The 242023-nt window shown below is 38.7% G+C and overlaps 1 protein-coding gene across 2 annotated transcripts; it reads right to left on the bottom strand.

The window, feature by feature from the left end:
- Positions 1-19633: 19633 nt before the first annotated feature.
- On the bottom strand, positions 19634-221824 carry LOC126356223 (ecto-NOX disulfide-thiol exchanger 2). 2 transcript variants are annotated; one of them, XM_050007042.1, is made up of 12 exons: positions 221504-221824; positions 217218-217475; positions 176982-177523; positions 171548-171779; positions 171344-171469; positions 150613-150846; positions 132352-132564; positions 110433-110539; positions 91138-91281; positions 59568-59708; positions 59241-59478; positions 19634-20097 (listed from the first exon to the last, which is right to left on the bottom strand). In XM_050007042.1, exons 1-12 carry the CDS (start codon positions 221556-221558, stop codon positions 19880-19882), a joined length of 2508 nt encoding a protein of 835 aa, XP_049862999.1. In that variant the 5' UTR covers positions 221559-221824; the 3' UTR covers positions 19634-19879. The 2 variants fall into 2 exon arrangements, with proteins under 2 accessions (XP_049862999.1, XP_049862998.1); XM_050007041.1 differs by lacking the exon at positions 221504-221824 and adding an exon at positions 220840-221466.
- Between the last annotated feature and the right edge of the window lie 20199 nt (positions 221825-242023).

The raw sequence follows: 242023 nt of genomic DNA, 5'->3' as shown, positions 1-242023 counted from the left end.
AAATCAATTGAACTACGTTGTAAATGGGGGACCTGTGCTGTTTTGACTAAAAGTAATGAAGTAATGTGAGCCACCCTTCTAAAGTCTGTATGCAAAAACATCCACAATACTTAGTTTATTGTTCGGAAAGGCAACAGGCTATTTTTCAAGAGTGAACCCTGTCTGGAAACTTATAGTTTGGGTGCTATGGAACATTGAAGTTTGATAACCCCAGTGCCAAATATGTTTTTGGATTGTATTTGGTAGTATAATTAGTTATGCAACCTACTAATCATCAGTGTATGGTAGATTCACAGACCATGAAGAATAGCATTACTGTGCATGTGCTGTCTCTTCCCATAATCCATTGTTCTAATAGTAATTGGGTAGTTTTGTATCAGTGCAGTAATCAGTGTTGTTGATAGCATTATGACATTCACCAGACCCAGATATGGTACCTGTATACAGCAAAATTGATGGAAATGAGAGAGGTGTTTTACAGTTGTATGCAGAAAGGTTGCCTAACTGAAAGACTTAACATCATTCAACATTTTCAGCAATTGAGAGATGACTATGAGAGACCAAAAATTTGTTTATCAATAATTACCAAATTTTTTGTGTGGTATTTTCCCAAAATTGTAGTATGGCAAACAGCAAAGTGCATTTTATGAGATTGTTAAATTTTCCTGCAGAGGCAGTAGTGGTATTGGGACATTTCCCGTAATTGTGATAAGCCTTCTCAATACTGTATCAGTTATTCTGCATTTCTGACTGGTGTTAGGTGTCCACATTCAGTTCAAACAGTGGTCACTGGTGAGAGTGTTATGCAATTATTTAGTGAGGAACCATACACAAGCACTCACCAAATAGCAGAAAGGGTGTATCTCGTGCTACTGCATGTAGAGTTGTGTGTTAACAAGAGCTACAGCCTTATCATCTGCAGAAAGTCCTGGCAGTAGTAGTGGAGGGTTATTCATGAGTACTGTTTGCTCAACAGTACATTTACATGACTACTCTGCAATTCACATTTAAGTGCTTGGCAGAGGGTTCATCGAACCACAATCATACTATCTCTCTACCATTCCACTCCTGAACAGCGCGCGGGAAAAACGATAACCTAAACCTTCCTGTTCGAGCTCTGATTTCTGTTATTTTATTTTGATGATCATTCCTACCTATGTAGGTTGGGCTCAACAAAATATTTTCGCATTCGGAATAGAAAGTTGCTGACTGAAATTTCGTAAAAAGATCTCGTCGCAACGAAAAACTTCTTTGCTTTAATGACTTCCATCCCAACTTGCATATCATATCTGCCACACTCTCTCCCCTATTACGTGATAATACAAAACGACCTGCCCTTTTTTTGCACCCTTTCGATGTCCTTCGTCAATCCCACCTGGTAAGGATCCCACACCGTGCGGCAATATTCTAACAGAGGACGAATGAGTGTAGTGCAAGCTGTCTCTTTAGTGGACTTGTTGCATCTTCTAAGTGCCCTGCCAATGAAACGCAACCTTTGGCTTGCCTTCCCCACAATTTTATCTATGTGGTCTTTCCAACTGAAGTTGTTCATAATTTTAACGCCCAGGTACTTAGTTGAATTGACAGCCTTGAGAATTTTACTATTTATCGAGTAATCGATAAGGTGTTTTCTTGTTGCAGTTCTTACTGAACTGTTTTAGCTCTTTGAATGTGATGTTTTCTACTAGGTGTTTTAAGGCATTATGAGTAACTTCTTCACTGGAACTCTCTGAACCACCAAGATCCAAAATCTCATAAAATGACCACCTAGTTACTGTAATGCAGAGTTCACTTGTATTTTTTGGACAATGTGAAAAATGAAAGGAAAATTTGTCTTAGTTGATGATACAATAAGTTGTTTCCACACTTTCTAATTTTTTGCCAACATGTAACAACTAAATCATGAATCCTAATATCATCAAGTTCTGTTATGATTGTCTGCAACAAATTGCTAATCATTGTGACATTGAACTTACATTATTGTTCTGCTTCTACTTTAAAAATAAATGTTGTATCATGGTTACTTGAACATTCTTGTCCTCAACTATTACATTGTTAAATGAATCTTACATCACGTGACCATCAATATTCATTTCATCAAAGCTTAGGACAGCCATTGCCTCAAATTATGTAACCATTAACAGTTTGCTTTTAATAAAACCTAGTACATATTTTAAACTGCTTGGTTGATACTTAAGATGTGTTTTTCTTTTTTGAGCATTTAATGCCAAGCTGCCCCTCAGATAATTATACAGGTTTGAAGACAGAGCTGGCAAAATAATAGTGTTTTCAGTTATCTCTAATTCCATTGTAAATATTTTTTTCAACAAACACCAAATTTATCCTTGGATGAAGTGCTGAGATGGCGTAGTCTAACGGATTCATTTAAAAAAATTAATTTGTTTGTCATTTTATTTATCATATGTACAACACATTTCAGGAATTGATTCTTATTTTTGAGTGCATTTTTTATATATTATGACATTTATTCATGATGTTTTGGGTGTGTGAGGTGCAGCACTGTTCTGTTGCATTTTCTTGTAGTTCGCTTATGCAGAAACATTACACACAATTTTCTGCACACCGCACAAAAATCATTTGAAAACCGGAATTGTTTCCCAACATGTATTGTGTGAAAGATAAATAAAAAAAAAATTCTTAACTGGCAACAGAAAAAGTTATTTTATTTTTCTTTCATGGCTGCAATTTTTTCTCCAGTACAGAGTTTATACTCTTCGAAGTAGGCAATTCTTTTTTCATTTCCTTAATTTCTTGCTCTTTGCTTATAACAACCAGGTCAGGAAGAATGTCTGTATTAACTGACTTGTTTATTTTGGTTTTACTTGAGACACAAAATCAATATGTTGAGTCATTTTCCTCGCTGCTCTGTTGTTGTTACATTCTCTTTTATCACTTCTGCATTGTCAGAACCTTTAGTGCAAGAACTGCTTCCATGCTACCTGTATATTTTCTGGTATGTAATTGCATCTGACATCACGACTTTCTTTTAATCTCATTTGTAATCCAGTGGACGAAAATATTTGGAACATATCATTTTATTTTTGATGTTGCTGTTATCTTCTCATATATTATTAGATAACAATTCCATGTTTAGTCCTATGTATTTTGGAATTTAGTGGTAATGAATACCTTCAGTTCTACTTCCAGGGTTACTGAACTTAGAAACAGCACAACACTATGTGTTCATGTTCATTTTATTCAGAAAATGGCGTGAATAATTCACAAGATCATAAAAAGCATTATTTTGTACCAGGATACACCACAGATAATGAACTGCACACAATCCAGCAAGAGCACCACACCCCAAACCATGTCACACATGCTATACAAATTAGGCCATAGCTGCCAAGTATTGTCCTACATCGCCAGCCCAGGAAACCATCAAAATTATGGGACCCGAAATCATTCTCAAATTTGTTATGCCCTATAGCACTGAAATGGTTCACTTCCAGACAGTGGTTGCCTCTTAAAATGCTCAACTTTCCTCACACACAACACATAGGGCATTTATACATTTTATATATGAAACTAACCATTAATTGTGAAAAAGGTAAACAACTTACACATTTTATTAACATATGTTCAATGTGGCTACCTTTTTTTAACACGACAAATGTTGTTGCTACAGGCTGCAGTGCAAAAAACATTTATCTTTAGTGAGTCCCATACACATTCAGTTACATGATGTGGTTTCTACACATCCCGTATCCGAACATTATGCTGCAGCCAGGCGACTAGCGCGAGTTTTGGTGTTCTCGTAAAGTCATTTTAGATTAAAAAACACATAGATTAGTACTGATTACGTGGTAAATAGGTGTATTAGTGTGCCTTTTAAGTGTACCATTAAAAGTTTCATTTTTCTTTACGTAATATAGCAGAAAGCGCGAAAAGATTGTACAGTTGTATTTTCTGTTTACGTTTTGGTGCAGCAAAACTATAGAATTTCGTTTAGTTGTACCTTGCTCTCTCCAGCAATTTAACTTAGTGTACCTCTTCATTATTTAACTAGCATTTCCGGAAAGTAGCATAAAGTTTAAGTTGTCGTTTCAGAAACTTTGCACAGTTGTTTTTGTTTACACACAGTTTAACTGACTTATTCTTAATAAACTATTAAGTTTATCATGAGTGAAAAGTGTTTGTCTTGCTGTAGAATAGCTAGGTCGGGGCTTTGGTGTGATGGGTGCTGTAGTTTTTTTATGTGGGCGACTGTAGTGGCATGGGAATAGGGGAAGTAAATGAGAATCATCAGTGGTTTTGTAGGATTTTTAGTAGAAATAGGAAGATACTAGAACAGGAGGGGAAAATCGCCGCCCTTCAGGCTGAGTTAGACAAGGCCAGGTGAGACCTTGACAGGTTAAGGAGGGAGAAGGGTAAAGAGAGGTGGGAAGTGGCAACAGGCAACAGAAGGAACAGGCCTAGAACTTTGTCCGACAGCTTCATGGTGAATGTGGATAACAGATTTGACCTGTTGCTTCAGTTAGAAGCTGGTGAGCCTCAAGCAGTTGCAGGTGTAGACAGGGCACAACAAACTTTCAGCAGCATATTGAAAATTAAGAATGTAGGGAAATCAGCAAAGAGAAAGAAAGTGTTGTTGTTGGGTAGTTCCCATGGAAGAGGTGTTGGTCAACTTTTGCAGAATGAACTAGGATCAGAATACCAGGTCACCAATTTTTTTAAACCTAGTGCTGGTCTGGAGCAGGTGACAGAGGATGTAGGATCATTTTTGCAAAGATTTCACTAAGGAAGACACCGTGGTTATAGTAAGTGGGGCAGGTAACAGTAGTGACAGAGATCCTGGGTACAGTATAGTCTATAAAGTGTAACCTGGCAAAGATTGCATCAGCGTTGAAGCATACTGGTGTCGAGTTTGTATCTGTTCTTGGACACCATGACTGACCTCATTTGAACTCTTCTGTCAAGAGAGTCAATTTGGAGCTGGAACGGCTGCTTATGTTGGGTGCAGGGTCACACATTGGTGTCGTTTCTGTTGATTCTCTCATTAGGTGAGATTATACTAGGCATGGCCTTCACCTCAACAGGAAGGGGAAGGGTAAATTGGCTGGGGAAATAGCGGGAAAGTTAAAGGGGGAGGCACTGTCATGGGTGGTAAAATACCAGTGGTTATAGTGTTCAGAAAAGACCCTTTTTTAGGGTAGGGAGAACAGAAAGAAAGCAAATTTTAAGAGAGGTTAGAACTGAGACAAATCTTCAGTTTGAGAAACAAATCAAAAAACACATTTCCAGCTTATTACACCAGCATAAACAGCTATTGGTTAAGAATTTTCAACAGACAGCAGATATTTTAACTCTACCCAATTTTAACTCAGTCAATGTGAAATGTCAGCTATCTTTATTGCATCAAAATATACGAGGACTGAGAAATAAAATTAATGAATTAACTATCTGCATAGATGAATTAGAGTCTGGGACTGGATCAGACTTTGAATGTGGCTCTCCAGCAGAAATACGACTTCCTAAAATCCTGCCCCGAAATGAGATCCATCCTTCATGAAATCCTCTCCCGTCCACCTAACCTTCGTAACCTCTTGGTTCATCCCTATGAAATCCCCAAACCACCTTCCCTACCCTCTGGCTCCTACCCTTGCAACCGCCCCTGGTGTAAAATCTGTCCTATGCACCCTCCCACCACCACCTACTCCAGTCCTGTAACCCGGAAGGTGTACACGATCAAAGGCAGAGCCACATGTGAAAGCACCCATGTGATTTACCAACTGAGCTGCCTATGCTGTGACGCTTTCTATGAGGGAATGACCAGCAACAAACTGTCCATTCGCATGAATGGACACAGACAGACAGTGTTTGTTGGTAATGAGGATCACCCTGTGGCAAACATGCCTCGGTGCACGGCCAGCACATCTTGGCACAGTGTTACACCGTCCGAGTTACCTGGATACTTCCCACCAACACCAGCCTATCCGAACTCCGGAGATGGGAACTTGCCCTTCAATATATCCTCTCTTCTCGTTATCCACCAGGCCTCAATCTCCGCTAATTTCAAGTTGCCGCCAGTCATACCTCACCTGTCATTCAACATCATCTTCGCCTCTGCACTTCCGCCTCGACTGACATCTCTGCCCAAACTCGTTGCCTTTAAATATGTCTGCTTGTGTCTGTATATGTATGGATGGATATATGTGTGTGTGTGTGTGTGTGTGTGTGTGTGTGTGTGTGTGTGTGTGTGTGTGTGTGTGTGTGTGCGCGCATGTGAGGCTATACCTATCCTTTTTTCCCCCTAAGGTAAGTCTTCCCGCTCCCGGGATTGGAATGACTCCTTACCCTCTCCCTTAAAACCCACATCCTTTCATCTTTCCTTCTCCTTTCTTCTTTCCTGACGAAGCAGCCGCCAGTTGCGAAAGCACGAAATTTTGTGTGTGTTTTTTTTATTGTGTCCATCTACCGGCGCTTTCCCGCTTGGTATGTCTTGGAATCTTTGTTTTTAATAATTTTTCCCATGTGGAAGTTTCTTTATATATATGAAAAATGTCTGCTTATGTCTGTGTATGTGCGGATGGGTGAATGTGTGTGGGTGTGGGTGTGGGTGTGTGGATGCCCGCTAGTGTATACCTGTCCTTTTTCCCCCTTAAGGTAAGTCTTTCCACTCCCGGGATTGGAATGACTCCTTACCCTCTCCCTTAAAACCCAAATCCTTTCGTCTTTCCCTCTCCTTCCCTCTTTCCTGAAGAAGCAACCGTTGGTTGCGAAAGCTTGAATTTTGTGTGTATGTTTGTGTTTGTTTGTGTATCTATCGACCTGCCAGCGCTTTTGTTTGGTAAGTCACATCAACTTTGTTTTTAGATATATTTTTCCCACGTGGAATGTTTCCCGTATTATAGTAGTTGTATTACATGTTTATTACTTTATAAATAAATAAATAAACTTTTTTATTTTAAATTCAGTGCATTAGTATTTGTAAAATGACTCATTCATATAGTGTTCATTAAAAAATGACAGTCATTCCACCTGGGACCTGTGGAATGGTACATTAGCTTATTTGTTTTAGTAGTAAATATTTGTCATGTATTGTTGTTTTTCTGACATGTTCCACATCCTGGAGAACCACCTCACTACGGATCAATTGGAATGGAAGTAAATCTAATCTAAATTCACTTTAATGCAGGTATGGAACCCATGCTTCATCACTGAAAACAGATTTATTAAGAAAACCACCTTCAGCCTGTTTTTGTTAAACATTCCTACACAATACTTGGCTCATTTCTTTGTCACTTTCCAATAAAGCTTGCAAATCTCCAGTTTGCAGGGTTTGAATTACAGTAGTTTCTGTAATACCTTCCATGCTGTAACACTAGGCATGTTCAATTTTAAACTGGCATGTCTCATTGATTTACCCATACTATGTATGTAAGACTACTGAACTTGTTCAATTGCTGCGTCAGAGACTGCTGGCTGACACTGGCCCGGCATCCTATGTGATGCACAGCCAGTTTGGATGAAACGATTGTACCAGTTAATAACAGTTTATCTTTGAGGTGGTGCCTCACAATATTTAGTCGTGAATTGTCCCTGAACTGTAGCAGCAGATTATGATTTGTGAAACAATAAACAACACTGTGTATGGTACGCACCATTATATGACTGTTAGGCAACTCATTCACACATGCCACCTAGTGGGAACGTCGGGAACTTCCGCTGTTAGGTGAGAACAAAACTTGAAGACATACTGCATTCAGTGCTGTATCAAACATATCCATAAATTGTTTACCCTCTTCCCAATTAAGTTACTTTTGTATAACTGAGTTTTAAACATTCTGTATCAAGAGTGTGGTGGTTATGGAAGACAATGGGACAAGCACAGAAAACAAGGTTGCACAGGAATCTCATAGCCATTATCTAGCAATGACTACATGTACACACTCTTAATGTACATGATATATGTGTGAATCCACCAATATCTCCCCATGTCATGACTGGTCACTTGTATTGAGTTGTCTATAAATAGCAAGCTCCCAAATCCAACATCATCTTGTGCTATAAACAAGCCTTTAAGGAAGGCAGAGCCTTTCACTCCACAAAGCAGAGAAGGGAGCATGCAATCCAATTAAGGATCTGCCACATGTTAAGATTCAAAACATGTTTAACTCTGTATGGAATTTACATTTAGTAGCCTAGAGCTCTATGGACTTGAAATACTACACTCGTAGAATAATTCTTGATGAAATAAACCATGAGATTAGACTGAACTAAATGCGATAGTGTGTTTTCAGGAATTTCGCTTTTCTAATACCCCTTGTAATGTTACAAAATTACTTATGTATTGATCCCACTCAAGACACAGAGGACTTAATGACATTTACCTGCTAGTGGGGACTGATTCACATCAGTGGGGAAAGTTGTAAATTAGTGCCAGTCGGGAATCCTAACATCGGTCTCCTGCTCTATAGGTAGAGGCTCTGACCACTAAATCATCCAGACACAGGGGTCATTGCAGCTGCATGGACTACCACAGCTTGCCTCTCGTCAGACCCAAATTCTCAACTTATTCACACACTACTGACGTAGTACCCCTGCCCATTATCCACATACTCTGACATGTCCGAAAGGACAGGCACCACATATATAATCACCCTTCCATTGACAATAGCTAAAGTTACATTGATAAGTGAAAACGTTATGACCACTGACTACTGCTCACCGTGACACTGGATAGTGCATGGTGGCATTGCAGGCGTGTGGCATAGTAACAAGAGTATGTAAATGGAGCAGACACAGATGGAGACTCATCCTGGCAAATCATGGGCTGAAAATGGGGAAATCCATGGCGACTTTGGCAAAGAATAGACGCTGTGAACAAGTACTCAGAAAATGGCGAAGCTGCTACAATATTTACATGCTACTGCCATGAGCATGTATGGAAAGATGTAGGACAGTGGAACTACCACTAGGCGTTAAATCATTGTATGTCAAAGAGTCTTTGCAGAATGTGTAATTCATAGGCTTGTCTGCTCTGTAAAGTTGGATAGATGGTGATCTGTGGCATCTCTGCTGGAAGAGCACAGTGCTGGCGTACACACAAGTGTTCTGTAACACACTGTTCATCGTACATTGTTGAACAAGGAGTTCCACAACAGATCACCACTACATGTCTATTATGATTGCAGTGGGCATGGGACCATCAGGATGTACACGTCATCAATGGAAATGTGTTGGCTCTTTGGGTGAATCACATTTTTGCTACACTAGGTCAAAGGTTGTCTCCAGAAATGCCTTCATCAAGGTGAACAGAAGCTCGAGATGTGCAGTCAAACTAACATTTGTAGGTTCCGTGTGACAGTGTGATAAAATAATACCACAGATAATGAACACAATATAGCGCTAAACCACTGTAGTGTTATCTACCATGAGAAGTAGATAAACAATATTACTGAAAAGAAATGGGAAGAGGTGCAGTGTCTCCAAATGACAGAGCAGTCACTTGAACACTGAAAATTTTTGTAGCTGCAAAAGGAAGTGGTAGTGCTGTCAGCTATTGACAATAATGGGCAGAAAACTAAAATGTGTACGAAGCTGAACAACTGGAAGAGCCTCTGTCAGACACTTCAGAAACATGGTGGTAGACTGTCAGAAGTATATAAATTTGGGCAGATTGTGTCGGTTTTGCTTTTATGAAACTAGCGGCCAATAAAGCAGCTTTTTCATGTGATGGTGATTCAGCACAGAGAACTTCTATGTCGTGTTAAAAGTAATCCTCATTCCACAAATGCACAGAACTATTACAACACTAGCTAGAATATAAATAACCCATTTTCTTCAGAATGCAACCATGAAAGATTATGGTTTAGCTTATCTCCACAAACCTACAAATACTGGTATATTTTCACAGCTTTGGGAACTTCAAATGCAGTGCTCATTCTACGGTTAGAATTTGAGCAACAAGTTGTTAGTTTTTGGAACTTAATCAGTGCATATGAGATAAAAACGTAACGGTCTTTGATTGTCCATATGTCATTGAACTAGTGACCACAACCATGCTTACAGTTCTGTTCTTTTACACTATATTACAGGCGCAGTTTTTCTCAAGCCAAATAATAAAATTTAGTTTTTCACAGTGAGTGGTAATACTAAAATAAAATCATCAACAAACGTTTGTATTTGATGTAATTCGAAATCAAGCAGAAATCTGGAAAGGGAGAGGAAATAAAAGTTTTTCATGTTTGCCAAAGACATCATAATTCTATCTGGGATGGCAAGGACTTGGAAGATCAGTTGAATAGAATGGATTGTCTGGAAAAGAGGTAATAAGATGGATACCAACAAAAATGAAACAAAGGTTATAGAGTGTATAATCTGATTAAAATTACTTGATAGCTGATATCTGTCACTTGCCACTCAAGTGTTGCCACATCCACTGCCGGCAAGTACTTGGTTATAGGTGAAACACGAACACAGTGGGTCACTTCACAGATCTGTTAGTGTAACTTGGAGCAGTGTTGGAATTAGTCGCCACAAGATATGATGGAAATGAGACAGTTGATTTTAAGTGAACCCAGAATGAACTGCAGCAGACAGTGTTTCATAGCTCTGAATTTAAACTTATGTCATAACCAACCACAACTTCATGATGTGTAATATATCCAAGAAAAATCCGATCAACAATCTGTGGTAGAACTAAAATCATGATTGCTTTCTTCGTGCCATTTAAGACTAACCTCTATAAGTAAACTGAAGACAGAAAAATATCTCTTTCAGCAGTAAAAGCAAACTGTAATTTCTCGCTGTCACTGGTTGACAAAGTATCTTCACACTGGCTACACAGGCTACTGCATTACCAACCATATAGCAGTCCTGGTTGGCACTTGGTTGCAGATTAGAGGCAACACAAGCAGATTCCAAATGAAAAAAGAATGATAGGAAGGAAAAAAGGAGCAAATAAAAAAAAAATGATGAAAATGACATGGCAAGGTATTAGAAATAAAGAAAACTAATTTAAACAAATTAATTGAATAAAATTAATAATCAAAAGTTTCTTATTGGATTTACAAAAATAAAATAAAAATCACTGGATGTGACAGGATTTGAACCTACAGCCTCCCACACGTCAGATTTATATGCTATCCATTGTGCTATGCCATTACACTGTGAGTCGTGCTTGGGTAGCTCAGTTGGTAGAGCACTTGCCTGTGAAAGGCAAAGGTCCGAAGTTCGAGTTTCGGTCCGGCAAATAGTTTTAATCTGTCAGGAAGTTTCATATCAGCGCACACTCTGCTGCAGAGTGAAAATCTCATTCTGGAAACATCCCCTAGGCTGTGGCTAAGCCATGTCTCCACAATATCCTTTCTTCCAGGAATGTTAGTTCTGCAAGGTTCGCAGAAGAGCTTCTGTGAAGTTTGGGAGGTAGGAGATACTGGCAGAATTGAAGCTGTGAGGACGGGTCGTGAGTCGTCCTTGGGTAGTTCAGTTGGCAAAGCACTTTCCCGAGAAAGGCAAAGGTCCCAAGTTCGAGTCTCGGTCTGGCACACAGTTTTAATCTGTTAGGAAGTTTAATATCAGTGCACACTGTGCTGCATAGCAAAATTCTCATTCTGGTAACTAATAGAGAAACTGGTTAAAAGTATGTTTTGGACTAATTTAATTTGTAGCATTGAATAAGTTGAAAATAGCCCTTTCACCAAGGAAATATTTCCGAGGACCTAAAGATTGAAAAAGTACTGAATTGGAATCTAAGGTTCTTTACTTTGTGTAAATATAAAAAAAAAGATGGGATACCTTTTTCATAACAAGCAGTTAAAGATCTTGAAAATTATCAAGATCTTAAATGTACCACTGACAGAATTCTGTGGCAGCCAGCAACTGTTGGTTCTCCAGGTTTATGTGTAGAAGTGGTTTCTTCAAGTGCTTCCTAGCACAGAGATTGCCAGAAGATTTTACCTAGAGTAGTGAAAATCAGTATAAAGGCATGAAAAATTGCAGAAAAATTAACAATGCCAATTGAAATAATTGCACATAGAGTATATGCGAGATCCAGTATACTGACAAATGCAACTCAAATGGTATCACATTTGATGACAGTAGTACAGTATGTAACAAGACATAACGATTCAGTTGGTAGAGGGTGGAACTCAGTTTAAAGGCAGTCGGCTCTGTGTGGTGCTAGTGTGTGCAAATGTGTCATTCCTGCAGATAGGAAAGAGACACCATTAGTGATAGTGTGCATTACGTACATAAACCACAATTGTGGCACTGCAACATGGAAAACAGTTATTATATGATGTAAAAGCAAAAATCTATGTGTAGAAGAAAATGTAACACTTTAATCATCAAACAGCAAGAATTTGAATGTACAGTGATCTATAATTTCATTAGACAGGATGCACTATTTGGACAGAACAGGCACTATGGGCAAAGTAGAAAATTATCTATGGCATCAAAATTGTTACTTTAGCACAAGGCAAGGCCCACAAACCATTGCTCTTCTCAACTTATTGCTGATTTACAGATGGTAGTAACTGGCATTCTTGTATGACAAACTTCGTCAAATGACAAACATCTCACATTCAAGAAACGACTGCAGAAACCTGCTTCAACACCCAAATATAAAGAGGCTAGATTGGAATTTACTGAAATACATATGTCATGGACTTGAGAATGGGATAAAGTGATGTTCAGTGATGAGAAAAAGTTTAATTTAGATGGTCTGGATGGATTTCAATAAGATTGGCATAATCTGAGAACAGAGTAGCATGTAAGAATGAGCAGCAAGTTTGGTGGTGGAAGTGTTATGGTATGCACAGCCTACTGCAGTAAAGGGAAATCACGCATGGCTTGGGTGAACCCTAGAATGAATTCTAATATGTACACTGAGATGCTAGAGAAAGAATGGATTAGTGTTTATGATAAGATAATGCATCTATGTTACAACAAAAAAGTGGTTTGAAGATAGATGTTGATTTGATTGGTGTCTTGCCCTGGTCTGCCTGTAGCCTTGATTTGAAACCCATGTAAAACCTTTGGGGAATACTTGCAGTGTGTGTTTATCACAATCAAAGACAATTTGTGACCTCATATAATTGAAAAGAGTGATATGAGACAAGTAGGTGACAATTTCATTGCAAGAACTACAAATTCTAACAAAATTAATGCAGAAGAGAAAGTTTGAGCTAATTAGGAAGAATGAAGTTTGGACAAAGTACTAACATTGCAGTAACACAGCTGTACAGTGAGTGCCATTATACCAATTTCCACTGAGGAAATGCGAACACCTTATTTTGTTGCTATGTGGATACTATACCATGGTGGTTTTAGATGTTAAGTCTTTTGAACTAGGGTTGCGTAAACATCGGCAGAGGTGGGTCCTAAATTACCACTGCCAACTGCAGCAAACAATTGCACTGTAGCCACTACCAAATTCATTGTGTACTCCATTTTGCTTTGCGTTGTTGATTGCTTGTTTTTTTTCTGTTATTTTGGAATAAGTGAAGACACTAGTCCTGGTGCATAAAGGGACTTGAATGCAACTCTCATCAAAGAAAAGGAATCAGCGATCCCTATAACAGTTTTGCTTTCGTGAAAACACAGAACGCAGATGTAAGATGGCAGTCCTTTGAGAGTGAAGCAGGTCATTTCCCTGCACTGCTCCTCTCCTCTCAGACAGTCGGAGTTCTCATTTGTTTAAGGCTGCAGCCGACTGCCTCGATATACTGTGTGCCTAGTACTTGTTTTGTGAAAGAAACTTTGTAATTCTGTTGTGATTTTTTATGTCTCATATGTATCTACTACTAAAGTAATATATACATGTATGCTTCAGACATTGTATATTACTTTTGTGTAAAACCTACCATTATATTGATTTCCACTACTATGGGAACTTTTAAACTATCAGGCACCTGTAATCCAAGTGCAACAGCATCAGTGTTACCTGTTACACCAAATTAGTATTGCCGACAAGATGTGCACCTCTAGGAACATGCCAAGCAAAGTAATACTGGAATATGAAAAGCTGTCATCACTCCTAAGGTTGGTTTGAATAGCAAAGTTTTCTGCCTTTGCCTTTTGCATTAGTTAGAGGGCGACATACAGTTGAACAAGGGCTCCAAACCATAATGTAACTCATCATTTTTCACATTAACAGACATTGCAGAGGGTGAAAGATGTAAAAGATAAAAATCGTAGAAGGGGAGTAAACAGGTATCCAATTAAGAACACCTGGAAATGTACAAAAGCATTATTGAAGTGGAAGGAATACTGTCTCTCTAAGTAATTCTGAATTGAAAATATCTTTGCCAATGAAAATATATCCCTAGGAGCTTAGTGATTCATTCCCAAGAAAAAACTTGGATGAAAACAGAATTAATGATGGACTGTATAGCTACTATTTGGACGTGCAGATCTGGTGTGCCACTCAATAAGAGATGTGTGGTAGTGTCATATGCTTTTAAAAATCTTATCATATCTGAAGTAAAAAAAAAAAGTTGCTGGGAGGCAGACTTAGTTGATACATCTGGAAGGAATGACATCAAAAATGCAAGTGATTGATGTTTGTAAATAAGTTAATTAAAGATTGTCTTCAAAAACACTATTTTGAATGGCTTTTAGAAATGAATCAAGCTCTCACTTCATCTGGGAAGATTAAATTGACATCTGTCAGTCTTATATATACAGAATTCCCTCTTGATGGTGCACAACATCACCAGGTTCTGTCAGCCAAAGGCTCAAGATGTGCTACATGTTCAATGCCTTGGATGGTTATGAGGAGAACTTACTTTTGGAGGAGAGTGATGAAAAAATGACAGTTATGAAACAAATACTGGACATGAAATTAACAGTAACCTCAGTGAAGACCGTAATTTGAACACATGTCTATCCATGCAATTTATCTTTTATTACAACATTAAACAATGTGATTAAGAGTGACACTATTCTGAACTTTATATACAACCCTCCCCAGCTCAAAATTAAATGTGCAGATTATATTTGTGCCATTGTTGTATGTGTATGTTTCAATGAATATTTAGCATAAAGTTATGGGTAAAAAGTTGGACCTCATATCTTACCAGATGTGGCAGACACCTTCATCTATTCAACAAAGGCTATGCTGTGTATAGGCACTTGTTCACACAGATACAGAAATGTATCTCTGAATGCATCCACCTTGAGAGACTGGAAACCAGTAAAACTGCTGATAAGAAACAGATCAAACAGTTCTTAAATACATTTACTTAGTTCAGATCTAATGGCAGTCAAGCAAATACAAAAACAGTTGGTTCAGCAGGGCAATACTCAATGCCATGTTGGATCCCAGTGGTCCCGTGCAACTAGTGCCCGAGAGAGGAGACTATTGTTTGCTAGTCATGCAGGATTGTATAGGCATGTCACTTTTCACATGTCAGGAAATGGGACTTCTTAGAAGCAAGAAAAGTATCCACACTGACAGTCTGATGATCTTTGGAGCACTACAGACTGTCAGCACAAGTGTCATTGGTGCTTCTCTTGGCATGACAAGAGGGAAAAATGCTGCATCTTTCAACAAGATAACACAAGACTGCATACCTCTGCTGTTCTGACTTACCTCAGTACAGAGGGTGTTTGACTGTTGCTCTGGCCAGAATGTTCATGCAGTCTCTCAAGCATTCAAAACATCTGATCTATGCGTTCTTTCATACTCCACATATGAAGATAACATTTTGATTATTCACAGAAGGCCTAATAATGGCACTGATCACCTCTTCAAAAACAGTAATGAACTTGACAAAAAAAAACATTTTCACAAGTGAGTTCAAAAACAAATTCCATCAGTTAAATTATTTAGATCTAACATTATCAACAGTTGATGATAAAATTTCTTTCAATACTTTTCGCGTAGAAAGCTGCTTTGATCACATAGCGCCGTCCTGTTCAACACAACTTACTTCCCTCTCACAAAAAAGCCTTTTTTTCATTCTTCCACCTATACAGCTATTTCCTCTCCTTTATCTTACAATATCCTATACTGAGATTAATTTGATTAAAAGTATAATCAGCAGTGGATAAGAACCAAACATAGTGGACAATATTTATCTTACAGGAGTCAGCGTCTCCTCCAAAACAAATAAGATTGTAAAGTAGCAATTTTTACTAATAAAAGTCTGAAAAATAATGTTATTCACAATTTGAAACCAGTGCATTCTCTCTTGCAAAACACAGATGTCTACAAATCAGCTGTGATCCATGTCTAGCCTATTACATAGGACAGACAGGATGAGGGTGCGTTTCTGGATAAGGTATCGAATATATTCCGTCCCCCTACTTATATCTCCCGAGGAGATCATGAATGTATAATTAGAGAGATTAGAGTGCACACGGAGGCTTTCAGACAGTCGTTCTTCCCGCGAACCGTACGCGACTGGAACAGGAAAGGGAGGTAATGACAGTGGCACGTAAAGTGCCCTTCGCCACACACCGTTGCGTGGCTTGCGGAGTATAAATGTAGATGTAGATAAAGATGAACAATTGCTGTTACATTTAAAGAACATTGTATTGTATCTTCTGGGATGGTAAGGAACTTGAAATTTATAAGTGGCATGTGGTGATAGTTATTGTATGAATAGCTGGCGCTATGCACACAGGAGTAATCGATTGCATTTTGTTGCAATATATTCCACGGACATTCGAGATTATGGGACTGAACTTTGAGTTGTTCTGTTCTTGAACTTGAAGAAAGAAAGAACAATTGTCTGAGGTTCATCTTGCTGTCACAGTCTACGTAAATTGTAAACAAAACTAAAATATAGTTGCTCATAAAAATTTGTGTACGGTATGTAATGATTTGCAAAGCTAAGCCTTTAGTATTCGGAGTAGACGTGGCCTTGACGGAACATTGACCATTGTTGGGCAGCGCACTAAAAAATAATTAGTAATTTTCTTTTAGCTCATCTTCAGGACATGCCACCTGTTAGGACACTAAACTTTCTTTGAGGTTCCACGCACTATGCGGCCCCTATGAATAATTTAATATATTTCATTTCAGATTTTCTAATGGGTTTAAGATAACATCCCAGGCAGAAAGGAGTGGTCACAGGATTCTAATTCTAGTATAAGATTTCACTTGTTATCTTATATTGGTATTCGAGAAGAGACCACGATCTGGAGTTACAGGTTTTATTACTTCACATTGAACTGAGCTACGAAATATTATCTAGTGCTATAAGCACATGAGTTTTAACTATGCTTTTTATATATGCTGAGGGATATCTGTGATGATTCCAGAGAGGACAAGTAATTATTTATAATTCTGCAACCACCCTTAGTACTGACCTAGTTTGCTGATGTTTGATCCATGTTGGGCTAAATTAAATTACTCTGTTCACAGCATTATTAGAGTTATTTCTCATTTTTTATGTTACTTTATTAAAAGCTATCAAAGCATGTAGAAATTAAAATAAATTACATTACAACATCTCTTAGGAAAAAAGGTACAAATACGTATAGCTTGTCCTTTGCCCAATAATTTATTAATTACAGGCCACGAGCCTAAAAAAAAGTTAATGATGTCACTATCCTGCACACAGAAAGGCTGGAGGGTTAACATCCTTGAAGAATTTTTAAAAAAATTTTATGCCTTTCTCTAAATGGCAGTTCCATTCTTAATGAAAAGTTGCAGCTGCTAATAAAAATTTCATTAATGGTATTAAGCCCTATCCTCTTTTTTCCTCAGAGAGGACTCTAAAACATTGTCATCGTCTCTCCTCTTTATTTATTACACTGTAATTTGTTTTCACACAAAGGTATTGAATATCAACTATTACAGTCTCCTGTATAAATTTTTATTTGGTATAACACTGGCTGTTGACTTGCAAGATGAGCACTTATATGCTATTTAAAATATTTTTGTTAATGGAAGCAGCTGATTTCTTCAACTGTTAATAGATGGTGCAATTTGCTTCACATCCGCGTTGTGGATATGAAATCTTAGTCTGATGCCACCTCCAGTGCCTGTCTCATCTTACAGCCATAAGTGGTGTACAGTGTGCTACATTATGTACCTATAATTTTTACTGGCAAGTCCCATTGTTGTGTTACTTTGAATACCTGTAATTTTTATATGGTTTTGAAATATGATTTTAAGAAGTTATTTTGTATGGCGAGACATTTTGCTTACAAATCTGTTCATCTATCACTACATGTGAGTGCAGTCACCTCATAAATATGTTTAATATAATAACCATCTATTCTTGGTTTTCCTCTGTTAATGGTTTTGTAATCTTCTTAGGTAATTGTTTTGGATTTTCTGATGAAGATACCCATAGTTAGTGTTGAAACCAGGTCAAGTTAAATATTGTTGCATCCGGCTGGTTGAATGACACAAATTATAATTAAGGTGAGGCTGGCCAATGATTCATTCAGTGCAGATGCACAACCCGCTTGAGCTCTTATGGGAATTGGTGACATACTACTAATAATAAGGATAATGAGTCTGCAGTTGCAACGACAACTGTAGCCGGATGACTTAGTACTCGGAGCATCAGCCTAATGAGAAGGAAACCCAAGATCAAATCCTGGTCTTGCACAAATTTTCAACTTCTCCATTCATGTAAATAAATGCCCACCAGCAACTAAATGTCATTAATTCCTTTGTGTCTTGATCAAAGTGGTGTCCCTTCTTTTGGACATGTCTGAAAGGACAGACACCACATATATACTACATTCCTTTGCGTCATGATTCACAGTGGCTGCAAGATCAAAACTGTGTCCCTTCTTTTGGACATGCTGAAAGGACAGACATCACATATATACTACAATATGCTGTTGTCCTTCTGGTCACATACTCTGTTTAGCAAGGTGATTGAAGGGAGAGAAAAGAAACTGGTACTAGTAGCAGAGCATTAATTATAATCTTGGTTTTTACGTGGATATTATAGCTATCCCTTCCATCTGTATTTTTGACTAATTAATATTGTTTGTTTCTCAACAGATCTACCAGTGGAGTGTCAAACGCACTTGCCTCACTTACTCTGAAGAACTGATTAAGTGTGAAGTAATTTGTATTCTACATACAATGACTCATTTCTGGAATTATCATCAAAAATTCTACAAGCATGTGTGAATAACTGCAGATGTGTTGTCAGTAATTTTATACTGCACTGAAGAGGTTCATGAAAAATTGTTATGCAATCTTCACATAGTACTATATCTATGACGCAACCTAGGTGCCTTACCAAATAAAGGAAAAGACAGCTAATGGCTGATGTGGTATTTCAATGATTTGAACTTTGTATCTTCAAATAAGAAGGAAAAGCTGCTGCTCAGATAGATAGAAATTAATTGCATGGAAAGGAAATCAGACAAAGTCATTAATTTTCACACTTAACTTGAAACTACAGAAATACATAAGATGAGTCACAGTTGCTCATTGTGCCATTGCAATGCACAGTGAGAGGCAGTATTTGTAGGAGTGAAAGATAAAAAAAAAGTACTTTTTTATGAAAACATTTTGTATATGTTATTTTTAACGCACAGTTTCGCATCATTCCAGCAGTGTAATCTGTTTTTGTCAGCTATTTTTTACTGAATAAATTATGTTTCAAATAAAGTATTTTGGAGAAAACATCAAAAATTTAAGATGTTATGCCTGGAAATATTTTTCATTCATAATGTCCCAGAATATACAGTATGAAGCAAAATATATACATTTATTTATTGACTTTATCTCATTAAAACCTTTAACAATGATGAATACACTGTAAAGTATGAAACTGAAGATAACTACTGAACACATCTGATACTTTATTTTATAAAGTATTGAATGGAAAGCACAGAAAAGGTGGCGACTAACAGATAATAATCGCATAATTAAACAATTTACTGTGAATTCATAAATTAAATTATCTAAAAATATATCATATTTCAGTCACAGAGAAGGTTTAGATTCAAATCCAGCAAATAGCCATCGTCTTTCCATATTTGCACCAATTCCAGACAATTCTTGACGAAAAACAGTTGGGAATCGACTCATAAGTGTCTCAACTTCCCCTGGTCGGAGAGTGGGTTCCAGTTTTTGCAAGTAGGACCACACATAGTCAACTCCAGCTCCAAATGGATGCACATGCAGAAAGGTTGATATAAGACCTGCAAACAGTATAAAAATTTCAGTGATATTGTGCCAAATATAAATCAAGACGAAAACTAGAATCTAATGCATAAAACTTTGGGATGAAGGGAAGTCCACATGCCAGTGAGATGTTCATCTCAAAAGCGGACACATACACAGAATCATAGCTTGCAAGAACTGAAATAGATTACAATTTACTCTGAAAACAGTTTTGAGACTTTAAAGGTTTTGCTACGATATTGCACTTTGGAAAAACACAAGTTACAGAAGCAGCCAACTATCTATCATAGTAATTAATTCCATTGTTCAGTAACATGAATTGACATGATTTCCTCTGTCTCAAGGTACGCATGGTGCTGTGTTCTAGCCTGGCATGGTGGTGACACACTCATAACTATTGCTGCAGTAATCATGAGTTAAATTTATTTCAAAGTAGGTTTCAAATTTTACTTTTATTTATTTATCAAGTTTTATGGGGGACCATGGAAGCTAAATCCACTTGGTCATAGAACAAGTCACTACATAATTTAGAGTACTAATAGAAAATTCATAAACAAAAGAACTAATGAATTAATAAACATGAAACAAAATTGTGAAAGAAATACAAATAAATGGCACTTTACAGAGAAACTGCCACCCATGAACCAAGGACCCTGCCACTGGTGGGGAGGCTTGCATGCTTCAGCAATACAGATAGCAGTACCACTGGTACAACCACAATGGAGGGGTATCTGTTGAGAGGCCAGAAAGACTTTTCAGTAGCTGCAGGGGAAACAGTCTGGATGAATCTGCCCATGTAACATTAACCAAAACGGCCTTGCTGTGCTGGTACTGCACACGGCTGAAAGCGAGAGGAAACTGCAGCCATAGTTTTTCCCAAGGTCATGCAGCTCTACCGCTGGTTAAATGATGATGGCATCCTCTTAGATAAAACATTCTGGGGTTAAAATAGTCCCCCATTTGGATCTCTGGGCAGGGACTACTCAGGGGGATGTCATTATCAGGAGACACAAAACTAGCATTCTACGGATAGGAGTGTGGATTGTCAGATCCCTTAATCTAAAAGGAGGGTTAGAAAATTTAAAAAGGGAAATGGCTAGGTTAAAGTTAGATATGGTGGCACTTAGTGAAGTTTGGTGGAAAGAGGAACAGGACTTCTTGCCAGGTGAATAACGGTTTTAAATACAAAATCAAAAGGGATAATGCAGGAGTAGGTTTAATGAGGTCAAGATAGACATGAAGCCCACACCCACCACAGTAGTAAAAGTTTACATGCCAAATAGCGCCGCAGGTGAGGAGGAGATTGAGGACATGTATGATGAGATAAAAGAAATTCTTGAGATAGTTCAGGGAGCTTTAATAGTCATGGGGTACTGGAATTCAGTAGGAGGAAAGGAGAGAGAAAGAAAAGTAGTAGGTGAATATGGGGGAAAAGAATGAAAGAGGAAGCCACCTGGTAGAATTTTGCACAAAGTGTAGTTTAATAGTAGTTAACACTTGGTTTAAGAACCATGAGGAAAGGTTGCATACATGGAAGAGACCTGGAGACACCGAGAGGTTTCAGATTGATTATATAATGGTTAGACAGAGATTTAGGAGCCAGATTTTAAATTATAAGACATTTCCAGGGGCACATGCGGATTCTGACCACAATTTACTGGTTGTGAACATCTAGATCTACATCTACATCTACATGATTACTCCGCAATTCACATTTAAGTGCTTGGCAGAGGGTTCATCGAACCACAATCATACTACCTCTCTACCATTCCACTCCTGAACAGCGCGCGGGAAAAACGAACACCTAAACCTTTCTGTTCGAGCTATGATTTCTATTATTTTATTTTTTGATGATCATTCCTACTTATGTAGGTTGGGCTCAACAAAATATTTTCACATTTGGAAGAGAAAGTTGGTGATTGAAATTTCGTAAACAGATCTCGCCGCGACGAAAAACGTCTTTGCTTTAATGACTTCCATCCTAACTCGCGTACCATATCTGCCACACTCTCTCCCCTATTATGTGATAATACAAAATGAGCTGCCCTTTTTTGCACCCCTTCGATGTCCTCCGTCAATCCCACCTGGTAAGGATCCCACACCGCGCAGCAATATTCTAACAGAGGACGAATGAGTGTAGTGTAAGCTGTCTCTTTAGTGGACTCGTTGCATCTTCTAAGTGTCCTGCCAATGAAACGCAACCTCTGGCTCGCCTTCCCCACAATATTATCTATGTGGTCTTTCCAACTGACGTTGTTCGTTATTTTAACACCCAGGTACTTAGTTGAATTGACAGCCTTGAGAATTGTACTATTTATTGAGTAATTGAATTCCAACGGATTTCTTTTGGAACTCAAGTGGATCACCTCACACTTTTCGTTATTTACCGTCAACTGCCACCTGCCACACCATACAACAATCTTTTCTAAATCGCTATGCTACTGATACTGGTCTTCGGATGACCTTACTAGACGGTAAATTACAGCATCATCTGCGAAGAACTTAAGAGAACTGCTCAGATTGTCACTCAGGTCATTTACATAAATCAGTAACAGCAGAGGTCCAAGGATGCTTCCCTGGGGAACACCTTATATCACTTCAGTTTTACTCGATGATTTGCCGTCTATTACTATGAACTGCGACCTTCCTGACAGGAAATAACGAATCCAGTCGCACAACTGAAACATACCCCATAGGCCCGGAGCTTGATTAGAAGTCGCTTGTGAGGAACGGTGTCAAATCTTTCCAGAAATCTAGAAATACAGAATCAACTTGCGATCCCCTGTTGATAGCGGCCATTACTTCGTGCGAATAAAGAGGCACAAGAGCGATGTTTTCTGAAGCCATGCTGATTACGTATCAATAGATCGTTCCCTTTGAGGTGATTCATAATGTTTGAATACAGTATATGCTCCAAAACCCTAATGCAAACCGACATCAATGATATAGGTCTGTAGTTCATTGGATTACTCCTACTACCCTTCTTATACACCAGTGTGACCTGCACAATTTTCCAATCTGTAGGTACAGAACTATCGGTGAGCGAGCGGTTGTATATGATTGCTAAGTAGGGAGCTATTGTATCAGCGTAATCTGAAAAGAACCTAATTGGTATACAATCTGGACCTGAAGACTTGCCCGTATCAAGCGATTTCAGTTGCTTCACAACCTCTAAGGTATCTACTTCTAAGAAACTCATGCTAGCAGCTGTTCGTGTTTCAAATTCTGGAATATTCCATTTGTCTTCCCTGGTGAAGGAATTTCGGAAAACTGCGTTCAATAATTCCGCTTTAGCGGCACAGTCGTTGGTAACAGTACCATCGGCACTGAGCAGCGAAGGTATTGACTGTGTCTTGCCGCTTGTGTACTTTACATACGACCAGAATTTCTTCAGATTTTCTACCAAATTTCACGACAATGTTTCGTTGTGGAACCTATTAGAGGCATCTCACATTGAAGTCCGTGCCAAATTTCACGCATCTGTAAATTTTAGCCAATCTTCAGGATTTCGCGTTCTTCTGAACTTTGCATGCTGTTTCTGCTGCCTCTGCAACAGCGTTCGGACCGTTTTTTGTGTACCATAGGGGATCAGTTCCATCTCTTACCAATTTATGAGGTATGAATCTCTCAATTTCTGTAGCTACTATATCTTTGAATTTGAGCCACATCTCGTCTACATTTGCATAGTCAGTTTGGTAGGAATGGAGATTGTCTCTTAGGAAGGCTTGTAGTGACACTTTGTTAAAACTGAAGAAAGTGCAACATGGAAGGAATTTAAGGAGATAGGATCTGGATAAACTGAAAGAACCAGAGGTTGTAGTGGGTTTTAGAGGGAGCATTAGGGAATGATTGACAACAGGGGAAGATATACAATAGAAGAAGATTGGGTAGCTCTGGGAGATGAAATGTGAAGGCAGCAGAGGGTCAAGTAGGTAAAAAGACGAGAGCTCATAGAAATCCTTGTGTAACACAGAGAGATACTGAAGTTAGTCGATGAAAGGGCAAAATGTAAAAATGCAGTAAATGAAGCAGGCGAAAGGGGATACAAAAGGTCTAAAAAATGGGATCGACAGGAAGTGCAAAATGGCTAAGCAGGAATGGGCAGAGGACAAATGTAAGGGTGTAGAAGCATATATCACTACAGGAAAATTAAAGAGACCTATGGCGAAAAGGGAACCACCTGTATGAATATGAAGAGCTCAGATGGAAAACCAGTCCTAACCAAAGAAGGGAAATCAGAACGATGGAAGGAGTATACAGAGGGTCTATACAAGGGAGATGTACTTGAGGGCAATATTATGGAAATGCAAGAGGATGTAGAAGAAGATGAGGAGGGAGATATGACACTCAATGAAGAATTTGACAAAGCACTGAAAGATTTAAGTCAATACAAGGCCCCAGGAGTAGACAACATTCTTTAGAGCTACTGGTAGCCTTGGCAGAGCCATCCATGACAAAACTCTTCTATCTGTTGAGCAAGATGTACAAGACAGGCAAAATACCCTAAGACTTCGAAAGAATATAATAATCCCAATTCCAAAGAAAGTAGGTGCCAACAGGTGTGAAAATTACTGGAATATCAGTTTAATAAGTTGCGGCTACAAAATACTTACACGAATCCTTTACAGAAGAATGGAAAAACTGGTAGAAGTCAGCCACGGAGAAGATCAGTTTGGATTCCAGAGAAATGTAGGAACACGCGAGGCAATATTGACTATATGAATTCTCACAGAAGATAGGTTAAGGAAAGGCAAATCTACATTTATAGCATTTGTAGATTTAGAGAAAGCTTTTGACAAGGTTGACTGGAATACTGTCTTTCAAATTATATAGGTGGGAGGGGTAAAATAGAGGGAATGAAAGGCTATTTACAATTTGTACAGATACCATATGGCTGTTATAAAAGTTGATGACCATGAAAGGGGAGCAGTGGTTGAGAAGGGAATGAGACAGGATTGAAGCCTATCCCCCGGTGTTGTTCAATCTGTATACTGCACAAACAGCAAAGGGAAAAAAAAAAGAAAAATTGAGAATAGGAATTATAAGTCCAAGGAGAAGAAATGAAAACTTTGAGCTTTGCTGACGACACTGTAATTCTGTCAAACAGAGCAAAGGACATGGAAGAACAGTTGAACGGAATGGACAGTGTCTTGACAGGAGGATATAAGATGAACATCAACAAAAGCAAGACAAGGTTAATGGAATGTAGTCAAATAAAATCAACTGATGCTGAGGGAATAAAATTAGGAAATGAAACACTGAAAGTAGTAAACGAGTTCTGCTTTTTGGAAAGCTAAATAACTGATGAAGGTTGAAGTAGGGAACATATAAAATGTAGACTGGCAATGGCAAGAAACACTTTTCTGAAGATGAGAAATTTGTTAATTCGAGTATAGATTCAACAGTCAGGAAGTCCTTTCTGAAATTATTTGTATGGAGTGGAGCCATGTATGGAAGTGAAACATGGATAATAAACAGTTTAGACAAGAAGAGAATAGACGCTTCTGAAATGTGGTGCTACAGAAGAATGCTGAAGATTAGATGAGTAGATCATGTAACAAATGAGAAAGTACCGAATGGAATTGGGGAGAAGAGAAATTTGTGGTACAAATTGACTAAAAGAAGGGATCGGTTGGTGGGACACTTTCTGAGGCATCAAAAGATCACCAATTTAGTACTGGAGAGAAGTGTGTGTGTGTGTGTTTTTTTTTTTTTTTTTTGGGGGGGGGGGGGGGGGGATTGTAGAGGGAGATCAAGAGGTGAATACAGCAAGCAGATTCAGAGGGATGTAGGCTGCAGCAATTACTTGGAGACAAAGAGGCTTCATGAAGGGGCTTGCACAGGACAGAGTATAATTGAGAGCAGCATCAAACCATTCTTTGGCTGAAGACCACAACAACAGCAACATACGGAGAAAATTTCTTAATTGTTGTGAGGAACTTGTGTCCAAAATAAGAATGTGTAACTAGGGAACCTTTCAACCTGAGGTTTATCACTTTTTTTCACTCAGTTGCGCTGGAAGCACACTGTAAATGAAATGCTTGTTATCTGAATGCTGTTCATTTTTATCATCTAGTGTTCTCTAAATGAATGAGTCACTGGCAATAACAAATCCCATGATAGAGTATATATCAAAGTATGAAGTGTGAAGCACTAATCTACATTAAGTTCGTGAAATGACACCTGCAGACCTGCCTGATCACCATTTCCTGTGCTAAGAATAATAAGAGTATAAAAAAAAGTGTCAAAGGTAGTCCAGATTATTCTGAAAGTGTTCATGGTTCCTTACCCCAACTGCTTTTTAGCTTTTGCACCTCAACATATATGCTCTGCAAACCACTCTGCGGCTTAAAGTTTATTATAACACAAATTAACATTTCCTCTTGTTCCATTCACAGTGATGGAGCTCGGGAATAATGACTGCTCATACTGCTCATGCGCCCCACTGCCATGCCATTCACAAATTTTACGTGACTGGGACGTAACATACGCCTGTGCCAGGTCACGCTGCATTATGGTTGCGGCACAGTTTCTCACTGCACGCAAGCACCGCGGGAGAGGTGAAGCGGGGAGCGGGATGTAGTCCTGCCATATGCTCACTTCGGCATGGCACATATGGGCAGTGGAAGTATTGCCCATCTGAAAAATCAGCCTTACAGTATACTGAGTTTTATTGTCACTGGGTAGTGTTTCATTTTTCAACATTTAAGCACTCCATATCTTTTCATTAGTTCATAATGGTTTTCAGTTACACATATCTGTATTTTGTTTATTCTTTTGTCTAGAAAAATGCATTGTTCACTAACTGGTGAGCCATTAGCCACGGGAAGTGGCTACAAAATGTTTTCAGATCGTGACAAGGGACAGATGATTCATAGTGAGGGTAGTGAATAAGGAAGTAAGGAATATTATAAAATCATGTTATCTAGAAGCAAGGCAGGAAAGTAAAACAAGGTTATCTACTTGCTGCCTATTAAGTTCACGTATCTATACAATCTGTTAAAAAAGCCAAAAAGGCGTGATTTCCACAGGTATGACCCCTTTGTGCCCGTGGTAAAAAGCACCTGAAATATGAAGTACATAGATTTTACTAACATTATGTGGATATGGGTCTAATAAGAGGCATTATACTTCGTACATGTGAACATGACATTTCCACAATAAGCTAGAAACAGTCGAGAAGCCCTCACAAATAACAATGTTTTAATCGGCTTGTCGTGATGAGAAAAAGCATTTCAGAGGTTGCATAAACGCTATGAGCATTACTAAACTAATTACGTAACAGGCTACACTAATGAAGCAGTGGTCAGAATTATTCCAAAAGTGTGAGTGTCCTGAAAGAGTGTGGTGGTGTGATATATTTATTTTGTTGAAATGTATTGCTGACAAAGGCAGATCTACTTTCACGACAATGTTTTTCTAATGATGTGAACTCTTCCTTTCACAAAGCACACTTGGCTAGCTTCCGCATTCTTGTCACGTGCTTTATTCTCAGCTGGCATTGTGCCACAAATAAATTGTTTACTTTTATCAATAATAACTATTTTAATACTGCAAATAATGCATTGTCAGTTTGGCAAGGCATAGGCGAGTAACCAGCATCAGGCACTTGTGTGTCATTCCACCTGAAGGGTACGCTCGTCATTACTTTGATACTGCTCAGACGAAGAATAGGAAAAATCCTTTGGTAAGTTTCTATTCCAGTTGCTCATAGTTAAAAATATAACGGGTTTGAGATTCAACCAAAGTTCCAATTGGTGATTTATTTTTGTGAGAACTGTTAACCTTTTCTTATTCAAAGAAGCATCATCATTCATGAGTGATGACCACATTTCGCTTGTTGACAGGTTTGAGAGTACTTCTTTTGCCAAAACACAATATAATTTGCACAAACTCATTTTTGCAGCAGGTACTGTGACAGAATTCTGAAACAGAGTGCCTCATTAAGCAGTAATTGGTGACCAGAGAGCTCAATAACTTACGAAAAACCTCGTTGTGTTGGTTTGTGGTAACGTAAGAGAAGAAATTTCATGTCTTACTCGCTGTTGATAACTCTTAAAGAATTACAGTCACTGGAATGAAAAAATAAAACAGAAAGTACAACTTCTGATATATCATCATAGATAAAAGTTCAATCTGTTGACGACATGGCAAAGTACTCTCCTCCTCGTGTGCCATCATTCGTCAAAATTTCGTTTCGATGTCTCGAGTGGTTTAGGAGATACAAGGAATGTAATACTATTTCATTCCCGTGGGGGTAAGATCGCGAGTGAATGCGCTACATAGGATTCATTTTCTTGAGATCGGAATAGAGAGAGACCTCTTCCCAACAAAATTTCAATATGTTGGCTAAATTTCATACACAGCAACATATAGTGTAATACACACCAAATGCAACATTATAGTGACCCCTGTTTTTCATTGCACACTTTTTTGAGTTTTGTGTAGTGTCTTACTAAAATGAGTATATCACAATAAACATGACCATTAGCGAGATGATGGGTACTTCGCCCCAAAGCTTACATATAACACGACAAATAAGGCAAAAATCAAATATTTTCAGTGAATAGTTTCTGTAAAATTGTTTGAGAAAGGTAACAGAGTGTGCGCACTTTGGTTCTGTCAGCACAGAGCATCGCCAAGCGGCACATACAAAGTATGTGTATGCATAGCAATATGAGTTGGACCAGTGCTACATGTGCGGAAGGTGGCGGCGTGCTGTAGGGTCGCGTCACCTCACACGTGCTATACACATCTCAATTTGCACTTAGCCTTACAGCGACGCCAAACCTTTGAGGAGCTTTCCGGAATTTGTGACGCAAAATTTTGTACCATGTTTCTCCTCCAACACACTGCCTGCTGCGAGTCTGCCGGCAGACATAGCAGAGGATCACACTTGCATGCCAGCCCTCATGGCCACACACTACACTATGTTTAGTGCAATGTATAGTGAAGTACTGTGTTAATTTGTATTACTTGATTGAATTTACACCAGTATACAGGAAATCTGGTACAATATTTTGTTCTATGTTTTGAACTTTGCTTTCTGCAACTTTACACACTGTCAGAATGTATGTATACTGCACTAAATACAATGGAGCCTGTGGCCGACGGCGGGCACACAGCATTAGGCATGGGTCTCTATCATGTCCATTGTGTTAATGATGTATTTAGAACCTACTACATTTTGATGAATTATACAGGTTTGTCGTTGAATCTAGTTGGCAATGTTTGTACCACACAGATATTTTGTCACCATTTGGCAGCAAAATAATGCAATAATGCTTACTCATAGACAACCTTACAATTTTTAATATAACAAATATTACAATTAAAACTATCTGCTACATCTTTTATATACTGCACAAACATTATTATATTACTGAATTATTGAATCTGTAGGTATATCATAATGCAGAACACCTTGTTTGATATCTCCCTGCTAGTGAATGTGGCTGTAGGTAAAGCATTTTGTAATACCAACATTTAAAGGAGTTGGAATCCTATTGACAGAGGTGAATACCGGACCAAAGGTGAAGCAATCACAGCAGACTGATTTGCTTTGTTTTATGCATAGATGAAGATTCAAAGTAATTACCAAAGGAATTGATACAAATTATGGCTCTCAGTCTGAGGGAAGAGGTTGTTGTCATGTGGGGGAAAGAAACTAGAAGAGAGGGGAAAAAAACAGTAACAATGTTAAATATGGGTGTAATAAATGAGTATTTTTCATCAGATAAAGTAACAAAGCCCATGCAAAAGCTGTGTGCAGACATGAACCAATCTGGAAAAGAGCAAAAGTGTACAATAATTAACAGTATACTTTCCCAGGTCTCATCTGAAATCTCATAATGTTGGACACCTCTGCAACCAAAACACTTAACTCCATCCTGCCAGACAAGGCATTCTTCATTCAGTTACAAAACTGGTTTCTTTTCCCATTATATCTACTGTTGTGGATGCTGAAATAACTCGAAAACTTATCAAAAGTCTACAAATACAAAATCGATAACGTTACCTGAATACTTGGCTGTTAGACTCAGTGAATGACATTTTTTTTCTCATTTGTGGCTGAAGCCTTTCGTTGGCCAAATGAATGCTTGCATTATATAAATTCATGGCAGTTGGCCTGATTGGTCACAACAGGTGAAAACTCATCAGCACATTCAACAACTTCATGGCTATGGACTGGCGACCACTTAAAAGATCTTCACGTGCATCATGAATTTAATCACTAACACTGATCATGACACATGGCATACAAGATCCGTAAAGTACAGTTACAATTTGGAGCTTCTCCTTGTATGTTTATATGACTTTGCTACCTACCCAATATTATGAAAAGGAAAGTTGCAACTCACCATGTAGCGGAGAAGCTGAGTCACAGATAGGCACAATAAAACTGTCACAAATAAAGCTTTCGGCCAATAAGGACTTCATCAATAACAGACAACAAACGCAGGCATGCGCGCGCGCCCACACACACACACACACACACACACACACACACACACACACACACACACACACACACACACACGAATGCAGTCTCAGAGACAACTGAAACTGTGAGCAGCAGCACCAGATGGGAGTGGTGAGAGGGTGGGGGTAAGGAGGAGGCTGGATTGGGGAGGGATAGGGGTAATATAGTAGGGGTGGAGAACAGTGAAGTGCTGCAGATTAGATGGAGGGCAAGGGAGAGGTGGGGAGAAGAGGGGAGTAGCGGGAAAGGAGAGAAGTAAAAAGACTCGAGATTGGTTGTGGAATGACAGTTGTGCAGTGATAGAATGGGAACAGGGAAGGGAATGGATGGGTGAGGGCAGTGACTAACAAAGGTTGAGGTTGAGGCCAGGAAGGTTATGGAAATGTAGAATGTATTGCAGGGAAAGTTCCCACCTATGCAATTCAGAAAAGTTGGTGTTGATAGCAAGGATTCATATGGCACATGCTGTTAAGCAGTCACTGAAATGAGGGATGTCATGTTTGGCAACGTGTCAGCAACAGTGTGGTCCAACTGTTTCTTGGCCACAGACTGTCGGTGGCCATTCATGCGAAAAGACAGTTTCTTGGTTGTAATGCCCAGATAGAATGCAGCACAGTGGTTGCAGCTTAGCTTGTAGATCACATGACTGGCTTCACAGGTAGTCCTGTGTTTGGACTGAAGTAGATGCTGCTGGGAGAATGTATGGGACAGATCTTGCATCTAGGTCTACTATAAAGTGTGAGCCATGAGGTAAGGAGTTGGCTAAGGATGGAAGAGTATATTGTGTAGGTTCGGTAGACAGCGGAATACCACTGTGGGAGAGGTGGTAAGTACAGTGTGCAGGGCATTCCTCATTTCATGGCATGACAAGAGGTAGTCGAAACCCTGGCAGAGAAAGTAATTCGGTTGCTCCAGTGCTGGGTGGTTCTGAGCTACAAGGGGAATGCTCCTCTGTGGGCAGGTGGTGAGACTTTCAGATGTGGTGGGAGACTGGAAAGAAGGCACAGGAGATTTGTTTTTGTACAAGGCTGGGAGGATAATTATGGTCTGGGAAGGCTTCACCCTCAGCATATTTCAAGAGGGACCACTCGTCACTGCAAGTGCGACAACCACAGGCGGATAGGCTGTCTGGAAGGGACTTCTTGGTATGGAACAGGTGGCAGCTGTCAAAGTGGAGGTATCGTTGGAGGTTAGTGAGTTTGATATGAATGGAGGTACTGATGCAGCCATCTTTGAGGTGAAGGTAAACATCTAGGAAAGTGGCTTGTTGGGTTTACTAGGACCAGGTGAAGCAAATGGGGGAGACGTTGTGGAGATTCTGAAGGATCCAGATCGCAAAGATGTCATCAATGAATGTGAACCAGGTGAAGGGTTTGGGGTTATGGGTTTTTAGGGAGGATTCCTCTAGATGGCTTATGAATAGGTTGGCATAGGGTGGTGCCATGCAGGTGCCCATAGCCATACTCCGGATTTGTTTTAAGGGAATGTTTTCAAAGGAGAAGCAATTGTGGGTGTGGATATAGTTGGTCATGGCGACTAGGAAGGAGGTTGTTGGTTTGGAATCCATCGGGTGTTGGGAAAGGTAGTGTTCAATTGCGTAAGACCATGGAATGTTAGTGTAAAGTGAGGTGCTTCAATAGTGATGAGTACATCATGAGGAGAGTTGGTGGAGAAAACTGTTGGTATCTTTTGTATAGGAGGGTAAGTTTCTGGTAATAGGTTAAAAGTGTTGGTATACAGGATGATAGGTTCTGGGTAATAGGTTGAAAGTGTTGGTCTACAAGAGCAGAGATTCTCTCAGTGGGTGCACAGTAACTGGCCACAATGTGGCACCTTGGATGATTAGGTTTATGGACTTCAGGAAACATGCAGAGGGAAGGAGTGTGGGGATTGGTAAGGGTGAGTAGAGAGATGGATTTCGGGAAGAGTTTCTGGGATGGGCCTAAGGATTTAAGTAGTGGCTGGAGATCCTGCTATCCGTCCGCATGAATGGTCACCAACAAACTGTGGCCAAGAGACAAGTGGACCACCCTGTTTCTGAGCATTCTGTGAACATGACACCCTTCATTTCAATGACTGCTTCACAGCCTGTGCAACTTCCCCTACAATAGATCCTATGTTCCCATAACCCTTCTGGCCTCAACCTTCGTTAGTCACTGTCCTCACCCATCCAGCCTCTTCGTCTGTCTAATCTGCAGCACTTCGTTGTCCACCACCCCTACCTTACTATCCCTCCCCCTTCCCTCCCCACCCCAGCCTCCTCCTCACCCCCACCTAGCCGCTACACCCATCAAGTACTGGTGCTGCTGCTCACTGTGTGGTTTCAGTTTCCTGAGACTGCAGTTGTGTGTGTGTGTGTGTGTGTGTGTGTGTGTGTGTGTGTGTGTGTGTGCTAGTTATTGACGAAGGCCTTACTGGCCGAAAGCTTTATTTGTGGCAGTCTTTTTACTGTACCTATCTGTGACGGATTCTCCATTGTTTGATTTTAGCTACCTGTCTTGCAGTTATAACATAAATGTCAAAAGATGCTAATGAGATATCCTGAATCTGAAATTAAATCTGAATGTCACAGTAAAGGAAAAGCAGCCAAGTTGAACAATACACAAAAATACATGCAAAATAATAACAAACCAGTCTACAGACTACGGAAATGGAATAGGACAAAATGAACCAAAGCTAATGAATAAGAGCACATGACTAAATGAGGGGAAAATGAATAAGCACTTTAACTCACTAAACATGAGACAGTAAAAAGCCTGGTGACTTTAGGGAATATGAGATCTGCTTGTTTAAAATCTTGGAAGTAAGGGAAAGAAAATTCTGAGATAAAACCAACAGAAACTCTTGAGGTGAATCAGTTTCACTTCCTCCTTCTTTTCCATAGATTTTATCCCATTTAGTACAAGGTCCATTTTTTCACGATATGACATATTTTATTTCAATTATTTAAATTTGTAGCTGTATGCTCTTCTTGATGCCACAGTCTAGGTAACGTAAAGGAGGGAAGTTGTGTGCACCACCTGACTTCGTGTTCTATCTATTTGTTTATTATCAAACAATGGAATGTCCAGGATCTATTAAGCAAAATTTGGAGATGAGCCTAGCATTTGCCTAAATGAGCATAGAAAACCACTTAGAAAGCACACTCCGACTGGCTGGTGGCCCAGCCTATAGTCATTAATATGATTTGAGGATTCAATTCATGTGTGGCTCATCTAGTTAATGTGCTTCACTATATAGGTAGATCAGGTGAAACAGTCTAACAATTCTATTAAAGTATCACTTGTCTTTAGACTTGGCCTGTACCTCAAAACTTCCCCCAGATCAATGGATCCTATTTCTATAACTGCCATGTTATTTTATTATGCAGCAAGTCCTGCACATGGACACCTATGCACTCATTTCACATCTGTCAAGAAATGTGTATTTTCACTGTATAAGCAGGTCATCTGTCAAGAAAAATATGTCTTGTCTCTTGTTTACCTAATACTCCTCCCCCCCCCCCCCCCCCAATATCAATGGCATTCTATTTCTGTAATTGCAATGTTATTGTATTATGCAATTGGTCCCATACACATGGACCCAATGCACTTAGTTTACATCTGTCACAGAAATATATCTTCTCTTTTTCTAAAATTTACTTTACATTGTCATTCCCAGACTGCAAAAACCTACATATTTGAATACAATTGCTCCTTTCAGTAAGGTAACCAAGTTGCACTACCAGCTGTCCTTGATTCCGAATGCAAGTTTCACAAATGCACTACTTTCTTACACTCATCCACAAATAATTTGCTGTCCCAAAAATACACACGTATTTTTAGAACAAACATTTTTGGCACTGATGGACAAATAACATTTGTCCATTAAATACATACAGTCTTAGAACAATAGTTTTTTGCAATTCACTTTTAAAGGTAAGATACAATCTTTTGCATTGCTAGGACAGTCTACTCAGTACTCCATCTGCTGCCATCATAGATTAACATTCTGAATCAATTCTAGCTCTAAGAAACAGACTGCTGCCATCACTTTGAACGTCAAACCCTCCAGCTTCCAAAATACAATTTATTCTAAATGCTTACTTCACCTAAGCAGTAAAGCTTTTCTCGCAATAACAACGTGTGCAAATACAATACTTTCTCATTTCTATTCTCATCAACTGATAGGTTTTCAAGCTTTCAATCCTGGTAAAAATCATGAAAATAGTGACTTTCTGGACTTTGAGGTATGAAGAAAGGGAAAGCAATGAAAGATGATGCTTCTACAGCAGGAGGGAAAAAGTTCCAAAGGGAGAACGTACAAGATGGTTTACATAGTGTTTGCACATGCAAAAGAACATAATCCTCCAAAATTGGAACAATGGTGCAATTATTCTTCTTCAGTAGATTGGAGACATAAAAGTATAAACTACACACCCATCAAGCCTTCTTTCTGTAATGTACAAGATTTTCACTTACTGCATAGGAATAACATTAAATTTTTATTAGATAAAGGAACAGGCTAGATACAGAATTGTATTTAACACCACAAGAAGTGTATATAACACAAAGGACCACTTGAATGTCAAATGGAATTACAGAACAGAGCAATAAGTATGTTTTCCCCATTTGTCCAGGATTCATACATTTTGTCTCAAGTTCTTAAAAATTTTTTACTAACAGACCATGTGAAACAGTCATTTTTACTCAGTCTATGTAGATATAATGAAGAGTAGATATGTCACTGGTACAGTTACCCTTAGCCTTCATTGGGATGGTGAAAAATTCAAAACTGAAAGACTTGGGCAAAGAAATGCTGTAACAATGAAACAGTTCACAGCATCCCTAAAGGAAGTCTTCATAGTTCTAAACTGGAAACAACTGAACAGCCTACCTGTATTTTTTGCTGATGACATTTTACTGTTTTTCTCCATTAAAGGTAAACATAGTTTGAAACTATGCCTAAACATAAACTACAATAAGACAAAAATAACATATAACCAACATATCAAAAGGAAAAAACACAAATGAACAAGTAAGGCACTGAACCGGGCATGCTTTAAGCCAGACCAAGACAATGACCAGAGAGACAGCCAACGAAATAAACAAAAGAGTAAAGATGGTCTGGAGGATTTTTCAAAACAAAGTTTCCTATGTGTGTGATAATAAAAGTTCACAATTAATGCATATTTCCAATGTTTACTTATGATAATGAGACATGGACACTTAATGCAAACAGAGATATGCATTTGGAATTTCATGGAGAGATGAGAAAACAAATCAATCATGAAATCGACTGGAATGCAAGGCATGGTTATGAGCATAACAAAAATGAAATAGAAGGTGGTGCATCATGTACCCTGGTGAATGAATGTTAGACTGACCCAGGAAGACCATTACTGAACTCCAAGAGACAAGAAATATCAGGACAATGACCCAATAGAAAAGTCTGATGATAGATGCCAAATGGCTGATTGATAATGACTGTGGTGGTAGTGATGGTGGTGACAACAAAAGATCTCAATGACTGGCAAGAAATCTGAATGACATACATGTCTCGTGTGAAATCTACAGTTCCATACAGGTACGGACTGAATATGTCAAATGATGTTCTTTTGATAAGAAATTATGGACTAGAGACCACAAGAGGCAAATTCTATAATGAAATAAAATTATAATGCTTTTTTCAAGATCGGATATTACATATATTTAAAAAAAATTCATGCAGCAGTTACAATGCTGTTGTTGCCTAACACATAGCACACAGTCAAAAGAATGCACACAAATATAAATAATATTTCTCGTTGGCAGAAAACAAGAGTGTCAAAACCAGCAAAGACTCATGCCCCTACACACAAAAGGCATTATCAAAGATGTATAAAATTACAAGTCTCACTGGAGCCTCTGAAACAGTGTGAGGTAAAGATGACTGAAGGTTAAGGAGTTCTACAGAGTAGCACCGTCTTTGCAAGTTTTAAGAGTACACAACCTGTTACAATAAAATTCACAAAAGAAGTACCTGGAACAATGCATTAAGGACCTTTGACAATAAAATAATACAAGTATTAAGTAAGACAGCTGTGAGAGAAGTAACTAATTTTCAGATTTGGAAAGTAGTATCTGAAGGATGTCAATACAAGACTTCCAATTAAATTACATTAGTGGGGCAAGAAATGAAAAATGTATAATATAGGATTTTCTCAGGACACCTGTTTGAATACTACAATGCTTTACTAGGGATGACTTCACTGGACATTGTATGTCATTGTTTTGAACTTAGAACTGACTTACACAGACACTTATGAAACAATCTACAATTCAATGTGGATTCCAACTTACAGTGCAGCTTGGCATACTTTTCACATCTGAAACTTATTGCCTGAGATGAAAGAAGTTATGAATTGACAGAACAACTCCCAAGTCAAACTTGAATCCCAGAGGCCTTAAGATTTGTAGTATGACATTTACCAACTTAGCCACCAACACACATTAATGACAAATACTGTTTTTAATATACATGAGTGGTATGCCACACAGCATTAAAACATACAAAAAATTGCACCTGAAAGCAATGTATTAGTCACTGAAGGCATGTAAGATTATGGCCTATCATTCTACTAATGATGAGGTCATTATGACGGAACACAAGCTCGAACAGGACAAGGATGGAGAAAGGATATTAATTGTGTCTCTTTCAAAGGAACCATCACTGTATTCTCTTCAGTTGACTCAGGAAATCAACAGAAAACTCACGTCTGATTAGCATACCCCCCCCCCCCCTCCAATCTTGCTGAATCTGAGTCCAGTATGTTATTACTCGCTGATAAAACCTCCTAAGTCTTGAGGGAAGGTGAACAAAACAATAAGGGAAGTCCAATATTGATTAAATACAATATGATAATGTAAAATCAAACTGAATTTTGTGATGTTAGTTTTAGGAGGAAAAAACCTGCTTATCAAGCACATTTTTGGAATGAATACCAAAACTAGCTAAATTGGAATGAATAGAAATAAACTTTCAGTTCTTGTGTCACCAGTATAAGCTTAAGAACCAAAGCCTGTCCTCAGTAAGCAACAAGTCATGCCTTTATGTAATAACACTATTTTCCTAAATACACTCAATTTTTTAATATGGAATCATCATTTGGGGATTAAATGTACAAAACATGGAAACCATTTGTGAACTACACACCAAGAGCCACAAGAACTGAAAGTTTGTTTCTATTCATTCCAATTTAGCGAGTTGTGGGTATTCACTCCAAAAAGTTGTGCTTGATAAGCAGGTCTTTTCGTCCTAAAACTATCATCACAAATTTCAGTTTAACTGGGCATGTTGTGTGGACTTTAAGAGAGGAACTGTATCATCCTTCAATTGTATACAAGTGTCATCAGGCAAGATCCAGTTCAAAGCCATAGTATTATAATTTCATACCCTCTCAGAGGCTGGAAGAAGGTACATGTGGACCAGTAGATGAATTACACGGACCTCAGCTTACAATACCGCATCCCCAGAATTCTTTCTCACACTGTCACAACACTGACGTCACTAACTGCAGTGTGATGACATATCATGTGACAATATCCACATCACAATTGTCTATAACAGTGTTATCTGCTAATCCCCCCCTCCACCCCCCCCCCCCCAAACTCCTGTGTGTCTTGATACACTATAATAGGAAGACATGCCATTCCCCTGTCTTTGTAGGTGAAGAAAGAAGTGCCATACATTATGGAGTTGTTTACCTGTAAGTTAAATTTGTCAAATAGACTGACAAGCACAATGAAGGTTGGGCCAGATGAATATCTTCATCTGCTTCAGTGCCATCAAGATTGTGTGCAAATCCACAAAAAGACTTGAAAATTGTTTTGGCAGATGCTGTTTAGGACACATTTAAAAAATATAAATATACCACCAAGGGACTTCACTGAACTGGATAATCATTGTAGATTATGGCAGAATTACAATCAAACCTTCAGAAAACATAGACTGATAAATGATTGCAGGAGTATGGACACTTGTTAGTCTATAATTTTGTTTTATCCATTATAAAATGATTTTTTTTTCAGTCATGATTTTTTGAATTTATTTTATACACATTTGAATTTCGAGAAACAATTCCATTTGTCAGGTGTACTGTTTATTTACTTTTTAATAACATTTAAGCCATAGAACATAATAAATGTATCTAAAAACAAAGATGCTGTAACTTACCAAACAAAAGCGTTGGTAAGTTGATATTTTTCCCACATGAACATAACAAATGTTTTTAATACACTGACTTTGGTATTTCTTTCCCTAACGAGATGTGTGCAATATAAATGAAATTAAATAAAAATTGTGACCTGCAGCAAAATGTTTTGCTACCGTTGTGCATGAATCCGAAATATTTTTTTTGTTCGTGGACATTTCCAAAGCTTTACTCCATTGGTAACAACTCTGGCACACTGTCCTCCACGATTGAGGTAATTTTCGCTTTTTATGTGTATTAATGTCCACCCATTTCCTGAGCTCCAACTATCATATTGATCCTCAACTTTGCTTCAAGAGAAAAAAATTAAGTTCTATTGTTCATTAATTAAACACATGCTTCAACATGTACTTTTTCCAAATGTACTGTTACGCTAGATATTAAAGCAGTCCTGGATAATGTGCCTTTGAATTGTCGTTTGCTACTTGCAAGTTTCTCTACAAGGTAAGTTTGATATTTCATTCCCATCTTGAGCTTTTTCTTGTTAATGTCACAATTTTTGCATGGTTATTCTTTTTAATAAGTGACTATAGTAGAAACAGAAAAAAACAATATGATGGCAAGGTCTCAATTCTCTTTGAAGTCATTCCCCCCCTCCCCTTCAGTTTCAGAGCAGGAACCACTATAACAATGAAAAGATGAGTACAATGAAACCACAGTGTAATTATTTAGTGGGCCATGTCAGCCTGGCACATGAGCCCTGAGGCACCTCGGCCGCCAGCTGGGATTGTCTAGGGCTCATGATCACCATGCCCTGTGTGCTACTACAGTGTTCCGCTGGCATGGGTTCTGTGAGTTGAGGTCCACCTTCCAGCTGCCACCAGATGAGGGCTTGAGCCTTTAGTAAATTAATAAAGACATTCTGCTTCCTCTGAACAGCTTCTGATACATCCTGAACCGCCATCCTTCACCAGAGCACATGCTAACTCCCTACAAGTGGAGTCAGACGTATTGGTGGAGACAGTAATGGTGGTTCAACATTCACAGCAACAAAGGCAGCAAAAACAGGACAAAAGTACATAAATGCCAACTTCAAAATGGCATCTGATGTAAAGGTTTCAGCTCAGGAAATAATTCAACATGTGCTGGGCCAGGGTGCTCAAATGGAAGCTGATAATTTAGAACTACATAAGGATCTAGATGGTCTGCAGGAGACAAGAGAGGAACAGTTCTCTCATAATGCGTGCTTATGTGTCCTAGATACCAGTACCAGTTCACTGGTGGCTTGTTTCTAGCAGATCATGGGAAGATACTTTTACCATTATATATAATTTACTGCAGCAAGCTGGGGAAACAGAATGATGATCAGTTACTAAGTATGTTTCAGTTGAAATTCACAGGGGATGCAAGGGTGAGTGTAATGTATCTACATCTACATAACCACACCACAGTTCACACTTAAGTGCCTGGCAGGGGGTTCTCAATCATTTCACTCTCCAACAGCATGGGAAAAATGAATACCTAAATATTTCTGTGCAAGCTCTTGTTGCTCTTATTTTATTATAACAATCAATTCCCCTATGTAAGTTAGTGACAATAAAATATTTTCACACACAGAGGGGAAAGTTCGTGATTGAAATTTTATGAAAAGATCTCACTGCAATGAAAAATGTCTTTGTTTTAATGACTGCCATCCCAACTTGCTTATCATGTCCGTGACAGTCTCTCACCTATTTTGCAAATAAACAAGCTGGCATTCTTTTAACATTTTCAATGTCCTCCATCAGTGCTATCTGGTAAGGATCCCATATAGCACAGCAATACTCTAGCAGAGAGCAAACAAGACTAGTGTAGGCAGTCTCTTTAATAGACCTGCTGCATCTTCTAAGTGTTCCGCCAACTAAATATAAGTATTGGTTTGCCTCCCGCACAAAATTATGTACCTGATTGATCCAACTTAAGTTATTTGCTTTTTAATTCTTACAGAAGTTACATAAAGCTCTTCTCAGGACCTCGAGGAGGGACTGGTGGATCAGTATAGAAGGAGAAAACACCCTCTGTCTTATCACGAGCTCTAAATGGTATGGCACAAGACAGGGAGATTCTGTAGAATTTTTTTTTTTTCTGATCAAATTATGAACTAATGGATGATGACAATGCCAAAAGCACCATTCTGCAGTAAGCAAAACAAAGGGTGCTATATCCATTTTTGAGGTTTGTGAGTGGAATACCCAAAAACCTTCAACATAGCTGTAATAACAGAGATGACATTAGAAGATATAGATGCAGTGACCAGGATGGGGGAACCTGTGCTATAATTGTGGACAACCTGGTCACATTTGGCAGAGTTGTTGGGAACCTCAATATGAGAGGTGTAAAAAAGTTGGAGTGTCTGGATGGGAGTGTCCACACAGGTTTTGCAGGCACAAGAAAGATGGTTGGCAGGTAGAGCTGACCCTCCAACATTAAAACAAAAGGGGAACAATGTCATCATCGTGCTGCATTCCCAGTTGATGTGAGCAAAGGATGTCCATGTGCTGAATCAATGGGAAACTACTGTTTAACCATCTTTTTATATGAAATAGCAGGCTCAAAGGGTATCCATAGTAAGTTACAGCATACCTAGTATAAACGAGTTGCACCTCCTTCACTGCACGTTAAGTGGCTCTGATGGATGTATTATCCATTCACTGAGATCTGCTTGGATGAACTTTCAAATGGGAGAGAAAGACTTCCTGCTTTGCATCAGAAGTACTTTATTGGATTGAAATAAGCTGCGATTCTGTACTTGGACTGGACTTCGTGAGGAACTATCACACCAACATTGATTTGGAAGCAAATAGTACAGCTACACAGGAAATCCATTCTGTTTAGGTTTTACTAACAGAAAAATCATAAATCCAGAAGGTACATCTCAGACATCAGGAAAGCCAACTAAACTGCACATGGTGAAATACCAAATGGTTCAAGGAAACTAGTCTGGATGGATGTAGAAGCAGACTTGCCATTTAATAAAAATGGTTCAAGTGGCTCTGAGCACTATGGGACTCAACTTCTGAGGTCATCAGTCCCCTAGAACTTAGAACTACTCAAACCTAACTAACCTAAGGACATCACACACATCCATGCCCGAAGCAGGATTCGAACCTGCGACCGTAGCGGTCGCGCAGTTCCAGACTAAAGCGCCTAGAACCCCTTGGCCACTCCGGCTGGGCCATTTAATATATTGTGTATTGTTGAACCCTGGTAGAAAACAAGGAGCTATGAGGGTGGTTTGAAAAGTTCTCGGAACGGAATAGAAAAAAAAAAAAAAAAAAAATGTACTTGCATCACTGAAACTTCCTATATTTTTCAATATAGTCTCCTTGTAGATTAATGCACTTGGTCCAACAATGTTCCAGTGCCTTGATCCCATCTCGAAAAGGAGTTTCCTCCAGGCCTACAAAACAGTAGTCAACCCCGGCTATCAGTTCTTCATTTGAAGTGAATCTCCAGTTTTGGGAAGAGACGGAAGTCTGACGGAGCCGTATCAGGTGAATAGGGCAGGTGGGGCAACAAATCATACCTTAGTTTGTGTAATTTTGCCATGGTGGCAGCACTTGTGTGCGGGTGAGCAATAACTCGATGGAAGACAACTTTCTTCCTTGCTAAACCTGGCCTTTTTTCACATATGTTTGTTGCAATTTGTCCATGAGGTTAGCATAGTCCTTCCAGAAAATGTTTGCCCAGTGGGGACTTAATCTACAAACAGAATCCCTTTCGTATTCGAGAATACTGATGTCATGCTCTTTCCCGCCAAAGGAATTACCTTTGCCTTCTTTGTTGGTGGAGAATCATCATGTTTCCACTGCTTTGACTATTGTTTTGTCTCTGAGGTCTAGTAGTGCGCCCAAGTTTCATCTGTGGTCACAAATTGGTGCAGAAACTCTTGTTCATTTCGCCTAAAATGGCCAAGCATTGTTCCAATATGTCCAGTCTAATGTGTTTTTGATCCAACCTCAAGAGTTGCGGCACCCATCTTGCAGATAATTTTTAATTTCTAATACTTCAGTTAAAAGTGTTATACCCTTTCAGATGACAACTGGTAAGCGTGAGTAATTTCACACACTTTCAGTCGGCGAACCTCCATGACCATTTTGTGCAGTTTTGCAATGATTTCTGGAGTAGTGACATCTTGGCCAACCACTGCGTGGATCATCATCTAAGCTCTCCCAACCCAATTTAAATTCATTTGTCCACTTGGCAACAGCTGAACATGAAGGAGCAGAGTCCCCCTGTGTATTCTGGAAATTGGCATGAATGTCCTATGCTTTCATACCTTCCTTTACAAAGTACTTAATCACTGCTCCACCTTTGCAAATCACTATGCGGGAACAACAACAGAGCCATGTCACTGCCACAACTCTCTTACAAGAGCACTGAGATAGCACATGTTTACAGGCAACAGTCCAATGAATATCACATGAACAATTCGTTGCACTAGCGCTGACCTCTCGTGGTGATTCCGAGAACTTTTCAAATCACCCTCGTAGACAAAGCACAGTTCTTGGTACGCCATAGTTTAGCTTTTGTGCAAGTGGCAGTTGGGTAGTGTCCATCAGCCTACATAATTTTGGATCAAAGGAAGTGGAACTATCACAGTATCAACCTCTAAGTGGCAGAGGACTCGAGTTAGCACAGATTTCAGTGTAAAGTGTTCTAAGCCATGACAGTCTGCCAATTTAGCTGCACTGTGGGACAAAGTGTATATTTGCAAGAGAAGGATAAGGGGGTAATGGAAAACCTGAGTCTCAGACAACTGCTAACTATGCCAATAATACAGTGTAGGATTTCCACTGGGAATGAACCACCAATGTATAGGAAGAGAGTCGTAGTGATTGGGGCAATCCAGGAGTCATTGTAATAAAATTTCAGATGCTTATGGGTTCCATTGTGACTATCAGTATTTGAATCAGCATAAGATGTATAACCATGCATGTGTAAGGTGAAAACTTCTTGCCTAATTACATCAGAAAAGGATATTCTATTTTGCAGAACACTGTTCTAACATGAGTGATTTTCTACATTCAGGATATATCAAGAACTGACATGTGATGAAGTGTGACTATTCAACTGTCACATGACATTTGCATTCAACAGGGAGGGTTCAAATTCTGGGTGTAGGAGTACTGCAGGCTCTAATCCACACCAACAATAGCTAAAGGGGTAAATATTACAGCATATTTGTTTGAAAGTCATCAGTTTGCTCACTGAGCATTCCTATGCAATAATGTTACTAGTTAAGAGTTATGATTGTTTATGTTAACTTCTGTAGAAGAAATTAGTGTTTGAACCCTAACTAAAGACATAGACTTGAGCAATGGGCAGTGTGAAAATAATATTTTGCATATGGCTCGAAAAGACTATTATGTACTATGAACTCTTCCCAAGGGATGTGTACATCTTAAATGGTCTTTCTTGGCAACAACTGAGATGCCTTTCAGCCACAGTGTAAGAAAAATGACCGAGAAAACTGCATCACATATTGCTACTACATTGTTATTCACACTGCTAATTTCAAGAACAAAATTATACAGTAGGTTGTTTGGGAAGTCATGCCACACACACTTATTATTCTGTTCTTAAGATATAAAATGTTTACCTTTCCTACTCCTTATCAAACAACTGCCATGAATATTCATTTCTGGATGAAACTGCAGTCCAGATCTGGTTTGACAACACCTTAAACTCAGAACCAGTAAGCTTCTATAGGCATGGAATTGGTAAACTATCTGAGCATTGTCAGACAGTGCAAGAATATTTTGTTGGCGATTGATTCCTCTCTGATGTTTACTGTAGAGTCCAATAAACTGATGGAAAATGCCATTAAAATATGAAGTGTACTAATACAAATGAAATACAGTTTAAGACTATAACCTTCCAATGAAAGTCTATTTTAATAAAATATAAAGTACCTCTGACACGAGTATCCTTATATCGGCATGAATTCACAAGACAGTGCTCACTTTGGACTTCATAATGGTGTATGTTTACTTGATGTCGTTTGTCGTACTTAAGTTGTATGGGAATGTGGCATTTCGTAGATAACACTGGGTATTCACAAAAACCAAACATTTTGTCAGCAGAAGCAGAAAAGGTACTGTCAGTCATGTGTTGCATGTTTTTACAGGCCACCTGGTTCTGCTGTGACAGTTCTAGAGTCATTCAAAGAACGGTCAGTAGCACGTGAATACACAAATCATGCATTACTAGTTGGAGGTGCCTTTAACCTACTGAGCGTAGGCAGTGGTGTCTACAGATTCACTGCAGGGGTACAGACAGACAGTCATACGTGTCTACGGATTCATTGCAGGGGTACAGACAGACAGTCATACGAAGTACTTTTGAACCTCGTAGCTACAAATAGGCCAGACCTTATTGACGATGGTAGTATAGAAATGGGGATAAGTGACCATGATGTTATGTAGCAACTATGGTTATGAAAGTTAATAAATCAGTTCAGAAGGCTAGGAGAGTGTTTCTGCTAGAGAGAGCAGACAAGCAGTTGGTAGCATCTCACTTAGACAGTGGACTGACATCACTTAGTTCCAGTAAGATGGATGTAGAGGAATTATGGGCAAAGTTTAAGCAGACTGGAAATCGTAACCTGTAGAATTATGTGCCTAACAACAAGGGGATTAAGGACAGTCAAGACTACCATGGCTTATGAGATTTGGAAAATGTTGAGGAAGCAGAGGCCATTGCATTCTTGATTCAAAAGAGAATGTGCAAATGATGACAAGGAAAGGTTCGGAGAGATTCGTGCATCTGCGAAAAGATACAACTACTACCACCATCATACCTTAGCCAAAGATCTGGAAGAGACCTGAGAAAATTCTGGTCCTATGTAAAATTGCTAAGTGGGTCTAAGGTTTCCATCCAGTTACTTGTTGACCAGTCTGGTGTGACAGTTGAAGATAGTAAAACAAAAGCTGATGTTTTAAATTTCACATTCAAGAAATTGTACAGGAGAATCATAGAGCCGACCGGGGTGGCCAAAAGCGGTTCTAGGTGTTACAGTCTGGAACCGCGCGACCGCTACGGTCGTAGGTTCGAATCCTGCCTCAGGTTTGGATGTGTGTGATGTCCTTAGGTGGAATCCCAATTCAGTTCTTCAAAGAGGACTCTACATCACTGGCCCCTTACTTAGCTCGCATTTATTGTGAATCTTTCACCCAGCGCAAAGTCGAAGGTGACCAGGGAAAAAGCACAGGTGACTCCTGTGTATGAGGAGGACAAAAGAATGGATCCTTAAAATTACAGACCAATATCCCTAACATAAGTTTGCTGCAGAATCCTTGAACATAGTCGCAGTTTGATTATAATACATTTTATTGAGACAGAGAACATTATTTCTCCCTCATTTTATCTGCAAGTGGAACAGGGCACGTAAATGACTAGTAGTGGTATGGGGTATCCTCCGCCACTTGCCTTGCAGTGGACTGCAGAGTATCAATGTAGATTATTATTTTTTATTCTTTATTCTGTCTACCTAACCTTCCAAAAATAAGAACAGTTATAAAGTTAGGACAAGACAAGTTAGTGCTTTCAAATATCTGAGAAACATAATTCCGGACGACATGAGATGTAGTAAGGAGGTGAAAACATGTATAGCAATTGCCAAGGAGGCATTTCATAATAATAAGAGGAGGGATCTCTGTGGGTGCATGGGCAGGGACCAGAGGAAGAGACTGGCGAACTACTTTATATGGAGCATGGTATTATTTGGAGCTGATACACGGACAATGAAGAAAGAGGAAGAAGGATGAATAGAGAGGAAAAAGGAAGAAAGATGAATAGCAGCATTTGATATGTGGATTTGGAGGAAAATGGAATGGATAAAATGGATAAACAAAGTGAGAAATGAGAAGGTGTTGAGAAGAGTGGGGAAAGAGAGAGATACTTTAACGGTAATCAGGTTGAGGAACCACAACTGGCTTGTACGCTGGATCAGAAGTGATTGTTTACTGATGGGTGCTATGGAAGGGATGATGAATGGCAGAAGAAGAGAATGCAGAAAATATCAGATGGTGGGTAGTATAAGGATAGGAAACCTTTATGAGAAAATGAAGAGGGTGGCAAATGACAGGACTGCATGGAGAGCTAAATGTGAAGACCTGCCCTAGGGCAGAACACTGATGATGATGATGATGATCATGATGATGATGATGATGATATTCCATTTGAAATTCTACCTAGAGAAAACCCAACCAACCTGAGCACTTCCCTGGACTCAACCTTTCTCCCCTCCGTGGACCATTTAGCACCCACGCAGAATGGTTGAATTTTGATGAAGCAACTGTTTGGGCACATACAACAGCACCATATAAAGCACCATCAGTCATACTCGTGATTTTACTAGTGATAAGCACTGTCCAATACTATATCAGGTGTAGAGTCGTGAACATCCAACCCCTACCAACTTTCTACCTGCAGTTTTATATTAAAAACAAACAATGTAGAATTAGCTAGTTCCACATAGAGCAGCAGAGAGAATTTGGGGTGACCAAATTCTTTGAAGAAGGGTGGAATGTAATGAAAGAGGCCTAGGTAAGGGAGTTCAATGCCACATGGACCACTTGCGGCAATATGCTGGCACAGCATTGCAGCAAGTCACTCACTGGGTGTCTGCATCCACTGGCCAGCTAACGCCCTACTGATGACTGAAACAACAAACATTTTATCATGCAGATTACTTGACATCTGTCATGGCCACATCACAACAAACCTGCTTTTGTCTGTAAAAATACTAGCCATCCTGCCAGACTGGACATCAAACAAAGCGGTGAACCATCGAGTCTTCAACTGACATACAGTCTAGCTGTGCTGAGAGGTAGCCAGTGCTCTGTCATCATCCTGCTTGAACTGCTTGGTGTGTGTGTGTGTGTGTGTGTGTGTGTGTGTGTGTGTGTGTGGAGGGGGGGGTGGGGGGTGGGGGCAGCCTCACTTCCGGCCGCAGCTGGGAGTGGGTCTGGCCGCTATCGTCGAACTGGGGGTCAAACTGAGGCCCACTTAACCACAGAGCAACTGGGGTAGTCTCAGGTGCCAGTAACCAAGAGAAGCCATTTGTTCAGGGTTTGCTGCTTGGATATCTACGCCATCCACATGCCATGGCTGAGTGGTTCTTAGCTGTCTCACACTCAGCAGGCTGTGTCACCATGCTGCATCAGCCATGAAGCAGCTTGGTCACTGGCTGTGGCTGTCTATAGTGCAAGAATGGGCTATGGCTCATGTCCTACTACAGAGTCCATCAGAATGAATAGAAGAATTCAGAAAAAACAGAACTTTGAAACAAACTGACGAATTTATTGAAACACACACTGAAAACAAACAAGGTATATGCCATTACATACTATATACTCCCTTTACTTATTTTTAAACACAACACCAACACTTTACATGGAATCCTCCAGGTGGTGAACAAAAGCTTCCATCACCTGCAGTTGTTTCTCATGCAGTTGACAAGGGTTATCTTGGTTAAGTGTTGCCCATTACCAGTAATTCTGTTTGTTTACACCACCATCTTTGTGTCGCCATCAGTATATTTTTTCACATCTGATGATAAGCTGCTGAAAGTTTCAGGAAGTGCACCTAATAGTTTGTTGGCAACATTATCTTGTTTGTTTAGTTTCTATACGATCTGCAATTTGTATGGGTTGAAACTGAGATTATCACAGACTATGGACCCCACAGAATGATCTGACATTGTTAGTGCCAAGGCATATCCGACAGCAGACTAGTGAAGACATGGGATGAGTCTTTGCTGTATCTTCTCCACTCGTTCTGCGATCCACTGTCCTTTGTCACCTAGGTCTTTTCTGCTTTGTACAAGGTGCAGTGTTCCACTCATTGTACAATTGTCCAATGATACAGGAATTTATCATATCATTTTAATTTGAAATGATGATAAAGACTCTCTGAAGAGTGATGGGTGTATTTTTTTAAATACATCTCAAAGGCGAATGCTTGATGCTCTGAGTTCCACAAGGCCATAATTACAATTGACAGTCCTTCCTCAATGGAGCGTGAGCATACTTATTTCGCGCAGGTACAACAGCATGCTGTATTATGCGAGTCACATCATATTATTTGTTCTGCTACACTTGCACAACACTGTGCTGCCATGTGTCCCATGGCTTCAGATCCATCTTTTAGCCAGTACCAGATGTGGGTTTGAGCTTGTAATAAATTAATAAAGGGTTTCTGCTACCTCTGAGCAGCTTCTGACACAACCTGAGCCACCATCCTCCACCAGAGCACTTACACAACCTCTACAATTAGCTACAAATTTATCCCATGAGTCTTTATATGCTGGCTGTACTGCACCATTTCCCCCCTTCTGAAATTATTTTGTTTGTGTAAAGAGTTATTTACTAGCACTTTCCTGCAAATATTCTATTTAGCAAATATGTTCTGGTTCTTCACTGATGACTTTTCAATGGTAATGATAGCACAATAAACAATTTCTTTCAGATAAGCAGAAAGTTTTTCTCTGTTCTTCTGATATCACTGAATTGAAGAATTTAACTGATAAACTGTTTTGTTACAAATGTTTTCTTTCCTTTCCTTCACACAAAGTAAAATTTGAAAATGACTTCTGTAGGTCTTCCTGGAATGACATTTATTTTCCACATTTTAAAACGACAATTTTAATACACAAATCATAGAGCCAATCAGATCAGTATTTCACAACAACAAGCAATCCTGCATAGGGGGCACACGTCATTGCCAACCAGCAACTGTAGCAGTTTACTAACAATTATATTTGTAAATCTTCAGGATTAACATCACAGGAAAAGAAAGATTTGTTATCTCTGCTACGGCCCATATTTGCTTTTCAAGGTTGATATGTCAAATATTTATGTAAATGAAATTTGATAGTGTATCGAATCTCACCTTTTCGTCAAAGAAATATGATCAAATCCAGGGCCTCACCATAGATCTGATCATAAAAGTCGTTCGTCTTCTGTTCAGTGCAATGTGAAATGTAAATGCTTGGAACACTGGCATCATACAGCTATTTGTCTGTAGTGTGTTTGTATCAAGGCTGGCAAGTTTGGTTGTTGTGTTCCTTTGACTCTTTTTAGTAACATTGCTTCGACTGGGGTGAGGGTGAGCAAGGGCACAGTGCATGCTATTACTCATGTGCTGAGAGGGTGGTGGGATATGCTGCAGGTGACTTCAAATCCATAATCACAGCTACAGCTATTCACCTCTAAATCTAGAAACATTCAGCTTTTCAGCAAACCAGAATAAAACAAAAATCTAAGCTATCAATTCTGCGTTATCTGATTTTGAATTCTGGATGCCACAAGTAAGAAAGTGCTTCATCTGTTTAGTACATTTTAGAAATTTTTTAACTGTTGGAATACTAATTTTATTAATTAAATTATTCAAAAATAAAAATACTTCTTAATGCCCATATAGTATGCTAAACATTCCAATATTTCTCCTTCAGTGCTTTATAAATTGCTTCAAGGAATTATTTTGGTTAATACACACTTGTATTCAAGTGCTGTATTGTTAGCTAGAGTAGCTCTCTCTCTCTCTCTCTCTCTCTCTCTCTCTCTCTCTCTCTCTCTCCCTCTCCCCTGTAGTAAGAAATGGCAGTATTATGGTGAGCCTGTCTTCTGCAAATATAGCGTTTCTCAAGTGAGTATTCTCCTTTGTAATATGAGAAGCTACTTTATTGAGCAAGCAATGAAACGTGCTCTCATCCATTAGTAAGTAATTTATATATAATTGATATCCACCATTTGCAGCTCTCTTAACAAATTTTGCTGAATGCTTTTACTATCTCAACGTAAAACCCATGGCTTCAGCCAAGTACGTTCATCATTTTCTTCACCACTTCTCTTTCAAATGCAATTGTGGTACAAGCAGCTGCAGCACATAACATGTTGTTGTTGTCCACCATTTTGAACTCTGATGAAAAAATATGACGACAGTGTAATAGCCCCTTTTAGTGCCACATAAAAGATCTTTGTCAAAGAAATTTGATAGTATAATACCAGCCTAAGCAAGCACATAAGCATTTTTTTGCTGAGCCAGGAGTTCTTATAGATACTGTTTGAAATTTTGTTCATGGCTGGAGCAACAACTGTAGAATGACATCTTCTAGTAGAAATAGTACACAGCCAATCATTTGCAAATTGGAGGTCTATTAAAGCCAGTCTACCATGGTTTCAACATTTATAAAAGTGTTCTTTAAAAGAAAGTAATGACAATTGGATTACATGTTCTGGCAAGGATACGTTAAAATATAGTTGAAAGTCGACAATCATATATAACATTTCCCCTCCATAGTAACCATGTTGTGTATGTTTTAATTTGCTATAGAGGTGAAATTTTATGTTTGACTGAAGCCTATTGGATATATTATAATGTACCTATGTCACAACATGTAATCCAGCTGTCAGTATTTCCTTCTGATGAAGATATTTTTATAAATGTAGAAATCATGATAAAGTGGTTTAATAAACCTTCCAATCTGCAACTGACCGCCTGTTTACTATTTTTTAAGAAGGATTTTTTTTGTTTGTTACAGATATTACCTCATACACCATCTTTTATAAAACCATACTCAATTCCAGTGCCAGCAAAAAGCTCAGTATGTCATGAGATTAACAGAAAGATTAACAAAATATTACTATAGAATGCTACTGAACCCTCTGATAGTTTACAATAACCCTTTAGTTGTAGTTAAGAAATCTGATGTATCAGTATGACTTGTACTTGACATAAGAACAGTGAACAGAGTAACTGAACCTGAATGAGACAGACACTCTGTCAATGAGGAATTATTAACTAGATTTATGGGAATGAAATACATAATTACTATAAACGTAAGGATAGTTACTGGCAAATACTACGATATGTGGAGTCGTGAAAATACATTGCTTTTCTTTTTGATGGTAGATCTTACCAATTCAACGTTTTACCTTCTGTTTTTATTGGAGCATTGGATAATGCTATAGAAGGCGTCTTGAGGGACAAGCTCATGTTGGTCAGAACATACTCAGATCCTAGAAGAGCTATTTTCAATATTACATTCCCTAATAAGCAAGCTCTAAAGGTCACAGTTTGGTACAGGTGAGGTAAAATTTCTTGGGCACATTATAAATACGGCAGTGATTAAACAAACCCAAGCAGATTAGATGCAATTAGCAAGTATCCAGAACCATCAAATAAGAGAAAACTTACATAATATTTAGCTTTGTTTGGGTTTTATAGAAAATTTATATGCAACTATGTACTAAATGCACCATACTTGATGGCATTACTCAAACATTACACACCTTGGAAATGTACACAGGACTGTAAATCAAAATTCAATTTAATAAGGGAGAGTTTAGCATGAACACCACTTCCAGCCCCTCCAGATTTTAATTTACCATCCTAGTTAGCCTTATTTATCAAGAGAAATACACAGATTTGGGTGTTTAGCATTACCTAATAGTTTTTGCAAGTAGAATTTTAACCAAACACAAGAGGAATTATGGTATCACCAAAAAGGAAGCATTATCTGTGGTGTGTTCTACCTCTAAATTTCATTACCCTCCAGCTAGACATAAAACAATAGTATGTAAAATTAGACTCTTACATAACAGGCTTACAAGGTAGGGCTTGTTCCGTCAAGAATTTGATTTTACATTGCAGAATGTCCAAGGCATAGACAATTTGGTAACAGGTGCTTTAACCCAACTACCATGAGGATTGCTATCCAATCAAAATATACAACAAGGATATTTTTAGAATTTATTCTGAAAGGTAAACATGTATGAAAACGACATTAAATCCCTTTGTCTTCATTTAGGCTTAGCACATCAGAATTGTATGTTAAACAGATGCACATGAAATATTACGCCAAACCCAAATGAAGATAATGTAAACTGGGAAGTATACAAGAGCCTACCATTTCACAAGAATAACAAAACAAATAGATGGTTACTGTGCGTTTCAAATGAATATATTACATTATCAACTTGGTATTTACATCTGGGTTGCAAGCCTTTTGGACCAAAGAAATTAATCCTACATTTGAGTAAGTACTACTATTTTAGAAATTTGTCATGGCATGCTAAGAAAATACCACAATCTTGTTAAGTTTGCCAAAAGGTAAAAATACAGACAACAAAGATGAACATCTTACTGTAGTCCATTATTCATGATGCTTTATGGGATTTGGTGGTCATGGACGTTTTTGGTCCCCTGCCTAGAGGAAGGGAAAGTTTGGTGTACATCTTTCTCGCCTTAAAATGTTTGTCTATGATACTGACAATGTATCATTTGAAACAAGCAACAACACTTAGTATAATTTCCAAACTAAGAAATGATAACATAGGTAAGCCCAAGAATTTATTACCAGACAATGGCACTCAGTTTAATGTTAAGCATTTTCAGGAATTTATGCCTCGCGAAAGTGTGCACTACATACTGATAGATTATGTAGACCACCTGTGCCAACAAACATTCTAAGTAGTCAGATTTGGTAAAAGACTTTGAGGAGCTGATGAATGAATTGTCACACTCTGTAATGGAGATTTCACCAAAAGAACTAATAGGGAAGTAAATTGAAGGAGAATCCATATTTGAACAGAATGAATGGCCAAAACGGGGTAAGGATGATGTGACCAAGCTGGGAGTAAATATTAGAAAAGCACAGATTAAGGAAGGAGAGAGGAGGAGAAGAAAGAGATGGGAAAAGGGAGTTCCAGTATCATATAAGGTTAGTGATTTTGTATGGGTTAAGAATCACAAGAGAAATGTGAAAAATGATAAACTAATAAGTAATATATGAAGGACCTTTTGGGATTACTAGATAGACTCATTCAAAAATGGAAGTATTAGCTGACCTGGCAACAGAAAGGAAGAAAGCCAAGTATAGAAAACAATACTTACAGCCTTCTGCCAGAAATCAGCCCTAATAAATTTACATTATCAAAATTTAAAGTAAAGGAAAGTCTGAAAGGACATCAAAAATGGTCCAGGGACCAAGAGGAGGATGTAAGTGTAACTCGTGATTGTGCTGTTTATTAGTATCAATAAAGATGACCTTGAATACTATGATTAAATAATTTAAAATTAAAAACACTGATCTGCTAAAAGCCAAGAAGTGATTCTTCTTGGTGTTTTAACTCTTTGGGCTGCTCTGGGACAGTCACAATGACCTCAAGCAATTTCAACAGCCACATGCAGCTTGACTGTGCTTGTGTAACACAGTGCAGCACAACATAGCACAGCTCCCGAGAAGCCTCAAATGCATGATTTATGAAGCCTAATTTATAATGAAAATATATAAACATGTATGCAAGTAGAAGACTTTGGATGTTTGGCTGACAGAAGTGGGATTTCAGAAGCTTTCGTATTGGATGATGATGGATAAGGTGTTAGGGTGCTAGATTTTGAATCTAGAGATCTGTGAGCCTGAGCTGAGGGGTATCAGGTGCCAGAGTGAGTTAAAAGTTTCATATTACTGAAGTTGTGGTAGAGCTGTATGATACAATACTTCAAGCACTGGGGAAACTTAGTGAGGACACTTTGGGTATAAGCCCACAAAATATAGAGGTAGAAGGTGAATCTGAAAATAATTATGGGAGTACCAACTCGGTATGGCCCATACTGTGTGTTCAGTGATAAGTATGATTGTTAATCAAGTGAGGATGGATGTCTCCCCTTCTCATTTAGCACTGGATAGTAAGAAGGGTATTCCTACAGACAATCCTGGGTCTTGTAGTCTGGAGAGAGCATAAGATTAGTGGTATCATACCAACCATTCACTACAAATGCCATATTTGTTATTATGTTACCAAGTTCCTGAGGGTGATCCTAACTTCTTGTGTGAAATGATATGGCAAATTATGAAAATCTAAAGCAGTACTACTACTACTACTACTATTACTACTACTAGTACTATTTCTTTCTTATCTCAGACGTTATGTCTGGTCAAAAGTGGAAAGTGATGCGGACCTTAATCAAGCGTGACTTCCTTTTAACTGTACGGTATACATTATATTGCATTTAGGAACTTTCGGGTAATTGAACATGTATCAATAATTACGGATTTCTGTAGTTGTATATATAAGTTAGGATGTAGCTGTATTGCATTGATGTACTGGTGGATATTGTGTGGTATGACTCCTGTAGTTGATAGTATAATTGGTATAATGTCAACTTTATCCTGATGCCACATATCCTTGACTTCCTCAGCCAGTTGGATGTATTTTTCAATTTTTTCTCCTGTTTTCTTTTGTATATTTGTTGTATTGGGTATGGATATTTCGATTAGTTGTGTTAATTTCTTCTTTTTATTGGTGAGTATGATGTCAGATTTGTTATGTGGTGTTGTTTTATCTGTTATAATGGTTCTGTTCCAGTATAATTTGTACTCATCATTCTCCAGTACATTTTGTGGTGCATACTTGCATGGGGGAACATGTTGTTTTATAAGTTAATGTTGTAAGGCAAGCTGCTGATGTATTATTTTTGCCACATTGTCATGTCTTCTGGCGTATTCTGTATTTGCTAGTATTGTACATCCGCTTATGATGTGATCTACTGTTTCTATTTGTTGTTTGCAAAGTCTGCATTTATCTGTTGTGGTATTGGGATCTTTAATAATATGCTTGCTGTAATATCTGGTGTTTCTTGTTTGATCCTGTATTGCAATCATGAATCCTTCCGTCTCACTGTATATATTGCCTTTTTTTAACCATGTGTTGGATGCGTCTTTATCGATGTGTGGCTGTATTAGATGATACAGGTGCTTGCCATGTAGTGTTTTCTTTTTCCAATTTACTTTCTTTGTAGCTGTTGATGTTATGTGATCTAAAGGGTTGTAGAAGTGGTTATGAAATTGCAGTTGTGTAGCCGATGCATTTATATGAGTGATTGCTTTGTGTATTTTGCTAGTTTCTGCTTGTTCTAGAAAGAATTTTCTTAAATTGTCTACCTGTCCATAATGTAGGTTTTTTATGTCGATAAATCCCCTTCCTCCTTCCTTTCTGCTTAATGTGAATCTTTCTGTTGCTGAATGTATGTGATGTATTCTATATTTGTGGCATTGTGATCGTGTAAGTGTATTGAGTGCTTCTAGGTCTGTGTTACTCCATTTCACTACTCCAAATGAGTAGGTCAATGTTGGTATAGCATAAGTTTTTATAGCTTTTGTTTTGTTTCTTGCTGTCAATTCTGTTTTCAGTATTTTTGTTAAGTCTTCGTCTATGTTTTTCTTTTAGTTGTTCTTTAATATTTGTATTCTCTATTCCTATTTTTTGTCTGTATCCTAGATATTTATAGGCATCTGTTTTTTTCATCGTTTCTATGCAGTCACTGTGGTTATCCAATATGTAATCTTCTTGTTTAATGTATTTCCCTTGACTTTGTTATTTTTCTTACATTTGTCTGTTCCAAAAGCCATATTTATATCATTGCTGAATACTTCTGTTATCTTTAGCAATTGGTTGAGTTGTTGATTTGTTGCTGCCAGTAGTTTTAGATCATCCATGTATAGCAAATGTGTGATTTTGTGTGGGTATGTTCCAGTAATATTGTATCCACAATTTATTGCAAGACTTACCAAGCGGGAAATCGCCGGTAGATAGGCACAATAAAATAACACACAAACAAACACACAAAATTAAGAGCTTTCGCAACCAGCGGTTGCTTCGTCAGGAAAGAGGGAAGGAGAAGGAAAGATGAAAGGATGTGGGTTTTAAGGGAAAGGGTAAGGAGCCATTCCAATCCCGGTAGCAGAACGACTTACCTTGGGGGAGAGGGGGGGGGGGGGGGGGGGGGGGTAATATAGGTATATACTCACACACACATATCCCTCCATATTTTTCCCATGTGGAAGTTTCTTTCTATTTTATTTGTATCCATAATTTGTATTATTTAGCATGTTGGATAGTGGGTTCAGAGCAAGGCAGAACCAGAAAGGACTTAATGAGTCTCCTTAGTATATTCCACACATGGTGTCTGTGTATGTGTATGTGTATGTGTGTGTGTGTGTGTGTGTGTGTAAACCTGTCCTTTTTTCCCCCTAAGGTAAGTCTTTCCGTTCCCGGGATTGGAATGACTCCTTACCCTCTCCCTTAAAATCCACATCCTTTCGTCTTTCCTTCTCCTTCCCTCTTTCCTGAAGAAGCAACCGTTGGTTGCGAAAGTTAGAAATTCTGTGTGTGTGTGTTTGTGTGTTTTATTTATTGTGCCCATCTACCAGCGATTTCCCGCTTGGTAAGTCTTGAAATCTTTGGTTTTAATATTTTAAATAATTTAGTTAGATGTGAGTGTGTTGAGGTGAACTTCTTTAGCCAGAAATTTGCTATTTTATCTTTTCCAGGAGCTTTCCAATTGTGAGTAGAATTAATTGCTTTGGTGACTTCATGTTGCAAAATTATCACTTCAGGCATTTGTGGTATCATCTTATATGTGTCTGTTTCTGCTTCTATCCACCGTGCAAGCCTGTTATGTTTACCGGCTTTGACCATATGTTGCTCCAGAAGTGTTCCATGTCTGTTATGTTTGGTGGATTGTCTATTTTAATGTGTGTGTTATCTATTGTCTGGTAAAATTTCTTTTGGTTTGTGTTGAATGTTTGGTTTTGTTTCCTTCTATTTTCACTTTTTTTGTATCTTCTAAGTCGTTTGGCCAATGCTTGTAATTTCTGCTTCTTTTCATCTAATTGCTCTATTGCTTCTTGTTGTGAGATTTTATCTAACCTTTTTTGTTTTCTTTCTGACATTTGATGTCTTATAAATTGTGTTAGTTGTCCAATGTCTTTTCTCAGTTTTTCTATTTTGATCTGTAGCCTGTGTTGCCATGCTGGTTTTGTGGGTTTCTCTTGTGTGTTGGTTGGTTCTGATCTCTGCCTAGTGTGTACATTTAGTGTAGTGAGTGCTCCTATATAAACCAGTAGTTATAACTCTTCCATAGTTGTGTTTTCATTTATTTTGTTGTGTATGATTGTGTTGATAGTTTTTATTGTTGTTTCGACTTGTGGGTTATTTGGCGGTCTATGCAAGAATGGTCTGATGTCTGTATTTGTGTCTTTGTATTGTATATATGTCAGCTGGAATTTTTCTTCTATACCTAACATGTGTATCACTTCGTGTTCTATTTGTACTTGTTCTGGTGGATGTCTTAAGATTTCGTTTTCTTCTGATTGTTTAATTGATGCGTGTTTTCTTTGTTTATTTGCTCTGGGATGTGTGAGTCCATTACTGTATTTTCTTCTTCTTCTGATTGCACATTATTTTGTTCCAGTATTTGTTGTACTTGTTGTTTGATGTTTTCTAATTCTGACTGGGGTATCCTGTTATTTTTTATTATTACACGGATCTGATCAGCTAGTCGTTGTTCTGTTAAAAATTTTAATTCTGGGTATCTGGTAATAAATGTTGTGTATACTTGCAATCTGTATCCAGTTGTGTTGGTTCCTAGGTTTGTTGCTTGGTAATAACAGAACATGAGGTGTCGATTAACTTCATCTGATCATCTCATCCTCTGTCTTTGTTTTCCTTCTAGGGTGGTTGCAAGAAGCATATCCTGCAAAACACCTCTATTTGGATTTAAATCATTTTCCAGTTGGCTAGCAGTGTCGTTACCATTGTGGGCAGGCATAGGGTTCAAGCGTCGTCCCCGACCATGACGGCGCTTGTCCGAGGCTTCTTTAGTTGTGTCCTGAACCAGCTAATCACACTAAAAGGGGGGTTAGCCCTATTAGTGGTTTGTTCTTTTCGTCACCTTTTACAACTGGCAGAACATACCGGAGGCCTATTCTTTTCCCGGGCCTCCACGGGAACTATTATTATTATTATTATTATTATTATTATTATTATTATTGTTATTATTATTATTACCATTAGTATATTATTACGATTACAAAGTAAAATACTCATTTCAAGGAGTTAAAAATGTTTGGGGGCAGTTTCTATAGCTTTTTAGTAGAAGGTAGCTGAAAGTAGAATAAGTATGTTGACACATGGACATCAACAGTTGCCTGGAAAAAGGGAACTAACGTTATTACAAATGCACTAAATGGGTTAATTGGGGTTACTTGGCTTTGTTACTATTCAAATGAGACTTGCTGACTATGCAAAATAGAGAAAGTAATTTACGAACAGTCTGCATATGGTGCTTGTAGCGCTTTCAGAAAGTATATTGTTTTCTTAAGACTCATTGTAGAATAAGAAACGACAGATGGTTTTCTTGCACTAAGCGCATTAAAGAAAGTGTCAGTCTGTAAACACATCAACTAGTTAAGGCTTGTAACTTCACTACACTAAGAATGGAATTGGTTATCACTTGGTTGTCGTTGTGGCATTCGATTGAAGGATTTAATAAAACAGAAAATTTAATCAAAATGGCTCAAGTACCACTTGATCATGACCTTTAAAAATAAGAGTGAAGTATCATATAATTAAGTCACTGAAGTAAATTGACTAAAACAAGGAAGAAGATCAACCAACCTATTAACTTGGCTTCTCGGTCTGTGATGCGTGGAGCTAGCTGTGTTGTATCTACTTTCACGTCTTCAACCACAGAAGTGTCACCACCTTCTGAGACAGCTGTATCTGCATTGCTTTGCTGCTCAGCTGCTGCTGCCTCGAGTTTTGCTTGTACTTCATTTGAGGACTTTAAACGAGCCTGGAGTTCTCTGACTTTAACCTCATCTTCATTCTGTCGGCGCCTTGATTCTATTAATTGCTGGAAACCAGTGAAATTTGAAATGTAAATGAAACTGAAAGTAAAAACGTATGCACACAAGAATAATTTTTAAATAACTTAAATTTTACCTGTTGCATTCCCTGCAAGGTTTGTTGCAACACTTTCAGCTGTTTGTCCTTCTGCTCCAACTCTGTCCTGAGATCAGACCTAACCAGATCCACTTCATTTTTGTAAGCTTCCAGCTGACATCTGAGACTGTCATTTTCTTCCTGTGAACACATGTCCAAATTGGAGAGCAAATATGCAGCAGACAAAATTAGAAATATCAATAAATTAAATATGGTGTCACCCATATGTGAAGAAGTTACCTAATGCCCACATAAACTTCACACACAGAGATAGACAAAAATGTTTCTGCAGTCAGTTTCATGGGTTATCTAATTCCACACAATGTTGTGTGGTTTAAAGCAACTACAGCATAATTATATACACAATTTATTTAACACAGTGTTGTTCTTGGCAAAATTACCACTTTCCTTTGCCTTTGTAACAAAATTTTTTGGGTGTCACTTGCATTATAAAAAGGCTGTTATGAAGGCACATTAAAAAAAATATTGTTATTGATGAGTATGTAAATGAAAGAAAGGTATGTTGATGTGTTTCCTAATCCCACCAGAAGCCACTGATGGGACTCCTAAGTCCAGAGTCTCCAACCAATTGACAAACTACCAGCAACAGTGTTCACTCTCTTCACTCTACAGTATATGCAGTGCAGAGAGGTCTATGATTTAGCCGCAGACATATAGTTTAATATGGAGCCTTAACTACAATGCAACCTCGCATTTTTCACATACACACATCACTGACTGAGTTGAAAAATCGACAAGTGACAGAAAAAAAGGTCATGACTGGCTGAGGCCTAAACCTTGGACTTTTGGATCTGAAGTTTGATATCCACTGACCCTCTTCTATTTTCATCTCATCATATAGTAACAAACCTTTTTTTCCACACTAATATTCAAACTGGTGAAACTGATGCTGACCATTATTGTATCACCACAGCTTAATAATTTGACACAGATGTCAGTAAACACAGAAAAGATGCAATACATTTCAGGAGGAGGGGGGGGGGGGGGGGGGGATGATGATGAAAATTGTGGTGTATGGTGGTACACTGATATCACATGAGAGGAGAATTTTCGTGGAGGGGTGGTGCATTAATGACAAAGGCTCCACAATATTTAACCATACGCATGAAAATCGAGCAGATTGTAGGAATGTGTCAGAGAGTGAAGCAGACTAGAAGAATGTGTCATGGAGGGGCTAACCGATGCCACGTAGAAAGAAGGCCTGTGTGCTGAGCAGCTTGCCTACCAAGAGTAGTCACACAGGTCTTTCAATCCAAGAATAGTTTCTACTGGCAGGCACTTCTAGAAATGTTTTTTCTGGCTAAATAATACTAGTAGCACACTTTAATTGTAATAAATGCCAAATATAGGCATTACAAAATTTTTGTCACAGGGGATATTAACCCAAAACTAAGAAAAAAAATGTGTTTCCTAAATATGTTAAGATCAATGAATTTCTACTGCTGAAATGAAAAACTGACTAGGAAGGGAACATGCCTTGACAACTGGCAATGGGGGTAGACATTAAGTAGAATGTGACACCATCAAATTAGGAATAGCTGACCATTATCACATATGGCTCAAAATTGGAAACCTGCCTACTGAAAATTCCAAGATGTTAACTTCTTATACATAGTTCTCAACAACGGGAACACTGAAAGAATGAGAAATGACTTTAAACTGAGTTGTCCAATATACTAACCAGTGAGAAAGATATTAATGACTTCTTCACATCCATTTCTATCGTGAAACATAGACCAGACACCAACTGCCATCTTGTCTCTAAAACATGCAAAACTGGCAATAGTCATTAACCACAACATACAAAAAATGGTACATACTGTGACACAGTAAAATCAGAATATTTTACTAATGCTGAAGGACATAACTGCTGACAGTTGTGAGAACAAGAAAAACTCTAAGCTTAAGAAAAACCTTCGTATCTGAAATTAAGGCAGCAAGAATGAAAGTTAATGAGGACTACATTTTAAATTCGAAAAACAACTGTTAAGCAGTCTAGAACATGGCAAAAAGTGAAATAAATAGGGGGAAAGGAGGAAATCACTATCTCAATTTACTGTAAGACTCTCAATGAGTATTTTGTGAATCCTGGAACTTTCCTTGCATCACAAAGTGGTGATACATGTGATGTGGTGGCCTTCTTTTTGCAGTCACAGAGTACAACAAATAAGAGATTCACTTGGAGAAGAATTACTGCTACAGACCTTATCTATTTGAAAAACATGCTGAACAGCTCAAGGAGAGAGGGCTGTCATGAGCTCAACAACAATGTTCTAAAATGTATAATTCTGGAAATTAAAATGCCAGTGCTCTATCGTGTTAATAAAATTATTGATGTTAGTACTTTCCATTAATGCTTTAAAATTACAGTTGATGAAGCCAACTGCATGGTAATCATAATGAAAAGCTAACATGCCTAAATATCTAAAACTGCTGAACACAATGCCTTGTTGGATTTCCATGAGCAGCTCGGTTCACATGCACTACTGGCCATTAAAATTGCTACACCACGAAGATGGCGTGCTACAGACAAAAAATTTAACCGACAGGAAGAAGATGCTGTGATATGCAAATGATTAGGTTTTCAGAGCATTTACACAAGGTTGGCACTGGTGGGGACACCTACAACGTGCTGACACGAGGTAAGTTTCCAACTGATTTCTCATACACAAACAGCAGTAGACCTGCATTGCCTGGTGAAAAGTTGTTGTGATGCATGGATCGTGCAGGCACGTCTCGATCCCTGTCAACAGATGGGGACGTTTGCAAGACAACAACCATCTTCATGAACAGTTCGACGACATTTGTAGCAGCATGGACTATCAGCTCGGAGACCAGGACTGCGGTTACCCTTGACGGTGCATCACAGACAGGAGCACCTGTGATGGTGTACTCAACGACGAACCTGGGTGCACGAATGGCAAAACGTCATTTTTCAGATGATTCCAGGTTATGTTTACAGCATCTTGATGGTCGCATCCGTGTTTGGCGACATCGCGGTGAACACACATTGGAAGTGTGTACTCATCATCGCCATACTGGCGTACCACCCGGCGTGATGGTATGGGGTGCCACTGCTTGCATGTCTAGGTCACCTCTTGTTCGCATTGACGGCACTTTGAACAGTCGACATTACATTTCAGATGTGTTATGATCCGTGGCTCTACTCTTCATTCGAGCCTTGCGGAACCCTACATTTCAGCAGGATAATGCACGACTGCACAGGCTTTTCTGGACACAGAAAATGTTTGACTGCTGCCCTGGCCAGCACATTCTCCAGATCTCTCACCAATTGATAACGTCTGGTCAATGGTGGCTGAGCCTCATCACAATATGCCAGTCACTACTCTTGATGAACTGTGGTATCATGTTGAAGGTGCATGGGCAGCTGTACCTGTACACGCCATCCAAGCTCTGTTTAACTCAATGCCCAAGCGTATCAATGCCGTTATTACGACCAGAGGTGGTTGTTCTGGGTACTGGTTTCTCAGGACCTATGCACCCACCAGGGCACCCCAGGAGGAGATGGACAATGCGCCCTTGCCCCCAATGTCCCACTTGCCCCCGCCCCCATGGACCTAAACCCACCATTGCAGTCACCATTACCGTCACGGTCACCACCCCACGAATTGCCCTCAGGCCTGGATGTGTGCCCTGGCAGCAGTTTGCTGTTGGATGTTCCTGTTGCCTCGCAAGCCAGATGAGGGGTATGGTCGGGAGTATGCCATCCTCCACAGCTATGGCTCCTGCCTCATCTTAATGTCCAGCATCCTGCCTCCCTCCCTGTTGTCATTTGTCATTCGCAGCCTCACTACAAAGCATTGGTGTGGCATTTAGGAGGGGAGGAAAGTGTTGGCATAAGCTGTCGCCAGCACACTGGACGACAAAGAGGTTACAAGCAGATTGATAATAGGCACTGGACCAAGCACACCTATCAGGAGAGAGGCCAAAGACAGACTCGCAAGCAACAAGCCACCAATGCCCTCTTGACCGCCAGTATCCGGAGGGCCCAGTCATTCACAGTTGCAGGCAGTCACTCAGCCGAGTCAGTAGCAGACAGAGTCGAGTCATCAGTCATAGATGTTCGCAGTCGCAATCACAGTCAGTCTCAAGCAGCACATAGCGACCAAAGTTGTGTGTCTAGCGGGATGCGTACTTCACCAGCAGTGAGGCTAACATGGACTAGCTTCAGATACATAGCACTCTGTTTATGGTAATAAAGAACCCTGTTAACACAGGCATGCAGTTGTTTTATAGAAAGAGAATACTTGCCCACAATATCCTCTCCTTGCTTCTCATGGTACAAGACTCTACAAAGGCATGGAGACGATACAAAAAACCATTGTGCCAGTACATCGATTGAAATGCCACATTGCCACAACCCACATCCCTCAAGGAATTACAGGATTTTTATGCAAAACTGCGTACTACCATAAGTTCATATCAGACTCTGCTATTGCAGCACAACCACTCCACGCATTATTACATGAAGATGTTCCTTTCCCATGGTCCCTGGCTTGTGACCAGGAATTGAAGTTGTTGAAATCTAAGCTGCATTTTGTCCCTTGTTTGGTCACGTTTCAGCCAGATCAGTACCTTGTTTGAGCCACGGATGCATCTCAGTTCACCCTTGGTGCCATCCTTACTCTACTGCATACACCTCTAAATCCGTAAATTCAACACAACAGCATTATTCTCAGACAAAGAAAGAGGCTTTGGTCATTGTTTACACTCTAAACAAGTTTCATGGTTTTCTATAGGGGTCTAATTTTCACCTGATCACAGACCACAAACCACTAGTCTCTTTTTTAACCCTTTTTAACCCTTCATTGTGAGGTTATGAGTTTATTACATGTAGACCACTAGGATGAGTCACGTATAAACGCCTTAGCATCCTATGATACGTTTTTTGGCCAGGCACTAATGGGGACATAGTGGGAGTGGTTGCAGCCTACCCATAATGTTCTATGCATCAGAAAGAAAAGAATGAAAAACAGTCAAATGTTTCGTGAAATGATTTTTCTAAAAGTAAGAAATAAAATAAATTAGAGAAACATTTGATGAGCATTTGAATTATTCCTGAAATTATATATAGCAAATTTCTTACTTTTAGACAAATCATTTCACAAAATATATAACCTTTCCTTTTTCAATTTTTTTATTAAATTCCCTAACCCACTCTCTGATTAAGGGACCAACATGGGGATTGTATTGATGCCTAATTTACTAAAACTGAATGCAATGTAGGAGATGGTAACATGCTAGGTGTTGTATAAAGAACAGTTGTACGCTTGGTTAGAAAATGACACTTTTATTTAAAACTGAACTGTAACTACAAGGGATATGAATTAATCTCACAGATTACCTGTCCTTTGTGGAGTTCGCTTGGTAAATTCTATGGCACTAAGTAAAGGAGCATATGGTAATCATACCTCATGGGAAATATTGGCAGCAAGAACAACTACATGCTTGTTAACAGTGGAAACGTGCAAACTCATATGGTATGCACAAGAGCACAAAACACAAGCTGGTCAGAATGTTTGTAGCACACACTATCAATCACTGATGGCATGGTTCATGAGCAAAGCTAGGCTGCCGGGAGTCTTGCCATACCCCAAGGTACATTCTTTGAACCAGAAGCTAGTAGCTGTAGTGTCCAGGTATCTATCTGGTCACAAGACAGAACTGACAGATTGTGGTAGACATAGGTTTATGAAGAAAAACTCACCGCCTTAGCAGACAGCTGTAGTAATTGAGGAACATGTGGAAATGCTAGTTTCTTGAATGTATCTGGATACAGGAATTCGAGAATAGCTTATACCTTGTCGAGCAGAGGATATGAACCAGCGGTGGAGATAATGATGCAAGGGATACTCTCTCGCCAGTACCAACAACCCAGTTTGCTGTGTTGATGATGATGCCAGCGTTCTGGAGGTGTTCAAAAACATAGCGTAGGGGCTCATGGTGTTCCTTGGTTGATGAAGAAAACATGAGTACGTCGTCCAAGTAGGTGAAACAGAAGGGCAAACCTTGTAAGATGCCATTCCAGAAACACTACCACATTTGGGCAGCATTACGGAGGCCAAAGCTCATGAAGGCGCTCTTGTAGAGAGCAAATGGTGTGATGATGGGGGTCTTCTGGTTGTTCTCATGTGGGACCTGAATCTGAGTGAAAGCCTCGGCGCAGTTAATTGTGCTGAAAATTGTAGCCTTAGCCAATGCATTGTTGTAGCTGTGCCAGAGTGGTACTGCGTACCAGAAAGGGATGGTGCAGAAGTTCAGCTTCTGGCAATTGCCACATGGGCACCAGGAGCCATCCTTCTTCTTGGAAAGGTTAATGATAGATGCCTATGGGCTCTTCAAAAGATACAGCACAGCAGTGGAAAGCAGATCATTAATCTCGGATGTGGTGACCTTGAGTTTGTGTGGTGCTAGAGTTCATGGACAGCAAAAGACAGGTGACCTGGGGTTGGTGTTGATGTATTGTACAATTGAATGGTGGACTACCCAAGGTGCGTTCAATGGATGTGTGAGTGCAGGCAATTGCACCAGATCAGTCATGGGCCAGAATACACCACCTGCTTTACACTGGAGAAAACAGCTAAACAAGTGGGGCACTTATTTGATCTCTCCATATTACTATCAATCAGGTGCCAGCCTGCAAGGCTAGGAAGCAGACGCTTATGCCTGATGAAGTCAACTCAGATAAATGGGGTTAGGGACACCGGTGCCAGTTAATGTCCAGAGGTGTTATTGTTCCAGGTCAAGATTGAGGAAGCAATGATGTATGCCATAGGTCGTGATGGCAGAGTTATTCACTGCTGTCAGGAGGTGGGCTGAGGCCATGTCAGGGTCCCATAAGAGACGCTGCAGAAAGATAGACACAGAAAGATAAACAACTTGCGCCAGTGTCAAATAGGAATGCGCTGGCGGAGTGAACGTCAAAGACAAACAGGCTCTGGGAGACTGAGGAGCAGTCAGGGGTGCCAGTCCCAGCAGGTGTTTGTGTTTGTGTGCCAAGACAGGGTTCCCTGCAGTTCACAACATCTGGGCCAAATACTTGTAGTTTCAGCAGAGGCCAGCCATGTCGCGACAGATGTTAGCAGACCAGCTAGAGCTGCAGTGGCAGTAGCTGTCGTCATGCCCGCAGTTGGTGATGTGCGGAGGGTGGCGCTCAGAATTGAGGTGGACTATGGTTACCTGCAGCATTGCTGTGTCAGCAGTGAAGTGGGTGAACATGTTGTATACTCCTTTGTGCTGGGTACTGTGCTGGTGGCCAGAGAGGGGAGTGACCAGTGACATCATTAGCAGCATGCTGCATGGTGGAGTTGAGCTTATGGTGGGGGGAGGGGTGGGGGGGGGGGCATTACAGTAAGCTGACTGTACCATGTAGGGGTGGGGTTAGTGCAGCTGCAACAGTAGCAAGCAAGATGGCCAGCATCATGCACCATGTCGGTGGGGCTGGCAGCATCAGTGAAGGAGAGTGCAACACCACAGCTGTCTGGACCAAGGCCAGGAGGCGAGTCAGCCATGTGTTGTGTAGGAAACCATCAGAGACCACGTGTGATTCCATCAGGCGGCACAGGATTTGCAAAGATTGCTAGTCCTGCTCAAGGAAAAGTAGAACATAGATGCCCTGCATTCCTGATGACATAAGATGTGTCACAATGTGACATTGGAGTGTGTCATAGTGGTCGGTGGCTGGAGGTGATATGATGAAGTTGAGGACCTCCAGCCTATTATATTGGCTGGGGGTGGCGGCAGCAGGTGGGAGATTGGACATTTCACGTCGGGGATGGTAGGGAAGCGGTAGGGGAGGTGGTGATGTTAGCAGTCGATGCAGAAGGTGGTGCAGGTGTCAGCAATGAGTGTGGCACTGGAATTTGGGCTGCCAGCAGTCATGTTACCACTAGCAGGGTGTCTACGTGGAAAAAATCCCGGATTTTACGGTTAAAAACACAATTTCTTCCGGATGAAATTAAGTATAAAGTGGGTGAAAATACATCCATGTCAAGTAACAGTATACTTTTCCTTGGAGCTGTAAAACCTATCAGTCCTTTGAATCGTAAAGGTCTTATACCGGCGGAGAACGTCCCAGCACTTTAGGAAACGAAATCCAGGAAAAACAATGCGTTTGGAAAGTTGTTTGATGCGAGACAATATGCACAGTTTATTTTCGTATTGCGAAAGTATATACACAAATTCCAGCATGGTAGCTTCCGAAACTCTAAAATAGAAATTGCGTTGAGCGATGCACTTTTGTCAGTCAGTCATAACTCATGTCACGTGATCCCACTAGCAAATGACGACAGTTATTCAGAGCACGAGGCCTACGAGAAAGACAGGCCGCGGCGGGTACGTTACAAAGATAGGCCGAACTCGCTCCACTCAGCAAAGTGCGTTTCTACCCCGGTTAACTCTTAAGTAGAAGTGTATGTACGAACGAGAATTGCATCATCTATTGGCATCCACTGTTGTTAGTACTACAATGATAGAAAGTCCGTAGGCCTACTAACAGGCTCTAATTTGACAATTAAAATCGTGCCAAAATGATTATCAGTTGCGTAGAAAAGTCAAAGTGTTCTGTCATGAAGAGATTTATAACATTGCTCAGTAACACATGATGCACATTTTTTTGAAGGTCAATTACACTTTTTGCCATCGATTGCATAATTTTTCATCTATGAAAGAACAACATTAAATATGAAAACTAACTTGAAGCTCGGTTTTTTTTTTTAGCGTGTGTTACATGTTAAGTAATACCAAATACAAATGTGCCGGTAAAATTTTTAATAGTGGCATAAATGACTTATCTTCTGGGCCTGACATTTTTCAAATGGCTGATCCTCAAAGTGTTATAACGCCCTGCGATTTAAGAAATTCACTGAACATTCTCACACGTAACATAAATCATCTTGTGTGGAAATTTACTTTGAAAGTAACGCATCTCAAGCCACTATTCGTAATATTTTCTGGTGATCTGTTAGAAATGTAAGTGATGACTGGGTGTTGTGTGATGTCCTTAGGTTAGTTAGATTTAAGTAGTTCTAAGTTCTAGGGGACTGATGACCATAGATGTTAAGTCCCATAGTGCTCAGAGCCATTTGAACCATTTTGTTAGAAATGTAAACAATTGTGACGTCACGCACATCGAACGCACTTAGTTGTTACGGACGTACTGCATAATCTTCAACCTAAAACCTTTGACACTTTTCGGTGTTGGCACTCTGGTCTGTGCATTGCGTCAATTACCCATTTTCTATGCAACTAAACATTTATTTTGGTGTTATTCTCTGATTTATGTTTCATTGCTGCAGTATTATTCAGCAGTAGTGGACTAAAGTTCTTTGTCAGCGTATCAGATATTACACGTCAAACCTACAAAACTTTAACTGAAACCTAAAACAATGAAAAATCCCGGAATTCTTAAAAATTCCCGGGTTTTTCCTGGATTTGTCCCGGATGAAAAACTTCCCAGGTTTTTCCCAGATCTCCCGGGCCGTATAAACCCTGACTAGTTGTGCATGTAGCTCAGTGTTGCAGTGTTCCAGCTCTGCAAGGTGCACAGTCTGATCAGTGATGATGTCGTAGGGCGATGCGACAGAGACCATGTGTTGTGTGGCTCAGTTGGGTCATTGCTGGACGCCATAGTTGCTAGTCTGCACAGGGGATGAACACACAGAACACATGCAAGGGGAAGTGGTGCGAAGGGTAGTCATAACCCTACCATGTTAAAGCTGATGGTGGAGTGCGTGCATAAGCGGGAGTGGGAATGCACACCTAATGGAATGATGCGCTCAATGACATGCCAAATTTGAAAGTTGAGTTGCCAGATTTTATTGTTGGGTCAACAGCATGGTAACCGTTTCCCTACCTACTTTACTAAAACTAAATACAATGTAGCGGAGGGTGCAGTCTAGGTGCTGTATAAAGAACAGTTTTACATGTCATTGGAAAATGACACTTTTATTTAAAAAAGAATTGTTACACCAAAGTAACATGAATTAGTCTCACAGATTAACTGTCCTTGGATGATTTCACTTGGTAAATTCTATGGCACTAATTAAACAATAGCTCGGTCATCATACCTCATGGGAAATATCAACAACAAGATCCAGAACGAAATTCGCAAAGTTAGCACATGCGTGTTAACAGTGGAGACAGGCAATCTTGTACAATACCCGTGTGGGCTCAAAATATACACAAGTCAGAATGTTTGTGGCACAAACTTTCAGTCACTCACTGGGTTCCAAAGAAGGTGTGGAAATGGCATGGTGCAAGAGAACATTCAAACTCTATGACACGTATCTCAGTTTCAAGTGTGTCACCAAATGGCATACCTGTCAAGACTCATGCACAGTACAAAACTGATGATAATATCATTAGGAGAAGACCCAGGCTCAGCAAAGCTAGATTAGCAAAAGCCTTGCCAGACCCTCAGATACCCTCTTTGAACTGGTAGCCTGCAATAGTAGAGTCCGGGTACCCAGTAGTGTGGCAGAATCAACAATGTAAGTGGAAGTCAATATACAAATAAAAACTCATTGTCTTAATAGGTGGTCGTAGCAGTCTAGAAATGTGTGGGAATGCTAGGATCAATATACACTGCAGTATAATAAGGCAACAGTCAAATAGGAAATAACTTTTTTTTACTCACTGAAGAATTTTATTAGTCATTACTCATTACAGTAAACAGGTCATAATATTTTTTATCTTCGTATGATCTCACTGGTAAGTTTAATCATGATGTATGCCTCAAAATGGAAAATGGGCACTCCTTGGTGCTAACAACAGAAGGTGACACCATTTTTTTAATAAGAAAAAGTTCATCCCAGATATGGTCAGTCTGCCGTTATCTGGGCTTAAAGAAAGAGAAATAGTAGTGTTGTTCTCATGAATGTGTGTTGTAAGCCATATTTTAAAATATAACATAATAAGATTCAAAGAGAGTTCTGGATTACTTATTTCATGATTGGTTCTTTTGCTTCGGATACTAGGTGGCTCGCTGTATCAGAATGTATATATTGAAAATATACAATTATCTAATTACATCATGTGTATTAGTTACTTTCACAGCCATCTACTGTGATGTGGCTCCACCTGTGGACACATAACAACTACAGCCCACATAATTCTTCTCGCAAATGGTATCAATAAATCAAAGAATAACTTTTAACACTAAATTATCACACAAAACACACTACAATACTATCATTCTATGCTCCAGCCTGTAGAATGCCAGGCTTGATTTTCTGCACAAAAACAAAAAAAAGTCCCCCTGCCCAGGGATCCTAATGAGGAACTGCTTTACCTCTGGAATATTTTATCCAAGAGGATATTATCATCATTAAACTACCGTATTTACCCCCTTATAAAACAAGGTTTTTTCTCAAATTTGTCATTCAAACAATACAGTGTCGTAATATTTGCAGATTAAACTACTGCTGTTGGGATCACATGTAGACTCATCTTGAAGAATTCGGAAGAGCAGCTTGAGAGTTCCCAATACGCTGAAGCGGTTGATACAGTATCGACGTTGTTCGAACAATCACGTGACACTGACTCACGCGGCGCTAGTGCATGCGATATGCAAGAAACTATGAACTAGCCATTACAACAGTCTACTGTTCTGATTAAAATTTGACAATTTTGTGAAAAACAAAAGGAAATAACATTAAATTCTATCATTTTACAAACTTTTACTATATTTGGACAGGTTTGTAATAATTGTTCTCCTACATGTATGGAGACCGTATACAAACATTAATGCCAATTTTTAAGTAAAAGTAACACTGAAAAATGGAAATGTTACTCTTCAAAAAACATTAGCAGATTCAGAACCCAGACTAGTGTTTTACTTGGTTCTGAGAGATTGTAATCATTTTCTAAGTGGACAGCAAATGAGACATTCATTCACTGTTCACTTATTAGAAGGCCACATAAGAACGTTATCAGCTTTAGTCATTCAGCTGAAACAAAAAGGAAAATTAGTCCAGAATGAAATGTCTCACAAAAGAAATAAATCTTATTAAAGTGACTTTAATTGTTATCCTGAGAATAAATTACACCAACAAGACGCGTCATGAAGATAGTACCAACAGACATCACTAGTTCACGGGACAATCAAAAGTTCGAGATTGAACTGGAATTGAGATTTTTTGTTTATGTATTAGTTGGCGTTGTTACATACAGCCTACACACTAGAAATATTGAGTCTGTTTTTCACAGTTGCTCAAGCTCAGCACTATGGAAGGGTTGGAAGGTGAACAGTGACACCAGCTTGCCTGAAAGCTAGCATGACTGCAGTGAGGGGAGTAGTGAGAGAGTAGCAAATTTCATCTTATTGCCAATTATGGGAATCTACACCAAGTACTTTGGCTTTCAGTCACCCATCCAGAGTGTTGCCCCTAAAACACGTACGAAGTTTAAACTGCAGTTTGTCTGAATTCATTTGTAGCTGGAATCTTACTGATTTTAAAAGGGGACGTATTCTAAACAATAGTATTCATTTTTGCAGTATGAAGGGGCAGTGGCTTACTTATGTGTTTCTCCCTGCAATGTTGTTGACGCTCGCCTTGATGTATGACGGGAATAAAAGGGGTGTGTCACCTGGTTCTGCAGCACAGAGCAGGGCATATGTTTGGAAGCAAGTGACATTCTAATATTCTCATGTCAGTATAGAAGAGAAATCCAATACTTATTTGGAAAAAAACAGTTGTGTTCTCAGGTCCCACCATTAAAACAGCCTCAGAAATTGCAACTTATTCAGAAAGAACAGCCAGATATTTGTGCCCTATTAGGATAATGATAATTAAAAGTAGTGATACCACAAACTACAGGTTTAGTAAGCAAAAAAGGCAGAAAAGAAAGCAATCCAAAAATTAATGTAAACCTTTTTTTGTTGATTTTATTTCCCCATTATTATCAAAATGTAAACAATCAATAAATGGTATAAATTTACAATATGTATAATGTTAACCTTTTGGCAGATATTTTATGTCAATATAACAGTTTGTAATTTTGATTCATCAGAACATGTCAAAAATATATTTTTCTCAAGAGGTCTCTTAAAAAAGGGCAGCATTTACATTCAGGGTCATCTTTCATACTTGGGTGAATACGGTGTACAGCAGCACTGCATGTCCTCAGGGTATGTAATAACTATAGTTTCACCTTGCTTTCGGCTGTTCGCAGTAACAACATTGCAATGCCATACTGGCTAATGTTACAAGGCCAGGCACTCAGTCACCCACCCAGAGTGGTGCCCCTACAACTGCTGCAGGGGCTGCTGCCCCTCTCCAGGAAAAAGGTCTTATTCTGCCCTCTCTACAGATATCCCTGTGATGTTGTTGACATTTATATAACCGAATCACACAACCTCCCAATTTTAGTAAAGTCCAGTTTGTGTTGTATAAAACTAAAAGTGAGTAATTCAAACCCAAAACCACTGACATCAAATACTGAGTGCTTGAGCTTCTGTGTGAAGATCTCTCCTCTGCTTGATTTAAATTACTGATATAAAATACTGATCTCACAACTCCAAGGAAGTACATTATGCATATGATACAGCCATTGTAAGAAAACCTAAGGCAAATGGCATTCTGGAGGTTTGGGAAAAGTTTTATTAATGAAGTACATAAGTATTTCAGTGAAAGTAATATTTATATGAATGCTACAATATCAGCAACAACAGAATTCAACACCAAGAAATGAATAAGAGTTTGCTAGGAAAACAGGATATGACACTGTTAAAAAAGAAAATTGGACAAAATTCTTGGGAGTCACAGTCAAGGACAATATGAGTTGGGACATGAATACAGATCCCTTGGCCTGTACATTGTCTAAAGGCAAATCTACCATTAATATGATTAGGGAAACAAGAGTGTTATCTGTTGAAACTTACATACACTGCATTGCTCTCATCAAATATGAATTAATAGGAGAAATGCGTTGCGCAACAACACAATAAAATGTAAATACGTTATTAACTTGGAGAAAAAAATCAGTCAGCATTATTTACCACAGCAAATCCAAGGGGACATGTCGTAACTTGTTTCCTAAATCAGGTATGTTTCTCATCACAAATATATTTATATTTGAAAGTAATATTCTTCGCTAAAATAATGAAACCAAATTTAAACTGTAGCACCAGCACAATACAATCATAATACCATCTAAATAGCCAGAGAACTTGATTATATGAAACAAAAAGTATTACATGCTAGCCTAGAGGTAGTCGATGCACTGGCTACACGTCACAGACCTACCTGCCACTACACCCAAAAAAACTTTGTGTAAATTCTAACATACAACCATTTTATTCTCTAGAACAGTTATTTGTCATCAAGCAAAAGCACACATTATAGAAAGATTGTATTCACAAATACTCCCCGCCCCTCCCCCCTCCTCCCTCTCTCTCTCTCTCTCTCTCTCTCTCTCTCTCTCTCTCTCTCTCTCTCTCTCTCTCTCTCTTTCTCCCCCCCCCCCCCCCCAAATCCCTCTGAGTGGACTGAGAGGGAGAGATAGAAAAGTGGAAGGTGTGGTGGCTGTGGGAAGGAGAAAGGAATGAGTGAATTGGAGGTCAGGAAAATGGGTGGACGTGGGTCTGGGACTGAGGCTTTGTTATCAGCCTTCTGGCTGGTTTGATGCAGCCCACTACCAATTTCCTCTCCTGTGTCAACCTTCTAATCTCAGAGCAGCACTTCCAACCTACATCCTCAATTATTTGCTGGATGTACTCACATCTCTGTCTTCCTCTACTACTGAAGTTATTCCCTGATGTGTTAACAGATATTGAATCATACTGCCCCCTCCTCTTTTCAGTTTTACATATATTACTTTCCTCACCAATTCTGCAGAGAACTTACTCATTCCCTACATTATCAGTCCACCTAATTTTCAATATTCTTCTGTAACACCACATCTCAAATGCTTTGATTATTTTTGTTCTGGTTTTCCCATATTCAATGTTTCACTACCATACAATGCTGTGCTCCAAATGTACATTCTCAGATGATTATCTCTCAAATTAATGACTACATTTGATACTAGTCTATTTCTCTTGACCAGGAATGCCATTTTTGCCAGCACCAGTCTGATTTTTATCTCGTCTTTGCTCCATCCATCATGGGTTATGTTGCTGCCTAGATAGCAGAATTCCTTCGCCTCATCTATTCATGATCACCTACCCTGGAGTTAAGTTTATCGCTGTTCACATTTCTGCTACTTCTCATCACTTTCATCTTTCTTTGATTTACTCTCAAACCATATTCTGTTCTCATTAGCTTGTTCATTTCATTCAACAGATCCTTGAATTCTTCTTGACTTTCACTGCAGATAGCAATGTCATAAGTGAATCTTACCTCTAATGTCCTTTCACCTTGACTTTCGATCCCACTCTTGAATCTTTCTTTTATTTCTGCTACTGCTTCTTTGATGCATACACTGAACAATCTGGGCAAAAGACTACATCCCTGTCTTACACTTGTGATGAAGCAAGCTGGGATAAGTTTACTTCACCTCTTGTTTTGCCATATGTCTCCTTAAACTTCATTTTTTCACTTTTAACTAATTTCCATTAACATTCATGAGTATAATCCGCATTTTCATAAGAGAGAAAGGTTGGCCCTCAGATTTAAAGAATATAACACCAGGTCTAATTTTGTGCTTAGTTTTATGTATGTAATTGATTTTCTAATTTATTTTGACTATTCATAGTAAGTATCTTTAGTTATGGGGTGAAATCAGTAATTGTTTCGTAACTTAAATTCTATTGTTGACGTATAAACAGATATAAATTCTGTACCAATTGTAAACATTTGGAGGAACAAGTAATTGTATTCTTAAAGGATCTATTTGGCTCTATTCGAAAACATATTAGCAAAGCCAGCCCTTAATTAATTACCAAGCAATTAATAGTTTTGTCAAAAGTATTGTTTATGTAATGATATTTGCTAATTTCATGATTTAAACACATAATTTGTTCTAACTCTTGCAGTAGAAGAAACTGTTAAAAAGAACCAATTTTTCAATGTATTCAGTTATTCGAATGAGTTAAGTTTTTTAATTGTAATTTCTGTAAATTTAACTTCAAACAATGTTTAGTTTTAGCACCTATTATTGTGAGGATATATAAGCACCTAATTTTTGGTACCGAGACAGTCAGTCCACAGCTGAGTCTCAGACGAGAAACCTGTGCTGGTTAGAACAACAACGATGTTTCAACTTAACTGTGAAATAAGTGTTACACAATTGGGCCGTGTGTTAAAACAATGACAGTGTCTGCTCCATACGTACCTTTCTATTCTTCAAGAACTGTGGACTTTGTGGTTAGGTTTTTACTGCTCGTAGATGTTCAATAGTAAACTATTGTAGCAGTATGTGGATGCTTGCTTGAAAACTATTAGTGAGTAGTGAGGCTTATTGAAAGTTAAACAATAGTACACTGGCCATATTGAAAGTGTATACTGGGGGTTGTGAAAAGTGGAAGTAAACAACTGTGAAACACAAATGTGCACCTGTCGGCTACATCATTTATAGTAGACAATACTGCACTTCTACCCCCTATTTTGTCAGCCATTACATTGACACCGGGGACAACTCATTTGAATCTGAGCATTTTATTCTTGGGCTTCCACTTTTATTGTTCCCTCTTGGCTCTTGCACATGTTGTATGTCACCTGTCTTTCCCTATAGCTTACCTACATTTTTCTCTAATTTCCAATGGCTTGCACTATTTTACATTGTTGAACACTTTTTCAGATCAATAAATCCTATGAACATGTCTTGATTTTTCTTCAGTCCTGTTTTCACTGTCCACCGCAACGTCAAGAGCTCCCTCCCTGTTGCATTTACCTTTCCTACAGACAAACTGATCGTCATCTAACTGATCTTCAATTTTCTTTCCAGTTTTTCTTTTCAGCACCTTGGATGTGAGAGCTGTTAAGCAGATTATGAGAAAAATCTTCTGCTTGTCGTCTCTTGCGATCTTCATAATTGTGAGGATGATGCTTTTCCAAAAAGGCTGATGGTCTACTGCCAGTCTCGTACATTCTACACACCACTGTGAATAGTCACTATGTTGCCACTTTCCCCAAAAATTCCAAAGAAATGTTATCTATCCATTCTACTTATTTGATCTGAAGCCTTTCAAAAATCTTTTAAATTCTGAATCTATATTGGATCCCCTATGTTAGTTAATTACATGTTCCATAGCAAATCAGAATGATTCTTTTATGATGTGGAATTAGTCAGCTTACAGGATATGTATACACGACTTGTGTTAACATCACTGAACACGTTATCATTTTATTCCTACTCATAAAACTACATTTAAAAACTAGTTGTCTTTTTTTATGGCTAGCAGTTTTTAGTAGAAATTCATCAATGGAACAGAAGTTGTCCAGGAGAAATAATTTTAAATTGATTTAATATTTGCTTTGCTATCTGTGAAACATTTTCTGTTATTGACAAATGATCAAAAATGTTTATTGCTGCATACTGAACTCCTCTCTGAGCCACTACCAACTTTAACAACAGTAATACAGATCATTTTTCCCTTGAGTGTTGTAGGTTTGGACATCTTTGTTTTTCTCAAACTGTGATAGATTGTTTATGAGTAATTTCATTAGCAAAAATATGTATGCCTGGTTCCTTGAAGAGGTATGTACATAACATCCATGGATGAACACACATGATTCTTACTGCTAACTTGTGTGTAATCAATACTTTCTTTCTAAGTGATGAGTTACCCCAAAAAACTACTCTGTATGACTTTACTGAATAAAAATATGCAAAATATGTCACGAGGCTGATACGTTTGTTTCCAAGAATAGCAGTTGTACAACCAGCAAAAGTAGCTGAACTTAATTGTTTGAGAAGCTCAGAAAAGTGCTTTTTGACCCAAATTTGAACCCTCTGGGACTCCCTGTGATTTTATCCCAGTTATTAAAACTTTTTACATTTCGATACTGTCTGAATCATTCAGTACAAACTTTTGTATTTTGTTTGTCAAGTATGGTTCAAACCATCTGTGTGAAAAGCAATAAATTCATAAAACCTGTGTTTTTCTAAGAGAGTATCATTATCTATACAATCGAAAGCCTTGGAGAGAGCACAAAAAATACCACTTGCGATATATTATTACAGTGGAACTTTGATTTTACATTTTCCATTTTTACCATTTTCATGATTCTACACCACACATTTGTAGTCTCTGTGAAAACCCATAGGATAAATACTAAAAATTTCGCATCTTAAATTTCTTCCTTGTAAAGTTTACCTTGGTTCTCGGTTCTTACTCAACGTCTTGCTAGACTTCATCCCTTTTTCTTCCTATTGACATTTAATGTGACTGAATGAGTTATAAGTAGTACAAAAGACAGATGGTTCACACCACAGGTAGTGGTTGAGTTAAGGGAATATTTTAGGCCATTGTGGAGAGGGGAGATGTGAGAGAGGAAATGCTGAAGTAATCCTTGACTGGTGTTGTCAACACAACTTACAACATCTAGCTTCACCGGGTAATTATCATACAACTACTGCTAGGTTGCAGCAGTGATGGAAAAACAAAGACAGTTTGACTTAAAGCGTTCCAGACTAAGCAAATATGTGACAAAGGGGCCCAGCTGCAACCTTTTCTTGTGCCACTTATAACTCAGCCTCAACCTTTTGCATGTATTTCTGATGTACTGTACTCAGCAACAATGTAACTGTCAGCCTTTCAAATTCAAACACTGAGTCTCGAAGAATATGCTCGGTCATAATTCAGGAAATGTCACCCATTTCTGACTAGTGAACTCTTCTTGGCTAGTGACTTGTTAAGTCACCCAATACTCAGTGCAACCACCACACCACACTAACAAACATAAAAGGAGCTCGCCTACTGGGTGTGTGGAGATTGGGAGTGGCCCTTCAAAGACAGAAGTGCAGGTAGGTCTGAAAGCATTTTGTGAAGTGCTAAAAATATACTTTTCGTTAAGATGATGTGCTATGACAGAGATGTCACACACAACAAGGGTTTCGTGATCGAGCATTTTTAAAGAGTTTTGTGTTCAAATCTGACACGATACAGTTGCAACAACTACACACACTACTCATATATACAGGGTGAGTCGCGTAAGATGTAAGACCCCCTTTATTCCGGAGGTGGTCTTCGGAGAATCGTAGCGGACTATGGGGCACATACGTCGGTACAAGCACAATAATCACAATGTCTATATTGACTGAGATAATGAGTCAAGTACATGTTTTTTAAATGGGACACTATACTTTTTTTCACCATCATTCGAATGCTCTGGAAAAGACACGTATAGTGATGTAACACATGTTGCTATTGTGATTCAAACTTTGCTTAAAACAGGGCCAATGAGGATTTACCTACGTAGCGTATGCCGTGAATGCTGCATAGAGCAGGGCAACTCGGCCTGCGGGTCGCGCGAGGCGTGTTTACAGTCTGCAGCCGCTTTCGACCGCCTCTACCTTCAATTGTACAATATTTCCCAGCGTCTTTTAAGCGAAGTTTGAATCACAATAGTAACATGCGTTACATCACTATATGCATCTTTTCCAGAGCATTCAAATGATGGCAAAAAAGTATACCGACCCATTTAAAAAACGTACTTGCCTCATTATATCGGTCAATGTAAACATTGTGAGCATTGTGTGTATACCAAAGTATGTGCCCCATAGTCGGCTATGATTCGCCAAGCACCGCTTGTCGATACGTGAAATCGCCTAAGGAATAATGGGGGTGTTACGTCTTACGTGACTTACCCTGTATATACTTTGTACCACACACACCACACATTGTAGATTATAAAGATTGGCAGCAGTGATAGAGGGCACAAAGTGAGAATGTAGGACTGGAGCTGTCTTCCAAATTTACATTTTGTACAGTGTACAGAAATTCTAATGAACTTGTAACATCAATTGGAGAAGTAAATTCATTTTTTCATGTCTCTGTTCCTCTCATCAAGTCAAAAATGACAAATAGTTGTGAACATATGAAATGAGGCTCACAGAAAAATCACTAAACAATAACAGCAATGGTGACAAATTTGGTCATCAAGCAGATGTCTGCATTTACACTTTGGTTCAACCACTTAGTTGCTGTGATGTTTTTCATTTAATTTAACATGTTCATCAATTTTTGCTTTTTTACTGGGTAAGCACAAAGGATGATCTCTCAAAAACACATATTTTGAACATATAATGTGTGGCCATAGCACGTTGGGAAATAGCTCAATTACCTTGTACCAACATACCAATTTAATTTTATACATCTGAGATTCTTTTTAAGAACTGATGAAATTCATTACCACGAATTATTGTATAAACATTGTACTATATATTTAATTTCCTAATTTCCTTCATGTGGTCAGATTTTATACAAAGTATCAGAGAGGATTGCAATTTTTAATCACATTTGCCAATCACATGTGTTTTTGCTCATATTTTGGGGGATTTTAACATTTTCCTCGATTCTGCATTTTACTTAATTGTTGTGTTTTTTTAGTCTGAAACGCGTAAAAACACTGTATTCGTGTCTTCCATATTGACTTCTTTTTCTTCTTCTATCAGGTCATCAGACAAGAAGTCCTCCGCTTCATACAGGCCTTCAATGTACTCTTTCCATCTATCCACTCTCTCCTCTCCATCTAACAGTGGAATTCCCATTGCATTCTTCATGTCACAGCCCATACTTCTAATTACACCAAAAGTTGCTTTGACTTTCCTGTATGCAGAGTCTGTCCTCCTGACAATCATTTCGTTTTCGATTTCATCACATTTTTCATGAGGTCATTTTGTCTTAGCTTCTCTGCACTTCCTATTTATTTAATTCCTCAGAGACTAGTATTTCTGTGTTCCTAAGTTTCCTGAAACATTTTTGTACTTCCTCGTTTCATCGATCAAGTGAAGTATTTCTTCCCCTACCCACGGTTTCTTTGCAGTTATCTTCTTTTGACCTATGTTTTTCTTTCCAGCTTCTGTAATGGCCCTTTCTAGAGATGTCCATTCCTCTTCAACTGTACTGCCTACTGAACTATTCCTTATTGCTGTATCTATAGCATTAGAAAACTTGAAGCTTATCTTGTCATTCCTTAGTACTTCCGTATCCCACTTCTTTGCCTATTGATTCTTCCTGAATAATGTCTTCAACTTCAGCCTACACTTCATCACTACTATGTGAGCCTGTATCTGCTCCTGGGTACACCTTACAATCCAATATCTGATTTTGGAATCTTTGTCTGCCACATTGTAATCTAATGAAACCTTACCGTACCACCTGGTCTTTTCCAAGTATACCTCCTCTTCTTGTAACTCTTGAACAGAGTATTTGCCATTACTGGCTGAAATTTATTACAGAACTCAATTACTCTTTCTCCTCTCTCATTTCTTGTCCCAAGCCCATATTCTCCTGTAACCTTTTCTTCTGCTCCTTCCCCTACAACTGCATTCCAGTCTCCCATGATTATTAGATTTTCATCTCCTTTCACATACTCTATTACCCTTTCAACATCCTCATATACTTTCTCTATCTCTTAATCTTCAGCTTGCGATGTCAGCATATATACCTGAACTATCACTGTCAGTGCTGGTTTGCTGTCGATTCCGATAAGAACAACCCTATCACTGAACTGTTCACATTAACACACTCTCTCTGCATTACCTTCCTATTCATAACGAATCCTACTCCTGCTATAGCATTTTTTTGCTGCTGTTGATATTACCATATAGTCATCTGACCAGAAATCCTTGTCTTCTTCCTGTTTCACTTCATTAACCCCTACTATATCTAGACTGAGCCTTTGCATTTTCCTTTTTAGATTTTCTAGTTTCCCATCCATGTTCAAGCTTCTGACATTCCATGCCCCAGTCTTATAGAATGTTGATTAGTCAATCTTTTTCTCATGCTCACCTCCCCCTTGGCAGTCCCCTCCAGAGATCCGAATGGGTGACTATTCTGGAATCTTTTGCCAGACACTTTTTCAATTACAGGCCACATGTCCTTTAGATACATGTTACATGTCTTTAAAGCAGTGGTTTCCATTGCCTTCTGCATCCTCATGCCATTGAGTGTGTTCTGAACCTCTGTCCACTCCTCTGCCCTCTCTGACATGGTTGTTGGCAGAATGAGGGTGCCTTCTTATGCTGGAAATTTTTGGCTGGCAATGCTGATTATTAACCAAAATTTAAGCAGTGGCAGGTTTCAAAGCAAGGACCGAGGACATTTTGATTACTTATCAAAGACACTACCACTGGACGACAGGTGCATCTTGCCTACTGCCTACTGAGCGGTGGGATGTGGAAATACTAAGGAATGAAGAGATGTGCTTGAAGTTCTGTGAGGCTATAGATACTGCAATAATTAGCCTACTGCCTACTTAGCTAATAATTATCGGAGTATCTACAGCCTCACAGAATTTGATGCATATCTCTTCATGCCTTAGTATTTCCACATCCCACTTCTTTGCACACTGATTCATCCTGAATCCTCTATTAACCTTCAGTCGACTTGTCATCATTACTCAATTGTGATATTAGTCTATATGTATCTGCTTCTGTGTATGCCTTAAAATCTCATATGTGGTTTCAGAATCTCTGCTTGACCATGACATAATATCACTGAAATCTTCCCATATCTCCCGGCCTTTTCTGAGTAGAATAATACCATGGACTTAAGCGACAGGTGTAAACAAGCAATAATGGTGTTAAGACAAATTTGTGTAAGTCAGAATCCAATTTTGTGTATACAAACACGCACAAATTATGTTTGATTGGGACCAGAGACTAAATAAAACAGTAAAATTTAGAAGTGAAATGTTTAATAAAATGTTTGACAATACATAAAATTATATCACAGTACTATGCATTGCAACAAGGTAAACCAAAGATACTGTGAGACAGAAGGCTTCATGTAATATAACAATGTCATCTGATGAGTCAAATATATGTCCTCTCACACAAAATTTCCTCATAGCAAAATTTTTCATTCACCACTTTGTAGCAGAAATGCACATTTTCTTGCAGTCTACTTTTTCTAAAATTTGTAACCCTTTCTCAATTGAACAGAGGCCTCCTGCCAAGTTTGCAGCTATCATTTGATCTTCTGACTGAACTGGGTCTAATGAATCAGGTTGTTCAATGTTCTGCTTTTGCTCATGGATTTCTATAAGCTAATCAATTGTCAGTTCCTGATTGTGTAAAAGCAGCAGTTCTTGAACGTCACTGCCATCCACCTCCAAATTTAATTGTCTGGCAAGATCAAGCAATTCTTCAATCACATTAGCAATATGATAAATATCTGGTACCCATTCCCCCTGGGCTTCACTGGTGAAAAAAAAAGGGAGACAGTTTTTTCCTTATACCATTTAAAATTTCTTGTGAAATTTCGTTCCGAGATCATTCAATACTTCTCACAGCATTCAAAACATTCAATTGCTTCCACAAGCCTGTAACAGTGAGCTCACTGTTTACTCTCATAGCTTCATGTGGATGTGTAAATGATTGTCTCAAGTAGTAAGCTTTAATTGTTTTAATGACTCCCTGGTCCAATGGTTGAAGGAAGCTGGTTATGTTCAGTGGAAAAAGTACAACTTTAACATGCAGATCAAAATTAATGGAAAAAAAAAGAAAAAAGAAAAACCCAGAATGATGACCTGGTGCATAGTCAATCAACAACATCACTTTTAAATGAAATTTAACTGGCAATGATGTTTGGCTTCAGGTATGAAGTCATGACAGAGGGTGTCACCCAAGTTGTAGCATTCAATTTCCAAGTCATTGGTAACCGAACTTCAGATGTATTTTTTTAAGCTCTTAGATTTACTGAACGGATAAACTAAGAGAGGTTTCAATTTACAATCACAAGCAGCATTCTCACCAGCCATCACTAACCTTTGGCAGGATTAAAATATTCAGGTTGACTATGGTTTGGCTGGTACAGCCACATTTTTGAGTTTCTGGATAGAGCGATGCAGTCTCTTTATCAGTGCTACCTGCCCCTGCCTCTGCCTCTCCATTTCTTGCGATACTTTGCCAATTACGATGACTTCTTAATCAACTAAACCAACCATCACTAGCTTTAATCATTTAATCTCTTGTCGCCTCCCCAGCTGCTTCTTTCAATCCCTCAAAAATCAGTTCAGCTTCAGATCACACTGAGTTCTAACCAGTAGAAATTTTCACTCTCGTCGTAACTGCCATCTGCTTCACGTCTGCTGTGCAGCGAGCTATGTTAAATTAAGTATTAACTGTATTTTTCTTACTTATCACTTCTTCTTCTGTGTGTTTTTGCTTTTAGGAAGCTTTAATTGTTGAGTGCTAGTAATAGTGTTCCATAGATCTTGTGTTTGTTTTGAATACAGTCAGAGAGAGTCCCTTTAGTCAGCCATAGTGCCAGTGTTTGTTTTGAATACAGTCCAGAGACAGGTAGTGCTATTTTCATTGTTTTCTACAAGAAGTGTCTAGTAACCACAGGTTATCAACTATCAGCCGCCTTTAGCGAATTAGCAGTCTAGTTAAAAGTTGATTAACTCTCTACAGTAAATTTATTTCTTAGGATGGATAGGATGTGTGACTGCTGTGTACGGATGCAGGAGCAGCTGGCCACGATACTCGAACAGTTGAACATGTTGATGGCCGTGGTCAGCCGTCTTCAGGCTGCAGCCTTGGAGTGTAGCGGCAGTGGGGAGTCTGGTGCGTCGCATGGTATACCCCAGGTGTTACATGCTTCACCCACTGTCCCAGCTGTCGAGACATCTTTGCGGTTACCGGGTGCAGTTGGGCGACCCTCTCCCCAAGGGGAGAGGCGGGTTCAGCAGCGTTCGTGGAGCACGAGGCGGAGGGTCAATGTGGAGGCTGGCCGTGTGGCATCGCCCACTCTGCCTGTGAGTGGACATGTGACCACTCCGTTCAGCAAGGTCCGAACAGGCACTCGGGGGGAGGGGCTTATTAGTGATTGGGAGCTCCAACGTTAGGCGGGTGATGGAGCCCCTTAGGGAAACAGCGGAAAGTTCGAGGAAGGAGGCCAGTGTTCACTCTGCTTGCCGGGGGGGGGGGGGGGGGGGTCTCATCCTAGATGTGGAATGTGGAGGCCCTCCCGGATGCGATAGAGGGCACTGGGTGCACCCGACTGCAAATTGTTGCTCACGTTGGCACCAATGACTCCTGCCATCTGGGTTCAGAGATCATCCTCAGTTCATACAGGCGGTTGGCAGTGTTGGTGAAGGCGGAAAGCCTCGCACGAGGGGTGGAATCTGAGCTAACTATTTGTAGTATCGTTCCCAGAACCGATCGCGGTCGTCTGGTTTGGAGCCGAGTGGAAGCCTTAAGCGAGAGGCTCAGACGATTCTGCGGAGATCTGGGGTGCAAATTTCTCAAATAGGTCAGGTGTGCACTACACGCAAGAAGCGGCTACAAGGGTATCGGAGTACATGTGGAGTGCACATGTGGGTTTTTTAGGTTAGAGAATTCCCTCCCTAGGCCCAACGAGACGCCTCCTGAGACGCGACAAGGTAAGAGTAGGCACAATGCAACAGGGAATAACAATATTAATGTGGTAATAGTAAACTGCAGGAGCGTCTATACAAAGGTCCCAGGTCTGCTCTCATTAATAAATGGTCACAATGCCCACATTGTGCTAGGGACAGAAAGTTGGCTAAAACCACATGTAAACAGTAATGAAATTCTAAACTCATATTGGAATGTATAACGCAGAGACAGGCTGGACAGCGAAGGGGGATGCGTGTTTATAGCGATGAGAAGTGCAATAGTATCGAAGGAAATTGATGGAGATCCAAAATGTGAAATAATTTGGGTGAAGGTCACGGTTAAAGCACGCTCAGACATGGTAATTGGATGTCTCTAAGGCCCCCTGGCTCAGCAGCTGTTGTGGCTGAGCACCTGAAGGATAATTTGGAAAATATTTCAAGTAGATTTACCCACCATGTTATAGTTCTAGGTTGAGATTTTAATTTGCTGGATATAGACTGGGAGACTCAAACGTTCATAACGGGTGGCAGGAACAAAGAATCCAGTGAAATTTTTTTAAGTGCTTTATCTGTAAACTACCAAGAGCAGTTAAACAGAGAACCGACTCATGGCGATAACATATTAGACCTTGTGGTGAAAAAACATAGCCAGAGCCTTGCAGACAAAAATTACGCGAAGCAAAATGTAGTGTGAGGAGGGCTATGTGAGAGGCATTCAATGAATTCAAAAGTAAAGTTCTACACACTGACTTCGCAGAAAATCCTAAGAAATTTTGGTCTTATGTAAAAGCAGTAGGTGGATCAAAACAAAATCTCCAGACACTCGTGACTGAAATGGTACTGAAACAGAGGATGACAGACTAAAGGCCGAAATACTAATTGTCTTTTTCCAAATTTGTTTCACAGAGGAAGACTGCACGGTAGTTCCTTCTCTACATTATCGCTCAGATGAGAAAATGGTAGATATCGAAATAGACGAGAGAGGGATAGAGAAACAATTAAAATCGCTCAAAAGAGGAAAGGCCGCTGGACCTGATGGGATACCAGTTCAATTTTACACGGACTATGTGAAGGAACCTTCCCCCTTCTTGCAGCAGTGTACCGTAGGTCTCTAGAAGAGCGTAGGGTTCCAAAGGATTGGAAAGGGGCACAGGTCATCCCCGTTTTCAAGAAGGGACATCGAACAGATGTGCAGAACTATAGACCTATATCTCTAACATCGATCAGTTGTAGAATTTTAGAACACGTATTATGTTCGAGTATAATGACTTTTCTGGAGACTGGAAATGTACTCTGTAGGAATCAGCATGGGTTTTGAAAAAGACAATCGTGTGAAACCCAGCTCGTGCTATTTGTCCACGAGACTCAGAGGGCCATAGACACGGGTTCCCAGGTAGATGTCGTGTTTCTTGACTTTCGCAAGGCATTCGATAAGGTTCCCCACAGTCATTTAATGAACAAAGTAAGAGCATATGGACTATCAGACCAATTGTGTGATTGGATTGAAGAGTTCCCCGATAACAGAACGCAGCATGTCATTCTCAATGGAGAGAATTCTTCCAAAGTAAGAGTGATTTCAGGTGTGCCGTAGGGGAGTGTCGTAGGACCGTTGCTATTCACAATATACATCAATGACCTTGTGGATGACATTGGAAGTTCACTGAGGCTTTTTGCGGATGATGCTGTGGTATATCGAGAGGTTGTAACAATGAAAAATTGTACTGAAATGCAGGAGGAACTGCAGCAAATTGACACATGGTGCAGGGAATGGCAATTGAATCTCAATGTAGACAAGTGTAATGTGCTGCGAATACATAGAAAGAAAGATCCCTTATCATTTAGCTACAATATAGCAGGTCAGCAACTGGAAGCAGTTAATTCCATAAATTATCTGGGAGTATGCATTAGGAGTGATTTAAAATGGAATGACCATATAGAGTTGATTGTCAGTAAAGCAGATGCCAGACAGAGTCATTGGAATAATCCTAAGGAAATGCAATCCGAAAACAAAGGTAGTAGGTTACAGTACACTTGTTCACCCACTGCTTTAATATTTTTCATCGGTATGGGATCCGTACCAGATAGGGTTGATAAAAGAGAGAGAGAAGATCCAATGGAGAGCAGCACGCTTCGCTACAGGATCATTTAGTAATCATGAAAGCATTACAAAGATGATAGATAAACTCCAGTGGAAGACTCTGCAGGAGAGACGCTCAGTACGGGCTTTTGCTGAAGTTTCGAGGACATACCTTCACCGAGGAGTCAAGCAGTACATTGCTCCCTCCTATGTATATCTCGCGAAGAGACCATGAGGATAAAATCAGAGAGATTAGATCCCACACAGAGGCATACCGACAATCCTTCTTTCCACGAACTATACGAGACTGGAATAGAAAAGAGAACCGATAGCGGTATTCAAGGTATCCTCTGCCACACACAGTCAGGTGGCTTGAGGAGTATGGATGTAGAAGTAGATGTAGATGTACTTCATAATCACACCATAATTTACCATTGTTTCCATCTGAATGATAATACCATAACATTTAAGAATGATACTTAAGCTCGAAGACTGAGCATTTTCCACAGCTTAGAGTATTTTTTCTTATAATTATTCTGACTGATCCAGGTAGATCAACCTTCTTTGCCAGTTCACAAATTGTAATTTTTGCATCAAAGTCTTTGATAATATTAAGTTTCCATTCCAAAGACAATGATTTTCTTTTCTTGTTTGATACAAATGAATCAGGTGTGCTTCATTTGAAAGACAAACTTAGAATCTATCAATAAAGCCAGCCCCATGGATAAAATGACTCTGTACATATCTTTTCCAAACTTGTCATAAGTTGAACCATGTGTGGGCATAGAGAGGGAATATAAATGCACAGCGCTCAAGCAGTTAAATTGCATTAATATCCCCATAAGCTTTCCCTATCTCTTCACCTTCTGATTGTCACGTCAGCATATATACTTGAACAATTATTGTCTGTAATGATTTGCTGCCAATTTTGATGAAGACAACCTCATCACTGTACTGTTCACTGTAGCTCAGTCTCTGGCCTACCTTCCTTTTTGTAACAAATCCTACTCCCATAATACTATTTTCTGCTCTTGTTGATAATCAAAGATGCTACACCTACACCATGGGTGCATTGTCAGGAGGTTTACAGAACTGAAAGTTGTGTTGTAAAAACATAAATTAAACAAGTTGGTATTGAGGAGAGAGATCCAGCTGGTGCAGGTGTGATGCAATCAAGCATGGTGCTCATCAGTGTTCTGGTATTATGTGGTTGACTCTGCTCTTAGCCACTGTTTCGTGATGACAATTCATTCCCATGGACAGCTTGTTAGTGGTCATACCCACATAAAATGCTGCACAGAAGTTATGGCAAAGTCATATATTATATGACGGTATTCATAGATGCCAGTTCGCAGTTGATGAAACAGATCTTGAATACTATTACACACAGGTTAGGTTAGGTTAGGTTAGGTTAGGTTAGTGGTGTTTAATGTCCCGTCGACAACGAGGTCATTAGAGACGGAGCGCAAGCTCGGGTCAGGGAAGGATGGGGAAGGAAATCAGCCGTGCCCTTTCAAAGGAACCATCCCGGCATTTGCCTGAAACGATTTAGGGAAATCACAGAAAACCTAAATCAGGATGGCCGGAGACGGGATTGAACCGTTGTCCTCCCGAATGCGAGTTCAGTGTGCTAACCACTGCGCCAACTCGCTCGGTTATTACACACAGTCACATCACCAACTAACAAATTTTATATTCATTCCATATGTTTGACGAGTACATACACATATAGATTTTTAAATTTTAAAAATTTCCTGAAGCATCAATTCTTGTAAAAACTTCAGTATGTGTTACCACAAATGTTCAGTATGCAATTACATCACTTGGTGGGAAGTTTTGTAACTAGTAGCCAATGAATGTAATGCACAATCAAGATGAACAATAGCAATAGTAAGCCAAGTTGGACTAGCTCCCACCTCAACATCAGTCAATACAAAATCAGTAAGGTCATCACAGAACACTAATAGTTCGTGTAGTACATCAAAAATCTAATCAGCATCAACATTCATATTATAGCCTGTTTCAACTCTGGGGCTACATGAAGGACAGGATGTTCACCACTGCAGTGCAGGACCTTCAAAGACCTCTGCACTTGGATTGTTGAAGTCATCGGTACCATCCCCTTCGGCACGTTTCAGCAGATTCGAGAGGTTTCAAGTACAGACTAAACATTCTTCATGTCTTCGCACTGGCTCACATGGAGGTGTTTTACTTTGACATTGTAATTTTTTAAAACTTTGTTTTCAACAATTTATTTCCGAGAAGGTTATAATCTACTTCATTTAATTTTGTGATGAGAGCAGATTGAAAATAGGGCATTTCCGTGTTGACTCCATATACATCTTTTTTTAATACATCTCTAGAAGTAAACTAAACATTTAAAAATACATTTTTGAGAATATTTCTGTAAGAATAAAATGGAACATAGTTAAGGTTATGTCTTGACTGCTCATCTCTAGTACTTTGTCGAAAATTGGAAGAATCCATGTAAATAAAATTTGTTTTGTTGATTTAATAAATTCTGTACATTTCATTTATTTCTAACGAAACTTCTAATTCTCCCATTACATTTTGCAAAGGGCCTTCGCTAAACTGTTTTGTCCATTTAATAAATTTGCATGCTTCATGTTTTTTCTACTAAAAATTTCTAATTCTTCCAAGGCTCTTTGCTAAACAAATTGGAAAAATTTGTAAATGTTGTAGAAAACAAGAGAACTCAAAAAATTTATCAAATGAACAAATTTGATTTACGTGGATTATTCCAATTGTCTCAGAAACTACTACAGATGGATCCACTTTGAAAATAATTTGTCACGCTGTTAACGAATATGCTCATTTATATCAATATAAGATACTGTATTTTGAGAGTTTGTAAATTCCGAAGTGTAAATTCCAAACACTATGTGAATTACACAGTGTAAATTCCACAGTTTCTGACAATGCTCTCATTACATTGTGTGAAACTTGCCAATAAAAAATAACGATTGTGATTTGTGTTGGCTGTCCTACAAACTTTATTTTAACAGTCACTGTTTTCTCTAGAACCAATGCCTGCTCTTGAGAAAATTTATGGTCCAAGATACTGAAGAGTTTTGTTAAATATATAAATAAAAATAAATCACACACCCATACTTAAAATTGAGGACTATGAGAAATACGGGCCCATATTTGTAATGCAACATGCTGTGACATATATACCATGGTCCATGTTTCCCACAGGCCTCGCTTGAAGTAGAAGTGGATGTTTAATGTATTAATAATACAAAACATTATATTTTAATATATAAGTTACGGGATGAAAGATTAATAAGCTTCATAAATATACTCTGTTTTGCTACCTGTGTGAAAGAAAGACAAAGAAACAGGAACATGAAAATGATCATGTGACTGATTTTAACTAGATAGGAATATGAATGTCCCAAACTATGGAACAGAAAAAAAATTAGAGTAAATTCATCTAGACATGGTTTCCTGAATCACAAAGACCAAGATCCCGTACTTTTGTGCTATTCTCAAAATTCTGCCATTACATGTTCACATGAAGCAAGGGTGTTAAAGCATTCCAGATTTAATTATGTCTACCATCCAGCCTTGTTGAATAGGATACCCTTCCAAGACAGTGCTACATGCAGACCTGCAGTTAACATCAGACTGCATTGTTTCTCTGTAGCACGTTCATATGTTTATTTAATGACAGAAGTATCCATCTCTGTTCAGGCACATCTGAAGATCCTAATACATCACATTCAATAAACTAACCAATCTCTGGTAGAAATGAAATCTGTGTTCATTGTGTGTACTGAGTGAGAGATTGATGTGACAAGGCATAATTCCACTAAGTCACGAACTAAAAGTCCAGAAGATACAACTACCCTGCAAAAGTTATGAATGTAGTTTGAAAAAGTATCTAACATTATAGCAACTAATGTCTCTGTATTGGTGCCAATTAAAGACAATTTCAATAATTTTACAAACTTACCCTCAACACATTGATAGTGGATCTATCATCAGCATCACGGCTCTTTTTTTTATGGCTTGTCATATCGTCTTCAGCATCTGAGACTTCCATTTCTTCATCAGCTCGCTCATTCAACACTTCTTCCAGCTGGACAGCTTTGATTTCCTGTTCAAATTAATCGAACTGTTTTAGCACACACTGTGAAGTGTTTGCTTCTCCAATCATTTTGCTGCAATCATATTTAACTATTTTATTATTTACAGAGAAAAGAAAGATAAGTTACACAACTCATACATCTACCTGCTCTGCAATATTTTCAAATCTATGGTCTGCTGTGACATCCTTTGTTCCCTACAGTCCACCTACTAAAATTGGTATTTTTTTTTCTCCTACAACCTCAAAGAAGCAGCGACATCACATTTGTGTGTCTGACAATAATAAAAAGTTTAACTGTTATTGTTTTACCTAAAATGGGAGTCATACGTCAACAATGATCATGTGCAGCCGTATCAGATAACTGATCCCCCAGAAACTTGAATACTAAATCATAATAATCAATGATGGAAACAAGGCAACATGACTCACATTTGTTGGTCTTTTGTAGAACAACTATTCCATTATGTCAAATATTTGAAAGGAAGCTGGCTGATGCCTTCTAAGCTGTTGCCTTCTAATAGGAACTAACCCAATGCTCACCCTAAATAACACTGGAACAAATCTCTGATAGGCTGACACTGTTTAAAATATAGTGTACCCCTATCAGAGACTTCCCATGCAAGAGAAACCTCTGGCTCTTTATACTCATGTGTTCATTTAACTTATGATATAAAGTAAATCAAATGGATATAGCCATCAAAACCTGTTGCTTCCTTTATGCCCATGAACTAATTTGCAAATAGCACAAAAAGTTTACAAAGTATGTAATGTATGGGATAGAATTATTTACTCGAGTTCAAGCACTACTTTGCCCTTACATTTCAGAATATAACATGCAGGTACCCAAGGGTGCATTACTAGTGCTGTAATTTTTGTAAGAACAGATGTTCTGCTGGGTATTGTTTTGTTATGTTGGAGACCATCTCAGAAGGCGCACAGCAATGGGTCCACATTACTGTCATGGCAAGTCAATTACTGGTGCCTGCACTCCTTCCACAGAGATCCACCATGATATTACCAGGGACAAAAGATGATAGGAACAGAATTCTTTGAGACTTTCAACTCTTCTAATCCATTGCACAGCTGTTAGTTTATGGCAAGCACAGTAAGTGCTGCACTTTTGGATGTTCAGGTGTGTTGTTGATTCCATTTTTATGCCCTGTATTGCAATGACCAACACAGTCTTCTTCTTCTTCAGATGCTGTGGGCTGTGTTGTTTTGTGTATTCACTTCCTCAACTCACAGTGCCTGAAACAGACTACAGGTTCAGTCATCGAAATACTGTGCATGAAAATGGAATCAGCAACTCAGCTGAACACCTGAAAGCACATCATTAACCAATCATGCCAAGGAAACCTGAGAGATCAAAGCATAGTCAACTTATGAGAGTTGATGCCAGCAGATTCTTACCTAGTCACCACTCATAATAATGATATGTCACAGCCAGAGTTCCCTTTACTTACAGTGAACCTCTTCATAACATTACAAACATTTAAGAGATTTTGGGCTTAGTGCAACTGCCACCATATAGTCAAGCATGCAGAATGAACAATAAGTGGAGTTGTGTAGGAGTTCTTATATTTCACAAAGTGAAAATGTGGCACAGGACCTCTCACAAACAAAAATGAAAGTCATAATGGATATATCTACACGATCAGTATCACAGATCATTTTGTTAAATCCACTATGTTTGTGCCACAATGAGATACAGTTACAGCTCACAAGACACCCACCAAAAGTAATCAATACCACACTGTTGCTCACTCACTCCCAAACCCTGTCTCAGATGGTGGTGCAAATACAGATGGTAGTGAGCTGAATGGCAACACATCTTTGTTTTAAATGCATTGTATTGCATTTTCTTGTAACAAAACGATTGCACACATATTAACATCTCCTTGGTAAAGAGTATGTGTTATGTGGTTCCAACACACACACACACACACACACACACACACACACACACACACACACACACACACCAAGAAAGAGGGGTAAGGGGGGGGGGGCTGCAGGAAAATAACAAAATATGAGTGCTGTGTCATACGAACAAGACACAGCCAGAGCAAAAGCGCCACAGGTGCAAAGATGCAAGCTGATGGCACTGCCATAGAGACTCACCGCTTGCGTGAGTTGCACCAACACCCCGGGCTTCACCAGGGATGAAGATATCAGCTTTGCCTCGGCCAATTGCCACCAGAGTACAATCTGCTTATGACTGGATGAGAACAGACAGAAGCCTACTCGCAAGGTAGAAAGGCAGCTCTTGCCTGCTTGGTTACAGATCATCGTCCAGGACTGACTCATACAGCGAACATCATTTAGTGAATTCTTACAAATGGACAGACAGTTGTAAATTGTATTTGCTATGTACTGTGAAGTGCACCTATGATTATTTTCACTTAGCCATTGAGGGCCTTTTTTGTATTATATTACATTCAGTGTTGCATACTTCATTATTCGAAGATAATTAAACTTTTTTTGTGTGACTTTGTTACTAATTTGTTGGGGTACAGTAGAACCTTCGTTCTCCTATCCTGTTACCTGACCCTGGGGCATAGCTGTATAACACTGGCAGGGAGAAATTGTCTTAGCAGTGTACTGCACCAGAAACCAATTCAGGAACTCCGAAACTCAGCCTACCGTAACAACAGTGGCAGCTCGGCCTCTGCAGCAGTAACAATGAGGCCTTTACAAAACTGGCGGCGATGAGGCCTTTACAAAACTGGCGATGAGGCCTTTACAAAACTGGCGATGAGGCCTTTACAAAACTGGCGATGAGGCCTTTACAAAACTGGCGATGAGGGTTTACAAAAGTGACAGTAATAATTAGAGCTTGTCAAAGTTTGCTGCACTTGTGTTTTGAGATTATATACACCTATACTCCCCTGAAACCATCCATAATTCCCCTGCTAGGCATATCTATTTTTATTACCAAACAAATATAAGAAGCCGCTTTGATCCAATTTTCCAGCAATGTAACAACTGTTAATCTTTTTTTAAAGTTAGAAAGCAGTGTAACTTGGCAATTTTCATTATTTCTTCATGCTTCTATTACTGCTTTCATTTACAAGATTAGAAATGTCCACAGTGTCAACAAAATGATCCTCTAGAGAAATTTAGAGCCACTCAAACTGAAAATATCTCTTTATTATGTCACTCTCTGTGACATTACCTTTTACACCATAAATCCAGTGTACAAATACCTTTATATCTGTCAACTGTACAAAAGCATCTTAAGCATCTTAAAAAACAGCATAACAATTCCGCCACTTGTTACCAAACATGGCTGATTGCAAGCAAAACTTTGGAGAAAATCTCTTACCTTCACTTCTTATTACCACTTAAATGCATGCAGAGAGAACACGAGCACTTTACAATGACTTATACAATGATCAAACTGCATACAACATAAACTCACCTGTTTAATATTTTGTTATAGTACTTATATCATTACTTACTGTGAGTGAAGTGGAATCCTTTATATATACTATAGATTTCCAAACAATGACTTATGCATTTGGTATCTTTAAAAGAACTGATGTAATAGCTTTTTTAAGACCTGCACTTTACATTAAAAATGAAGCAGATGCTTGAAAAAGTGCAAAACCCAATAAGACTGACAGACAGATGCACAGTTTATTAAGATGCACATTTTGCAAGAACACAGAAATATAAACGTTTCCTGCAGGTGCTATTCTCAACTTAATGAGACATTCATTCTTCAGAGAAATCTTATGTAAATATATAAGTTGCTGTTAAGAACCATCCCCTGAGGATAAAGCTAAATGGGAAAGGCCTTCAGAAGATTATTTTTATTAATTTACTGACAGACTGAAATAACTGTCCGAAAATATGAAACAAAATTTCTACAAGACTAGCCTGTAACTGCATCAGTACAGATTTCTGGTGGACAGACTGGCCACAAAGATGGTTTGTTTATAGGAATATGGTGGGGAAGGGGAAGGTTTTTGGAAATATAAAATATCTATTACTGGGCACGGCATACATTTGGACATGGAAAAAGAACAACAAATAAACTTTACACACATAATGGACGACCAACAGCACATGTATTTCATTACACTTAATACCACGTTTACTACTACTCACAGAACCATGTTACAAGCAGGGAATTCAATTACAATGGACAAGAACTAGGAAATTGGGCCATTATCCTGTTTGAGGAATCTTTCCGGAATTTATCTTGGATGATTCGGTAAAGTCCCAAAAACCTAAATCAGCATGATAACAAGGAATGCAAAGCACAGCTCTAATTGAGAGTAAAAACCTTTTCCTTGTGGGTAAACCTATCCAATTCTGCAAAAAGAAACATTTCTTTTATAGGAAGAGCCCCTATCTGAAAGAATTAAAGCTCCGATAGGTACAGTATGATTTCACTGAGTGGAATGCATAAAATAAAATGCACAGTGATCAAGATTTTAAAATTGCTTCAAGCAGGGAAATGTGAAACAACAGAAGAATGCCAAGCAGTGGAGGAATCTGAGCTCACACATTACTAGGAATGAACCTACCCTCACTTTATAGAGAACTGTTTTATTTTGTGTCACACTGATATGTGTACAAGGTATGGCTCACAAAGATGGAGTAAGTAATGGAAAGATAAATAAATGATTACATGTTGTACCGACAATATGTATCACATCTGCTACAGCAAATCTTGTCATGACAAAAATGAGACACTAATTCTAATATCGCAACTGTGGTTGTAACATATATTCCATTACAAACTGAGAGGAGAGCCCTTTGTAACCAGTGATGATTAAGAGGACTAACCAGGGTAGATTCCAATGTCTCATCCATACATTCATGTCATGCAGTTGTTAGTGTCCGTTATTGTTGTGGTCTTCAGTCCTGAGACTGGTTTGATGCAGCTCTCCATGCTACTCTATCCTGTGCAAGCTTCTTCATCTCCCAGTACCTACTGCAACCTACATGCTTCTGAATCAGCTTAGTGTATTCATCTCTTGGTCTCCCTCTATGATTTTTACCCTCCTCGCTGCCCTCCAATACTAAATTGGTGATCCCTTGATGCCTCAGAACACGTCCTACCAAACGATCCTTTCTTCTAGTCAAGTTGTGACACAAATTTCTCTTCTTCCAATACTGTTCAATACCTCCTCATTAGTTATGTGATCTACCCATCTAATCTTCAGCACCCTTCTGGAGCACCACATTTCGAAAACTTCTACTTTCTTCTTGCCCAAACTATTTATCGTCCATGTTTCTCTTCCATACATGGCTACACTCCATACAAATACTTTCAGAAATGACTTCCTGGCATTTAAATCTACACTCAGTATTAACAAATTTCTCTTCTTCAGAAACGCTTTCCTTGCCATTGCCAGTCTACATTTTATATCCTCTCTACTTCGACAATCATCAGTTATTTTGCTCCCCAAGTAGCAAAACTCCTTTACTACTTAAAGTGTCTCATTTCCTAATCTAATTCCCTCGGCATCACCGGACTTAATTCGACTACTTTCCATTATCCTCGTTTTGCTTTTGTTGATGTTCATCTTATATCCTCCTTTCAAGACACTATCCATTCCATTTAACTGCTCTTCCAAGTCCTTTGCTGTCTCTGACAGAATTACCATGTCATCGGCGAACCTCAAAGTTTTTATTTCTTCTCCATGGATTTTAATACCTACTCCGAATTTTTCTTTTGTTTCCTTCACTGCTTGCTCATTATACTGATTGAATAACATCGGGGAGAGGCTACAACCCTGTCGCACTCCCTTCCCAACCACTGCTTCCCTTTCATGTCCCTCGACCCTTATAACTGCCATCTGGTTTCTACAGAAATTGTAAATAGCCTTTCGTACCCTGTATTTTACCCCTAGGTTAGGTTAGGTTAGGTCGTACCCTGTATTTTACCCCTGCCACCTTCAGAATTTGAAAGAGAGTATTCCAGGCAACATTGTCAAAAGCTTTCTCCAAGTCTACAAATGCTAGAAACGTAGGTTTGCCTTTCCTTAATCTAGCTTCTAAGATAAGTTGTAGGGGCAGTATTGCCTGACGTGTTCAAATATTTCTATGGAATCCAAACTGATCTTCCCCAAGGTTGGTTTCTGCTAGTTATTCCACTCGTCTGTAAAGAATTCGAGTTAGTATTTTGCAGGTTAGTGTCCGTACGTTAATCAAATAACCAACTTGACAGCTCATTGGTAACAAGTATGGATAGGCAGCTCACCAACTTGCACTGCACACAAGGTGAGTCGGTGAATGTAATCCTCTAGTCTACACTTTTATTACAAGGAAATGTCAAATGAAAACTGAATACCAACCACAACGGGACTATGGACCTGGTTCCATTCAAAAGTAATAATCACAGGTGTTAAGGCCTATTTTCCCACTGGGAGACAAGATGCTCAATTCCTGTTTCACAGAATGGGGTCAGCCACTGACAGATCCGTAACTGTACCCGCTATTGCAATTCCTTGTCTGATGGAAGAGATGTCCACATGTATTTCTTCAGTTCACCAAAGATGTGAAAATCACATGCTGAAAAATCTGTGTTGTATGAAAGATGTTGCAGTGTTTCCCAACCAAATTGCTGAACGCTGCCTTTCTCTGGTTGCCACTGTGAGGGTGGGCATTGTCGTGCAACAGAATGATTCCAGCCAACAGCATTGCTGGGCATTATGACTATCACACATCACAGTTTCGGCAAAGTGTCTTCATAGCACTGCACACTGATTGTGACTCCAAGCTCCTTGAATTCGATGACCAGAGGGCTCCTGCAATCAAAGGAGGAGGTCATCATGACTTTACCAAAACTTGTGTGAAAAGCTTTGGATTTCTTTCTCTTTCACACTGGAGGTGTGGGATGTTTCCACTGGTGGCTTTGCCATTTGCCCGTGGGCTATTCAAATGCTGTCATGTGGACTCACCCTGTAGCATGATAATGCCCACCCCTATAATGGATGGCAATATCCTTCGTACATCAGGGATCTTTCATTATGTAATTTTCACATCTTTAGTAACCTGAAGAAAGACATGGGTGAACATCAGCTTCAGCTGGACAGGGAAGAGCATGAGTGGGTGTGCTTGTAGATCCATCAGCGGCCAACTGTGTTCTATGAAACAGGAATTCATCATCTCATCTCCCAGTGGGATAAATGTCTTAATGTGTGTGGCGTTTACTTTTGAACGGAAACATTCCATGGTCCCATTGTGGCAAGTGTTCAGTTTTCATTTGACTGTCCCAGATGTATGAAGACAGACTTACTACCAAATACAATATTGATGCTTTGGAGACTGGCCACTTAGAAGAAGTGGGCCTATAAAATTGGTCACTTATGCTGTTTTTTTAAAGCATTACTGGCACTTATTTAATCAATGTATCTTCAGAAGTAATACACACTAAAAAAAAAGGACCAAGCTTCAAGATTTATTTTTCAGATTTATTTTAATTCTTTGACAGATTACAATTTTAAAATAATGATGACAGAAAGTATAATTATCCTCCCGAGAATAAAGTTTGAGGAGTGTTATTGAGCAATTTCTTCCTCCTGAATATATAAAATTTCTTGCTTTCTGAACAAACCTGACATATTTGTACCAGGATTACAACAAAATACAAAATCTAATCAGTACACTCAATAAATTACATCAATCCAATCATATTGGCTCAGCCATTCATGACAACAGCTGTTCCATTCACTAATGTTTCTTTCGAAATAATTCTAGGAACTGTCAACAAAAGGCAGCAGCAGTCAAGGGGCAGGTCACGAGATGTCTGTACATTGTTCTCATGTAAAATGAGCCCAGTTTCCAAGCTATAGGTGGCTTGCACACAGAGAAAATCACTGTCCAACCTACATTCAAGTATGGTCTTTTAACACGAAGTTATGGTCCGAGCTATGCTTGGGTTTGGTCTTCCAAGTGTTAACTTCACAGTTCTGCTGACAAGATCAGCACACAAACTGGCCATGTTGATTCCAGGCTGTGAAATTCAGAAGCACTTTGAACTGTGCTGGACCAAGACTTTCACAAGTAGAGCTCTGCTGAGATTTGCCACTATCCACAATTTCAATAAACTAGTGCAAGCTTCTTCATCTCCCAGTACCTACTGCAACTTACATCTTTCTGCATCTGTTTAGTGTATTCATCTCTTGGTCTCCCTCCATGCTTACTGACACATGTGAGTTCCTGCTAAATCAGTTTTCCGGCTCAGATGAAATAATGTTGATAGTAGTGGACTACAGTAACTCAGCAAAGGCTTCAGACCATGGGATGCAACCAGCTGCTTCTGGCCCCAGACTTTGCTTTTGCCAAGTAAACAAAACTATGAATTAACAAATCCAACTGCTTAAGAAAAAGATGGAGTGTGACACCATCATAATGAAGATCCGTCGATATACACGCTTCAAATTGTAGTGTTTATACTGGTATTGGTATTCTGACAAGTTTTTCATCTTATATAAATCCTTTAACACCCTTTGACATTTCCAGAATGATGCCACATCATACAAGAAAAGATCTAGAAGGAGACGATAGGTTGGTAGTAGCAAATATATGTGGAAAAGACCTGCCAGACTCAATAACAAAAGGATCACAAAAATTAAAAGTTGGTATCTGACTGAATCAAGCGTACATTTAGGGAAAATGTCCACAACATGTTTCTAAGGCAAGAACTACAATTTTCGATGAAGAATGGACATTTTGAAGAGGGTTGTGGTATATATGCCAGATACAGTATGTGGACAAAAGCACCAAATACGAGGAATGAGAATACTAAAATGCAAATCAAGGATAAGAACTGTGCAAAATGGCCCTGTACCAAGCCACACGATGGGAGGAGACCAAATTCATTAGAGGAGAAGCTGCCAGTGCAAAGGCAGAAAAAAATTCCAGGTCAAATACTTCACCCACAAAGTCTTTCACGATGCACATATTGTATCAAATGTTTTCAGCATACCTGTCATACTACTTCTCTATGAAAATCCAAGCTTTTGGCAGTATGCACCACTGTCATAATCAGGAAAGCAACTAGCTCTCAAGAAAGTAATATATTCTTACAGATGTAGTTGCCCCCAGTGCTACAAGGAATTAGATTGGTGACACATCTCTCACAACATTTTTGTTTCAGTTGCATGTAAAACAGAACATACTACTATGTAGTCTCCTGGTGTCAAGTGCTCACTTTCATGCATTGCTGGGTGAAAATCTCAGATTTTTATTAAAATTTCTGAAACACACACTAATTTCCACAGCCTCTTTTGCAATTGAGTCCCAGCAGTTTGAAGTGAGAGCTAGAAACTGTCTGCTCAAACAAGTTTTATCAATTTATTTCTTAGGCTGTGTTTGGCAACGGTAGATTTTTTTATTTATCTGCACTTGATTTCCCCCTGATGTTTCGTACTGCACTGAGAAACAATATGAATAGACTGTCCCACACAGCTATTGACACATTCATATTGTAAACACCTGAACTCTGTGGTCATGACTATCCTTCTTAGGCAGCCAAAAGACATATTTTGATATAATGGAGATCACACTTCTGTGAGTGATAAACTATGCAATTCTGGTAGTGTAAGGACAGATAGCTTTGCCTGGTTGGAAGCAAAGGAACTGATAAATACAGTGAATAATGGCAGAATCAGATTAATTAAGTGTATAAATGATCAAAGCTCTTAGAAAGATCAGGCATCAGTGGCTGTACAGAGTTCTAAACTGAGTTTGGAAAGAAAGTGCTGATAACAGGCAGATATAACGCCATTATTTAAAATATGTGACAGAAAGAAATACACCAACTACAGGGGTGTGCTCTTGTTATCTCACATAATAAAAAATCTATGACTCCCTCCTTCAGAACAAAACAAGAAAATATGCTGATTTTACACTTGGGGAGGAACAACATGGTTTTATACCTCACAGGTTAACTACTGCCCTCATCTTTGTCACTACTATATGAGACATGCTGGGGGAAAATACAAACACTTATAACTGCTTGTTAGACATTGAGAAGTCCAATAACTATACAAATACAGACACATTTAGGAATGTCTTAGGCTTGAAAAATGGGATGCACATGGTACAAAATTTCGAGTACTTGGGTAGTGTTGTTTCCTCAGACAACATACATGAAGAGATTGGCAACAGTATATTAAAATCCTTTCCATTACTACCACGTGGTACTTCACATACTTTAAAACGGAACATTTTGATAAGCCTGTAAGAGCAATTTGTACTGATAGTACAGGTAATCTGTGATAGTTCAGGATGACAGCTGCAATGGTAGCTGCAATAAATGTGTACATAGCTGCTGCCATAGACAAAGAGACATGAAGGCTTATTTACTGATCACATAAGAAATTACTGCAATGTGTTCATCATGGTACAACGCAAATGGAAGAGAGATGGTACAATATAAAATTTAATAACAAGTTATAACTTTAATTGTAAATGTTAGCTTTGTTCGGGTCTATATGTACACTATGTGATCAAAAGTATTCGGACATCAGGCTGAAAATGATTTACAAGTTCGTGCCACCCTCCATCAGCAATGCTGGAATTCGATATGGTGTCCCCCCCCCCCCCCCCCCCCCAGCCTTTACCACTTTCACTCTCACAGGCATATGTTCAGTCAGTTGCTAGAAGGTTTTCATGGAGTCCTGCACTGAGGAGAGGTATCAATGTCGGTTGGTGAGGCCTGGCATGAAGTCGGTGTTCCAAAATGTATCAAAGGTGTTCTGTAGGATTCAGGTCAGAACTCTGTGCAGGCCAGTCCATTATAGAGATGTTATTGCCATGTAACCACACCACCAGAGGCTGTGCATTATGAACAGGTGCTCGATCATATTGAAAGATGCAGTCGCTATCCCCGAATTGCTCTTCAACAGTGAGAAGCAAGAAAGTGCTTAAAATATCAATGTAGGGCTGTGCTGTAATAGTTCCACATAAAAGAACAAGGGGAGCAAACCCCCTCCATGAAAAACATGACCACATCATAACACTACCGCCTCCGCATTTTACAGTTGGCATTACACACGCGGGCAGGTGACGTACACCGGGCGTTCGCCGTACCCATATCCTGACATCGGATTGCCACACTGTGTACCGTGATTCGTCACTCCACACAAGGTTTTTCCACTGATAAAGCATCCAATGTTTACAGTCCCTACTCCAAGCGAGGTGTCGTTTGGCACTTACCAGCATGATGTGGCTTATGAGCAGCAGCTCGACCATGAAATCCAAGTTTTCTCACCTCCTGCCTAACTGTCATAGCACTTGCAGTGAGTCCTGCTGCAGTTTGGAATTCCTGTGTGATGGTCTGGATAGATGTCTGCCTGTTACACATTACAAGCTTCTTCAACTGGCGAGACTCCTGTCAGTCAACAGACTTTTGTGCTGTATGTGTCCCTCAGTGTTTCCCCTTCACTATCACATAGAAAACAGTGGACCTAGGGATGTCTAGAAGTGATGAAATCTCGCGTACAGATGTGTGATATAAGTGAAAACCGATCACATGACCACATTCGAAGTCCACGAGTTCCGCGGGGCGCCCCATTCTGTTCTCTCACGATGTCTAATGACTACTAAGGTCGCTGATATGGAGTACCTGGCAGTAGGTGGCAGCACAATGCACCTAAAATGAAAAACATATGTTATAGGGGTGTCCGGATACATTTGATTACATAGTGTATTTGCCAGCTGCTAGTGGAGCAGTTATCCTGAAACATGACGTTGGTGTGTAGTATTGGTACAAATTGATGCAGGTACTGGACTGATGGACTCTCATTTAAGACTTATACATGTTCCGTATGAAATTATATATTTTATAAAAATTATGTATTTTATAAACTTTTGTAATGTAATCAGATGATGACAATTTGGACTGTTTAGTAAAAGTTAAACAAGCACTCTGTTGTTTCAAAAGACATTACATGTGAAATTATTAATTTGTTATAGTTCCCTGGATATTAACAAATTCTGTATTTTGTCTGGTAATGACCTGGTTATCTATGAGATTTACTACAATTAAAAATACAATGCATATTAAATTGCTAGTTACAGTTGGTTATGATAAAGTTGTCTCTCACAAATGATTTCCACAGGTATGCTAACTCCATTCATGAAAATATGACCACAATGGATAATTTAGATAATGATAATTTGACTTCTTGATTTAGAATCAACCCCTGTGTTTCAATTTATCTAACTAATTTTACATAAATATATGATTAATTTTACAGAAAAAATGACCCACTCATGTCCATGGCACACTTGAAAATTTACCATGTAATTCTGATATACTGATAAAGAATTATTAAATTTTGGAAATACTTTGCAAAATTAGTTGTTCACAGATTTTTGCATTTGCAACGCTAACCGTCAGTACCACAAAAAAATCCCAGGACACTGTCTAATGTAACCGCAGACTTTCAGGACAATGCTAGCTGCTCCAAAACACTCTTAAGCAGTTTATAAGGAAATCAAAATTTAGTGCAGAAATGTTCTGGTATCATACACCAGAAAAAATGTTTGCATAAAATTATGACAGAAGCTTATGATGCAATAAATCAAGAAATTACCTTCATCTTTATTTCTGACTTCAAAAGTTACTATTAGCATTAAGTGGAGGAATGTCATGAAATGAACTCATTAGGAGTGTGGCACATTGTTAGTTATACACCACACATTTAAGTAAGTATTTTACTAAAAATTACAGAAAGCACAAACATTGCGACTGTCACTTCAATATATTTTTAGTGGCACCAGGTATGTTATCTTTCCACTGACAGTGGTTAAGAAAACTTGCAATATCCATGAAATGATACTTATAAAATGTGACTGAAGTAAGCTGCCAGAGCCTTTTGCAGGTTACACTGCTGTCTAAACAAATGTCCCAAAAATTAAATCAGTTGAGAACCACTGTTCCAACACTTGTAAGGAACAGCAAACTAGACACATTTCACTAACTTATGACTAATTCTTGTTGTCTGTGGAAGACATTCCACATTGCAAATTCAAGATATTTTTTCTTAAATGCTTCAGTGAATACAGAAAGTAATGCATAAGTTACATGATTCATAGCATCTTGAGTGATATTTATCCTATTTTTATACTATAAAGCTTTACAAAAAGACTGCGTTAGTGAGTACGTACGTACGTGTGTGTGTGTGTGTGTGTGTGTGTGTGTGTGTGTGTGTGTGTGTGTGTGAGAGAGAGAGAGAGAGAGAGAGAGAGAGAGAGAGAGAGAGAGAGAGAGAGAGAGAGAGAGAGAGAGAGAGGGGGGGGGGGGGGGGGGGGGGAGAATTGTAAACATATGCAGGAAAGTGAGAAGTATACTGTTTTACTTCCTGGATTTCACATTTTGTGAAGATGCTGCTTGCTGACTACTAGGCAGGTTACCAGTTGCTCATGATATGAATTTATTTATGCCCCTTGAAATTTCAAACTAAATATCATGAGAAGAGAAGTTTGAAATAAATGTACACCCCTTCTCCCTGCAAACAAACATTTGGTTCTGTTGCTGCTGCTGCTGCTGCTTCTCTCTCTCTCTCTCTCTCTCTCTCTCTCTCTCTCTCCCTCCCTCTCTCTCTCCCCCCCCTTTTATTATGATGATGTTGCATCTCAACGCCTGTCTCAGTCACAATGTGTAAGGAAGAATGTAAGGCCAATGTGAAAGAGTGACACAATGGAGTGATTACTGTTTGGCATATCAAAAATAGTCCAGTAAGTCAACTGGCAGATTTTACAAGCATACTTCTGTGTTTGTTCTTGGAGTTTATCAGCAACCACAAACATTCAGATCTATGAAAAATTCAAAATGTAGCTGCAACTAAAAAATCATCATAATGGACTAACACATATGGCTTAGTGCAGAGAGGATTCTGTGGAATGTCAATTCTCTGCCTTCCAGACCTGATTCCATTTGAATATTTCCACTGAAATTGAATAATACTTTCTTTCTCAGGAAAGTTCCAGGTCTTTTTTATTTATTTCTGAGTTTGCAATACTAAAAAGGAATAGATGTTGTTTTTATGTTACATGGTATGTGTGCTTCCTTTAAATGGCCTTGGCGATATTTCCACACAAAATCACTAGGTGGCACGTTTGTGTTTAGCAAACACTTTTTGGGTTCTTGGCACATTAATTATGATGACACAATGAATGCTGATTGTGACCAGAGTGAACATTAAGTTCTGCATTAAGCTCAGGAAAATCCCTGGGAAAATGTGGACAATGATTAAGCAAGCACATGTAGGCAAGGCACATTCGTGCATAAGCCAGTTACAGCAAGAAAACCATCATGTAACTGTACGTGCAATATCAGAAGAACTTAATTTGAATCATGATATGTTTCATAAGATTTCATAAAGATTTATGGAGATGGAAACTTAATACAAAACTTGTCCCTCACACACCAACAGATGAACAGAAGAGGAAAGACGAAAAATTTCTACTGAACTACTGGATAGAGCCAAACATAACCCCATATTTCTGTCAAAGATTACTGCTGGAGATGAAAGTTGGTGCTACCAGTACGACCTCGTACAAAGCATCAAAGTGGTGCATGGCAGAGTCCTGGATCACCAGCCTCGAAAAAATTCAAACGACAACCTTTGAGAACACAGACAATGTTGACTTTATTCTTTGGTGGTAAAGGATTAGTTTGCCATGAGTATGTTCCTCCAGGTCAAACAGTGAACCAAATTCTTTGCAGCGAAGTCCTGAAATGTTTGTGACAAGCATTTCAACAGTGCCGCCATGATTTGTGGCATTCCCAGGACTAGTTCGTACCGCACGATATTGCATGACCCAACGCTGCTTTATCTGTTACCAGGTATCTGGCCAAACATTCTATTACTGCCATTCTGCATTTACCATATTCGCCTGACCTCCCGCCTTGCGATTTTTTCTTGTTTCAACAAATGATAAGGCAACATAAAGGAAAGGTTCATCAAGATATCACAGACATCCAATAGGCTGCAACAAATGAACTTACAAGCATTATAGCTGAAAATTTCCCTGCTTGCTTCCAAGATCTCCAGAAATGTTTACAATTGTGTGTAGATAGTTAAGGGGACTTCTGTGATAGGAGCTAGGATCATTGCTCAGTAAGTGCAATTTTCTTTGAGAGAGGGGGGAGGGGAAAAAAAGGAAAAGAAAGAAAGAAACACCTGTCCTGGAACTTTTCTGACAAAGGGAGTATGTTACTTCTAAGATGCATGTAATAGAACCATACACACTCCTGACTGTAAGGTTGCCCAATTACAGTGCGTGATGAGACACCAACAGTGGTCCACCAAGGACTGACAATATGTTATAAAACCAGAAAAACCACATTTCTGGCTACATATGAAAAAAGTGTGCCAGCCTTTTCAATGTAGACATTAGGATGTCTTCTGGTAAGAGTGCAAGCAAAAGGCAGCACAAGATAAAGAAGGCTCTGTGATATTCCATGGACACTTTAACCAAGTGGAAATTCATTCTATGGTTGAAATGACTTTTATCTAGAAACAGAACAGTTATCTCAAAGTGTTGAACAATTGGACTACAGTATTATCAGCTCTCTTTTCTAAAATGACAGTCTTCACATCCATTGGTTTAAAAGTTTGACTGTGTGACAGGACAAACTCTACACCTTAGTTGGGTAGGAAAGACACAGTCAGCCACACTTGGAAAATAATTTGGGCTGCTTGTGACTCTGCACCAAATGGCTCTCCTGTGTATGTTTTTGTGGAGGGAATAGTTGTACAATGACATCTTTCACATAAGACAGTGTAGATCTTTTAACAGTTTTTGAAGCTGTTTCCAAAATTTTTGAAGGTGTAATATCCAATCAGGAGGTAAATGACTAAGTTTTTGTTGAATGTATTCAGATTCCTTTGGCCATTTATTCTTAATAGGTAATTCTATAACTATCACAAAAAACTGGAAAGACCTATTTCATTTTTATGATAAGCGGCCCTTTCCTTAACAATCCACGTCTCACTAGGAATGCTTGGCGCTCAGGGCAGATATCTTGAGCAGACTGTAACTATAGAATACAGGAGAGTGTCTTAAGGATCTTGTAATGTCAATCAAGGATGAAAGAAGAAATGAGGTTATGTAATGTTGGATCCTGATACGATGGACATCATTTAAAAGCATTACTCAGGTTACCTACAGTTTACCTGAAGTAATACAGTAATGTGTGCTGTCCAAGGATTCTATTAAGTAATAAGAGAGATGGTTATAAATTATTATGGGGAGATCCGTCTGCCTGACTGGAGACAAAGACATCATAAAAACCCACTTCTGGCCATGAATGGTGCGGTACATATTGGCTAAAAAATCACCACTAGTCTAGTTTCTCTCTGTCTTCTAAAATGTCATTGTTTTCCCAGGTATTAAGTGATATGTGTAACAAGGTTGTTGAGATTTACTGATCATTTTAACATACAAGAAGACAATCAAATACAAACCAGAATTTTTGTTTCATGAAACTTTTGCTTCCAATGATTGTTTTCCACAGCTAGAATGTTTTCGTATTGGTTATTTAGTCACAATAGCAATGCCAGAGCTAGAGGTAACTTCATCTGTTGTGCAACACGATTATAATCAAGTTTCTCACAACAGAAGGCATAATAATCTAAAATTTTGAGGAGACTTGCCACACAGTTCAGGGAAAACACCCTGGGAGAAGTGTATGTATGGCACAAACAATTTTTGTGATGACAAGAAATAACAGAGAATGCAGCTCACTGATGTTGCCCTAGGATCAGCATGACTGAGGAGAATATTCACATTTTTAATCAGCTTATTTCAGACTATCACCAAATAACATTTGCTGAAATCACTATGAGGTTGGCATAAGATACTTAAGTGCTCAGATGATCAATACTGACAACCTAAGATTTCATTAAGTGTCTGCAAAGTGGGTCCCAATGCTCAACCACACATAGTAAAAATTTAGGAATTGTTCTGGGCCACATTAGAACATTCTCTCCCTGCAGTATAGATTTTCATTTGTTTGGGCTACTAAAGGAAGCAAGCAACAGAGACAGATTTGACGATAAGCATGCTTTTTAAATGCTTGTGCGTAACTGGCTGCTGTCACAGTCAGTTTACAAAAGCAGGACCAAGAAACAAACTATCTGCTGGGAAAAATTTGTATCCCGTTCAAGAGGCTATATAGAAAAATAAGCTTGTGTGTATGAATTCTTCTGAAGCTTAAATAAATTCACAAAAAATTCTAGTTTGTATCTGATTCGCCCTCCACCTCCTTCCCACTCATAGCAATACTACAGTACTAGAATGCCTTATCTCTTTGTCCCCCCCCCCCCCCCCCCCCCAAGCACACAGCATTTATTTCCAGTAAGTATGGTTAAAACTGTTACAGGTACTCTAGAGTTACGCTAACATGTCACCTCCACTGGTCCACTCGTCCCTTCCCTACAAGTGCTAGCAAGTGTACATCATCACAATTCCTTTTTTTTCCCCTGCAAATAGTAAGTCTTACTCATAAAATGTTTGGTTGACACTGCTCAGGCATTGCAGAGTTAGTCATACATGTCACTGCTTCCCAAAGTTATGGCTTAGATGCCACCCCTTCCTAAAGCCACCCCCCACCACACTCATAGGCTTAAATGTCATTGGAACTGTCACCAATCAGCATAGCAGCTCGAAGAACTATGGGGCGCACACACACTTGTATGCACCAACCCCCTCCAAAACACACACACACACACACACACACACACACACACACACACACACACACACACACACACAACACAACACACAACACAACACACAACGAAATGAAGCTGAAATGATCTACAAATGACCTAATATGGCACTTACTCTGGAATCTGGGAAATTTCAAAACATGTAAGTATCAATGTCTGAATATTTTCCACACTTTTCACTGTCAATTGTTACAAATAATTCAAATGCATTAAATGAAATAAATGCTGAACAAATGTGTAGCCTGGCACCAAACTTTAACCACAACTAATGCTCTCACAACTGTGTGGATGATTTCTCACTGAGCACCAGTAAAAATCTTGCAGGGAATTTGTGCAGAATTGTACACTTAATATAAAATTTCTCAAAAATATACCCACCTTTCACAGGAAGTATAACAACCTCAAGATGCTTTTACATTATTTTCTTACCAATTTGCTGACGATTTTCTTTTGCAATATGTCTCGCTACCATACAGAACACATATTCTGGAATTTAAACATAATTCAGTCGGTGTTTCAGTAACATGACGTACCATAGTGTCATGTGAAAAAGGAAGAAAAACTCACCTGATGAATGAATTAGCTAAAGAATACATCATCCAGTATGTGACAACTTGAACAATGCTAAAACTTATAATTTGGCTCAGTTCCATGTATTTAATTTGAAAACCATGAAAACTAAATGTCTATAATAGTGTCACTGGAGCCTTACCAGGATAGATATCAACACTAACTGAAGAAAGTTATATATATGCAGAGTCGAGACACACAATTTCTATAGGCTTTTGACTTTCAGTTGCTGACTATACTCGCTCAATCTTCTGTTACAAAGTTAATAAACTTTATTTAACTATTAATCAACAGAGTTACATTATCAAAATGCACATTAGATATTTTTACTCCAGAATCCTGAGAGACATGGTGACTGAGGAATGGAGAAAATGGATTTTAAATTCATCACATATTACACAAGATTGATTTTCTAGTTTTCAGTATTTAGGATTGCAGCCAGATCTAGTCATAACAATACAACAGCAATTGGTCAGACAACCCTGTGGCTGTCTTCAGATGTTGGAAGTGATGTTAAGATCGTCTACTGAAATAAAGAAGCAATTCTCTGGCCAGATCCAACTACAATCCAAAAATGGCATCATTCAAGAATCATCTTCTACTGATTCTTAAAGCGATACTTCAGTTGTTTTCTTCTGCAGTCATCTCACATCACTACCATGTGAGTGAGGCAAACTCAAAATAGATTTCAATTACTTCTGATTGGCATATTTTATATTTATATATTTTTGCTATATGACAGTATTCAAGCAACAACTAAAATTTCCATGGAAAACCAAAGGGAACTAATGTAACTGAGGTATAGGATAAAATTGGCATGTTACTGCTTCAACCTCTCTGACAAGCACATACAGACAAACAAGCTACGAACATTATACATACCGCTGTTTGTTTCTTCCACATCTCTATGTTCTTTCTCTGGGCTTTGGTGAAATGGTCCCAAACCTTCTTGTGACTGGCTGCCGAGAAAACTCTCTCGATCTGACCGACTGACCCATGAGAAGAGACAAGCACAGTTATAACAAATGACATGAGCCTTCTGGATCCAGGCCTTCATGTTTTCCAGAAGGCAGTGCAACCACACAAGCATTTCAGCAATGTAGAGGCTCATTTTCATCTGAATATTTTCTGATGTTCTTAGGTAAAACAAGTAAAATAGTAATGTGGTGGTATTCATTTCATAATAATGTAAGAATTTCAAGATAATGTACAGCAACAATAGGGGAAAATGTGAGCATATTGGAAATTATGAAGATACACACTTTCGAGCATAAAATAAAGTATTAAACTGCAACAGTTTATATCAGCAGTCAGGGGAAAAAAGAAAATTCTGGAGCCTCTACACTGGATGAGTGTCTGAGTGATGCACAAAAAATATCTGTATATATACATGTACTGTACCACACCACAGCAACACAGTTGCTTGTAGAAGATCCCCTTCCTTGGATGTCCACATACACAGCATGCCCTTGCACCCATTTTACTGACAGTATATTGACTAAACATTATCATCTGGGAATGATTACTTACCTACATCTTGCTGTAACTGAAAAGTGATCATTCCTTGAAAACAGTCATCATGGAAATATGAATAATATGTTTTAAAATTAAGTTACCAAAACTGTTGCACTTGCAAACCTTGGATATATCACTCCAGTGAGAATTACGATAGCACAGTGTAAACAAATAAAGTACTAATTATAAATGGTAGGTGGTCTGCAGGTCTGAATGTGTTACCACATTTGTGATACATTTAAAGTAAGAACATGAATACATAACATATAACAAAAGAAATAAACTCATAAGTTGTTTGTATGTGGCTTACTATCATGAGAAAATAGGTACAGTAGTCTGCCCATATCACAGCTGAAACAGTAATCTTTCCAACACTAGGAGACCCAAAAAAAAAAAAAACTATTGTATCTTAGCTTTTAGAACAAAACTTAATTCCTTGAAAGCTAGTAGATAAAATGTGATACAGAAGGGGCGGACAGTAAATGATGTAACTAACAGAAATATAAACTAACTTGTGACTAATTACATACCCATTTAATGGAAATTTTCCCAACAGTTAAAGAACCTATATCTATTTTGCACATAATGTGTTACACTGCTTGTGCCTTATTTGCTACTATAATTAAAAATGCCCTTTTGATAATTCAGTACATTTTTATTTTCTTGTGCAAATTTTAAAGCTGACAAGAAATGTAAACGAAACATATCCAAGGGAATAAAGGAGAAACTGCTTTAATCACTGCTAACACTTGGTTTGAAAATCATAAATGAAGAGTGTATGAGAGATGTTCAATAAGTAATGCAACATATTTCTTTCTGTAAGCAGGTTGGTTTCATTCAGTATTCCAAAACCCCATATTATTCCCCACTCTTTTGGCTACAGTGTAATCCCCATTCAATGCAACAGCCTTATGCCATCTTACTGGGAAGGCCTGTATGCCCACATGGGGCATGGTACCATCTTACTGGTCGACATTGGAGTCAACATCTTGCTCCAGCCATAACCTCCCAATCATTCACGTACTGCTTCCTGCAGAATGCATCCTTCATTGGACCAAACAGACGGAAGTCAGAAGGTGCGAGATTGGGGCCATAGGGTGGACGAGGAAGAACAGTCCAATCAAGTTTTGCGAGCTCCATTCAGGTGCGCAGACTTGTGTGAGACCTTGTGTTGTCATGGGGAAGGAAAATTTCATTTGCATTTTTGTGGCAACGAACACGATGAAGTGATTTCTTCATTTTCCTCAACATAGTACAATGCACTTCAAAGTGCATCGTTTCACCTGAAGGAGGAGGGCAAACAGAATAACCCCTTCAGAATCCAAGGAGACCGTCACCATGATATTACCAGCTGAAGGTGCGACTTTGAATTTTTTCTTCAGAGGAGAGATGGCATAGCACCCCTCCACGGATTGCCATTTTGTTTCTGGTTGAAAGTGATGAACCCATGTTTCAATGTCTCACCATGCTTTTGTTCACTGCCACGTCTTCTTAGACATTCTAAAAGCACTTGTGAATATCTCGAATGCTCTGGTTTCCCTCCAAAAGGAACTCAATGACAGCTCTTCGCTTGGAACACATTTTGAAGTCATCGTCAGAATGTCACAAAATTGTAGAAGCTGAAACAGGAAAATTCCACAATGTTCCACAACAAATTTTACATTTTGTCAACTGAAATAGGCTGAGAAAATGAAATGTGTTGCATTACTTATTGAACGCCCTCGTTTATGTGGAAGAGACCTGGAAACACTGGAAGTTTTCAGATAGATTGTATAATTGTAAGCTGGATATTTCGAAACCAGCTTCTAAACTGCAAAACATTCCAGGCACATATATGGACTATGGTCATAATTTACAGATTACCAACTGCAGAATAAAAATGGCAAACTTGTGAAGAGTTAGCAAAATTAAGGAGATGGGACCCGTATAAGATTCTGACCAGAGTGTATTAGGGGCTTCAAAGGAAGCGGTAGGTAACGTGACTAAAAAGGGAGAAAGGAATACAACAGAAGACAAATAGGTAACTTTGACAGATGAAACAGTGACGGCAGTTGAGGGTCAAATAGGCAAAAGAACAAACCCCCAAACAGAAATTCTTGGATAGCACGCACGATTAAATTTAAATGAGAAAGGAAGAAAATATAAAAATGCAGCATACAAAGTAAACAAAGATAAATACTACATCTAAAAATGAAATTGACCAAATGTATAAAATGGTAAATCTTCCAAAGGAAAGGGAACATGTAAAGCTGTAGTAGCATGCATGACTATGGGATGGATAGGAAAATTCAAGAGAACTTTGGAAAAAAAAGAGACTCATCTGTGTGAATATTAAGAGCTCACATGGCATGCCATTATTAAGCAAAGAAGGGAAGAGTGGAAGGATATACAAGAGAATCAAACATGAAGACAGTATTATGGAAAAGAAAGTAGATGAAGATAAGCTGGGAGATATGATACTGTGAGGACAATATGATAGAACACTGTAAGAGCTCTATATCTTTTCGATCTGCAGCTGTTGTCCTTCCTTTCAGCATTTGCAGTTAAATTAAAGGATGTGGATTCCGACTTTTTGCAAACACACTGTTTTTTTCTTTTTACTCAAATATGTTTCAGCATCTCTGTGCGATATAAGTGGGTTTTTGTTTATTGAAAATGTGATGTTACATTATATGGCTTTGCAGGACCAAGTGTATGGTGTCCTACACTGGTAGCTTGTCATGATTTGTTGTGACTGATCCTTCTTGATGTTCCAAGGACACTGCTCACACATATTAAGGTACTTTGTGTAATTGTTTTCGTTATAAACATCTTTTTACTTCGCAAAATGCTGTGAGCACAACATAGTGCTCACTGCTTTTTGTGAAGTAAAAAGGCATTTACAAAGAAAGAAACCACACAAAGTGCATCAATACATATGTGCAGTGTCCTCATGATGCAAAAGGAGGAGGATCAGTCACAACAAAACATAACAAGCTATCAGTGCAGGGCATCATACAGTTGGTCACGCAAAATTAGATAGATAATGTAAAATCATGCCTTCAATAAACAAAAAACCAGTGATGGCACAAAGGTGATGAAACATGTTTGGGTAAAAAAAAAAAAAAAAAAAAAAAACAGTGTGTTTGAAAAAAGGCGGAACCCAGATCCAATACTGTAACATGTACTTCAAAACAAGGCACGAGACAGATGACACTTCCTTAGAATCACTGAGATCCTTCGAAGAGCATATCATGACAATGAGGTGGAGTTGCAGCACTCCACCAATGTTATATAATCTGTCTATTCAGAAATAATGAAAAAACTAAAGAGAAAATTGGGCATGTACAGCTGTACATCCTCCCTTTCAGATGCCCTACATCCCACCAAGGCCATATTGAGGCACATATGACATGTCTCCAATTTCACAGAGAAAAAACCATAACCACATATAGAGTATTATTATATCTACATCTACATCTACATCTACATTTACATTTATACTCCGCAAGCCACCAAACGATGTGTGGCGGAAGGCACTTTACGTGCCACTGTCATTACCTCCCTTTCCTGTTCCAGTTGAGTATGGTTCATGGGAAGAATGACTACTGGAAAGCGTCTGTACGCACTCAAATCTCTCTAATTTTACATTCGTGATCTCCTCGGGAGGTATAAGTAGGGGGAAGCAATGTATTCGATACCTCATCCAGAAACACGCCCTCTCGAAACCTGGACAGCAAGCTACACCACGATGCAGAGTCTGCCACTTGAGTTTGCAAACATCTCCGTAACGCTATCACGCTTACCACATAAACCTGTGACGAAACACACCATTCTTCTTTGGATCTTCTCTATCTCCTCTGTCAACCTAACCTGGTACGGATCCCACACTGATGAGCAACACTGAAGCATAGGTCGAACGAGTGTTTTGTAAGCCACCCCCTTTGTTGATGGACTACACCTTCTAAGGACTCTCCCAATGAATCTCAACCTGGCACCCGCCTTACCAACAATTAATTTTATATGATCATTCCACTTCAAATCGTTCTACATGCATACCCCCAGATATTTTACAGAAGTAACTGCTACAATAGTGTCTCGATAGTTTGATGTGAACAGGACCGGAACCACCTCGAACTATCGAAAACTCAGACTATAGAAATTTAAAGGGGAAAAAGAAATATTATGATATTGTAAGAAATAAAGGTCAAAATATGAACTTTATTAAAATAAAAGTATTTACACGTGAATTTGCATAGGCAGAATAACAATATTTATTTATTTATTTAGACATGTAAAAGTGAAGTGTGTCTTGTTTGGCGAAGCTGCAATGTTTCCTCGCAGCAATATCACGCCACCATCTCAGGAGCAATAGGTCAGTTGGTGTCGCCTCAGGCTGTTGTTCCACGTAGCATATGGCAGTCTCGAGAGCAGCGTAGCCATCTGTGTGACTTATCTTCGGTGCAGCCTCTGCCTCGTCATCCTCGTCACTCTCACACTGCGATGGAATGTTAACCGTGTCAATTACAGAAGAGTCTGTCACTTCCAACTGTTTGTCCGAATTTAACCACTCGCTGACTTCCACCTCTTCACACCTTGGCAATATTCTGATTAAATTACACAATGGTTGACTGTCCTCTTCTGCTAAATCTTCAGTTTCTGTGTCTGGCACACTTTCCTGTAGAATTTTCCTCCATGACTTAGAAATTGTGTCTGACTTTATTTCGCTCCAAAATACGCTAATCCAGTACACGACGTCCTCCTACAATGCTTTTGTTGTCTTCGGAATGCAGGATGACTTTAGCAATTGCCGCCAAAACTTTTTTTTTTTTTTTTTTTTTTTTTTTTTTTTTTTTTTTTTTTTTTTTTTTTGACATTCCAGAATGCCCTGATCCATGGGCTGAATGAGTCAGGTAACGTTTGGTGGGAAAAACAAGGCGTCGATACTGCCGCACTACAGTTCTCCTGCACTTGGATGTGAGGACGCATTATCCATGAGCAAAATTGCTTTGCATGGCAGTCCCCTTTCTTTTAAGAAATTCTTGCAGTCAGGTACAAATGAGTTAAAAAACCAGTTCTTGAAGATTTCCTGATTCATCCAGGCATTATTCTGATGTGTATAGACAACTGGAAGAGCTGAGATGGATACATTCTTGAACGCTCTTGGCTTTGCAGACTTCCCAATCACAACTAATTTTAGTTTGCGGTTTCCAGTGGCATTTGAAGCCGCCATAACTGTGAGCCACTCATTGCTTTTTTTTTGTGCCCAGGAGCAAAGGATCCTTCTTTCTATGTATTCACAATACATTAAGATGGGATTGCCACTCCCAAAGGTTTTTTAAAGCTACTGCCCCTTCTGCTAGGGAAGAATCCACCTCCTACTCCTGTTTCGCATCTAGTGAAATCATGTACTGTTGTAAGATTGTGTATCTGAGGCATAATGTGGGTAACTGCCTAGTATTTAGGTAGGTGGATTTGGAGAACCGTCAAAAAACCACACCCAGGCAGGCTGGCTGGCACATGGGTCCCTGTCATTAACCCATTAGCAAATTTGATCTGGCAAGTGCACGTTTTGACACACACAGCTATCTGGGCAGGTACAGTGCTGTACCATGAAATATAAAACAATAACGGATATGATCACAAATTATCTGCTGTATCTGACATGAGTGTAAGGAATGATTGTACTTGTATGAATGAAAAAATTACACAAGATATAAATGGATCAAGGGGGGAAGGACAGTAGTTGAAATACTATACATGGATGTCTACGATCAAGAAAAGCAGGCAAGGAAGATACACATATGGATGTAGGATGACAGAAGATTGTCAACTACAGAAAACTGAATGCAAAAGAATGAATGGTAGTAACGTATAAAAATACAATGTGGCTGCACACATTGAAGGAATAAGTTTATTGGAGAATAGGTCAAATAAGTAAAAGATAAAACAGAACAAAGTCACGACAGCAGAATATCAAGACATAAAAGAAGACAAAGGAATTATAGTACTACAAATAGTGCCAATAACATCTGTTCCATACAAAAAGGAGGACAATGAACTGGAAGAAAGCTGTAGAAATAAAGGTCAAGTAAGACGATTAGAAACACAGTTTAACACTTAAGAAGAAAGAAAGTATGACAGATACCGTAGAATGAAATCCAGTAGGTAATTGCAGTTAATCCTATGATGAAATCAATGAAACAACCAACCAACATTAAAGAAAATAAGAATTTCGCTTTACCATTCTGGATTTAGGTCAATAAGACGTTTGAAAAAATACATGTAGTGGTTGTAAAAGTATATCAACACTCAGAGGACATTACTCTTGAAGATTCTCTCCAGATGACTTAAACGGACTGGCTGTTCCAGATGCTGCAATAATTATATCATACGTAAAACACAACATATTACAACCAACCTATGTTTTACACCAATAAAGTGAAGATTATACTTTATTTATGATGTGCAAAAAATATTTGTACACTTACCAAAAGCTTTCACTTGGATTAAGTGCTCAAAATATAACCGTAAGATAATTTTCAGCACACATATGTCTTGCATTTGTTATATATAAGAACACTACAAGCCAAACTTTCCTTAAACAAAGAAACTGCAGACAGAGTCTGTCATTTATTTCTGATACCCAAGATCAAATGTACAATCCATTGGTAACCTACTACACACGGGAATGGCACCTGAGTCATAATCATATTGTTTACACAGTGCATGTATTACAGATACACTCTTTACTCATGTGACTAGGCATTCAAAGACAAGTATGCGTAACAGTAGGCTTATAATCTGTATCACATCAAATACACACATCAAAAAAAATTTTTCATCACCCCACTTCCCAGAACTCCTGAAGATAGATATGGCTGTGGACATTGTATTCCAGACACAGTCCCTTTGACTGTTCAGAGATGTCACGAAACCCGCCCAAAAACATAAACAACCATGCATGAACAGCACTTGTTAGACAGAGGGGGTCCGACAACCGATCAGTTCCAATCATTCCACAAGGACGGAGGTACATAGCTCGTCTTGTCTGTAGTTCAACGATGTCTAGACAGTGAATACCGTCTTTCTTTCATGTCCACATTGCTACTTTGAGCCAGGAAGGGCTCTCAACAAGGGAAGTGTCCAGGCGTCTCAGACTGAACCAAAGTAATGTTGTTTGAACATTGAGGAGATACAGAGAGACAGAAACTGCTGACAACATGGCTCACTCAGGCCACCCAAGGGCTACTACTGCAATGACTGCTACCTACGGATTATGGCTCAGAGGAACCCTGACAGCAACACCACCACGTTGAATAACGCTTTTCATGCAGCCACAGAATGTCATGTTATGGCTCAAACTGTGCGCTTAGGCTGCACGATTCGCAACTTAACTCCTGACATCCTTGGCGAAGTCCATCTCTGCTACCGTGACACCATGCAGCACGGTACAGATGGGGACAAAAACTGGCCAAATGGATAACTCAGGATTGGCATCATGTTTTCTTCACTGTTGAGTGTCGCATATGCCTTCAATCAGACAATCGTCAGAGATGTGTTTGGAGGCAATCCGGTCAGGCTGAATGCCTTAGCTACACTATCCAACAAGCACAGCAAGGTGGAGGTTCTCTGCTCTTTTGTGGGTGCATTATGTGGGGCCAACATACGCCGCTGCTGGCCATAAAAAGCGCCATAACGGCTGTACGGTATGTGAATGCCAGCCTCCAACCGATAGTGGAGGTGAGGCATTCGTCTTCATAGATGACAATTCGCGCCCCAATTGTGCACATCTTGTGAATGACTTCCTTCAGGATAGCAACATCGAACGACTAGAGTGGCCAGCATCTTCTCCAGACATGAACCCTATAGAACATGCTTGGGATAGATTGATAAGGGCTTTCTATGGACGACGTGGCCCACCAACCACTCTGAGGGATCTACACCAAATCGCTGTTGAGGAGTGGGACAATCTGGACCAACAGTGCCTTGATGAACTTGTGATAATATGCCACGATGATACAGGCATGCATCAATGCAAGAGGACGTGCTACTGGGTATCAGAGGTACCAGTGTGTACAACAATCTGGACACCACCTCTGAATGTCTCGCTGTATGGTGGTACAACATGCAATGCAAATTTTGGTGATAAGAATCTCAGTAAATTAGCTTACTATGCCTACTTTCATTCACTGCTTTCGTATGGCATCATATTCTGGGGTAATTCATCGTTGAGTAGAAAAGTATTCATTGCACAAAAACGTGTAATCAGAATAATTGCTGGAGCCCACCCACGGTCATGCTGCAGACATCTATTTAAGGATCTAGGGATCCTCACAGTAACCTCACAGTATATATATTCCCTTATGAAATTTGTTGATAATAATCCAACCCAATTCAAAAGTAATAGCAGTGTGCATACCTATAACACCAGGAGAAAGGATGATCTTCACTATGCAGGGTTAAATCTGACTTTGGCACAGAAAGGGGTAAATTATGCTGCCACAAAAGTCTTTGGGCACCTACCAAACAGCATCAAAAGCCTGACAGATAGCCAACTAACATTTAAAAATAAATTAAAAGAATTTCTAGATGACAACTCCTTCTACTCATTGGCTGAATTTTTAGATATAAAGTAAGTATTAAAAAAAAAAAAAAAAAAAAAAAAAAAAAAAAAAAAAAAAAAAAAAACTTAATCATTAGTGTCATGCAATATTTTGTGTAATGTAATTTCTTGTACAGACATCTTTTATTAACCTGACACGTTCCACATCATTACGAAGTGTCGTATTCGTGATCTATGGAACAAGTATTAATCTAATCTAATCTAATCATGAGCAATAAAAATAGTGGAAATGAGGTTTATGTTGATCTCTATTACAATTGTCTGTACAGGTTCTGGAACTCTCAGAACCGAGGTGACGCAAAACTTTTTTGATGTGTGTATTATCCAATGTGGATGACATTTATGGAGACAACAAAGTGGCAAATAACTGTAGAACAGGATACCAAACTAACTATATGAATCAGAAGAATAACATCACTTTCACCAAGGGCCACTAAACTCCCATAAGTCAAACTAATATCCAATCTCTACTTAAGTCCTTGGGCTCATCCCAGGATCTTTTCCCTGAATCCATATCCTTCCTCATTCCTGCAAAGCCTCTGCACCACACACCCGCCTTCCACGTACTCCCCAAAATCCACAAACCTAACACTTCTGGGCCTCTCATTTGGCTCGTTACTGTCCTCATGTTGACTAATATCTCCAATCAATTCCCCATAACCTAACTGATCATATCAGAGATCAAATATCTTCCTTCACCAACTCTCGACCATCCCCATCCCGCTGCCACATCGATCTCTAACTGTCACTGCTGATGCCACCTACACCAACATCCCTCACGTTCATGGCCTTGCTGCTACTGAACACTACCTCTCCCAACAGTCTTCTGACTCCAGACCCACTACTTCATTCCTTATACACCTCACTAACAACTACTTCCCTTTTGAGGGGAACACACACAAACAAATCCACGGCACAGCCATGGGCACCCACATGTCACCCTCCAACCCAGCCCATTTGTGGGTCATCTAGAGGAAACATTCCTAGACTCCCAAAATCCCAAACATCTTGTCTAGTTCAGTTTCATTGATGATACCTTCATGATCTGGACTTGGGGCCAAGGCAGTGTATCAAATTTCCTCCATAACCTCAACATCTTCCCCCATTCTGTTTCACCTGGTCCTCATCAACCAGTCAACCTTCCTGGATGCTGACCTCCATGTCTCTGATGGTTTCTTGCATACCTCTTTCCACATGAAATCCATCAACCACCAACAGTACCAACTTTTTGACAACTGGCACCCCTTCCAGCTAAAAAAATATTTCCACTTAGCCTGCCACCCAAGGCATATCTGCAGTCTGGAGAACTCCTTTTGCCAGTATGCTGAAGATTTTACAGCAGCCTCCCCACAAATCTGGTCTGCAAACAGATTACCTATGCCAAATCCTCATACCACCGTAATCATTCCACCACACCCAAGAAGCAACTACAAAGGAGAGCTCTCCCCCACCCCCTCCAAAAAAATCACTCAAAACCACCCCTCACAGGAGCAACTGAACTACATACTTCGCCAGGGCTTCGACTAACTATCACTGTACTCAGAAATAAGTGAGATCCTCACTATGGTCAGTCCCACCCTTCCTAAAGTGGTACTTTGTCACTCATGTAACTTGTAAAACATCCTGATCCATCCCTATATCGTTCCCACTCTGTCATTTGTCACAGGGAGCCATATCACTGGAAAATTCAGCTGCACAGCCTGCTGGAGTCACCAACCAAGCACATCCTACTCCTGTCCTGTCACAGGCTTATTCAATCCCATCAGAGGCAGGGCCACATGTGACAGCAGCCTTGCTAGATATGCTAGCTCTAAGGAAATGCATGTTATTGGGAATGAGCATCAACCAGCTGTCCACCGGAATGAATGGCCACCACCAACCTGTGGCCAAGAACTTAGCTGACTACCTAGCGGCAGAATACACTGCTGAAGACAGCATTCTACAGTACAAACTCCTTTTCAAACCATGCCATCTGTATCCCTCCTCCCTCGGCAGCTTTTAAGAACTATGCAGGTGGGAGTTATCCTAGCAAATACACCTTTCACTCTTGTAATCATTCTGGCCTTAATCTCCACTAACCTGCAGCACCCTCACTGTCTAACGGACAATCCGCCCTCCTTCTGCCTGGTCACATGCTGTCAATCCACCCTTTCATGTCACCACGCACCTATCCTTCCTGCACTTTTATCCTGCACACCAGCTGCCTCCCTCCAAGATGCCAGCTACCCCTCCCCAACATCTCGTCCCACCTCTTTATCCCTCCACTCACCCAACCTGACACGATCCCTCAACCCATTCCACCTGCTGAACAGCCATCACAGGACTTTGTGTTCAGCAGGAAGAATGTAGCTACTCAGCTGTGTGTGTGTGTGTGTGTGTGTGTGTGTGTGTGTGTGTGTGTGTGTGTGTGTGTGTGCGCTCCTACATATCCTCCTAAACCTAACCAATTTCAATCAAACTTACCATCCATTACCATAAGGCATTGCTGTGGTTGTAAGAACTACCTACCTATTAATAGTTCAGACATGATGTCACAGGAATGCTTGGAAAACTAAGACGTGTACATGGTGTTTAAATTTATTACTTCTTTGCTACTAAATCTATTAACAACACAATTTGCAAACAGTATCCGCAAATGCAGCTGAATGTACCTACAAAATTACACCACAGTATGATATAGAGATCAGGAGATGACATCACAAACACTGAGATGTGTGAGTAACTGCCACACGAGGTGTAAATTTATACTTTTTTGCTAACTCTATTTGCAACATATTTAGCAGACAGTATCCACATATGTCGCTGAATGTAGCTATACATTTATATCATTGTGTATGACACAATAGTTCAAGAGAGAACCCTTATTCAGAGAGATGACTCCTTTCACTACAAGACACTGCAGTTTCCAGTGAGAATTTGCATTTGCCATTACAATTAACAAGTCACAGGGGCACTCTATTAAATAATGTGGAGTGGATTTGACATCTCCATATTTTCCACCTGGGTAACTTTATGTCACTTGCTAAAGAGTGGGTTCACCCAAGAATTTGTAGCTTATTCACTGTAGCTTCTCAGCATGCATTAAATAAACATTACAGACAATGTGTATTTTTCATTCTTTTTTTAAAATTTTCATACTGTATTTAATCATTTGTACATTATGCATATTTCTTTGTGTGACTGTTACATAATTAAGTGTTTTCATGAATACATGGCAATGAAACTTCTTCAGTATTACACTACAAACATAGTTCATTTTTTGTTTTCATCTCTAATATAAAGTTGGCAAAATGAATACCCAGGCAAAGCCAAGTTTGTCAGCTAGTCACCTATAAATGAATTTAACTATAAGAACAATGATACATTTGTTGTTGTTGTTGCCGCCCCAGTACCTGCTGCAACATACATCCTTCTGAATCTGCTTGGTGTATTCATCTCTTGGTCTCCCTCTACTATTTTTACCCTCCATGCTGCACTCCAATACTAAAGTGGTGATTCCTTGGTGCCTCAGAACATGTCCTAGCAACTGCTCCCTCCTAGTCAAGTTGTGCCACAAACTCCTCTTCTCCCCAATTCCATTCAATACCTCCTCATTAGTTATGTGATCTACCCAGCTAATCTACAGCATTCTTCTGTAGCACCACATTTTGAAAGCTTCTATTCTCTTACTGTCCAAACTATTTATTGTCCATGTTTCACTTCCATACATGGCTACACTCCATACAAATACTTTGAGAAGTGGCTGCCTGACACTTAAATCTACACTTGATGTTAACAAATTTCTCTTCTTCAGAAATGCTTTCCTTGCCATTGCAGTCATACAGTTACAGAGAGAAAATTTCATTCTGCAGAGAAAGATATGTAGTTATGAAACTTACTGATAGATTAAAACTGTGCAACAGACAGGAATCGAGTCATGAAATTTTCTTTTACCACAATGTTTTTACCAACAGAGCTACCCAGTACATATTTTCCCCTTTTCAGGATAGTAAAAGAAAGTCTGTCATGCATCTTTTTCTATTGATGGAACAGCTTTTGTTTTCTCTGAAGTATATTTGGAGGGAAAATCCCCTAACAAAATAATTCATGGGTGAATAACCATAGCTCTGTGTCTGACAATCATAAAAATCCAGCAAATAATTACTATTTCATCATCTGGTGCCCTGCACTGAGTGGGCAGTATACCTCTCTTTCCCCACAACACATGACTCACTAGTGTCCTTAACTTGAGCTCTATGGCACACACAGGAAATATATCTTGTCGTATTTCACCTACCTTGACATCAATTTGTTGTAGTTGCAGCCTATCTTCTTTCTCTTCTCAAACAAATAAAGTGCAGGTTTCCATGTGTCACTAATGTTGTAACTGCAGTTATGGCTCAGCAGCAGGTCCCTTACTCAAATCTTGATGGATTCCGTAGTCACACAGGACCATTAATTTGGAGTATGTGCCAGAACCTTAGTGTGGTTGTAATCTATTCCATGTAATTCTGACAGCGCTCTATGATCGCCAACTTGTTACACTACAGTCATTGAATATGCTGTCAGTGTTTGCAGCAGTGAACTTCAATGTTACACACAGTCAGGCTTATGTGTGTCATGCTGCAATGGCAATGGGGATTTGATAGACACCAAGCATCCGTAGTCCAAGGTCCTCCTAACACTGCAAAGTAGTGCCCATTTAATTGGTAGGTAGAAAGCAGTACTTAGATAGTGTTTTCTGAAAGTTCATCCTATCTTCCCAAATAATTTGTCACTGCATGGGATAAACTCTGTAGCTACATCCTTCACTCCTTCCTCTTCTGTTTCTGTCAGTTGTATAGCCAGCCTTCATATATTCTAAATATTGGGGGAGATACTATACCCAAGTGGATACAAGCCCTGTGTATTTATATTTTGAGAACACTATTCCTGTGCCCTGGTTGGTGGGAACACTATGTGCAAGTACAATTAGCTGGACATCATCTTGCAGTAAATGCTGTGGCCTAATGTAGCATCTAATTTCCTTCTTACACAGACATCCAGAAAGGAAAGCACTTCATTAAATTTGACTTCCAGCATCAAGCTGATGTTTGGATGTACAGAGTTAACATGTGTGAGAAATTAAGTCAGTCTCTCTCTTCCATCTAGTCATATTACAAAGGCATCATCAGGAGTAGGACTGCGTTATTAAAGAATCTATCAAGGTGTGTGTAAGGGACCTGCTACAGCTAATCAACAATCAATTATAGCCTTAGTAGCGCATGAGAACCATGTATCTCCAGTGAGCATAACAGTGTTTCAAATTAATGGCATAACAGAGTATTTTGGAGGGGGAAAGAAGTATATTCCACACACTTGTTGCAAAGCAGTCAGTTCATCAGTATGCCTGAGGGCGGCATTGTGGTTGTTTGCTGAAACATTGTGCCAGTTGAACACTAAGATCTGACCACCCATCTGTGAATTTTTTCATCATCAATTACTTGGGAAAAAACTGTGGAGCCATGACCCCCCCCCCCCCAAACCCTCTCCCCTGCACACCCACTGCCACCTCAGTTTGAATTTTCCCTATTCCCAAATTAAAATAATAATCCAGTCAACAAAAGAAAATTATGGGAAAAAATTGTGTAGTCTCAAATTTTCTACAATGGTACAGGGGAGTGTAATGAATGAGATACTAAAAAATCTTGACCAGTGGGGTGTGAGCAAGGGTGGTGGGAGGGGGAGGGGGATGGGGAGGGGGTGGGGTGGGGTGGGGTGGGAAGGAGGGGTTTAAGGGTCACCTTAGGTTTTTCTTGACTATCTCAAAAATCATGGTTCTGGTGAAATTGTTTTCCAGTACAAAATTTAACTACATTAAATTTCCTGCGATTCATTTTTTCTCTAGTACTAACAGTTTCTGCATTGCAGGGGATGGAACAATTGCACATTATTAAAACATTGTTTTCCCATGATAAAAAAATTAGTGTATATTTTTAAGTAACATGGGTTAAGAATAAATTCTAAATTTCTGTACTGCACCTTAGTGCAGTAGAACCATATTAATGGATAAACTGTGTTCTGGGGATGTAATAGGGTAGAAAGGTGGGGATAGAGGTGAGAAGTATGAGGGAAGGTAGTTCATTGGATTATGGTCGTGCTCTTCCTACCTTCATAGGCCTGCAAAGCGAGGAGCAAGCAGGCAGTTTCCCATTCTCTCTACCACACTACTTCACAAAAAGCAACTGACCCTTCCGCAGCTCAGCTTATGAATCACTGGCAACAAAATGTGCAGACATGCTCAGAGATATTTATTTTCCACAAAGTGCTTTAACACCACAGGGAATACAGGTATGAATTATTAATGATACTAACACAAGAAATGCATATGGGCAGAATCTATGCATATCTCCACTCAAGCTCCTACAATGCTAGAGAAAAATTAATTCTTAGTCATCCTGTACAGCAGCCGTAACATTCTTCTGGGAAACGCAACTCCCCCCACCATGAGTTCTGCTCACTTTTCAGCTTCCAGACGGTGTATACCTCCCCAATATTTCCTGTCCAGTTCTCTCATGCGAGAAGGAAAAATAACTTCAGCGAGTTTGTGTTTCTATATTGGAGTTACTTCCAGTTTATTAAAGGAGTATTTATTTGCAGTTATTACACGAGCTGTTATGTAACAAAGCTCAACAGCTGTTGCAACTGTCTACCACACTGAAGAGACTGGCCCCATGAGTAACATACTCTCAATATGTATTCGACGATGTTGATTTCCATTGCCTCCACTATCAATGGCTTGATTACTTTTCACAAATTCAGGGTATCAAATACATCATCCCAGTCTCAGCTTCTCCTACATCTGAAGATGCCCATAGGCTCCCTATATAGCAGAAGCATGTCATCTAGGTGTCATGCAACTTCAAATATTCCAACACAAGTCAATCAGTGCAGTACAGCAGATTATTGTTATAGATTTAAACATGATCAGTTATATTCCATGGGGCATATTGACACACACCTTCCAAGATATACTGTGGATGTGTGGTAAGTGGTTCCACTCAGTGCATCCCACTCTATGAGTGCCAGCAAGTCCTGAATGGAAGAGACTTATGCAGTCTACCAGTAACAAAATTAATAGTGAGAGAAGTGCAGTAACTTTTTGGTCATTCATTAATTCACCACCAAGTGACTACCAGATGCTTACGTTGCTTCAAAGTATGCTGTCAACAACAGATGGCAGCAAGATACCACATTTGACAACACAACACCTTTCCCATCAGCACTACATAAGGTCACTGACAACCTCACACTAACAAATTAAGCACGTCAGCCACTGTTTACAGCGACATATTTTAAGTAAAAGCTCACTTAACAATGGCAAATGGGTTTTCAGTTAATAAACTGGAAGTATCTTAACTACATAAAAATTACCTCAGTGAAGTTATTTTGTCTACTTATGTATGTGAACTAGACAGGGAATGCTGGGGAGAGATAGTCTGTCTGTAAACTGATAAGCAAGCAGTGCTTGTGGTGGATGAATTTGCCTTTTCCAGATGAATTCTACACCTGCCATACAGGATGACTAAGAATCAATTTCCCTTGTAGCAGTGTAGAACAGTGTGAAGAATCTGTCCATATGCTTTTCTTGCACTTGTGTTATTAGTAACTCATATTTGTATTCAACATTGTGTTAACACAATTTAGGGAAAAAGGCATTTGCCTCTACTGACTTACGGAAGCCATGAGGAACATAAATTTGGGTGGTGGGATGGTGATTTGAGCTGTCATCCTCCCAAATGCGATTTCTAAGTCTTAACCAATGAGCCACCTTGCACAGTCTCTAAGTGTTGGTGACACATGCTGTATGTTGTTTCCTGAGATTAAAATAACTAATGTATTTGCTGATTTCTTAGTATCTCTTGAAGATTACCTCTAAGGCGAGAGAGAGGGAAAGGGAAAGGGAAAGGGAAAGGGAAAGGGGGGGGGGGGGGAGAGAGAGAGAGAGAGAGAGAGAGAGAGAGAGAGAGAGAGAGAGAGAGAGAGAGAGAAATATATGTGTTTGAAAGCTGAGCTAAGATGTCCAACTTCTCATTTGTGGTCATCTCTTCATTCACTATATCATTTGCATTCTGCTTTGAATTGCCCATTGGACTATAATAACAGATGGAAAGTGAGGTGGTAAATAGTGAATGTGTTCAAGTCTAGAGGAGGAACATATGATATGAGGGTCATTACAAAACTTTTGAGCCACATTTTGTCTCACACAGTTACTTCACATCTCACAAATAATGCCAGCTATGGCATCTTTCACCAGGAACCTAAGTTTCAGTGCACTCAGGGTACTATTGTCGCTGGAAAGCTCACAATTGTTCCTGGGCATGCACCATCGTGTTACTATAGCATAAAGATTGGAAGTGAGAAACCTCATGTGGTGGTGGTGGTGGTGGTGGTGGTGGTGGTCATGATGATGAAGGTAACAAACTATGCAGGTCTCAAACCATTATGCATTAATAATGGGCTTTTGGGAAAGTTCTCCTTTACATGTGACAGTCCTTAGGAGGTTTTTGGAATTCAAAGAAGTAGAACTTGATTGGAATATGAGGAGAGGAGTGGCCACCCAATGACTACAGTGAAATGCATGGCAGAAAAAACCTCAAGAAAAGAACAGACTTATCTGATGACAATGAAGTTAGACTACAGAATGTTTCACTGTCAGTGTTCTAAAACTCACATCCTATAGCCAATAAAATTTAATTGCAATGAGTGCTTCACATTGTGACAAAGAACAAAAGATTATCCACTACAATTATAGGAAGAAATGTTGGGCAGATTCCATGAAGGAATTGTTGTCATTTGTCTGGCATTGTTACTGGTGACAAAAGTTGAATTTGCCAATTTGATCCAGAAATTAAGCATCTTATTCTTGACATACATCCATAATGTAGCACTGAAAGTAAAGTGGTCTAAAAATGTTTAAAGAAAAATAGTTGTAACGATCTTCCCAAAATTTGGTCAGGCTGCAACTGTATCTCTGGAGAAACAAAGGATTCTTGCTGATCTGCTGTTCACAACAGCATAACTACCAAACATTTCAAGACTCTTCTAGAACAGCAAGCAAGGACAAAACTCATACTGCATTATTACACTGAATCTTTGCACTGTTTATCCACTGCAGGTCATAGAAGTCAGGCAGATGTCCTGGTTTGGTTCTATGTACACTGTGTGGCAAGAAAAAGTGAAGCACTCAAAGGAGGAGGTGGCAGGTGCAGAAGTAAAGGGGTTATGATGTGCTTGGCACGTGAAACAACAATGAAAAATTTTTTTGAAAATCTAATGTAATTGTATAGGTAGAAAATCTACTCACCAAGCAGCAGCAGCAGAAAACATAAATGAAAGTTAAAGAAATATGAAAGCTTTCTGAGCCACTGGAACCCTGATGACAACAAGTATGCCTCTCCTCAAATTCCTAAGCAGTCCAACATTGGGCCACAGTTACATCCAAAAGCTGTGTAAAATAATATGACATGATTCGATCAGCTGGCCAAATGGATACCCACAATGTGGCTTCTTTCAAACTCAGTCAGATGTTGATAATGCTGTCTCACATGAGTATGTGGCACTTCCAAGAGCTTTACAATGATCACCCAATAACAGACACTATTCGTACCCCCTACATACCCTACCAGGCATGGTAATAACAGAAAACGAAAACAACACTAATGCAATCTTGTAGCCGTTCTACCTGGTACCCAGAATTGCAACTCTAATCATTTACATATCTGTTGGTAATGTGTACCTTTTCAAAGTTACATTGTCATCCAACCATATCATCTGAGTGTGTCACTTTTTTTGCAAGGCTGTCATATTGTCTGCAGTGAAAAATCACATGCATAGAAGATTCACGAGCTGTGAAGACATTGTTACTGTGTACTGAAGTGAACTTACAAAGTTTTGAAGAAATGAGTGAAAAAATGTTCCATAACAAGTATTTTGAGAAAATACACTCATTAATATTGTTTTATTTCCTTTAGCTTTTGCATATCACAAAACTTTTGTACTGACCTATGCAATTTACTACCAAACACAGTTATTAGCAAAACAATTATGGATATGCCTAAATGTATCTGATGACTCAAATGTAACTGTCTTGGGAAACAAGGCTCATAACAAACTGCTTGCTTCAAGTTGGAATCACACCCTTATTTTCTGTGCTAGAAGAAAACATATTACAAATAACTAATTGTGAATAAAATGAAACAAACAGCACCGCGAGATAAGACATTCTAAGAGATCAAATATTTGTTTCCCATATAAAGACTGTGTTGCTTCATACTTACCCCACCATGGAAACAGAAGTTGAGGGAATAGTATGACTTAATTTTCTATGCCACAAAATTTATCAGATATTTATATAATTATATCTACATTCTTATCATGTGTAAGGATTGAAAATGATATGCACAGCACTTTCTTATAAATATGCTATAAAGGTAATAAATATAATAATTAGTACTTAAAATGTTATCAGAAATGTGGCAATAAGATTTAAAGGTACAATTTGTACCTGTATCCTAGTCTCTTAAACAGATTGTTGCCTCAGTTATAACTTCTGGTGATCACATATAGCATTACCAGCATCTTTTTCTTTCCACAGAATTACAGTTTTAGAACTTTCGTTATTTACAGCAATGAAATAAAGTAAACATTATATAAAAATAAAATGCAAGTACTCATTGTAGTAAAATGTTTTTGTTCTGCTTACCAAACCTATCTGATGACTTGAAACTGTATGACAGGTATAGATAGCATCCTGGTCTGCATGCTCCACCTCACCTGCCCATTAATGGGCTTTCTGTGTGTTCTCAGCTGACTGTCGTCACTGTTATAGGTCAACGTCTGAGCAAAATATACAGAGTCTCACCTGGACACAAGTGCTCCAACTGACTGACAGGACTTCACTTCAGGAGTAAACTCACGTTGTTCGACTATGTGCATCACACATTCCAAATAACAGCAGCACATTTCAATATTTATGTTATGGTATGAAAGCACAAAGTTGAAATGATATTGCATTTACTTATTTGTTTATTTATTTGTTGTTTCTGCCTATCAGTCTGGATATGCATGAAAATAACTTGATTAATGCCATGGTTACCAAATTTCACTGACAATTAAAAAGTTCCAAGATTTGTAAGCTTTATGACATTTCTGTATCAACTACAATGTATTTTATATGGATTGAAATCCAATAACATAACACTAAATTCTGCTAAATCATTGGAACAACTTTTAATGTCACTATAGTACAGAGGAGCTGTATTACAGCTTTAGACAAAGAGGAGGCTATATGGAAAACAAGTCAAGGATACACTTAATATAAACGTTGCGTTTTAACCCACAGCAAGAATAACATTATCCCATTTTCTCTGTGACCAATGTTTTTATTTGTTTAGTGTAAAATTATCTGAGCAAAAAAGGACTGGGAATATATGAACTTTAACTGAAACATACAGAAGTGTGATAATGCTCAAGAGGTTAACAGAAATGTAAATGCAAACATCTCTTAGGTTTTCATTTCCCCTATTTATTTTAAGAAATATGCATAGCTGGAGAATAAACTCAGAAGCCTTTTCAAAATATTAGGTCAAATATCATAAATGTTAACCTAACAAAATCTTAAATACATAAAAAATGTGTGTGCTGTCTATAGTGTAACAAGATTTCATTTATAACTTCGCTGAGAAACATTTAATTTACCGATTTTGGCCATTTCTTGTACAAATAAAATAATGTAGGTAAGATGTGGTTGCTGTGGTCAATCTGTAACTACAAATGTGAATTGCTGTTTCTGGTTTTTATTTTCAGTAAGAAATGGTATGTATAAATTTAAGGGCATTTTTGTACTTAGAGATGTGTAGTGTGACACCATGAGGGGAAAAGAAAAAAAAAAGTTAGAAATCAATGGTAAGGAAATATGAGGGTTGCTTTGGTAGTAACAGTTTTATTTGCTTTTATTTACAGCACATACAACCTTCTTAGAAAAAGTTAATCAATTGATCCACTTCTACCCAGGCGACAGGGTGTAATACCAACTAAACTTAATCCTTAGATAACTTGGAGTATAATGCTAACCATAACATAAATATTGAAATATGTATATTTTTAATGTTGCAGAGTAGCTATACACATAGAATACAGAAGATATACTGCATACAATATGGACCGTCTTTAAAGAAAGATGGCTCTCACAAACTTTTGGTAATAACACCAACGAACAATGACAGTTGTTCATTGAGTGTTACTGCAGGAAGTAAGCATACCGCAAACAGTAATCCAGATGAAGTCACTGCTGAGGAACAGATTTAAAATGTGTGTATATTTCATGAAACAGAACTTGATGGGGCTTAACCTCACGATTATCCACTATGGCAGAGCCAATGAATTATAGTAGCACGAGCGCCATATTATGGCTAGATATCAAGTAAAAACTATAGTGTGTGTGTATTTAAGTACATATATGCATGCACACATCTGCTGCCAAGCACTCACTCGCTCACACTCGAGCGAGCGTGCACGCACGCACGCACTCCAACTTTTAGCCTTGTAGTGAGCCTTACGAGATACACAGTTCACAACTTTCCTTAGCTGTACCTCAGCCTGTTGCTAACAAGGTTCTTCACATTTAAATAAAGGAAAATAATGTAAAACTGTATTACTTACATTGAATGAGAATGCCCTGCATTCGTCCTTTCATCAACTCCTTAGCTCTCTGAAGTTCTTCATCATACTGTGCTTTTTCACTTAGCAGGCGCCGAACATGTGAGTTTGTTGACTGAATCATAGTGTAGAAAGTATTTGCGTTTCGTTTGTTGCAGTCCCCACGTTCCAGCCATGTAATCACCACTTGCACAGCTTTTGTGAATGAGTCATCCGCTGAAACAAATCATTTTTGCACTGTAAGTACAGGTTAAAGATCTGAATCACAAATATAAATCATATACTAAAATGACACAAATAACTCACTTAAAATATAACACGAGATAAATGTGTTTGGATCAGCCAGTCATTGAAAATATGCTAGGTTCTCCTTTCCCTAAATATTTATGGAGAAGCCTGCCACACTCTCCTCCACCAATGGGTGGGCACTGGAGTTAACTGTCAATGCCTCACTTACAGATGTCGTATGTAGGATTATTATTATTATTATTATTATTATTATTATTATTATCATCATCTTCTTTCCTTTCTCAGACCTTAAGTCTTGTTAAAAATGGAAAGTGACGCGAAACTTGATGAAGCGTGACTTCCTTTTAACTGCACAGTATATGTTACATTGCATTTGGGAACTTTCGGGTAATTGAACATGTATCAATAATTACGGATTTCTGTAGTTGTATATATAGGTTTGGCTGTAGCCGTATTGCATTGATGTACTGGTGGATATTGTGTGGTATGACTCCTGTAGTTGATAGTATAATTGGTATAATGTCAACTTTATCCTGATGCCACATATCCTTGACTTCCTCAGCCAGTTGGATGCATTTTTCAATTTTTTCTCCTGTTCTCTTTTGTATATTCGTGGTATTGGGTATGTATATTTTGATTAGTTGTGTTAATTTCTTCTTTTTATTGGTGAGTATGATGTCAGGTTTGTTATGTGGTGTTGTTTTATCTGTTATAATGGTTCTGCTCCAGTATAATTTGTATTCATCATTCTCCAGTACATTTTGTGGCGCATACTTGTATGTGGGAACGTGTTGTTTTATAAGTTTATGTCATGTGTTCTGGGGTATTCTGTATTTGCTAGTATTGTACATCCGCTTGTGACGTGATCTACTGTTTCTATTTGTTGTTTGCAAAGTCTGCATTTATCTGTTGTGGTATTGGGATCTTTAATAATATACTTGCTGTAATATCTGGTGTTTATTGTTTGATCCCGTATTGCAATCATGAATCCTTCCGTCTCACTGTATATATTGCCTTTTTTTAGCCATGTGTTGGATGCGTCTTGATCGATGTGTGGCTGTGTTAGATGATACGGGTGCTTGCCATGTAGTGTTTTCTTTTTCCAATTTACTTTCTTCGTATCTGTTGATGTTATGTGATCTAAAGGGTTGTAGAAGTGGTTATGAAATTGCAGTGGTGTAGCCGATGTATTTATATGAGTGATTGCTTTGTGTATTTTGCTACTTTCTGCTCGTTCTAGAAAGAATTTTCTTAAATTGTCTACCTGTCCACAATGTAGGTTTTTTATGTCGATAAATCCCCTTCCTCCTTCCTTTCTGCTTAATGTGAATCTTTCTGTTGCTGAATGTATGTGATGTATTCTATATTTGCGGCATTGTGATCGTGTAAGTGTATTGAGTGCTTCTAGGTCTGTGTTACTCCATTTCACTACTCCAAATGAGTAGGTCAATATTGGTATAGCATAAGTATTTATAGCTTTTGTTTTGTTTCTTGCTGCCAATTCTGTTTTCAGTATTTTTGTTAGTCTTTGTCTATATTTTTCTTTCTGTTCTTCTTTAATATTTGTATTATCTATTCCTATTTTTTGTCTGTATCCTAGATATTTATAGGCATCTGTTTTTTCCATCGCTTCTATGCAGTCGCTGTGGTTATTCCATATGTAATCTTCTTGTTTAGTGTGTTTTCCCTTGACTATGCTATTTTTCTTAAATTTGTCTGTTCCAAAAGTCATATTTATATCATTGCTGAATACTTCTGTTATCTTTAGTAATTGGTTGAGTTGTTGATTTGTTGCTGCCAGTAGTTTTAGATCATCCATGTATAGCAAATGTGTGATTTTGTGTGGGTATGTTCCAGTATTATTATTATTATTTTTATTATTATTATTATTATTATTATTATTGAAGTGGCTGAAGGAGGTTCACCATGGGAGACCAGAAAATACAAAAAAAAACTTCAACCTGTTATTTACCACTTCAAGCCATTCATCCTTTCACTTCTTCACAATAGTGTAGAAATTAACAAGGGTAATTTGTATTCTGGTGAAGTTAGTTCAAATGGCTCTGAGCACTATGGGACTTAACATCTTAGGTCATCAGTCCCCTAGAACTTAGAACTACTTAAACCTAACTAACCTAAGGACATCACACACATCCATGTCCGAGGCAGGATTCGAACCTGCGACCGTAGCAGTCCGGTGGTTCTGGACTGCAGCACCTAGAACCGCACGGCCACTTCGGCCGGCGGTGAAGTTGGTTTCACAAAGGCACCTTCAGGAGGAATGATAGGGTCATGGATGAAAATATTGCTCAAATTCAAAATTTTTTTCTCCATACTGGAACGTAGTAGACAAATGGGGTTTACTACACTGAATAAAGCATACAAGGAAGTTTTTATGTGTATTTTTAACTGAAAAATATTAATATCTTCACTGTGTAATTGGAATTTTCCTGACACAGCTCTGAAAGGATGTAGATTGATGGTCATGCTGTAACTCTGGTTGTGGTTATCTGATACACAAAATTAACACATCACTCTGATCCTTACAGATGTAATTTTAGTTCATTGTAGGGATTTGCAAAAAAAAAATTGCCGAAATTATATAAGTTTGAAAAAATTGCCAGTTTTGGATCATATTTTTTGGCTAAAAAATACTAAATATCAATATTAAAAAAAATCGGCTACAATGAACTCAAGAGAATTCAATTTGCTTCAATGGAGGCCAAAAGTCATTAAAACTTGATGAAAGTCATAGCACAAGCGATGACAACTATGCCAAAAAACATGGTTTTGAGAAAAATATGTTTGAAGTTTGATAAGTATATGCCATATTTTTTTTAAAAAAAAGGGACAAAGCTTTTAACTTAAGGGATATCATCAATGACTAGTCCATAATACCTATCACCCTGACTAGTGGATGGCTGCTTTCTGCTACTTTGACCTGATAAGGCCCCATTTTCATCCTCAAAGCCCTCTTCATCACTGAGCACATCATCACTGGTTTCTATCTTCACAGAATTGGTGCATTTCATCAATAATATTGATTTGAAGGGCATTTACCTTGTGCATTAATGCAGTATGGCCTACATTAAATAGACATACACACAAATTTGAAGGAATGTTGACAATTTCGCTTCAGCTGGATGTTACTTTTGAAGCATATCTCGAAATGAAACTACTGAAACTTTCATCCACATGTTGAGTAAAACTGCACAGACAATGCTCCAGCAAATAAGGTTTATTCAAAACTCTGAACATCTCATGAACACAATGAAGGGAGCATGAGTGCGGAACCAGTTCCCTAACACAGAGGCAGAGTACATGCTCGGCTTCAAATGCTCACAGAATTGTTACATTCTGGAGTTTGTGCGTAATATTTTGGGGAATATTCTTCAATGCATAAGGTCAGTAAACGAAAAAAAAAAAAAAATGTTTCAAGTTTTTTCGTCAGTCACCCTGTCGTTCCTTCTTAAGCTTTCTATTAGCTCACTCTTTACCACAATGTTGCATATGTGATGGAACCCGTCACAAATATGTCATTTCCATGACTTCTCTGCAAGAGAATGATTACATCCTGCACATTCTAATATATCATGTTGGCCACATTTCCAGCAGGCAGAAGTGAACATCAAGGATAAGAGCAGATTATTAAACACTGATTCCTATCAAATTTTATCTGCTCCAGCGCCTTTGGGGTTTTAACATCATAGACAGATTGAGTTAGGGAGTTGTATTCGGAAGGTACAATTAGTCAGGGTAAGCCAATTAGTATTCAATGAGAATCCCTTAGTTTAAGCCTTCCTATGAATGTAGGATGATGGACCCTTAATAAAACATTGACCTTATGAATGAAATATACTAGTCTGAGGTACAAGTATTCCTGTACTACTTCAAATCCAGAAGCAAGCAGGGCTTTTTCAGCAGGCGGGGTGGCAACCTGCTCCAGCTTCAGCCCTGAGCAACAATGCTATTTTTGTTCAGATCTATGTCACAAAGTTAAAATTTTACAGGTTCCTAATTGATTTTACAGTCCACAGATGGATCAGAAGTCATTCCAGTGTACCTATATATTGGGCAAAGGCAAGGGCTGGGGAACAAACCAGGCCTTTAAATGCATTACTAACATGACGAAGTTACTGTAGATTGAAAGGCAGGGGCTCACAAGGATTGATAAAATGGGGTCTGTTCTATGCTCTTGTATTTAATCTAATTTCTCCTTGTTACGCAGGATATCACGTTCTAGGGAATGAAGATACATAGAAGCTGGGATCGCAGGAACTCCTTGCAGGAAAGAAAAAGCACATCCTTTCTACTTCCAAGCATTTTTGAGTGCTAGATCATTAGAGAACTGTTCATTTTCAGGTCCCTTTAGTGTGACATGTGAATTATTTTGTTTTAAAAAAATATCTGGAAACTTCACTTGTAAAAACTGATAACTGTGTCGAAGATACATGTTTCTGATATGCTTAAAACATGATAAGCAATTTAAAGTCAACAAACACAAATATGTAAACAATACTATTTGAAAGTAATACTCTCTGCCCGTAACTGGCAAACTGTAATGAGAAGGCCAGAAAATATATTCACTGGGAGCAGAAAATTTGTATGAAAACCTGAATATTTTTCACAGAAGTCCCATTTGATGAATTGTCAAAGGACATTATGCTGTCAGGTAGTGTTTTAAGATTTCTCAACATTAGGGGAAAATACCATCAGGTGACATCTACATAGGAATGGCAACTGTATAATCACATCTTGTAGTGGTAAGTGAGAAATAACACATACTGAATCTATACTTAGAGTGATTAAGAAGATTCCTCAACTCTAAGATTCATATGACACAATGATGATAGTGGTCTTAAGGCCATTATTAAGTGGTTATACACTCTGTTGTCTTCAGAAATTTTATCTTCCTATGCTGGAACTGCATATGCATATGCCTGGCCAGGCAAACAACTTATTAACTTCTCGCGGTTGAGGTTCATAGTCATGAGAAGTTAATAGATGATTTAATTGGTGGTCATCATCTCCTATTCCACTGATGAATTTCTTACTATGAGTGATGTATATGCTACTACTACTACTACTACTACTAATAATAATAATAATAATAATAATAATAATAATATCAAATACATGTCACATAAAATCTGACTCTGCACATCTTCAGTGTACAAGTAAGATATTTAGAGAATATTGTTTTCTGTTTGATGATATGTGGCTGTAATATCCTACGAATTAAGTTAAATGTGTCAATGGAAAATTAAATTGAGAAAACTATTACGTTATGAGGCAGAGCTGCTGGCTAGTTCTTACCTTCAGAAAGGGAATGTGTAGTACTGATGACAGACATCCATAAAAGTGACAACTTCCTACCTTTAGGAACTATTAGTTCAAAAGGCTCTGAGCACTATGGGACTTAACATCTGAGGTCATCAGTCTCCTAGAGCTCAGAACTACTTAAACCTAACTACCCTAAAGACATCACACACATCCGTGCCCAAGGCAGGATTCGAACCTGCGACCGCAGTAATCGCATGGTTCCGCACTGAAGCGCCTAGAACCGCTCAGCCATCAAGTCCAGCAACTATTAGTTCCTTTCTCAGGGAGAAGAGAGGGATCGGTTGGGGGAGGATTAAAAAGGAACGAAAAGACACTCAGATCCCAGGATGAGAGGAACCCAACTGTAATGAGGACAAGGATATCGTATGCACTTCAGTGTACTGTGTACTTGTTTGTATTAAGTTTGCTCTCAACCCTTAATGTTTCTGATTTTTTACAAACAATGGAAAATCCAGGCTGAAGTAACCTATCAGAAGGAACTGAAAGGGCCAAGCACCCCGATAACACATTTGAAACTCCTCATTAATCATTTATGAGGCAAGTGAGATATTTCACAGCACCTTTCAACTTTCATAAGATTTGGTAAAATAAAGGGCAGATCTACAGGTAAACTAACTTCTGCACTCTTGTCTGAATATAATACACAATTAGCTTAATGTGACATACTGAAATCTGTACATGACAATCACTACACATGTTTGGAGGTCCTCTTGTCAGATCAGGAAGCAAGGCATCAAACAATTCATCAATATGGACATCTCACCTCAATGGCCACAGCAGTTCATTAGTTGACTGAATCAGCCACATCATACTGTTCATCATTTTAAGGCACTCTTCTTCTCACTATTGTGTGATCATGCTACCTCAATCGTGAAGCGACAGCACACAGGAAGATGGCAGGCTGAGCAACATGATTTTCAGAACATGTTTCCTTTGATATCACATTTTCTATTTTTGTATCTGAATTACATTGTATTCTAGTAACAAGCAGAGTGGCACTGTCTTTATAGGCAGGGAATATATGTTGTATAGATTCAAGGGCACTAAGGGTCACAGGGGATGGGGTCACAGCGTCCCAATAATAATTGTTTGTCAAGTAAAGTAAAGTCAAATTGTAAACAGATCTTGAGGAGAAATCTAGAGACACAGCAGCTAAGGATGTTTACCTGTTTGGAAATTTCTTTAAATACATAGAGTTAGGGTACTCATTTAATAGTTAAAAACACAACACATCCAGAAGTGCTGTCGCTTCTGTATCTCAATAAATCTAAAATATTTCTGAGCTTTGTTGATGAACACTTTCTGAATAAGGACAAAATGAGCATAAGAACAGCAGTGGAAGAAGCATTCATTGAATACAGAAGTAACATTTCACTGACTGAGATATCGAAACATATACAGTAGAGCGTCGATCATCCGAACGTCGGTCGACTGAACGACCGCTTAACCGAACTGTGTACTCGCTCACACCTGTTATTCTCCCACCCTACCGTCCATCATCCCCCTCACTCCCAAACAAAATTTCCGACAGTAGTCGCCACACTGGGCCACCGCTGGCGGAAAATTGCTTCTAATGGGGCCTTCACAAGGTGCTGCTGACCGGCCAAGCTATCAGTCACTGTGTTTCAACAATCAGCACACTTCTGTCGGCTTGGCATTGGCAGTAGAAGTAGCAGCAGTATCAAAGCTGTTCACAGCAACAGCTGCGCCAGCTTAGAGTTCAGGCGTGCCGCTCCACGCAGTTTGAAGGATTGCACGCCCCCAAGAAGAGCTTCTCACAGGGCATACAGTAACCTTCTGTTCTCTGTTACGACCACTTGTGTGCTCCTGCGTGAAGAAGTGAACTTGACGATACAAAATGCTTGAACGTAAACGTGTTGTCGTTTCTATGAAGGACAAGTACGAGATTATTAAAAGGTTAGAAGAAGGTGAATCTGCAACCACTTTATCCAATGAGTACAAGGTGGGGAAGTTGACAATTACGGATATTTTGTATAATGTGTGTATTGTTCTTGCAAAATGCGTATGTACTATGTTTATATTTTTGTTTAATAAACTGTGCCACATACTATATATTCCTACTGAAGTTGCCTTCGTATGTCACTTTGTAATACTAAAAGGGATGCCTGTTTTCACGAATAAATTTACTGTACAGTACTTCTTTTTGGCAAATAAACATATACATATACAGTTCGATTATCCGAACAAACCAGTTTTCCGAACACCCATGTCCCCCAATTACTTCGGATAATCGACACTCTACTGTAAGTAGTTTTGGAAAAAGATCAAATCATCTGTGTCGTCATTCAGTAATCAAATGTTGTTGATCTGGTCTTCAGTCCAGAGACTGGTTTGATGCAGCTCTCTATGCTACTCTATCCTGTGCAAGCCTCTTCATCTCCCAGTACCTACTGCAACCTACATCCTTCTGAATCTGTTTAGTGTATTCATCTCTTTGTCTCCCTCTACGATTTTTACCCTCCGTGCTACATTCCAATACCAAACTGGTGAGCCCTTGATGCCTCAGAATATGTCATACCAACCGATCCCTTCTTCTAGTCAAGTTGTGCCACAAATTTCTCTTCTCCCAATTCTGTTCAATACCTCCTCATTAGTCATGAGATCTACCAATCTAATCTTCAGCATTCTTCTGTAGCACCACATTTTGAAAGCTTCTATACTCTTTTTGTCTAAACTATTTATCGTCCATGTTTCGCTTCCATACATGGCTACACTCCACACAAATACTTTCAGAAAAGACTTCCTGACACTTAAATCTATACTCGATGTTAACAAATTTCTCTTCTTCAGAAACGTTTTCCTTGCCATTGCCAATCTACATTTTATATCGTCTTTACTTCGAACATCATCAGTTATTTTGTTCCCCAAATAGCAAAACTCCTTTACTACTTTAAGTGTCTCATTTCCTAATCTAATACCCTCAACATCACCCGACTTAATTCGACTATTGTTGATGTTCATCTTATATCCTCCTTTCAAGACACTGTCCATTCCGTTCAGCTGCTCTTCTAGGTCCTTTGCTGTCTCCTATAGAATTACAATGTCATCGGCGAACCTCAAAGTTTTTATTTCTTCTCCATGGATTTTATTACCTACTCCGAATTTTTCTTTTGTTTCCTTTACTGCTTGCTCAATATACAGGTGAATAACATCGGGGAGAGGCTGCAACCCTGTCTTACTCCCTTCCCAACCACTGCTTCCCTTTCATGTCCCTCGACTCTTATAACTGCCATCTGGTTTCTGTACAAATTGTAAATAGCCTTTCGCTCCCTGTATTTTACCCCTGCCACCTTCAGAATTTGAAAGAGAGTATTCCACGCAACATGGTCAAAAGCTTTCTTTAAGTCTACAATTGCTAGAAATGTAGGTTTGCCTTTCCTTAATCTATTTTCTAAGATAAGTCGTAGGGTCAGTATTGCCTCACATTTTCCAATATTTCTACGGAATCCAAACTGATCTTCCCCGAGGTCAGCTTCTACCAGTTTTTCCATTTATCTGTAAGGAATTCATGTTAGTATTTCACAGACATGGCTTATTAAACTAATAGTTCGGCAATTTTCACATCTGTCAACACCTGCTTTCGTTGGGATCGGAATTATTATATTCTTCTTGAAGTCTAAGGGTATTTCACCTGTCTCATACATCTTGCTCACCAGATGGTACAGTTTTGTCAGGGCTGGCTCTCCCTAGGCTATCAGTAGTTCTAATGGAATGTTGTCTACTCCCGGGTCCTTGTTTTGACTCAGGTCTTTCAGTGCCCTGTCAAACTCTTTACGCAGAATCATATCTCCCATTTCATCTTCATTTACATCCTCTTCCATTTCCATAATATTGTCCTCAAGAACATCGCCCTTGTATAGACCCTCTATATACTTCTTCCACCTTTCTGCTTTTCCTTCTTTTCTTAGAACTGGGTTTCCATCTGAGCTCTTGATATTCATGCAAGTGGTTCTCTTTTCTCCAAAGGTCTCTCTAATTTTCCTGTAGGCAGTATCTATCTTACCCCTAGTTATATTCGCCTCTACATCTTTACACTTGTCCTCTAGCCAACACTGCTTAGCCATTTTGCACTTCCTGTTGCTCTCATTTTTGAGAAGTTTGTATTCCTGTTTGCCTGCTTCATTTACTGCAGTTTTGTATTTTCTCCTTTCATCAATTAAATTCAGTATCTCTTCTGTTACCCAAGCATTTCTATTAGTCCTCATCTTTTTACCTACGTAATCCTCTGCTGCCTTCAATATTTCATCTCTCAAAGCTACCCATTCTTCTCCTACTGTATTTCTTTCCCTCATTCCTGTCAATCGTTTCCTAATGCTCTCCTGAAACTCTCTACAACCTCTGGTTCTGTCAGTTTATCCAGGTCCAATCTCCTTAAATTCCCACCTTTTTGCAGTTTCTTTAGTTTTGATCTACAGTTCATAACCAATAGATTGTGGTCAGAGTCGACATCGGCCCCTGGAAATGTCTTACAATTTAAAACCTGGTTCCTAAATCTCTGTCTTACCATTATATAATCTATCTGAAACCTGTCAGTATCTCCAGGCTTCTTCCCTCATACACAACCTTCTTTTATGATTCTTGAGCCAAGTGTTAGCTATGATTAAGTTACGCTCTGTACAAAATTCTACCAGGCAGCCTCCTCTTTCACTCCTTACCCCCATTTTGTATTCACCTACTACGTTTTAGCCTCTTCCTTTTCCTACTATCGAATTCCAGTCACCCATAATTATTAAATTTTCATCTCCCTTCACTATCTGAATTATTTCTTTTATCTCTCCATACATTTCATCAATCTCTTCTTCATCTGCGGAGCTAGTCGGCTTATAAACTTGTACTACTGTAGTAGGTGTAGGCTTTGTATCTATCTTGGCCACAATGTGTTCGCTATGCTGGTTGTAGTAGCTTACCCGCATTTCTATTTTCCTATTCATTATTAAACCTACTCCTGCACTACCCCTATTTGATTTTGTATTTATCACCCTGTAGTCACCTGACCAGAAGTCTTGTTCCTCCTGACACCGAACTTCACTAATTCCCACTATATCTAACTTTAACCTATCCATTTCCTTTTTTAAATTTTCTAACCTAACTGCCCGATTAAGAGATCTGACAATCCACGCTCTGACCCGTAGAATGCCAGTTTTCTTTCTCCTGATAACAATGTCCTCCTGAGTAGTCCCCGCCCCAAGATTCGAATTGGTGACTATTTTACCTCCGGAATATTTACCCAAGAGGACGCCATTATCATTAAACCATACAGTAAAGCTGCTTGCCCTCAGGAAAAATTACGGCTGTAGTTTCCCCTTGCTTTCTGCTGTTCGCAGTACCAGCATGGCAAGGCAGTTTTGGTTAGTGTTACAAGGCCAGATCAGTCAATCATACAGAGTGTTGCCCCTGCAACTACTGAAAAGGCTGCTGCCCCTCTTCAGGAACCACATGTTTGTCTGGCCTCTCACCAGATACCCCTCCATTGTGGTTGCACCTACGGTACGGCTATCTGTACCGTTGAGGCACGCAAGCCTCCCCACCAACTGACTTTTATTTCAGTTCACTGATTCCTACTGTATCTAGATTGAGCCTTTACATTTCCCTTTCCATATTTCCAGCTTTCCTGCCACATTCAGACTTCTAACATTACAAACTCTGACTAGTAGAAAATAATTCTTACATTAGTTTTTCAATTCTTTCCTCATGTCCCTCTTCCCTTACCTTCCGTATTTTCATCCATTGATTGTTGCCAATTCTCTTGCATTTAGAGGTAATTTCTCACCCCAAAGGAAAGAGTGTGTCCTGAACCTGTATCTGCTCATCTGCCCTCTATGGCAAGACTGATGGCAGAATGAGAGTGACTCCTTATACCAGAAGTCTTCAACTGGCATTGCTGATTATTTTTATCCAAAAGTTTATCATTGTTTGGGAAAAAACAAGAGAACCAGGATGTTTTGATTAACAATCAAAGACACTATCACTAAGTAACAGTGGCATTTCTTATGCTCACATTTATGATCCTTTTGGAGAGCAAAAACCGACTGTGTCAGAATCAAAAAACTATGAGCATGTGCAACTTAGCTTAGTTTGTTCATCCACAATGTCCAGATGGCAATATGTAGCAACACTCAGGCTGGTGTAATTATTATTTTTTTTTTTAAAGGAATTCGATACCTTTCCCCATGATGTTTACAGAACAAAATATGAGCTTATGGAATACTTACCTAATTTTATGACAGGATTTACGAGAACATCACTAATAATATGGAGAAATCATAAGATATGAAAATAACTTTGGGCATGCTCCAAAGGAGTGTTATAAGGCCAATATTGATTGCAGTACAAAAAATGATCTGGCGGATAATTTTGGAAGCTCCTTGAGGCTCTTTATGGATAATAGTGTTGGGTATTGTGAAACCACATGCTGTATAATTGTAGAAAAATCTAGGAACATGAATATACAATCAACACTTGGTGCTGGAACCAACAGACGACCTTCAAAATAAACAAATGTGACATATTATGATAGATAAATGGAAAGGTCCATTACTGTTCAATTACATGACTGTAAATCAATCACTGAAAATTGCTTTAGAAATAAACTATTCTGGAGTATGCTCTATAGGGACTTAAGAACAACCACATTGGAAAAATTCTAAGGAAATTTGGTTGTAAGAATATTAAATTGAGGTGGAAGGAGCATGTGGCAAGGAAAATGCTGGAAAATATAACAAAGAAGTTGTTTGCTTAAGTAAAAGGGATACGAAAAGACCCAATACAAAACCTACTAGATGATGAGTGGAAAACCTTAGCAAACATAAGGGAGCAACATGGAAGCACACTGCTGAAGACCGTAATCGATGGAAAAGCTAAGAAGAAAGCCTTTATCCATCAGTGGATATCAAACACCTCATGGTGACCAAAGGTGCGCATACTATGGTTTGTCATAGGGGAGGGGGAGGGAGAGGGGTTGGGGTGGGGCTGTTAGAGGGTGGAAGGGAGAGGAGGGGAGAGGATGGGACAGGGGTAGAGGGGGAAGGAGGGATGGGGATGTGGGAGGGGGAGGGGGAGGGGGAGGGGAAGGGGGGAGGGGGAGGAGGAGGAGGTGAATGATTATTTTTTAGTATTTTGGAAGATGACAAGCGACCTGTAAGTAGCCATAAAGAAGTTCCAGTTCTGACCCTGTTAAAGACCTGTATAATACCAACTTTTAAGTTGTTATTAATTTTAAAGGAAAACTGCTGACAAATTTTAAAGGAAAGCTGCTGACAACACAATATTTTTCCTTTCCCTGAGAGCTGGGGGTGTGGGGGGGAGGGGGGGCAGTATCCCACTTGCCCTCAGAAAGACACACACAGGGTGGTGGTGGAGGTGGAGTATGTTTTCACAAAATGTTAAGTTTTGCAGATTTATAGCATGACATGACATGACCATGTGTTTGCTGAATGAATCCAAAACAGTGCACATACTTTTCCCAGTGAATTATGCTGACAAAAGTTCACAGTCAAATTATTTATGGTTTTGATAACAGTTTCAAACTACAGCACACTGAATGTTACTTCCTTAAAAAAGTACCCAACTTCCAATAGTTGAAGGGTTTTAACATGTCAACATCCATGATGAACAAAATAATGTCACTACTGAAGCTCACAGTATGGGTTGGTGGCTCGATGAGTACTATCGAATTGTAAATTCAATAATTTAGGTGCAGATCCCAGTGTGTCCCCTGCTTTCTCTCCTGTACTTGCATGAACATTTATCTCCAGCAATGTTCTGTGTATGTGAAAAATGGCAACTTGCATAGCTATTTGGATTTTATATTAAACCACAGGTTATCCCAAAATTGGGTACATGGTCTAGTTTGTTGTTGTCTTCAGTCCTGAGACTGATTTGATGCAGCTCTCCATGCTACTCTATCCTGTGCAAGCTTCTTCATCTCCCAGTACCTACTGCAACCTACATCCTTCTGAATCTGCTTAGTGTATTCATCTCTTGGTCTCCCTCTACAATTTTTACCCTCCACGCTACACTCCAATACTAAATTGGTGATCCCTTGATGCCTCAGAACATGTCCGACCAACCGGTCCCTTCTACTTGTCAAGTTGTGCCACAAACTCCTCTTCTCCCCAATTCCATTCAATACCTCCTCATTAGTTATGTGATCTACCCATTTAATCTTCAGCATTCTTCTGTAGCACCACATTTTGAAAGCTTCTATACTCTTCTTGTCCAAACTATTTATCGTCCATGTCTCACTTCCATACATGGCTACACTCCATACGTATACTTTCAGAAACGACTTCCTGACACTTAAATCTATACTTGACGTTAACAAATTTCTCTTCTTCAGAAACGCTTTCCTTGCCATTGCAAGTCTACATTTTATATCGTCTCTACTTCGAACATCATCAGTTATTTTGCTCCCCAAATAGCAAAACTCCTTTACTACTTTAAGTGTCTCATTTCCTAATCTAATTCCCTCAACATCACCCGACTTAATTCGACTACATTCCGTTATCCTCGTTTTGCTTTTGTTGATGTTCATCTTATACCGTCCTTTCAAGACACTGTCTATTCCGTTCAACTGATCTTCCAAGTCCTTTTCTGTCTCTGACAGAATTACCATGTCATCGGCGAACCTCAAAGTTTTTATTTCTTCTCCATGGATTTTATTACCTACTCCGAATTTTTCTTTTGTTTCCTTTACTGCTTGCTCAATATACAGATTGAATAACATCGGGGAGAGGCTGCAACCCTGTCTTACTCCCTTCCCAACCACTGCTTCCCTTTCATGTCGCTCGATTCTTATAACTGCCATCTGGTTTCTGTACAAATTGTAAATAGCCTTTCGCTCCCTGTATTTTACCGCAGCCACCTTTAGAATTTGAAAGAGAGTATTCCAGCCAACATTGTCAAAAGCTTTCTCTAAGTCTACAAATGCTAGAAACGTAGGTTTGCCTTTCCTTAATCTTTCTTCTAAGATAAGTCGTAAGGTCAGTATTGCCTCACGTGTTCCAGTATTTCTACGGAATCCAAACTGATCTTCCCCGAGGTCGGCTTCTACTAGTTTTTCCATTCGTCTGTAAAGAATTCGTGTTATTAAACTGACTGTTCGGTAATTTTCACATCTGTCAACACCTGCTTTCTTTGGGATTGGAATTATTATATTCTTCTTGAAGTCTGAGGGTATATCGCCTGTTTCATACATCTTGCTCACCAGGTGGTACAGTTTTGTCAGGGCTGGCTCTCCCAAGGCCGTCAGTAGTTCCAATGGAATGTTGTCTACTCCGGGGGCATTGTTTCGACTCAGGTCTTTCAATGTTCTGTCAAACTCTTCACGCAGTATCGTATCTCCCATTTCATCTTCATTTACATCCTCTTCCATTTCCATAATATTGTCCTCAAGTACATCGCCCTTGTATAGACCCTCTATATACTCCTTCCACCTTTCTGCTTTCCCTTCTTTGCTTAGAACTGGGTTTCCATCTGAGCTCTTGATATTCATACAAGAGGTTCTCTTTTCTCCAAAGGTCTCTCTAATTTTCCTGTAGGCAGTATCTATCTTACCCCTAGTGAGATAAGCCTCTACATCCTTACATTTGTCCTCTAGCTATCCCTGCTTAGCCATTTTGCACTTCCTGTCGATCTCATTTTTGAGACGTTTGTATTACTTTTTGCCTTCTTCATTTACTGCATATTTATATTTTCTCCTTTCATCAATTAAATTCAATATTTCTTCTGTTACCCAAGGATTTCTACTAGCCCTAGTCTTTTTACCAACTTGATCCTCTGCTGCCTTCACTACTTCATCCCTCAAAGCTACCCATTTGTCTTCTACTGTATTTCTTTCCCCCATTCCTGTCAATTGTTCCCTTATGCTCTCCGTGAAACTCTGTACAACCTCTGGTTCTTTCAGTTTATCCAGGTCCCATCTCCTTAAATTCCCACCTTTACAGGTCGTAAAAGAATGAACATACCATCTTCAACAGCAGAATTCCCAACAAAGTACTGTTCAATTCAGACCTACCTGATAAGCTGATTGAAACTGACAAATAATATTACACAAAACATCTGTATAAAAACTTCGAGAAAGCTGTTACATTGGAAGAAATGTGGTCAGGCATTTTTTTAACAGATAGAGCACTTCCCCAAGCATCAATTGTTTTGCTCTACACTACAGTTTCCATCAGTCAAACAGTTTTGTCTATCACTTATAGACCACCACGACAACAGGAGAGACATCAACAGACATCTACAGACATCTACAGTTGACACTGAAAACCTTCAAATACAACAGAGTGAAACACATAACAAGTGTAAAATTTGTAAAGTTATCATTCCACAAATATTAAATGCAAGATGTCACTAGAATACAAACTGACAGTGATGTTCTTAAGTGTTTATTTACTTTGACTCCGAACAGTATGTCCACTACAGGTGTATTAACATAAAAAAAATGTTACTATATTTATGAAGTGGGGCATTATTGGCAGGTAAACACAAATGCTTCACTAGGATATAGGCCATACTTCAATACTATCATCAGTAAAGTACAGGACAAGGCAATCAAATGGTAAGATTAAAAAAATGTTGCACTAACTGGAGAATTAAACAAATCTGAATTTTTTTTTACTTTAATCTAGTGTACAAGTAGAAATGAATAGTTTACTTTTAAGGTTATAATTTTTTGGATATGATATCACACACATGGCATCCCTGGTTTTGTACACACCATCAGAGTTCGAGGATGAATCGACCCGCAAAGTTGCATAGACCTCCAACAGAATGTCATTTAATTTTCAGCACATTCATTCCTTTAAATCATCTCCATTTCTTGGATGGTTTTCCTGGAAAACTTTGGACTTGAGGCAATCCCAAACAGAATAGTATGGGCCCAATAAATATGAACAGGGAGTCCATTTCTGCTAATGAGACAACCAGGAAATGCGATTCCAAGCAAATCCATGGACACTCCAGCAGCATGGCCAGTTGCACCATCATGCTCGAAGAGCATTTCTTTATCTGGGTCTTAGGCATCAAGTCCAGACAGAAAAAAATGTTATGAACACGACAACATACCATTTAGAGTTTATTATCACCATGTCACCATGTTCATCTACACAAAAGTAAGGTTTGATTATCATGCGAGATGAAATTGCATACCAAACTGTTTCCTTTTCCAAAAGGAGGGGGACTTTATGGAGATGATTTTGGTTTTCATGAGATTAGTATCTGAAGTTCTGCTTGTTGACAAAACCACTAACATGAAAGTAGGCTTCATCACTCATCCATAAGATGTGAACATTTACTGTATTTTCTCTGATAATGTTTAACATTGCATGGCAAAACCAAATGAGGTTATTGCACGCAATCTTGAGGTTGGAGGTCTTGTACGTATGATACTCTAAATCATTCTTTAAAATCCTTCTCACCAATCAATTGCAGAGATCAAGTTCTGTGCTGGGGCATCTACATAATTTTCACAGACTTCTTCATAAAGCTACATGCAAACAATCAATATTCTCACAGGTCAGACTTGTTTTTACATTTTCTTTGTACAAGTGGCTTCAATATTTCTCACCCGAAAGTCAGCAACTTCTGTTAATCAACAGAACAAAAAACCAGTCCAAGTTGCAAATATTTTAATATTCATTCAATGATTAGTTTTGGGCCAAGACCCATTTTCAAATCAAAATAGCAAAAGTCAGAAATGGCATTTCCGAAGATATCAAAAAATGCATAGAGCACATTTTACATTGCATTTATGTATTTACAGTGCATATAGATAACAACTGTTAACTGTATACACTGTAAACGTACATTACACATTTTTTGACATCTTTGGAAATGCGATGTTTGACTTTGTTACGTTGATTTAAAAATGGGTCTCAGCCCGAAACAAGTCATTGAATGTAAAATAAAATATTTGCAACTTGGACTGGTTTTTCATTTTTTTTTAAAACAATCCAAGTTCTTGTACAACGCCTTTACAGAACCTGCATGTTGCACACTTGAGCAAAGGTCCATGGCCATTAAAACTTCCATCTATCTACATGCCCCATATCAAGTCCTGCACTCTCAAAGTGTCTCACAGCCACACAGTGTTCAAATCTTTCCATTTGATTGCCTCACACTGTACATAAGATTGAACGTGCAGATATACGCAACACATTCCTAGACAAAGATACCAAAGTGGTTAAAGGCAACACTTAGTCTTCATTATTAATATAGTTCTAAATCACATATTCATAATTTGTAAGTCACATACCTCTAGATAATGTTCTACAGAAAAAGGAACTTACTGTTATCAACAAATCTACTTCATAACAGTGCTTTCATAAACAATAAGCATATTATATGTGGTAGTGCAGACTGACAACGTAGAGAATCAATGTAAGTGGCTATTAGCAGAACAAGCTGAATAAGTATGACACTAGTGTAAAATTGATGAGAGATGAAAAAGAGCAAAATAAGACGGTAAACACAGATGTTTTACACTGGTTACAGTGTCTATGCTGCTAGCTCCCCACCTCACTAGTCATAATTCTTACGTAATTTGGGCTGCCATTTGATTTTGTCATGCTACATTAGAGACTGCAAACTAAAGTATAAATGAACATTTTGCACATGGAAAAATGTATGGAATACAAATAGTATTTTCACCTTTTATCTTTTCTGAAACTGCTATAGCTTCATGGTCAGTATAATGCACAACAGGTGGTGGTGATGGTGGCCGCATACGTTCCTGCTCCATTCTTTCACGATGCCTCTGCTCTCTTTGTAGTGCTCTCTGGCGACATTCCCATTCATACAAATCGTCTCTTGCTTGGGCATAGTCCACATGTAAACGTCCAGTATTTGGTGCATCAGTGTTAGAACCTATCCGAATACGGTAACCTGGACAGCAAAACAAACAACCTGACAGAATAGTGCGGATTTCAGATGTATATTTTAACTTTAATTACATAAAACCCAACCACTCTAGTACCACATCTCTCTCATAATGAACATAAAAAAAAATAGGGAAGTGACAAATCAGCATTGTGTATTGCATGGTTTTGTAACTTTTGAAGAATTTAAACTGAAAAATTGATAAATTTTACTCACACTGGTTTCAATCAAACTCCTTAAAGTAATACTGAACATATTGCTTCATACAGTAACACAGTAACTATAATGGTTGGAAGAAATACAATAAATTTATGCACATTACATGAGATAACAGGAAACAGATACACTAAAGTCTGCTTATAAAAACAAGCAAATTTATGATTTGGCTCTGGGCCAACAAATGCAGAAAGATGAAGTGAAATATGACATAAGTGACAGTAATTTCTATACCATAAGTTTTCTTGACAAGTATCTGAAATTTCTCATGACACACACAAAATTTTCAGAAAAACTGATTAAATCAGAATAACATCAAATAAAATATTATTTGAAATAATGTAGAACTCTGCCTGCATATGACCAAATCCCTGGATAAAGCATAACTGCAAAAATATTCTACCAACTCTCTAATCTTTACATCATTTATGTATTATTGGTTGATTTCTTAACCACAATAAAAAGCTTTACCAGTTTGTGTGTCCGACTCACAATACTTCCAGTGTCACCAAATCTAAGACGTACACTACATGATCAAAAGTATCCGAACACCCCCAAAAACATATGTTTTTCATATTAGGTGCATTGTGCTGCCACCTACTGCCAGGTACTCCATATCAGCGACCTCAGTAGTCATTAAGAGATCATGAGACAGCAGAATGGGGCGTTCAGCGGAACTCACTGACTTCGGACGTGGTCAGGTGATTGGGTTTCACTTGTGTCATACGTCTGAATGTGAGATTTCCACACTCCTAAACATCTCTATGTCCACTGTTTCCAATGTGATAGAGAAATGAAGGGACACGTACAGCACAAAAGCTTAGAGGACAACCTCGTCTGTTGACTGACAGAGACTGCTGACAGTTGAAGAGGGCCATAATGTGTAACAGGCAGACATCTATCCAGACCTTCACACAGGAATTCCAAACTACATCATCAGGATCCACAGCAAGTACTATTACAGTTAGGCGGGAGTTGAGAAAACTTGGATTTCATTGTCGAGTGGCAGCTCATACGCCATGCATCATGCCGGTAAATGCCAAATGACACCTCACTTGGAGTAAGGAGTGTAAACATTGGACAATTGAACAGTGGAAAAACATTGCGTGGAGAGATGAATCACGGTACACAATGTGACCATCCGATGGTAGGTTGTGGGTATGGCAAATGCCCAGTGAATGTCATCTGCCAGCAGGTGTAGCACCATAAGTAAAATTCAGAGATGATTATGTTATGGTGTGGTCGTGTTTATCATGAAGGAGGCTTGCACCACTTGTTTTGTGAGGCACTATCACAGCACATGCCTACACTGATGTTTTAAACACCTTCTTGCTTCCCACTGTTGAAGAGCAATTCGGGGATGGCGACTGCATCTTTCAACAGGATGAGCACTTGCTCATAATGCATGCCCTGTGGCGGAGTGGTTACATGACAATAACATCCCTGTAATGGACTGGCCTGCACAGAGTCCTGACCTGAATCCTAAAGAACACTTTTGGGCTGTTTTGGAATGCCAGCTTAGTACCAGGTCTCGCCGACCGACATCAGTACCTCTCCTCAGTGCAGCACTCCATAAAGAATGCGCAGCCATTCCCCAAGAAACCTTCCAGCAACTGATTTAACGTCTGCCTGTGAGAGCGGAAGCTGTCATCAGGCTAAGGGTGGGCCAACACCATATTGAATTCCAGCATTACCGATGAAGGGTGCCACGAACTTGTAAGTCATATTCAGCCAGGTGTCTGGATACTTTTGATCACACAGTGTATCACTTAGTATACAAACTAGCAACCACACTCATCAATGCATAGAAGATCAAGAATTCAAGTACTAAATAGTAGTGGAGTGTTAAATCAAGAATTTGCAAACACAAACATAAGAGAATTAATTAAATAAGAATGAAAAAGATGAGACCAATGCAAAATTTGTGTTTCTTTTGTTTCGTAAGCGACGAAAGTCATTTAAATCCTCCAATTTCAAACATGAGTGGTTGTTACATATAACACTGAATTACTCCCACTGAACTTCTTGACACTAAACACCTATCAGGCTTCACTGTATCACTGATATTTGACACCTATTCATAATGTTTGGGCAGAAATTCAGTTTCATCTGGCAAATTTAAATAGAATAAAACCACAAACAGCTCTCAACTGGTGATTTATTTACATGATCAGTTTCACTGCGTTAAAGCAGCATCTTCAGATTATAAGTAGTGTCACATAGATTAGTGCACAGAGACACTGACCGCTTCCAGTGCTGTACCCTCCTGACAATCAACTGCAGGTTTTGCCATTATAAATGGGGGCCCCTGCAACCTGATATGATATTCTCAGTTTGTTAGTGTGCCTTATCCCGTACACTATTCATCCCATTCTTCTGCCTGCTGTTATTTATTGACTATTTCCCCCTTTTCATGGGGTTTGATTCTGTGATTACAAACATTGGGGGCATCTCCATGTTTTAATCTATTTGATACTACTTATCACTTAAAGATGCTGTTTTAATGCAGCAAAACTGGTCATGCAGATAAAATTTACAGTTTTTCAGTTTTATTCGAGTTAAATTTACAATGACTTTCAATGTCACTGGCTGCCCATGTTATAAAGTTGTGTGTCAGTTTAGTCTGTATTACAACTTTACTGACAAGGAAGGCCACAACATTCTATTCACAAATTTTCTTCAAACTTGTACACTATTAGTAGGCTATTAGGACAACATAATATCCAAGTAGTAAGGTGTACTACTTTGTCAATTTCGAGAAAATCATAGGAGAAGTTTTATGCACTGATGAGTACCTGTGTGGTGTGCAGGAAATCACAAGCTTGTGTCAATCAAGTGGTCCGTATTCCAGCTCCGTAAGCGGTGGGTTCCTGGATTGTGTTCCACTACTTTATTTTTTTCTTATGTGTTTTTTCAACATTGGTCATATTACTTAGCTAATGTGACACTTGAAAATTAATATAATACAAAAACAAGAGTATTAGAATGAACTTTCATTGAATTTGCCTTACAACTTGCGCATTATGTTGTCCAACTGGACTACCAAAAGTGTATCTTCCCTCATAACCTCATAAGAATATCTATGTCCAGACAAGGGTTTTCTACTCTACTCTACTCTACTCTTCTTCTTCTTCTTCTTCTTCTTAAAAAAATACAGAAATAAGGTGGGAGGAATAGGAGGAGGTGAAGAAAAGGAAGACTCTTCTGCCACTAATCATATTATTGCAGAACTTCACCATGCACACTTATTGTAAATAATGTATTGCACTTATATTTTAACACGTCAAAGGTAGCTTCCCACATCTACAATATTACTTCAGCTAAGTGCATGATTTTTGACCCAGCACATTAGGACATGTGCAAATACACTTTGCATAACATGTTTCACAAATTTAAGTCAACACTTGCCTGCACTGATGCATAAACTGCATTTCATGAGTTCTTGTATACTGTAGGAAAGAATAATTGTAAAACATAATATTGAAAGGATATAATAAAACAGATGTCAAAGGGAGATGGAAAGGCACAAAACCAATACTCACCACAATGTCACAAGTTTATACGCCAACTAGCTCTGCAGATGACTGAAAGAATGTACAAGGGCTTGCTGAAAAGTAAAGCCTTCGAATGCCCATGGCCATACCACAAATGAACACTACCTTTCCCATTGCCCAACGGACTCCTAACCAACAACCTCCTTCCTAGTTGCCATGGCAACTATATCCTCACTCACATTTACTTCTCCTTTGAAAGCATTACCTACAAGCAAATCTGGAGTATGGCTATGGGCATCTGCATGACACCATCCTACGCCACCTACTCATGGGCCATCTAGAGGTTGGTTGGTTGGTTGGTTGGTTGGTTGGAGAACGGACCAAACTACATGGTCATCAGTCCCTCCGACCTTAGATTAACTAGAACCAATAAAATCCTATGTTAGAAGAGGGAACTACAATGTCCATAATATGATCAACAATTGACAGGAAAAGAAGGAAAAGGGCGGAAGAAGAGGTGAGGGAAAGAAAGACACTAATGACAGGGACGTGAAGGAAGAAGCACAGGAGACGAGAGATACTCAAGGCATAACAGACCAAATAAGGAAAGGAGGGGGAAGGCAGAGGGCCAGAGTAAACCACTAAGCACAGTTGAAACCAATCCCCTCCACTCACTGATAAGGTGGAAGGTCCCTCCCTTAAATAAAGCAATAAAAACCCCCCCATCATGAATAAAAGGTAAAACGAGATCCGCCTTTGAGGCATTGTCAGCCAACACCAGGGATAGTGAGTCTGCAAAGCTAAAAGTCCATCGCAGTGTGGCTAAGTTGGGGCAGTCCAATAAGGTGTGAGCCACAGTCAACATCAATCCACAACGACAGAGAGGGGGGTCCTCACAACGGAGGAGATAACCATGAGTCTACCAAGTATGGCCGATGTGGAGCCGGCATAGGATGACAGAGGAATTACAAGAGGCCCGTAAGGAGTACCATCACGGAGTTGTGGAATCCTCAATCGCCCTGAGCTCGTCCGGCAATGAAAGAGTGTGCCATTCTGCATCCCCAAGGCCCAAAACCTGACGATGTAATGCCGAGCGAAGGTCTATTTCTGGAATGCCAATAGCATGAGATGATCTAGTAGTAGCTAATTTAGCTAGTTCATTGCCAGGAATCCCAACATGGCCTGGGGTCAAAATGAAAACCACTGAGCATCCACGTTGAGCAAGGAGAGAAAGGGAGTCCTGGATAGTGATGACCAATGGGTGGCGAGGGAGGCACTGGCCGATAGCGTGCAAACCACTCAATGAGTCACTACAGATAGTGAAGGATAGTCCTGAGCAGGAGCGGATAAGGTCCAGTGCGTGCAAGATGGCTACCAATTCTGCAGTAAAAACACTACAGCCATCTGGCAAGTTCCGCGTGTCGCACATAGGTGTAAGCAAAACCAGTGCGGCCAGCAACCATGGAGCCATCAATATAAATCACTTCTGAACTCTGGAATGAACTGAGGAGACAGTAGAATTGGTGGCAAAGAGCCATCGGAGGGAAAGACTGCTTTGAATCGATTGAGAGATCAAGACAGAGCAGTGGCCGAGAGGTGAGGAGGGGTACGTGCATGAGCAGAGAAGAGAGGTGGGAAAGGGAATTGCTGGACCTCAGAAAAGAGTGACTGAATACGGACAGCATTTGTAAGCCCACATTGTGGCCGTTTTTGTGGCAGGGTGATCTCCGTGTCTGGTTAAAGGAGACCATAATTAGGGTGCTTTGGGGTGTAGTGAATGCAGAGCACGTAAGATGTCAGCTGTTGTTGGCACATAACTCGCAGTGGTGGAATCCCTGCCTCTGCGAGAAGGCTAAGTACAGGGCTAGTCCAGAAGGCACCAGTCGTAAGTCGGACCCCACAGTGGTGGATGGGGTCTAGTACCTGCAGTGTCGAAGGTGATGCAGAACCATAGACAGGACTTCATAGTCTAAATGAGACTGGACCAACGCTTGATACAATCACGTGAGAACAGAGCAGTCTGCACCCCAGGTGGTGCTGCACAGACACCTAAGAAGATTGAGATGGGACCAGCACATCCTCTTCAGCTGGCAAAGATGAGGGAGTCATATCGACCGGGCATTGAAGACACCCATAGGTGTCCACTACCTCGAGGGGCTGGCCATTGAGGAACAGTTCCAGAAGGGGATGGACTGTACGGTAATGGCAGAAATGCATGACATGTCTTGGCCACCAAAAACTGAAAGCCATGGGAGAGCGCCCATGAGTGCACCCGGCAGATTGCCCCCTGTAGACGGTGTCCTGCAAGGCCCATTACGGAAGAAGCAAGGTAGATACAAAAATCGACAACATACAAAGAGGGGGACACTGTCGGCCCAACAGCTGTCACCAGATCATTAATGGCTATGAGAAAGAGAGGGACGCTCAGCACAGAACCCTGTAGAACCCCATTTGGGGAGTGCTGTAGGAAGAGTCAACTTGGACCCAAAAAGAGCGACACGAAAGGAAGTTACAAATAAAAATGGGCAGAGCGCCACGAAGGCCCCATGCGTGAAGGGTGGTGAGGATGTGGTTGCACCAGGTGGTGTCATAGGCTTTATGCAGATCAAAGAAGACTGCAAGGAGGTGTTGCTGATGGGCAAAAGCCGAATGGATAGCAAAATCCAGGTGGACAAAGTTATCCACTGTAGAGCAGCCACAGCGAAAACCACTTTTAGTGAATGACAAAAGGTCGCGGGATTCAAGGATCCAAATTCAGCCGGTGACTCACCATGCATTCAGGGAGCTTGCAGAGGGTGTTAGTAAGACTAATTGGATGGTAGCTATCCAACTGAAGAGTGGCTTCCCTGACTTCAACACCAGAACAACAATGCTTACCTGCCACTGGGTAGGAAAGACTCCCTCACTCCACAGACAGTCGAAGAGGGGTCAGTATAAAATGGGGGCCAGCCACCGTTAGGTGTTGGAGCATTTGGTTATGCATCCAATCCAGTCCAGTAGCCGTGTCAGGACAAATGGCGAGGGCACTGGCAAATTCCCATTTGCTGAATGGAGCAGCGATAAACAAAAGACAAAGGCAGTCATTCTGAGCACTCTTTCAGGAGAAGGAACATGGGCGGATTCTGAGCCAATGCTGAAGCTTGAGCAAAGTTTTCTACTACAAAGTCCGGATTGGTAAGGACAACACCATGCACAGAAATGTCTGCAACCCCGGTGGGAGTACAGTGACCAAAATTTCAGCTCAGTTTCGCTTACACTTGAGAAGAGGGGGTGTGTGGTCCTATGGCAGCTATATATTGTTTCCAGAAAATCCATTTCTATAAATCTGATTAGGTAGCCACCTGGCTGTGGAGTCCTTTAAAGACCAGAAGAAGAGCAGTAGAAGGGTGCTGCTTGAAGTGTTCAACAGCACAGCAGCGGTCTTTTATGGCTGCAATTTGCGGAGTCCATCAGGGGACCATCTTCCGGCATGGGGAACCTGAGGAACAAGGGATTGCTGAAACAACTGCTGACAGGATGGCGGCAGTCAAAGTCTGAATAGATTCATCAACACTGTCAAGTGGCAATACAGAGGAGATGGGAGCAGAGGAGAAAGCACCCCAATCACCTAGAAGGGTGATGGAGTGAGAGACACTGAAGGAAGGTCAAAACAATCAGGTAATGGTTGCTGTCACATAAATCACCGTGGACTCCCCATTGAATGGAGGAAAGAAGGCCGGGACTGCAGATGGAGAGGTCAATTGTAGACAAAGTGCTGTGTGCCACACTGAAGTGTGTGGGAGCACCTGTGTTTAGTAAACAGAGGTCAAGCCCTGCCAGAACAGCTTCAACTGTCCTGCTCCGGGCAGTAGTCGTATGACTAAACCAAAGAGGGTTGTGTGGTAATGGCAGGAAGGGAGGGGGAGGAGGAGGAGGAGGAGGAGGAGGAGGAGGAGGAGATTAGTGTTTAACGTCCCGTCGACAACGAGGTCATTAGAGACGGAGTGCAAGCTCGGGTGAGGGAAGGATGGGGAAGGAAATCGGCCGTGCGCTTTCAAAGGAACCATCCCGGCATTGGCCTGATGGCAGGAAAGGAGAAGGGAGTTGTTGAAGAAGGGTGGTGGCATGGGATGTGGGCAGCCTGTCAGGTGGGAAGGAGAGATTACAGATTGTGATTGGAGTGGCCAGATGGACCCTGACAGCTATGGCTTATGGTGGGTAACCCCATTTACTAACAACGTCCTTGCAGACCAAGGTGCAAACACCACCAGAAGTCCGAAAGGGCCCAATTCAGTTGCACCGGAGTCCAAAGGGGAAGCGAATGGACAGGAGTTGGTCACGTCGCTGAGTTGCCATCCGTCACCGATAAGGATGCGGTAATATCCATATAGGTGGGGTTAGACTCTGTTGGTTCATTGACTGGACGAGGGGAAGGCTGTACCTCAGGGGGGTACTGGAGGGGCCTTGGCCTTGTTCTTGCTTTTCTGCTTCTTCTCTTCGAAAAAAAGAGATGGGCACACTGCAGCGAGGGCGAGCACGGAATTACACCAGGCAATCTTGGCACCCATCAGCCGCAGATCATAGCTGCCCTGCCCTCTTTCCGCCTAGTCCCTAGGCACTCCCCAACAGCATGTCACTATCTGCCACCCCTACCCTACCATCCCTCCCCCTACACACCCCAGCCTCCTCCTTACCCCTGCCCAGCTGCCCCTCCCGTCATGCACAGGAGCTGCTGCTCACAGCATGGCCTCAGTTGCCTGAGACTGCAGTCGTGTGTGTGTGTGTGTGTGTGTGTGTGTGTGTGTGTGTGTGTGTGTGTGTGTGTGTGTGTGTGTGTCATCTAATTTTGACAAAGAGCTTACTGGCCGAAAGCTATATTTGTGACAGTCTTTTTGTTGTGCCTATCTGCGACTCAGCATCTCCATGGATATGGTGAGTAGCATACTGTTACATGCAGGAAATTAATTAGATAAACTGAAAGAACCACTAGTAGTAAAGAGCTTCAAAGAGAGCATTAGGCAATATTTGACACACAGGGGACAGGAATACAATAGGAGGTGAATGAGAAGCTCTGGGAGATTAGGTAATGAAGCAAGAAGAGGCTCTAATTGGGAAGAAAAAGCTCAGTAGAAATCTGAGGATGACACACAGGATACTGATTTAAATTTCTAAGCAAGAATGGTTATAGGACAACTGCAAGGCTGCAGAAGCATGCATGACCAAGAGATACATACTGCCTACAGGAATATTCAAGAAAATTTTGTAGAGAAGAGAAGTAGCAGCATAAATATTAAGAGCTCATGTCAAGCCAATAACAGACAAAGAATGGAATACTCAAATGTGGGATCAAAATGCTATATGAAAGTAGTTGTGACAGTATTATGGAAAGGGAAGAGGAAGTATATGAAGAGGAAATGTGTGATACGATACTGCAGGAAGAATCTGACAGAGCAATAAAAGCTCTAACTTGAAACAAGGCACTTTGAGTAGACAACACATCCTCAGAATTATTGAGATGCTTGGGAGAATCAACCAAGGAAAATAATTCCACCTGGTATGCAAGATATAGGAGACAGGCAAAATACCCTTGGACTTCGTGAAGAATGTCATAGTCTTTCGATGCCATACAATAATTACAGCCAACATTTGACTTCTGTGACTAGCTGTACTTCAGTTATAACCACCCAGTATCATTGGAAAAATGCAAAATGGTTAAATACCTACCTTTGGTAACCCTAAAGCACTCCCATCAGCTAATGGAAGTACCTCACTACTCTCTGAAAGAACATGGCATTAGGCAAGTATTAATATCTTAATGCCATCCTGAAGCTAAACCTGCAGGGATGGTGTTTAAAGACCTGAACTAGTTTATCAGAACTTATTGTCACAACAATTATAGTCTGTGGTATCAGTATTGAGGTCACTCTGAGGAAATAATCAATGGCCTGCATCAGACTTCCACAAACTACACTCCAAGGGAACTTATACTGGACAAACCTAAATAGAGTGTTCTGTTTCTAAGTTTCCAAGCAATGAATCTGAATACGAAAAAACTTAGGAAAGCTGTACAGTTACTGGTAAACAATGCAACATAAACAATATTTTGACAGCAAGAAGGACTGACACATATTAGCACCTCTGTTAAATAAACCTACTAAGAAATACACTAGAGACAGAGAGAGAGAGAGAGAGAGAGAGAGAGAGAGAGAGGAGAGAGATTTGAACATGTTCGCTGATTCTAGGAAACATACATATATGATCATTTTCCTGTTTCAAATGTCACAAATTTTCCTGTATCTCATTATGCATGTATTCTGATAGGTGCACACTGACACTCTACAGAGATTACAATGTATTGATGAAAGGAAAACCAAATGCTTTATAAACGATCCTGGTCACATGCTCAGTGTATGAATAAGTTCAGTCAGGTATGGCAGAGCATGAGTAATTTCAATTTTGTAATGAGGGGTAGTTCATTTTTCGTCTAAAACAAGTTATTAGTGTCATTCAATAGCTTAATACAGGTAGAACGCAAGTATGACTAGGTTTGAAAAAAATCCGTGGTCTCCCAGTACATAAAGGAGGAAGGTATAGCTAAAAGTGATCAAGATCCATGCGCTGCCACATACCTCACTTCCTTTTTAAAGCTACAGCACTACGCATGATTCATCTGTTTAATACAAAACACCATTGGCAACACTGAATTCAGAACAACACAACCTTCAAATGTGTTACTATGATAAATGTGTTACTGGCTGTAATAAAATTTCTGCATTACTTAGTATCATGTGGAGTGAGTTTAGTAGGAGAGAGAGCAAACAGGCAAGTAGTGAGCAAAGTAGGGTAATGATGAGAAAGAAGATGGATGAAAGGAGTGACATGAAGAAGAAATTACGGGCTACAACCCATGAGACTGGAGAAGACTGCAAGTGTTTCCAAACAATTTCTTCTGAAGAGCAACATTGTATTATCTACTATTTCAACTAACTGGGTGAATATAATGCTCAGAGTCACAATTTAAGAGCACTTGTTACTGTTGTACCTGTTCAGCATCAGTATCTCAGGATGGGTGAATGTGAGGCATGTTTCCATTTTTGCTTTTTTATCTTAACATGGCATTTCTATTCGTCATGTTCAAAGTATTAAGAAACAGCTGACAGAATGTGGTGAAGCCAAGGCAGCTGACCAAGGTAAGTACAGCAAAAGACCACATAAGCTATCCAATGAAACAAAGTCTAAAGTCATAGATTTCATACAGTCTTTCAAAGGTAGAAAGTCCCTATACTCTTTAAAAGATGCTTCTAAAGTACACACCAATAAGCCATAACATTATGACCACTGCCCACCACAACACTGGATGTGTCCTGGTGGTGTTACAGGCAAGTGATGTAGTAACAAAAGAATGTAAGTCTTGCAGACACAGACAGCGAACACATTAGTGAAGATACAGGCTGCAAATGGGAAAATCCAGTGAGATAAGCAACTTTGACACAGGGCAGATTATTATTAGGCAGAGCCTGTGAACGAATATCTTGAACATGGTGAAGGTGATCGAATGTTCCCACATTACTATCATGAGCATCTATGAAAAGAGACAGGAGGACAGTGTAATTACCACTAGGTGCTAAATGGGGTTCGGCACCTTGGCTGCTCTGAAAAGTAAACTAGATGGTGATCTGTGGCATCTCTGCTGAAAGAGCACAATGCTGATGCATACACAAGAGTTTCGGAGTGCACCATTCATCGTACACAGTTGAACAAGGAGCTCCGCTGCAGACTACCCCCATATACCTGCGGTAGTAATCAGAGACACACTGACAGCTTGGAAGACCTGCATCTCTTTATGCGTGATGTCTTCTCTGATGGCAATGCCCTCTTTCAGCAGTATAATTCTCCACGTCTCAGAGCCAGAACTGTGCGACAGTGGTTTGGGGAGCATTATAGTGAACTAACATTGATATTTCAGCAACCAAATCTGCCTGACGTAAATCCTATGGACCCCATCTGTGACGCTATCGAATGGTATCACCATGTACGCAAATCAGTAGCTTGTTGTTTACATCTATCTACATCTACATCCATACTCCGCAAGCCACCTGACGGCATGTAACGGAGAGTACCAACTTGAGTACCTCTATCGGTTCTCCCTTCTATTCCAGTCTAGTATTGTTCGTAGAAAGGAGGATTGTTGGTATGCCTCTGTGTGGGATCTAATCTTTCTGATTTTATCCTCATGGTCTCTTCGTGAGATATACGTAGGAGGGAGCAATATACTGCTTGAATCCTCTGTAAAGTTATGTTCTCGAAACTTCAACAAAAGCCCGTACCGAGCTACTGAGTGTCTCTCCTGCAGAGTCTTCCACTGGAGTTTATCTATCATCTCTGTAATGCTTTCGTGATTACTAAATGATCCTGTAACGAAGCGTGCTGCTCTCTGTTGGATCTTCTCTATCTCTTCTATCAACCCTATCTCGTACGGATCCCACACTGCTGAGCAGTATTCAAGCAGCGGGTGAACAAGTGTACTGTAACCAACTTTCTTTGTTTTCGGATTGCATTTCCTTAGGATTCTTCTAATGAACTTCAGTCTGGCATCTGCTTTACCGACGATCAACTTTATTTGATCATTCCATTTTAAATCACTCCTAACGCGTACTCCCACATGATTTATGGAATTAATGCTTCCAGTTGCTGACCTGCTATACTGTAGCTAAATGATAAGGGATCTTTCTTTCTATGTATCCGCAGCACATTACACTTGTCTACATTGAGATTCAATTGCCATTCCCTGCGCCATGCGTCAATTTGCTGCAGTTCCTCCTGCATTTCAGTACAATATACCATTGTTACAACATCTGGATATACCACAGCATCATCTGCAAAAAGCCTCAGTGAACTTCTGATGTTATCCAAAAGGTCATTTTTGTATATTGTGAATAGCAACGGTCCCACAACACTCCCCTGCGGCACACCTGAAATCACTCTTACTTCGGAATACTTCTCTCCATTGAGAATGACATGCTGCGTTCTGTTATCTAGGAACTCTTCAATCCAATCACACAATTGGTCTGATAGTCCATATGCTCTTACTTTGTTCATTAAATGACTGTGGGGAACCTTATCGAATGCCTTGCAAAAGTCAAGAAACACGACATCTACCTGGGAACCCGTGTCTATGGCCCTCTGAGTCTCGTGGACAAATAGCACGAGCTGGGTTTCACACGATTGTCTTTTTCAAAACCCATGCTGATTCCTACAGAGTACATTTCCAGTCTCCAGAAAAGTCATTATACTCGAACATAATACGTGTTCCAAAATTCTACAACTGATCGATGTTAGAGATATAGGTCTATAGTTCTGCACATCTGTTCGATGTCCCTTCTTGATAACGGGGATGACCTGTGCCCTTTTCCAATCCTTTGGAACCCTACGCTCTTCTAGAGATCCGAGGTACACCGCTGCAAGAAGGGGGGAGGTTCCTTCGCGTACTCTGTGTAAAATCGAACTGGTATCCCATCAGGTCTAGCGGCCTTTCCTCTTTTGAGCGAAATTAATTGTTTCTCTATCCCTCTGTCATCTATTTCAATATCTACCATTTTGTCATCTGTGCAACAATCTAGAGAAGGAGCTACAGTGCAGTCTTCCTCTGCGAAACAGCTTTGGAAAACGATATTTAGTATTTCGGCCTTTAGTCTGTCATCCTCTGTTTCAGTACCTTTTTGGTCACAGAGTGTCTGGACATTTTGTTTTGATCCACCTACCGCTTTGACACAAGACCAAAATTTCTTAGGATTTTCTACCAAGTCAGTACACAGAACTTTACTTTCCAATTCATTGAATGCCTCTCGCATAGCCCTCCTCACACTACATTTCACTTCACATACGTTTTGTTTGTCTGCAATGCTTTGGCTATATTTATGTTTGCTGTAAAGTTCCCTTTGCTTCCGCAGCAGTTTTCTAACTCGGTTGTTGTACCACGGTGGCTCTTTTCCATTTCTTACGATCTTGCTTGGCACATGCTAATCTAATGCATACTGTACGATGGTTTTGAACTTTGTCCACTGATCATCAACACTATCTGTACTTGAGACAAAACTTTTGTGTTGAGCCATCAAGTGCTCTGAAATCTGCTTTTTGTCACTTTTGCTAAACAGAAAAATCTTCCTACCTTTTTTAATATTTCTATTTAAGGCTGAAATCATTGATGCAGTAACTGCTTTATGATCACTGATTCCCTGTTCTGCGTTAACTGTTTCAAATAATTCGGGTCTGTTTGTCAACAGAAGGTCTAATATGTTCTCGCCACGAGTTGGTTCTCTGTTTAACTGTTCAAGGTAGTTTTCAGATAAAGCACTTAAAAAAATTTCACTGGATTCTTTGTCCCTGCCACACATTATGAATGTTTGAGTCTCCCAGTCTATATTCGGAAAATTAAAATCTCCACCCAGAACTGTTAACATGGTGGGGAAATCTACGCGAAATATTTTCCAAATTTTCCTTCAGGTGCTCTGCCACAACAGCTGCTGTGCCTGGGGTCCTAAAGAGACATCCAATTACCATGTTTGAGACTGCTTTAACCGCGACCTACACCCAAATTATTTCACACTTCGGATCTCCATCAATTTCCTTCGATACTATAGCACTTTTTATCACTATATATAAGCCTTTTCCTTCACTGTCCAGCCTGTCTCTGTCGTATACATTCCAATCTGAGTTTAGAATTTCATTACTGTTTCCATCTGGTTTCAGCCAACTTACTGTTCCTAGCACTATATGGGCAATTTGACCATTTATTAATGAGAGCAGTTCTTGGACCTTTCTATGGACGCTCCAGCAGTTTACTATTACCACATTAATATTGTTATTCCCTGTTGTGTTTTGCCTACTACTAACTTGCCGTGTCTCAGGAGCGTCTTGTCGGGCCTAGGGAGGGAATTCTCTAACCTAAAAGACCTACATGTGTACTCCACACGTACTCCGCTACCCTTGTAGCTGCTTCCGGTGTGTAGTGCACGCCTGACCTATTCAGGGGGACCCTACATTTCTCCACCCGATAACGGAGGTTGAGAAATTTGCACCCCAGATCTCCGCAGAATTGTCTGAGCCTCTGGTTTAAGCCTTCCACTCAGCTACAAACCAGAGGACTGCGATCAGTTCTGGGAACGATACTACAAATCGTTAGCTCAGATTCCACCCCTCGAGTGAGGCTTTCCGCCTTCACCAAGTCCGCCAACTGCCTTTATGAACTGAGGATGACCTCTGAACCCAGATGGCAGGGGTCATTGGTGCCGACATGAGCAATTATTTGCAGTCAGGTGCACCCAGTGCTCTCTATCACCGCCGGCAGGGCCTCCTCCACATCTCGGATGAGACCCTCTGGCAAGCAGATAGTGTGAACACTGGCCTTCTTCCCCGACCTTTCCGTTATTTCCCTAAGGGGCTCCATCACCCGCCTAACGTTGAAGCTCCCAATCACTAATAAACCCCTCCTCCCCGTGTGCCTGCTCGGACCTAGCTGAAGCAGTGGCCACATGTCCACTCACAGGCAGAGTGGGTGATGCCACACGGCCAGTCTCCACATTGACCCTCCGCCTCGTGCGCCGTGAACGCCGCTGTACCCACCACTACCCTTGGGGAGAGGGTGGCCCAACCACGCCCGGCACCCGTGAAGATGTCTCGACAGCAGGGACCAGGGGTGAAGCATGTAACACCTAGAGTGTACCATGCGACGCACCAGACACCCCATTGCCGCTACACTCCGAGGCAGCAGCCTGAAGATGGATGACCGCGGCCATAAACACGCTCAGCTGTTTGTGGATAGTGGCCAGTTCCTCCTGCGTCCGTACACAGCAGTCACACATCCTATCCATCCTAAGAAATCAATTTACTGTAGAGAGTTAATCAACTTTTAACTAGACTGCTAATTCACTAAAGGCGGCTGATTATTGACTAAACTGTGGTTAATAGACACTTCTTGTTGTAAACAATGAAAATAGCACTACCTGTCTCTGGACCAGCTTACATGACCTGTGCATAGGCGTCTAATGTCGCATACCTCCACAAACCTAGCAACAAACTGTTGGAACCCTGATACACAGAATCAGCAATGTATTTCATTTCAAAGACAGACAAACAAGCTATTATGTATGTGGTCATAATGTTTTGGCTCATCAGTGTAACTATTTGAGGAACAAGTTGCAGCCAAACTACACAGAATGCATGAATCAAATGACACCAAAGAAGGCTATACAAATTCTATGAAATTTTTGGTAATTTTAACATTTCATTTGGTTCCCCATGAAAAGATATGTGCAGTAATTGTGATATGATTAGAGCAGAGATTTCATCAACAAGAGAAGAAATAGCAACATGTACAGATAGAAACTACAACACCACAAACGAAATCATTGTTGAATTGATGGATAGAGAAACAGAAAAAAAGTACAAAATTTCATTCTTTACAGATAAAATGGAAGGAGTCCATGAATAAAACATGACTTGAGACTGTTACAATGGACTTTATGAAGAAATTACTTGGTCTACCATGATGCTCAGGCTTTCTACAGAGAATTAGTTTGTGGAAATGCTACAAAACAAGATGAAAGTGACAATGAGTTTGCAGTTGATCCTCCCACAGACGACCTCATGTAACTGGAAAAAAATATCAAGGGCCTGTTTTTTTCTGATTAAAATTGCTTTGAAAATTTCCATGTACTCAGAAGAGAGTTTTCTTCACATTATCTGTAGTAAAATGAGTTGTGCTTTGTATTGTGGTTAATTATTTATCATTCTATACAATTTTAACATTAGATTCTAGTCTTAAAACTTTAAAATTTATGTCCTGACAGACTACCAAAATGTCACTATGGCTGTTTTTAGCCATGGCCCTCTACCTACTATGTATTACAGAGATTCATATATCATTATCAGTAATATTGTTATATTTCTAGATTCATTTCTTGTTTGTTCCTTTGGTTTCTAGTAAGTCAGTTATGAGTAGGAAGTGCAAGATCTTAACTCACAATATTTTTTGGACGATTGTAAGTAACATGTATTGCAGTGCGAAGTTGTGACAATTGTTTGACTCAATACTTTATATTGCCAATTCATTACAGTAGTGATATGTGAACAGTGAGCAACACTGCTTAGACTGCTGAAGCAAGCAAGACAGACAAAGTCTGCTTCGAGAAGCATGAAACATTTGACTAATCACCAATTCCAATTTTACACGGTGTGAAGAGGGCTGTGTGATATCAAAGTTGGGGTGGTTATCCATGAAGAACACACTTCTGCTTCAGGAGTCACACTATCAGTTGGAAAAACACTTAACATGCTGCACCATGTAAACTGTGCAATACACTAACTGTTGATCTGCTTCACATTATCAAGATTTGAATTCCATGTACTGTTAGCACCTTGTTGACATGCAGACATTATGGGAACTAACAAAGCTGAATGCATACAACAGATGGTGCATTTCTGCAAATGCAATGAACTGGGGCAACTGCTCACAACCTTCAGTTTCTGCATAAACTTTGCTTATGTCTTTAGTGCCATAAGTAAAAAAATTATTAATTTAAGTGCCAAAAATGCTTCCAGTGAACAATATACTACTCCTTCCGAATATCGAGAGAACTACATTGAGTGAAATTAGGATAAACGTATACTTAAGTGGAACTGTGCTGTTTTTCCTTCACGCACCTTCACTCCTGCGAAGATATGGTCACACACTGCATTAACAGTAAACTTTCTTTCCAGGACGAAACAATATATTTAATATACTAAATCCTGGTTGTACAATTTTGTTTGTTTCATGCATGGTATGGTATTCTGAATAACTGCCCCTAAGCTGGGCCACAATCCAACAACCCATCAGTCAGCTGATGAAACTTGAGGCTGCATCCCTCTGTAAACATGCACAAGAACTGCAGAAATAGTGAAACAAATTCCAGACTGGAGCATCCTGTCCACAGGTTTTGTGGTTTCCCGTGGATCATTGGACAAATGTCAGGATGTGGGTCAGACCAGCACAAATATGAACTAAGCCATCAGTCCCATGGGTTGCAAAATAATGAGATTTAAATCTTATCTCAATGTTGCCTAAACAAAACAAAAATTGTAAGGAGAAAATTAGTCGATGTTCCTTGAATGATGTAATGGTAATTCAACACACATATAAATGTTACTGAAGATTAAGATTACTGCACCACAACTACGCTGATCAAACATTGTCAGTATTATTATACATAGATGTACATTACAACTATGTAGTGGATGTATGAATGTAAATAATTATTCTTTCAATTGGTTATTCAGCTAGGTACACTGCAATGACAAACGCTTGAAACATCATTGCCCATTTATTTGTGGAAAGCCACAGACTTGCCTGTAGGACGAATGATGTAAAATGAAGCAATTATTAAATTATTTAATTGGGTAGATAAAAAATCTATTCACCAAGCGGCAGCAGCACACACACATAAAAGACAGTTGTAACTGACAAGCCTTCGGAGCCAGTGGCCCCTTCTTCAGACAGAAAGGTTGAAGGGGAAAAAAGAGGTGTGAAGGAAAAGGACTGGAGAGGTCTAGGAAATGGGGTAGATTTTGGGAAAGTCAACCAGAACTGTGGTCAATCAGTCTTTCCTTCTCTTCCTGGACGGTAAGTCTCCCCTGACCTGCAGTTCTGGGTTACTTTCCTAAAATCTACCCCTTTTCCTAGACCTCCTCAGTCTTTTTCCTTCACCCCTCATCCTTCCCCTTCAACCCTTCTGCCTGAAGAAAGAGCCACTGGCTTCAAAAGCATGCCAGTTACAACCATCTTTTAAGTGTGTGTTCTGCCGCTGCTTGGCGAGTTGATTTTTTATCTATCAAATTAAATAATTTTGTCAATAATTCATTCTTTTTGTTACAACAATTATTAAGTATGATGTGACTAATTTTTAGTTTACTGCACTTCTCTCTTGAATACTAGGGTAACTGCAAGGCTAATAAACTCTTTAACATTTGTATGTGATTTTTATTAAAATTGCTATTAATGTGGGAACTTACAGACTTATTTTGTGATATAAGTGGTATAAAATTAAGTAATAACTCCATCAATAATACTACATATGAGAAGTGTAGTAACCATCATTATTTTCGATGTAATTTTGTGTAAATTTTTACTTAAGTAATATTAATTGATGGTAAAGAAGTCACTGTACCTCTGTAAAGATAATATTAAATCGCTGATGCGAGTCTGTCATCTACCACTTGTTTTACAATATGATTGCATGTTTGTAGTCATTTACTCTTCTGGTCTGAGTTTTGTACAAGCACAATACAAATTTCGACTGCTTCCACATCAGCACGTACTAGTGTACTTATGGACAAGGTAAAAACTAGTTTCTGGAACACTCATTTGTAGTTAACTTTTGTTCACTCATTGTTACTAATATATTATGTGCTTGAGTTTATTTCATGGTGAAAATAATATTTAAAGTGTTCTCTCTTGGATATTTTGGTTCCAAGCAATTGTGAGAAGAGTGAATAAATATTTCAAGTAAAACTTTGTCCTCACAAATTAGCTGCACTGTCACAAGGGCCGTGCCTGCGAAACAATTTTAGTACACATTAAGTAATACAGACAATAAAACACAAAGAACAGCCAGAACACCACCAGTGACAGGACTGCCATGGCCCCCACAGAGTCCCACAGACATGCTGCTTAGTCATTGGTGGAGTACTTGTTATTCTTCATGTTCTACTGTCTCTGTTAACCTGTATCAGTAAAACAAATATCATACTAGACTAATCTGGTGTCACTCTATTAAATGAGCAAGTAAAATTCTGCTTTAAAAATCATATTGCTTGTAATGAGAAACAACACGATACTTCGCATCAACACTGGGCATCACACGAAAGACATTAAAAGCGGTATTTCTTTGGGATGAGAAACAAAATTGCAAACATCTGCTGAAATGTCAAACACAATGTGCCTCATTACCCATCAAAGAGGTACCTGGTGCAATACATTCATGGGACACCACAGACATACGACGTGAAGATAGACAACACTGCCCGAAACTGGCTATTTTGAAATAAACAGTGATTGCCAGATATAAAATAAGCCTATGTTGTATAATAATAATAGTTACCGAATTACAAATCAGTAAAGAACTTAAATCAGCTTCACTACTACTGTCACCATTCACAGCTGCAAACAAACAGCTGTGCATTCAAAGTTATTTGAGAATTGGTCAGCAGTTATTCCACAAAAATATTATTAAGTTTCAGAAATATAATACATTAGTACTACCAAACACTTAATGAAAAAAGCCATACAGTAATTTACAACAATACAAAACCCAACATTTTAATAAATCAAGTGTAGTAATTATGAACTATGTTGCAGTTCACAGCATGGTTAACTACATCCCATGACTCAACATGCATTTGACTGGTTACAACAGTGACTCATCAAGTGAGTTCTGTCAATTGAGGTTACAGTATTCCAGACCTCAGAGTGTTTGTACATTCTTAATCAATAAGACAGGCTGTGTTATTCATTCCTCCATTTCCCTCTATACACTTAAGCTCTACTGTAATTGTCGAATCATTCAGTCTCTCAAACTTTCTTTAGAATACATAAACAATCACTGTTCTCACTGTGATAGGACTGGCATCAACAATACAGCAATGTCTTATTGTTACGCAAAGTATAAGTAGAGACGAGTCTCCAAACGAAACAGCATCTGCAAGTACACAGTCTAAGGAAATTCAACACCTACCATCAGGATCTCTACAAAAGCAACAGCAGCTCATAAGTACCTTACCAGAAAGGTAAATTGCGGAATCAACAGATGATTCAAACACAAAGCGTATGTGGCAAAAATTCTTCTTGCTGAGTCTCACAGTCGTCATCTCACCACAGCGCTCAAATATTTCACGGATTATTTCCTCTGAAAAAGTACATAATTATATTCTTTAGCTATGGAATATACTTGCACAAGTCTTACACTGAGGAATACTATAACTACCTGTTGTATTTTCTGGAAGTCCACCAACAAATATTGTTCGGCAACCAGGTGGTCGTTCCCGAGTTGTCGGGGGAGGAGCATTTGGATTTGGTGGGAACAATGTGCAGGATTTGCAGTGAATAATCTCCTTCACAACTGGTGTTGTGGTAATAATGCCTGGATCTGGAGGCATAACTGAACCATCAGGACCCATGATTGTGCCGTCAGGCATCATCCCACTCATCATGCCATACTACAACGAGAATAATTTCAAATCATGTTAACAATAGTGTAAACTACAGAAAAAGCATCATTGTATGTTCAGTCATGGATAAGTTAGGCTGCACATTCTTGTATCAATTGTTTGTAAAACTATATAATAGTTTTGCAGAATACGTACATCATTAAATTGTTACAGCTGTATTTGTACACACTTGACTAGCAAAATGTTATTAAGTTGCACAGTGTAATGGCAATCATCTTGCCAGTAACTAACACAATATTCATATGAGGTGCATTCAAGTTCTAAGGCCTCAAATTTTTTTTCTAATTAACTACTCACCCAAAATCGATGAAACTGGCGTTACTTCTCGACGTAATCGCCCTGCAGACGTACACATTTTTCACAACGCTGATGCCATGATTCCATGGCAGCGGCGAAGGCTTCTTTAGGAGTCTGTTTTGACCACTGGAAAATCGCTGAGCACGGCTGGTGAATGTGCGGCCACGGAGAGTGTCTTTCATTGTTGGAAAAAGCCAAAAGTCACTAGGAGCCGGGTCAGGTGAGTAGGGAGCATGAGGAATCACTTCAAAGTTGTTATCACGAAGAAACTGTTGCGTAACGTTAGCTCAATTTGCGGGTGCGTTGTCTTGGTGAAACAGCACACGCGCAGCCATTCCCGGACGTTTTTGTTGCAGTGCAGGAAGGAATTTGTTCTTCAAAACATTTTAGTAGGATGCACCTGTTACCATAGTGCCCTTTGGAACGCAGTGGGTAAGGATTACGCCCTCGCTGTCCCAGAACATGGACACCATAATTTTTTAAGCACTGGCGGTTACCCGGAATTTTTTTGGTGGCGGTGAATCAGTGTGCTTAAATTGAGATGACTGGTGCTTTGTTTCTGGATTGAAAAATGGCATCCACGTCTCATCCATTGTCACAACCGACGAAAAGAAAGTCCCATTCATGCTGTCGTTGCGCGTCAACATTGCTTGGCAACATGCCACACGGGCAGCCATGTAGTCATCCATCAGCATTCATGGCACCCACCTGGATGACACTTTTCGCATTTTCAGGTCGTCATGCAGGATTGTGTGCACAGAATCCACAGAAATGCCAACTTTGGAGGCGATCTGCTCAACAGTCATTCGGTGATCCCCCAAAACAATTCTCTCCACTTTCTCGATCATGTCATCAGACCGGCTTGTGCGAGCCCGATGTTGCTTCGGTTTGTTGTCACACGATGTTCTGCCTTCATTAAACTGTCGCACCCATGAACGCACTTTCGACACATCCATAACTCCATCACCACATGTCTCCTTCAACTGTCGATGAATTTCAATTGGTTTCACACCACGTAAATTCAGAAAACGAATGATTGCATGCTGTTCAAGTAAGGAAAACGTCGCCATTTTAAGTATTTAAAACAGTTCTCATTCTCGCCACTGGCGGTAAAATTCCATCTGCCGTACGGTGTTGCCATCTCTGGGACGTATTGACAATGAACGCGGCCTCATTTTAAAACAATGCACATGTTTCTATCTCTTTCCAGTCAGGAGAAAAAAAATCGGAGGCCTTAGAACTTGAATGCACCTCGTATACTGGCCAGGACCGTACAACTGAAATCATAACACTGTAAAATTTTGTTGCCTGTCAGGTGGTGATTAGTGGCCAAAGAAAATCTCTATTCAACAGTGCTGAAATGTTAATTTTTGGAGTTATGAGCAAAAATGACCTGTGGTTAAAAAAAATTGTGAACTGCTGAGATATTTTGTAGTTATCTGTTGACGTAGAAGAGAGAATTTTGGAAATGTAGAAACAAGCGTGATGCTTTCACTAGGTATAGTTTCTCACCAGATTGCTCTGTTTAACACACGAGTTTTACTATAAATGCAATCTAACTGAGAGTTTAACAATTTCAATCATACTCCTAAACTTCAAGAAAACTCTTAAATGGAGATCATACATTTTTATGCACCAATAATGAACTATGATCTCATCCCTGTCCTACGATGGAAATAAAATAATAATTCCATGACTATGACACTCAGCATCTTCTCACACTCTCTCCCCACAACTTTGAGTAATTTTTGCCAGTAATTTGTTTCTAGTATGATCTACACTCTCCATGATGAGAGGCAACATAATACAAACAGATAAGGAACCATTAGCATACCAGCTGAAGTAAGAAAAACTGTTGAACGATAATCACACTATTACATACAAAAATCATACTAGAAACTTTATCAGTGTGGAAAAAAACACAGATACATAGTTCATGGAATTTAGAAACAGAATGAAATACACAGAACATGTAATGAAAAACCAGTAATAGAAAGAATTGTGTAAACCACTGTGTCTGAAAAGAAGAACAGAAAACAGTCTCTGCTATTTTGGTGTTAAACCTTTCCTAAAATTTATTATTTTACCAAATACCTTTTTCACAAAGAATTAGGAACAATGGCATTTGGAGGGCATTAACCAAAGAGATTTTATTTAAAGTGCTTTCCACCCCAAATGCTTAACGGAATAGTGATTTTATTCAACAAAAATTATTTTCAAATACTTCCAGGTTTAGATTTCAAGTTTTTCTACACCAGTTTTTGCTCTAAGTGAAAACAAGTTTGCATGAACATAAATGAAAACTGAATTAGCTCAACATCGTGTGTTAATGACTGTCCAAGTATATCCAGGATCAAAAATCAAATGTACAAGGTGTCCATAACAAAAAATTGAAATTTCATAATGCTCTGGAAGAGAACCGTTGCTCAAAATGATGTCCAATTTCAACAGCACATTACTGACGCAGGGGGAAAATGTCATGGTACAAAAAAAATTTAATGAGAATTTTACAAATAGATGGCACTGTAAGCCTCTTAAGGTAAATGGGGTCAGCTACAAATGACTGATGAATCACAATGGTTTGAGTTGCACGTTACACCGTCCATAGTGTTCAATGTGCATGACTTTTCAGGTTTGGCAGTAAATAGTTGTGACACTGTTAGTTAGATAAGCCCATCCACTACGGCAAGGTCGTACCACATTGGATGGGAAAAATTGGTTTTTAATTGTCCTGAGGCCAAAAACCACTTAAGAAGCAAATGACATCAGTTTTTAATTGTCCTGGAGCCAAACATAGCATAAAAAAGCAAAAGACATTTTTAATGGTCCAGAGGCCAAAAACGGCATAAAAAGTAAAAAATCAGTTTCTAATTGCAGTAAAACTGGTGCAAGATATATTTAGTATGCTGTCCAGCATTTTCTGCCACAAGTTAAAATCAAGAAACAGCACGTTCCACAACAGATACGAGTGTCTTGTGCAATGCATGCCTTCAGTTCAGCTGCATTCATAACTGGAGCATTGAATACATCATGTTTCAGATAACCTCACAGCCAGAAGTCACACAGATTAAGATCACGTGGTCAGGATGGTCAAGCTGTAGGGATTTGATAATTCTAGCATTTCCGATGTGCCTCTGCAGCAGCCATTTCACTGGTTGTGCAATGTGCGGAGAATTGCCATCTTGCATTAAAATGATTCTGCTCACCCATCCATGGTGTTGCAGGACTGGAATAACATTGGTGTGCAAAAGATTCTCACAGCATTTACTAGTGATGGTACAGATAAAAGGACTGCAGGACTCATCTCCTCAAAAACGATGGCCCTACAATAATGATGCCATCAACCCACACCTTTGCAGAATTAAGTGGTACAGGTTGATGTTCATGCACATTTATCATTGCCCATATTCTGCAATTCTGCATATTCACACTTACTTGGAAATGGAAATGGGCTTCATCTGTTCACAGAATGTCCCATGGTCACTCACTGTCCATGTCCTTGGGAGCCAGACATTCCAGAGTGAATGTTTGTCTCACTGACAGGTCAGCAGGAATCAATTCTCGAATGTGAGTAATTTTGTAAAGATAGCAATGCAAGATGTGTCATAGGATTTTATGCACTGGGCTCACATGCATGTCCAACGTTCAGCCAATTCCCTGTGCACTGCCTTTTCAAATTTTGTAATCATTTTCTCCACACCTTTAGCAGACATCAGACCAGTGCCTGTTTTCATACCCTTGAACATCCACAACTTCTGCAAAACTAGTGGTGCACAGTCACTATTCTTGTAAAAGAGCTTTCCCAGCAGTGGATGATCCTTCATGGTGACAGCCAGCTATGTTGGGCATCTCAGGTGCAAACTGAGGAACAGTCCCACCTGACCTCCCCTCCGCCCCCCCCCCCCCCCCCCAACGTTTCCTCCTGTATCAATAATATGCTTGTTCAAATTTGGCATCATTTCTGCAGCATTTTGAAACTGGACCTTTAATTATGGAACACACACACACACACACTGCTTAATGTAAATCTAACCTATGTATGTACACATTCTACACGACAGTAGCTGAGAAACATGGAAATGGGGGAAGCCTGGTGTTTACCAAGACAAATGTGGAAAACCACAAATAAGCTCAGACAGACCACAGCACCAGAGTGAGAATTGATAAGGGTGTGAGAGTTCAAATCTAGAAAGAAAGGAAAGAAGAAGATTACACTATAATACTGCAATGGCATCACAGTCATTACAGCACTAACTTGAAATGAGCAAGGATGAGGATGGATCAGCCATGACCAACTGAAAAGAATCATCCCACGATTTACCAAAATTTGTTTAGGGAAATGATTTAGGGAAACTACTGAGAATCTAAATATGGAGGACTGGCCAGATCTGAAACTTGCTTATGCCTCAATAACTGTGTCACATTGCACAGTGGTCTTGCAGAATCCAAAAATTACGGACACTTATATATAAGACTACATTAATAATCATTCATGGAGTAAGTAGTACATTTTTCACTGCATTTAGGTGTCAAATTCTGAAATGAAAATTAACTTAATAAATTAAAGTTATTTGTAAAAATATGGAAGCTGTTTCACCACAAAAAAAATCACTTTTGGATGATGAAGATTACCAGTAATATACATTTAACTCTCAAGTATGAAGGAGAAAACTTAATACCTCATGAAATGGGTAACAACGCCTACTAGGTGAAACTCAGCTGATATTAACAACAGATCCCCCCACCATCCCCCTTCTCACAGAACAGACCACTGCTCTTTTTGTGTTACTGAACATTGATGTTTTTATCAAGCCACACTTTTTGAAACTCTTAAATATTGTGATGCGAAAGAACTATTTTCACTTGACATTAGCATTAACAATATATTACTACCTGGCTCATCTGACCAATGCCCATCATCCCAGGATCAGCCATCATCCCACTACCCATCACATTCACTCCAACAACAGCTGGGTATCCCATGTGTCCCAACATTCCTGGCCAAACACCAGCAGCTGGGAGTCCAGATGTTGCTGTAGCAGCAGGTGTAGATGGTGAAGGCATTCCAGCTGTGCCACTATTTGCTACCGGTTGTGACTGGGTGTGCTGAGTATCTTCTTGGCGGCCACCACGTTCTGAACGATCACGTTCTGGGCGATCCCCCCTGTCACGTTCACGGTCACGATCTCTGTCACGGTCTCTGTCTCTTTCACGATCTCCTCCACCACCACGGTCTCTCCGATCATTGCGATTTCTCCTGTCCCGATCCCTTCGAGGATCATTGACAGAAATGTTGATTCCATTTGCTCCAGTTGTACTAGTCCCAACTCCAGTACTGCTACTGCCACCTCCACTAACATTATTACTCTGATTTGAAGTGGAATCTTCGCGGCTGCTTGTGGCTGCTGTGTTAACAGCGACATTTCTTTCTTCTCCTAAAAGAAAAAAAAAGAAAAACACATATTGACTTTTATATTAAATTTAAGTCTAAATTTTCAAGTAGTGCTGAAAGCTTTTAAGGTAATGTCAAGTTACACAGCCATCAGTTGGCATTTGCAGTAAAAATGTGCTATTATGCAGTGCAAATGATGCCAAATGCATAAAAATTATTCTAATGACATCTGGATCAGCACCAAAATTTAAAGTTTTCACTGAAAGACAGTGAGAAAACATTCAAGCTATTACACCAAACTGCAAGAGGGAAATGGTAGTCTTAAACTGCACACAAAATGAAAACAGAGAGCATTATAACAACATTTAATCAGTAGTAGCTAATTTTATAAAGATAGTCAGAAATGATTCATGCAAAACTTGAGTGACCAAGTGGAAGATAACGAAATTCAAACAAAAAATATAAAGTCATCACCTCACAGAAGGCTCAAACAACTAGAATAGTACAGTATAATACAAAATATATGGCATAATTTTGTAACCTGAAAGTTTGGCACAACATGTGGCAGGCATAGCAATAGCTAGATGTTTTATGGGGAAACTGTAATAAGAAACAATCAAACCTGCAGTCATGTCCCAGAATTCAAGTCAAAATTTGGTGGCATCATGTTCAAGATGTTCAAGTTGCAAATATTATCTCAAAAGTGGAGTAATCATATAAAGAGGAACCACATGTTTTTTTTTTCTTTTCTTTTTCACACTATACATGTCAACATTATCCTCCTAGCCCTTTCCATCCTGGCCCAAAAGATAATGAACGTTCGATTTTAAATTTGTTGTGGCTCAGCTACATCACTTTTCTGTGGAACACCAGGCTGCAACAAGTGTGAGAGCTCCTGGCTTCCATTTGGCTGCTGTTTTGTTTAATACTGTTACCACCACAGCACAACACATCATTTCAAGCTCCGGTGAGAAAACAAAACCATGTATCACTGAGATAAATACAATACGTTGTCCTACATTTCATTAGTTTACGGCAATTTCTGCAAAATTTTTGACTGAGAATGTTTAATTTAATGTAAGGTGTCTAAACATACGCATGTAGTGCTAGCTGGATTTTATACAAGTTTGTATATTTCGAGAAGCACTTTCATTCTACTGAGTTCTTGAATGAATTATCACTATGAAACTTTTTTCAGTATTTTTACCTGATTCTACAGGTCATAATATATGGAAATTGGTGCATATCACATCAGATAAGCTGGCTGGGGTGGCCAAGCAGTTCTGGGCGCTACAGTCTGGAACCGCCCAACCGCTATGGTCGCAGGTTCGAACCCTGCCTCGGGCATGGATGTGTGTGATGTCCTTAGGTTAGTTAGGTTTAAGTAGTTCTAAGTTCTAAGGGACTGATGATCTCAGAAGTTAAGTCCCATAGTGCTCAGAGCCATTTGAACCATATGAACAGCAGATAAAGATTTTTTTTAAAATTCTCTCAGGGTGAAAGGGCTACGGTTTTCACTCCATTGCCTATACAGGCATAACATGTAAATTTAAGGTGTCACAGGCTCATTCATTTCATATTATCAGCATGCGTTAAGGATTTCTTTGGGGGAGCAGAATGGTAGTGTAACACATTTTCTATTTCCTGTTGGCTCTCACTGGTCCTTGTATGAAGTGTTCTTTGTCCAGATGTCCAATGTGCTATGGAATTACAGTCTGCCAAAGATAGCACCTATGAGAACCACCCTAGAAGCAGTGCAAGAGCATTTTTGTCTAAATATGATAATTGTCGTGTTATGGGTGAGGCACACTGCAGAAGAAAGGGAAATGAAGTAAATATTCTAGCTAACCTTTATACCAGAAGGACTATAATCTGGGCCCAATGGAAGGAAAACATTTGTACCAAAATTGCAGGTACAAAAGAATTCAGTTCAATCACAGGAGATCCCAGCAACAGCCTTACCGCCTCAATATGATCACATCTTCTTCACGTGAATCATATTTCCTTCAGCTGCCACAACAGGCATCAATAAACTATAAAGCTAATACAGAACCTGATGATCTCTGGAAATGCTTCAACAAACATTAAAACTCTTTTTAGCAACAGAAACCATAAAAGTGTATAAGTTCCTATACAGTTTTACAACACAGGGTCATATAAGAATATAGAGAGAGAGATTTTTTTATATTAAAATATAGTAAAATGCTAATTTGCTTAGATCATTGACTTAAATTCTGTTTAAATAGCATAGGCAGGCTGTACAGGTTATGCTCAAAAGCCACTAAAAAAAACCTCCAAGATGCATATTGTTCAACAGGTCACCCACAAAGTGGTGCAGGAGATCTAACCACTGTTCACTATACTACCAGCAGGTAGTGCGCTCTTGTGCCTGGTGTGTTTACAATACAATGGTTGTGATGGACCCAGCTTGGTTATTACGACAACTCAGACCATGTGTGCGACTGACAAAGTATGCATTTGACAGCTACCTCAATACATGGAGCTAAATATTCTGAAGAGAGAACACTTCAATACTGTGGACCATGAAACAGTTCAGTTGAAGAGATAAAAGATATAGATGCCTCTGACCAATGCAATTGGAAACTTGTAATTTAGAAAAGAAAAAAATAGAATTGTTTACATTACAAATAAAATGTTGTACTACAATAATTAATGTTAATTGGTGTGTTCCATACAAGGTTTGCTTCCATATTTCAACATAAAATCTTACGCGGATACCGTCTGGGCCAGATGCCTTCCTGGCATCTAAGTATCTTAATTGTTTTACAATCCCAGATACACTAAACACTATGCAGCCATCGTTTGTTTGATAATTGAAAGGGGAAATGGTGCTGCTGTTCTCTACCATAAACGAGTTTTTGTAAGCTAGGTTTAGAATTTCGGCCTTCTGTTCATCATCATCAGTTACATTACCCGTACTGTCAGCAAGAGAAGGTATTGAATTATTTGTAGCGTTCATAGATTTTATGTATGACCAAAATTTTTTGAGGTTATTTTTAGAATCTGCAGATAAAATATTGCTTTCAAATTCGTTAAAAGAATCTCTCATTGTCCTTCTGACAGCTGCTTTCATTTCGCATAATTTCTGTTTGTCAGTGGGGCAGTGACTACGTTTAAAACGAATGTGCAAAATTCTCTGCTTTCTCAGCAACTTCCTAATATGTTTGTTGTACCAAGGTGGATCTTTTCCCTCCCCTGTACTTTTGCTAGGCACATACTTCTCTAGCACACGGTGGACAATACTATTAAATTCCGACCAAAGATGTTCAATATCTTTGTGTCCCGCTGTGAATGCTTGGAGATGACTATGAAGATATTCATTAATGACACTTTTATTTGCTTTTCCAAACAAGAAAACTCTACACTGTTTCTTTGGTTTTTTTCTTTTTTTCCACTGACATAGAAGCTACAAAGACATTATGGTCACTAATACCTTCTTCTAGATTAACTTCCTCAAAAAGATCACCTCTGTTTGTCGGCAAGATATCTAATATATTCACATCAATATCTCGAGTTGGTTTTCTAACCAGTTGCTCACGGTTGCATGTTGAGAGCGCTCCTAGAATAACTTCACACGAATCTTTGCTTCTGCCCCCTGTGATAAACGTGTAATTTTCCCTGTCAGTGGATGCTAGATTAAAGTCTACACCTATAACTAATGGATAATTTGGATATTTACTTCCTATGTACTCAAGACTTTCCCTGAAATGTTCTGTGATGTTTGTTGCGGATGCTGGTGGTCTATAAAAACATCCTAATACAATGGTCAATCCTTGTCTAATTAACAGCTTTATCCAGACTATTTCACAGCCCGCCTCATATCGATCTCAACTGCCTTTAAACAGCTTTTAACTGCAATGAACACACCACCTCTCACAGCATCAGTCCTATCCTTCCTAAACATTGTCCAATCTGAGTTCAAAATTTCACTGCTTTTTATGTCTGGTTTCAACCAGCTTTCGGTACTTAATACAATAATGGCGTTGCTACTGTTTATTTTGGAGATAAACTGTTGCTACAGACACTTTGGCAATTTACTAACATGAGATTAAGCATATTTAAATTCTTTGTAATGACCTGTTAAGGGAATTAACAATTTTTACAGTTGGCACACCCACATCAGTGTCATGAACTGGTAATTTTTCAGGCCAGCGGTTTGTTTCCCATGGGGAGGAACCTAATCTAAAAAAAAACCCTGTGCATGCCACAAGTACTTTGTTACTCATGTAGCTGCTTCCTGTGTGTGGTGCACCCCTGATCTGATGAAGAAAAATGAAAAACAGTAGAAATGGTTTTCAAACAAAGGAATTAAAGAATTAATAAAAAATGAAAACAATTAAGACAGATTATACAAACAAATAACAGGTTACATAGAAAAGTTTCTGAACTGCTACAAGGAACTCTTGTGTTAAATAGGAGTAGAGTGCTACAAGGAAAGCTTTCAACCTGGATTTAAATACTTAGGATTGACAATATCAACACTATTCATATTGTCTTTGGACGGACAAATAAATAATAAATAAATTCAGTTCTGCTGGAAGCCTGTTGAAGTGTTGAATGGTGCATATCTTTCTTCATAATGCTTAAGGAAATGTAATCTATTTCTATATTTTTTGCCATGTAGTGATCAGTGAATGAATACATTTCCTCCCTCTCTCTCCCTTCCACAAAACTAATATGAGCCCATCAATTAATTGGGTAGACAAGGCTACCTGTTCCAATTTTCATTATACCAATTTTTTGGTTTTGATTTTATAAATGATTTAGCAATTCTTCTGACTTTCATTAATTGGAGAGCTAGATGCATAGCTTTTACACTACGTATGGTGTTCATTACTTTCAGTTACTTCACATGCTGCTTTCAGTAGTAGTTCTCAGAAATATTTTTCTTGTATCAGTCACAGTTTGCTACAGACACTATATTATGTGCAGAAAATGATACATTGTACAAGTTGAGATTTATATGATTACTTTGCTCAGACAGTTGTTGAACTACAATTTATTAATGAACTGGTACATTTCGCCATCACGAGAGCATTACAAATCTCATAGAAAGGTTGAAGTGGGACACACTTGCAAACAGATGGCGCGCTAAACAGAAGGGGCTGCCCACTAAATTCTGAAATCCGATCTTCACCGAGGATGTAGAGCATATATTATTACCACCAACTTTCATTCGTCCAATGATCACCATTCAAAGATAAGGAAAATAAGAGCTCGTGCTGAGGCATTCAGAAAGTTGTTTTTCCCTCACGCGATCCGCGAGTGGAACAGAGGGGGAGGGGGAATATGATTTTGGTGCGAATTGTGCCCTTTGCCACACACCGCTTGGTGACTAGCAGAGTATATATGTAGATGTAGATGTTTATAAATTTTCTAGCAAGCATCCTCTAAAGTAAGTGCTGACTCATTCCATGCCCAAATAGTTTTGATTCCCACGGTCTCCATGATCCTGATAAATAATAAATGAATATCCTAATGCTACCACTTTATAAAAGGTACCTGCTATCTCCAAGTACTTTACTGAGAGAGAGTTTGTATGAGATCTGCTCGTATTATTTTGATGTCAAGCATATAACATGGTGAAAAACATCTGAATCGAAGATGCAACATTATTGGAAGCTTTCAGAACCTAGAGTTGTCTAGCATGTTCAGTTGCGAGGAAGACAATGGCAGGCAAGAGTTTTCAGATTCCATGACAAATGGCTACTGATACATGTGCTGCTTGTCAATATCCGCAACGTGTTCTGACTTTCTCCAAACTGATACTGAAGTAATACCTGTCTGCATGCCAGGGCGTGATTTCAGTTCAGTTTGCGAAGATCATAACTTTTTTTTACTGGGGAGAGGGGAAACAGCTGCTCTCCCCCATCCATCGCTTGGTACGTTTGGATGAATACGATGATGAACTTAAAAGAGTTGGCCATTCGCCGTACTACTCCATGGAATAGTTGTTAGGTCTAGAATATTATGATAATTTTAATGTTAGAAGAACCTTGTAATGGATGAAACCATGTTTAATTCATTATTGAAATGGAGGAAAAGAAAGAATAAATTGTTGATGGTGACAGAGAACAGTTGACCATGGCTATAAAAGTGGACAGACACACATTAGCTTTAATCATGTGGTAGCTGAACAGTTGCACAAATAAATACAAGTACAAATATATAGTGTAAGTAATCATAAAATGACAAGGAGACAGTAGTAGTAGTAGTAGTAGTAGTAGTAGAGGGGATTTGAGCACATGACAGCAAGGTCTTCAGCGCCCATTCAACAACATAGTGAGACGGGTGTCAAGAAAAATCCCAGAACAGGAATATAAAACGGAACATAAAACATGGGTAGCAATCGTTGAAAAACATGTGCTCAGCCACACCAAAGCATGGGATGAAGCAGAGTGTCAGCAGTAAAACATGGACAACACAGGAAGAAAATGATAGAGGGAGCTAAAACAATGTATCAGATGGAAGTGGCTGGCTGGCTGCAAGGAAAAAAGGGGAGGAGTCAGCCACTCAGCAATACACTAAAACCTCCAGCCTAAAAGTTTAGGCCAGAGTCCAGACACATCACAAAACTTAAAAACCCTAGACACACACATCTCATCATTAACTAAAACAGAAGGCAGATCCCCATCTACTTGTGCTTCTGCCCGTGCATCACAGTATAAAATGCAGTCTGTTAAAATGTGCCGGACAGAGATATGCACACCACAAGCATCACAAAATGGAGGATCCTCCCGCCGTAATAAAAAGCTGTGTGTGAGAGGACAGTGCCCGATCCAAAGACGTGTGAGGGCCACCTCCTCCCGCCTGAGCAACCGGCAGGAGGAACGTCACAGCCGAGTGGTTGACTTTATCAACCGCAGTTTATTGTCCGTCACCGCCAGCCATTCGTCCTCCCACAACTCCATGCACTTCCTGTGGAGCGCAGCAATGACTGACTGCAAGGAAATAGGACACTGGACCACATCCTGCTCTAAGCAGGCCTCCTTGGCAGCCCAATCGGCCTGTTCATTGCCCCATATGCCGACATGACCAGGCACCCAGCAGAAGGATATTTCTGTACCCCGCCGTTGGAGCAAGTACAGTTGGTCATGTATCAGCTGGACCATCTCCCCAGTTGGGTACAGGTTCTGCAGTGATTGTAAAGCACTAAGAGAATTGGAGCACAGAAGAAATCGATCGCCCCGAACACGATTCATCTGCTCCAGTGCCTTCAGGATCGCGTGGAGCTCCGCTGTGAAAACGGTATATTCAGCAGGGAGGCGAATCCGGGTAACTTGATCAGGGAACACTACAGAACAGCCAAGGAAATTCTCCTGTTTGGAGCCATCAGTGTAAACGACAGTGAAACCGTGATGCACATCTAAAATGTTAAAGAACAGAGATTGGAATGTAAAATCTGGTGTGCGATCTTTCTTCAAATTAGTCAAATCTAAAAAAAGGTTTGAGTCTCCGGAGGAGCCAAGGTGGAGATCTGCTCCAACCGCGACGCAAAACACGAAGACCAGCCATAGACGTCGCAGCGAGGCAATCCTGTGCGCAAATCCCATACGGCTGCGTCGCACGTTGCCAGTTATAAAATAACTGTGCCAAAGGAGGCTGAGCAACGGTATGGTATGCAGGGGTGTATGGAGTGGACAAAGTTTTATACACCTGGCGCACTGTAAGTAGCCGTCGCCGCATATGAAGTGGCGGTTCACCAGCCTCTGCACAGAGGGTTGGTATGGGGCTAGTTGGGAATGCCCCAGTGGCCAACCGAAGCCCTTCATGGTGCACAACGTAAAACACCTCTAAGTAAGAAGCCCTCGCAGACCCATACACCGTGCATCCATAATCGAACCAAGATTGCACAAACGCCCTGTAAAACTGGAGCCGACAAGTCCTGTCAGCTCCCCATGTACTGTGGCTAAGACATTTTAAAATACTTAAAGCCTTAAGTGACCACCGTTTCAGGTCTTTAAGATGAGGTAACCACGTGAGCTTCGAGTCAAAAATGAGCCCCAGAAACCTCACCGTGTCTTTAAAAGTAAGAATAGTGTCCCTCATCCGCAACTCAGGAAAGGGTAAAATCGAACGAGAATGGTTAAAAAGAACACATAGAGACTTCTCGGTGGAAAACTTAAAACCACTCTTCCGCGCCCAGTCATCCAAACGCCTAATCGTAAGTTGCAACTGACGAGTTATCGTTGCAAGGCTTGAAGAAAAGCAAAACAAAGAGAAATCATCCACAAACAAAGAACACTGGACACGACTTTTCACTATGGACGTAATGCTATTAATAGCGATGGCAGAGAGAGTCACACTTAAAACGCTACCCTGAGGGACACCGTTCTCCTGCTCAAAGCGATCAGACAGGATGTCACCAATTCGGTATCTAAAATATCGTGGCGAGAGGAAAGACTGAATAAAAAGAGGAAGACAATCACGAAAACCTCATTCGTGGAACTGCTCCAGGATGAAACGCCACCAAGTGGTATCGTAGGCCTTCTCGACGTCGAAAAATACACCTAGAAGGTGATGACGGCGTAGGAAAGCTTGTTGTATAGCCGCCTCCAGGAGGGCAAGGTTATCGAACGTGGAACGAAACCTCCTGAACACACACAGAAAGTGACTAAGGAGTTGCCGGGATTCTAACATCCAGACAAGGTGGCGATTGACCATCCGCTCCAAGGTCTTCCCCATGCAACTAGTGAGGGCAACACTACGGTAGCTTCTTGGGCTCGTGTGGTCTTTCCCAGGTTTTAAAAATTGGATTAAAACTGCCTCACGCCACGCGTCAGGAAAGTGACCTGACGCCCAAATGGCATTAAAAAGTGCGAGGAGGATTTCTTTGTTGCGCATTGTGAGGTGCCATAGCATAATGTAATGGAGCCTGTCATGACCAGGGGATGTGTCATGAGCTCCAGACAATGCAGAATCCAGCTCCCACATAGAAAAGGGGCAGTTGTAAACTTCATGACAGGTGGACTGAAGTCCAGATTACATCTCTCAGCAACGGCTCTATGGTGCTGGAAACCTGGATCCTGACTGGTTGTTGCAGTAACTGTGGCAAAATACGCTGCCATAGTCTGGGCAATGTCTCGCGGATCCGTGTGGAGAGGGCCGTTAAGCATTACAGCAGCTATGGGGCACCTCCCTCCTCTGCCAGAAAGTCTCCTGATGGTCTCCCACACGAAGGAACTTTTGGTGGAATGGTTAATGGTGTTCAGGAACTTTTGCCACGACCTCTTCTTGCTCTCACAAATAATGCGGCGACATCTTGCCCTCGCCACCTGAAAGGCTGCAAGATTCTCAGCAGTCGGCTGACACTTGAACCGACACAGAGCCGCATGCCTGGTGCTGATTCCAGAGCGGCATTCAGCACTCCACCAAGGCACAGGTGGCCTCTTCTGGTGGCCTGTGGACTGTGGAATGGATGCTGCAGTGGCGTGGTGGACCATTTTGGTAATATGATCCACCCACACCTCAACATTCGCACAGTGTTCGAATTGGGCCAACTGGCTATAAAGTGTCGAGTCAGCTCCACTGAGCACCCATCGTGGTGGTCTCCTTTTGGGGCACACGCCATCTGGCAGGTGAATCCAGATTGGGAAATGATCACTGCCATGCAAGTCAGCGACCACTTCCCAGTGAGCACTGGCAGCAAGAGCAGGAGAGCAAAGCGAGAGATCAATGGCAGAGAACGACCCAGTCACTGTGCAGAAATGAGTACTCTGTCCTCCATTGAGCAAGTAGGCAAAGGATGACAGGAGAAGCCTCTCAATTGCTATACCCCTGAGGCAGGTAATTGCAGAGCCCCAAAGCACATTGTGGGCATTAAAATCACCACAAATAATGCATGGCTGGGGGAGCTGTGTAACAAGGTCGGTGAGGGCCGCTTCATCAAGTGCAGGCAAGTAAAGCGAACATACAGTCAATGGATGACGCACGTGCACGGACACAGTGACAGCCTGTAAAGTCGTCGTAAGTGAGAGAGGCGAGGAGTGGTAGTCCGTCCTGATGAAAATACCTACGCTTCCTCTAGCTCTCTCTCCACGCAGGTCGTCCTTTTTGTGGAGTGTATAGCCTCGTATCTCAGGGGAGTATGATGGATGAAAATACGTTTCCTGGAGACACAGACACAGTGGTCTACCCTGAGAGAGTAGACGAAGTTCCCCCACATGCATCCTGAACACGTGCAAGTTCCACTGAAGTATCGGAGCCCAGCAGCTTACTTTCAGATGGTGTTGTTCTACACACTTCTGACAGGCGTGTATAAAAGAACAAGAAATAATTCTAGTATGTTTACAGCCAAGATGTCTGTGGAAATATATCTGCCCACCACCTAATCTTTGAACGACTATACTTAGGTATAACTACCCCACAGATCTCATCCATAATCAAATCTCCCAGACAATACCCTTCACTCACTCTCCAAAAAAGGCAGTTCCCACTCCCAAAAAAAAACTTGGAAGCACTCTCTTTGTTGGCCAGTACCACCCACATGTCAAATGCCTCAATACATTACTCTGCCATGGTTACAACTTGCTGAAGCCCTCAAATATCATCATCTCTCAGCAATAAGCTTCTCCCTCCATATAGCGTCACCTTCCATCACCCATCCAATTTCCACAATATCCTTGTCAAACCATGTGACAGTCCCAGGCCACTACCCACCCAATTTATTCCCCTGTAAATCCTGCCTCAAGCAACCACCCAGGACAACATATCCTAGCACCACTACTGGCAGATCCTACAATGTCATAGGCATATGAAACCAATACATTTTGTTTACCATACAACATGTGTTCATTGCATGTCGTTATGTGCAGCAATAACCAAAACTAAACTGACTAAGCACATGAAGGGACACACAACTGTCCACCTTATGGACACCCAATACTCAGAAGCCGAGAATGCCCTACTACATGATCCACATAACATAAGCGTCTGCTATAACACATGTGATATTTGGATGATCACATCCTGTACGAGTTTCTCTGAGCTTCGGAGATGGGAATTTGCTTCCCTACATATCCTCACATTCCAGCACCCTCCAGCACTTTATCTTCACTGACATACAACCTCCCAAATTTCTAAAATACTTATTTACTATATTTTTTCTACATTTTTCACTTTTATATGTCTGGCTCCCGCCCCCCTTCCTCCCCCCCACCACACACCCTTTTCCTCTCTCTTTCCAGTTTTTCTCAATCTCCTTTTCCACTTTTCTCTCAGTACTTAACTGCATTATTGATTTCATTTCTCTCTTTCTTAATGCATCTCTATTCCTCATTTTCAACTGTCAATTCTGGGCAGAAGCTTGCACAGTGTTTACCAGTGTTCTGTCCTTGACTCCTCCTCACTCAGACAACTGTTGTTGTTATGATCTTCAGTCCTGAGACTGGTTTGATGCAGCTCTCTATGCTACTCTATCCTGTGCAAGCTTCTTCATCTCCCAGTACCTACTGCAGCCTACATCCTTCTGAATCTGCTTAGTGTATTCATCTCTTGGTCTCCCTCTACGATTTTTACCCTCCACGCTGCCCTCCAATACTAAATTGGTGACCCCTCGATGTCTCAGAACATGTCCTACCAACCGATCCCTTCTTCTAGTCAAGTTGTGCCACAAGCTCCTCTTCTCCCCAATTCTACTCAATATCTCCTCGTTAGTTATTTGATCTACCCATCTAATCTTCAGCATCCTTCTGTAGCACCACATTTCGAAAGCTTCTATTCTCTTCTTGTTCAAACTATTTATCGTCCATGTTTCACTTCCATACATGGCTACACTCCATGCATATACTTTCAGAAACGACTTCCTGACATTTAAATCTATACTCGATGTTAACAAATTTTTCTTCAGAAACGCTTTCCTTGCCATTGCCAGTCTACATTTTATATCCTCTCTACTTCAAACATCATCAGTTATTTTGCTCCCCAAATAGCAAAACTGCTTTACTACTTTTAAGTGTCTCATTTCCTAATCTAATTCCCTCAGCATCACCCGACTTAATTCCACTACATTCCATTAACCTCGTTTTGCTTTTGTTGGTGTTCTTCTCATACCTTCCTTTCAAGACACTGTCCATTCCGTTCAGCTGCTCTTCCAGGTCCTTTGCTGTCTCTGACAGAATTACAATGTCATCGGCGAACCTCAAAGTTTTTATTTCTTCTCCATGGATTTTAATACCTACTCCGAACTTTTCTTTTGTTTCCTTTATTGCTTGCTCAATATACAGATTGAATAACATCGGGGATAGGCTACAACATTGTCTCACTCCCTTCCGAACCAGTGCTTCCCTTTCACACCCCTCGACTCTTATAACTGACACCTGGTTTCTGTACAAATTGTAAATAGCCTTTCGCTCTCTGTGTTTTACCCCTGCCACCTTCAGAATTTGAAAGACAGTATTCCAGTCAACATTGTCAAATGCTTTCTCTAAGTCTACAAATGCTAGAAACGTAGGTTTGCCTTTTCTCAATCTTTCTTCTAAGGTAAGTCGTAGGGTCAGTATTGCCTCACGTGTTCCCACATTTCTACGGAATCCAAACTGATCTTCCCCGAGGTCAGCTTCTACCAGTTTTTCCATTCGTCTGTAAAGACTTCGCGTTAGTATTTTGCAGCTGTGACTTATTAAACTGATAGTTCGGTAACTACCCCTTCATTTTCGTCTCCCTTTTTCCTTACAGCAGGCAGTTGCTTCTCATCCCGGAATATCAATGACATGATAATTCTTTCTAATCTTCTCCAAGATGCTCCTTTTTCCTTCCTAAGTTAGGAAAGCTAGAGCATGTTTTTGTTTTTCATATGTTTCTATCATCTGCACTGGACTTTTGTCTTCTCAAGAAATGTGTTGGTCAGTTACTCTAGGTGTGGAATTGTTTCTTGCCTTTTTGATTACAAGAATGCTATGTTTGTGTTACACATGTTATGAGAATGGATACTGTAACTGATTAACTGTAGCCACTGTGAACATAAAAACTATGATCATATCGTAAAAAGCTAAAAAGTGCAAGGAAGTAGAGGCAGTCTGTATCTTATGTGCAAGAATAGAAAGAAATATATTTTTTGTTCCCAAAAATTTCTGGATGGAAAAATATGTAAAATATGATAAAGGCCAACTGCTTACTTACAGAAAGAGGTTGCCTTTTCCTACTTTACATTTGTTTGTTCCTGAACTATACAGACAATAAAAGGAATTATTGAGGAGCAGAAAAAGGGGAGGGGGGGGGGGGGGGGGGGAGTGGAGCTGAGCATGTATCTATTGGTACTAATGATGCCTAGACAAATTGTAGTTTTACTGGACTGATTAATATAGCCAATGGAGAATGTCATATTTAAACAAGAGCACACAGTTAAACAAGAGAACACAGTTAACACAGTTAAACAAGAGAACACAGTAAGTCGTCCTTACAATTTCAATCAATGTTGCCCGAGGATGTAATTCTGATGGGGGAGAAATCACTTATGGGGTTCCTCAAGCTCTATCTCAGATTCAATACACAACAAGCAGAGTTCGTTCTTGTTGCTGATGACACTAATATTTTAATCAATCCTAACATATATATAAATATAATAGAGGGAAACATTCCACATGGGAAAATATATCTAAAAACAAAGATGATGTGACTTACCCAACGAAAGCGCTGGCAGGTCGATAGACACATGAACAAACACAAACACACACACAAAATTCAAGCTTTCGCAACCAACGGTTGCTTCGTCAGGAAAGAGGGAAGGAGAGGGAAAGACGAAAGGATGTGGGTTTTAAGGGAGAGGGTAAGGAGTCATTCCAATCCCGGTAGCAGAAAGACTTACCTTAGGGGGGAAAAAGGACAGGTATACACTCGCGCGCACACACACATATTTTTCCCATGTGGAAGTATCTTTCTATTTTATTTCAAACAAATACTCCTATATTCCTGGAAGAAGAAATCGACAATAGCATGTATTACAGAAGTAATGAAAGATCCAGAAAGAAACAACATTAAAGAATCAGAAATAGCAGAAAGAAACCATTTTAAAAATAAAATACTAAATTTGGAAGGCTTTCAAAGCAGAAGAAATTAAAAATTGGGAACAACATCGACAGAAGAAAGAAAAAAAAAAATCATGGGGAGAAAATGAGGGAATACTGGGTAAATAGGAAACAACAACAAAGGAAGAAGAGGAACTGAAGTTGTTAATGTGATCCTAGTTGGAAAAAAAAAAAAAAAAGTGGTGGGTAGGAATTACTAACATACATACGAGGTGTGTTTTTTAAGTAAGGTCCGTTTTGTTGTAGACACTAGCAGTTCACGCGCATACTACAAAGAGCGCAGGTGTCATGTGCTTGCATGCCTCGGGAACAACTGTGCTCAGTTTTAGCTCCATAGCTAACCTGTACCGTTCTGTTCCACGCTTTCAAAACGTTTAAGACTATCCACTCGCCCGCCCTGTGTGAGGTTTGCTCAATGATATGGTTTTTGTCAGCAAGGAACCTGTCTCCTGCAGAAATTCATCAACAGATTTGCGAAGTGTACGGTGATACTGTTATGAGTGAAAGCAAAGTGTGTACATGGGTATGAGAATTTAAAATGGCTGTGAGAATGTCCATGATGAGGACCGCTCTGATCGCCCTTCTTTGATGATAAGACAATTTGGTGGCTTCAGTTGAAGTGACGATTTGAGAGAACAGGCACTTCACAATAACAGGTCTCTCAAACAAATTTCCTGACGTGTCGAGATCAGTGCTTTAAAACATTGTTTCTGAACACCTAAAGTTTAGGAAACTGTGTTCCCGTTGGGTCCCGAAACTCCTAACAAAGGACCACAAAAACCAAAGATTTGAGTGTGTGATGAAGTTCTTGGCTCTTTGTTACGAAGAAAGTGATGGTATCTTGAGTCAGATCGAAACATGGGTTTCGTATATCAAGCCCGAATCGAAGCAACAGAGCATTGAATGGACACACACACACACACACACTCGCCTGTAAAGGTGAAGGCCAAACAGACTCAGTCCCAGGGCAAAATCATCGCGTCTGTGTTTTGAGATAGGCATGGTGTTTTGTTGGTCAACTTCATGCAACGAGGAACCACCATCAGTGCAGAAGCATACTGCCAAACCCTGAGAAAGCTATGCAGAGCGATTCAAAACAAAGGGAATTGTCCTCCTCCATGACACTGCAAGAGCTCACACTGCCAGTCAGACCCGCGATTTATTGGGACAGTTTTGGCTGGGAAGTTTTAGACCACCTACCCTACAGTCCTGATCTTGCGCCAAGCAATTACCACCTGTTCCTCCACCTCAAACAACACATCAGTGGCAACTGTTACAATGGCGACAACATGAAAACAGCAGTGAACTCTTGGTTATTGGAGCAGGCAGCAAGTTTTTATGAAGAGTGTATTTTAAAATTGGTTGAGAGGTATGATACGCATTTGAACAAGCCTGGCAACTATGTCAAAAAATAGAGCGAAATATGTACTTTCTGAAAATAAATTTACTTTTTTGAAACAACCTTTTGTTGTGAACTTATGTTCAAATGGACCTTACTTAAAAAACACACCTCTTATGTACATTAAAATAAATAAATAAAAATAAATAAATTTATAAATTCATATATTTCCACCATAACATCTTCAAAAATTAATTTTCGATGGTATGTAAAATGACTATGTATCATAAAAAGTACCCATGGGACATTAAACTAATTAACTAAATAAGTAATTTAAAATCTCTTAATAACATGAACTCATTCATTGGAAGTGTAGTGCAAAGTTTGGCTCTGCTTTGTTAATGACTAAAACCTGTGATAAGTTTTTTTTCCCCCTTCAAATCACATTGCATGTCTTCAGTAACTGTATAGCCTTCAAGGATGTGACAAACTGTTAGGAGCAGCTCAATACATGCAATCTGACTTGGGGGATAAGAGTTCTTGGAGCCAGGGGATGAGAGTTCTTGGAGCCACAGCAGAAATTTATGAGTAAATTTAGCCCTAATTTGAAGTTGGTCAAATGCAAGAAATTCTCTTCTTGATCTTCATACCAATGTCTGCCAGACCTCATTCATAGCTTTTTGCCATCCTTTCTCAGAATGGGATCCTTCATGCGTAAGTTAGCACTTGGTATTTAGAGTCCCAGTGTTTCCATATCCACTGCTTCTTTGGCAAGTTCGTCTTGCGAGTTCACTACCTGAAATGCTGATAAGAGTTGGCATTCAAAAGAGGACATCCTGTATTATAAAGGAGCTAGCTCGTATCATGAATGACAGTGACCAATTTGTTTCTTGAGTGATATTTATGAATCGTGTGCAGTAGACTAGAATTTGCTGCAGATGAGGAAATTCTGTAGAGGAAAACTAATTTACTTAAGCATTTTACTTTTTATTCCTTTTGTGCACACATGCATACCTAACTTGCTCGTTATTTCTGGAACAGTCAGCATGAAGTCTACAATGTGGATACTATTAGAGAACTGAATAAAATGCGCAGCAATAAAAATTAGAATCTATGTTGTCCTTGGTGTGACACTGCAGGCAACATGTCTTTAAGGGTGGGGGTGTTTTTATAGAATTACGCATACAAGTTATCTGGAGAAGTTGAAGTACTCATCAGAGATGTTCAAGTTGTGTCACTGCTGGTCATGCTGTTGTAAGGTGGTTCATGTGCAATCAGGTCTCTGGGTTTGGAACAGAATGGGATGACAGAAGTTGTTTGCTGGCTATATCTACATCCATACCCTGCAAACTACTGTGAAGTGCAAGGCAGAGTGAACACCCCATTGTATCAGTTTTCAGGCCTTTTTTTGGTTTGATTCAGGTATGGACTGCACAAAGAATGATTGCATAAATGCCTCAGTGCACAATGCAATTAGTCTACTCTAGCTATTCTTGCCGTCTTCTCCCCCCCCGTGTGTGTGTGTGTGTGTGTGTGTGTGTGTGTGTGTGTGTGTGTGTGTGTGTGTGTGTCGCAGGGGGGGGGGGGGGGGGGAGGAGGAGGAATACATAGGTAGATGCAATATCCTTTGCACCTGTTCAATATCCCTGCTACCTCTATTTGGCATAGTTCCCCTGCACTTGAGCAATATTCCAGGATGAGTGACATCAATGCTGGGTGTGCCATGTGGTCAGTCATAATTATGTGGTTGATTAAATTTTGCTGGCATTGTGTTTTTCCACTTCCACATGGACGACATTGTCAGGGTTCGTGCAAAAGGTTCCTTTTGCCCAACATCCTCCATACAGGGTCTAATAAGCATAAGACAGGCACTGCCAATGAGATTCAACAATTGTTCTGTAATCTAAACAGGACAAAATTTTAAGAAATCTATTTTATGCATTCCACAGTAAGTGTTTCCAAGGAAATGGAGAGTACTCAGTTTCTTCACAAAATTATCCTGACTTGCTATATGTATGGTAACCATGTATGTTTATCATAAAATCTGTCCTAGAAAATAATACTAGTCCTCTATGTCTAGAATTTGGGTTTCTACATATAGTTCTGTGAGAGACTGAGCCTAATGTTTCATGATAAAGTGCATAACACACGATTTTGTAGGTGAAAACTGTTATTCAAGATTTGGTGCCCAATTTTATGTATTCTGAATAGCTCTCTGGAGTTAGTACTCCATTGTGCATAATGATGTATAGATATTGTCAATGTGTAATGCTTGTGTGATCATAGGTTCTACTGTGCCTACTCTATCATTCACTGAAATTGCAGAAAAAGTGGGACACTTTTCCCTGCATATATTGGTTGCTGATGAATGTGCCCATCTTTATATGAAACACTCTTAAGTGATAAAACGTTCTGCATGAAAATGTGCCAGTTTCCTTAAAACTTCACTTGTGCAGTGTACATAAAATGTGATGCTATCGCATTACATCAGAAGACTTTTTGGGATCAAATGTCTGTCTGTGTGTGCACAATGTCATTTCTAATCACAAATTCTAGTCCTATGAGATGACTGTGGGGCAAATCACACAGGAACCTAGAACAGATTCTTAAATTTTAAATACCATATAAGGCATTTACTGTCCACCATTTGCAACAGTTTAGCCATATTGTCAGTTTGTTCAGTCAGTGACTACTTCTATTTTTGTCTCTTGTCCTGGCTTCACAGAGAGGGAAATCTGTTGTCTAGTCATAATGCGTTTAAAAACATAGGATAAGTTTTTAATTTTTTTCACCAAGATGTTGAAGCATCTGTTTGAAAACACATGTAACTGAAATGAAAAGTAATTTATTTTTTCAATGTGAGCACAGATTTTATTGAAGTATAAAAATGAAAACACGTTTCTTGTGGTGGCCATTTTCACAGCAGCTGTATATAACAACTGCAATTTATAAACATGAAAACACTTCTTTATGACATAGGAATTGTGTCCATTGATTTATATTTCCTTTCTCTCTCTTTTCGTTAAAGCATCTAATATCTATCATGTTTTCTTTGATAAACTGCTTGTTATATGCCTCAAAGACGTGACCAACAGAAGTCTGCTATCATTCCTGACACTGTCTCTCCATCACTTTGATGTCTTGATGAAAGTGTTCACATTGTTTCCCATGAGGCTCAACCAGACATCCATTCATGACACTTGTTACAGCAGATGTTCAATGTGATATCCATCTGTGGCAACACATCCCTCTGCCCTTCGGCGTAAGGATTATGCACACTTTGAAACACACCCAGGTGTTGTAAGTAGCAAGCACTGAAGATGTGACCCTGTAGTGTCTGGACATCACTGACTGGTGTGGTGCAGAGTGAAGCCTTCAAGTGTCCCCATAACCAAAAATCTAGGGGATTTAAATGGGAAAGCCAAGGTGTGAGGTCTCCTGACCAACACAGTGGTCCTGAAATGTCAATGTCAGATGTTCACACACATTTCGGAAGAAATGTGCTAGTGTGCCAGCAGGCATAAACCACATCTTTAGTATCTGCTGAAATGGCACATCCTAAAACAAAGTAGGCAACATTTAACAAGAAACTGATGATAATGAGCCTCATTTAACCTTTGTGGTAGGATGTACAGCCCTAGTAAACAATGTTGATTCCCTCTTTCTGCAACTGCATAGGGATTTTCATTACGTCATACAGTCTGGTTATGAAAGTTCACAATGTCATCTCTCGCGAACTCCACCTCATCAGCAAATAAAATCTTCTACGATAATAGGGGATTCACAATACACTTCTGCAGAAGCCATTGATAGAACTGCAATCTGCTATGGTAGTCTATTGGCCTTAGTGGCTGGTCACATTGAAGATGATATGGATACAGCAGTTGCTGATGTAGTACCACCAAAGACAAGAGGAACACTCATGCCTTCTACTGCTGCCAATTGCCACACACTGGTTCCAGGTCTTTCATCTAGTAAATGTACCACATTCTCTTCCTTCTGAGATGACCAGAATGACTGAGGCTGTTCACTGTTCACCTTGTGGAGTACTGAACCTGTGTCCTTAGCACACTGAAAAAGTCACCCAAACAGCTTATCGAACAGTACTCTGTGAGGTAGATTATTTTTCCACATAGAGGGCATGGGCTCGCAGGCTACTTCCATTTGCTAAAACATAGCAGAAAATCTTATCCACCATATAAATTATGGTGCAGTATGCTTCCACTGTCAACATGTAGAAGATAAAAGAAAACATACTGAACCATTCAAATACAAGACAGTACCAACATTACAATAACACTGAACATAATAATTAAGCCATTTCTGGAAGCAGATAAGGCACTACAATACATGCCCAGTGTTGAAAGTAATTTACTTCCCAATAACTAATACTAAGAACACTAAAACTACAGTACATATAACACAACACAAACAACATAACTGCCTGCAGACTACTTAATCCTCAGATCAATGTTTACACTAGAGCACTTCAATACAGAGGGCCATGAAGAGTAGTGAATCCTCTTGATGGATCACTGGGGCAACAACTGCGCCCATACAGTATTTGTTTCATCAATGTTTTCCTTGTCTGTCACAAAGGCAACATATTCACAACCAAACGTCTTCAGCCACTATGGACAAATGTACAAATCTCAGAAAGTATGTGTTACCAGACCCATGTTTATTGGACCTTTTTTCTAGTTTTGATGGTTGCTATAACCTATCAAAATATTTGATGCTTTTAACACCATGCAATACTAAGCATTGCCCCTGAAATGTTAACTTTATATTGTTACCAATTGAATTAATATAGGATCATCCAAAAAGACATGATAGAAAGTATGTTAAGTTCCTGATGTCACATATATTGATATAATTCTTCCGTATTGTAATAGCACATATATTGACATTTCAGCTGAATGCCTTATTACCGGAATGAAAGAAGCACCAATATAGAATCACTGATTTTGGAAGAATTATTATTATAATAACAAAATTTCATGATAATAACTGCAGTAATTTCACTGTTCGACGGCATGTCTGTCGCAGTTCTGAAAGAAATGGACACACAGTGAAGTGGTTATTGTGCAGCAAGTTATAATGCTCAAAAATTGCAGTGATTTTGAAGCCACTGGACAGTCGATGTTCTTGCCCTCATCTCACACTGATTTTCAATGTTGACAGGTTGATGGCCAGATTTGAACCTACCAGGAGTGTTTGGCATGCAAGAAGCAACTCGCTGGGACAAAACTCCATAGTCATTACCAACGGCAATAGGGAGCGAATTAGCGCATTCTTTGAGGCTCAGCCAGCCACATCAACTCAACAGGCATCCCAGCAATTATGGTTATCCAAAACAACATTACAAAGGCTCACAAAAGTGGAGAGGCTGCTTTCCTACAGGATCCAAACGTGCCAGTCACTCAAGGAGGGAGAGACTGTGTGGTGGAGAGATTTCACAAAGGACATGACTGAGGAACTTGAAAATGGTGCAACCAGTGAACACAAGATCTGGTTCACTGATGAGGCCTGTTTTCAGTTGAATGGTTATGTGGAAAAACAAAACTGGCACCAATGGGGTATGTAAAATCCTCATCTCAGTATCATTTCACCACTGCATCAACGGGCGGTCAAGTGTGGTGTGACATATCATTGAAGCAGATCATTGGTCCAATATTCATTGACAGTATGATCACAGAAGTGAAGTATCAAGAGTTGGTGGAGTGGCACTTTGGCCCAGAAGCAGGCCATCTCAACATGACTCATAAAATGGTTCAAAAGGCTCTAAGCATTATGGGACTTAACATCTGAGGTTATCAGTCCCCTAGAACTTAGAACTACTCAAACCCAACTAACCTGAGGACATCACACACATCCATGCCCGGGGCAGGATTCGAACCTGTGACAATAGCAGCAGCACGGTTTCGGACTGAAGTGCCTAGAAGCGCTCGGACACAGTAGCCGGCCAACATGACTCGCCGGTAATGGTTCCTGCAGGATGAGGCTCATCCCCATATAACTGCTGATATCTTCACATGACTTGAAATGATGTTTAGTGAGGGTTTGATTGCATTGGATGAAGAGAAATTCAAGGGGAATGAGATAGAGTGGCCACCATATAGTCTGGACCCCAATCCTTGCAATTTTTTCTCATGGGGTTACATCAGAAACTATAGGAATCCCCCTAAGTCACTGGAGGACCTGAAATTGGCCGTCAGAAGTGAGACTTGATGCACTTGAGTCTGCCACACTCCAGCGCATTATGACAGTATTTTACAACTGGCTGTATACCACTGTAGTCGAGGACAGTAGACATTCAAGCCTCTTGTACATTACATGTCAGTCACATCTGTAGTCACTAAAATAGGGTCCATGTTCTTGCATGCTGTCTTTTTTGCACAAAAATCACTGGATGATGCTAATTTTAAAATATTCAGCATTAATTGTAAAAAAAACTGTAAGTGATAAGGCATTTTGTTTCATATTAGGTTTCGCCACATGGAAAACCACTTTCATTAAATAAGTTTCATTACTGATCCGTTGCAACAAATTCTCTTCTCTATATTAAACATGATCTTGCCTAACAGCTCTTCATAGTGACCAGTGCGGTAAAAAAAATTATTTTGTTACAGATTCAAGACCAATACAAGAGCTGGATAGGTGTCACAATTCCCTAGGTTGTCATGAATATTCTATTGTATCACAGGTGTCAGATTTGGACTGCAGACTGTCTGGTCTATTGCATAGCAGGTGTCATAGGCAGTGGTCATACATAGTGCTGATATGTGTTGTGGTCTCTATTCATTATGAAGATAATTTTGTCTGGGAGTACTATCTCAAGTAATTGCCTTCTGCTGTCGTTATCTTCCCATCTCTTATGGGCCAAAAATCTGGCAGAAAAATGAAAAGGGAATAATTGTTTTACAAAATCTTCCAGTCTGTTCCTGGGATTTCCCAGTCAAGAAGATATATGTTGTAGCCATACAGTGAAAATGGGCTCTAAAGGCTATTGCTTTAAATGTGATAGTGATATGTATTTGTTTGTTTAAAGTGTATCATTGCACTTATGTGCAAGCAATTCTGGATACAGGGTCCATATTCATTACTTCGAATCTATTTACTTTCCTATTGTGGTACAGATGTGATTTTCCACATTCTAATTTGGCAGTCCTTTTCCTGTGGTTTTCCATCCCCTTCTCTTTCTGCTGTTTTACTTCTTGTTATTTTCCAGATTATAAGTCTAGCCACATGATAATTTCATAGTTCTACAGCCTGATCTCTCTTATCTGGTGGGTAATATTAGGCTACGGATAACCTTGTTTTGGGAAGATGATGCCGTGGAATGGATCTGTGTCTCTCGTGATGCAGGAATATAAACTTTCACTGGCTGTGTCAGCAGGAAGGCTCCAGCTGGCTCTGTAAGATTGGTAATGAATGTGGAAGGAGGAGAGATCATCCTCTCAGAAAATATTTTGATCCGATTTTTGATAACAGATGGTGGAGATTATCAATTGAGGTAGATGTGATATAGGTGTGACTGTCACAAAATTTGTCATGTCTACTGGATACACACATTCATTTTTTTTTCCTTGTCTTGGGGTCATGATAGATGGCCATTTATTTTACATTCTATCTTCCCTTCTCTTTTTAAATAATGAGCAAACTGGTGAATGATGATCATGGTGTTTTGAACGACTGAAATGACAAAAAAGAGGATTGTTTGCAACATTAGTCCTCGTTAACGGTCCGCAGTTTTCACATACATTGGGTTACCATTCGTCCCAATTTTTCTGGGACAGTTCTGATTTTTAACAAAATCTCCTCATGTCTCCAAACCATCTTTGTGGACAGCAAAACGTCCCAGATATTCTTCTTCTGTCATATGACTTTTTTTTCTTTGTAAGCTAATCGTGTTTTCTGACAACGCTTTGTTTGCCTGAAGTTTTGGAATGTTGCATTACACTTCATTCACATGAAAAATTAAAATTTGTTCGTCCTCGAGTTTGATTGATTATATTTATTCTTTCACAAACCCAATTATACCACTATCTTGTAACTTCACATGTTCTATCTCCTGTGTGGTGTGTGGCAGTTTACTGTTTCCAGTACTTGCAGAAGTGACTTTCATATAACATATCTTAATATTGCCTATGTTAACAATGAGAAAATTCAAGTGCAATATAAATAGTAACTGCAAGAAATTCCATTTATTCAATGAAACAATGAGAATGTTAAGTGTACAATATGTGGTAAAAAATTGAGCAATGGACGCAGAGGACACACTAACATAGTTACTCACGAGAAATACAACATACATTAAAGCGTCACCTCAAAATAACTCCTCAAGAGTAAAAACTGATAACTATTTTAGAGGGAAAGTAGTTTCAGATAAGCAGAAACGGCCTGCATACAGATGTATGATCAGAGTTACCCAAGTCTGTGAACTGCACCACTGACACAATTAAATCACTGTTCAACAAGAAGTTCTCATACACACAGATGAACATCAAATCTGTTATCCTCAATGTGATTGTGCCTTTTTGCTATGGAACAAATAATGAGGGAACTGATAGAAGTACAGTCTCTCAGTGATCACAGATTCTTACAGCCACACAGACTTAAAACTGATTCGTTTAGTGGTGAGGTTTAAACATAAAAATCAGTTTCCCTATTTTAAATCTATTTAAGGGAATACATCAAAGGAAGTTTATCTCATTAGGAGGTGTAATTAAATTTCTTGAGTGTAAAACTATTACCACGATATTTGTTCAATAATTTAATTTATATCTTAGGTGAAATATTTCAGTGAAATCGACAAAATATTGGAGTGTTTAGCACCGCTAAACTTGTACTTCTGGATGTAAGCTGTCTCTGAGGCTATGTTTCGTGTTATTTAATTTTGGGATTAAAATCAAGCCCTATTACATACACATATTGTAAAAAAGAAGTATCTCAAGACAGATTCTGTATCATATCCACTCATTCAAGGTCAAAGCTGGTACAGAACAGGATAATCTGCAATAACCACCTTTCATACATCACAAAGAACATGGATTGTTTGATTTGATTTCCATGTGTATTCATTGACATACAAGGCAAAAGTGAACAGGGAACCTGTGGATGTGGCAGTAGGGCAAGATGAATACCTTTGTTCCTAATGTGGTAAAAACAGGTTTATCTATTACACCTTGAGGAAACCAAATTAAAAGAAATGCTGGATAGCATCTAATCAGATGATATGTTAATGCTGTGACATATGTGAAACAAGTAAAGACTGATGATCAGGAAATGAACACAAATCAGCAAGAGGAGCTACAGAAAATTTCACTGAAAAATAACCTTCAGTGAAACACTGTTTTCCTATACTTGAAAAAGATGGCATTTCAGTTCTAAATGTTTTATTTACGAAGTTCCCATATGTTCTAGCAAGTGTTAGAAGGAGCGCTTGGTTTTTATGGACATGTCACGATGGTACTAAAGTATCAATGTGGAAAATCCAAGCGGGCCATTCTCCTTTTGCACCAGGAAACTTTATCAAGGCACATGTAAATGCACAACTACTTAAAGAAATGCTTTCACAACACTAAAAAGAACCTGGTACTGTGCCATACATGAGGAGGTTAGCTCCATTACTACATGTACAAATACCAAATGCCACTCTAACACCTGAAAGATTATGAGGATTAATGATAGTGGAATTATTTAATTCATTGCTTCGAGGCTGAAAGAGGTATGTTATAGCTATTGGTAATCATGGAATGTTGTTCAAAATTAGTCAAATTTTAAACAAAGGAAAATCCAGGTTGGAATATCAACAACTATGGAAAAGACAGATTGCTACTCATCATAAAGATGACATGCTGAGTTGCAAGGCTGAACAAAAAGATTGTTCTTCTACACTTTCTGCCAAAACCTTTGTCAGAAAAGAGAAACACACATGCATTCATACAAGTAAGCACCCCTCTCTCTCTCTCTCTCTCTCTCTCTCTCTCTCTCTCTCTCTCTCTCTCTCACACACACACACACACACACACACACACACACACACACACACACACACACAAACCACTATTTTTGACTGCTCAGGCTGAAAGCTTAATGTGTCACAGTCTTTTTGTTGCACCTGTCTGCAACTCAATGTGTCATCTTTATGGTGAGCAGCAATCTATCCTTTCCATAATGGCTGAGTCAAATTTTACTCTATTAAGAATGATACTGCAGGGACAGTAGTCACCTCCTTAACAGACCTTTATTTTAAGATGGTTAATATACACAAGAGACTATTGTCTGATAATCAGACATAATTTCTGCCAAAAACACATGATTTTTAACAGCAGAAAAAGTGGGGCATTTTCTCATATCAAAATTTCATCACCCACTAATAATGCTGAAAAAATAATGAGAAAGTTGGGATGATTAAGCATAACTATTTTACATGGAAATTCTAAATGAGCTGAAAAGATGCCAAAATTTGAAGCCCTGTTTAATGACTACATCATTCCATACAAAATTAGCTCTACTGGAAAGTGACTGGGAAAATAGAAGGTGAGCTCCTGCTGAGATGGATAGCTGCAATGGAATAATCAACAGGATATTCAAAACAGTTTATTAAAAGTAGGATAAAAGAGGTGGAGCTGACAGTATAAAGGACACTTGATATGTTATGAAACAGGAGATTTGGTTTCATCTAGTGTCTCCCAGGGAATATCAAAAGCCAAGGAGACAATTTCCCAACAATGAAGTTTACTGTGATGGCATTCTTGTATAAGGCACTCTCAGAATTCTACCTGACACAAATTACAATAAAAATTTGAGCTTCCAATGATAGCCTTGACCATCTTTGTCAGAAACACCTGATAGTTGCCACGCAGTCAGAGACTGTGTCAATCTCTGCATCGTTAACAGAGCCTGTTGGAATATAAATAACTTGAAATTTCTCTGTGGTCTCCCAATACTGACAGTCCGCTTCCACATGTACCATGATCACAGTCACTGTGCTGTTTAAAGTGAATGCTGCACATTCAAATCTGCAAGGCCTTTCACAGAATATAACTCACCACAGAGACTTGTGTAGACTGTGGTTCATAATGTGCAATAAAACTCCTATAGTTTGTTATGTACTAAAAATATTCAGTTGATTTTCAGTTGTCTTAATAGTTACACCACAGTGCCTCAGTAGAGTACAATTGTATTTCTTTAATAAGTACAATCATCCTCTACCAACTGTAATGGCAGCAAATTTAATTAATGAAACACATATTACCTTATGAAAAGTGTTTAAAGTGGGAGGCAAAATATAGGAATCATTCAAGATTTCAAAAATCATTGAGAAAGAATCAGTTGAAATGCTCAAAAGAAAATGATAATCAAACATATATAAGAAATAAACTTGAGCTGATCTTACAATTAACCAAAAACACCTAACAAACAGACATCTCATGGAACGCAAAAATGAGACACTATAGCACTGTAATCAAACTAAATGCACTATACACAGACAAAACTCTGTCCATCATCAACCATGGTCCAACTGAAAGGCCAGAGATCAAAGAAAAGAAGGTAGTAAGAAAAATGCTAGTCCCCAAATTCGATAACAACAAACTTGTCCAAGTCAGTAATGAAACCTTTAAAAAAATCATTGAAAAACTCTGACACAATGAGAAAAAGGAGAATTTATTTTTATGGTTGCATCCTCAAAATGAACATAAACAGACTAACCAAAAACAGTTTTTACTACTTCCGCAGCAAAATGCTAAAACAAACTGCTTCACAGAAACGGAGGACGTAAATGAACTCCAAACCACAGAAAATATCCTCACTGATAAAATAGCAAAAAAATAACCAAAGAGAAAAAATAGAAGTTCCAAGTCAAAATCAAAACTAAATGAAAAGATCAAATCTTTGAGGAAAAAATGAAAGTAAGAACAGAAAGAACGAAACAATACGAACTAAAAAAGGTCACAGAACATTAAAAAGTAATTGATATAACAATCTCCAAAGTCAGATAAAATGGAAGAAGAAGAAGAAGAAGAAGAAGAAGAAACAATAAAGAAGGAGTCTGCATAGGGGTAAGAGAGTTCACTGAAGAAGAATAATGGAGAATAACCAGTCTGCAAAAATTATAAGCAGGTCCTAATTAATTTAAAGTTCTATACTTGTAAATTGCTTTGGGGTGGATTCCCACGACTATACTCGTATCAGAATAACAAAGTGACTGACAACTAGTTGTTTACTGGACAGCTACCATAGCAACAATCAGAATGAGCTTTGTCATGTCTACCATTCTGTTCACTGTCACTATATGCCACAGATAGTTGCAGACTAGACTTGCAACCAGTAATGTAACAATTGTTTGTTTTCATTGCTTGCATTGTTTCTCTGTGTGTTGTGATATTTTAGATGACAGGATGTCCTAAACTAGTACCAAAAGGAAGTAGAAAAGTGATAAGACTATTGCGACCCTCCTAAGCACCCAGCTGTTACTGCCACAGTCATATTGTGCATGCACACACAGACATGAACTGACATCATCACACTTCGTTATTTTGATCGAGATACACTGACTGTAACCCAATGATTAAAGTTACTCCCAACCCGAGTTGCTTTTCATTACAACCCCTATAGCCACATTAGCCAGTCTGAACCCTACGATCCTCTTCATTCAATCCACACCCTCCTACCACTAATCACTCAAGCTCTGAGAATGATAAGACCAATGTTCAAGTGAAGAGGTTCTGTGAGAAGATCCATATACCAGCTAATATGCAAACACTTAACCATTTTTAATGCCAGCATTATAATCATGATGTGGTCTGTGGTGATGAACAAACAGATATCGTGTAAGGTTACAAACCCTTGGCTTCTACTTAATAAATGTGACAGATTAGCTGTCATCTCAGATGCCATATATTATTAACCTCAGAGGTACTAGTCGATTTTTATTTTCAGAGTCTCCCCAGTGATGCAGCACAGCTAGCAAGGAGACATGCCTAGGGGCTCTTGTTCCTGAACCTGGAGGTAGATTCTGAAAGTAACTGTGGTGTGAATAATACATTATGCATGCTTGAATTATGCCATCACATACTGTTAGTGATGAATCTTGTATGTTCTTTTAATAAAAGTTGCCAGTCATTACTGAAAGCTCAATGGGAGGTCTTCTGTACCATGTATACCATGTGTGTAAATAAATGACTTAATTATAACCTGAGGTGTTGGTGAACTCTGACTACAGAGGAAATATTTTTACTGCTAAAAAATTTTAGGGAAACACAGCTTTGGACATCTACCACACACCTTTGAGTAATAATTCAGAATTTAGTACGTTACCAAGTTATACATGTGTGGTTGTTGTTGTGGTCTTCAGTCCAGAGACTGGTTTGATGCAGCTCTCCATGCTACCTTATCCTGTGCAAGCTTCTTAATCTCCCAGTACCTACAGCAACGTACATCCTTCTGAATCTGCTTAGTGTATTCATTTCTTGGTCTCCCTCTATGATTTTTACCCTCCACACTGCCCTACAACACTAAATCGGTGATCCTTTGATGCCTCAGAACATGTCCTACCAACCGATCCCTTCTTCTCTTCAAGGTGTGCCACAAACTTCTTTTCTCCCTAATTACTTATGTGATCTACCCATCTAATCTTCAGCATTCTTCTGGAGCACCACATTTCGAAAGCTTCTATTCTCTTCTTGTCCAAACTATTTATCGTCCACATTTCACTTCCATACATGGCTACACTCCATACAAATACTTTCAGAAACGACTTCCTGACATATAAATCTATAATAATCGATGTTAACAAATTTCTCTTCTTCAGAAACGCTTTCCTTGCCATTGCCAGTCTACATTTTATATCCTTTCCACTTCGACCATCATCAGTTATTTTGCTCCCCAAATAGCAAAACTCCTTTACTACTTTAAGCGTCTCATTTCCTAATCTAATTCCCTCAGCATCACTTGATTTAATTCAACTACATTCCATTATCCTTGTTTTGCTTCTGTTGATGTTCATCTTATATCCTCCTTTCAAGACACTGTCCATTCCACTTAACTGTTCTTCCAGGCCCTTTGCTGTCTCTGACGGAATTACAATATCATCGGTGAACCTCAAAGTTTCTATTTCTTCTCCATGGATTTTAATTCCTACTCAGAATTTTTCTTTTGTTTCCTTTATTGCTTGCTCAATACACAGATTGAATAACATCGTGGATAAGCTACAACCCTGTCTCACTCCCTTCCCAACCATTGCTTCCCTTTCGTGTCCCTCAACCCTTATAACTGCCATCTGGTTTCTGTACAAATTGTAAGTAGCCTTTCGCTCCCTGTATTTTACCCCTGGCACCTTCAGTGCTTAATTTGTGAAAGATAAATGTATATCCCCCTCTAAAGGTTGTACATTTATCTTTCACAAATTAAGCACACAATGGAACATCACTGCATCCTTGATTGTTTGCATAAAAAAAACTGAAAAATTCAACTGGTGTCAAAAACAAAGTGGAAACAATCATTCATACCACCATCCTAGGTGCTTGTCATGGGACTCTGAGAGCTTCAATAATGTGGAGAGGTGCTATGCCATGACGACACATTTCACTGTATGTTTAGGGGTATGGAGCCAGGGTTGAGTCTGAACTGAAGATTGCCAGCTCTCCTCCTGTTGATATTCATATTTATTCTAGAAGTAAGTGTTTCTGTGGTGTGGTTGTGGCATAAAAACAAAAATGGTATAACGGTGGGAGGATGTAAGTGACTTCCTCCCTATTGGGAGTGCACCAGAGAGTAACTACTGAGGACCCTCTAGGCTTTCGCCTTACGGCCAAGGGAAGAAAGAAAATCAGTGATAAACCTTGCCCAGGAGTAGTTTCATGTGTGTTTTACCTAGCTACCATGTAGACTACTTAGGTCTCTTACTGACAGTTTACTTATACAATAGTTGTGCTTGCTTGTTGTTCTAACTGGCAAACGTATCAATTACCCTGCTGCTCAATGAACAGTGATCTAAGATTTCTAAGCTATTTCAAACTATATAAATCAGTTCTGAAACAGGTCATAATAGAAGCTAAAGTAAGAAAAAATGACTGATATATCAGGGAAACACCAAACAAGACTTACGCATTATGTAAAGCTGTGCAGAAACTTACTGGGAAGAATGAAAGCATGTACGAACATTGCTCCATCCCATAATGACAATCTTATTAAGGATCCAAAGTTAGATGCAGATCTGTTCAATTCATACTTTGCTACAAGTGAAAGTGATTTAGTGACCAAAAACTCCTGTAAGTTAGTTGTGAAGGACACCCAGATACTTGCAAACTTCAATATCAACAAAAAAAAGCATGTTCCTCTGTCCTACTGGTCAATATGAGCTATGAAAAACCATAAGCTCATTAAAAATAGCAATTCAGCAGATGCTGATGAGATACACAACCATATAATAACATTGTCAACAAACTTTGTTCTTGCACCATTATCAGACATTTGCTATTCTTCACTGTGACAGGACATTTTTCCAGATCTGCTAAAAACTGCTAATGTCATACCTCTTTATAAGAAAGGTGAATCTCATAAAATGTCAAATTATAGACCTGTAGTAGTGCTATCTGACTTTTCAAAGATTATAGAACCTCTTCCTAGCTCGGCTAACAAAATATATCAGTCAGAATAATATACGAGGGTTGACTGAAAAGTATTGCCTCCACCTTTGTAACTCTTCAACAGCTGGCAGCACTGGTAAACGGCAGGTACTGGCTTGTTCCGTAGCCTCTTCTCTACAGCTCCAGTTGGCGAGAAGCCTCAGCATTGAATGGTTCTGTTTTTACAGCGTAAAGTATGGAATCACATGCAGACGGTTGGTCAATGCTATTTAAGCAAGGTGCAGTCATTTAATTCTTGACAGCAGAAGGTGTCACCCCAAAGGAGATTCATCAGAGAATGAAAGCAGTTTATGGTGATTGTGTTGATGCGAGTGCTGTGTGTCGTTGGGCGAGTTTAAAGATGTTGAGGCACGAACATCTGACGTGCATGACAAACAGAGTTGGACATCCTGTGACTGCAACCACCGAGTATCACAAGGGAAATATTGACAGATTGATTCAGGATGATCATCATATCACTCAGAGAGAAAGGCTAGCAAGGTTCCAAAAGAAGAAGGGAAATGTTTTCCTGCAGCATGACAATGCCAAACCACACACTTCACATGACACCACAGCAAAACTTCAGAGATTGAATCTCACCACTGAATGGCATCCTCCATACAGTCCAGATTTAGCACCGTCTGACTTCCATCTGTTCCCAACAATGAAAGACAATCTGCGGTGACATCATTATGCTTCTGACGAAGACATTGACAAATCTGTGAGACTGTGGTTGCGGAAACAGAGTGTCGACTTCTTCCGTGACGGCTTCAGAAAACTTGTTCATCGTTGGCAGAAATGTATCCAACTGGCTGGTGATCATGTAAAAGTGAATGTTGGTAATTAAAGATCACATCCTAAGGATTATTTCTGTATTTGATTTATTAAAATATTCCCATTTAAAACCAATTAACAAGAGTGAAGGCATCACTTTTTGTTCAACCCACGTACAATCAATATGCTAGCAAGGTTTCAGAGTACAATATTTCACTGAGACAGCTACCTTTCATCTTGTCAACTACATCTTAAGTGCAATAGACAATCACTCATCCAAAATTTCACGTTTTTCTTAAATTTAACAAATGCTTTTGATGTTATAGGTTATCAATTCTCTCTCTCTCTCTCTCTTTTAAACTTGATCGTTAAAGTGTGTGAGGGATGCCAAATGAATGGCTGAAATCCTACTTAAGTAATCAATCTCAGGTTAGGGAAGTCCAACATAGACATGCTAACACTACACAGAACTACCTGTCAGTTATGCCCTCACTGAAACATGGTGTATCACAGGGTTGCGTCTTAGAACCATTTTTTTCCCCTTCTAGTATACATTAAGGGCTCCAGTCATAAAGAGTACAGGGAAAAGAAACACGAGAATCGAACAAGGAACAGTCGGTATTGTAGTTGTAAATTGTCGTAGATGTGTTTGAAAAGTGCCAGAGCTTCAAGTGCTGACAGAAAGCACTGAAGCTGAAATCATTATAGGAACAAAAAGCTGCTAATGCCAGAGATTAATTCAGCCGAAATTTTTACAGCAGTGCAAACCGTGTTCAGAAAGGATAGATCAAATAAAGTAGGTAGTGATATGTTTGTGTCTGTGGGTAGTAGTTTATCTTGTAGTGAAATACATAGTTCCTGTAAATTACTATGGGTAGAGGTTATACTCAACAGCCGTACCAAAATAATAACTGGCTCCTCCTACTGGCCCACCGACTCAGATGATATGTAGCTGAAAGGTTCACAGAAAACTTTAACCTCATTACAAATAAGCACCCGACACACACAGTTATAATTGGTGGAGACTTCAATCTACCCTCAATTTGTTGGCGAAAATACATGTTCAAAGCCGGTGGAAGACAGAAAACATCTTCCGAAATTGTACTAAATGCTTTCTCTGAGAATTACTTTGAACAATTAGTTCATGAGCCCACACAAATTGTAAATGGTTGCGATAACACACTTGACCTCTTAGTCACAAATAATCCTGATCTAATTGAGAGCATCACGACAGATACAGGGATTAGTGAACACAGGGTCATTGTAGCGAGGCTTAAAACCATATCACCAAAATCACTAAAAATAAACGCAAAATATATATCTATTTAAAATAACAGATAAAAATTCGCTTGATGCCTTCCTAAGAGAGAGTCTCCATTCCATCCAAGCTAACTATGTAAGTGTAGACCAGATATGGCTCAAATTCAAAAATACAGTATCGACAGCAATAGACAGATTCATACCACATAAGTTAATAAGAGACGAGACTGATCTGTCATGGTACACAAAACACATCAGAACACTGTTGCAGAAGCAACGAAAAAAAGCATGCCAAATTCAGAAAAATGCAAAATCCCCAAGACTGGCCAAGTTTAACAGAAGCTCGAAATTTACTGCGGACGTCAATGTGAGATGCTTTTAATAGTTTTCGCAATGGAACATTGTCTCAAAATATGGTAGAAAACCCAAAGAGATATTGGTCATATGTAAGGTACACCAGTGGCAAAATACAGTCAATACCGTCACTGTGCGATAGTGATGGAAATGTTACCGATGATGGTGTCACTAAAGCAATTTACTTAATACGGTTTTCCATAATTCCTTGATGAAAGGAGATGAAGTAAATATTCCAGAACAGCTGTTAGCATTAGTGACAAAAGTAGATATCTTACATGTTGTGAAACAACTCAAATCACTTACGAAGCGCAAGTCTTCCGGTCCAGATGGTATACGAATCAGGTTCCTTTCAGAGAATGCTGACACAATAGTGGCTTTCTTAGCAATCATACACAACCACTCATTTGACGAAAGGTCTGTCCCTAAAGACTGGAAAGTAGCACAGGTCACACCAATATTCAAGAAAGGAAATAGGAGTAACCCATTGAATTACATACCCGTATCACTGACCTCAATTTGCAGTAGGATTTTGGAGCATATACTGTACTCTAACATTATGAATCACCCTGAAGAAAATGACTTATTGACACACAACCAAGGTGGATTCAAAAAATATTGTTCTTGTGCAACACAGCTAGCTCTTTATTCCCATGAAGTAATGAGTGCTGTCGACAAGGGATCTCAGATCAATTCCATATTCCTATAGATTTCCACAAGGCTTTTGATACCGTTCCTCAAAAGTGACTATTAATCAAATGTGTGCATATGGAGTATCATCTCAGTTGTGTGACTGGATTCGTGATTTCCTCTCAGAGAGGTCACTGTTTGTAGTGATAGACGGTAAATCATCGAGTAGAACAGAAGTGATATCTGGTGTTCCGCAAGGAAGTGTCATAGGCCCCCTGCTGTCCCTGATTTACATAAATAATCTAGGTGATAATCTGAGCAGCCCCCTTAGATTGTTTGCAGATGACGCTGTCTGTAATTTACCATCTAATAAAATCATCATACAATCAATTCCAGGTACGAAATGATCTAGAGAGAATTTCTGTATGGAGCGAAAAGTGGCAATTGGCAGTAAACGAAGAAAAGTGCGAAGTCATCCACATGGGTACTAAAAGAAATCTGATATATTTTGGGTATATGATAAATTGCACAAATCTTAGGGAGGTCAATTCGACTAAATACATAGGAATTACAATTACGAGAAACTTAAATTGGAAAGACCACATAGATAGTATTGTTGGGAAAGCGAAACAAAGACTGCATTTTGTTGGCAGAACACTTAAAAGATGCGACAAACCCACTAAAGAGACAGCCTACATTACACTTGTCCATCTTCTGCTGGATTTTTATTACATGGTATGGGATCCTTACCAGGTAAGATTGACGGAGGACATTGAAAAAGTGCAAAGGAGGACAGCTCATTTTGTGTTATTGTGCAATAGGGGTGAGTGTGTCACTGATATGATATGCGAGTTGGGGTGGCAGACACTGAAACAAAGACGGTTTTCTTTGCAGCGAGATCTATTTACAAAATTTCAGTCACCAACTTTCTCTTCCGAATGCAAAAATATTTTGTTCACACACACATACATACGGACAAATGATCATCATCATAAAATGAGAGAAATCACAGCTCAAATGGAAAGATTTAGGTATTCCTTTTTCCCCACACGCCATTCGAGAGTGGAATGGTAGAGAAGTAGTATGAAAATGGTTCGATGAACCCTCTGCCAGGCACTTGGGTGTGAATTGCAGAGTAACCATGTAGATGTAGAATGATGTCCTCATGTATTAATGATCTACCCTCGTGTGTAAAGAATGTGGAAGCAGTACTATCTGCAGATGATATCAGTCTGCTTACTGAAGCACCACTGCTGCAGATGTAATCACAGGTTAAGTTTCACGATGGCTCTATAGAAACAGGCTTGTCTTAATAGACAAAAACAACAATTACTCTACACTTTCAGCCCCAGAAAAATTAATATATTCACATTTCGTAAATTCTCAACCTTCTAAAATAACATATATACTCAAACTATTATCCAACAATGCAATTCTTGTCACTGGAAAAACTGTATATATTTCTCAGAGACACTTGTTATTAAGACATGGTGTCAACTTTTGGGGAAATTCTCCTACTGCCTTAACAACATTCAGGAAGCAAAAGAGAATAATCCGAATAACTGAAAATTAACAGATGCTCCTATAAGTCTTTGTTTAAAGATTTAAATATTCTCCCTCTTCCCTGCATTTATAGCCTAAAATTGGTGCACTTAAAAATAAAAATAAAATTAAGGATGAAGATAATTTCCTTATTCAGAACACTGCTGTGCTTGAGTACCATATTGGGTTAAGTGGAAATATCAATGTAAATTATTCCAGTACAAGTCTATCTCAAAAGTGTGCTTATCACTATGGTGCAATAATCTACAATAAGCTGCCAGAAATTATAATATTACCAAACACATAAATGCATTCAATACAGCTCCTAAAACCTTACAATTAAATAATTGGTTTTAGTTTGTCAGATTATACGAGTAACAAAGTAGAACAGCTGCCTAACACTATCATACTGTAAAATATGTTCAACTTCTGTAATACATTGTTTGTATACAGGTCATTACAAAAAGGTACGGCCAAACTTTCAGGAAACATTCCTCACACACAAATAAAGAAAAAATGTTATGTGGACACGTGTCCAGAAACAATTAATTTCAATGTTAGAGCTCATTTTAGTTTCGTCAGTATGTACTGTACTTCCTTGATTCACCGCCAGTTGGCCCAATTGAAGGAAGGTAATGTTGTCTGTGGTGCTTGTGTTGACATGCGACTCACTGCTCTACGGTACTAGCATCAAGCACATCAGTACGTAGCATCAACAGGTTAGTGTTCATCACGAACAGATTCGGTGACGGTGGATTGGTAGAGGCGGACCAATTCCATGGCCTCCACGCTCTCCTGACCTCAACCCTCTTGACTTTCATTTATGGGGGCATTTGAAAGCTCTTGTCTACGCAACGCCGGTACCAAATGTAGAGACTCTGCATGCTCGTATAGTGGATGGCTGTGATACAATACGCCATTCTCCAGGGCATACATCAGCGCATCAGGGATTCCATGCGACGAAGGGTGGATGCATGTATCCATGCTAATGGAGGACATTTTGAACACTTCCTGTAACAAAGTGTTTGAAGTCACGCTGGTACGTTCTGTTGCTGTGTGTTTCCATTCCATTATTAATGTGATTTGAAGAGAAGTAATAAAATGAGCTCTAACATGGAAAGTAAGAGTTTCCGGACACATGTCCACATTACATATTTTCTTTCTTTGTGTGTGAGGAATGTTTGCTGAAAGTTTGGCTGTACCTTTTTGAAACACCCTGTATATGATTTACTGGACCAATAAATAAATAAAAGTTTGGAATTCCACTGATTTTCTCCATACGCATAGGAAAAAAAACAGCCAATGAGTTCCGCCTGTCTTGACACATACTACTCTCGAGGATGATTTTAATTCTGATACTGCACTCCGCTTCTGGCATTGAAACACACGTAGTTAGTGCAATTTGCAAAGTTTTGTGCACTTCAATGAATGAATCTTCGAACAAATGCTCCACGAGGAAAGCGAACATATCACAAACTGATGTAATGCCTTTGAACACATCAATGAGATAAATCCCTAAGAGTTCAATTTATCATGGCAAGTAAATGGATTTCACCTTAATGAAAACATGTCGAGTAAAGTGGCTGGGAAACTTTCTCTGAATGAAGCAAACTTACTTGGGTCAATAATTTCAAAGCTAGTAAATATGTAAAAGTTATGGAATTTTGCTTTCAGTTGGCTGGGCACAGTTTCACACATTTCTTTGGCATCTTCTGTCAGAGTAAGTGCTTCTTGAAAAAGTAAAATGATCTTCAGAAAGTCGATACCTTCAACGTCCTCTCATATTTCACGAACTACTGACTCAAAATGGTGTAATGAATTGGGTAAAGTAATGACATTTCCACCCTGTAGCTGAACTGTGTTATACAAAATGTTAACATGTTTCATAATGTTATATATCAAATTTAGAATGAACAAAAAGTCTGGACTGTGAAGTGCATTTTTTTAAAGCAAAAGGTTCTCTTATTGTAATATCATCCCAAGTATCCTCAGGCTCAATTTTATCAAATTATTTTAGTAAGCGTAATTTGTTTTCTTGAACACTATTTACAATGCAGGACTGGGAGTGCTAACCAGTTGAAGAAACAAGAAATTCTCTTGTGGCAGTGTCAGTGTGTTCATTGTAGTACATGGAGGGCTCTTGCATATTCAGCCACCACACTCGCAGATATGCTTCGCAGGCCAGATATAGCCACTGCCTTACCTTTGGAAGCTGTTAACACAAAAGTCACCAGGATGTTTACTACCAAGCGTCCTGCACCACCGGCAGCACCTAGGGGACAAGTCACACCAATACATGGAATGCATTTTTCAGTATACAAGCGCTACAGTCACAGGCACCTATTTGTATTTGCAGTGTCACATGTCTATATGACACTGTGCCTGTATTCCTCCAGTGACGGGTACTTAGATCACCGCTCAGATCCTAGACAGCCACTTCAGCTCCAGGCTCCAGACCAACCACCAGCCACCCTCGAGTCTACGCTTTGGACCATAATGCCTGCCGCATCTGCTACCCATCAGACAATGCCGTCTTGCATCTTTGGCTAGATCACAGCTAGTGGATTCCCATCAGCCACTCTGAAAAGCCCCACTTCACTGGACCCAATCCTCAACTGTCCACGAGCTCACGACCTTACGGGGGACCTCCATGACACCTCTCTGCTAGTCACCACCACCAACAATCGTGGATTTCATTGTACTGGACACTCACTACGCATCTTCACAGAAGAATATTTCAGTTGTACTCGTATGTGCACCTTCATTCTTTAAAGCTGTACTGACTTAGTTCATGGTCAATAAACACAGTTGTTATTCCAACACATGCACATAAATCATTACTTTAGTACACTACTAAGATAAGGGTACTACATTCGTAAGAAAATCTTCTAAGTGTTTTCCGCTGATTTCTTTCCTCACTGATTCTTCAGAGCCCTCTTCATTTCTTATCAGTCCATCCAATTTTTAACATTATTCTATTGCATCCACATCTCAAACACTTAGATGTTTTTCCTTTTTTGGTTTCCCCACAATATGGTTCATTTCCCCACAGTGTTGTGCTCAGACACAGAGACTCAACTAAAGGCTTATGTTTGATACAGACAGACTTCTATTGGTCAGAAGTGCCCTCTTTGTCTGAGCTAGTTTCCTTTTAATGTCCTCCTTGCTTCATATGTCCTATGGTTTTTGCTTCCAAGATAGCAGAATTCCTCCATTATGCGTAATTTGTGATCCCCAATTTTGATAGAGAGTTTCTTAGTAATCCCATTCTGCTACACCTCACTGCTTCAGTTTACTATTGGCTCAGCAGGCTGTTCATTCCATTCAGCTTATCCTATAATAATACTTCCTTGCTTTCACCACAGATAGCAATGCCATCAGTGAATATTATCCTTGACATACGTTTACCCCAAATTTTAATCCCACTCTTGATCCTATCTTTTAATTCTGTTCTTGAATGTATCAATTGGTCAGTAGGGGGAGAAAGACTGCATTCCTGTCTTACACTATTTTAATCCTAGCACCTCATTCTTGGTCTTCCAGTGTTACAGTTCCTTCTTGATTCTAGTACCTATTGTGTTTTAGCCACCTTTCCCTACATCTTATACCTTTTTAGCTAGGAATTTGGAACATCTTGCAACATTTTACATTGTTGAATGCTTTTTATAGGTTGACAAATCCTATGAAAGTGTCTCAATTTTTCATATGTCTTGCTTCCACTGTCAAGTGCGAGGACAGTACTTCCTCTTTGAAGTCTGTACCTTTCCTAAAGTCGAACTGAATGTTGCCTAAGAGATCATCAGTTTTCTTTATCTTTTCCCCTCTGTATTAATAGTTCATCTTTTTACAAACTTACACTTATTTTAATGAGGACAAGCATATTTTCAGATGTAGCTGCATAGAAATTAAATATCTACCAGCAGGAATTATAAAATAGCATCTTTTAACCCAAATATTTCACTGACTTTTGCAGCAGTTGGAAAACTAGTGATCTCTCCAGTGGTTATGTTATAGATGGACTTTATAGTAAAACTTTTATCTGATAATCTATTTGACTTCCACTACATTCTTTAGGATTCTCATTCACATTGGCATCTACAAAACAGGATGTGTAAATGGATGAAAGCTACTGGTACAGTGACACACAAAGATACAAACCTGCTACAGGCATTGGTGGTTTGTTCTTGTTCATATTAAATTCAAGAGGGGCATCATTCATGGCAGGATTCAGCATCCCATGTTGCATCTGAATTTGCACATGCATCTGCTGCTGGTGATGAGCAGGTGGTGTGTGCTGTCCCTGCACCAGGTAACCCTGTGCAGTCATAAGGTGTCCTGCAGCCATTGGCATATGTTGTTGGGATGCCATCATACCCATCTGCATTGGAGTCATTGGAGGAGGTGGAGGTGCTGGGTCTGTACAAACATTAACAGCATCAAGTCTATTAGAACAAGACCTGCTGCACAAAGCACTTGAATAATATGTAGTTTTAATCTGCCAAGAAGTTTCAAATCAGTGCACCCTCCGCTGCAGAGTAAAAATTCATTATGGAAATAATTGCACCTTTTTGCTGCAATAAAACAGCAATCTACATAACAGAACTGTAAATGTTACTTTAATGATACTGTTAAATGTTCTGCTACACCACGCTTATATTCAATTAGGCATATATCATTCCTATACATGTTAAAATTAACAATCTATACAAAGGGTACTAGAAAAATTTTGCAATATGTTTAAAGCGGACATGCCACTTTTTAAATGCAACTCTTATCAGTTTTCCCATACCAGTAAATATCAAGATATATCACAAGAAGATTACTTAAAGTGCTGAGCAAATCTGCAACATATTTCTTCCTCAGAGACTGAAGGTAGATTGTCACCTGGGCAAAATGTCCCAAAGAGGTGGAGACAACTACACCATTCACACTATCATTGCTCACATGGTGCATGTAGATTAACTTATTCCCTTTGTCACTACTGACAAGGGAACCTCCCCCATCGCACCCCCCTCAGATTTAGTTATAAGTTGGCACAGTGGATAGGCCTTGAAAACCTGAACACAGATCAATCGAGAAAACATGAAAAAGTTGTATGGAACTATGAAAAAAATAAACAAAATATACAGACTGAGTAGTCCATGTGCAAGATAGGCAACATCGAGGACAGTGTAATATCAGGAGTGCCGTGGTCCCGTGGTTAACATGAGCACCTTCAGAACGAGAGGTCCTTGGTTCAAGTCTTCCCTCCCGTGAAAATTTCACTTTCTTCATTTTCACATAGTTATGATCTGTCCGTTCGTTCATTGACGTCTCTGTTCACTGTAATTAGTTTAGTGTCTGTGTTTTGCGACAGCACCAAAAAACTGTGCGATTAGTAGATGAAAGGACGTGCCTCTACAATGGGATTATCACATCCACAAGAAAACCTAAATCGGGCAAGGTAGAAGAATCTTTTTACCCATTCACCAAGTGTACAAATTAGGTGGGTCGACAACGTATTCCTGTCATGTGACGCACATCCCGTCACTAGTGTCGTATGGAATATATCAGGCACGTTTTTCTGTGGAGGAATCGGTTGGCCTATAACCTTGCGATCAAATGTTTTTGTTTCCCATTGGCGAAGCGCGTCCTTTCGTCTACTAAGCACACAGTTTTGCGGTGCGGCTGCAAAACACAGACACTAAACTTATTACAGTGAACAAAGACGTCAGTGAATGAAACAACAGATCATAACTTTGCGAAAATAAAGAAACTAAAATTTTCAGTTGAGGGTAGACTTGTACTAAGGACCTCGCATTCCACAGCTGCTCACGCTAACCAGGGGACCATGGCGCTCGAGTGCTCCCACCCTCCTTGATGTTGCTTATGTTTCACATGGACTACTCAGTCTGTAGATTTTGCTTATTTTTTTCATAGTTCCACACAACTTCTTCCTGTTTTCTCGATTGATCTGTGTTCAGATTTTCAAGGCCTATCCACTGTGCCAACTTATAACTAAATCTGAGAGGGGGGGGGGGGGGGTGCGATGGGGACGTTCCCTTGTGAGAATGTTGCTGCTTTATAGAAATAAGAGCATGATGACATGTACCACAAAATGTTCGGGTCAGTATGCACCTATCATTTGCACCAGTCTGCAAAAGATTGCAAATAAAGGTAACTGAACTAACAGCCTTGTTCAAGACATCTTCAAATAATCACGTGTAAACTCACAGGAATTATGTCTGCATTTTATGCTGGATTGCTTGCCTTTCTGCTTCACAGTCACCCTTTGGAGACATGTTTAGTTTCCACACACACATTTTCCATGGTTGGTTCCAATTCTGTTTAGAATTACATCAGGATTTTCTTGGAAAGTCAAAGCCAATCAGTTTTTCATAGACACACTGGAATTCCTCGATATCTACCACTAATTATCTTCCAGGCTTTCTTCCAGTACTGCACAATATCAAAGTTCTTATTCTCTAAGTATATAGCACCATCTAGAGCAGAAATGTTTAGTATTTATGTTGTCGGAGAATGACTGAAAAGGAAGTTGTTGACTGAATTTTTGTAAAGTCTCTAGGAAATAATTGCCGTCTTCACAGTTGTGGTGGAGGTGTATAACAAAGGACTGGTACCTACAATGTGTCCAAAATCACTTGGATTGTATGGTCTAGTTTGATGTGTATTCTTTTTGGTGTTGGGGCTGTTAAGGCAGGTGGGGCAGCAGTATCCGCTACAGAATAAACCAGACCTAAGACTGCTGTCCATAACGTAGATGCCAAGGAGCCCCATGTGATATCACATAGCTTGTCTATGGTATTACTCCTTGAACAGATTTTGATGTTTCCTTTTCAGGTGTTTCATATAGTTTAACATTCTGTTTTAAAGGGAACACCTAGATACTTAGGAGTTGTATTATGTGTTACGGCGACATTGTTGAAAAGCATTCTAAGTTCATAATTGCAAGTTTATTGTACAGGTGAAAGCATGAAACATCCATCTCAGCTGAAATGAGCTGGAGCCTTCATTTATAGAAATACTTGCTCACTGTAGCCAAATCATTTGTTAGAGCATCCATTTTCTTAATTTCTTTATGCTATGTAACTAGCCCCAACCTGCAGCACATCCACCTTTTACAGATGCCATTGCAGACAAATCAGCGATATACACGATGAAGAGCTAAGGTGCAGCCCTGATAAAGGCCATTATTCAATTTCATGTGTTCCTCCATGTATTTCCAATAACCACTTGAAACATTCCATTGTTAAGGAGGTTTTCAAGCAATCTTGACGTCACACAACAAGGAAAATTATGAAGGAGCTTGCATATTAATCCCTGGGTCCATATAGCAACACATTCTGCTGTTAGCTCTAAAATTAGTGCAAATGATCTTAGTCACCTTTGAAATCCACCTTCAAGACAAGTCATTAGTGGTCATAAGTAGCGACTTAAAAGTAGTACGTGCTCTGACTAGCTTCTGTTTGGTCAGAAGCCAGCTACAGTGCAGGACCAAATTCTTTCACAAAGTTACAGTACACAGCATGAACTTGAATGCAAATGACTGTGGATCTTTTACACAAACGTGAAGGGCAGAATTGCACTAGAAATGTAGTATGCCTTCTGAATCATATGACATCAAATTATACAACACATTAAATGGTAAGAAAATCTACTAGATGGAATGGGAGAAGGAAAAGGAAGAATGGTATAAATTTAACACTCCAAGTACAGTTTCATGAACAACAGCAAAGTTATTTTACAATCTGATCTAGATTCGTTTGAATCATGTACACACCTTCATGTCTTGCAAATAAGAACATTAGATACTCCTTAAATGACACACACTGACACATGCATGTAACAGGATTCATTTCCTGCTAACTGAACTGCAAGTTCATTAAACCCAAAGAGTAAGGTTTGTGGTGTCACACTACATACTTTCTATTCACAATCTTTATGACATTTGCTATTAACTCCACAGATTTGCATTTCAAGCACTATTCTTCATATCATTGCACTATGGACTGATAAATGGAATACATTCGTTTTGGCTTGAATGTGCTACACATTATAAATATGAAAAGTACGCTGACATTCAAATCATGAGCTAAAAAATCAACAGGATCCTATTCCGAATGAAGTAATTGTTTAAGTTGTTGGCATTTCCGACGTTCCCATGCTGCCATCCCAATGCTGGAATGAGAATTATAATTACATGAAAGTAAGTACAACACAATTCCCACGCTCCGCCCAGAGAAAATCTCCAAACCCGTAAGAAATCGAACAAGGGCCGCTTTTCTTTTTGGTTGACAGCCGATTTTAACGATCTTAATATGCAGCAGACCGTAGACTATGACACCAAAACTGACGTCTGCCCTAACTATTTGCGCAAATCACGCGAGAAGCTGCCTTATAAAACATCAGTACAAGAGGCAGCGAAAAAAATACTATCAACTCACTGAGTGCTCCGGGAGGAAGCGGAGGGTTTCCAACAGCTGCGTAGTTATAGGCCATTTTTCTAACAAGTAAAACGGATTTAGTCTTTTTTTTTTTAATTGTTAATATCACGCAGTTACTACATCCAACGCACAATACTACATATTCAATCCTCTACAAGTCTTAGTGCATAATTCGTAAAAATCACAGAGCTTGAAGTACAGAGATGAATACAAATTTAACTATATATATAAATATATCGATAAACGAAGTCAAATTGAAACTTCGACGACCTCTCCTGATAGCGAGCAAAAACTGTTATTACAATTTACATGAACTTTGAACTATTTATGAAAAAATTATCTTTTCGATTAGAACATTTTCTCCAAGCATGTATATTAACCTGAGAGACAGAGTGATGGTTTGTGTGTTGTAGTAGTAACATAATAATCCTTTGTTTTATTTCTTTACTTTATTCCCTTGTTTCATTCTTTGTTTGTATTGGTTCCTAATTCTGAGCTGTATAATTTTGGAAAAATGGATCTCACTATAATATTTACGATGAAGTGACGTAACGTAAAGAAACGTTGATGTCAATGTGAATCGGCGTTTTCTTGTGGTTTTGACGGCGATAATGGTGGCACGAGGGGGTTGGGGGGGGGGGGGGGGAGGGAGAGACTCCTTTTTCCCTGCGCTCAGTCCTGTTACATACAGTACAGTAAATTGGAAGAGGGGGGGGGGGGGCGAGACTTCATCTTCCCTGCGCTCAGTCCTGTTACATATAGTACAGTATATTATTCTTTTATGTCTTCTTCTTGTATACTTACATTTTTGTTCTTTGTTTTCCTTACACACAATAAATGTTCCATGACGACTTAGATATTTTCTTCTGTTGCGTGCTACAACAGCTGGAGCGAAACCAGCTCTCCAAGCGGTGAGAAAGCAGATTGTCACATGCGTCGTAAGGATGATGTTTGTTTTTAATTATGTTCTACTTACTTAACGAAATAGTTGTTATATTTTTGCGTTTCATGCGTTATTAGATCATCAAGAGACATGAAATGCCGTGAAATACATTCAAAAATATCCGAATCCAATAACATGTTCATGAAAAAATACTTCCCAATACGTGTATATTTGGAGCTTATTCCACAGGAATTAAGGGAATATAAATACATGTTTTATGCATGAGAAGCACATGTTTCTGTTGCCGTCTGTTGCTATTATCAAAATAACTTTCCTTGCCAAATAAAATTATTTTATGAAGTCCAATAGTTAACCCATTCTTAGACTTCACTCGACTTTATAATACACAGCTGTTTCTGTAAATGTAATTACTTTTCCTTCAGAAACGTATGTGTTGACGACTCATGCTCTTTGTAGCTCAGATTTAGCAACAATATTGGAATAGGTTTCTTTTGTGTTGGGAAACTTGTTTTATTGCTTTTGACGATTTATTATCACGTCTGTGTGGTTTCAACTTAAGCTACAGTTGTGGCGACTTATTTGGTTCATTAAATAATGTAGCTATTACATTCCATATTCATTGATTTGGCTGAAAGTGTAGCGAACAAAACTCTGCTTTCTTGGGTACATATACGACGTCTTACTTCAAAAAGGTCAAGTCTTCAAGGTGTTTACTAGCAATTTTTCGTCATTCAAGGAGAACGACATTATTCGGTAAATGTCTGTATGTTACAAGAGAATCATAAAAAAGCTCCCCTATATGTTTATGGCACTACATGCACTCCCTATTTAAACAATTATGTCACAAATCAATGTAAACGTTAATATCAGAATGTTACGACTGTTATGTTGGACCATGGTGTTGCTCCATAACTGAGACCAGATATCTGAGAATGAAAAATGATTTAGATTTTACAATAACGGAACAGGGCTGACAACTACACAGTGTATAAACATAAGAAAAGAAATTCATGAATACATTTCATTAAATAACATTTTAAGACCCATTCACACTACTTGTCACATCATGTCACGTACGTCAAACCATTCCACAATGCGTTTCAAATGGCGTCATTCACACAAGCCAACAACTGACAATCATACAATGTCACGTCACTTCAAGGGTTCTCTGGAAGAAAGTTTTGACGATTTCATTATCTGCTAACATTGAAGCTAAACTATATTCGCTCCAATAACTAATGTTATGAGTCATAAGCAGGTACAGTGAGTCCATTACATGTGTTTTTAATGCAAAAACACATTTACATCAATACATACTGCATTGAAAATAATGATAATTTTGGGCACACTAGAATTAATTTAAAAATTTAGAGGATCTTTCTCATTCCTAGAATGAAATAAAATTTTAGTTGCAACTAATGGGTATTTTGAGCACAATAAAACTAATATTTGAAACAATTTTTTGATGTATATAATTCAGTGGGATATGGTCATCCCCCATGAGATTACCATGAAAAACTAGTAACAAAATTTGAAATTCGCTAGTATTATTTTTAAATTTTTTCATTCCATTATATCTCATTTTAAGATGCCCTCCTTCAAAAAACGGAGAACCTTAACCACTGATTAATTTCAAACAACAGTCTGGAAAAATAATTTTAAATTCAAAATATATTTTTTCTTCATATCTAGCATTCAAACATCCACAACCAGTAATGTTATATAAAAAATTTAGTTGTAGCTCACAATTTTTTGAACAAGTTAGCATTACTAGTATGGTTGAGATTCTTCAGTAGAACTTCCAAATATATGAAATAAAGAGACATTAATAAAATTTGAAATCCGTGTGATATTGTATTATACTTTTCTAGAAATATTCTTTTAATATACACAAATGAGAATTCTTTCTTAACTTACTAGTTGTTTACATTTTTAGCATTTATATCTCTACTTACCTGCTTTCACTATAATTGTATCTTTTTTCCATTCATCCTCAATCTTATCATAGATTCACCATTTAGCTTTTGAATATTTTTATAAATTAAAGTCAATTCCTTTATTTTCATTTCTTTTTTCTCATTTTTCTCATAATAATAACTTTTTAAGTACAGCTTAAACCAGTCTGTAATCCACTTTTTCCTAATTCATCTGTCCATTCACTTCAGCATACAGCAAGTTTCCATAGTATTTTCATCCCTATCAATATACACTATACTATCTATATTAAAATATATAACAGTATTTCCTAGCTTATCTAACATATCATATATTCTGAGCCATACATTTGATGTGGACAATGCTCCTATTAAAATATTTGTAGCTGTGTTATTTTCCACATAAGAATCCTTCAAATTGTACTCCATCTGAACTATATTCTTATTGGTAAAATTTATATCTATGTTATCTAATAGCATAAGCTATAGTATCTCAAAAATTGTTGTAAATGTGTCACATACTCGGTTTTTTTTGTCGTTGTCCAACTTTAGCCCAAAAATGAATTTAGACAAAAGTTAGCAACAGCTCTTTTTCCTGGATCTTACCAGGATCTTAGTCAATATCTATTTTTTTCTTTTGCACATTTATATACATCTTATTAGTTTCAAAATCATGTTTATTGGTTTGTAATTTTATTTTCATAAATTCTTTTATGTAACTTTTGAACATAATGCTGCCATAATGTCTAAAATTTCACACTTTGTAGATATCTAGACTTTCTTATCCTTTTTCTAAAGCTTCATTTACTTCATCAGGTGTTCAAGTTCCAATAAAATTTCTTTCATTATCATTCTAATTACATTTATTTATTCTTTCTTCTGCACATTTTTACACATAAAGGAAACAGTGATCCTTGTAATAAATTACTGTTATTTATAATTTCAAATGAATCTTTTATCTCCAATAACATTGATTAAGTTTCTGTGTGGATAGTGTATGGCTTAATTGTATTTTCAGCACAGTATTTCAAAATAAATTGTGTATCATATGCTTTAGCATAATGAGTTAAGTGTGCATAATCACTATACTTATTAGATACAACCCACCTACAGAACTCTTCACTTGTTTTAAATTTGTAAACAGTAATACCATTAAAATTGTGAACTTATGAGGTTTGCAATATATATTCCTGTTTCTTGCTGAGCTTCATAATGACACTGTTTTCTGTAACTATACTATTGCATTTCGAACATTGAGAAATATTATATTTTTAATATAAAGATAAAAACCATTTTTATATATTTTTCAGATCCATTGACTATACATTCTTCACTAAATTTTCTTTTCCATACACCACCTTTGTGTATTTTGTATTGCTTGTAACATTAATGATTCTTAATTTCTACTTCTTGATCACAGTTTCTATCTCTTTCAAAGCTGCAGTTATGTACTTTAGTTCTCAAACAAATCCTTTTACATTTTTCATATTTATAAGCTATATCAAAAATTTCTTGGTGTTTTTTCAAGTTTTGTTCATTACAATAGTATGTATTACATTTTTCACAATATATTTTATTTTCTGCAATGTTGTGTGCTGGAGCCTTATATAAGATACATATTTTTCTTTTTGTTTTGAATTTGTGTTCTTGTTATATATTTTGTTACATTTGTCATAGAAATATGATGATCCTAAGAATGCTGACATAAAGTTAATTACATCAAAATGATTGCAACTTTTATACAGATATATTTTTATAGATTTCTCAGGACCATGATAGATAACTGAATTGAAATTTTCAGCATATACAGCATTTATTTGAATATATAGTAGTTGCTCGATATTTTAAATATCGTCTACGGTAAATCTTTTTTCGTTGAAAACGTTCAGTTTTTTTACATAATATCCAGTTAACTTTTTTTGTAAATGATTTTCATCTCCTCTAATTCTCTTAATTTCACCAGTAGTTAGTTCTTTGCCTAAGATATTATATGTGTGATACGTTGATGCAACTATTATTCCTCTAAGACAACACAAGTTACCACTCTTATAATTTTCAGTAATGCCTCATTTATTATTTTATTATTTTTGCTATCTCTTGGAATTGCTAACATTTGAACGTTAATTATAGTATTTGTTATATGAATAGACTCATCAGATGTTAATGTATCACTGATTTCATTACCCAAACCTTCAACAGATTCTTTGCTGCTTTATATCCTATAGGAATTGGATAAAATATTTTGGAATTTGATGTTGTTAAATCCAGCATAACTACTTTTCCAAAATTAGTTCTCTTTTTAGATACTTCCACCAAAGAATTAAGGGCTTTTATTATATAATCTCTTTTCTCACTATTGGTATCGAGTTTACTAATATCAGCATCATTGAGGACAATTTTGTAGTCAACGGAATAACCTTTAAAATTTTCGTTAAATCTGGATTTTATTTCTTTAATCTCCAATAAATCGTTTTTCGATACTTCATTCTCTTTTTCTTGCTCAAACAATTTACTGCTCAACGGTTAAATTTGATCAGGTCTCACTAGTTTTTTGTCTTGGTGGAGTTTTTGAAAATCATCATCATCATCAAACCTTTAAAAATAATATATATTAGGTACATGATTTTATGTTGTTTTAGGCTTTTGAAATGACTCTTGATGAAATCGAAAATTGTGTAAAATAATTGAATTAACTAATTCTGATTTCTTTAATTTACAGTAACCCCTAGAATCAATATTTATAACTCTAGTTTGAGTTCAGCCCCTCTCATATTATTGACAATCCTTGCATGAATAGGAAAATTATGTGATAGAATTTAATTAATCAATTATTATTTTCTTAATCAGTTGTAATTAATTATACTGTTTCTTGTACAATAATCATGAAGTTGGGCAATCGTTAATTGTTCCATTTTACTCTCTTATTTAATATAAAAATATTTATTAAGGAATTGTGACATTATCTCAAGTACATTTCTTACATCTACTGGTATGTTCGTCTTTACATGATAGATATCAGTGGAAACATTTTATTCCCTTAATCTCTTAACAAATAACACATTTTAGTGTGTTATCTATCTCAGTCTGTTATTCATTATTCTTCATCGTCAACAATATTTTTGAATGTTCTTCACTCAGAATTCGTTTTTATATTATACAATTTTTTTTTACACACACACAGGAAGTTCGTTTACTACTGCATAGTCTTATATGATATTCATTTATACATTGTCTTCACATTGTTCAATAACTATCTTTTGTACATTCATGTGAAGTAAAATTCCTCAGTTACAAATATTTACACAGTTTAGATTGAACAAGGCGACATCATCGCTGGCTTTGGACTGCATCCACTCCAAAGATTGTTTTAGCTGTTACTTGATGGTTTCCAATTAGACAGAAAAACTTTTTATTACAAAAAAGTAAAATTTTCTAGTTTATGCAATCTTATACTACATTTATTACCTCAGGAACTAATGTTGATGTTATATTGCAATCAGCGCCAAATAAAGATAAATCAGCTGTACTATCTGTAACTATCTTTTTGTGATTTCGTTATTTTCACAGAAGGTGCTATCCTTGAGGAAATACAACAATCCATTAATGTGCCTAAACACAATCTATTCCAGCAGGCACTCTGGGAAACAACCAGGTTATAACACCTCTTCTTTTACTGTTAAAATTGCATTCATCTGTCACTATGTAGAAAATTACTGTATAGAATGGGAATGTTTCTCCTGTATGTTGATTTACTACACTATTTAATTAATCTCTTGCTGTAATACTAGATATTGACTTAGGATATTGTTGTTGTGGTGGTCTTCAGTCTTGAGACTGGTTTGATGCAGCTCTCATTGCTACTCTATCCTGTGCAAGCTTCTTCATCTCCCACTACATACTGCAGCCTACATCCTTCTGAATCTGCTTAGTGCATCATCTCTTGGTCTCCCTTTACGATTTTTACCCTCCATGCAGCAATCCAATACTTAATTATGGATCCCTTGATGTCTCAGAACATGTTCTACCAACCGATCCCTTCTTCTAGTCATGTTGTGCCTCAAACTCCTCTTCTCCCCAATCCTATTCAATACCTCCTCATTAGTTATGTGATCTACCCATCTAATCTTCAGCATTCTTCTGTAGCACCACATTTCGAAAGCTTCTATTCTTTTCTTGTCCAAACTATTTATCGTCCATGTTTCACTTCCATACACGGCTACACTCCATACAATTACTTTTAGAAAAGACTTCCTGATACTTATATCTATACTTGATGTTAACAAACTACAGAAACGCTTTCCTTGCCATTGCCAGTCTACATTTTATATCCTTTCTACTTCGACCATCATCAGTTATTTTTCTCCCCAAATAGCAAAACTCCTTTACTACCTTAAGGCTTAGGATATCGTGTTGTTAATTGCAATGTACAAAAATTTGTCATATACATCACATTGTCAACGAATAAAACAATTTCACTACCAAGACTTCTGTTTTTGTACCTCTTGTATTAAAAATGTTAACCGACCAGTTATTGGCTGTGATTTCATATCGTTACCTACCCACCCTCACATTAGATAAGAACTACATGAAATTCCATTCCCAAGTAAGCACTCGTCGAACTTCTTAATTTGACATAAGGTTTCAATTAGTTTAGATGAAACAACTGAAGTTCTTTGCTATATATATGGATGTGTTGTTGCCGATATATGTTTACCCTACAAGCTTTGAACAGCATCAATATCTGTCTTAGATAATTGTTAACATGAATCATTATAGTATGGATGCATTATTGCTCAGTGACTATCCATGTGTTCTAAACCTAATGTGTGACCAGTTTCATGAACCAAAACTTCAAAAAGATATATTTTATCTTTTGGTGTATTCCCATCCATCTCCAAGTACCACAACTATTCATCGTCCATATGCATTTCCATTGGATCATTATTAATGTTAGGAAAAATGCATGACTCTGCATATTATCATTTCCATTTAGATGCTGTGTACAATTGTGACCATATATTTCATAACTATTTATGTATCTTAAAATATTTGGATTTTTCATCAGGTTACCTTCCATTCAGAAAGCTGTTGCACTCAGCTGCTGTTATACTGATTTGTAAATTATAGATTGGAGCGATCAGCCGTACTTTTTAAATTTTATTGTACAGGTCTAGATTTTGGCTAGAAGATAGCCATTCTCAATGCACTATTATTTTGTTTGTTTGTCAGGCTTCATCCACAGTTCACTGAACGAGCGAAAAAAGTAGTGTATTGAGAATGTCTAGCTTGTAGTCCAAATCTAGATCTGCACAATAAAGTTTAAAAAGGATGACTATTCATTGCAATCTATAATTTACAAATCTGGATTACTGTCATCTTAATGAAACTAAATGTCCATATATTTTTGCAACAAATGAAATGCAGCCTTTGTTATTTGTAATATCTTTTTAGTTGACCTTTGTAATACCATTTTATATTTTTCTTATTCTGTTTACACATACTAGCTCTATAGCTAGTATTCGTATCTTTTACTACACACCTAGGTTTACTCAAAAAATTTAAAGTTTCTTCACCTAATTAATCATTTTTTTCCAAATCATGTGTGTCCTGAAATATCATTAATGTTTCTCTAAATAGAATAATATTGAGAAATTTCTTTGTCACCCCGAATGTCTAAGCAATCATAATCATTTAAATATTTCATTGCTTTGCTCATACTGTCTCCAACCACTACTTCTACAAAAAACAATAGTAGTAGTACCTACATTTGTATAGCCTTTAAATATTATTAAAAAAATATTAATAAAAATATGAAATCTATTAAAAATTATTTATATTAACTGTACTGTCATAGATGTCTTCAATAAGCTGGCATTTTAAAGGAAAAAGGCATTTGTAATTATTGATGAAAAGAATAATCCATGGTTTAAACCAAAAGATGTGGCTAAGCATTTAGAATTTACAAACACAATAAGACAATATCAGATCATGGTAGATAAAAATATAGGAGAAAGTATAAGGATTTCAATGGTAACAATTCGTTACTCTTTCTCACAGACAGACATTTTATTAATGAACCTCATCTATATTCATTACTGTTTTCATAAAGTCCATACATTCTTGAGATTAGCAGATTTCCAAGATTGGACTTATGAAGAACTTTTACCATCAATTTGTAAACTCTGAGAATATAAAATTAAGGCAATAAATTGAGTCCAAATAACTCACTTGGGAAATGTAAACAAAATTAAGAATGAACATATAGAAAATATAAACGGAATAGTTGATAATGCTGTAGGAATAATACAAGAAAGAAACAGAGAACTAGATATATTATTGTTTCATTTTGTTTCTCAAACAGTCTATCAGAATGTTAGACAACTTTTCTTCTTATTAAGTTATTTGGTGAAATCTTACAATTTAATTATTATGTGATTAGAGTACCACAAAAAATGTACAAAGGCTATTTATAGAATAGAAGATAGACATCCAAATTGTGAAGAAATATTTAGATTTAATTGTAATCCTAATTTGGTAAATTTTTACCAAAGAATGAAAGTTAGTTTAAGAATGGTTTGGTGGCACAATTATTTCAATAATTTAAATGATAACACACTAGAGCGATTAATGATATAATTAGTCATTATCATAACTGAAGTCTTCATCAAAATTTAGCCATCCTACCAATTTTTAACAACGTATATATACACAGGATCAGCACATTTAGCATGTGCAAATATAAGGTAACTCATGTTAAATTCAAGTACCTAACTTGAATTGTTTCCTATCATAATACCTCTGAGCATTCTCTCCTTCTGAACAATGATTTCCGAGTGCCCTGAGTATGAGAACTGATAATCAAAAACAAGTGTTTGATTACTTTTCTTGAAACTGAGTGCAAAAAATTGCCTAAAATTACTGCAGAATTTGTTGAAGTTGAAGGAGGAAGCAAGTGTTGCTTTCATGAAAGCCTCCCTAGTAAGTGAATTGCTTCAGTTTAAAGTTTTTGTGGTTTTAAGGAATACTTGCTTAAATTCTGTTATAAAAGTAAATGAGTGTGCTGATGATGAACAGTTAACAAGTTATGTTGGGGTTAGTTAAAGTAAATGTTTTCAATGGCAGATTTGAAATACAATATTTGGTAAAAAATACCTGGTATATTAAGTGTTGAAAAGGCATATAAAGTGAGTCAAATTTATGAAAGAGGTACCAAAGTTTACTGATTTTCATTTGCTTCACAAAAGTGTGTCCAGTTTGGTTTATAATAGCAGTTAAGATGAGGCCACCCCCCTTCCATTGTAAGTTGTTCAAAATACATAAAGATACTTGATAATTGAATATACCAACTGCTTTTAAAGTTTATGTTGAGTTTTGTGGACATTGTGTGATGAAAAGTGTAATATCAGATTGGGAGCCCACCACTTACTGTTTTTATTACTGAAGGTACAACGAGCGCCCTTATTCACAAAATTAGTTACAACATTGCTTAATAAGGAATGGGTGAATCTTAATGCAAGTGAATTTTAATTAAATTTGTGCTGTGTAGAAAATATCTGATCAAATAAGGCCAGGCCCACGTCCATTTCTAGTTTACTAATGAATTGCAAATTGCTGTGATATGAAACAATTCAGGTTTGGCCAAGTATTTATTGTTGATGAGTGTTAAAATGTCATTTGTGTTTGTGTGAACGTGAATATCTCACAGTAACTGCAGTTATCCATTGTACTTCCTTAAGAAAGGAGTATAGGGGGTATTTTTCCACCAAAACTATTTACTTTTCCTTTAGAAGAAATGTTTCACATGTCTATGCCTAATTAGGCTGGCGACCATATTCCTTTTCTTTTGAATAAATTAGATTAGTTAAAAATATTATCTAAATTGGATCTGACACTTTGTGTGTTTTTACGTAACTTTAATTTCATATCCAATAAGCAAAAATCCTTTAGGCATTTCACAGATAAATCTGTAAAACTCCTCCCTGAGGGTAACATTATACTTATTTAAATACCAAACTTGGGTATTATCTATATGCTGACATAGCAAAATGGTGCAATGATAGTGTTATAACCTTTAAAATCAAGGTATCCTTTAGTTACTTTAAAGGTGTTAGGCAATTCTTTATGAAAATGTTTAGTAAAATTTTCTGGTGTTGGATCTATTTCATTTTTTCTAACTCTCAGATTTTATATTTCCAGTGTTTTGCTTACTTCCATTATTTCCAAATGTGTCCATTTACTATAAGCAAAATTCCATTAAAGTTATGTGTATCTAACATCAGTTTTAAAACAAATATCACAACTGGCCACAAATTACTTCATTAAAATTTTGTATTGTTTGTCTGTCATAGTACAACATAATATATTTAATGACAACTTCAGGAAAATTTCTTCAAATAGAATCAAACTCAATTTTTTATCTTTATTCTTGTAATAACATACCATATTAGAGCTAATATGATAAGCTATATCTAAATTAATTATTCTAGATGCACATTCTCTAGGATGATTATGTAATTCATCAGACAAGAACAACATGTAAGTATTTGATTTTTGATGGTTTAACAAGATTTTCTCTATTAAAATCACTTACTCAGAATACATTTCAAAATTTTGCCATTTTTATTCCACCACCAGCGTTTTTCTACATTGCTAAATTGTCTTTTTTGTTCTTCTAATTTTTTAACACCTGTTTTGTTATCCATTACTGGTTTTGCAATACCTGCCACTCCAGTTGGTAATGAAGAAAGATTATCAAAATATGGTAATTCCACCAAAAGTATTGGAAGAAATCCCCCTTCATATTTTGTTAATCAATAACTTCTTTCTTTTTTGTTAGATGTTCGATAATTTTTTTCATAACAGGTATCAGTAATATTATAAGCAAATTTTCGTCCATCTTCGTATCTCCCATTGTCTTTCCTACATCGGTTAAAAATTACTATTACTTTGTAGCTGATCATTATTTAGTTTAATTTTGATAGTTTTAGTTTTGCCCATAGGTAACAAAGCATAATCGAGGCTGAAGTTATTCATTTATATAGACAAAATGATTAAATTTTTTGCTGTTCTCAAACATTATCTTCAACATCAAAACTGACACACAATGTTTGCTTTCCATTCATTATTCCTCTAAATGCTATTACGGCTAATTTTTCTCCAGTTGATATTCAATTCTTTCTTTATCAGCTAGTTGAAGTTCTTTATCTGCTTCATGTCTTTTTTCTAAATCTTTATTATCTGTATATACGATATCATGTTTTTTCCTAGCTTCACCCAGTGGGTTTCTTCCTTGATCACCTCTAGTTAATCTTTGTTCTAAGCTTGTTCCTTAGCTGTTCCTTAATTTTTATGTCTCCAAAATGATTTTGGCTAGTTATCTAAGAATCAGATATGGTATTCCTCTTGGATTGTTGCTAACGAAAATCACTAAATTTATTTGTTAACATATATATATTCCAACTGTTTCATTACAATCATTATTATTTCTGCCAGTTCTTCTCCATGAATCACTGGTAATCTATCGATTAAAACTCTAACATCATTCATCCAAATATATTTAATTGGTTATTCTCTATAAATTTTTTACTAAGCCATACCTACTTCTCATCCTCTTCTGAAGAACCTGTCTTTAATTGTAATTGTCTTCATTTTTGGAAGTCTAACAACAGTTTCTCTTATCAATTCATTAAATTCAATGCCTTTACTTGATATGACTTTATATTGATTCTTCCCAGGATACAAAATGCTCCTCAATCATACAAAGTATTTGCATAATTTGGAATATCAGCACCATCAAATTTCTTACCCACAATAGTTACTGTAGTGTTTTTTTAGATAGCAGATTCATTACCTTCATATGTTCTATCACTAACTGTTAATTTACCTCCATCAAATTTTACTGGTAATTTACTAACACATTAAAAAGTGTCAAAAGGCTTTAATCATAAAACTTGATCTTAACTTTAGTCGATATACTTTAACTTTCTAGCACTTACATTGTTTTTCTAATGTCCGTCTCCTTTATTTTTTTTAATAGCACACTGAGCTTGGGCTACGTTTTTCCTGTCTTTAACCTCTTCTCCATAATTTGGAAATAAATATTGTATTTCTGATTTACTTAATGTATAGTCACATTAAGGACTATCACATTGTTTAATCCAGGTGTCTCCAAACTTTTTAGTCCATGGGCCACATTGACTCCTCCACGAAGACATAAGAGCCAAGGTCTCCCTAGTGGGATTAAAGCACCCTAGCACTCCATCACCATAATGCAAGGTAAGGATGAAATCGCAAAAATCTAAGGTGGGAATAGCTAGCACTGAAACGAACTACGATTTTTATTTACTTACATAATTTTGATTGGTGGACTTACCTGACCAAAATTCTGATGTATTTTATTCTGGCGAATTTCACCGACAAAAAAGTATGTCACTGCACGTTCAAGTTAACGAAATCTCAAAATCATTGTTAACAACACTATTACTGCAAGACATAACAGAGGCAGAGTATGTCAACACCTTGTTATTTCAAGTGGCACAACAATAAGTTTAGTTATGTAAATGTATGTTAAATGTAAAAATCAAGACTTAGACTGGTTCTCTTTGGCAGTTGATGAGTCAACATATGTATCAGATACTGCTCAAGTATTACTTTTTATTCGACGGATTGACAAAAATTATGAAGTGTATGAATGTTCACAGTATTCATGGGACAACCTCTGGTGAAGATACTTTTATAGAAGCTGAAAGGGTAGTTCAGAAAAACAATCTTCAGGTGAAGAAATTAAAATGTATTACAACTGATGGTGGCAAAACACGTGTGGGAAAAATAACGGTGTTCTTGATCTCCTTTCTAAGGCCTTAGAAAATGACGGTGAATCAAAACCATTAGTAGTGCATTGTGTTATTCACCAACATTCTTTGTGTGGAAAACATTTAGATGTGTCAGAAGTCTTAAAGCCAGTTATTTCAGTTGTTAATTATATCAGATCGCATGCACTCAGTCATCACCAGTTCCGCGAGTTCCTTGGAGATATTGAGGAAAGCGACTTGCCATATTATACTGCAGTGTGCTCTCTTAGCTGCGGTAAAGTTCTGACACGCTTTTTTGAACGCCAAACAGTAATTGAAATTTTTTTGAACAAAAGGAATAGTCCTGTGGCTGAGTTACAGAATGGTGAGTGGTTATGGAAGCTAGCATGTTATACAGACTTAACTAAACATCTGAATGACCTTAATTTAAAACTGCAAGGTTAAAAACAGCTTCTGCCTGTGTTAAGTCCTTTCGCCAAAAGATTGCCTTGTTTCAATCTCAGTTGAACAAAGTATGATTCACTCATTTTAATACATGCCAAACATTCAGTCAGCAAACTAAGATTCCATTTCCTGTAACTTTTGCAATTGAAGCTTTGGGCGCTTTAAAAATTAATTTTGAATCACATTTTTCAGATATCGATGCAAATTCAAACAATGTTAAGATATTTCAAAAGCTCTTTGATGTCGATATAGAAGTTTTACCTGTATAACTTCAGTTTGAAATTATTGATTTGCAATGTAGTGACTTCTTAAAAGAAAAACATTCAAACTCAACATTACTGGAATTTTATAAGTGTCTTCCGTCCACATAGTTTCCAAATTTACACAAATTTGCCCATGGCTTTTTTTCCGCTTTTGGCAGTACTTATCTGTGTGAAAAAAACTTTCTCCAAAATGAAACATGCAAAAAGTATTTACAGATCAAAATTAAGTGACGAGCATTTGAAGTCGCTGATGATTATCTGTACCAGTAAACTTGATCCACAATGGGAGGTAATTATGAAAGAAAAGTTACAGCTTCATAAAAGTCACTAATTATCACTAAGATGTTAAATTTCTGGAGGTAATTATGAAAGAAAAGTTACAGCTACATAAAAGTCACTAATTATCACTAAGATGTTAAATTTCTTTTCGTGAATACTCTAACACTGTGAGTTTTCAAGATAGAAATTAACTACAGTTATTTTTATACATCAGTTAGAACTGAAATATCCAATATCATTATGTACACCGGGTATTGTGTTTTCTTTAAATTGCCTTTAAATAAAAATATTTTATACGATTTACTTCCCATATGTATTTTACAACGTAATCAAAAGAAAGTGAAACCTCGCTTAAGAAGCATCTTCCATTTTGGTGGGTAGCAACAAGTTTAACCATAATCTTCCGTATTTAAAGATAGAGCTCTGACTATGTCACGGTGTATTGGTCACGATAGACTTCGAAACACAATTTTTGGCAGTATAGGTACCACCTCAAATATTTGGCAGGCCGGATACCGGGGCAAACTGGGACGCTAACGCAGGCTGGTTTGCCGGCCCTCGTGGGCTGGTTTCGGCCCGCGGGCTGTAGTTTGGAGACCCGTGGCTTAATCCATGGTATATCTCCAAATTCTTCTCAATGATGATGAGCATAAGAATCATTTTGTTTTTCATCCTCTGCTTGCTTTAATAGTTTTCAATACATAATCGCCTAATCCTTCAATTGCTTCTTTTGCTTTTTGGATTTCATCAAAAACAGGGTGATTTTCTTTCTTACATTTTTCATATTGTCTTCTTTGCGGTTTTTCCAAAATTTGAATCCGTCGTTCAATTGCTCAATTTATTTCCATTCTGTTCAGCTTTTTCAACATCGTGTGGGGCGTATTTTGAAAATGTTTACTAAGGATAAGAAATTAATGAATTTTTATGTATAGATTCACAAAAATTAATTACGTATAGATTCTGCTTCTACATTTATCAGAAAAGTAATTATTATAATTTCCATGTTCTATTCTTGGTTGCTTTTTCCAAAATTTTAATCCTTCTTTCATTTCCTCAGTTTCTTCTATCCATTCAGCTTTTTTAACAACCTTTGGATCACATTTCGAAATGTTTACTAAGGATACAAAACATCAATGAAATTTTTTTAGTATGAATTCTTAAAAATCAACAAGATAATTCGTTCTGCTTTTCTACTTCTCAAAAAATAGTAACTGCATGTATCTAGTCCACATTTAGTTTCTTTACTAAACCATGAAAAAGTAATACAATGTTGACCAATTTTTCTAATTTTTGATGTTTGATAATAAAGTGCTTCTTTAAATTCATGTCTGTGTTAAGGTAAAATACCATCCTCATGATCTAACAGGTATGTACATCATCTTTTAAAAAGATCGTTAAATAAGAATAAAAACAAAATGTTTTGTATGATATCTATATTATTCTTCATTAGGTTTCCTAGTTATAGCTACTGTAAAAAATCTAAGCTGATCATTTCAACTTTTACTGCATATTCCTTTAAAATTATCAAATTTTAAAATATCACTAACAAACTCATGCTAGAAGTGATTTAAATTTATATCATCTTATGTAACCTTTATTTTTAAATTGTTCCTTGGTAACTGTTTAGGTATTTTTGAATATATCTGAGCTAAATAAAACAATCTGTTCCTTTAGGTCTTCCTCTACCAAATTTTCTCTAGCTACATCTTGATTTTCAAATATTAAATCGAATATATCTGAGTTAAATAAAAACAATCTGTTCCTTTAGGTCTTCCTCTAGCAAATATTCTCTAGCTACATCTTGATTTTCAAATATTAAATCATCGAATACAATAAGTGAATTGCCTTGGCATTAATCTAGGGGTATAACTACCTCACTGTTTGCAATAAACGTAATAATTTCCTCATTATTTTTATCAATAACTTTCTTTCACATTTTTATAAATTCTTGATATTTCGTTTCATCTAAACTTTTTGATTAAACATAGAAATGATTTAATTCCAATTTAATCACCCTGGAACTAGAATATAATTGACAATCGCTGAAGTTGTTTTTTCCACAACCACTTGGACCTATTACAGGACATCGAATAGAATCATGTGATAGCTTACTATTTTTATTTCTCGTCTTCTTATCTGGAATTCTTGTTTTTGTTCCCCAAATTGGTTTCATTTAAGTAAATAAAATTGTATTAATATTTCAACTGAGTGGTAAGACATGTGTTCTCAAAAAAATTTTCACTGTACCTGTATTTGAAAGCACTTGCTGGTTTTATACACATTTCAAACTCCATCTATTACCTAAAAAAATAATAAATTAATTGTGTGGAGAAACAGTTGAAGTTCCAATGGACAATACAATTTGAAAAACTTGAAAACATTTATTCATTGAAAAAAGCCTATTATACACATTAAAGCAGGTGAAATTTTAAATACAATTATTATGGAGAGTGGTGGTAAATTCTTTATCCATAAAAGATAGTATTGGAAGTGTGCTAGAATTTATCGGTCAAACGATTGAAGCAAATGAAAAAACAATTGGAATGTGTGCTTGGATTTAGCAGTCAAACTATTGAAGCTATTGGTGTTGCTAAATTTATTCCATTCGAATTAATCAACATAAATTTTGATCTAGCTGATGGACTGTTTGGAAACATTCTGATCATTTTTATCAAGAAACTAATGCTATTGGTTTACTCAAGTCTAATTCTGAATTAGGTGGATGAATAATTCATGGACCCATTATTCTGTACATATTCTGATTTTTAATACTATAGAGCATTTAGAAATAACTGTAATTGATGAAAATGATCGTTTGATTGAGTTCAGTGGTATTCCTGTAACAGTTATTCTATAAATGGCTTCATAAAATTTTATCTTTAATGAATAAAGAGAGCTATCAATTCTACTCATTCTTTGTGAATGAGAAATAAAAAAATAATTTGAATATCCTTACAAAGGATATGGAAATCAACATAAATATAGAAGATAGATGGCTTCATCCTAATGTATAGGAGCTTCAGTATTGTTGCAGCTGATGGTACAGATTATCAAACTTATGGTATAAAAACTAATAAGAAAATAACTGATAAATATCTGGCAAAGATATTTGATTTTACAACCATTAAGAAAGAAAATAAAGTTATGTCTAGAATAGAGCATCTTTTTACTTCATCAACAGTTTTGAAGTGTTTCACTTCATCTCTTAATGATAAAATAATAACTGAAGGACATATGCTTAAGAACGGTAAAGTAAAGAGCTGTTACTGGATGGCTGTAGCAGCTGGGCCTGGTTCATTAAATTGCAAACAGATGTCTAATTTTCAATCTCGAATCAGCTTCGTTCCTCAAATTTGTCCACGTAATTTCATTGCCCTGCAGGGCACAACTAAGTAGCTATAAGCGTGGTTTGGTTGGCCAATACTATTGTCATTTACTATCATTGTCTTCTCCTCGACCCCATCTAGAAGAAGACGATGACATCTGCTGTCAGCAGCTCTACCAGTGGAAACCACTGTGCACTGACCAAGACCCAGTATAAGAAGAGGTTTTCACAACAGTTAGCAGCCAAGTCGTAGTCCAACAGCGATGGAAATCATGTGGCTAACTGAGACTGAAAATGATGTTATATATTAGGTACACATATATACATTTGTCATATTATGCAAGGATGGTAAGTATGTTCCTTACGAGGAATATGGCCATACCACACAAATCACTACATTATAGTCGTTGTAACTGATGTCATTATAAGAAAGTTCATCTATAGTTTCAAGTATATACAAGAAAGATATGAGAAACAAAATCTTGACATGCAAGCATGCTCCTAGCCTTCCATACAGGATTTGTTATCCGAACAGTTCAGAAAGGCAAAACATGAATCTTGTTGTGCCTCTGTTTGACAAGAAAGCAACAGTTACTGTAACAACATTAGTAGGGGTTGGTGGTGATGGCACTAGCGAGTAGTTAGAAATAATAAGAAATTGATGGATCTCAATTAACATTAATCATCCTAAGAAGGGGTTCATTTAAGAGATAAGTATGCTCATCTCATTAGTTCCTTGTATGCCACTTCAAATGACTACTGACTGATGCTTCCAGTTTTGACCTTCATCTCTGTAAACACAGAAGGGCTATTATCTTGGAGAGAACAACTTCTATGTGAGTTATGTTCAACGGCGTACCAGTGTTTCTGGGATTAGATTAGTAGCAGAAAGATCACAGGTGCAATATGGGAATGCAACCCTCACCAAACCGACGTCCAAGTAAGAATTACATGGCACATCTAGGAGAACAATATTCAGATCATCACAGCTGAGTTTATGGATTTCACAGTGACGACAGTGAGCATGTCCAAAAATTAGAATTTGAACTTCAAATCACCAGGAAACCGCAATTAATGAAACGCATGCTTCATCATTGCTGACTTTACCAGTCATAACGATCTCTGGGACCATGCAAAAGAGGACAAAAATGGTAAACCAATCCTGATTCAGGCAGAATCCAGTGAATGTAATGTATCATATTTTAATTTTCCTCTCTTTTCTTTCCTCCCTTATTCTTTTCTTTTTATAAATATCTCTACTTGGTTTGTTTGTGATTCGATCGTATCGCTGGTATAAAATAACTTGTTATAAGTATGTAATCATTGGGTCACAAACAAACCAAGTAGAGATATGTTGTTCAACTTTTTAATTCTTTTATATTCAGCTGTTCATCTCTATAAGTGGTACCGGGTGGACGCATGACGAGTTCCGCCAAGTAAACATTGTTAAAAAAAAGTGTCTTCCAAATGTACATTAAAAGATGTTATAGAAAGTATTCGAGACAGCAAAGTTTATTTGTAAACCGACCATACCCATCTGCTCATCGTTGCGCAACATGCTGAGAATCCTGCATCAAGAGGGTCGAAGCAGACAAGAATAACTTGCATGAGTAGAAGATATTGTCATACAAATCTCTACGCACAGTGGCAGTACTAAGCAAAAGAAGTACATAAATTTAAATGCTGAATATATGTATTGAATATAGAGGGTCTGTTGATATTAATGTTAGTTAAAGTTCACTTACGAAATGTGTACCTTTCAATTTTTTAAATTATTCTTTGGGAATTTCTTTTTTAATTACTTTAGCAGCAATTAGTAATCAGTTTCCATTAGATATTACATTTTATTCCCCCCCACCACCACCACTATTCAATGGCGACCTTTCAAAGGATGGCGCCAAGTGGCAAATGAATAGACCTTTCAATTGTTGAGTTAAAAATTTTTGGAGATAAATGATCCATTTTATTGTTACAAGAAATTAATGAGGTCATGTTGCACTTGTTACATGTCTGTGAAGTTGAAACTATTAACAGCTTGAAGGAGCAAATTGTAATTAAATACTGCCTACAAACGAGATGCTTAGGGTATGCGGATTTCAGCAGTTAAGGTAGGAAGCTGCTACACTGTATGCTTGTATGGCCACAGTTGGCGCTGTCTCTCTTGCAGTAAATAATCTCTATTCCTTCCAATTAATAGCCTTTGTGGAAAGTGCATCTCTATAGCAAAGACGAAAATTTGTGTAAAGGGAATATTAAAGTTCAAAATAATTCATTCAAATTCTGTAAGACTGTATCTGAGTGTGTATCTGCAGTGTGAACGCAGCCTGATTTCGGAAGGGTCGATGCACGGATCAAGAGGGGGGAGGGCGGAAGGGGTTAACGCTGCTGGAGCACTTCACATGCATATTTTGTTGCTTACGTTGACAGGTCTCTGTTGGATTCCTTTCATGTTAATTTCTTAAAACTGTTGTCATTTACGGCCTTCTAAATTTACTATGGTGTTTCTGAATATCTGGGAGGAGACTGTGCAGTGGAACATGTTACTTTTACACATAATCAA

Source organism: Schistocerca gregaria, chromosome 3 (genome assembly GCF_023897955.1).
Source record: "Schistocerca gregaria isolate iqSchGreg1 chromosome 3, iqSchGreg1.2, whole genome shotgun sequence".
In the NCBI taxonomy this organism is placed as follows: domain Eukaryota; kingdom Metazoa; phylum Arthropoda; class Insecta; order Orthoptera; family Acrididae; genus Schistocerca; species Schistocerca gregaria.
The sequence above is the reverse complement of the archived record's forward strand: the minus strand, read 5'-3'. Positions and strand labels throughout refer to the sequence as shown.

Excerpts from the sequence above, each read along its gene's own strand:
- LOC126356223 (XM_050007041.1), bottom strand. The coding sequence starts at position 220,915 with ATGAATCCTGTTACATGCATGTGTCAGTGTGTGTCATTTAAGGAGTAT. Across the intron at positions 59,709-91,137 it reads CCACTATCAATGTGTTGAGG|GAAGAAAATGACAGTCTCAG; the intron begins GTAAGTTTGTAA and ends ATGTGTTCACAG. Across the intron at positions 59,479-59,567 it reads CCTTGCAGGGAATGCAACAG|CAATTAATAGAATCAAGGCG; the intron begins GTAAAATTTAAG and ends ACTGGTTTCCAG.